A 280,836-nucleotide genomic window follows, 5' to 3' on the forward strand; every position below is an offset into this window, starting at 1 on the left:
TGCTGTCCCCAGTCCACCTGGTCGTGCTGCTGCTCCAGCCTCAACTGTTCTGCCTGCAGTAATGGAACCCTGACCTGTTCACCAGACATGCTACCTGTCCCAGACTGTCTGTTTTCAACTCTCTAGAGACCGCAAAAGCGGTAGAGATACTCTGAATGATCGGCTATGAAAAGCCAACTGACATTTACTCCTCTCTCCACTCGGGCCCCTCTCAGCAGGTCCTGGGTCCTGGGGGTCAAAGGCCCAGTCGTGGACCAGTTGTGCACGGCGTGCGAGCTTGAACCCATAAGAGCTCAGTATCTCCCGTCTGAGTCCCTCATAATTCACGGCCTGGTCAGTGTTCAACTCAAAGTAGACCTTTGGGGCCTTCCCAGGGAGGTAGGGTGCCAACAGGCTGGCCCACTTGGGCTGGGGCCATCCTTCCCTCTGGGCCATCCTCTCGAAGGTGCACAAATACGACTCCACGTCATCTTCCTCCCTTAACTTTACCAGGAATTGATTCGGGCCAGACTCCTGAGCCTTCCCAACCTTCATCTGGGCTACCTCTGCTACCAGTCTGTGGTTTTGTTGGTGCTGCTCCTTCACGTTATGTTCAGAAATCCACCGGAAATAGCGGTCACGACAACGGCAAAAAACAAATCCAAATGATTTCCATAATATCGACAGAAACATGGCAAACGTTTTTTATAATCAATCCTCAAGGTGTTTTTCGAATATCTATTCGATAATATATCAACCGGGACAGTTGGCTTTTCAGTAGGACCGGGAGGAAAAATAGCTACCTCTCTCTTTTACGCAAGAATCACTCTGAGAGCCATCGGCTGGCCACTGACGCAATGTGGTCATTTACGCTCATTCTTCAACATAAAGGCATGAAACTACGTCTAAAGGCTGTAGACACCTTAGGGATGACGTAGAAACAGGAATCTGGTTGATATTCCTTTAAATGGAGGATAGGCATGCAAAGGAACAGAAGGGTTTCAAAATAAGAGACACTTCCTGATTGGATTTTCCTCAGGGTTTCGCCTGCAATATCAGTTCTGTTATACTCACAGAAAATATTTTTACAGTTTTGGAAACGTTAGAGTGTTTTCAATTCTAAGCTGTCAATTATATGCATATTCTAGCATCTGGTCCTGAGAAATAGGCTGTTTACTTTGCGAACATTATTTTTTCCAAAAATAAAAATAGTGCTCCCTAGCTTCAAGAGGTTATTAAGGGGAAACATGTAAATGTCTTGGCATGGCCTAGTCAAAGCCCAGACCTCAATCCAATTGAGAATCTGTGGTATGACTTAAAGATTGCTGTACACCAGCGGAAACCATCCTACTTAAAGGAGCTGGAGTGGTTTTGCCTTGAAGAATGGGCAAAAATCCCAGTGGCTAGATGTGCCAAGGTTATAGAGACATTTCCCAAGAGACTTGCAGCAGTAATTGCTGCAAAAGGCGGCTCTACAAATTTTAGAATTTTGGAGGGGGGTGAATAAGTTATGCACATGAAAGTTTTCTGTTTTTTTGTCTTATTTCTTGTTTGTTTAAAAAAAATGCATCTTCAAAGTGGTAGGCATGACGTGTAAATCAAGTGATACAAACCCCCAAAAGTCCATTTTATTTCCAGATTGTAAGGCAACAAAATAGGAAAAATGCCAAGGGGGTAAAAACTTTCGCAAGACACTGTATATTGAGTAGAATGTCATTAGATATTGTCTCAAATATCTTTTTTAATATCAAATGGGTTCGTAGGTAGGATTTAGTTTCTCCCTGTCTCTGGCCCACACTCCAGTACAGTAGGTGGCGGTAATACACCATAATGTTGGATGCCAACTCGCGACCAACCCCACCGAAGAAGAAGTTTAATTTCATGCATTTCTCAAAACTCATCATGATCTGCTGCCAGCCTTTTGTTATACCTGCGTGAGCACTGCTTGTGAGTATTAAAACGTTTACTTAGAAGTTCCTCTAACTATATCAGGAAGTATTTTCATATGTAATGCTTACAATGTTGTTATTATGTGCATTTGATTTGCTAGGTCTGTTAGTGCTTTGTCATCCAGTGTACTGAGGCTAGTTAGCATGGTTATAGCTTATTATTTTACTTCAACAGAGTGCTGTATATATCATTTTAGATTGTTTTACATGTAGTTTACCTTATATTATGCATTTTTGTATAGAAAGCGATCATTGTCAGTCAGTCAATACAAGAGAGCTTGTCATTAATATGCTGTATTTTGTATCTTTTCAGTTTTCCGGTCTTCATTGACTTATTCATTGACTTCATGCCCTTGTGACTTCAATAAACCACTGGAGCTAGGAGATTATTTCCTGACCCATGTTGATATTCAATGGAGTTTGGCTGTCTAATTTAGGTTAGAAACACCTCAAGGAGGACTACTGTACACCAGGGAAGGACGGCGTGCTGTTGTGAGAATAGGAAAGGATGAAAGAGCCGATGGCCAAGGGTTGAGAAATGAAGATGGCCTACTATTGGTTTAAATCTGCTTTGACACACACACACACACACACACACACACACACACTCCTCCCTCCTTCCACACCCACACACAGACCTAGCCCCATCTGTCTGATGAAAGGCACCCTTGTCCAGTCAGCTCTACAGTAATAGCCAGGGAGACATGGGGGATATGGGTCTATTGATGCTGATGCTGGGGAATGAAGACTGATGTCTGCAGACATTGACAGGGCAGACTCACACACAGGAGAGGAGAGGAGAGGAGAGGAGAGGAGAGGAGAGGAGAGGAGAGGAGAGGAGAGGAGAGGAGAGGAGAGGAGAGGAGAGGAGAGGAGAGGAGGCCTTGACAGAAGCAGCTGGCTGAACAGCCACACCAGAACAGAGAGAGTGTAGAAGAGAGGAGAGAGGAAGAACCCCAGGCGTATGGGAGAGAGAGATAGAGAGGCATGGCGTTAGCGTAGCCCATGCCCAAGCCTGTCACAACTCCTCAAGTCAGCACACACACACACACACACACACACACACACACACACACACACACACACACACACACAACATGCAGAGGAGCACAGCCTACAAGCGGAGAGAGGGAGTGAGAGAGATAGTTAAATGGGGGAGAGATAGAGAGAGAGGATGCACACACTACAGTAATAGGCTGTGAGGGAGATAGATGGAGAGATACTGTAGATGGATGGTAAAAGCAATGGAGTGAGAGAGAAAAAACAGATGATGAAGGAAATGACGGGTGAGGGATGTGAAGATAAGCAAGGGAAAAGAACAGAGAGAGAGAGAAAAGATAATTCACCCCGTTGGCATTATTCCTATTTTGATGCATTGCAACCTGTAATTTAAACAGATATTTATTTGGATTTCATGTAATGGACAAAAAATTCAGAAAATTGGTGCATGTGTACCCCCTTTGCTATGAAGCCCCTAAATAAGATATGGTGCATCCAATTACCTTCAGAAGTCACATAATTAAGTACAGTCCACCTGTGTGCAATCTAAGTGTCACATGATCTCAGTATATATACACCTGTTCTGAAAGGCCCCAGGGTCTGCAACACCACTAAGCAAGGGGCATCACCAAGCAAGCGGCACCATGAAGACCAAGGAGCTCTCTAAACAAATCAAATCACATCTCTCTTTCAATTCTATTTCAATTCAATTTGGATTTACCTGGCTTTATTGGCATGGAAAACACATATTTACATTGCCAAAGCAAGTGAAATAGATGATAAACAAAAGTGAAATAAACCATTTTTAAAAAATTAACAGTAAACATACTCACAAAAGTTCCAAAAGAATAAAGAAATTTCAAATGTCATATCATGTGCAAATAGTTAAAGTACAAAAATGGGAAAATAAATAAACATACGTAAATATGGATTGTATTTACAATGGTGGTTGTTCTTCACTGGTTGCCCTCTTCTTGTGGCAACAGGTCACAAATATTGCTTCTGTGATGGTACACTGTGGTATGTCACCCAATAGATATGGGAGTTTATCAAAATTGGTTTTGTTTTCTAATTATTTGTGGGTCAGTGTAATCTGAGGGAAATATGTGTCTCCAATATGGTCATACATTTAGCAGGAGGTTAGGAAACGCATTTCAGTTTCCACCTAAATTTGTGGGCAGTGTGCACATAGCCTGTCTTCTCTTGAGTGCCAGGTCTGCTGCCTTTCTCAATAGCATGTTTGGGTCAGTAACAGTGGTCAGGTATCCTGCCACTGTGTACTCTCTGTTTAGGGCCATATAGAATTCTAGTTTGCTCTGTTTTTTGGGGTTAATTCTTTCCAATGTGTCAAGTAATTTTGTTTTTGTTTTCTCATGATTTGTTTGGGTCTAATTGTGTTGCTATCCTGGGACTCTGTGAGGTCTCTTTGTAAACAGAGCCCCAGGACCAGCTTGCTTAGGGGACTCTTTTTTTTAAATAAATCAAATTTTATTTGTCACATACAGCAGATGTTAATGTGAGTGTAGTGAAATGCTTTTACAGGTTCATCTCTCTGTAGGTGATGGCTTTGTTATGGAATGTTTGGGAATCGCTTCCCTTTAGGTGGTTGTAGAATTTAAAGACTCTATTCTGGATTTTGATAATTAGCGGGTATCGGGCGTTATTCTGCTCTGCATGCATTAATTGGTGTTATACATTGTACACTGAGGATATTTTGGCAGAATTCTGTATGCAGAGTCTCAATTTGGTGTTTGTCGCATTTTGTAAAATCTTGGTTGGTAAGCAAACCCCAGACCTCACAACCATAAAGGGCAATGTGTTCTATAACTGATTTAAGTATTTTTAGCCAGATCCTAATGTCGAATTTTATGTTCCTTTTGATGGCACAGAAGGCCCTTCTTGCATTGCCTCTCAGCTCGTTCACAGCTTTGTGAAAGTTACCTGTGGCGTTGATGTTTAGGACGAGGTATGTATAGTTTTTTGTGTGCTTTAGAGCAACGTTGTCTAGATGGAATTTGTATTTGTGATCATGGCAACTGGACCTTTTTTGGAAAACAATTATTTTTGTCCAACTGAGATTTACTGTCAGGACCCAGGTCTGACCGAATCTGTGAAGAAGATCTAGGTGCTGCTGTAGACCCTCCTTGATTGGGGGCAGAAGCATCAGATCATCAGCAAACAGTAGACATCATATTCTATTAGGGTGAGGCCGGGTGCTGCAGACTGTTCTAGTGCCCTCACCAAATTCGATGATATTTGTTGAATATATGTGGATATATATGTTGTGGGGCTTAAACTGCATCCCTGTCTCTTTCTCTCTCTCACACACACCCCATCACTCTATCTCTCACACACCCTCTCCCCTATATTACATTGCTCTCTCTCAGTCTCTCTCTCTCTGTGTGGGGACTGTCTATAGTGGGGATTGTGTGTGTTGTTATGCCTGTGAGCTTGATCTATTTTAAGACTATAGAGCGGGTCCTACATCCACTATTCAATCTTTTGTCTTGCCCATTCCCTCTCTGAATGGCAATCATACAGAACCCATGTCTCAATTGTCTCAAAGCTTAAAAATCCTTCTTTGACTGGTCTCCTCCCCTTCATCTACACTGATTGAAGTGGATTTAACAAGTGACATCAATAAGGGATCTTAGCTTTCACCTGGATACACCTGGTCAGTCTATGTCATGGAAAGAGCAGGTATTCATAATGTGGTGTACACTACTATAAACAACTTAACAAAGTGGCAATCAGCAACAATTAATACCTTGACAGGAGACCTGCTCTAACATATTCAATGGTGGATAATGCTATAGTATGTAATGAACACTGTACTGTTGAGGGGAAATTACATTACTGTCCCCTATGGGAGTAGCCTTTCCACATGACTAATGTGTCTGTGTTTTTTAGTGTATGTTTTTTCTATGTGTGTGTGTTTATTTGTGTGTGTGTGTTTCTGTGTCTCTGCGTGTCTGTTTTCATGAAATTATCATGAACAATTTTGTCCCACTTTATTTGAAGTGCATCTTATGAAGGCTTCATAAGAACTGCATAGATGCTTCACAAATCATCTATAACCGTATATCATGATCTATTCATAACTGTGACATAACCATCAATTTATTTGTTCACATTTTTTAAACCTTAGATGATTTGTGACCAATTTATTTAGTTCTTATGAAGCCTATTTGAATGCTTCATGAAGCCTTCATTAGTACTTAAAATAAAGCGGGGCCAAATATGTTTACCCTCCTGTCCTGTACTGTTAAGTCTTGTTTGATGAAACGTTGAATTTGTCTTTATTTTTTTTATCCCATAGAAATGCATTGAATAACAGATTCATACATGGAAAAACAGTGAATTAAAGATTGATTACCTTCTCAATAAGGACTCTGTACTGTGCTGTGCTGTACCAGTATCTGCAATGACTGTCACAGAGAACAAATTGATTCCAATGACTGAGCAGCAACAAGCATGGGAGAGAGGGGAGAGAGATTTTCAAAAACCCGACCCACAGTGACTAGGGTCTGGTTTCAATTATGAACTCTTTTGGCATAGAGGACCTATGTTACTGCCTATTTCATCCGCCCAAAGAGAATACAAAACAGTAGCTAGCCAGATTGAGATCATAGAGGTTATTTTGAATGAGTGTATTTCACAAGTGCTAGTTTGCATCAACTAACTTAACTAAAACCACTGCAAAGGCTTTGCCTGCAAACTTTGGTTTTGAATGGCGACATTCTGGTATGTCTTCCTCGTCATTAGTCTCCAGAAAGTTTTTTTTACCTTACCGATGTAGGCAGTGACTAAGTTCCTCTATGCCAAAAGAGTCCATCATTGAAACCAGACCCGTGTCACTGTGTTGCCTTTGGTCAGGTTTTTGAGACCAGGGGAGAGAGGGTAGAGAGGCCAAAGGAAGAGGGAAAGGGGGAGGGAAAGAGGGAGTGAAAGAAGGAAGGAGAGGGAGATGGATTGATCAGTTGTTCGTGGGGATAGAGCTTGGAGGTTGAAGAGAGAAAGGTACACTTAGAAAAAAGTGTTCCAAAAGGGTTCTGTGGTTGTCCCCATAGGAGAACCCTTTTTGGTTCCAGGTAGAACCCTTTTTAGTTTCAGGTAGAACTCTTGGAAAGGGTTCTACATGGAACCTAAGAGGGTTCTTCCTGGAACCAAATAGGGTTCTTCAAATGGTTCTACTATGGGGACAGCACCCTTTCTTCTAAGAGTGTAGGAGTAAGAGAGAAGGGAAGGGAGACAGCAATGGTCTGCTCAGTCTATTTGGGTTGAGGCTATGCACTTTAATTCAGTCTCTCCATATTTTTGGCTTTTAGAGTAAATTGTCAATTACTCCCAATAACATTGAGGAAAATGCCAGACATCAAAAGAAAAACATTTACTCTGAGATAAGTGTGTGTGTGTGTGTGTGTGTGTGTGTGTGTGTGTGTGTGTGTGTGTGTGTGTGTGTGTGTGTGTGCAGGGCCGGCTCTAGCCATTTGGAGGCCCTTTTAGCTGACATGGCTAATTGAGTGTCTGTCAGTGACATAAGTTAAAAATTGCTGATGCACAACCAAATTTCTTACGTGCACTTTGTGTATTCTACTATTCTAACTCTCAACAGTTTTGCATGGAGCCGCCCTGTGTGTGTTTGTTAATGTGTGTGTGTGTGCTTGTTAATGTGTGTCTTTAAACTGCTCAAATGGCTGTGTTGGCAAAATTATTAGGTTGTGTGAGGCTTCCTGACACAGCCACACAGGCAAAGCGCTAACTCAGAATGAGACGCTAATCTGCTAACGGTGCTGGGAAAAAACACGCACCGTCTGATAAAATACGACCAGCTACTCACTCTTATACCGCTTAGGAGAAAAGCTCATTATTTTGGATGTAGGGGTGTGTATTATAAGTGTGTCTGGTATCTGTATTTATTTGTGTACATGCATTGGTACATTACATTACATTTAAGTCATTTAGCAGACGCTCTTATCCAGAGCGACTTACAAATTGGTGCTTTCACCTTATGACATCCAGTGGAACAGCCACTTTACAATAGTGCATCTAGGTCTTTTAAGGGGGGTGAGAAGGATTACTTTATCCTATCCTAGGTATTCCTTAAAGAGGTGGGGTTTCAGGTGTCTCCGGAAGGTGGTGATTGACTCCGCTGTCCTGGCGTAGTGAGGGAGTTTGTTCCACCATTGGGGGGCCAGAGCAGCGAACAGTTTTGACTGGGCTGAGCGGGAACTGTACTTCCTCAGTGGTAGGGAGGCGAGCAGGCCAGAGGTGGATGAACGCAGTGCCCTTGTTTGGGTGTAGGGCCTGATCAGAGCCTGGAGGTACTGAGGTGCCGTTCCCCTCACAGCTCCGTAGGCAAGCACCATGGTCTTGTAGCGGATGCGAGCTTCAACTGGAAGCCAGTGGAGAGAGCGGAGGAGCGGGGTGACGTGAGAGAACTTGGCAAGGTTGAACACCAGACGGGCTGCGGCGTTCTGGATGAGTTGTAGGGGTTTAATGGCACAGGCAGGGAGCCCAGCCAACAGCGAGTTGCAGTAATCCAGACGGGAGATGACAAGTGCCTGGATTAGGACCTGCGCCGCTTCCTGTGTGAGGCAGGGTCGTACTCTGCGGATGTTGTAGAGCATGAACCTACAGGAACGGGCCACCGCCTTGATGTTAGTTGAGAACGACAGGGTGTTGTCCAGGATCACGCCAAGGTTCTTAGCGCTCTGGGAGGAGGACACGATGGAGTTGTCAACCGTGATGGCGAGATCATGGAACGGGCAGTCCTTCCCCGGGAGGAAGCGCAGCTCCGTCTTGCCGAGGTTCAGCTTGAGGTGGTGATCCGTCATCCACACTGATATGTCTGCCAGACATGCAGAGATGCGATTCGCCACCTGGTCATCAGAGGGGGGAAAGGAGAAGATTAATTGTGTGTCGTCTGCATAGCAATGATAGGAGAGACCATGTGAGGTTATGACAGAGCCAAGTGACTTGGTGTATAGCGAGAATAGGAGAGGGCCTAGAACAGAGCCCTGGGGGACACCAGTGGTGAGAGCGCGTGGTGAGGAGACAGATTCTCGCCACGCCACCTGGTAGGAGCGACCTGTCAGGTAGGACGCAATCCAAGCATGGGCCGCGCCGGAGATGCCCAACTCGGAGAGGGTGGAGAGGAGGATCTGATGGTTCACAGTATCGAAGGCAGCCGATAGGTCTAGAAGGATGAGAGCAGAGGAGAGAGAGTTAGCTTTAGCAGTGCGGAGTGCCTCCGTGATACAGAGAAGAGCAGTCTCAGTTGAATGACTAGTCTTGAAACCTGACTGATTTGGATCAAGAAGGTCATTCTGAGAGAGATAGCGGGAGAGCTGGCCAAGGACGGCACGTTCAAGAGTTTTGGAGAGAAAAGAAAGAAGGGATACTGGTCTGTAGTTGTTGACATCGGAGGGATCGAGTGTAGGTTTTTTCAGAAGGGGTGCAACTCTCGCTCTCTTGAAGACGGGAGGGACGTAGCCAGCGGTCAGGGATGAGTTGATGAGCGAGGTGAGGTAAGGGAGAAGGTCACCGGAGATGGTCTGGAGAAGAGAGGAGGGGATAGGGTCAAGCGGGCAGGTTGTTGGGCGGCCGGCCGTCACAAGACGCGAGATGTCATCTGGAGAGAGAGGGGAGAAAGAGGTCAGAGCACAGGGTAGGGCAGTGTGAGCAGAACCAGCGGTGTCGTTGACTTAGCAAACGAGGATCGGATGTCGTCGACCTTCTTTTCAAAATGGTTGACGAAGTCATCTGCAGAGAGGGAGGGGGGAGGGGGAGGAGGATTCAAGAGGGAGGAGAAGGTGGCAAAGAGCTTCCTAGGTTTAGAGGCAGATGCTTGGAATTTAGAGTGGTAGAAAGTGGCTTTAGCAGCAGAGACAGAGGAGGAAAATGTAGAGAGGAGGGAGTGAAAGGATGCCAGGTCCGCAGGGAGGCGAGTTTTCCTCCATTTCCGCTCGGCTGCCCGGAGCCCTGTTCTGTGAGCTCGCAATGAGTCGTCGAGCCACGGAGCGGGAGAGGAGGACCGAGCCGGCCTGGAGGATAGGGGACATAGAGAGTCAAAGGATGCAGAAAGGGAGGAGAGGAGGGTTGAGGAGGCAGAATCAGGAGATAGGTTGGAGAAGGTTTGAGCAGAGGGAAGAGATGATAGGATGGAAGAGGAGAGAGTAGCGGGGAGAGAGAGCGAAGGTTGGGACGGCGCGAAACCATCCGAGTAGGGGCAGTGTGGGAAGTGTTGGATGAGAGCGAGAGGGAAAAGGATACAAGGTAGTGGTCGGAGACTTGGAGGGGAGTTGCAATGAGGTTAGTGGAAGAACAGCATCTAGTAAAGATGAGGTTGAGCGTATTGCCTGCCTTGTGAGTAGGGGGAAGGTGAGAGGGTGAGGTCAAAAGAGGAGAGGAGTGGAAAGAAGGAGGCAGAGAGGAATGAGTCAAAGGTAGACGTGGGGAGGTTAAAGTCGCCCAGAACTGTGAGAGGTGAGCCGTCCTCAGGAAAGGAGCTTATCAAGGCATCAAGCTCATTGATGAACTCTCCGAGGGAACCTGGAGGGCGATAAATGATAAGGATGTTAAGCTTGAAAGGGCTGGTAACTGTGACAGCATGGAATTCAAAAGGAGGCGATAGACAGATGGGTAAGGGGAGAAAGAGAGAATGACCACTTGGGAGAGATGAGGATCCCGGTGCCACCACCCCGCTGACCAGAAGCTCTCGGGGTGTGCGAGAGCACGTGGGCGGACGAAGAGAGAGCAGTAGGAGTAGCGGTGTTGTCTGTGTAGGAGTAGCGGTGTTGTCTGTGGTGATCCATGTTTCCGTCAGTGCCAAGAAGTCGAGGGACTGGAGGGAGGCATAGGCTGAGATGAACTCTGCCTTGTTGGCCGCAGATCGGCAGTTCCAGAGGCTACCGGAGACCTGGAACTCCACGTGGGTCGTGCGCGCTGGGACCACCAGATTAGGGTGGCCGCGGCCATGCGGTGTGGAGCGTTTGTATGGTCTGTGCAGAGAGAAGAGAACAGGGATAGACAGACACATAGTTGACAGGCTAGAGAATAGGCTACGCTAATGCAGAGGAGATTGGAATGACAAGTGGACTACACGTCTCGAATGTTCAGAAAGTTAAGCTTACGTAGCAAGAATCTAATTGACTAAAATGATTAAAATTATACAGTACTGCTGAGGTAGGCTAGCTGCGTTGTTGACACTACCCTAATCAAGTCGTTCCGTTGAGTGTGAAGTTTCTACATGGTGTATCATTTGTACATGCATTGCTACACTACACACACACACACACACACACACACACACACACACAATCTGGACCCACTCAAATTTGCTTACCGCTCCAACAAATCCATTGAAGATGCCATTTTCATCGCTATTCACATGGCCGAGGCACTTCTGGACAAGAGGAACACCTGTATGAGAATGCTGTTCATTGACTACAGTTCAGCATTCAACACCATTGTTCCCTCCAAGCTCGACACCAAACTCAGAGCCGTAGGTCTGGACACCACACTCTTCAACTGGATCCTGGACTTCCTGACGGGCAGATCACAGGCTGCGAAGATTGGCAACAACACCTCTTCCAAGCTGACTCTTAACACAGAGGGCCCCCAGGGGTGTGTCCTCATCCCCACTGTACTCCCTGTTAACCCACGACTGCGTGACTTTGAATGACAGCAACTCCATCAAGTTTGCTGACGTCACCATGGTTGTGACCAATAACAGCGAATCAGCCTATAGGGAGGAGGTAAGTGAACAGGTATTGTGGTACCAGGACAGCAACCTCTCCCTCAACTTCAACAAAAGAAAAGAGTTGATTGTTGACTTCAGGAAGCAGAGGGAACATGCCCCAATCCACATCAACAGGACTGCAGTAGAGAGAGACAGCAGTTTTAAGTTCCTTTGCGTCCACATCACTGAGGACTTGTCATGGACCAAAAACACCTCCACTCTTGTCACAACAAGATCTGTCTCTTGTCACAATTAGATCTCATCCAATCTCTCATCCATTTCTCAAACGTCAAATTTCAAACTTGTTCTTAAGGTTAAGTTTAGGCATTAACCACATTTTTAAGGCTAGGGTTAAGTTTAGGCATTGCCAACGAAATCTTAACCTCTAGCGTCGAGCAATTCCGTATCCGGGAGCGTAATCATAGCCTCAAGCTCATTACCATAACGCAATGTTTCCTATTCAAAAAAATCGCAAATGAAATAAATATAGTTAAACACAAGCTTAGCCTTTTGTTAACAACACTGTCATCTCAGATTTTCAAAATATGCTTTTCAACCAAAGCTACACAAGCATTTGTGTAAGAGTATTGATAGCCTATCATATCATTAAGCATAGCATTCAGTAGTCAACATTTTCACAAAAACAAGAAAAACATTAAAATAAAATCATTTACTTAACTTCGGATGTTTGATGATATGCCTACAAATACGTCACAATGCTGCAGACACCTTGGGGAAAACGTGGAAAATGTAAGCTGACTCCTAGCTCCTTCACAGCCATATAAGGAGTCATTGCCATGAGGCGGTTTTAAAAAATGCGATTTGATTTTTATCTGTTTTTTTCTGTAACATCAGTTCTGTGGCACTCACAGACAATATCTTTGCAGTTTTGGAAACGTCAGAGTGTTTTCTATCCTAAGCTGTCAATGATATGCATATTCTAGCATCTTGTCCTGACAAAATATCCCGTTTCCAATGGGAATTATATTTTTCCAAAAATGAAAATACTGCCCCCTAGTCACAAAAGGTTATGTAATTAATTTGCATTTTATTGCATGACATAAGTATTTGATCAACTACCAACCAGTAAGAATTCCAGCTCTCACAAACCTGTTAGTTTTTCTTTAAGAAGCCCTCCTGTTCTCCACTCATTACCTGTATTAACTGCACCTGTTTGAATTCGTTACCTGTATAAAAGACACCTGTCCACACACTCAATCAAACAGACTCCAACCTCTCCAAAATCGCCAAGACCAGAGAGCTGTGTAAGGACATCAGGATTAAATTGTAGACCTGCACAAGGCTGGGATGGTCTACATGACAATAGGCAAGCAGCTTGGTGAGAAGGCAATAACTGTTGGCGCAATTATAAAAAAATGGAAGAAGTTCCAGATGATGGTCAATCACCCTCGGTCTGGGGCTCCATGCAAGATCTCACCTCGTGAGGCATCAATGATCATGAGGAAGGTGAGGGATCAGCCCAGAACTACACGGCAGGACCTGGTCAATGACCTGAAGAGAGCTGGGACCACAGTCTCAAAGAACACCATTAGTAACCATTAGTAAGTAACACACTACGTCATGGATTCAAATCCTGCAGCGCACGCAAGGTCCCCCTGCTAAAGCCAGCGCGTGTCCAGGCCCGTCTGAAGTTTGCCAATGACCATCTGGATGATCCAGAGGAGGAATGGGAGAAGGTCATGTAGTCTGATGAGACAAAAATAGAGCTTTATGGTCTAAACTCCACTCGCCGTGTTTGGAGGAAGAAGAAGGATGAGTACAACCCCAAGAACACCATCCCAACCGTGAAGCATGGAGGTGGAAACATCATTCTTTGGGGATGCTTTTCTGAAAAGGGTTTCTGACAGGATGACTGCACTGTATTGAGGGGAGGAAGGATGGGGCCATGTATCGCGAGATCTTGGCCAACAACCTCCTTCCCTCAGTAAGAGCATTGAAGATGGGTCGTGGCTGGGTCTTCCAGCATGACAACGACCCGAAACACACAGCCAGGGCAACTAAGGAGTGGCTCCGTAAGAAGCATCTCAAGGTCCTGGAGTGGCCTAGCCAGTCTCCAGAACTGAATCCAATAGATAATCTTTGGAGGGAGCTGAAAGTCCGTATTGCCCAGCGACAGCCCCGAAACCTGAAGGATCTGGAGAAGGTCTGTATGGAGGAGTGGGACATAATCCCTGCTGCAGTGTGTGCAAACCTGGTCAAGAACTACAGGAAACGTATGATCTCTGTAATTGCAAACAAAGGTTTCTGTACCAAATATTAAGTTCTGCTTTTCTGATGTATCAAATACTTATGTCATGCAATAAAATGCAAATTATTTATTTATCATACAATGTGATTTTCTGGATTTTTGTTTTAGATTCCGTCTCTCACAGTTGAAGTGTACCCTATGATAAAAATTACAGACCTCTAAAACCTGAAAAATCGACATTGTGTCAAATACTTGTTCTCCCCACTGTATGTGCACTCTGTTCACCATTTTCTTATTGGTTATTGTTCCCATGGCCATTGGTCCTGTGAGTACCTGTGGTGTTGTTTCGGCTATCATGCTGAGTGTTTTGTGCAATTGTTATTCCGGGTCTGGTCCCGTGCATTGCTATTCCATTATTTTTCCGGGTCTCGTCCTGTGTGTTGGCATTACGGATCTCATCCCGTGTATTTATTAGAGGTTTAACCTCACTCCTTTTGTTTGACACACACACAGAGAGATTTATCACATGGCTACTTTGCGAAAGACCCTCAGCCCACCTCCATTACTCTCCTAACAATCACACATAACCTAGTGACGCGTCCAGATCCCACCCAAGCACTCCAACATGTGATAGCACTCAGACAGCAGTCTAATCAATCAAGATGAACATATTGCTAGCTGTTTGCTACGAACTTCATTTCACTTGGTATGTGCATGGTGTCTAATTAAAGAAATGTCAGTCAAGAGCACTAAACACAGTGGGGCATTGGGACAGCCTAGTTAATATTTCCTTCCCCACCTACTGAGGATGTGCCAGAGAAGGGCTTTAAGAGGGCACCCATTACAACAACTCTAACGTGGGTCTCTGTGAATTGTAGCTGCACACTACTTTATGTTGGTTTAATGCCCGCCTGATACTGGCAACAATATGATTGGTTTTCATAGGTCATTTGCAGAAACATGCATGCTTATTAGACTAATGCCAATGCATACTAAGCAATTAGCCTTAGCCCTACCTATAGGTGCATACACATATGAAGTAGTGTTGACTGTCCCATATCTGTTTTAGCCCCAGGAAGATACTGACTAACTGATGTGTCATCAGGATATGCTAAACAGGGCGCTATTCAATTTGAACGCTCCAGCAGTTTCCATTAAAGCACTGATTCATTTTATTTGAGGCTCCAAGAGCTTCCAGTGCATGCCTCATGGAGAGAGAGCAAGAGAGAAAGAGAGAGAGAGACAAACTTTTACATTTTTCTGACAGGGAGAATAATATTTGTTCAACTTCACAGTAAGCTTGGCCCTGAATATGAGATAAGTGTGTGCATGTATTTGTCTATGGGTGTTACTTCGTTTGCATGTGTCAGAGTTTTGTTAGGCTGTACAATGTTAGGGTGTACAATGCATCCTCCATAGAAATACTCTCCAAACTAGGGTTTCCCAACCATCTCATTTTTTTTACCCTAAACTGGCACACATGAGTCAATTATTTGAAGGCTTGATAATTAGATGACTAATTGACTCAGGTTTAAAACCAAAATGTGAAACATCAGGGTGGGCCCGAGGAGAGGGTTGGGAAACCCTGCTCCAAAATATGAGTGGTTCCCTCTGTCTACTTATTTGATATTACATAAAAACATCTCGCTTCCATCAATTGGTTCCCTTGTCTCCCTGACAACCACTTTAGTGCAGAAGATTAACATATTTCCTGAAGTAGAGAGAGGCGGGGAAGGGAGTGGAGGACCACTGTTGATAAGACACTAATAGAGGGTATCGTCTCGAAAACCAAGGAGAGATGCCTCCACACTCTAAGGATGACATTCACTTGTGTGGCAACTCGGAAACTTGAGAGCATTGGAATCAACAATGTGTGTGTCTGTCAACAGAAAATACATGGAAATAAATCAACTGGATACTGATAACTCCAACAAGAAATGGCGACACTCACCCCACCCACCTCACACACCTGTCAATCATCTGTTGTGTTATAGTATACAGATGTTACTATACAGCCCAATGCTGTTTAACGTCTACAGATGTTAACTATGCAAAGTGAAATCTGTAATTGACAGGTCCAGATGTTCAGCATACATGCATGCACACACAAACACACATATATCTAGCCTGTTTTACACACATACACACATACCCATAATTAAACAAACCCATAGACATACAGTATGCCCACCCGACCCCCTCTGGACACACACACACACACTGCTTGCTTGTTCCCTGGAGAGAAATACCTGAGGCGCTGGATTGACCTTTGCATAAGTGATGTCGTCATGGCAACAGTGAGAAGCAGTAGCTGCTCATGGCATTCTTATCAATCAGAATCTAAATGACTCTCAGTGAAAACAATGTGTTGCTCCTATTGAACGTAGAGTACAGCAGCAGACATACACAATGAGCCCATCGTTCACACCTTAGTCCCTCAGATCCATACACATATAGATGTTCTCATTGGAAATCAAATGCACATATAGATATACATCAGGGGTAGGGAAACCTGGCCCTGGAGTGCACTCCATGTTTTTGATGTAACCGACCTGGAAGACCAGGAGTGTTGAATTTAGGCAATCACTGAACTGATCAGTTAGCTTGATTGGTCAGGTGTGGTGCCTAGTTGGAACAAAGTCCTGGAGTGCCGCAGGTTTGCCTACCCTGATATACAGGACATATACACATCCTGTAAGCAACACACAGCATTATTTATATTCTCAGAGGCAAAGGTCTATACACTTTCACATACAGGATCAATATAGGTAACTTCCGGTGCACACGCTGAAAAACGCTGCTGCTTCTTTATGGGACCAAACTATTTCAAGCTTTTTTAATTTAAATGTTTTCAAAGTTTAAAACATAGCGATCGGATCGTAAATGGAGGCAGCTGAAGTCTGAATCCCGTGAGGGTGAAAGACAGTCAATAAATAGACAGACTTGTTGGTGATTTTTTGGCGAGTAATCTGGCTAGCCTAGCTATAACATTACATTTAGCTGGCTATCTAACGTTACCTTGAACAGCAATAACAGAGGCACTTAACCGCTAAAACATATGGACTCCGGTAGATATCTACGCAGTGGTGAGAAAACCATGGAACTGAATTTATCAAAGAAAGAAAGTTCCAATAGCATGGCTAATCTCATGATGAAGATAAGGAGTCTAGGTACAAAAATTGAAAAAAAAGATGGACGAAATGAAGCTAAGTATTTAAAAAAATTATTAATAGTAAAGTTGACAGCTTACGTGCATCTTTGGAGAAAGAAATCCAGGATAATCATACAGCTTTGCTGACTCAACTGAAGAATAATAACAAGCAGCTACAAGACCACATAGCTCTTGAAGTTGGACATCTGGAGTCTCATGTAGAATTCCTAGAATCTGGGAGAATAGGCACTGCCAAAACAACAAAGTTCGACCCAGACTTGTCTATCATAGCTGATGAAAATGAGGACCTAAACTCCAAAGTGAACCAGTTGATATTGGTAAGCCTAGGCTGCGAAACAGAGGTGATTGCAGGTGAGAGAATGAGGGAGTGAGGTAAAGATCCCGAGGTTGTGAAGGTGGAGTGTGTTACGTGGCTCTGTTACGGAAAAAAACAAAAGCTGCGAGACCATCCTGAATCTTCTTCCTTCGATCAGCCAAGTCCTATGCCTTATAGAACTGAACTTCAAGAGGCTGCTGAGATAAATACCAGGAGGAAAGGATTATTTTGTCACGGGAAGCGGACGGGTCATGAAACGAGATCAACCAGAAGGACAACGCGGATAAGGGCATGGGGTGGACAGACCTACTACATACTGAGGGGCTTCCCATCCCCTATGAGATTTGATTTCAAAGCACATTGGAATGTTAATGGATGGACTACATTGAACAATAAATTACGAATAAAAACACAGAAATCCTTAAACTCAGACATTAACTCAATAAATGAAACGCATTTGGGTCGGCTTTGGGGGAGTGGGAATATGTGTAAAGTCTGATATAATGAAAGCATATCAAATTGAAATTATCGATAAAGCCATAGAAGGAGTTAGTGGTTTGCGCTTTGAAAATAGGGTGTCAGATTTTGTTTTGTTGTGTTTTCATGCTATTTGCCACCTGAACAGTCCACATGGGGTAGAGATGCGGCCTCCTTCTATAGTCAATTGTTAAGTCAAGTATACCTTTATACAGAAGCAGATGCTATTTACATATGTGGGGATAACAGTCAAATTGGGACGTTAGATGACTATATAAATAATATTGATGATATTCCATCGCGTGTTGCTTTGGATGACTTTGTTAATCATCATGGGGAAACGTTAATAGAATTCCTTTGTGACTCTAAAATGTGTATCATTAATGGAAGGATATGCCCCTTAATTAAGCGATAACTTCAGATCCATATCTGGCAAATGAAAAGCTGTGGTGGACTATATAGTTACCCTCCACAACTGTCTAGAAACTTGTTTGGAATTGAAGGTGTTATCTCCTACACAGATGGTTGAAGAATGCGGATGTTTTGACTTAATTGGAGAAAAAAGTAGACTTCCTGATCATTCTCTTTTATTTATGATATTTTCTGTTGGCCACAAACTTTCCGAACCAGGTAATTGCTCTGCATCACACGGGGCAAAAGATACATATCCTGCATAGTCTAAATGTAAGAAAATAAATGTGCCAAATGACTTTCTATATTCTGAATTGGCATGTAGAGCTCTGGTGGAACTCTGCAAAGATGCAATAAACAACATTTGTTTTAGGTGTGTGGTATGAAACATTTTGTGATATTATACGTATATTCTGAAATGGGAAAAAATGTGAATAAAGAATACACCCCCAAGTCCAGGAAAGTTTACAAGCCGAACAAGCCTTATTGGAATGATGAGCTAGGGGATCTACGGTCAGTAATGTGCAAGGCTGAGTACTTATTTTTACAGTGTAAAGATAGGAATACAAGAGAACACTGCAGGAAGGAATTTAAGAAAAAACAGGAAACCGTGTTTGATCGAGAGTGAAACAAATGTTATCCCCCATTGCCCTTTCTACCATGATATTCGCTTTCTCTTATTCCAGCAAGCACACCAGATATACCCTGGCATTATGTGGCTGAGTGATGAGGATAAATTGAAATGTTTTCTTGTCCATAGTGTATTTCCTTTTGCGGAATATTTACATTAAAAAAAAGTCATTTTTCAGGACCCTGTCTTTGAAAGATAATTCGTAAAAATCCAGATAACTTCACAGATCTTCATTGTAAAGGGTTTAAACACGGATTCCCATGCTTGTTCAATGAACCATAAACAATTAGTGTTGCTTGTGTCGCACTGCTTTGCTCTATCTTGGCCAGATCGCAGTTGTAAATGAGAACTTGTTCTCAACTGGCCTACCTGGTTAAATAAAGGTGAAATAAAAAATTTAAATAAAAGAGGGCCATAAGCTATACATCTCCATTCTCCTCCATAACTCATCCTTAAGACTCCAGACGATGCTCTGCTCACTCTGCTGCGGCAACTCTGTGCAAATGCACGTGCCAATTGTTTGATTAACGTTTTATTACAAAGTATGGCTTTTTCTGCTATACTGATTGGTAGGCTATAGAGATATTTTGTGGACTGCTTTCGTGTTGTGAAAATACAGAAGGGAAAAAAAGGAAAATGAAGACAAAGAGGGACAGATGTTACAGACAGAAGAGAGAAACATGTCAGACAGCAAGAAGGTGATGTGGAGGGATGGAGTCAGGCACAACAAATCACCCCTCTCCGTAGCGACCCCCCTGGGATTGTGTGTGTGTGAGCATCTGTGTATATGCTTAACTATACTGACGTCCCCACAAGAATAGTAAACAAACAAAAATGGACCAACTGGGGACATTTTGTTAGTCCCCACAAAGTCAAATGCTATTTATTGGGATTTAGGGTTAAGGATAGAATTAGTGTTAGGGTTAGAATTAGGGTTAGGATCTAGGCTTAGGTTTAGGATTAGGGTTAAGGTTAATTTTGGGGGGGTTAGGGTTAGGGATAGGGTTATGGGACTGAATTGTGTTTCCCAATAAGGTTAGTTATGCATGGCTCTCTCTCGCTCTCTGTGTGTGCGTGTGTGTGGGTGTGGTGGTGTTGTTGGTCAATGTCAAGTCCTCGGTGATGTGGACACAGAGGAAATTAAAACTGATTACTATCTCTACCTCAGTCCCATTGATAAGGATCGGGGCATGTTCCTTACTCTGCTGAAGTCAACAATCAACTCCTTAATTTTGCTAACGTTGAGGGAGAGGTTGTTGTCCTAGCACCACAATGTCAGTTCACACACCTCCTCCCTATAGGCTGACTCGTTGTTGTTGTTTATCAGACCCAAACTTGATGATGGAATGCAGGGCTGAAGACACCACTTCCCTTGTGTTAAGAGTCAGTGTGGAGGAGGTGTTATTGCCAAGAGCTCAAGAGTTTTTTCAACTTCAGGTACACCAGGAATTGTTGTTTGAGGAAGCATACACCTCCCCTTACTCGTACCAGAAGCTGACGCTAGATCCACAAGGAAAATGGAAAAGCCGTCTGGTTAAATATGGCAGAGTCAAGTGTATTGTCCTTAAGCCATGTCTCAGTAAAAACAAAGACACAGCATTCCCTGATGTTCCTTGCTCTGAGTTCACAATTATTATTTTCCAGCGATTGGACATTAGCAATCAGGATACTAGGAAGAAGAGTTTCAGCCTAGCTTTTTATCCCTTTCCTTCCTCTTCTTCGCCGCTGGCGTTGCTTCCGGTCATCTTGTTCATCCGCAACAGGTAAGCCTGCTGTGAGGGTAACAAAGAACTCAATGTAATGTTCCAGATCATGGTGGCTGAGAGATATAACAGTAACTTTCGATTCATGATCCAGAAGTGCTTGTCTGTCGTAGGAGATTATTGCACAAATATTCTGAGAAAACAAAATAATAAATATAAATTGCCCTAAAAAGCAATGTCGAGCAGGTAAGACGCATTGCCCTCTAAGAGCCACCATCTTACAACTACAAGACCGTAGGAACAGATAATAACACACAGAGAAAACTATCATTTGTACGGTTTGTCCTTCATGGTTGAGGAAACACGGGTGACATTCTCACTTGCATGAATGCGTTGGAACGTTCCTGTGCTTCCTCTTAATGTGAGAGTTGGAGAGGGTGAATTGAGGTGCTGTAGAGGTAGTGTGTGTGAGAATGAGCATTATCAGCAACACTGTATGATGTGCCGACACTTCTGCTAAGTGTGAGGAAATAAATAAATCGCAATTTATTGTTGTCACAGTGGTTCACCTTCAGGTTCTGCCATTTTTTTCTGCCTCTCTCTCTGTATCTCACTGTCAATTGCTCCCAGTGTCTCTCTCTATATATCTCTCTATCCTTCTCATACCTCTCCTTCTCGCCATTCCTCTCAGATTGACCTAAAGCAGTACATAACAAATGAAGGACTCCCTCCCCATCCAACCCCATGTGAAATGCACCATGGGTAAATGTGAGCTAAAGAGTCATCGGGGGAAGAGCCTTCCCGTCGTGTCCTCTTCATAGAATGTGACTTCAGTCAGGTTCACCGACCGAGTGAGCTCCTTTCACCGCTCAACGCACAACACCGACTGAACACAAAGACAGCTAGCACAGCTCAAAGGAACATCATAATTAGCATAATTTGCATATTTATATTAATTAAAAGGTAGCAGTTATGTAATGGATGTGAAGAGGACATAGTACAGTTTGATTGTTATCACTAGCATAGTGTGGAAGTGGAACTACAGGAAGTAATGATGGTAATGACCACTTAATACGGCATTGTAGCTGAACAATTGCAGCCATGGCAGCTAAGGACTAGATTCAATCAGTCAGGTGTTAATCCGCGATAACTGACAAACTGCATAGCTTAAAATTTTGGTTTAGACAATGACGGAGGTGTAACTGCGTTGGAGCTGTCAAATTGGTGAGTGGCTGCTCTTGTGGTCATTGACATGAAGTCACACCCATCACACTCACTTAGGACATTCAGATCGCGAAAGTGTAGGCTATATAGAAATACTGACACTCAACTAGAAAATAATTAAACAAAATGATATGGATTTAAATCAGACTAATCATGGTGTAGATTACAACATACATTCCAGTGTTTGAATTTCTAACACGGCTCGAACCCAGTTTCATCTCAGACATCGCCTAAGAAAAACAATTATATGCTATCCAGTTGCCGGTTATCACGGGTTAAGGCAGATCTAATTGAATCTAGGCCTAAGATTGTGAAACAATTCAGTCAGTGCAATGAGATTGTCACGTTCTGACCTTTATTTCCTTTGTTTTGTATTTATTTAGTATGGTCAGGGTGTGAGTTGGGTGGGCAGTCTATGTTTGTTTTTCTAGGTTTTGGGGATTTCTATGTTTCGGCCTAGTATGCCTGCTAGGCAGGTGTCATTAGTTGTCTCTGATTGAGAATCATACTTAGGTAGCCTGGGTTTCACTGTGTGTTTGTGGGTGATTGTTCCTGTCTCTGTGTTTGCACCAGATAGGACTGTTTAGGTTTTCGCACATTTATTGTTTTGCTAGTTATTTCATGTCTAGTTCCTTGATTAAAGAACATGAATAACCACCACGCTGCAGTTTGGTCCGCTTCTCCTTCACCACAGGAAAACCCTTACAGAATCACCCACCAACCAAGGACCAAGCGGCGTGGTAAACAGAGGCAGCAGCAACAGCAGCAGCAGGAGAAGCGACAGGTGCAGCAGGAGCAACAGCAGCAGCAGCAAAGGCAGCAGCAGGAGAAGCGACAGGTGCAGCAGCAGCAGCAGCAGCAGCAGCAGTGGGAGAGGCTGCACTATTTGGATAAATGGACTTGGGAAGAGATCCTTGACGGGAAAGGACCCTGGGCAGAGCCAGGGGAATATTGCCGCCCCAAAGCCGAGCTGGAGGCAGCAAAAGCAGAGAGGCGGCATTATGAGGAGCTAGCATGGAAGCCCGAGAGTCAGCCCCAAAAATGTCTTGGGGGGGGGAGGCACACGGGAACTGTGGCGAAGCCAGGTAGGAGACCTGCGCCAACTTCCTGTGCTTACCGGGGGCGAGAGAGACCGGGCAGGCACCGTGTTATGCTGTGGAGCGCACGGTGTCCCCAGTGCGGGTGCTTAGCCCGGTGCGGTACATACCAGCTCCGCGTATCGGCCGGGCTAGAGTGAGCATTGAGCCAAGTGCCATGAAGCCGGCTCTACGCATCTGGTCCCCAGTGCGTCTCCTTGGGCCGGCTTACATGGCACCAGCTTTGCGCACGGTGTCCCCGGTTCGCCTGCATAGCCCAGTGCGGGCTATTCCACCTCGCCGCACTGGCAGGGCGACCGGGAGCATTCAACCGGGTAAGGTTGGGCAGGCTCAAGAGCTCCAGTGCGCCTGCACGGTCCGGTCTATCCGTCACCACCTCCACGCACCAGCCCTCCGGTGGCAGCCCCCCGAACCAGGCTGTCTCTCCGGCTCATCCTTACAGGGGCTCCCCTCCTCTCCAGCGCAGCCGGAGTCTCCCGCCTGTTCGGCGCTACCAGAGCTCCCGCCCCTCATTCCAGAGGCGCCAGAGCTACTCAGTCCAGTGCTGCCAGAGCCTTCCTCTCCAGCGTTGACGGAGCTTCCCATCTGCCCAGCGCCATCTGAGCTTCCCGTCTGCCCAGCGCCATCTGAGCTACCCGTCTGCCCAGCGCCGCCTGTGCCGCCAGTCTGCAAGGGGCCGCCTGTACCGCCAGTCTGCAAGGGGCCGCCTGTACCGCCAGTCTGCCAGGGGCCGCCAGTGCCGCCAGTCAGCCAGGGGCCGCCAGTGCCGCCAGTCAGCCAGGGGCCGCCAGTGCCGCCAGTCAGCCAGGGGCCGCCTGTACCGCCAGTCAGCCAGGGGCCGCCAGTGCCGCCAGTCAGCCAGGGGCCGCCAGTGCCGCCAGTCAGCCAGGGGCCGCCAGTGCCGCCAGTCAGCCAGGGGCCGCCAGAGCCCCTCAGCCCAGAGGTGTCAGAGCCCCTCAGCCAAGAGGTGCCAGAGCCCCTCAGCCAAGAGCTTCCGCCCCTCTGTCCAGAGCTTCCGCCCCTCTGTCCAGAGCTTCCGCCCCTCTGTCCAGTGGGGTCATTTAGAGGGGTGGCCGTGGTTAGGAGGCCACGGAAGCAGACAATAAGGCGGACTAAGACAATGGTGAAGTGGGGTCCGCGGCCCGCACCAGAGCCGCCACCGCAGACAGACGCCCACCCAGACCCTCCCCTATAGGTCAAAGTTTTGCGGCCGGAGTCCGCACCTTTGGGGGGGGTACTGTCACGTTCTGACCTTTATTTCCTTTGTTTTGTATTTATTTAGTATGGTCAGGGCATGAGTTGGGTGGGCAGTCTATGTTTGTTTTTCTAGGTTTTGGGGATTTCTATGTTTCGGCCTAGTATGGTTCTCAATCAGAGGCAGGTGTCATTAGTTGTCTCTGATTGAGAATCATACTTAGGTAGCCTGGGTTTCACTGTGTGTTTGTGGGTGATTGTTCCTGTCTCTGTGTTTGCACCAGATAGGACTGTTTAGGTTTTCGCACATTTATTGTTTTGCTAGTTAGTTCATGTCTAGTTCCTTGATTAAAGAACATGAATAACCACCACGCTGCATTTTGGTCCGCTTCTCCTTCACCACAGGAAAACCCTTACAGAGATGAGGTCCCCAAAGTGTTCTTCGGCTAACAGGATGGAGACTTAATAGCAGTGCTATTAAGCTAGCTAACCATGTTACTTCATCAAACCGGCAGAACTTGCCCTTATTTTCTAATGAATTGGACTGTCCCTCAGCAAATTACAATGCTGAGGGGAGAAAGTTGTGTTATAAGTGTAACCTTAACTTCTTGATTGTGGATTTTATATTCAATCTCCTATGGAGAACTTGTGGGTCTTAACTCACGTTTTTCAAAGGAAAAAGTACTTAGTCTTGTTTTAATTCTCAGATCTCAAGAACGCAGTCAAGTAGGAATCACGTCAACATCAAAAGCTTCTTCTCACTCACTCTGACACATGCAGGCGCCTTCTGGGAATAATTAAGTGCTTCACAATTAGTCTTCAAGGGGTACGGTCAATTCAGAGATTCTATATGAGTTCAGAATAAAAGTAATGTTACTCAAATCTAGGCTACAAAATAAATGTCCCTGTTTCAGGCACTGTTATAAAAGAAGAAAAAAGAGCTTATGTTGTATAACTGAAGTAATTATCTACTTGAAAAACTCTGAAATACAGACAAGACAAAAACATTAACAGTTCACAATAACCATGCAATTATATGCATGAATAGTAGGAACCAAAAATACTGTTCTTAGTCACTTCTACGTGGGTCGTGATTATTACCTTAGCCATCAGAGGCAATTTTGGGGGGTTCAGGTCGATGAGATGTGGCACAAGGGGCACCTGTGGAGTCTGGCGGTTGGGTGGGGAGCGGTACAGCAGAGTACCCGGTACTTCTGTAAGGGTAGGGCTCTATCTGACCTGACCAGTGTCCATACCACCAAGCTGTGGTGACATGGTGGGTCTGACAGGGAAGTCAGGCATGAAGTGTCTGAGTCTCTGTGTTTCCCCGGTATCAGTAAGGTCAGTGAGGCCTTTGGGTCCATCCCCTTCAGCACTTGGAATGTTCTGGGTGCTTGTATGTCCATGTGTGGAGCTGTGTTCCAGCCCAGCCACCATGTCTAGAAATGGCGGCTCAGTCTGGGTAAACTAAAGTGGGGATACCACAGTAGCAGTGGTGGAGCTGTGAGAGTGACATGGTGAGCTTTTAGAGTCTAACCATGAAAACACTGTGCTGGCGTCAATCAAAGCAGTCACCCATTGCCTTGATGACAGCTTTGCACACTCTTGGCGTTCTCTCAAACAGCTTCATGAGGAATGCTTTTGCAACACTCTTGAAGGAGTTCCCGCATATGCTGAGCACTTGTTGGCTAGTTTTCTTAACTAGTTAGGTAATTTAGGTAACATTGATAAATAATATGTTTTATTTACATAATAATGCTTATGTGAGATATTTGTCATTAGAATGTCTTCTTTTGGATAATACTGTTGGCAGTTGCATTTTCCTCTCTCTCCTCCAGGGCAAAGTCACTTGGGGCCCAGAGAGGGGAGAGGTCAGGATGTGAGGGTATCTGTTAAACCATGTGAGGTAATGGTTTGGTAATATGAAGTACCAAGAACGAGAAGTAGAACCTCGTCTAAGAGAGCAAACTGAACAATAATGTATAGCTAATGCTGTCTGGCTATGGGATACTCCTCTCTCAAGTAAAAGTTTTCCTTTGTAATGTTCCTAAGATCTGTTATTCGTCACGTGAGTTGAGAGGGGTGTGTCTTGGCTATAAATGATACTAAGAATTGTTTTGTAAGCACACTCAGAGAATTAATTTATAGACACTGAATTGATCTGAGAGTCACAGGGCTATGGTGAAGCTCATATATAATTAAAGATGGACTTTATAATATAACTCTGACTTGTGTGTGGTTTGCTCTCTCAATGTTTAGTAATACAGGAAATGACCACGACACTCGGTGGTCCAACTCAACTGGGTTGTGATTGTGGAGGCCAGGTCATCTGACGTAGCACTCCGACATTCTCCTTGGTCAAATAGCACTTACACAGCCTGGAGGTGTGTTTTGGGTCATTGTGCTGTTGAAAAACAAATAATAGTCCCACTAAGCGCAAACCAGATGGGATGGCATATCGCTTCAAAATGCTGTGGTAGCCATGCTGGTTAAGTGTGCCTTGAATTCTAAATAAATCACAGACGGTGTCACCAGCAAAGCACCCCCACACCATCACACCTCCTCCTCCATGCTTCACGGTGGAAACCACAAATGCGGTGATCATCAGTTCACCTACTCTGCGTCTCACAAAGTTGGAGTCAAAAATCTCATCAGGCCAAAGGACAGATGTCCACCAGTATAATGTTCATTGCTTGTGTTTCTTTGCCCAAGTCTCTTCTTATTATTGGTGTCCTTTAGTGGTGGCTTCTTTGCAGCAATTTCACCATGAAGGCCTGATTCATGCAGTCTCCTCTGAACAGTTGATGTTGAGATGTGTCTGTTACTTGAACTCTGTAAAGCATTTATTGGGCTGCAATCTGAGGTGCAGTTAATTCTAATTAATTTATCCTCTAGAGCAGAGGTAACTCTGGGTCTTCCTTTCCTGTGGCAGTCCTCATGAGAGCCAGTTTCATCATAGCGCTTGATGGTTTTGTAACTGCACTTGAAGAAACGTTCAAAGACCTTGACATTTTCTGGATTGACTGACCTTCATGTCTTAAAGTAAATTGGACGGTCGTTTCACTTTGCTTATTTGAGCTGTTCTTGGCATAATATGGACTTGGTCTTTTACCAAATAGGGCTATCTCTGTTTCTGTTTCTGTTTACCCCCCTACCTTGTCACACCACAACTGATTGGCTCAAACGCATTTAGAAGAAAACACATTCCAGAAATTCACTTTTAACAAGGCACACCTGTTAATTGAAATATACTCCAGGTGACTACCTCATGATGCTGGCTGAGAGAATGCAAAGAGTGGTCAAAGCTGTCATAAAGGCAAAGGGTGGCTATTTTAATAATCTCAAATATAAAATATATATTTGATTTGTTGACCACTTTTTTGGTTACTACATGATTCTATATGTGTTATTTCATAGTGTTGATGTCTTCACTATTATTTTACAAAGTAGATAATAGTAAAAATTAAGAAAAAATTTGAATGAGTAGGTGCTCTAAAACTTTCGACCGGGAGTGTAGCTTGAGAGGATTGTTGGGGAATAATTAGAATTAGTTGGTAACATATGTAAGATGTTTTATATTCATCATATGTTTGTAAGTTACTTCTCATCAGAATGTTTATTTTTGTATAATACTATGGCGGGGTTGCAGTCATCTGGTCTCTGTCAAGACTAAGTTATTTGGGCCAGAGAGAGGGGAGAGGTCAAGCGTGTATCTCTTGGCTCCACAATGTCTGTGTTCCAGTCAATGTGTCTCTGTGATCTTGTCGAGATAGGATGGATTTGATATATGCCTGTTGATATGAGGATTTTTTTAGGTTCTGAGTTTGAGAAAAGCACATAGTTTAGGAGACAAAGCTGAAAGATAAATTATGGCCAATGCTGTCTGGCTATGTGTGTCTTTGCTATAAAGGATCTCAGTTGCAATGTGTAAGGGACTCTCAGAGAATTCATTTATAGACACTGAATTGATCTGAGAATCACAGGGTTGTGATGGAGCTCATATAATTAAAGATGGACTTTATGACAACTCTGACTTGTGTGTGGTTTGCTCTCATGATTTGGTAAATACAGGAAATTTCCACGACAGGATCTGCAGAGAGGAATGGGAGAAACTTCCCAAATAAAGGTGAGACAAGCTTGTAGCGTCATACCGAGGGTGTAATCACTGCCAAAGGTGGTTCAACAAAGTACTGAGTAAAGGGTCTGAAAACTTTTTTAATCAATGTGCATACTTTCTAAAAACCTGTTTTTCCTTTGTCACTGCGGGGTACTGTGTGGAGATTGATGAGGATTTTTTTTCCATTTTAGAATAAGCTGTAATGTAACAAAATATGGAAATAGTCAAGGGGTCTGAATACTTTCCGACTGCACTGTATATGTATATGAGTGTATGTATAGACAATATGGACAGTATAGTATAAATATACAATTTGTGTACAGCAGTAATTATATAGGATAAGCCATGAAACATGTCAAGGATGTTCAATGGAAACAAGAAGCACCTAATCTCAATTTCTAGTCTCATAGCAAAGGGTCTGAATACTTATGTAAATAAGGTATTGATGTTTTTTATTTTTAAAACATTTTGCAATAATGTCTGGGGTATTATGGGGTATTGTGTGTAGATTGATGAAGAAAATGTTTTATTCAGTCCATTTTAGAATAAGGCTGTAACGTAACAATGTGGAATAAGTCAAGGGGTTTGAATACTTTCCGAATGCACTGAACAAAACTATAAAGGCAACATGTAACGTGTTTCATGAGCTGAAATAAAGATCCCAGAGATTTTACATATGTACAAAAAGCTTATTTAGCTCAAATGTTGTTTACATCCCTGTTAGTGAGCATTTCTCATTTGCCAAGATAATCGATCCACATTCTTGGCATATCAAGAAGCTGATTAAAACCTCTCATTGATTAAAACCCTCGTATTGAACCATTTTTTAAATTTAGCCTGAAATGACATACCCAAATCCAACTGCCCGTAGCACAGGACCTGAAGTAAGGATAAGCATATTACTAATACCATTTGAAAGGAAACACTTTGACGTTTGTGGAAATGGGAAATTAATGTTGGAGAATATAACACATTAGATCTGGTAAAAGATAGTACAAAGAAAAAAACATGCATTCCATCATCTTTGAAATGCAAGAGAATGGCCATTATATCACCTACGAGTGTAGGCGCAATTTAGATTTTGGCCACTAAGATGGCAGCAGTGTACGTGCAAAGTCTTTCACTGATCTAATGAACCATTGCATTGCTGTTCAAAATGTTGTATAAAGTCTGCCCAAATGTGCCGAATTGGTCAAATGATACATTTTCAAGTACATAAATATAGAGTACATACAAAAATGATTACACACTCCCAGGAATGTCATAAATGATGGATAATTAGCATCCCTACAGAAAAGACACTAACCTTCAGACATCTAGATATCTATGTCCTGGGAATTGTTCTTGTTACTTACAACATCGTGCTAATCACATTAGCGCACGTTAGTTTAACCGTCCCGCGGGGGGACAATAACACACCAATCCCGTAGAGGTTAAACAGCATGATCATTGCAGTTTTGTCAAACAACACAATGCCACGTCTTATGTTTTTAGGAAGGGTGCAATTGGCATGCTGACTGCATGCTGACTGCATGCCAACCTCCTCCTAAGTGGGTAGGCCTATGCCCTCCCAGGCCCATCCATGGCTGCTCCCCTGCCCAGTCATGTGAAATCCATAGATTAGGGTCTAATGAATTTATTTATATTGACTGATTCTCTTATATGAACTGTAACTCAGTAACATCTTTGACATTTTTGCATGTTACATTTATATTTTTGTTCAGTGTACATATGAAGTGGGTAAAACAACATGAAAACATTATTAAAGTGACCGTTGTTTAATGACATAGGGCAGGTGTCACTATGGTGAAGGGTAGAGTACCGGGTGGTAGCCAGCTAGTGGTGACTCTTTAACAGTCTGATGGCCTAGACATAGAATATATTTTTCAGTCTCTTGGCCCCAGCTTTGATGCACCTGTACTGTCTCCACCTTCTAGACAGCTGTGGGGTGAACAGGCCGTTGCTCTGGTAGCTGAGGTCCTTGATGATCTTCTTGGCATTCCTGTGACACCGGGTGCTGTAGATGTCCTGGAGGGCAGGCAGTGTGCCGCCATGTGTGTGTGTGTGTGTTAAGGGGAGTTTTCACACGCACAATAACCATAATCCTCTGTCTATACTTCTACAGTGTACAGTGGGGAGAACAAGTATTTGACACACTGCCGATTTTGCAGGTTTTCCTACTTACAAAGCATGTAGAGGTCTGTAATTTTTATCATAGGTACACTTCAACTGTGAGAGACAGAATCAAAAAAAAAAAATCCAGAAGATCACATTGTATGATTTTTAAGTAATTAATTTGCATTTTATTGCATGACATAAGTATTTGATCACCTACCAACAAGTAAGAATTCCGGCTCTCACAGATCTGTTAGTTTTTCTTTAAAAATCCCTCCGGTTCTCCACTCATTACCTGTATTAACTGCACCTGTTTGAACTCATTACCTGTATAAAAGACACCTGTCCACACACTCAATCAAACAGACTCCAACCTCTCCACAATGTCCAAGACCAGAGAGCTGTGTAAGGACATCAGGGATACAATTGTAGATCTGCAACAAGGTTGGGATGGGCTACAGGACAATAGGCAAGCAGCTTGGTGAGAAGGCAACAACTGTTGGCACAATTATTAGAAAATGGAAGAAGTTCAAGATGACGGTCAATCACCCTCGGTCTGGAGCTCCATGCAAGATCTCACCTCATGGGGCATCAATGATCATGAGGAAGGTGAGGGATCAGCCCAGAACTACACGGCAGGACCTGGTCAATGACCTGAAGAGAGCTGGGACCACAGTCTCAAAGAAAACCATTAGTAACACACTATGCCGTCATGGATTAAAATCCTGCAGTGCACGCAAGGTCCCCCTAATCAAGCCAGCGCATGTCCAGGCCCGTCTGAAGTTTGCCAATGACCATCTGGATGATCCAGAGGAGGAAAGGGAGAAGGTCATGTGGTCTGATGAGACAAAAATTGAGCTTTTTGGTCTAAACTCCACTCGCCGTGTTTGGAGGAAGAAGAAGGATGAGTACAACCCCAAGAACACCATCCCAACCGTGAAGCATGGAGGTGGACACATCATTCTTTGGGGATGATTTTCTGCAAAGGGGACAGGACGACTGCACCATATTGAGGGGAGGGTGGATGGGGCCATGTATCGCGAGAGCTTGGCCAACAACCTCCTTCCCTCATTAAGAGCAATGAAGATGGGTCGTGGCTGGGTTTTCCAGCATGACAACGACCCGAAACACACAGCCAGGGCAACTAAGGAGTGGCTCCGTAAGAAGCATCAAGGTCCTGGAGTGGCCTAGACAGTTTGCACGTTTAGTTCACAAATCCAAATTCACGAGGCGCAGGCCAGATGAAAAGTAAAAAAATTCCATTACAGTTCGTAGAGACATGTCAAACGATGTATAGAATCAATCTTTAGGATGTTTTTAACATACATCTTCAATAATGTTTCAACCGGAGAATTCCTTTGCCTTTAGAAATATCAAGGAACGCAGCTACCTATCACGGGTGCACGCCTGACTGAGCTCATGGCATTCTGCCAGACCTCTTACTCAATCAGCTCTTCTTCTCTCCTCCATCACAGTAGAAGCCTGAAACAAGGTTCTAAAGACTGTTGACATCTAGCGGAAGCCTTAGGAAGTGCAATATGACCCCTTAGGTCTATTGGATAGTATATTGGATAGGCAAAGACTTGAAAACCTATAAACCTCAGATTTCCCACTTCCTGGTTGGATTTTTTCTCAGGTTTTTGTCTGCAATACGAGTTCTGTTATACTCGCAGACATCATTCAAACAGTTTTTGAAACTCCAGAGTGGTTTCTATCCACATCTACTAATAATATGCATATCTTAGCTTCTGGGCCTGAGTAGCAGGCAGTTTACTCTGGGCACCTTATTCATCCAAGCTACTCAATTCTGCCCCCAGCCAAAATAAGTTATTTCAAGAACGTGAAATGTAAGAATAATAGTAGAGTAAATGATTTATTTCAGCTTTTATTTCATTCATCACATTCCCAGTGGGTCAGAAGTTTACATACACTCAATAAGTAATTGGTTGCGTTGCATTTAAATTGTTTAACTTGGGTCAAACATTTTGGGTAGCCTTCCACAAGCTTCCCACAATAAGTTGGGTGAATTTTTGGCCCAATCCTCCTGACAGATCTGGTGTAACTGAGTCAGGTGTGTAGGCCTTCTTGCACGCACAAGCTTTTTCAGTTCTGCCCACCAATGTTCTTTAGGATTGAGGTCAGGGCTTTGTGATGGCCACTCAACACCTTGACGTTGTTGTCCTTGAGCCATTTTGCCACAACTTGGAAGTATGCTTGGGGCATTGTCCATTTGGAAAACCCATTTGCGACTAAGCTTTAACTTCCTGACTGATGTCTTGAGATGTTGCTTCAGTATAACCACACCATTTTCTATTCTCATGATGCCATCTATTTTGTGAAATGTTCCAGTCCCTCCTGCAGCAAAGCACCCCCACAAAGTGACGCTGTCACCCCCGTGCTTCATGGTTGGGATGGTTTCTTCGGCTTGCAAGCCTCCCCCTTTTTCCTCCAAACATAACAATGGTCATAATGGCCAAACAGTTATAGTTATGTTTCATTAGACAAGAGGACATTTCTCCAAAAAGTATGATCTTTGTCCCCATGTGCAGTTGCAAACTGTAGTCTGGCTTTTTTAATGGCGGTTTTGGAGCTTCTTCCTTGCTGAGCGGCCTTTCAGGTTATGTCGACATTGGACTCGTTTTCCTGTGGATATAGATGCTTTTCTACCTGTTTCTTCCAGCATCTTCACAAGGTCCTTTGCTGTTGTTCTGGGATTGAATTGCACTTTTTGCACCAAAGTACGTTCATCTCTAGGAGACAGAACGTGTCTCCTTCTTGAGCGGTATGACGGCTGCGTGGTCCCATGGTGTTTATACTTGCGTACTATTTTTTGTACGTTTGGAAATTGCCCCCAGGGATGAACCAGACTTGTGGAGGTCTACAATTTTTTTCTGACGTCTTGGCTGATTTCTTTTGATTTTCCCATGATGTCAAGCAAAGAGGACTGAGTTTGAAGTTAGGCCTTGAAATACATCCACAGGTACACCTCCAATTGACTCAAATTATGTCAAATAGCCTATCAGAAGCTTCTAAAGCCATGACATCACTTTCTGGAATTTTACAAGCTGTTTAAAGCCACAGTCAACTTAGTGTACGTAAACTTCTGACCCACTGGAAGAGTGAATTATAAGTGAAATAATCTGTCAGTAAACATCTGTTGGAAAAGTTACTTGTGTCATGCACAAAGTAGATGTCCTAACCGACTTGCCAAATCTATAGTTTGTTAACAAGAAATTTGTGGAGTGGTTGAAAAACAAGTTTTAATGACTCCAACCTAAGTGTATGTAAATTTCTGACCTCTCTCTCTCTCTCTCTCTCTCTCTCTCTCTCTCTCTCTCTCTCTCTCTCTCTCTCTCTCTCTCTCTCTCTCTCTCTCTCTGCCAGTGAGTCATCCGTGTTGTGACGAGATGTGATTTGGCACCTGAGAGACAAAGGACGGGGCTGGCTAGATGTTTATTTGGCCATACTGGGACACAAACACGCACGTATGCACGCACACACATACACATCATAACATAACGTTTTGCATTCAGCTCATGTCGTGCTGAATTCTCCCCTGATAAAATATCAAGCTATTAAATTCGTGCAGGTGCATACATCGTTAAAACGGCAGGCAGCCCAACTGAAGAATTAGGTAAATAAAGGATGCACAACACTTATCTGTTTGCATTAGATAGCACAGCCACAAAGTCAAAATGGCTATTTATGAAAGCAAAAATGTGTTTATTTTCAAGGTTAAGGTTAGGTTTAAAATCACAATTTTTAAGAAAAGGAATTGTAGAAGTGGGCAGGGTTTATTACCTTGTGGCCACGGTAACCAGTGAGGAACCTTTTTATCCGTTACCCAAGAGAGGAAGAGAGGGGCCAGACTTGGCGGATAATCCATCTCCCTCCAGCAGGTGGTGTTTTTTGGACGCTTTTTTTATGGAGGTCAATGAGAAATTGTAGAATTTTGTCAACAACAAAAATGTATGGCGTATTTGCTATGTGGTTTATATAATTGAATATAAGTTTTGTAATGCTTAAGTTGTTAGGAGGGTATTCATGTAAGTAGAACACTTGGGAGTTGCTAAAATATTGAACTTGGCCTTTACTACTATAGCCCTTAGAAACATATTGAATAATAACACATTCATGAATGGCAAAAAAGACAGTGAAAAAACAAATCATAAGGAATAAGGTTTTGAAATGTCTGTCCTATATCTAGGAGATTTCCTGAGCGTTCTTTATTTATATATAATTTCAGCAAAAGAAGAAACGTCCGTTTTTCAGGACCCTGTCTTTGAATAAATCCAAATAACTTCACAGATCTTCATTGTAAAGGGTTTAAACACTGTTTCCCATGCTTGTTCAATGAACCATAAACAATTAATGAACAGGCACCTGCGAAACGGTCATTAAAACACTAACAGCTTACAGACGGTAGACAATGAAGGTCACAGTTATGAAAACTTAGGCCTCTTTAGTGTCCTTTCTAATGACTCTGAAAAACACCAAAGAAAGATGCCCAGGGTCCCTGCTCATCTGTGTGAACGTGCCTTAGGCACGCTGCAAGAAGGCATGAGGAATGCAGATGTGGCCAGGGCAATAAATTGCAATGTCCGTACTGTGAGACGCCTAAGACAGCGCTACAGGGAGACAGGACGGACAGCCGATCGTCCTCGCAGTAGATGACCACGTGTAATAGCACGTGTTCACAGGATCGGTACATCCTAACATCACACCTGCGGGACAGGTACAGGATGGCAACAACAACGGCTGAGTTACACTAGGAACGTACAATCCTTCCATCAGTGCTCAGACTGAGAGAGGCAGTCCAGCCTGAGAGAGGCTGGACTGAGGGCTTGTAGGCCTGTTATAAGGCAGGTCCTCACCAGACATCACCGGCAACAACGTTGCTGAAGGGCATAAACCAACCGTCGCCGGACCATACAGGACTGGCTGAAAGTGCTCTTCACTGATGAGTCGCAGTTTTGTCTCACCAGGGGTGGTGGTCGGATTTGCATTTATCGTCGAAGTAATGAGCGTTACACCACAGGTACACCTCCAATTGACTCAAATTATGTCAATTAACCTATCAGAAGCTTCTAAAGCCATGACATCACTTTCTGGAATTTTCCAAGCTGTTTAAAGACACAGTCAACTTAGTGTATGTAAACTTCTGAACCACTGGAATTGTGATACAGTGAATTATAAGTGAAATTATCTGTCTGTAGATAATTGTTGGATAAATTACTTGTGTCATGCGCAAAGTAGATGTCCTAACCGACTTGCCAAAACTATAGTTTGTTAACAAGACATTTGTGGAGTAGTTGAAAAACGAGTTTTAATGACTCCAATATAAGTGTATGTAAACTTCTGACTTCAACTCTTTATACACAGTGCATTCGGAAAGTATTTAGACCCCTTGACTTTTTCTACATTTTGTTACGTTACAGCCTTATTCTAAAATGTATTCAATTGTTTTTTCCCCTCATCAATCTACACACAATACCCTATAATGACAAATCAAAAACACCAATCTCAACGTCAACAGTGAAGAGGCGACTCCGGGATGTTGGTCTTCTAAGCAGAGTTCCTCTGTCCAGTGTCTGTGTTCTTTAGCCTATCTTAATCTTTTCTTTTTATTGGCCAGTCTGAGATATGGCTTTTTCTTTGCAACTCTGCCTAGAAGGCTAGCATCTCGGAGTCGCATCTTCACTGTTGACGTTGAGACTGGTGTTTTGCGGGTACTATTTAATGAAGCCAGTTGAGGACTTGTGAGTCATCTGTTTCTCAAACTAGTGTCGTGGAAATTTCCTGTATTACCATATCTTGACAGAGCAAACCACACACAAGTCAGAGTTATCATAAAGTCCATCTTTAATGAGCTGAAATAAAAGATCACAGAGATTTTACATTTTACAAAGCTTATTTTGCAAAAATGTTGCGTACAAATGTATTTGTATCTGTCTTGTAAGCATTTCTCCTGAGCAAAACGTAACATATCGTATCAAAATGTGAAATGTAAAGCACCAGTCAAAAGTTTGGACACACCTACTAATTCCAGAGTTTTTCTTTATTTTTACTATTTTCTACATTGTATTTTAAATTTGAGATTCTTCAAAGTAACCACCCTTTGCCTTGCTGACACCTTTGCACACTCTTGGTATAGTCAAAATAAAGAAAAACCCTTGGAATGAGTAGGTGTGTCCAAACTATTGACTGGTACTGTATGTATATATATATATATATATATATATATATATATATATATATATATATATATATATATATATATATATGTATCGATTTTAATTTTAATTTAGTTTTACACATATTTAACCTGTTATCTTTATTGACACAAAACTGCTTCCATAATTTCATTAATTTGTATGGGTTACCTTCAGATGAGTCCCATGACACTTGAAGAACACCATTGTGTTCGTGAGAGTCTCCCCTTTGTATTTTTGAGATGTCTCATGGTTTGACAAAAACTGCTGTAGCTCGGCCACCTTCCACCGCAGATGCGAAAGGGTGACATAAGCGGATGCCATGGATTAAGACGCAGCCCATTCAAACTGATATGTCTAGATTAAACTGACAGATTTGTTACTTAGATTGAAGTACGGATACGTCAATAGACTCTTAATTAGGTCTAGACATCCTGTCAGCTGAGACGCCTGTCGACGACTTCCGGTGAAAGAAAAAAAAGCTTAATTTCTTGTTATTAATCTAACTGCATTGTCCGATTTTACAATAGGCTTTACAGTGAAAGCATGCCATGCAATTGTTTGAGGACGATGCCCCACATCAATACAATTTTCAACCAGCTTCGTAAAATCACAAATAGCGATTAAATATTCACTTTTTGAAAATCTTCTTCTGATTTGCCATCCCAAGGGTCCCAGCTACAACATGCATGGTCGTTTTGTCAGATAAATTCCTTCTTTATATCTCAAAAAGTCTGTTTAGTCGGCGCCGTCGATTTGAGTAATCCACTCATTCAACCTGCAGAGAAAGGAATCCAAAAAGCTACCACTAAACTTTGTTTCAACAAGTCAAACTGTGTTTTTATCTAGTCCTCAGATACCCTCAAATGTAATTAAACTAGAATATTTCATACGGAAAGAAGTATGTTCAAGTGAAAAGTAAAATTAGCAAGTGCGCGTCCTCTTTGTCGCACACGCACACAGACTGATTTCCAACTGAGTCCCAGTACCAAAACTCAAAATTTGTACTCGTTTGGGAAGAAACAAGCTTTTCTGTGGATTTTCTCCTGCCATATCAATTGTGTTGTAGTCTCATACATTACTTTAACATTTCTACAGACTTCAAAGTGTTTTCAATCCAATGGTACCAATTATATGCATATCCTGGCTTCTGGGCCTGAGTAACAGGCAGTTTACTTTGGGCATGTCAGGCAGACAAACGGAAGGCTCATGGTGCAAGCCGAGGGGCCCCAGGAATAGACACACACTGGCATAAATTCACACCAATGATCCTCGAGAGCAGTAGGCCTGAATCTGAAAACATTATGTGTGTTGAATTATTGATTTTAAATAATGTGATTAATGCAATGACTGTATTCCTAAATACCATGGTTAGTCTACATATGAATTTCATAAATATGTGTACAAAAAGTGCACCTATCAATTACTCATGAAGTTCAAATAGTGTGTGTTGTTATATTTAAAGGTGTTAATTTCTAATTAATTGGAATTAATTCAAGGAAATGGTTGCTTTTTCTTTAAACTCTGGGATTTAAGGATATATGGCAGAACAGCACTGTAATCATTTAGGCTATATTTAGGAGAAATCAAATGCACTTAACTTCCAGAGCAAATAACAGGAGGCTGCAGAGGAGAGGTACATTTATCGATAAAATAATTAATACCAACTAAATCCCTCCTCCCGTGAAACGTTCACATCGACTGGCTCCTCCAATACAGAGAAAAGGAGTGAAACACCTATGTCACACACTCACTCATTGACCAAGCGGTCCATAGACATTTGTATAATTCTTTCCGGATAGTGAACTGGTGAGGACCACTGAAGGAACCGGAAGAGAGAGAGGGAAAGAGCGAGATAAAGAAAGAGAAAGATGAACAGACGGTATTTGGAAAACTCTCCAGCCCATACTGACCCCAGAATGCCCAGAAAACCAGTGCTCGCTCGCAATGAGATGCTGAGCGCCGCTCTTTGCAAACCGGCTGCTGTTTCTCCAGGGGCAGACTCTCGGTGAAGAAAACTCTAGATGGGCGTTTATACCGTCTCTGTTGATTCTCAAGAATCCACGGCTCGATTTTTTCGAAATGAAGAGAATGAAAAATGTGAGGATCGAGAAGTGTTGTAGTGTGTGTCCGCAGCCTCCTCACCCGCAACAGTCAAGTCCACTGAACGCAGTGATTCAGTGATTGAGTATTTATTTTCATGATAAATACGAAAAAGGATTTACATTTTGATATTAGGACTTCCCAACTTTGCCGTGTTTCGTTGTCTGTTTTGCAGTCTCTGTCTGTGAAACACAGATCTCAGGATACATCAACTCCGTGGAAAAAGCGACTTGAGAAGTTCCCCAGACTGAACAACAATTTACTGCTGTTTCACCCTCCCCACACACACCTCTCTCCCTCTACAAGCATCTCCTCTGGGTGGGATTGCTCCCGATGCTTGCCCATTGTTTGCTTTTTGTTCTGTCTTGTCATTTGTTTGTGTGTTTCACATTATGGTATGATGATTAACATGCTTAGCTATAATAGCCAAGGAAATTATTTTAAATTGTGCATGTACACGTGACAGTAATGCGTTTTGTAATGCAACATTCCTATGACTGAATGAAAAAGCAAGCATGGGATTATTATATGGGTCTTTTTTGGGGTTGCCTTTTTCTACGACTTTGCAGATCCATCCCAACTTGATTTGTGTGTGCATACGTGTGTGTGTGCATGCATTCTTGTCTGTGTGTGGCCACTGATAACCCCTTTAGAAGGCACTAAAGACCTGTCTGTGTGTACCTGGTTTCAGTTACGCTGGAAGTCGCCAGCCATGTGGCCCTCGGGAGTGGGGAGCAGGCAGCCCTGTCCGCGGGAATCGGCGCTCCGCAGGGCAGCCATCAGTGGCAATGTCCTCGCACTGCCGCAGCACCATGTCCCCACTGGCAGGAGTGTCCGGGTTTTCATCTGCGCCAACCCCGACGGTAAGACGGTTCTGGCCAGGGAACAAATGTGCAAGTCCTTGGATGACTCATGGAGTAACTTTTAAATTGATGACCCAATCTGCAGAAAAGTGGGTTGCTGCGTATTTTAGGCCTATATTCCTATATTACGCACAAGCAATGATAGGCCTACCCAAATCAGTGCAATTACAGACATACAGATGGATGTAGATTTCACACCGCTCATAAGGACATTTTATTCATCTAATTTCAAAGATTATGTCAGATCTTTCCAGTTCTAGAGAAAAAAAGGTGCATTGAACGAGGGGATATGTAGGTCTGTAATTTGTTACCCCAATCGTATAAGAGTCCATACAAATTACAGGACAGGAGAGTGACATATAACAATGCTCTACCAGCCCTATCCTTGACTAATGTATTGAGGAAAGCACAGGGTGTGATACGGAATGGTCCCCGGTTCAACTATCACAATAGCCTTGTTCAATTCACTTAGGACGAGCACCAGAGCAGTAGACAGTCACAAGCCACTCAACCAAAGAGGGTAGACCAAGATTATGCTTGTAGTATTTTAGGTGGTCTACCATTCAGTCAATGATGGTCATAATGGGTCAATAGTCAATTATAATACGTCACTTTGTTTTGAAGTGCTATTTTAATTGTTATTCAGGTTAGTCTCAAGCAATGTCAGAGATACTTTGAGGTAGGGATACTCCATAAGGTGTGTGAGAAAACGTCAATGATGCACTAGGCTATGGGGTGGATAGGTGGGTTGTGACAGCATTGTACAACACAGAAGTAAGACTCTGGGCCATCAACCTGGTCTCAGAGCATTTAATATTATTCTGCATGTAAATCTGAGACACTCCATTTAGTATGATATGTCCCAGATATGGTATGTATTCATTTGTGGATGTCCATCACCCATTTGGTATGATATGTTATGAATTGCTATTCGTATTATATGTTACAAATTTGCTAAATATACAATATATTAATATTTGCACAATATACAATATATCATGAATTTTCTAAACATATATTATGTGATGAATTAGGTGGCTAACGTTAGCTAGCTGGATAAGGTTAAGGTTAAGTTTAGGAGTTGGGTTGTAGGGTTAGGGGAAGGGTTAGCTAAAATGGTTAAGGTTAGGAGAAGGGTTAGCTGACATGCTAAGTCGTTGAAAAGTTGCTAATTAGCTAAAATGCTAAAGTTGTCAGTGATGAGATTTGAACCTGCAACTTTTGGGTTGCTAGATGTTCGCGTTATACGTCAACCCATCCAGCCCGACCAACCGCCTTACTTTAAGTAAACATCTGTCTTATGTAACCTTACCATAGGTAACATACACTATATATACAAAATCATGTAAACACCCCTTCAGTGGATTTGGCTATTTCAGCCACGCCCGTTGCTGACTGGTTTATAAAATCGAGCACACAGCCATGCAATCTCCATAGACAAACATTGGCGGTCGAATGGCCTTAGAACTCAGTGACTTTCAACGTTGCACCGTCTTAGGATGCCACCTTTCCAACAAGTCAGTGTTGGCTGGAGTGATGTAAAGCTCGCCACCATTGGACTCTGGAGCAGTCGAAACGCATTCTCTGGAGCGATAAATTCACCAATTGGCAGTCCGACGGACCAATCTGGATTTGGAGGATGCTAGGAGAATGCTACCTGCCCCCATTGCATAGTACAACTGCAAAGTTAGGTGGAAGAGGAATAATGGTCTGGGGCTGTTTTTCATGGTTCGGGCTAGGCCCCTTAGTTCCAGTGAAGGAAAATCTTAACGCTACAATATTCAATGACATTCTAGACAATTCTGTGCCTCCAACTTTGAGGCAACAGTTTGGAGACGGCCGTTTCCTGTTTCAGCATGACAATGCCCCCATGCACAAAGCGAGTCCAAACAGAAATGGTTTGTTGAGATCGGTGTTGAAGAACCTGACTGGCATGCACAGAACCATGACCTCAACCCCATCGAACACCTTTGAGATGAATTGGAATGTTGACTGCGAGCCAGGATTAAGTGCCTGACCTCACTAATTCTCTTGTGGCTGATTAGAAATGTTCCAACAGCAATGTTCCAACATCTAGTGGAAAGCTTTCCCAGAAGAGTGGAGGCTCTTTTAGCAGCAAAGGGGAGACCAACTCCATATTAATGCCCATGATTTTGGAATGAGATGTTTGATGAGCAGGTGTCCACATACTTATGGCCAGGTGGTGTATCATACTAATTTCAGTGTCCCAGATTTACATTTACAACGTTATGTCTAGTCTATGAGACCAGGCTGAGGCTACAGGACTGCTGAAGGCAGTTTAAGTCTACAGCCACCCTGGTGCACATAATCCTCAGTCTTCTTGAACCTCCAAAATAATTACTCCAGTCAAAAGCAACGGATCTTTATGCTGGAGTCAAAGTGTTCTGCAGTGCGTTGCAGTAGGTCGAGAAGCTGAGGTGTGACAGCGAGTTTGAAGCCATTTGGGAACAGTACAGTGCCAGCTGGCACTGAAGCACCACCAGCTCCCAGAAAACAACGACCTTATGGAAGTACAAATCTCCAGCAATACCTGGTGAACAGTACAGTAGGTCAGCAGGACAGAGGTGAAGACACTGAGTGTAGATTTCGCGCAAACCTGCCACTTCTTGGTCAAAAGCACTTGGTATTTGAACTTTATGTTTATTGTGGTATAGCGTGATTTAAAGCAGAATTCAATATAATTCCAATGAAAGAACCCCCCAAAATTGTGCCCGCTCACCGATTTCAACTAACCCCTTAGTCACTTTATCCTGGCAACGGGTCGAGAGGTGCAGGCATTCTCTTGCAGAGTTGCTCTGTTTGAATACAGTCTAGGGGAGGGGGATAAAAATAGGCAAGAGGTGTAGTGTAAGACACAAACACAGAGAGGGCAAAGATGGAGGGTGGGATTAAGGGAAAGCGGGAGAGAGGGAGGATGGCACACCCATAGACAAAAACAGAACCAATCATGCATGATTCCCCTGAAATTACAATAAATGTCAATAGAGTGATCAACTGACCTAAAATTCCTCTTATTTTGTACCGGTTTTATCCATATCCAATGGCACACATAGTAGACTTAATTTGCCACATTGCTCATAGAATCATTAGTTGTGGGCAACATGCAAATGTTACTAGGAAGAGCATGTACAGTATCTCTAAAGATGCTTAGGAATCAGAGGTCCAATATGAATGGATGGAAAATTATGTCTTTGTATGGCTGTACATTTGACACTGTTTAAGGAAAGATATTGACACACTGTTGACAAACTGTTACCCTACAACCAAATAGTTATATCACGTTACAGCATACAGAACTAGACACTTTATTGTGAATTCCTGATACGGCTGCATGGATCTAGCCTCCACATTGTAATAAAAGAAAAGAAAGAAAGAGCTTCAGGCCTTCTGATTCTGAATGAACTCCTTCAGTATTTGTGACCAGCACCAAATGAACAGCTCCTCTAATGGACTGGAAAGTGCTGTTCCACTATGGGCTCTAGAGGGCGCAATTCATGCCCTACATTGAGTTACAGTGGTTTGTCATAACCATGGCAAAGCTGGAATAAATATATGATTGCCTACACCTGGGTACCACCAGGTGTTTTTAATATCAGGTGTCCGATCATAACTAGATGAGCTTTTGTTGTTGTCTCATACCCATTCAATTATTTTAATATTCAGACAATTAGGCTACACACTTTCTCTTGACACTTGAACCCTGCATGCAATATGACATATTATAATTTTGTTAACCTGACATGTTACAACTCTTAATTACATCTACTATGTCAGCCTTATGACTGATTACCTAGGTCTTATGACATATGGCTTAAGTAGTGTTGCCACCTCGGACCTCAGGGAAAAGTGATCTTAAAAGATCAGGCACACTAGGGAAACAAAATCACTTCAGATATAGTGTTCACTAAGGAAGAGATGATCTTTTAAATATGGTGTGCCTCATACTTTCCCAGAGATAAGTACAGTATCATAACAGTTTCACTGCGTTTTTTACTGTGTCTGGGCGTCACAGGTTTATGTGCTCTTTGTCTGGTTGTGGCTGTAGCCTATAATGCACCATACTGTCACTGCCGAGACTAGTATAGTCAAAGACCATAGACCATCTTCTCACTCTGTTATTGATGATTCTGCCTTTAAGAAGTCTCTTACCGACCACTGCAACAAAGGACTCATTGTATGTAGCAGTGGAGGCTGCTGAGGGGAGGACGGCTCATAATATGGATGAACACATAAAAAACTTGTTTTTGATACCATTCCATTTACTCCATTCCAGCCATTGTTATTAGCCATTCTCCCCTCAGCAGCCTCCACTGGTATTTAGGGTATGTGCACATTAAAACATTGAAGCCGAGATGAGTTTGCTGAAAGACAAAATTCAAATTGCGGTGAACAGAGCTTTGTCACAATCTTACAATCTTGCTAATGAATCATTGGGACTTCAGGCTGGGCATTCATTTTTATTTTCAGAGCAGTGCACTGCTCAACCTGTGTGTGTGTGTGTGTGTGTGCCTGTGTGTGTGTGTGCACGTGTGTGTGCGCATGTGGGTGTGTGTTTGCATAATCTGCCATGGCTACTTTTCCTGATCAATTAAAAACACCCCCTTATCTCTCCGTCACTTCCCAGACAGCTGTATGCCGAAGAAAAGGCTATGGCAATTAATCTTCTTCCCAATATCTATAGCCATTAGACGCTGTGTGTGTGCGGGATAGGTGTTGCTACGTGTGCATGTGTATGCGAGTTTTTACTCAATAAACCTATCTACAGTTTTTAGCTCCATATTATCTCCATAGACGATGCCTTGGGTGTCTTAAAGCATTGGTGGCGTGTATGCAAGCTCGAGGGTGGTTCCCCTTGGGATACAATGCATAAAGTGATCTATTCCTCCACATACACACTATATCTATATCCATTTAAACCTGGATTTAATTTTTTTGTAGTTTAAACATGCTTTTTAGTTCGACTATTCAAGGTCTCGAACTTTCCTCTCTGTATATATATTTTCTCTTTCACTGTCACTTTCTCTGGTTTAGATTCTCTGTTCAATCCTCTCTTCGTCTTTCCTCTGTCTCTCTCTCTGTCTATCTAGCCTTCACTTCCCTCTCATTCTCCCTCCATCCTTTCTTTTTCTCTTCCTCCTTCAGATCTGGCTATCATCGTCAATCATGTCAGAGGTTTAACTGTGAAATCTATAAAGCCAGTGAGAATGTTACAGCCTGGGCCATTTCAGGATCCAATCTTATTTAATATCTCTCTCTCCCGCTCTCTGGTGTGCACTAGGGTGTCCTTTTCTCCCACCTCTCCTGAAGCCTGGTGCTAAAGCCCAATACCAGTGAGACTCTTCTCAGGCGATTTTGGCACCTTGCTGCCACTTAACTGATCTACTGTTACTGAGGGACAGATTTTCTGAGCGTAAATGAACCTGTAAACCTATCTACCTGTATCTTTCCAGAGGTAATTAAAGCATTGATACAATGAGGACCAAGATACCTTGTTTTGGTGTTGTGATTTTATGACTAGCATTAGAGTTTAAAGTGTGCTACTTTCCCTGTTGTGTTATCATGAAAGGAAAAGGCACAGGTCTCGCTTTTCCAAAGAATTAATATTTCGGCCATGTTGACCTTTTATATGACAGCAAAACAAACTGCATACAATCAATTAGAAATTAGCATCAGATGCTGTTATGTGGCAAGTATATTTTGGCAGTGTGTATTTGTCACATGCTCCGAATACAACAAGTGTAAACCTTACTGTGAAATGCTTACTTACAAGCCCTTAAACAACAATGCAGTTCAATTTGATAAACTTGAACTGCATTTAATAAAATATTTACTAAATAAACTACATTTAAAAAAAATCGAATAAATTAAAAAGTAACAAGAAATGTACATAACAATAATGAGGCTATATACACTGCTCAAAAAATAAAGGGAACACTAAAATAACACGTCCTAGATCTGAATGAATGAAATATTCTTATTAAATACTTTTTTCTTTACATAGTTGAATGTGCTTGACAACAAAATCACACAAATGATCAATGGAAATCAAATTTATCAACCCATGGAGGTCTGGATTTGGAGTCACACTCAAAATGAAAGTGGAAAACCACACTACAGGCTGATCCAACTTTGATGTAATGTCCTTAAAACAAGTCAAAATGAGGCTCAGTAGTGTGTGTGGCCTCCACGTGCCTGTATGACCTCCCTACACTGCCTGAGCATGCTCCTGATGAGGTGCCGGATGGTCTCCTGAGGGATCTCCTCCAAGACCTGGACTAAAACATCCGCCAACTCTTGGACAGTCTGTGGTGCAACGTGGCTTTGGTGGATGGAGCGAGACATGATGTCCCAGATGTGCTCAATTGGATTCAGCTCTGGGGAATGGGCGGGCCAGTCCATAGCATCAATGCCTTCCTCTTGCAGGAACTGCTGACACACTCCAGCCACATGAGGTCTAGCATTGTCTTGCATTAGGAGGAACCTAGGGCCAACCGCACCCGCATATGGTCTCACAAGGGGTCTGAGGATCTCATCTCGGTACCTAATGGCAGTCAGGCTACCTCTGGCGAGCACATGGAGGCCCCCCAAAGAAATGCCACCCCACACCATGACTGACCCACCGCCAAACCAGTCATGCTGGAGGCTGTTGCAGGCAGCAGAACATTCTCCACGGCGTCTCCAGACTCTGTCACATGTGCTCAGTGTGAACCTGCTTTCATCTGTGAAGAGCACAGGGCGCCAGTGGCGAATTTGCCAATCTTAGTGTTCTCTGGCAAAGGAAAAACGTCCTGCACGGTGTTGGGCTGTAAGCACAACCCCCACCTGTGGACGTCGGGCCCTCATAACACCCTCATGGAGTCTGTTTCTGACCGTTTGAGCAGACACATGCACATTTGTGGCCTGCTGGCTCTGGCAGTGCTCCTCCTGCTCCTCCTTGCACAAAGGCGGAGGTAGCGGTCCTGCTGCTGGGTTGTTGCCCTCCTACAGCCTCCCCCACGTCTCCTGATGTACTGGCCTGTCTCCTGGTAGCGCCTCCATGCTCTGGACACTATGCTGACAGACACAGCAAACCTTCTTGCCACAGCTCTCATTGATGTGCCTTCCTGGATGAGCTGCACTACCTGAGCCACTTGTGTGGGTTGTAGACTCCGTCTCATGCTACCACTAGAGTGAAAGCACCGCCAGCATTCAAAAGTGACCAAAACATCAGCCAGGAAGCATAGGAACTGAGAAGTGGTCTGTGGTCACCACCTGCAGAACCACTCCTTTATTGGAGTGCTAATTGCCTATAATTTCCACCTGTTGTCTATTCCATTTGCACAACAGCATGAGAAATGTATTGTCAATCAGTGTTGCTTCCTAAGTGGACAGTTTGATTTCACAGAAGTGTGATTGACTTGGAGTTACATTGTGTTGTTTAAGTGTTCCCTTTATTTTTTTGAGCAGTGTATATTGCCAGGTCGCAGTTGCAAATGAGAACTTGTTCTCAACTAGCCTACCTGGTTAAATAAAGGTGAAATTATTGTTTTGTTTTTTAAATACAGGGGGTACCGGTACTGAGTCAATGTACAAGTTAGTCAAGGTAATTTATAAAGTGACTGTGCATAGATAAAACAGCGAGTAGCAGCAGTGTGAAAACAAAGGGGTGGGGGGGGGGGTCAATCTAAGTCCGGGTGGCCATTTGATTAGTTGTTCAGAAGTCTTATGGCTTGGGGGTAGATGCTATTAAGGAGCCTTTTGGTCCTAGACTTGGCGGTCCTGTACCGCTTGCCGGGCGGTAGCAGAGAGAACAGTCTGGACTTGGGTGACTGGACAATTTTTTGGGCCTTCCTCTGAAATGCCTAGTATATAGTTCCTGGATGTCAGGAAGCTTGGCCCCAGTGATGTACTGGGCCGGACGCACTACCCTCTGTACCGCCTTACGGTCAGATGCTGAGCAGTTGCCATACCAGGCGGTGATGCAACCGGTCAGGATGCTCTCGATGGTGCAGCTGTAGAATTCTTTGAGGATCTGAGGACCTGTGGCAAATTTTTTAAGTCTCCTTAAAAAGTATTTCCCTCTTCACAACTGTCTTGGTGTGTTCGGACCATAAATAGTTTGTTGGTCATGAGGCCACCAAGGAACTTGAAACTCTCTACCATATCCACTTCAGTCCTGTCAATGTTAATGGAAGCCTGTTTGGCCCTCCATTTTCTATAGTCCACAATCAGCTCCTTCGTCTTGCTCATACTGAGAGAGAGGTTGTTATCCTGGCACTACACTACCAGGTCTCTGACCTCCTCCCTATAGGCTGTCTCATTGTTGTCGGTGATCAGGCCAACCACTGTTGTGTCACCAGCAAACTTAATTATGGTGTTGGAGTCATGCTTGGCCATGCAGTCGTGGGTGTCCAGGGAGTACTGTGCTTCTACACCTGCATTGCTTGCTGTTTGGGGTTTTAGGCTGGGTTTCTGTACAGCACTTTGAGATATCAGCTGATGTACGAAGGGCTATATAAATACATTTGATTTGATTTGAGTACAGGAGGGGACTAAGCATGCACCCCTGGGGGTCCCAAATGTTGAGGATCAGTGTGGCAGATGTGTTGTTGCCTACCCTTACCATCTGGGGCGGCCTGTCAGGAAGTCCAGGATCCAGTTGCATAGGGAGGTGTTTTTTCCCAGGGTCCTTAGCTGACCGATGAGCTGACCGATGAGCTTTGTGGGCATTATGTTGTTGATTGCTGATTGGTGTTCCTTTTTGTCCAGGTGGGAAAGGGCAGTGTGGAGTGATTGAGATTGCGTCATCTGTGGATCTGTTGGGCGGTATGCGAATTAGAGTGGGTCTGGGATGATGGTGTTGGTGGGAGCCATAACCAGCCTTTCAAAGCATTTCATAGCTACAGGTGTGGTGGTCTGATCAAAACATGTAGCTTTTACAGACTGGGTCAGAGAAAGGTTGAACATGTTAGTGAAGACACTTGCCAGCGCATACCCTGAGTATGCATCCTAGTAATCCATCTGGCCCTGTGGCCTTGTAAAAGTTAGCCTGTTTAAATGTCTTGCTCACATCGGCTACGGGTAGCGTGATCACAGTTGTCTGAAACAACTGGTTCTCCCATGCATGGTTCAGTGTTGCTTGCCTCAAAGCGAGCACAGAAGGCATTTAGCTCGTCCTATAGTCTCACGTCAGATAACTTGAGTGTGCAGAACTATTCACCCACCCCCAAAGTCAATACTTTGTAGAGCCACCTTTTGCAGCAATTACAGCTGCAAGTCTCTTGGGGTATGTCTCTATAAATCTTATTTGGGATAGCCCCCTTTTTTTCAATTTTCACCTAAACGACATATCCAAATCTAACTGCCTGTTGTCACGCCCTGGTCGTATATATTGTGTTTGTCTTCAATTATTTGGTTAGGCCAGGGTGTGACATGGGTTTATTGTGGTGTGTTTTGTCTTGGGGTTTTGTGGGGTGTTGGGTGTGTGGCTTAGTGGGGTTATCTAGCAAAGTCTATGGCTGTCTGGAGTGGTTCTCAATCAGAGGCTGGTGTGTATCGTTGTCTCTGATTGGGAACCATATTTAGGCAGCCATATTCTTTGAGTGTTTTGTGGGTGATTGTTCCTGTCTTTGTGTTTGCACCAGATAGGGCTGTTTCGGTTTTTCACATTCCATTATTTTGTAGTTTCTTCATGTATAGTTTTTTCCTTCATTAAAATATCATGAATCATCATCACGCTGCATTTTGGTCCGACTCTCCTTCACCACAAGAAACCCGTTACACCTGTAGCTCAGGCCTTGAAGCAAGGATATGCATATTATTGCTACCATTTGAAAGGAAACACTTTGAAGTTTGTGTAAATGGGAATGTAATGTAGGATAATATAACAATAGATCTGGTAGACCATCAATCAAATGCAACAGAAAGGTCACAAATCTAGCCATCACTCTGGTTGTAATTCCGATGGTGCCCACAAGATGGCAGCAGTGTATGTGCAAAGTAATAACTTGAAGTATGAGCAAACTACATGACAGTTAGTGTGAAGTCACCCAGGTACATTTGGGTAAATCGTGAAGGAGACGTTTACATTCACATTACATTTTTCTGCAAGAATATCGTCACATCTGTATACTTGGACTTTGATTTAGCTTTCCAAGTATTAGTGGCATATTATAAGTTCAACATTTGCAAAACACCCAGTTTTCATAACTTCATAACTTTCCATAGTCTTATAATTGTTGTCAAAAAGGAAAAGGCTTGCTGTCGCACAAGGTTAGCAGCAACATTTTACTGTAAATTGGACAATGCAGTTATATTACCAAGAATTTAAGCTTTTAGCCGATATAAGACACTTATATGTACCGACATTTGTTTTTTCTCTAAAATCTTCGATCGTGACACACAGCGCTGCATGAATTACAACTGCTCCAGATCTGTCAAGTAGGATGGGTTGCGCTGGTGTACAGGAATCTTTAAATCATGCCACAGATTCTCAATTGGATTGAGGTCTGGGCTTTGACTAGGCCAGTCCAAGATATTTAAATGTTTTGCCTTTTAAACCACTTGAGTGTTGCTTTAGCAGTATGCTTAGAGTCATTGTCCTGCTGGAAGGTAAACCTCCGTTCCAGTCTCAAATCTCTGGAAATTCCCTCAAGAATTTCCCTGTATTTAGCGCCATCCATCATTCCTTCAATTCTGACCAGTTTCCAATGGCTTTTTTTCTTGCCACTCGTAAAGCCCAGCTTTGTAGAGTGTATGGCTTAAAGTGGTCCTAAGGACAAATACTCCCATTTCCGCTGTTGAAATTTGTAGCTCCATCAGGGTTATCTTTGATCTCTTTGTTGCCTCTCTGATTAATGCCCTCCTTGCCTGGTTCGTGAGTTTTGGTGGGCGGCCCTCTCTTGGCCGATTTGTTGCGGTGCCATGTTCTTTCAATTTTCCAATAATGGATTTAATGGTGCTCTGTGGGATGTTCAATTTTGAAATATTGTTTTATAACCCAACCTTGATCTGTACTTATCCACAACTTTGTCCCTGACCTGTTTGGAGAGCTCCTTGGTCTTCATGGTGCCGCTTGCTTGGTGGTGCCCCTTGCTTATTGGTGTTACAGACTCTGGGGCCTTTCAGAACAGGTATATATATATACACACTGAGATCATGTAACAGTTTATTTGACACAGATTGCACACAGGTGGACTTTATTTACCTAATTATGTCACTTCTGAAGTTAATTGGTTGTACCAGATCTTATTTAGGGGCTTCGTTGCAAAGGGGGTGAATACATATGAACACAACACTTTTCCGATTGATTCTTAATTTATTTTTTTTTCGCTTCACCAATTTGCGCTATTTTATGTATGTCCATTACATGAAATCCAAATAAGACCGTCGTGAGACAGGTTAGTTTTACCCTACTGATGATGTGTTGTTGCAATAGTGTTGCAATTTAAATTACTGGTTGTAAATGCAACAATATAGAAAGAACGCCAAGGGAGATGAATACTTTTGCAAGACACTATCAAAAGTAAATGTTATTGGTCTATACTTAAGTACCCAAAGTCAAAGTGTATATAATTTCACATTCCTTATACTAAGCAAATCAGACAACATGATAATTTATAATTTAAGGTTAGCTAGGGGCACACTCAAATACCTAGATATAATTTACAAACGAAGCATTTGTGTTTAGTGAGTCCACCAGATCAGAGACAGTAGGGATGACCATGTGTGTGAATTTGACCATTTTCCTGTCTTGCACTTTCGAAATGTAACACGTACTTCTGGGTGTCAGGGGAAATGTATGGAGTAAAAAGTACATTCATTAAAAGTAAAAGTTGACAAAAATATAAATAGTCATTTAATGTACAGATAGCCCAAAAAACTACTTAAGTAGTACTTTAAAGTATTTATACTTAAAGTATAAATACTGCTCAGGACATATTGCAACACATGGTGACACGTACAGCATATTGCCCGTAGCATGTTTCTTTCACTCCTTTGTAGCAGTACATTTACTATGCTGTACATTCACTATATGTGATGCTACCCTGTAGAATGTGCCAGTGTGATTGACAGTGTCCCATGACTAATATTCTTTGCTGAAATATTGGGTTTATGAACTGGGCCACTGGCTAAGAATGTTTCAAATGTAAAAATAAATAAACACTCAAGGATATGCTGTACACTGAGTTCTGAATGTTTTTCAGCACTGTTTGGCATTATATCCTCACAAACACTTCCATGCAGCAAAGCTTTTTGCTTAGTTGACAATGTCCTGTATGGTTTTCAACATGTGTCTTACACAGTATTCTGGCACTTTACCTTTATTTAACCTCAAATTGGTCAAATTGTTGTGTGTGCTACTTTAGCCCTGGTTATCCTGAAAAGAAAATGGTAAAATGCTTAATTGTGAGGCTAAATATACAGGCTGGACATGCAGATAAATGAAAATCTTGGGATCTCGGGACTGCTAGGATTAACTAACTGACACTAATACACTGTACATGGCTGTAGACAGACAGGCTTCTCACATACACACTGTGTGCTGTGATTGTCACGGATCCCGCCGGTATTGATGCTCATTCTGTTCACCAGTTCCGGAAGTCTACGTCACTGGCTTTCTAGGCTTCACAGATCCACCGGATTCATTATCATCAACCACGGACTGTCTTGTCTGATTACACACACACACACACACACACACACACACACACACACACACCTGGTTCCCATTTCACCTGATACATGTTCCCTCTGTCTTTGTCGGTTATTGTTCCCATGTCCATATATGGGACGATACCCATAATACACATATATATATATGTGTATATGTGTGTGTGTATTATGGGTAATCGTCCCATGTCGTTCAATGAGGTTTACCCTCTTTTGTTTGGGTATAGCCCAGTGTTTTTTAATACGTGTTTGTTTTGGGTGTATTAAAAACCCTTATTGTGTATTCCTGCGCCTGTCTTAAAAAAATCCTTTATACCAGCCTGACAGGGATGTCGTTGTTATTGACCATGGCCTCATTGTCACATTGCTGTCGGCCATGCTGAGAGACTTGGTTTATCGGACACATCCTCTCTCTCATATGGATGATAGGCCATGGGCTCGGGTGGTTGATGTCCTTGCTGATCTTTTTGGCCTTCCTGTGACATCGGGTGCTGTAGGTGTCCTGGAGGACAGGTAGTTTTCCTCCAGTGATGTGTTGAGCAGACTGCACCACCCTCTGGAGCCCTGCGGTTGTAGGCAGTGCAGGCAGTGATACAGCCCGACAGGATGCTTAGGGGTCAAGCCAAATTAGGGGCCAAGCCACATTTCTTCAGCCCCCTTCACCACACTGTCTGTGTGGGTGGACCATTTCAGATCATCAGTGACGTGTACGCCGAGGAACTTGAAGCTTTCCACCTTCTCCACTGCGGTCGTGTCGATGTGGATAGGAGGGTGCTCCCTCTGCTGTTTCCTGAAATCCATGATCAGCTCCTTTGTTTTGTTGTCGTTGAGTGAGAGGTTATTTTTCTGGCACCACTCTCCCAGGGCCCTCACCTCCTCCTTTTAGGCTGTCATTGTTGATAATCAGGCCTACTACTGTTGTGCCATCTACAAACTTGATGATTGAGTCGGAGGCGTGCGTGGCCATGCGGTCATGGGTGAACAGGGAGTACATTAGGGGGCTGAGCACACAACCTTGTGGGAACTCTGTGTTGAGGATCAGCGAAGTAGAGGTGTTGTTTCCTACCTTCACCACCTGGGGGCGGCCAGTCAGGAAGTCCAGGACCCAGCTGCACAGGGCGGGGTACAGACCCAGGTCCCCGAGCTTAATGATGAGCTTGGAGGGGGGTACTATGATGTTGAATGCTGAGCTATATTCAATGACCAGCATTCCTACATAGGTATTCATCTTGTCCAGATGGGTGCAGTGTGATGGCGATTGCATCATCAGTGAATCTATTGAGGCGGTAAGCAAATTGAAGTGGGTCTAGGGTGTCAGGTAAGATAGACATGATTTGATTCTAAACTAGCTTCTCAAAGCACTTTATGATGACAGAAGTGAGTGCTACGGGGTGATAGTCAAATAGTTCAGCTACCTTCAGTTCAGTTACCAGTTAGCTTTCTTTGGTACCGGAACAATGGTGGATATTTTGAAGCAAGTGGGGACAGCAGACTGGGATAGGGAGAGATTGAATTCTGTAAACACTCCAGCCAGCTGGTCTGCTTATGCTCTGACGACGTGGCTAGGGATGCCTTCTGGGAAGGCAGCCTTGAGAGGGTTAACATGCTTAAATGTCTTATTCACGTTGGCCACGGAGAAAGAGAGCCCACAGTCCTCGGTAGCGGGCCGTGTCGGTGGCACTGTGTTATCCTCAAAGCAGGCGAAGAAGGTGTTTAGGTTGTCCGGAAGCAAGACGTCTGTGTCCGCGATGTGGCTAGTTTTCCCTTTGTAGTCCGTAGACCCTGCCACCCTGTCTAAGCCGTTAAATTGCAACTCCACTTTGTCTCTGTACTGAAGTTTGACCTGTTTGATTGCCTTACAGAGGGATTAACTACACTATTTGTATTTGGCCATATTCCCAGTCACCTTGACATGGTTAAATGCGGTGGTTCGCGCTTTCAAGTTTTGCACAAATGCTGCCATCTATCCACGGTTTCTGGTTTGGGTAGGTTTTAATAGTCACAGTGGGAACAACATCTCCTATACGTTTCCTGATGAACTCAGTCACCATATCCGTGTATTTGTCAATGTTATTCTCAGAGGCTACCCAGAAGATATACAATTCCGTGTGATCAAAACAATCTTGAAGCATGGATTCCAATTGGTCAGTCCAGCATTGAATAGACCTTAGCACGGGTACTTCCTGTTTGAGAGCCTGCCTATAGGAAGGGAGGAGCAAAATGGAGTCGTGATCAGATTTGCAGAAGGGAGGGCGGGGGGAGGGCCTTGTAGCATTTAGAAAAGTTGAGTAGCAGTGGTCTAATGTTTTCCCTGCACGAGTACTACAGTCTATGTTGGTAGAACTTCGGTACCGTTTCCTCAGATTTGCATTGTTAAAATTCCCAGCTACAATAAATTAGGCCTCAGGATATGTGGTTTCCAGTTTGCATAAAGTCCAGTGTAGTTCTTTGAGGGCCGTCGTGTCATCGGCTTGAGGGGGAATATACATGGCTGTGAGTATAACCGAAAACAATTCTCTCGGGAGGTAATACGTCAGCATTTGCTTTGTTAGGTATTCTAGGTTGGGTGAACAAAAGGACTTCTGTATGTTATCACAATCATACCTTGAGTAGTTAATCATGAAACAAACACCCCCTCCTTTCTTCTTGCCGGAGAGTTCATTATTCCTGTCTGCACAATGTACTGAGAACCCAGCTGGCTGAATGGATGGGGACAGTATATCCCAAGAGAGCCATGTTTCCGTGAAACAGAGTATGTTTACAATCCCTGATATCTCTCTGGAAGGAGATCCTTGCCCTGAGCTCATCTACTTTATTATCCAGAGACTGAACATTAGCGACTAATATGCTTGGAAGTGGTGGATGGTGTGCACGCCTCCTGAGTCGGACTAGAAGTCCACTCCGAATACCTCTTCTCCGCTCTGCAGTGTTTTGGAGTAGCCTCTGGAATAAGTTCAATTTCCCTGGGGGGTATGAACAAAGAATCCAATTCGGGAAAGTCGTATTGCTGGTCGCAATGCTGGTGAATTACGACCACTCTGATATCCAAAAGTTTTTTCCGGCTGTATGTAATAACACAAAACATTTTCTGTGCTAATAATGTAAGAAATAACACACAAAAAAATACTGCAAAGTTTCTTAGAAGCAGAGCTACCATATCTGTCGGCACCATCGCTCTCTCTCTTTCTCAGAAATGATGGCAGAGTGAGAGGAGTAGCTGTCAGTAAGAGCTGTGGCATGGAATTAAAGAGAGAGACTGTGTGTGTGTGTGTGTGTGTGTGTGCGCCGAGATAACAGGCGCTTCTGCTCTGCCATACACACTTTACACATGCATCTCTGTGCCCTGCCGACGTCAACATGCATAACCTCATCATTTCTGGTTAGAGCTGTGGTTTACCATACAGTTCAGCTGGGAAGAGATGAATAACAAGAAAAGAAGCCTGTGTCATCCAAATGCAAACAAAATTATCTAACCGTAAAAATTGTGCCCTAGTTTTGTAGCATGACACAGTCTTGAGTGGGGGACACATTTGAGTGTGACACATTTATTTTGATGATGTGTTCCATCATCAAAGGGACTGTGGCTCTCCTGGGCATGTTCTGTTTTGAACTGTCTGTCCATCAGACCTATCCCCCTGGAGTTGTGGGGGATGGTCCCTGTCCTCTCCAATTATTGTAACCCAAGGGAGGGCAGTGGAAAGGATAGAAAGCCCAAAGGAAGGAGGAAAGGAATTAAAGTAGGACAGAACAATGACCCATAGGCCCTCACTAGTCTGAGACACCCCACAGACCCTAACTATGCCATGACATGTAATATCTTATAACAACCCCATTAACCTAATCTGTTAACACTGCCATTGTCGACCCTTCTCAAATTATGCCCTCCATTATAACATAATAATAGCCTTTTAGAAGACGCTTCTATCCAAAACAACTTACAGTCATGCATTTTTTTTAAATGGATGGTCCCAGGAATATAACCCACTTCCTGGCGTTGCAAGCACCATGCTCTACCAACTAAGCTAAAGAGGACCATGTTGCCCATATTTGGAAGTCTGTTATAATGGTATCAATGAATCTTTATGCAAATCAATGTGTTCACTTTGTCATTTTGTTTCCAGACACAGAAGCAGAGAGGAATGCACTGAAAGAGCATGTATATCCCAAACTTCGAGACTTCTGCAGAGAGAACTATGGGATTGAGTTCCAGGTAATACAACATTTACAATCTTTCTCTTTTGCAGTCTTGCAGTGCAAGAAAGTTGTTTTTAACATATCCCCCAAAGGTTTCCAATATTGATCAAAGAGGTTTCAAATTATTTCAAATACAACTAATAGTGAAATGCTTACTTGCGGGCCTTTCCCAACAATGCAGAGAGAAAGAAAATAGAGAAATATCAGAAAAGTAAAACACCTAATAATAATAAAAGTAATAATAAATACACAATGAGTAATGATAACTTGGCTATATAGAGTCAATTTCAAGGGGTAGCTTTGCACATATAACTAGGAATAAAGTGACAGATAAATAACAGTAGCAGCAGAGTAAATAACGGGTCAAAAAAAGTTAGTGCAAAAAGGGTCGATGTAGATAGTTAAATAGTTCACCAGTTAATCTGGTTCAGGTTATTAATCAACCTACCTGTGTTTACAAACACTACATGAACAAGATCATCCACATGTATTGATAAAATATTTACTAATACTAAACTCAGCAAAAATTGAATCGTCTATTTTTCAGGACCCTGTCTTTCAAAGATAATTCGTAAAAATCTAAATAACTTCACAGATCTTCATTGTAAAGGGTTTAAACACTGTTTCCCATGCTTGTTCAATGAACCATAAACAATTAATGAACATGCACCTGTGGAACGGTCGTTAAGACACTAACAGCTTACAGACGATAGGCAATGAAGGTCACAGTTATGAAAACTTAGGCCTCTTTAGTGTCCTTTCTGACTCTGAAAAACACCTAAAGAAAGATGCCCAGGGTCCCTGCTCATCTGTGTGAACGTGCCTTAGGCATGCTGCAAGGAGGCATGAGGACTGCAGATGTGGCCAGGGCAAAAAATTGCAATGTCCATACTGTGAGACGCCTAAGACAGCGCTACAGGGAGACAGGACAGACAGCTGATCGTCCTCGCAGTGGCAGACCACATGTAACACCTGCACAGGATCGGTATATCCGAACATCACGCCTGTAGGACAGGTACAGGATGGCCACAACAACTGCCCGAGTTACACCAGGAACACACAATCCCTCCATCAGTTTTTAGACTGTCCGCAAAAGGATGAGAGAGGCTGGACTGAGGGCTTGTAGGCCTGTTGTAAGGCAGTTCCTCACCGGCAACAACGTCACCTATGGCCACAAACCCACCGTTGCTGGACCAGACAGGACTGGCAAAAAGTGCTCTTCACTGACAAGTCGTAGGTTTTGTCTCACCAGGGGTGGTGGTCAGATTCACGTTTATCGTCGAAGGAATGAGCGTTACACCAAGGCCTGTACTCTGGAGCGGGATCGATTTGGAGGTGGAGTGTCCGTCATGGTCTGAGGCGGTGTGTCACAGCATCATCGGACTGAGCTTGTTGTCATTGCAGGTAATCTCCACGCTGTGCATTACAGGGAAGACATCCTCCTCCCTCATGTGGTACCCTTCCTGCAGGCTCATCCTGACATGACCCTCCAGCATGATAATGCCACCAGCCATACTGCTCGTTCCGTGTGTGATTTCCTGAAAGACAGGAATATCAGAGTTCTGCCATGACCAGGGAAGAGGACGGATCTCAATCTCATTGAGTACGCCTGGGACCTGTTGGATCGGAGGGTGAGGGCTAGAGCCATTCCCCCCAGAAAATGTCGGGGAACTTGCAGGTGCCTTGGTGGAATAGTGGGGTAACATCTCACAGCAAGAACTGGTAAATCTGGTGCAGTCCATGAGGAGGAGAAGCACAGCAGTACTTAATGCAGCTAGTGTCCAAACCAGATACTGACTGTTACTTTAGATTTTGACTCCGCCCCTTTGTTCAGGGACACATTATTCAATTTATGTTAGTCACATTTCTGTGGAACTTGTTCAGTTTATGTCTCAGTTGTTGAATCTTGTTATGTTTATACAAATATTTGCACATGTTAGGTTGGCTGAAAATAAACGCAGTTGCCAATGAGAGGAAGTTTATTTTTTTGCTGAGTTTATATAACTTTCTTCTAAAGCTGTATCCATACCCATTGGATGTAGTGATCACACTATAGTGGCTATATCCAGGAAAGTTCCAATAGCTGGGCCTAAAATAGTGTATAAGAGATCATACAAACTATTTTCGTGTGACTCTTATGTGGATGATGCTAAAAAATATTTGTTGGTCGGATGTGATTAATATGGAGCATACAGATGCTGTACTTGATACATTTATGAAATTGCTGTTCGAACTGTTAAGGCTCCTTGGATTGATGAGGATTAAAAAACTGTGTGTCCTGTAAAAAAAACTGTAAACTGTAAACTGTAAAAAACTGTATGCTGATGATTCAACCATATTCACCTCAGCAAACACAGATAATGAAGTCACTGAAAAGCTTAACAAAGAGTTGCAGTCTGTTTTTAAATGGGTGGGCAGTAATAAACTGGTCCTGGACATCTGTAAAACTAAGAGCATTGTATTTGGTATGAATCATTCCCTAAATTCTAGACCTCAGCTGAATCTGGTAAGGCATGGTGTGGCTGTTGAACAAGTTGAGGAGACTAAATTACTTGGTGTTACCTTAGATTGTAAACTGTCATGATCAAAACATATAGATTCAATGGTTGTAAAGATGGGGAGAGGTCTGTCTGTAATAAAGAGTTACTCTGCTTTTTTGACACCACACTCCAAAAAGCAAGTCCTGCAGGCTCCAGTTTGATCTTATCTTGATTATTGTCCAGTCATATGGTCAAGTGCTGCAAAGAAATAATCTTCATTGTAATCAGAGGGCTGATTTTAATATTATTGCTAAGTCTCTCTTGGCTAAGAGTTGAGGAAAGACTGACTGTGTCACTTCTTGTTTTTATAAGAAACAATGTTGGAAATTCCTAATTGTTTGCATAGTCAACTTACACACAGCACTGACAGAAGTACTCATCCCAACAGACATGCCACCGGGGGTCTTTTCACAGTCCCGAGGTCCAGAAGAAATTCAAGGAAACGTACAGTATTATACATGCTTCTACACCTGCATTGCTTGCTGTTTGTGGTTTTAGGCTGGGTTTCTGTACAGCACTTTTGAGATATCACCTGATGTAAGAAAGGCTTTATAAATACATTTGATTTGATATACAGAGTCATGTGCATGGAACTCCCTCTCCTCCACGTGACCTACATTTTGTGTGTATGTACTTACGTGTGTGTAACTGATATGCACACACAGTACATGTTTTTAAATGTACGTAAATTGTAAAGTCTTTTCTCTGCAATGTATTTTTCATTATATGTCAGACCCCAGTAAGACTAGCTGTCGCCATTGGCATCGGCTAATGGGAATTTTAATAAATCAAAAACCAAATAACTTAAAGCACTGAAGCGAGAGAGCGAGAGAGCGAGCGAAAAAAAAGTGGTGGTAGTTACTCAAGACTGGAAGTATCTCAATCCCTCCATCTGTTCCACGAATTGGTTTGTAAATTAGACTAACAAAAAGCTTCACAACAATGTTGCTAATACTCCATGAGAGCCATGCTTAAGGTTGTTGTCCTGTTGGAAGGTGAACCTTCGTCCCCCACCTGAGGTGGTGGGCACTCTGGAGCAGGTTTTCATCAAGGATCTCTCTGTACCATCATGCTTCACCATGAGGATGGTGCCAGGTTTCCTCCAGACGTGCCACTTGGCATTCAGGCCAAGAGTTCAATCTTGGTTTCATCAGACCAGAGAATCATGGTTTCATCAGACCATTTCTCATGGTCTGAGAGTCTTTTGTGCCTTTTACTGAGTGGTTTCCGCTTGACCACTCAACCTTAAAGGACTGATTGGAGGAGTGCTGCAGAAATGGTTGTCCTTCTGGAAGATTCTTCCATAGGGTTCTTGGTCACCTCCCTGACTAAGGCCCTTCTCCCCTGATTGCTCAGCTTTGCCGGGCGGCCAGCTCTAGAAAGAGTCTTGGTGGTTCCACACTTCTTCCATTTAAGAATGATGGAGGCCACTGTGTTCTTGGGGACCTTCAATGCAGCAGAAATATTTTGGCACCCTTCCACAGATCTGTGCCTTGACACAATCCTGTCTCGGAGCTCTACGGACAATTCCTTTAACCTCTTCAACGTGCCTGTTTTTGCTCTGACATGCACTGTCAACTGTGGGACCTTACATAGACAGGTATGTGCCTTTCCAAATCATGTCCAATCAATTGAATTTACCACAGGTGGCCTCCAATCAAGTTGTAGAAATGCCTCCGCCTCAAGGATGATTAATGGGAATGGAAGCAGGATGCACCTGTGCTCAATTTCGAGTCTCATAGGGTCTGCATACATGTAAATAAAGTATTTTAGTTTTTTTAAAAATAAATTTGCAAAAAAAAATATTAAACCTGTTTTCGCTTTGTCGTTATGTGTAGTAGATTGCTTTTTATATTATCAATTTTAGAAAAAAGGTTTGTAATGTAACAAAATGTGGAACAAGTCAAGAGGTCTGAGTACTTTCCGATTGCACTGTATAGAAACATATCAATTATGTAGTAAAATAGACAAATCATGCACAAAGTAGCCTACACAATCGCAAAGCACGTGAAATATATCCACATGCCCGCCACAGACATAGCCTAGTTTCAGCAGAATATCATCTACAAGCAGCAAGAGTGTTCAGCTCTCAACTGGAAAGACATTTGTAGCCGGTAGGGTAGGAAAGATGTTTCAACAACCAGTAAATGCTAACTAAGGAAACAATGGGTATGCAAACAGGTATTGAAACAAGTATTGTCGGTAGGGTAGGCTATTTGTGATTCACAATTGTCATCATGCGCTGATAGGCCCATCCAATCAGATTGATGTGGTTTAAGCATTGTTGTGGACATAGACAATCACTTTTGTCTTTTTTTCTATAAAAAAAAGTGAGGAGAGACACATGAAACGAGGGGTTAATACGATAGTAAGGGGGAGCAGTAACCATAAACACACCTCGTTTATTCTCCTCAGGACTTTAAATGGCCCCACAAACCGCGTGCCCAGCTTCTGGCAGGGCAGGCGGAGGGGCAGGTTTGGGGTCAAGAGCCAGACCCTGTCCCACTGTGCGAACACGGGGGCCTCACTACGGTGGCGGTCAGCGCTCACCTTCTGTCGCCCACTGGCCCGTTTCAGGCATTCCTGGAAGGCTCTCCAGGTCTCCTTTGAGCGCGCACCAAATCCTCCACCGCAGGAGCTTCGGTCTGACGCTGATTCCACGGGACCAGGACCGGCTGATTGCCCAACACGCACTGAAATGGCGACAGGTCCGTGGAGGAGTGGGGAAGTGAATTCTGGGCCATCTCGGCCCATGAGATGAACCTTGCCCACTCTCCGGGCCGGTCCTGGCAATACAGCAGCAGAAACCTGCCCACATCCTGGTTCACTCTCTCCACCTGCCCATTACTCTCGTGGTGAAAACCAGAGGTCAGGCAGATCGAGACCCCCAGACGCTCCATGAATGCCCTCCAAACCTGGGAAGTGAACTGGGGACCCCGATCAGAAACTATGTCCTCAGGCACCACGTAGTGCCAGAAGACGTGTGTAAACAGGGCCTCCACAGTCGTTCCGCCGGACTAAGCTTCCGCGAAAAGAAAGCGCAGGGGCGAAGCTTCGGGGGCATGCCTGAGCGCTGTGATAGCACGGCTTCAACACCAGCCTCGGACGCTTCCACCTCCACAATGAATGCCAATGAGGGGTCCGGATGCGCCAATACAGTAGCATCGGTAAACAATGCCTTCAGATGACCAAAAGCTCTGTCCACCTCCGCCGACCACCGCAAACGCACCGGCCCCCCCTTCAGCAGTGAGGTAATGGGAGCAGCCACCTGCCCAAAGCCCCGGATAAATCTCCGGTAGTAATTGGCAAACCCTAAAAACCGCTGCACCTCCTTTACTGTGGTCGGAGTCGGCCAATTACACACGGCCGACTCCGACGGAAAGAGATGGCTTGTTTGGAGAACACACATTTCTCGGCCTTGACGAACAGGTCATGCTCCAGCAGTCGCCCAAGTACCTTGCGCACAAGAGACACAAGCACGGCGCATGTGGCGGAATAGATCAGTATGTCATCGATATAAACTACCACACCCTGCCCGTGCAGGTCCCTGAGAATCTCGTCAACAAAGGATTGGAAAACGGCTGGAGCATTTTTCAACCCATACGGCATGACAAGGTACTCATAATGGCCAGATGTGGTACTAAACGCGGTCTTCCACTCATCTCCCTCCCGGATTCGCACCAAGTTATACGCGCTCCTGAGATCCAGTTTTTTGAAGAAGCGTGCCCTGTGGAATGACTCCACCGCTGTGGCGATGATAGGTAGCGGGTAACTGAACCCAACTGTGATGGAATTTAGACCTCTATAGTCAATGCACGGACGCAGATCTCCCTCCTTCTTCTTAAACTTCTTAAACTCGAGGAGGCAGGTGACGTGGAGGGCCGAATGTACCCCTGTCCCAGAGATTCGGTGGTATTTGTCTCCATAGCCACCGTCTCCTCCTCTGACAGGGGATACACATGACTCCTGGGAAGTGCGGCATTCACCTGGAGGTTTATCGCACAATCCCCTCGTCGATGAGGTGGTAATTTGGTCGCCCTCTTTTTACAGAAGGCGATTGCCAAATCGGCATATTCGGGGGGATGCGCACAGTGGAGACTTTTTCTGGACTCTCCACCGTCGTCGCAAAGATGGAAACTCCCACGCACCTACCTGACCACCCCTTAAGAGCCTCCTGTTTCCACGAAATGTTATGATTGTGATAAGCCAACCAGGGAATTCCCAGCACCACTGGAAAAACAGAAGAATCAATGAGGAAGAGACTAATCTGCTCCTCATGAACCCCTGCGTCATCATGTCCAGTGGAATCGTGGCCTCCCTGATCAGCCCTGACCCTAACAACCAACTATCTAGGGCGTGCACGGGGAAGGGTTGGTCCATCTGAACCAAGGGAATCCCTAACCTAAGCGTGAAACCGCGGTCCATAAAACTCCCCGCTGCGCCTGAATCAACTAGCGCCTTATGCTGGGAATGAGGGGAAAACTCAGGAAAGGAAATCAACACATACATATGACCAACAGGCGGCTCTGGGTGGGCTGGGTGCTGACTCACCTGAGGTGTTCGAGCCGTGCTCTGCCTGCCCTCTCTGCTCCCAGACGAGCTCTTCCAGCACCGATCAGCAGTGTGTCCTCACCGACCACAACTGGTGCAGGAGGAGGCTCCTCCTCCAGTTGCCCTAGCACCAACACCCCCTAACTCCATGGGTGTCGGAGCAGGAGCGCTGGGAACTGGAACAAACAGGACCCGATCTGGATGCCCGTTGTCCAGCCTGATGGACATGTCAATTAGCTGGTCCAGAGTGAGGGTGGTGTCTCGACAGGCTAGTTCCCGGCGGACGTCCTCCCGCAGGCTACACCTATATTGGTCCATCAGGGCCCTGTCATTCAACCCCGCGCCGGCGGCCAGGGTCCGGAACTACAGCGCAAAATCCTGTGCGCTCCTCGTCTCCTGCCTTAGATGAAACAGCCGTTCATCTAAGGCACTCTGGGTAATGGTCCTTCGCTGAGTCTGGGCCCTCCCAGACCGCGTTGGCCCATTTCATGGCTTTACCCGAAAGGCAGGAGACAAGGACGCTGACACTCTCCTCTCCCGAGGGAGTCGGGCGAACGGTCGCCACGTAAAGCTCCAGCTGGAGCAGGAACCCCTTGCACCCGGCAGCCATCCCATTGTACTCCCTCGGGAGTGCGGGCCGAATCCCGCTGGGGCCGGACGCCACCGGAGAAGGTGGTGGTGCAGGCTGGGGAGTGGCTGAAGACGGGGTACGGAGGCCGCTCCTCTCCCATCTCTCCATTGTCGCCATCACCTGATCCATGGCCGTCACCAAATGGTGTAGTACAGCTGAATACTGGAGAACTCGCTCCTCCAGGGACAGGGACAGGAGATGTGGGTGTGGAGTCAGGCGCAGGAGAAAGCAAGTTTCGAAAAGGGCTTTTAATTAACAAGGTCCAAATTACAGGAAAAACAGGACTACAACAGTAGCCTCAACCACCCAGACACCGTCCGGGGGGGAAAAAACACCTGGTCAACAGAACCCCAAAAACGCAACCCAAAACTGAATGACAGCAAACAAAACAATCCAGCACAAAACCCAGAGGAAATGGCAAGATTTAAATAGCCCCCTAATTACCCAAATAGAACACAGGTCAAACACAAGACAGACATAACGAAATGAAAAGGAAAAAAGATCGATGGCAGCTAGTAGACCGGCGACGTCGACCGCCAAGCACCACCCGAACAGGGAGAGGAGCCACGTTCGGTGGAAGTCGTGACAATGGGGCCGACCAATCACCTGCTTGGGGGAATTCAGGAAGCCATCCTGAAACACATACATACAAATACACAAACCACAACACAGAAACTGGGGAACGTAACACCAGGTACCACTACCTCATGAAGCTGGTTGAGAGAATGCCAAGAGTGTGCAAAGCTGTCATCAAGGCAAATATTATTTGATTTGTTCAACACTTTTTTGGTTACTACATGATTCCATATGTGTTATTTCATGGTGTTGATGTCTTCGCTATTATTCTACAATGTAGAAAATAGTACAAATAAAGAAAAACCCTGTGGCTTTTACAGATCTGGTATCATTTGCAATGCAAATGGCTGGTGTGCTGCTGTGAGGATATATTTTATCGAAAGATATTTGCTAAACAGATCCAGGAGAGCCCTTGGAGTGAAGTCAATCAGAATTTTCTGATTTTTCTTGGAGGATTTGCTTTGATATCCGACGTGATGCTTTGTCGGGCCGAGCGACCTCGGGAATTGGTGATTTGGAAGTATAGTAACAGGATCCATTAAAATTGCTCTCCAAACCAGAGGGGGCGCTACTATGGTAGTATGCTACTCTGCCATTGCATGGAATCAAGCTGCAGTGATTTTTGGGTGGCCACATGCCTGGCTGGTGAGTCATGGGCCTGCCATGGTTACAGCTGATATGATATGTGGAGTGCCTCGGAGACTATGAGTGAGTCACCATCATGCAGGATCTTGTGTGACTGTTTAAAGTAGACGGTGGATGTGGTTATTTGGAGATGCTGTTGTGGACCATTTTGGAGATTTTGATACTAGGATATTGATAAGATTATAATTTGTGACTGTGTGTGTATGTGCACGCATGTGTGCGTGATTCGGCTCAGTATACTGTATATTTATATCTGAGAAATGGCAGTCCTTTCTCACTAGTCTGGAAAGTCATTTGTCTTTCTAAGTCATCACAATTGAGTTCATGCTATATAGAGATAGTCCTTCTGTGCAACACTTCATTGTGATTTGACACAATTTTGATACAGTAAAATAACTATTACAGTAAAGAACTGTTTTGATAATGGGGCAGTGAGAAAGTAAATACTTTATTATGGTTGGCAAAACATGGCTGCCATTCTCTGAGCCAAACTCAGTCATAGACACTCCCATCATACACACACACACACACACACACACACACACACACACACACACACACTCAGATACACACACACACCCATCAAACACACACACACCCGTCACCACCAGAGATGAATTACAATAGCAGCTTTCCCCCTGCAGTTGACCGGATATTGTTTAATGGCTGTCAGTCAAACGTCTCTACAGCTGCCTAACAATACCAGCTACTGAGGAGAGAGACAGAGGAGAGATGAAACTCGATTTCAGTTTTTCTTTTACTATTTACGCACTCTATAACGCCATGGTTTGAAGTCGATCCACACAAAGCGACAGCTTCAAAAACACTCTCAAAGCTATGTTTCCGTAATTATTTATGAAGAAGAAAACACGTCATCAATGTATTTTTCTCAAACCTGCTAAGTTGTAGACTTGATATGCATACCTGGTTTGTTATTCTGAGGAGTGCTTTAAGTAAAATTATTTTATTGCTTTGAAACCACAACACAAACACAGTTCTAGTATCAAACGGTGTAAGACAGAAGGGAGAGTTTAGATGTTTTTCATGTGTTCATTAGCATGCCCAAGTTTACCAACTGTTTACCAACTGAGCTCCTCTAAGAGAGTGGGTGAAAACTGAAATTGAGCATTGGCAGGACAGCAACAATGTGGATTGTCAGGCATATTGTCTGCCTTTCTCTCTCTGTCTCTCTTTCTCTCCCTCTCTCCTAGGTATCGGGGTTTGACATAATTCACTATTCTAACAGTTTCATTAATTTATGACGGATATCCGGATATTCGAAATACATGTGCTTTTTTTTAAAGTTCTATTTTTAACCTGAGCACTGCTGCAGCAGGTTGAAGCTGGCGCTCTATTGCTGCAGCTGCCTGAAAAGGTTATAAATTGTTGGTGTGTGTAGCGAGCAGATGGAAGGAAAGAGAGACGCTGAGGAAATTTGGCTACAGCCAAAATTAGCTAACTTGTAGCAGCCACAATATTATTTATCATCCCATATAACAGTGCCTGTCTTGACTGGAGTAGGCTAAAGAAGCTAGATAGCTAGGCTAATTAAGGCCACATGCTGTGCTTTCTCCCCAACCCCATTAAGATAAAACAGTAGCTTACCTGTTGGTTGCTCGTTGTAGCTTACTCGTTCTCATTTCACTAACTTTAAATTCTGTAATTTTATTCCATCTTGCATTGCATTAGTGAACTCTCACTTCACTTGCTACAAATTGAGCCTCTTTGCCACTTTGATTGGCTAACATAAACAACAAGCCACACACGTGAAGGCTACCAGTCAGCTACCAGTTTTTTTATGGGGCGCACCGTGCACCTCATAACAACTACATTGAAAAGTTTTTATTACATTTACAATTTGGAATGTCATGGTATATCCTTTAATGTAACACTGTAATTTATCTACACAGAGGTCAGATAGGTGAGCCCTCTCCTCTCCCCTGTCCTCCACTAAAAAGTAAGATAAGTAAGAGCAGTAGCGACGATTGCCCTCATACGGTAACACAATTATTCAGCCGCTCAGCACCCAGAGAAGTCTAAACCAACCCCAAGAGGATTTTCTTTTCCGCCTTCTGAGTTCAGAAACAGTGTCATTATAATACAGTCAAACCATGTCATTCCTGCACTCACTTCTTCATTATGGACCTTTAACATGGTGAACTTCACCCGTGGGTGAACCAACATGTCAGGGGTTTATCTCTAATTGGCCCTAAGTGACATTTTGGATCTAGCGAGCCATTCACATCTGTAGTGGCACGACATGAGCATGAGCAGTCCCACTGTGCCCCCATTAGTGCATAGCTAGCTAGTCACAAGAGCTCTCAATCCATTTTGGTGACTCAAGAGCTTTTCATTAGATCTGCAAACTGTCCATGAAATTTCAGCAATATTATTATATTTCAGCAGGTTAGGAGAATTAGCGTGGCAAGTTTTTTAAAAATGGTTAACATTAGGAAAAGGGCTAGGGTTAGCAAAAGTGCTCCCTTAACCTGCTATGAAAAACTGTATCAAAGTGGCATGTTTTAGGGAGTCCTCTAGCTAACTAGCTATCCAGTTAGCTAGATATATCGATGGGGGCACAGTGGGCTGCTCGTGCTCATGTTGTGCTACTATGGGTGTGAATGATTAGCTAGCTGGTGGCAATGCTGTCAAGTATACTGTCAAACAAAACACATTGTTTGGACTGTGTAGAGCAAGTCCAATTTGTTCAGCAGTTTATTGTCTCCTTGTCAAAATAAAAATACTAAGAACACATGTGCTCCCATTCATTTTTTTTATTGTCACATACACTGAAATGTGTTTGTTTTTACAGGGTCAGCCATAGTAGTGCGGTAGTAGCATTTACTCTCAACTCATCCTGTGGAGTAAACACATTCATAACTGTTACAATTCAAATTAATTTCACTTTACTAAAGGTGATGTGTACACTCTATAAAGGCATATTACATGGTTATGATGCCCGTCATTCAATTAAATTACATGACATCCTGTTATAACATCTGGTATCTAGGGTCTTATGTAGCATGTAATAGCATATGACATAAGTTATCATGCAGACTCTGCAATAGTAGTTGTTATTAACAGTTGACATTAGACCATATGACAACAAGATGAACAGTCACCCTAATTTCATGAATCTTATGCCTCTACTCATAACTAGGTAAATCTATTTGTGACAGCTTATGACAAATGTTATAATTAAGCAATAAGGCCCAAGGGATCTGGTGTATGGCCAATATACCACGGCTAAGGGCTGTTCCTAAAGCACGATGCAATACGGAGTGCCTGGATACAGCCCTTGGCCGTGGTATATTGGCAATAGATCACAAACCCTTGATGTGCCTTATTGCTATTATAAAGTGGTTACCAACGTAATTAAAGCTGTAAAAATAAATGTTTTGTTATACCCGTGGTATACGCTCTGATATACCACGGCTTTCAGCCAATCAGCATTCAGGGCTCGAACCACCCATTTACAGTGCCTTGCGAAAGTATTCGGCCCCCTTGAACTTTGCGACCTTTTGCCACATTTCAGGCTTCAAACATAAAGATATAAAACTGTATTTTTTTGTGAAGAATCAACAACAAGTGGGACACAATCATGAAGTGGAACGACATTTATTGGATATTTCAAACTTTTTTAACAAATCAAAAACTGAAAAAAAACTGCATTGTCAATCTATGATTGATGTGTGTCCATTGATGTTCCAGTTGTCCAGGGATCACAGAGACACCTCTCCCAGTCTCTCTGGACAGGGTAACCGGAAGGGTTTGAGGGAGGGTAATGGTGGAGATGTTATAGGTGAGCCAGAAACCTGGGGATTAGGGTCAGTGCTATCCAACTCCATTAGTTCATCAAGTCCTTCCACAATGAAAGAATCCCGAACATGATTACCATCAAGTGTGTCCACATTGACACAGTATGGGGTTCCAACAAAAGACATGATTCAACCTTGTGTGGATGGTATCATGGGTGTTTCTCTTCAAGTCCCTGATCGGGCGCCAATTCTGTAGCGGTATTTATTAGAGAGGGGTAAAGAATGATTTTGTTCGGGCGCCAGGCAGGTATTAACCATTCCGAAAGGAAAAGAGTAGAATAGAGAGAGTACCACTACCAGACCCACACACATCAGCAGAAGAGACTGCCTAGAGTGTAGCCTGTTTACCAGATAGCCAGTGGAGAGAAAAAAGAATACACACCATATAAAACCCACATCACAGCACAGGGGTAACCCCAACAAGAATACCTCATACAATAATAATAATACTAATAATGGCAGAGCAATTTAACAGCAACTTCATACAAGAAAGAACCCAGTCATCAACAGAGGATTTGCAATAATATGTATTATCGTCCAGTGGAGGAGTGCAGAGGGTATGAATGTGGGGGGTGTTCATAGACACAACAAAGGCCTTAAAAATGTCCACAATCTTCTCGGCCACATGTCATTAGTACACCTCAATACAGTTCACATAACAATACACAACTTGCAAGCAACCTCCCTTTTAACTAAAATGTCCAAATACATCTGGCAGGGCAATAATAGTCCAGCTCTAATGAACTTCAATGGGAAGTGCATTGGAAAAATAGAGAGTCTGTTGCAGGGTAAAGCACTGGAACGATAGAGGGAAGAGAAAAAGAGAAAGAGAAGAAGAGAGATCTTAGCTGTGGTCTTCAGGCGTGCAGGTGTACTGTCTGACTGTCCGATGGTTTGTTGGTTTGTATGTTAGAGCTTCGCAACAATGTTGCTACTAATCCATGCGATCCATAACGGGCACGGTCCCAAACGAAAACAACCACGACCTAGAGCGATTACACCGATGATTGAGTTAAATACTTTATAAACTACACACGCTGAAAACAAACAAAACTTCTGCAGCACAGCACACACAATCAAACTGTCGCGCCAAAAAAGAGCTCCTCCCCAAAGAGCTGAATGAGCTCTCTTTATTTCCTCCTTCCTTACTGCTCATGCGCTCTTAAAGTGGCAGTGCACGGTGAAGGCTCCGTGCAGATTTCGCCACAAGATGACTAATGTCTTCATTTGAGTTTTAATTACTGGGCCTCCACCAAGACTTCCGGCGCTGACAGAGATGGCCGCCTCGCTTCGCATTCCTAGGAAACTATGCAGTATTTTAGTTTTTTTACGTGTTATTTCTTACATTGGTACCCCAGGTAATCTTAGATTCCATTACATACAGTCGGGAGGAACTACTGAATATAAGAGCAACGTCAACTCACCATCATTACGACCAGGAATATGACTCTCCCGAAGCGGATCCTGTGTTTTGCCTTCCCAGGACAATGGATCGGATCCCAGCCGGCGACCCAAAACAACGACGCCGAAAAAGGGACAAACGAAGCGGTCTGCTGGTCAGGCACCGGAGACGGACAAATCGCACACCACTCCCTAGCATACTACTCGCCAATGTCCAGTCTCTTGACAACAAGGTTGATGAAATCCGAGCAAGGGTAGCATTCCAGAGAGACATCAGAGACTGTATCGTTCTTTGCTTCACGGAAATATGCCTCACTCGAGAGACGCTATCGGAGTCGGTGCAGCCAGCTGGTTTCTTCACGCATCGCGCCGACAGAAACAAGCGTCTCTCTGGTAAGAAGAGGGGCGGGGGTGTATGCTTTATGATTAACGAGACGTGGTGTGATCATAACAACATACAGGAACTCCAGTCCTTCTGTTCACCTGAATTCCTCACAATCAAATGTCGACCGCATTATCTACGAAGGGAATTCTCTTCGATTATAATCACAGCCGTATATATTATCCCCCAAGCAGACACATCGATGGCCCTGAACGAACTTTATTTGACGCTATGCAAACTGGAAACCACATATCCTGAGGCTACATTCATTGTAGCTGGGGATTTTAACAAGGCTAATCTGAAAACAAGATTCCCTAAATTATATCAGCATATCAATTGTGCTACCAGTAAAACCCTGGATCATTGTTATTCTAACTTCCACGACGCATATAAGGCCCTCCCCCGCCCTCCTTTCAGAAAAGCTGACCACGACTTCATTTTGTTGCTTCCAGCTTACAGACAGAGACTAAAACAGGAAGCTCCCATGCTCAGGTCTGTTCAACACTGGTCCGACCAATCTGATTCCACTCTTCAAGACTGCTTCGATGTAACGTTCCTCTTCGTCTGATGATTAGTAGTCAAGATCGGACGAAAACGCAGCGTGGTAAGTGTCCATGTTAATATTTATTTTAATAAACTGAACACTGAATACAAACGAACAAAAGAATAAAGGAAAAACTAAACAGTCCCGTATGGTGAAAACACTGAAACGGAAAAGAATCACCCACAACTCAAAATGGGAAAACAGGCTACCTAAGTATGGCTCTCAATCAGAGACAACAATAGACAGCTGCCTCTGATTGAGAACCATACCAGGCCAAACACAAGGAAAAAGTAAGAATACCCACCCACATCACACCATGACCAAACTAAAAATAGAAACATACAAAGCGTTCTACGGTCAGGGCGTGGCAGTCCCCCCCCCCCCCCTCGTGACAGACTCTGGCAGTGCCGGAGTGACGGGCGGCTCCTGACTGACGGGCGGCTCTGGCGGCTCCTGACTGACGTTCGGCTCTGGCGGCTCCTGACTGACGGGCGGCTCTCGCGGCTCCGGACAGACGGGAGAATCTGGAGGGAGGAGACGGAGAGACAGCCTGGTCCTCGGAGGAGGCACAGGATAGACCGGGCCATGGAGGCGCACTGGAGGTCTCGAACTAAGGGCCTGCACAACCCGTCCTGGCTGGATGGTAATTCTACCCCTGCACGTGCGGGGCACACTGGGCTGTGCAGACACATGGGAGACACAGTGCGCAGAGCCGACACAGGATATCCTGGCCCAAGGAGACGTACTGGCTGTCTGGAGAGCACGGCTGGCACCATCCGCCCTGTCTGGATCTTCACCCTAGCCCGGCAGATGCGGGGAGCTGGGATGTAACGCACCGGGCTAAGAACGCGTACTGGGGACACCATGCGCTCCACCCACAGACAGATGCCCACCCAGACCCTCCCCTATGGGTTTAGGTTTTGCGGCCGGAGTCTGCACCTTTGGGGGGGGGTACAGGCACGTCCTTACTTTAGTTCCTTTTCTATGTCTCTGTTTAAGTTTGGTCAGGGCGTGAGTTGGGGTGGGCATTCTATGTTTTTGTTCTATGTTTTCTATTTCAATGTGTTTGGCCTGGTATGGTTCCCAATCAGATGCAGCTGGCAATCGTTGTCTCTGATTGAGAACCATACTTAGGCAGCCTGTTTTCTCACTATGGGTGTGGGTAGTTGCCTTCTGTTTAGTGTGTTTTGCACCTGACGGAGCTGTTTCGGTTGTTCTCTTTGTTGTTTTGTATTTAGTGTTCAGGTCTATTTAAAAAATATGAACACGTACCATGCTGCACCTTGGTCCTCACCTTCTTCCACTAACGATCATTACAGTGGTTTGGGATATGTTCCGCATTGTGTCCAACAACAACATTGACTAATACGCTGATTCGGTGAGCGAGTTCATTAGAAAGTGTATCGGCGATGTTATACCTACAGCAACGATTAAATCATTCCCAAACCAGAAACCGTGGATTGATGGCAGCATTCCCGTGAAACTGAAAGTGCGAACCATTGCTTTTAACCAGGGCAAGGTGACCGGAAACATGACCGAATACAAACAGTGTAGCTATTCCCTTCGCAAGGCAATCAAACAAGTGTCAGTAAAGAGACAAAGTAGAGTCGCAATTCAACGGCTCAGACACGAGAGGTATGTGGCAGGGTCTACAGTCAATCATGGATTACAAAAAGAAAACCAGCCCCGTAGCGGACCAGGATGTCTTGCTCCCGGACAGACTAAATAACTTTTTTGCTCGCTTTGAGGACAATACAGTGCCACTGACACGGCCCGCAACCAAGACATGCGGACTCTCCTTCACTGCAGCCGAGGTGAGTAAAACATTTAAACGTGTTAACCCTCGCAAAGCTGCAGGCCCAGACGGCATCCACAGCTGCGTCCTCAGAGCATACGCAGACCAGCTGGCTGGTGTGTTTAAGGACATATTCAATCAATCGTTATCCCAGTCTGCTGTTCCAGACCCTAGGTCTCGACCCCGCCCTGTGCAACTGGCGTACACATCACGGACAAACCGAATTGGTCCACCCACACAGACAGCGTTGTGAAGAAGGCACAGCAGCGCCTCTTCAACCTCAGGAGGCTGAAGAAATTTGTCTTGTCATCAAAAGCACTCCCAAACATCTACAGATGCACAATCGAGAGCATCCTGTCGGGCTGTATCAATGCCTAGTACGGCAACTGCTCCGCCCACAACCGTAAGGCTCTCCAGAGGGTAGTGAGGTCTGCACAACGCATCACCGGGGGCAAACTACCTGCCCTCCAGGACACCTACACCACCTGATGTCACAGGAAGGCCATAAAGATCATCAAGGACAACAACCACCTGAGCCACTGCCTGTTCACCCCGCTATCATCCAGAAGGCGAGGTCAGTACAGGTGCATCAAAGCAGGGACCGAGAGACTGAAAAAAACAGCTTCTATCTCAAGGCCATCCACCACTAACATTGAGTGGCTGCTGCCAACATACTGACTCAACTCCAGCCACTTTAACTTCTTGCGTCGAGCCAACCCGGATCCGGGATCATGACTACAGCCTCAAGCCCATTACCATAACGCAACGTTAACTATTCATGAAAATCGCAAATGAAATAAAATCAATATGCTAGCTCTCATGCTTAGCCTTTTGTTAACAACACTGTCATCTCAGATTTTCAAAAATATGCTTCTCTACCATAGCAAAACTAGCATTTAGCATTTAGCGTTAGCATTAGCATTTAGCGTTAGCATCACCAGGCAACATTTTCACAAAAACCAGCAAAAACATTCAATAAATCATTTACCTTTGAAGAACTTCGGATGTTTTCAATGAGGAGACTCTCAGTTAGATAGCAATTGTTCAGTTTTCCTGAAATATTATTTGTGCAGGAGAAATCGGTCAATTTTCTGCGTCATGTTTGGCTACCAAAAAAAACCGAAAATGCAGTTATAAAAACGCCAAACTTTTTCCATAATAACTCCATAATATCGACTGAAACATGGCAAACGTTGTTTAGAATCAATCCTCAAGGTGTTTTTCTACATATCTCTTCAATGTGGTATCGTTCCTGGATATGTGCTTCTCTGTCTGTATCCCATGGCAAAATGAGTGTTACTGACAATTGCGCATCAATTTAGACAAAGGACACCGGACGGCCCCCTGGCAAATGTAGTCTCTTATGGCCAATCTTCCTACAAATACGCCACAATGCTGCAGACATCTTGGATGAACGGCAGAGCGCATAAGCTCGTTCACAGCATATTCACAGCCATATAAGGAGACGTTGGTAAAACACAGTGTCAAAAATCCTGTTCATTTCCTGTTTGAAGTTTCATCTTGGTTTCGCCTGTAAGATCAGTTCTGGGGTACTCACAGATAATATCTTTGCAGTTTTGAAAACGTCAGAGTGTTTTCTTTCCAACGCTGGCAATTATATGCATAGTCGAGCATCTTTTCGTGACAAAATATTGCGCTTAAAACGGGCACGTTTTTTTATCCAATAATGACATTAGCGCCCCCATAGGTTGAAGAGGTTAATGATGGAAATTGTTGTAAAAAATGTATCACTAGCCACTTTAACCTGTTATGGCTGCAATCCCGATATCGGGATCGATATGAGAACTACCAGTGAAAATAGAGTGCGCCAAATTCAAACCACAGAAATCTCATTATTACAATTCCTAAAACATACGTGTCCCATATCATTAAAAAGCTATTCTCGTTTTTAATCCCACCAAAGTATCCAATTTCAAATAGGCTTTTCAGCGAAAGTACTACAAACGATTATGTTAGGTCTCCACCAAACCACACCAAGCACAGCCATTTTCCAGCAAAATATAGCATTCACAAAAACCAGAAATAAAGATAAAATTCATCACTAACTTTGAATTATCTTCATCAGATGACACTCATAGGACTTCATGTTACACAATACATGCATGAGTTTACATTGGCTCGTTAGATTCACTAGTTTCAAAACATCAAGTGATTTTGCATAGCCACATCGTTTCAACAGAAATACTCATCATAAATGTAGATGATAATACAAGTTATACACATGAAATTAGATTTCAAAAAAGTTTATGGAAAAAGCAACCCATGCAATAATCTGAGACGGCACTCAGAACATTAGCCAAATTAGCCTCCATGTTTGAGTAAACAGAAACCAGAAAATACATGAGTTCCGTAACAGTCAGTAAAAACATGTCAAACGATGTACTGAATCAATCTTTAGGATGTTATTTACATATATCTTGAATAACGTTCCAACCGGAGAATTAGAATGACTTCAGATGAGCAATGGAACGCAGGTCCTTCATCTGTGAACGCGCCTGGTGAAAGCATGATCCACTCATGGCTGTGGTGACTATTTCCTGTGTCAATCGACCCCCCTTCACATTAGAGTCATCAGACAAAGTTATATTGACTGCTGGCATCTAGTGGAAGGCGTAGGAAGTGAAAACTCATCCATATCTCGCTGTAATTTCAATGAGACCTTGGTTGAAAATCTGCCACCTCCAGAAAAAAAAACAGGAAGTGGAATTTCTCTGGTTTTTGCCTGCAATATGAGTTCTGTTATAGTCACAGACATAATTCTAGATAATAACAGGTTGCAAATGTATGCTGCCACCACCATGCTTCACCGTAGGGATGGTGCCAGGTTTCTTCATTTCATCAGACCAGATAATCTTGTATTGTCATGGGGTATTGTGTGTAAATGTAATGCACTGCAATTTACTCCCAACAGTACAAAACCAAAGATATTGATTTGTTTTAAGCAATCAATCTTATGACATCATGATGACTGTAAACCTTTATACTAACATCATCAATATCAAGTTTTATTTTTCACATGCACCGAATACAACAGGTGTGAAATGCTTACTTACAAGCCCTTAACTATCTATACATTTTGAAGAAAATAAGTACTAAACAAACGAATGTACAAAGAAGTAACACGTAACAAGGCTATATACAGGGGGTACCGGTACTGAGTCAATTTGCGGGGGTATAGGTTAGTCGAGGTGAGTGAAGTAATATGTGCATATATGCATAGATAATAAACAGCGAGTAGCAGCAGTAGAACAAAGGGGGGAGGGCAGTGCAAAATACAGTCCTGGTGGCCATTTGATTAATTCTTCAGCAGTCTTATGGCTTGGGGGTAGAGGCCACTTGCCGTGCGGTAGCAAAGAAAACAGTCTATGACTTGAGTAGCTGGAGTCTTTGACAATTTTTTGGGCCTTCCTTTGACACCACCTAGTATAGAAGTCCTGGATGCAGGAAGCTTGGCCCCAGTGATACTTTCCGAATGCACTGTATATTGGCATGGGTGTTGTTAGGTCTCCTTCGAGGACCTTCACTTTTATACAATGGGTTACCTACATATTAAAATAATGATTTACATATTTTCATTAACCTCTTAGTCCGCCCCATCCCGCGAGACAGTACAGAGAGACGATATGTTATTCTGGCATAGAACAATTCCACGCATGTTAAACAGCAACCCCATTAAAAAACGCAAATACAGACGCTAAAATCATACATGTAACACCAACCATTACAGAAAGAAAAAAACGAACACTCTTAATTATCCAAAAATGGCAGAACTAACGCAACACGGGGAGACAGTTGAAAGCCTCTTATCCCAGATTCCAGACGAACTCCTAGAAGTTATAAGACGTATGAACGATTCAGGAACGTTAGATGAAAGCATATTAACACAGATTCCAGCCGAACTCTTAGAAATGATTAATCGTATGTACCAGTCAGGGGGGGGGTTGAGGAAAACATGTTATCCCAGATTCCCGAAGCCCTCATAACCTTAATTAATCGTATGAACGAGAGTCAGACAATTTCGGCCCCGACAACCCCGACAGCGATAGAACACCCGTAACGCCTAGGTCCGTAGAGTCTGAAACGCCACAAGATGTTTTTGGGGAATTGGACAATTATCTAATAAATCTGGCTGCAGATGTTCATGATAGACGTGTCAGGGTTGTGTACAGGAATAAATTCAACAATACAGAGATTCGACAGTTTTTCAATTTCCTATGTGTGAATCAGAATCTTGACTATGCTGTATTTTACATGATGATAATGGACACTCTGAATGACCTGTTAGAAACAGCAAGAGATTATGGCGAACCTCGTGATGTCTTACAGTTGGAAATATGTGGAGATAGCCTGCATAATTCAGTATCTCTTATTTTACCCAATGGCGAAGCAGATCTTGAACAATTTACAGCGCTGGTAGAACGCCTTGTTCAGTCAAATTTAGCCATCATAGCCGATCGAAGCCTAGAGCTTGTAGTGCAAATAATACGTCAACCACAGGGGGGCGGTGGGCAGAGAAGGAAGCTTGATAGCCTAATGCAGTCAGAAATCATAAGCAATAAAAGGGCCTACCTCATAAACGTTCACAATCCCGATAATAAGCTATGTTTTGCAATAGGCCTAGCGCATTTACTTAACCCCGGATGTACTGATCTGACGGCATTGCAAAAGGCTAGAGAGATCCAAACGGCGGTGGGTCTCGGGATCCATGAAGGCGTGGCATTCTCAGACATTGTCAAATTTGAAAACCTTCTGAATATCAAGATTGTGGTTTTGTACCATAGTAGAGCTAATGCAGCTCTCTTGAAGTTCCAAAACACCCCCCAACCGCACCCCCAGATTCTGTACTTTTATGTGCAAAACGAACATTACTATGCCGTTACAAACGTCACGGCGTTCCTAGGGGCAACCTATGTGTGTAGATCCTGCCATACCGGCTACAGCCGAAAGGGGGGGCACTCGTGCCGTTATAACTGTTCTGTATGTCAGGATGCCGAGTGCCCTATGCAGACCCTAAACTTGACAACATGTGAGGATTGCCATCGCACATGTCGTTCGACCTACTGTTACGATAAACACAAAATTGAAACATGGCACCCTAAGGCCTGTAAATCTGTAAGCATTTGTGCCATTAACAAGAAATGCCCAAAATGTCATTGCAATTACAGCCTTAAAATAGATAGCCCTAAACCACATGTTTGTGGAATCCTACAGTGTCCAATCTGTAAAGGGGGTCTGAAAAGCAGAAATGCTGAAGTGGTTCAAGAAGTGCCACACGAGTGTTATATTCAGCCCTTGGCTGAAGATGAACCTTCAGAGAAATATGTGTTCTATGATTTTGAGACAAATCAACAATCGGGGATCATTTGCCTATTTTTGTATCTACCATGACATTCACGGGGAAAAGTGGTCTGCAGAAGGATCCAATTGTGCACTACTCTTTCTAAAACATTTTAGAAAACCACAGTACCGAAACTTTACGTTCATAGCGCACAATGCTAGAGCCTACGACTCGTACCTTCTTCTGAACCCCTTGATACAGCAAGGCATAGGGCCGAGGGTCCTAGCGCAAGGGAGTAAAATCCTGTGTTTTGTAGATCCCGCCTTCAACCAGAGATACATTGACAGTTTAAGCTTCTTACCCATGAGATTGGCTCAAATGCCAGAGGCCTTGGGTTTTGAAAACTCTGTGAAAGGCTGGTTCCCCACTTCTTCACATCTGAGGAGAATCTACACTATATAGGATCATATCCCAGCCCAGAAATGTATGGGTGTGATCAAATGTCTCCCAAAGAGCGAGAGAGATTCATGACTTGGTATGAGACAGTAAGACATGGCACCTTTGATTTCCATAAAGAGATGGAATCATACTGTGACAATGATGTGGTTATACTTCGTGAAGGATGCCTCAGATTCAGAGAAGAGGTAATCAAAGATGCAGGTATTGACCCTTGGAGTTGTACAACGATTGCATCGGCATGCATGAAAACATACCGTACACACTATATGCCGACATCCTCTATAGCGATCCCTCGCCTGACAACTACCGACGCCAGTTCAAGGCCTACTCTAGTGGGTCCATTCAATGGCTAGAGTATATGGCCCAGGATAAAGACATTTTTATTCAACATGCTTTGAATCGAGGGGAGAAGGCGTTTGGCTCTTACCATGTAGATGGCTACACCAAGATTGACGGGGTTGAGACCGTGTATGAGTACAACGGTTGTTTCTTCCATGGTTGCAAATCTTGCTTTGTGCCCCAGAACATATGTGTCCTAACCCAAAAGACTTTTGGGGAAATGTACCAAGAGTTTCAAGACAAAGTTGATTCGTTACAGGCTACTTACGGTCTAAAAGTGGTTGTTTTGTGGGAGCACGAATGGACAGCCCTCAAAAAGTCTGATCCTCATGTTCAAGCATTCCTTTCCAGCTTTGACATCCCAGAACCTCTGAGCCAAGACAGGCCTTGTATGGCGGCCGTACCAATGCTTTGACATTGAGGTATGTAGCGCAACCCGACGAGACAATAGGCTATGTGGATTTTACATCCCTTTATCCGCATGTAATGAGTTCCTCATGCTATCCTATAGGTCATCCTGAAATTATTCATCGTGATTTTGACTTACCTCAAAACTATTTTGGTCTGATCAAAGCAACAGTCTACCCTCCAAGGGGTTTGTTTATACCTGTGTTGCCTTACAGGGGCCCTCAAGGAAAACTTTTCTTTCCCCTTTGTCGCACCTGCAGTGAAAACATACAACAAACCCCATGTGATCACACCGATCAAGAAAGAGCACTGACAGGTGTATGGGTCACAGCTGAATTCTCTAAGGCTTTAGAGATGGGGTATCGTGTGGCCAAAATCTTTGAAGTATGGAACTTTCCAAAGAAATCAGACACTCTTTTTAAAGAGTACATCAAGACCTTCTTGAGATGTAAGCAAATGGCTTCAGGCTATCCTGCATCGGTCACAGATCAAGAAAGTAAAGACAGGTACATTCAAGACTATCATGACAGAGAAGGCATCCTTCTTGACCCTGACAGAATAGAGGTCAACAAAACCAAACAAAATGTGTCGAAATTGTACCTAAATTCGCTTTGGGGCAAATTAGCGCAGAGGTGTAATATGTTGACAACGTCGATTATTAAAGACCCTGAAGAATTTTTGGAATTCATTTTTTCGGACCAATACGAAATTTCACATTTTTCATTCTTGAGTCAAGACATTGCCTTGGTGCAATGGCGACGTAACAAGAAGTGGGTTCTACCCCCGGGTAATGTAAATGTGTTTCTTGCAGCATTTACCACGGCCTATGGCCGACTTGAACTGTACAAGCTCATGGAGCAGCTTCAGAGGCGGGTACTTTACCACGACACAGACTCTGTGGTCTATGTAAGCAAACCAGGGGATTGGAGCCCCCCACTCAGCAACTATCTGGGTGGCTTAACCTCTTAAGTCGACCCTCTACTTTTTTGAACATTCTGTTAAAAATCGCGCAACATTTCAGCGCCCTGCTACTCATGCCAGGAATATAGTATATGCATTTGCTTAGTCTGTGTGGATAGAAAACACTCAGACGTTTAAAAAACTGGTTAAATCACTGCTGTGGCTTTACCAGAACGGCATTTACATCGAAAAGCACAGGAAAAACTGATCACTGAAAATGGGAAAATATATCCATGCGCTACTTGAACCCATTGATAAAGGTGAACCACAATTAATTGACTGAGGTTGCAGTACCTACAGCTTCCACACGGTGTCTAGAGTCTTGTCATTTCCCTTCGAGTTTTTTCTTGGTCAAACACATGCAGGGCACCGTATTTCCTTAGGTCTAGGACCGGATATTTTCGTTGAGTTTCTAGCCGGACATTTTTCCAGACAGACAGCTAATGATCTTTACATCGCCTCCTGATGAATTTTATCGCTTATTAACGTTTACTAATACCTAAAGTTGCATTACAAACATATTTCGAAGTGTTTTGTGAAAGTTTATCGTCGACTTTTTGAATTTTAAAAAATGACGTTACGTTTTGAAACGATGTTTTTTTCGTTTATCACACAGTCTACATATAACGATATCTAGGCTTTATATGGACCGATTTAATCGAAATAAAGACCCAAATAGTGTTTATGGGACATCTAGGAGTGCCAACAAAGAAGATGGTGAAAGGTAATGAATGTTTTCTATTTTATTGTGCGGTTTGTGTAACGCCGAAATGCTAATTATTTTGTTTACGTCCCCTGTGGGTCTTTTGGGGTGTTGCATGCTATCAGATAATAGCTTCTCATGCTTTCGCCGAAAAGCATTTTAAAAATCTGACTTGTTGCCTGGATTCACAACGAGTGTAGCTTTAATTCGATACCCTGCATGTGTATTTTAATGAACTTTTGAGTTTTAACTAATACTATTAGCATTTAGCGTAGCGCATTTGCATTTCCAGAGCTCTAGTTGGGACGCAAGCGTCCCGAGTAGAAGCAACAGGTTAACGAGCGAACTCGCAGAGGGTGACCATATCACAGAATGGTCATCCTGTGGGCCCACAAGCTATGCTTTTAGAACGCTAAAGAATCACGTGGTATTGAAAGCCAAAGGAGTGACTCAAAACTATGAAAATGCCCAGCGTGTAAACTTGGAATCAATCACACGCTTGGTTGAGGGGTTCCTAAATGACAGGAATAGTGACTTGGAGATTTTGAGCTCCTACAAAAAGATTGTTAGGGATAAAAAGGGCTTCCATCTGAGGAATGCCCCACTCATTAAAAGATTCAGGGTTGTCTATGACAAGAGAGTGCTTTTGCCTGACGGGACTACATTGCCCTATGGCTACTGACTTATGCTACAAGCTACAGGGGTCTTAAAGCTTAAGATATAATGACTTCTGTAGAAGGTTTTGACCCCCGGTTGCAACTACCATTTTCGGCCTTAATCGCAGGGCCTTCGAATAGTGGTAAAACTTGTTTTGTAAAAGTATTTTAGAGAATTCTGAACATGTGTTATCTCAAAAGCCTGATAATGTTGTGTGGTGTTATTCATGTTATCAACCTCTGTATGATGAATTGTTGAAGACAATAAAAATCAAGTTTGTTGAAGGAATACCTGATACCCTGTCTGATGATGAACTTTTACCTCCTCATAAAAACAATCTGTTGGTTTTGGACGATATGCTATTTGCAGGTAGCGAACATCCCGAAATTGCCCGAGCGTTTACCCAATATACTCATCATAGAAACCTGTCCGTGCTTTACTTGGTGCAGAATGTGTTTCACCAAGGTAAAAATAGCCGCACCATCAGTTTGAACGCCAATTACATGGTTTTGTTCAAAAATCCTAGAGACAAACTACAAATTAACACTCTAGCTCAGCAGATGTACCCAGGAAGGAAATCCTACTTTATGGAGAGCTACGAGGACGCAACCCAAGCGCCATTTTCTTATTTAATCGTGGATTTAAAAGCAAATACTCCAGAACACCTGAGGCTACGAACCGGTCTGTTCCCGTGGGAGTGGCCGGCTGCGTACATTCCTAAAAAAAAGTAGCTGCTATGTCTCTGCGTTTAAAAAGAAACTTGCCCCTCTTGAGAAGCCTAGTTGGGGCTACATCTAATGAACGGAAGGCCATCTTGGGTCACTGTTCTTCAGATCTCATATTATCCCTATGTGAGATTGCTTTGAATCTTCTCAAAGGACGCATTCCACTCACCCTGACACAATTGAAAAAATTAAAGAGACAAAAGACCTCGATCAAGCTCTTTGCCAATAAAAGGGTCAGTCTTCAAAAGAAACGGCATAGCATACAACAGTCTGGCGGTTTTATTCTACCTTTACTAAGTATAGCCGTGCCCTTCATCACCAGCCTTATTGCAGCCCGACGTGGTGGTTGAACACATAGGGTGATGGCCAATAAAATGTATCTGGTGCCACAACAAGAGTTGGATAGACTTAAAAAAAACAAATGCAGGGGCCCCGAAAATATCAGACAAACAGCGGAAAATGATTTGGATACGGCCATGAAGGATATTTTGAATCAAAAGGATTGAACCCCTATGATAAGGTCCAAAAATACACAAACCTCTTGCAAAGGTATTTGTCCTTGGTGAAACAAGGGGAGAGAGAGACAGGCCATTTAACTATTTCCCTACAGGACCCTTTAAAAGATGACGAGCCTCGCGAGAGCCACGCCCCTGTAAGGCCGGTACCTGCGAGCTTACCATCTGAAGATCAAATGCCTGTTGAAGATAAAGTTATGCATGACTTGTTAACCCATGTTCCGGCACGTAACAGGAAAAATGTTAGCTACATTATGAACAAGCTAAAAGACTCAAATGGGGCAGCTACTTGGAATGACAAAGGAGAGTTTATCCTTCAGGGGGCTGTTGTCAAGGGTTCACATATACTTGACTTGCTTAAAAGTACCACATCTGCCCACAAGGTGGCTGATGACCGAAGACCTCCAGGGTGGCTTCAGTTTCTTAAGGCCCTGGCCATCCTCAACATACCCCTCTCGGGTGTACCCAACTATAAGATTCGGCAACAGATTCACTCTTTAAAACACAAACCGTCACCGAGATACAGCACCCCTAAAGATGCCCCAAAACCCTCGCATCCTTATGAAATGAATGACGATAACCAATTTACCCCCCTGAACGCCTCTGGACCTTTCCCTAATCCCGATCTCTCTGGGTGGTTAGCCTTTTGAATTACTTTTGAATGACTATGATTAAATTCAATAAATTTTATTTGAAAAATAAGCAATTTAACATTTGTGGCATTCTTGAAACATTTGGCGTGAGCATACGCCTTGATTACACGTTCTTAGAGGATACACATTTGAACACTTTTGATATTTTCTAACAAAACAAGCTACAACTTTATCATTACTTCTTAAATCATCCTTATAAAGAGACATAACATCTTCAAAAGAAACTCCCCGGGCTCTTTGGCATAGGTAGAATACACAGTGTTGACCGCATGTCGTTGAAAGGGTATCTTGCACCTGTTTGATATTGTAGTATATATTTGAGCCATTTTTGGTCAGAAATTCTTTAATAGATTTGGGGAAATGTGAAAAACCGGGTGGGAAACCATAGGAATCAAAAAAAGTTGAGATTTTTCTTCCTCCTTCCTCTTCTAAGGTCACAGCTAGCCAATGTTCACCCGGCATGTTTTTAGGATGGGTATTGACAATAAACATTGCAGGCCGCACCTTCCATTTCTCCATATGTAATTCATCACAAGCCAACACTCCGCAAAATTGTTTTCCAATCAATCGGCTCATCAGCCCTTCCAACTCTTGGGTATTCATGTCTTTTGCTCAATGATCCTTAATAATAATCTACTAAAACCTGTCTTCGGCTATTCACCTCCAAGATTGAATCAGAGCAGGCATAAACAATCATGCTAACCGTACAGGCTAAAGGTGTACGGAAACGCATTTCCAGCCTGAGGTTACCTTGGGACACCACAGAAAGATTTCCTGAGGTGTCATCATCTGGGGATAAATTGAAAGCATACATTGTGTAACCCTCGGCAAAATCATTTCTGTCAATAGGTAAAGAGAGATCTTTTAGATGCCTCCCGGTAGCCAGGAATAGATTGTAAAATTCACGCACAGATATGTTGTTATTAAATTGCGGTTGGAAAGCCTTAGCAGGGACCTGACGTCCGTCCTGACACAGAGCGACATACTCTGCATTGAAGTGTTGAAAATTAAAGGGGTTTTTATTTAAGCTGCCCGTATTGGAGGCGTGATCAACCAAACCTATAACTACGTATCGCGGTAAAGGGCCTAAAAATAGGTTTTCTTGACTGCAGATTCTGCTGCCCACAGGTATGCTAAAGGTTTTCATGGTAATTCTTTGGAGAGGGTAAAGGGCATTTCCTTTCAGCAAAGCCTGTGAGTGACCCAGACGAACTGCCGGAGATACCGATACTTTTTTAATAAAAAGCGTGGCCCCCAACACTTTTAAGCTAAAGTCCCCATCCGTTGCAGACATTAGGCAAAACTCATCCTTGGCCCTGGTTAATTTTAGTCTTAAATCAACCGCATTTAAGAGTAAACGTTCTTGAAAGAAAATGTCAGAGTGTATAGGGCCTAGCAGATGAAACTCTCGAGATTCTGCACAGTAGCGAGCCCGGGCGGCCAGGCCTTTATTTGCACCTGTGGATGGGTCTGTCGATTCCATAGAGCCTCCTGCAGTATCCTTGCTAAAAAGCCCTGCGCTGAATTGGGTCTTGAGAGTGTCTTCAGAGTAGTTGAGTAAGCATTCCATGATGGCACGGTAGGGGTATGTGGCACTGCTTTGACTGATTAGCCGTTCCCCCAAAGTCACATCCACTTGGGAGAAGATGGTGGCCACTGGGTAATTAATGAGACTCACTTTGGCATCGTTTGCAATATCAGTACCATCTCTTTTGGTTACTTTTAGACGCAAATGCACCAAGGTGTTGTTGAGGTCCAGATAGTTGTCACCGTGGCCTGGTATGAAAAACTCTATGGGGCCGTTGTCTGTAATGGCAGAGAGTGGGGCTATCTCCACATAACTGGACCTCTCTACTGAATGTTGGGTTAAGGGGGCCGTGAAAAGATCGAGCTCTGTTTTTATAGCTTCAGAGGACATGCGTGCTTGTTCTTTTAGAAAATACTTCCGAGTATTCTTTTTACCGTTTTTGGTCCAGACCTCCTCACTTTACCCCGTCTTTGACTAACTGAGTTTCTTTTAACCGTTAACCTCCGTTTTTTAGGCTCAAGTCTTCGCCTTTTACCGGGCGGTCTCTTTTTCGGTCTTCGAGACAACATCATCAACCCCGAGCCTTCTTGACTCTCGACATCTGGTGACGCCCTTCTGGTTATCGCATTGGCGACAACCTCACTTACTATATTTTTTTCTGCTGATTTTAAATGTGGTTTGGCTATGCTGAAGCCTCTCTTCATAAACGGTAAAACCATCCTAAAGAGATTACGAAATATCCCTCCGATCCCCGAACCATACATGGTGGGCGATCCATAATATCCTGGTAACCCATTACCCACTTGATCCACATAGTATGTGACATACCGGTTAGGGTCGAGATGTCGGTGTTCCATAATTTTAATTTAGATGTATTATGTATATAAAATATATAATACTAATATTATATATGTAGAGAGGTTTTGGTGGGTCTAAAGTGGAGTTTTACAATCGTTTTACCATAAGTAAATTCAATGTTTTCGTTCTGATCCGTTTTAAGCTCAACAAGAATGTTTTCAATATATTTCTTGCTTACAGGTACGTAGTGTGGCTTGTCGTAGGTGACAGTGACGATGTCCCCATCCTTTCCATCTATATGAACCGTTCTCAGGAGTGGCACACAGCTGTCTCCGACCCTTTGATATGATATGATGTCGGTATACACAAATATGTTGTAAAATCCTGCATGTATATCCGCGGGGAATGGGAATAATTTATCTCTCACATACGTCCATGTATTGGGCCCCATCCCTAACATGTAGGCTAAATTACCACTGGTCTTTATCCCCCCGGAAGCATCTCCTGAGATTTGTACCCTTTTATGTATAGGGTTGTACATCAGGAATATTTCCATACTGTTCTGCGATAGCCTTTCATTCAACTCGGAGACGAGCCTTTCGACGGTTCTATAGAACCCTTTTTTAACCTTAATAAATTTAGCAGGTTCCGTTAACTTTTTGAAATAAAATTCCCGGTCCTTATCTTTGATATTATACCAGCTATGGGGGTATGTAATCTCGCTGAGCCCTACTTCCCAGGCCTCTGATAACTCTATAGGCTTTGGAAAATTGGTTGTATAATTAGAACTCTGATTATTACGATATATGTGTGCGGACGCATTACTGGGGAGAGTCAGGTAGAAGCCGCTGTGTTCCATTATGCCCTCCGGTGTACACCCGAATGAGGATGTATTTTATCATGCATGGGGGTTTAAATTAACCCCTGATGCCTCCACTACATCCTTCTCTAATACCCAGCTGTTGAATTTTAGCGGCCAGTTTTTCCAGCGGACCAGCACCCATTTTTGACCTTTCTCTCTCTTTTGATCTAGAATCTCATCTACGTGAAACACCTTGTCTTTACCAACCGTTACCTTCTGTAATTCCTGCTCATAAAAAGATCCCGTTATAAGTTCCCCATCATAATCTTTTAATATGTAGACTGGGGGTATGCGCGGCAGACATTCTGTAACCGTGAAAAGCTCATCACTGTATCCTTGCACGTATTTTTTATCGAAAACACCCCTCAACTTGGATATACGAACCAAGTCCCCCACAATAAATTTAAAATGTATTTTTTTCTTACGGCGAAGAGGGAGCAAACCATACAGATTTTTAAAGACTTGAAAAGAGTTTTCCGAAGAGACTTCGGAGGGTTTCATCCTTATACTTTTATGATAACTATTGTTATACGCAATTACTAAATCTTGAACTATATCGATATATCTATGCGTGTTGTGCGCTGTAAAATAGCGCCACATCCTCTCCTTCAGAGTCCTGTTAAAGCGTTCAACCACAGAAGCTTTCAAATCCGATCCTGTAGCAAAATGTACTATATTGTGCTTTTTCATTAGTTTCTGAAAGGTCTTATTAAAAAAATATTTTCCGCCATCGGTCTGCACTTTCTTAAGATAGAGGCGAATGATAGAGGCAAATGCCCTGGTCACCTCAGCGCCGCTCTTATTCTTTAAGACCCGGACAAAAGCTATTTTAGAGAAAATATCTATGACCGTTAGCATGTAGCGGTTTCCTTCATTTTTATCTGCAAGGGCCTGCATGTCACATAGATCCGCCTGAAATTGGGACAATGGGTGTGTAGAAAAAACTATATTTCTAGGAAAATGTTTTCTCACGGGTTTATGTAGAGTGTGCGCATCTTGTTCGGATAGCCACTCAGTGACTTTAGCATCGCTTAACCTGTGACCTGTTTCTTCGGCTAAAGCGCGCTGTAAACGCTCCTTACCACCATAAGACCCCGGGTTAGAGGGATTATAATAAATGTTTTTCAAAATCTGCTCTGCCATCCTTCTTGCCTCTCTGAGGTACAATAATGTTAATGAGCCACTTTCAAATAACAACAACATTTCATTTTCATTTTTGGGATTTTTATTTTCATGAAAAAGGTATTACGTATACAGACAATCCCTAATTCGTTGCAGGATACATGCCCCCCCTTTCTCTATGATCGAATCATGTAAAACCTTGTATATTTGGGTTAGATTAACAGGTTTGTTTCGCTGAATTTTTACAACAGACACATCCGCTATAAAAGTATATAAACAACAAATATGATACATGGTACAATTAAAGGGTGTTTCAAACAAATAAAGTAAAATCTTAGACAAGGTTGTTTCTAGTTCTTCAGAATCACCACCAAGCCGGGTTACCATTTGTGTCCATTGTAGAACCTCGCCAGCATGGCGTACATGAGTCATGATTTGGTCCATTTTCAAAACACGCTCTACATTAGCCCCGCAATTGGGGGTTTTGTAGAACGAGACATTGTTCACTTTATTTTCAATAATTTGATGCATAACACTCGTAAGTTCTCTCAAAAGAAAAAATGTATTTATTCTATCTAACATCGTATACATATAGTTATCCATTGCTCTACATCTAAATAACAAAAATGTCACTCGGGCTCTTGGGGTTTATTGAGCCAGAAAGCCAACACATCCTCCACCAGGGTGTGTCGGATTTCTTTGAGTTTCTGGTGTATGTGAATTGCCTCCTTTAGCTCGTGTAGGAATGCTTCGGTTACCCCGTAAACTCTGGGGATAGACGGCACAAGGCCCATAGCCTCCAGGGCTCTGACCAGCGATTGTATAAACCGGCGGGACCAAAGTCTTTTCACCAGCGCCTCAAAATTGTTGAAGAAGTAGTATCTTGGGGGATCGTATAGGCAGGGGTGCCTTCGCTGGCTGGGGTGATTAATCTCACAACCGATGCATTTTTCTCGTATATATTCTCCAATCACCACGTCTAAAAGCGCGGCTACTGAGGCCTTGATTGTGTCAACAAAAATAGTACTGACCACCTCATCAAACACGTCCTCAGGTTGTGTACAGGTAGGGGGTGTCGAGGGTCTTGCCAGGGGGGAGTAGAATGGAGGGCTGCGAGGCATACAATCCTTAGTGTCGGGAGCCCAGGCCATTTCGGAGTTCGGGTATGCGTTAGGAATATCCATGGTCAATGCGTAGGTTAACCTCTTAAGTCGACCCTCTACTTTTTTGAACATTCTGTTAAAAATCGCGCAACATTTCAGCGCCCTGCTACTCATGCCAGGAATATAGTATATGCATTTGCTTAGTCTGTGTGGATAGAAAACACTCAGACGTTTAAAAAACTGGTTAAATCACTGCTGTGGCTTTACCAGAACGGCATTTACATCGAAAAGCACAGGAAAAACTGATCACTGAAAATGGGAAAATATATCCATGCGCTACTTGAACCCATTGATAAACGTGAACCACAATTAATTGACTGAGGTTGCAGTACCTACAGCTTCCACACGGTGTCTAGAGTCTTGTCATTTCCCTTCGAGTTTTTTCTTGGTCAAACACATGCAGGACACCATATCTCCTCCGGTCTAGGACCGGATATTTTCGTTGAGTTTCTAGCCGGACATTTTTCCAGACGGACAGCTAATGATCTTTACATCGCCTCCTGATGAATTTTATCGCTTATTAACGTTTACTAATACCTAAAGTTGCATTACAAACGTATTTCGAAGTGTTTTGTGAAAGTTTATCGTCGACTTTTTGAATTTTAAAAAATGACGTTACGTTTTGAAACAATGTTTTTTTTCGTTTATCACACAGTCTACATATAACGATATCTAGGCTTTATATGGACCGATTTAATCGAAATAAAGACCCAAATAGTGTTTATGGGACATCTAGGAGTGCCAACAAAGAAGATGGTGAAAGGTAATGAATGTTTTCTATTTTATTGTGCGGTTTGTGTAACGCCGAAATGCTAATTATTTTGTTTACGTCCCCTGTGGGTCTTTTGGGGTGTTGCATGCTATCAGATAATAGCTTCTCATGCTTTCGCCGAAAAGCATTTTAAAAATCTGACTTGTTGCCTGGATTCACAACGAGTGTAGCTTTAATTCGATACCCTGCATGTGTATTTTAATGAACTTTTGAGTTTTAACTAATACTATTAGCATTTAGCGTAGCGCATTTGCATTTCCAGAGCTCTAGTTGGGACGCAAGCGTCCCGAGTAGAAGCAACAGGTTAAGAACTTCAGGTTTTAAGAACCAGCCTTTTTATTCTTGAACCAACCCTCGGGGTATCTGGGCGGGGTTAACAACACAGCTTACCTCGCTTTCTTTGGGGGCTGCCTCTCCTGACGTTGTATCTTCTTGGGGCTGCTTTGAGTCGTAATCCTCAGGATTCGTATATATTATGCACTTCTTTATTCGTACAATGCTCTGGCGCTTTTGGCTCTGTACAAACAGAGCGTCCAACAGCTCCAACATTTGCAATTCCATTAAAGGCCAGCTTTTAAGGGGTATAAGCATTCGAAGCCGGAAATCCCCGTCCGAACCGCCAGCCCTGATGTTTTGGTTTCGGATTTCCGCGGTGCTGACGTAAAATTCCACGCACCCGCAAGGCCGTCCATTTATACGTTGTAATTTAACTCTGTGAAATACTCTTCCTGAGGTGTCCGGGGTACCTTCCCAACGGGTCTCGTAGCCTGTGAACAAGCTGTAACCCTTGGTGATACGGCTCAGTTCGGGACACAAAACCTGTCGAAAAACCGTCCAGTCTTCAACATCATAAGTCACGCCTAATTTCTGGTCGGTATATTCTTCTCCTTCGGCTAACGTATAGAGTTTCACGCTACAGGCCAAGTAATCAAACAGATGCCCCCAATGCTGTCCGTTAGACATCAACACTTCATCTTTCAGCGTCCTTGCGGGCGGTATCTGGGTTCTATACACGTTTAAAAACCGCTTTTTTGGTGCATCGTATATTGCGGCTGTATACTTTGCCCTTTCTCGATGTTTCAGACGCGGTCCTGCCTCCGAGGCTACAGTCATCACAGCTTTGCCACTGATTGCAAAATCCATGTTTAAAAAATAGGGTTTAAAATAGGGTTCTGGGTTTCGCAAGCCTTGTTCTGGACATTTATAATGCTGAGGCCCCAGCGCTATCTATAGCCCCAGACATTCCTGCTTCATAGATAACAACCATAAGGGAGATAAAACTGGGGGGTGGAGGGGGGCATGGGCCCCAAAAGTTCAAACACCCTCTAACACATGACCACACGAACAGGGGGGGCGGGGCGGGGGCACATATTCTGTACATGTCATCAGGTCATAAGGTCAGCAATCAATCAATTTTGACACATGCCGTATCCTATTACTCTCTCAGGTGTTAGATTACGAGCATTTTCAAGTGCAACGTTAATAACGTTGGTTTTGGAAAAGAGCTCAGAAATGTAACTATGATCCTATGAAGGTTATAGTGATGAACTTAGCCTTAAGATGCTTTTGGGAAACCAGGCCCTGGTGTCTATTGGAGAGCCACCCCCTTAAGCAGACCAGAACTGACAATGTTTTTCAGTGGTAAACGGTCTAAGTGAACTATCTTCATTTATCCACCATCTTTGCTGATAGCACCAACCACTAGCCTGCCAGTCCACAACTACCCACCCATTGAACACGGGCAGGCTCCAGCCCTTCCTTGCACTCCACTTGGAGGATAGCTCCCCAGAGGGCTGTAAGTCAAACAGATGGCCCCACCCACACTCTGTTTGCAGTGAATAGTTGCTATTTGCAGTGTACAATTATTTGGCCTGTCGGTTCTGTTATGTTCACTGCCAATGTGTCAGTCAAAGTGAGAGACTTTCCTTGGCTTTCTGACAAGCCAACTGACCATGGACTGCTAAATCATTCTGGCCCCTCCCCCCTGTGACACCTTCAACGAGTACTCAACACTAAGATGAAATTGAAGGTCAATTTGAAAGCACCTAAAAACTCACATGCTTTTTACTCTCCAACCTATTTCCTTGCCTTGACATGCCAATCACAAACCACCCTCTGTGGGGTTAGTAACAACATCCAGATTTTAGGGGAAATGGAAAGAGAATCTGTCTCTCTGACTCTGTAAAGCCAGTTGGGTTATCAGTACATTGCACCGACTGGAACAAACTTCTCTCCGGGAAGCAGCAGAAGGGTGGAGGTATATGTTTTATGATTAACGATTTATGATGTAACTGATAACATACAGGAACTCAAGTCCTTCTGTTCACCCGACCTAGAATATCTCACAATCAAATTCCGATCGTACTATTTCCCAAGATAATTTTCGTCAATAATAGCCACAGTGGTCTATATACCACATATCCTGAGATTACATTTATTGTAGCTGGGGATTTTAATAAAGCAAATTTGAGGAAAAGGCTCCCGAAATTCTATCAACATATTGATTGTTGTACTCGCGCTGCTAAAACTCTCCACCACAAAACTCTTGTTATACTACCTTCCAGAATACATATATGGCCCTCCCCTACCCTCCAATTGGCAAATTGGACCACAATTCCATCTTGCTCCTCCCCTCCTATAGGCAGACTCTCAAACAGGAAGCACCCGTGGTGAGGACTATTCAACACAGGTCTGACCAATCAGAATCCACGCTTCAAGATTGTTTTGAGCACACAGACTGGGATATACTCATATATCCCTCACTAGCTTTAAGCACCAGCTGTCAGAGCAGCTCACAGATCACTGCAGCTGTACATAGCCCACCTGTAAACAGCTCATCTGTAAACAACCCATCTATCTACCTCATCCCCATACTGTATTTATTTTTTATCTTGCTCCTTTGCACCACAGGATCTCTACTTGCACATTCATCTTCTGCACATCTACCATTCCAGTGTTTAAATTGCTATATTGTAATTACTTCGCCACTATGGCCTATTTATTGCCTTAACTCCCTTATCTTACCTCATTTGCACTCACTGTATATAGACTTTTTGTTTTATTTTTTTCTACTGTATTATTGACTGAATGTTTTGTTTATTCCATGTGTAACTCTGTGTTGTATGTGTCGAATTGCTATGTTTTATCTTGGCCAGGTTGCAGTTGCAAATGAGAACGTGTTCTCAACTAAATAAAGGTGAAATAAAAAAAATTAAAATACAAAAATGTTCAGAGTAGCTTCAGAAAATAATATTGTCTATGTGTCTATATTGTCTACGTGTCTATGCTAAGTCCTCCTGGGGATCTGCCTTTTTACTGAAGTGGCTGGGAAATTACTGACAACACAGCTCTTAGCTCCCTCAGTAGATGCCTACTGGAGAACTTATTTGTATTGCTTTTAATCTTTTTAAATTAATTTATCTTATTAACACTTTGTTCTAGCTAGCTATTTGTGTAGGTAGCTATCAAGTAAACGCAATGATCAGTAGGTGAATAAGTTTATCAGGATGTGCATAGAATATGTTGTACCCACTGTGACTATTAAAACCTACCCCAACCAGAAACTATGGATAGATGGGAACATTCACGCAAACTGAAAGTGCGAAGCACCGCATTTATCCAGGGCAAGAAGACTAGGAATATGGAAGAATACAAACAGTGTAGTTATTCCCTCCGCAAAGCAATCAAGCAGGCTAAACATCGGTATAGGGACAAAGTTGAGTCCCAGTTCAACAGCTCAGACAAGAGAAGTATGTGGCAGGGTCTGCAGACAGTCATGGATTATAAAAGGAAAACCAGCCACGTCTTGCTTCCGGACAGGGTGAACACCTTCTTCGCTCGCTTTGAGGATAATACACAGCTACTGACGCGACCCGCTATCAAGGACTGTGGGCTCTCCTTCTCTGTGGCCGACTTGAGTAAAACATTTCAGTGTGTTAACCCTACCAAGGCTGCAGGCCCAAATGGTATAGCTAGCCGCGTCCTCAGAGCATGCGCAGACCAGCTGGCTGGTGTGTTTGCAGATATATTCAATCTCTCCCTATCCCAGTCTGTTATCCCCACATGCTTCAAGATGACCACCATTGTCCCTATACCTTAGAAAGCAAAGGTAATTGAACTAAATGACTATCGCCCCGTAGCACTCACCTCTGTCATCATGAAGTGCTTTGAGAGACTAGACAAGGAGCATATCATATCCATATTACCTGCCACCCTAGACCCACTTCAATTTGCTTACCGCCCCAATAGATCCACAGATGATGCAATCGCCACCACACTGCACACTGCCATGTCCCATCTGGACAAGAGGCATACATACAGTTGAAGTCAGAAGTTTGCATACACCTTAGCCAAATACATTCAAACTCAGTTTTTCACAATTCCTGACATTTAATCCTAGTAAAAATTCCCTGTCTTAGGTCAGTTAGGATCACCACACTCAGAATAATAGTAGAGAACATCTTGGCCATGTTCAGTTATAATCTCCACCCGGCACAGCCAGAAGAGGACTTGCCACCCCTCAAAGCCTGGTTCCTCTCTAGGTTTTTTCCTAGGTTCTGGCCTTTAGGGAGTTTTTCCTAGCCACCGTGCCTCTACACCTGCATTGCTTCCTGATTGGGGTTTTAGGCTGGGTTTCTGTACAGCACTTTGTGACATCAGGTGATGTAAGAAGGGCTTTATAAATACATTTCATTGAAATTTGATTGATATAGAGAATGATTTATTTCAGCTATTATTGCTTTCATCACATTCCCAGTGGGTCAGAAGTTCACACACTCAATTAGTATTTGGTTGCATTGCCTTTAAATTGTTTAACTTGGGTCATCGTTTCAGGTAGCCTTCCACAAGCTTCCCACAATACGTTGGGAAACTTCCTGACAGAGCTGGTGTAACTGAGTCAGGTTTGTAGGCCTCCTTGCTCACACACGCTTTTTCAGTTCTGCCCACCAATTTTCTATAGGATTGAGGTCAGTGCTTTGTGATGGCCACTCCAATATCTTGACTTTGTTGTCCTTTAGCCATTTTCCCACAATTTTGGAAGTATGTTTGGGGTCATTGTCCATTTGGAAGACACATTTGCGACTAAGCTTAAACTTCCTGACTGATGTTTTGAGATGTTACTTCAATATATCCACATAATTTTCCTTTCTCATGATGCCTTCTATTTTGTGAAGAGCACCAGTCCCTCCTGCAGCAAAGCACCCCCGAAACATGATGCTGCCACCACCGTACTTCACGGTTGAGATTGTGTTCTTCGGCTTACAAGCCTCCCTCTTTTTCCTCCAAACATAACAATGGTCATTATGGCCAAAATGTTCTATTTTTATATTTAGTTATATTTTTGTTTCATCAGACCAGAGGACATTTCCCCAAAAAGTACAATATTTGTCCCCATGTGCAGATGCAAACCGTAGAATGGCTTTTTTAATAGCGGTTATGGAACAGTGGCTTCTTCCTTGCTGAGCGGCCTTTCAGGTTATGTCGAAATTGGACTCATTTTACTGTGGATATAGATACTTTTGTTTGTACAGTTGAACATGGCACCTTCAGGCGTGTTTTCTGAGGTCTTGGCTGAATTCTTTTGATTTTCCCATGATGTCAAGCAAAGAGGCACTGAGTTTGAAGGTAGGCCTTGAAATTCATCCACAGGTACACCTCCAATTGACTCAAATGATGTCAAATTGCCTATCAGAAACTTCTAAAGCCATTGCGTCATTTTCTGGAATTTTCCAAGCTGTTTAAAGAAACAGTCAAACTTCTGACCCATTGGAATTGTGATGCAGTGAAATAAAGTGAAATAATTTTTCTGTGAACAATTGTTGGAAAATTACTTGTCATGCAAAAAGTAGTGATCCTAACCGATTTGCCAAAACTATAATTTGTTCACAAGAAATTTATGGAGTGGTTGAAAAATGAGTTTTAATGACTCCAACCTAAGTGTCTGTAAACTTAGAGCAGGATTACTATTGCAACAACACATCATCAGTAGGGTAAAACTAACCTGTCTCACGACGGTCTATGCAGTATTCGTAATCCATTCCTTACTTAGATTTACGTGTATTTTGGGTATATGTCCTGAAAATGTTAGATATTACTTGTTAGATATTACCGCACTGTCGGAAGTAGAATCACTAGCATTTCGCTACACCCTCAATAACATCTGCTAAACACGTGTATGTGTTCAATACATTTGATTTGATTTGATTAATCACGAGCGCACAACCCTCATACCTCTTACTCATTGTTAAGTGCAAAGTACATGGTGTGCCCATACTGCCCTATGAATGCATGCCAACAGAGGGAACCCTGGGAAATGTAGGCCAACAAGAAGAAACCCAGTGTCAAATGAGGAAATCATGGGAAATTTAGGCCACAGACAGAACACAGGGTCAAAAGATGGTACCATAGGAAATGTAGGCCAACAGGGAAAAAAGACGGCACCAAGGGAAATTTAGACCAACAGAGGAAACCCAGGGCCAAAAGCGGGCACCAGGGGGAATGTAGGCAAACAGAGGGATCCCAGAAGTCCAGCAGGCTCTCAGAGACTGGGTTTGTACTGCTTCTAACATGCTGACCACACATACATGTTATTCAAACATTGCACCCACACTACTCACTCACCTCAACGCGCTGCAGAGTCCGGCCTCTTCCATCTATTCATTGTTTTTTAAGAGCATTTACCCACGTCCCATCTCCTCATTGGTGTTTAGGAGCATATACCCACATGGGTGAATGAAAGATGAACTGACATCCACACTCCAGTCGGTTGTAGTAATGCACCGTAAAGTTGGTTGCTAACCACCATATAAAGTCCAAATAAGTAAAAAATAAGCCAGAGGAAGGAGGAGAGATGACGAGAAAGGAATTTGGTTTACCGATTTATCTGTGGATTAATTGTCAGAGTAGAGGACCTTGTGCATTTCAGGTAAAATAACAACACAATGTTTATATCCCAGGACAAATTAGCTAGCAACAGCAAGCTAGCTAGCTTTTCAACCTGTCACCAAATTAATATCATTTGTTCCGAGGTTTTGATATTTCAACTTGCGTGTCGTGATCGTGTCTGTTGTGGGGGTACAAAATATACATGCGCACTCAGGCACATGCACGTGTCTGGTTTGGTCAGCATGTAAGTGGCGGCAACAGCTTGGCCACAATCATTTATGTGGTCCTCCCTCATTCTCTCCATCCAGAGGAGATTTCCCCTGTTGCGCGTTTGCACTCAGAATTCTCTGCGCCGGCGACACTAATTTTTACAAATGTGTCTTGGGAGATTGCCCATTGCAGAGCACACACACACAGAGACATACACACACCCTTGAGCACACACACCCTAGTGGGTTTCGGATGCCTTCTGTCAGCTTTCCATTCCGCATGTCCTCCTGGGTGACAGAGTTCAATCTACGGCATGGGGAGAGTATTTGAGAGCCAATTGGGCGCTGTTCTGTTTGTGTGTGTGTATGTGTATGTGCGTGTGTACGTGTATGTGAGTATGTATGTGTGTGTCAGAGGCCCTAATCAGTTCAGGAGTAATTTACTAATCCTCTGGTGTGACACAAATAGTGGCTAACAGATCTCTGTCAGGTTTCGAGTGGTGAACCTCCTGCTTTTTCTGTGCTCTAACTCTACTGTTCTCTATGTCTCACATCAACATAGGAGATTAGCAACCTTTGCACTCAATGTTCACGATGGAGTGGAAACACCTAGCTATTCTTTTCACTCTTCTTCTATTGGCCTGTTCATGTGCAATATGATGGTCTGAATCTGATTGTGAGCTGCATGTCTATGTGAACCTGATCTACACTATAACTGTGGTGAAAACAAAGCAAAACCCTGGTCCAAATGATTACTGGTACTTGCCAAAGACACGGGACACTGAATTCATACTGTATATGTAATGTACAGATTATTTATGTAATGTATTACAATCTCTCCTCTGCAGGTGGTAGACCTGTACTGGGGGGTGGACCCAGAGGAGTGGGACAGTCCGGACCTGCAGCGTCTGAGGATGAAGCTACTAGAGGAGTGCCTCCAGACCTCTGCAGGTCCATGTTTTGTTGTGGGTATAATAAGCATGTTATAAGCCTTATAAGCCATCATATAACAGGACTGTCCATTACACCCTGCTGAGAATTGAATTGTACTATTGTCGTGACGTGACATTAATGTGATTGTCACGCCCTGGTCGAAGTATTTTGTATTTATCTTCATGTATTGGGTCAGGCCAGGGTGTGGCATGGGGTTTTTGTATTGTGGTGTGTTTGTCTTGGGGTTTTGGTGGTGGTATTGGGATTGTAGCTTAGTGGGTTATCTAGCAAAGTCTATGGCTGTCTGGAGTGGTTCTCAATCAGAGGCAGGTGTTTATCGTTGTCTCTGATTGGGAACCATATTTAGGCAGCCATATTCTTTGAGTTTGTCGTGGGTGATTGTCCTTAGTGTCTTTGTTCCTGTCGCTGTGTTAGTTGACACAAGTATAGGCTGTTTCGGTTTTTGTTACGTTTATTGTTTTGTAGTGTTTTGTAGTGTTTTGTATTGATTCGTGTTACGTTTGTTTGATTAAACATGGATCGCAATCTACACGCTGCGTTTTGGTCCGACTCTCCTTCACCACACCTAGAAAACCGTTACAGTGATGACTGTTATTTATCGAATAATTACCTACTATGTTTAATTGTTATTAGATTAAATTAATCATGTAGCAATTAACTCATTAGGAATTTGTGGCACAACGGGAGAAGTTATTTAACGAGTTACCATCTCCCGAATTAACTCAAGAATATATGCAGCTGAAGTCGGAACTTTACATAAACCTTAGCCAAATACATTTAAACTCGGTTTTTCACAATTCCTGACATTTAATCCTAGAAAAAATTCCCTGTCTTAGGTCAGTTAGATTCACCACTTTATTTTAAGAATGTATAATGTCAGAATAATAGTAAAGGGAATCATTTATTTCAGCTTTTATTTCACATCCCTAGTGGGTCAGAAGGTTACATACACTCAATTAGTATTTGGTAGCATTGCTTTTAAATTGTTTAACTTGGGTCAAACGTTTCAGGTAGCCTTCCACAAGCTTCCCCCAATATGCTGGGTGAATTTTGGCCCATTCCTCCTGATAGAGCTGGTGTAACCGAGTCAGGTTTGTAGGCCTCCTCACTTGCACATGCTTTTTCAGTTCTGCCCACAAATGTTCTATAGGATTGAGGTCAGGGCTTTGTGATGGCAACTCCAATACCTTGACTTTGTTATCCTTAAGCCATTTTGTCACAACTTTGGAAATATGCTTGGGGTCATTGTCCATTTGGAAGACCCATTTGCGACCCAGCTTTAACTTCCTGACTGATGTCTTGGGGTGTTGCTTCAATAAATCCACGTAATCTTCCACATAATTTCCCTCATGATGCCATCTATTTTGTGAAGAGCACCAGTCCCTCCTGCAGCAAAGCAAACCCACACATGATGCTGCCACCCCGTGCATCATGGTTGGGATGGTGTTCTTCGGCTTGCAAGCCCCCCCCCCCCTTTTCCTCCAAACATAACGATGGTCATTATGGCCAAACAGTTATATTTTTGTTTCATCAGACCAGAGGACATTTCTCCAAAAAGTACGATCTTTGTCCCCATGTGCAGTTGCAAACCGTTGTATGGCTTTTTTATGGCGGTTTTGGAGCAGTGGCTTCTTCCTTGCTGAGCGGCCTTTCAGGTTATGTGAATATAGGACTGGTTTTACTGTGGATATGGATACTTTTGTACCTGTTTATCCCAGCATCTTCACAAGGTCCTTTGCTGTTGTTCTCGGATTGATTTGCTCTTTTTGCACCAAAGTACGTTCATCTCTAGGAGACAGAACGCGTCTCCTTCCTGAGCGGTATGACGGCTGCGTGGTCCAATGGTATTTATACTTGCGTACTATTGTTTGTACAGTTGAACGTGGTACCTTCAGGCATTTGGAAATTGCTCCCAAGGATGAACCAGACCTGTGGAGGTCTGCAATTTTTTTTCTGAGGTCTTGGCTTATTTCTTTTGATTTTCCCATGAAAATCCCACGCAAAGAGGCACTGAGTTTGAAGGTAGGCCTTGAAATACATCCACAGATTCACCTCCAATTGACTCAAATGATGTCAAGTTGCCTATTAGAAGCTTCTAAAGCCATGACATAATTTTGGGGAATTTTCCAAGCTGTTTAAAGGCAGTCAACTTAGTGCATGTAAACTTCTGACCCACTGGAATTGTGATACAGTGAATAATAAGTGAAATAATATGTCTGGAAACAATTGTTGGAAAAATTACTTGTGTCATGCACATAGTAGATGTCCTAATCGACTTGCCAAAACTATAGTTTGTTAACAAGAAATTTGTGGAGTGGTTGGAAAACGAGTTTTAATGACTCCAATCTAAGTGTATGTAAACTTCCAACTTCAACAGTAAATGTGAGTAAGTCATTTTGATGGGAGGGATGAGATTGTAATTAGGGTCAAAGATCAGAGAGAGAGAGAGGTGGTAGGATAGTGGACAGGGGCCTTGCCCCAGCGGCTCTTTCTGTCTACCTTTTTACCCCTTCTATTTTAATTTACATATCTCATATCTTCATCTCTCTGCCTCTACAACCACTCTGTCTCTATCCTTTTCCCCTTTCCCTCATCTTTCTCTCTCTCTTTCTGTTCTCTCTATTTCTCTCTCTCCATCTCCTTGCCCCTCTACATCTCTCTATCACTTCATCTCTGCTTTCTTCCGTCTTCCCCTCCCTCTCTCTGTTTGATATGTTTCCCTCTGCCCCCTCTCAAATTATAATAGCCACCAAGGTAAGGGGTTGAGATGATGCTTTTACCAGAGATGAGTCTCTTCTTCAGAAATGAAAAGTCCTGTGTGGCTCTCTGCATGCATTAATATGCGAGCAGTCGCATCCGCACTTCGGTCTGCACTTCGGTCTGCAGGTAGTATAACTTTTCATTACATTTCATTATAGTACAACGGTTTGATTTGTCTAATCTTAGCAATTTCTTCTTAGCTAGCTACATAGCCGTCTTTGTATCAAAGATAATTGCGTAATTATCGTATTTCGTCGTCCTAACGTATCTGCCCAGTAGCTAGCCAGCTAACTAACGCCCACCGTCTACATAGCTAGCTACATAGCCGTCTCTGTATCAAAGATAATTGTGTAGATAATTGTGTAGTCTAGAGCGATTTTCTAGGTTACCTAGCCAGCTATTGTCGTTCTTTTAACGCAACGTAACGTAATCAACACTGCTAGCTAGCTAGCCAGCTAGCCCCTGAATCAACAACGCAGCCAGCTATTTGTCGTCCTTAACGTAGGAGACACAGCTAGCTAGCCAACAGCTAGCCAACGTCTACCGATTAGAACTCAACAACCCGGTCGCATTCCGCCTCGCTCCACAGGTAGTATCACATTTTCATTTCATTACAGTACAACGGTTTGATTTGTTTGATCATAGCTAGCTACATAGCCGTCTCTGTATCAAAGATAATTGTGTAGTCTAAAGCGATTTTCTAGGTTACCTAGCCAGCTATTGTCGTTCTTTTAACGCAACGTAACGTAATCAACACTACTAGCTAGCCAGCTAGCCCCCGAATCAACAACGCAGCCACTGCCAGCTAGCCTACTTCAGCAGTACTGTATCATTTTTAATCATTTTAGTCAATAAGATTCTTGCTACGTAAGCTCAACTTTCTGAACATTCGAGACGTGTAGTCCACTTGTCATTCCAATCTCCTTTGCATTAGCGTAGCCTCTTCTGTAGCCTGTCAACTATGTGTCTGTCTATCCCTGTTCTCTCCTCTCTGCACAGACCATACAAACGCTCCACACCGCGTGGCCGCGGCCACCCTAATCTGGTGGTCCCAGCGCGCACGACCCACGTGGAGTTCCAGGTCTCCGGTAGCCTCTGGAACTGCCGATCTACAGCCAACAAGGCAGAGTTCATCTCAGCCTATGCCTCCCTCCAGTCCCTCGACTTCTTGGCACTGACGGAAACATGGATCACCACAGATAACACTGCTACTCCTACTGCTCTCTCTTCGTCCGCCCACGTGTTCTCGCACACCCGAGAGCTTCTGGTCAGCGGGGTGGTGGCACCGGGATCCTCATCTCTCCCAAGTGGTCATTCTCTCTTTCTCCCCTTACCCATCTGTCTATCGCCTCCTTTGAATTCCATGCTGTCACAGTTACCAGCCCTTTCAAGCTTAACATCCTTATCATTTATCGCCCTCCAGGTTCCGTCGGAGAGTTCATCAATGAGCTTGATGCCTTGATAAGCTCCTTTCCTGAGGACGGCTCACCTCTCACAGTTCTGGGCGACTTTAACCTCCCCACGTCTACCTTTGACTCATTCCTCTCTGCCTCCTTCTTTCCACTCCTCTCCTCTTTTGACCTCTCCCTCTCACCTTCCCCCTACTCACAAGGCAGGCAATACGCTCGACCTCATCTTTACTAGATGCTGTTCTTCCACTAACCTCATTGCAACTCCCCTCCAAGTCTCCGACCACTACCTTGTATCCTTTTCCCTCTCGCTCTCATCCAACACTTCCCACACTGGCCCTACTCGGATGGTATCGCGCCGTCCCAACCTTCGCTCTCTCTCCCCCGCTACTCTCTCCTCTTCCATCCTATCATCTCTTCCCTCTGCTCAAACCTTCTCCAACCTATCTCCTGATTCTGCCTCCTCAACCCTCCTCTCCTCCCTTTCTGCATCCTTTGACTCTCTATGTCCCCTATCCTCCAGGCCGGCTCGGTCCTCCCCTCCCGCTCCGTGGCTCGACGACTCATTGCGAGCTCACAGAACAGGGCTCCGGGCAGCCGAGCGGAAATGGAGGAAAACTCGCCTCCTGCGGACCTGACATCCTTTCACTCACTCCTCTCTACATTTTCCTCTTCTCTCTCTGCTGCTAAAGCCACTTTCTACCACTCTAAATTCCAAGCATCTGCCTCTAACCCTAGGAAGCTCTTTGCAACCTTCTCCTCCCTCCTGAATCCTCCTCCCCCTCCCCCTCCTCCCTCTCTGCAGATGACTTCGTCAACCATTTTGAAAAGAAGGTCGACGACATCCGATCCTCGTTTGCTAAGTCAAACGACACCGCTGGTTCTGCTCACACTGCCCTACCCTGTGCTCTGACCTCTTTCTCCCTCTCTCTCCAGATGAAATCTCGCGTCTTGTGACGGCCGGCCGCCCAACAACCTGCCCGCTTGACCCTATCCCCTCCTCTCTTCTCCAGACCATTTCCGGAGACCTTCTCCCTTACCTCACCTCGCTCATCAACTCATCCCTGACCGCTGGCTACGTCCCTTCCGTCTTCAAGAGAGCGAGAGTTGCACCCCCTTCTGAAAAAACCTACACTCGATCCCTCCGATGTCAACAACTACAGACCAGTATCCCTTCTTTCTTTTCTCTCAAACTCTTGAACGTGCCGTCCTTGGCCAGCTCTCCCGCTATCTCTCTCAGAATGACCTTCTTGATCCAAATCAGTCAGGTTTCAAGACTAGTCATTCAACTGAGACTGCTCTTCTCTGTATCACGGAGGCGCTCCGCACTGCTAAAGCTAACTCTCTCTCCTCTGCTCTCATCCTTCTAGACCTATCGGCTGCCTTCGATACTGTGAACCATCAGATCCTCCTCTCCACCCTCTCCGAGTTGGGCATCTCCGGCGCGGCCCACGCTTGATTGCGTCCTACCTGACAGGTCGCTCCTACCAGGTGGCGTGGCGAGAATCCGTCTCCACACCACGTGCTCTCACCACTGGTGTCCCCCAGGGCTCTGTTCTAGGCCCTCTCCTATTCTCGCTATACACCAAGTCACTTGGCTCTGTCATAACCTCACATGGTCTCTCCTATCATTGCTATGCAGACGACACACAATTAATCTTCTCCTTTCCCCTTCTGATGACCAGGTGGCGAATCGCATCTCTGCATGTCTGGCAGACATATCAGTGTGGATGACGGATCACCACCTCAAGCTGAACCTCGGCAAGACGGAGCTGCTCTTCCTCCCGGGAAGGACTGCCCGTTCCATGATCTCGCCATCACGGTTGACAACTCCACTGTGTCCTCCTCCCAGAGCGCTAAGAACCTTGGCGTGATCCTGGACAACACCCTGTCGTTCTCAACTAACATCAAGGCGGTGGCCCGTTCCTGTAGGTTCATGCTCTACAACATCCGCAGAGTACGACCCTGCCTCACACAGGAAGCGGCGCAGGTCCTAATCCAGGCACTTGTCATCTCCCGTCTGGATTACTGCAACTCGCTGTTGGCTGGGCTCCCTGCCTGTGCCATTAAACCCCTACAACTCATCCAGAACACCGCAGCCCGTCTGGTGTTCAACCTTCCCAAGTTCTCTCACGTCACCCCGCTCCTCCGCTCTCTCCACTGGCTTCCAGTTGAAGCTCGCATCCGCTACAAGACCATGGTGCTTGCCTATGGAGCTGTGAGGGGAACGGCACCTCAGTACCTCCAGGCTCTGATCAGGCCCTACACCCAAACAAGGGCACTGCGTTCATCCACCTCTGGCCTGCTCGCCTCCCTACCACTGAGGAAGTACAGTTCCCGCTCAGCCCAGTCAAAACTGTTCGCTGCTCTGGCCCCCCAATGGTGGAACAAACTCCCTCACGACGCCAGGACAGCGGAGTCAATCACCACCTTCCGGAGACACCTGAAACCCCACCTCTTTAAGGAATACCTAGGATAGGATAAAGTAATCCCCCCCCCCTTAAAAGATTTAGATGCACTATTGTAAAGTGGCTGCTCCACTGGATGTCATAAGGTGAATGCACCAAATTGTAAGTCGCTCTGGATAAGAGCGTCTGCTAAATGACTTAAATGTAAAATGTAAATGTAAATATCAACCCAGGAGGATCTGTTTAACCACTTTATCCCTGGCTGAACCTGACCAATAACAGACACACACACTCATGAATACACACAGTGGAGTTTATGCACACACGGAAACACACACATGTGCATGCGCATGCATGCATGCACACATACGCACACGAGGTCAGACACACACATAGCATCCCTAGGAAGCCCAGTCATAAGATAAGGAGTGTGTGGGTGGAAGGGAATATAAAAAGGCCTCTCTGCATGTGCTTGGAGAGGGGGCTCTGTATGTGCTGGAGAGGAGGCCTTTAATCAGAGGATAGAATAGATACACAGCTCACACACACATACTTTTGACAGCTTGCCCTGTGGATGTGCTATTGCAATCACCCGACTTTTAGTGAAAATTACAGTTATTTCTTAGCTCTGGTTTTTCCCGGGTGGCTCAATAACTGTGTTGAGAGGCAAAACTTCTTGGCTTGAAGAAGTACTGTGTACACATAAAGCACTCACACACACACCAGCAGTGTATAACACACACATACACACACACAAACACACACACACATACACACATACACACACACACACGCATGCACCTACACGCAATCTGCCTCTCTGCAGTTTAATTTTTTAGGATGTATTAGAACCCTCTCTCAGTTAACGGTTTATCATCACGAGTGGGAATACCAATTTAGATCAGTGTGTCTACTCTAAGGACCCAGCCCTGCCCTAGCTTCTACTTTCACATAGAGGGAGAGATACATTTATAGATATGAAAGCTTGACAGATGTTGTCCCTTGGTTCTTGTGATAATGTTGCCGAGAGCCATATTTTCCATTTTCTGAAGTGACAGACTGATACACTTTCTTTGATCAGTGGCAGACGTGTAGTCAGAGAGGAAGTTGACAGTTCTGGTTTGTGTTTGTCGACCAAGAATGAAGGGTTTTGGGTGGATTCTCCTTATGTTTACTTTGAGTCAGATAAGTGAAAAGCTGATGACCTAAAAACTGCTAGATGAGTGGAGTTCGAGAATAGAATATGTTGTGTTGACTGTATTTTGGGATAGAGTAAGTACACATGTTATTATGCAGGAGCTCACGCTAATACACAACTCTATACACACACGATCTACCTGACACACACACAGACACACTAACAGACACACACAAACACACTTTCTTTCTCACTCACACAAACTGAGGTGTCCAAATCCCGCCACAAAAGGAAAACCAGAACAGACACATCTAACCCTCCACTGTCTCCCAGCTCCATGACTCACAGATCCACGCCCCACCTCCTTCCCCAGTCTTTCCCACTGCCTCCCTCCCAGGCTGAGCTGTGGTGTCCCCCAGTGTCCCTGTTAGCCAGCACAGCCCCGGAGGTCTCCCTCCTGCCTGTCCACATGGCGGTGGGAGTCACTTCAAAGCCTGTACTCTAACTGTCACTGCACTGTCACGGCTCAGAGGAGGGATGATGGAATTGGGGGATGCATAGAGAGGAAAGAAAGGGGGGATGGGGATACTTGAAGGATGTTACAGAGGCTCATTGGTGACATGGTTGAGAGAGAGAGAGAGAGAGAGAGAGAGAGAGAGAGAGAGAGAGAGAGAGAGACTTTTGACTTTCTTTACTAAAACTTTCTCATTTCATTTTTTAAAAACTCACCCACACCTTAAAAATAAAACACCAAAATATATCCTGTACTGCATTCATGTACCATACTCACCTTTCCATGTACCACATGATACAAAACAACATCACAATACCCAAAACAACTCACCACTTCTACAACCGTATATCCAAAACATCCTCCCCAGCTATACAGACAGTCCCCCCAACACACCATTTCTCCTGAAACATCTCCACACTTTTTATCATTCTATAGTACTCAAACTAAACCCTAAGGCGCACAGAGACCATCCCATTTAACAATTGTAAAGGGTCTGTTATCCCCCCACCTTTGACCCTGTTCCTCCTCGTTAGCCAAATAGCCAACTTCGCCTGAGCAAACAGAAAATTCAACCAAACACATTTGGCCTTCTCTTTAATCGAATACCTGTATCCCATTATAAACATCCCAACAGTAAAAACCACCCCCAACCTCTCACACAGACATTCCAAAAGAGACATTAATGGCATTAACCTGGTGCACACAGAAAACACATGAATCACAGTTTCTTTCATTACACAGAAAGGACACCCCTGCCCGATTTCCGGTTCAACCCGTGCCAACCAGCTGTTTAGTGGCCAGGGCTCCATGAAGAACCCTCCACTGAAGGTCCCCGAATACTGTTCTTTCGGGTCTTTCATATTGCTAATTTTGCTGCCACTAACACAAAATTAAGCAACACAACTACACCCGTTTGACTAAACCTGTACTTTGGCCCAAATATATACAGTTGGGAAGAGAAAACCTCTCCCAATGCTGAGAACCAATTAGTGATCAGGTCAATCATCCCAACCAACCTGGGACACTGTAAAAACAAATGTGTCAGAGTTTCAGACTGCACAGAATGGACACCCCTCCCCAACAGTAGGATCCAGGTGTACCAGATATATTGGTGGCTATAGCTCAATGTATTATCCTCCATTGGAGGTCAGCCGTCCTCTTATCAATAGGCAGTTTGTATAATAATCGCCAACAGCCTTTTGGGGAGGCACCTGGACCAAGCACACCTGCCCACCTGCCCACCTTGCCAATTTTACCCCTTCCAGGGAAGAGGCATGGGAGACCTTTACACATATTCTGTACATGGCCTTCTTTCCCACCTCCTTGAACTCCCCCAGCTCCGGGGTATCGAAAGCAGCATCCCCACATCCTCCTCGAATGCTCCCGCTGCAGGACTAACAATCAGTGCAGGGAACACATAATCCAGACCCTCCTTCCACCGATCAGAATTGGAAGTATCAGTCGCATACTGCAGATGAAGCACTGGCAAGGAGTCACAGACCTCAGCAACGACCTTCCTCAGTAGGCGAGATGATCGGATCCCGGGCTTTCTCCCAGCTCCTCCAACGATCTATTCCTGTTCCGCATCAGATGACCCAGCTTGGTACACCCCACACCTAATGGGCATGAACGTAGGCTAGCTGAACCCACAACACAGGACTGGATGGCAGTGTTGTGAAAAACGGGCTCTTCAAAAAGCCACATCCCTGGTGACGTGCAGGCCTTACGGGACTTGACAAGAACTCTCCAAGCCTGCATAACAGACTCATAAAATGGCAAATCACCCCCCTCCAGCTTTAAAAGGTGCTTGTCTGTGCTGCTTGAAGCCGGAAAGCCATGATCCTAGAGGAAATGTCCACCAGGCCTTGCCCACACTCGTGCAGTGGCAGGTACAGGGCTGCAGCTTTAATCCAGTGTTGTCCAGACCAGAAGAAACTGGTGTTTGGTATTTTAACTTCTCTAGGGTAGGGGGCAGCATTCAGAATTTTGGATGAAAAGCATGCCCAAATTAAACTGCCTGCTAATCGGGCCCAGAAGATATTATATGCATATAACTGGTAGATTTGGATAGAAAACACTATAAAATTTCAAAAACTGTTAAAATAGTATCTGTGAGTATAACAGAACTGATTTGGCAGGCGAAAACCTGAGAAAAATCTATTCAGGAAGTAGTTTTTTGTGTGTAGTTTTCTATTCAATGCCATGACAGTATCCATTGACCTAGGACCCAAATTGCATCTCCTATGCCTTCCACTAGATATCAACAATCTTTAGAAATTGTTTCAGGCTTGTATTCTGAAAAATGAGGAAATAAGATTAATCTGAATGAGTGGACCCTGCAGTGTCACAGAGCTTTTTCATGCGTGCGACCAGAGAGAGTGCCTTTCTTGTTTACCTTTTATATTGACAAGGTTATTGTCCGGTTGAAATATTATAGATAATTTCGGCTAAAACAACCTGAGGATTTAATATAAACATCGTTTGACATGTTTCTATGAACTTTACGGATACAATTAGGATTTTGTCTGGCTGTTTTGACTGTTGTGGATTACTGAAGAAAATGCACAAACAAAACGGAGGTTTTTGGATATAAAGAGACTTTATTGAACAAAAGGAACATTTATTGTGTAAATGAATGTCTTCTGAGTGCACCCAAATGAAGATCATCAAAGGTGTAGGTGATTAATTTAATCTCTCTTTCTGACTTGTGTAACTCTTCTACTTGGCTGGTTACTGTTTGTAATGATTTGTCTGCTGGGCTATGTTCTCAAATAATTGTAAGGTATGGTTTCGCCGTAAAGCATTTTTGAAATCTGACATTGTGGTTGGATTCACAAGAAGTTAATCTTTAAACCTATGTAAAATACTTGTATGTTTTCAAGGGGGGGCTAGGCTCCCAGGTAGTGGAGGAGATGCCCACTACGAGTAACGGGGTTCAGGTGGGGCTAGTTTTCTAGGTAGTGGAGGAGATGCCTGGTAGGAGTGATGGGGTGCAAGTGGGGAGTGTTGAAAGGGATGTGGTAGAGGGGAATCAGGGGTTTGTGGCCTCAGTTGAGGAGGAGCAGGAGAAGGATATGGATATCTCTTTTGATATGATAGCAGCTTGTGAGACTCAATTTACGATCTAGAGGAGGTAAATGGGTTTCTTGATCAAATTTTGGGGAAATCTGTCAAATTGGCAGATTATTTTGATGTTGATACGTTTGTGAGGTCAGCTGTGATGTTACAGAAGATGGTGGTGTTAGATCAGCTGAGTGAGAAGAAGAGCTTTTGCTTGAGGAAATGTGTTACTGCTGTTGCAGCAGCTAAGGGTGGTGGGAAACATGGTCAGGTTAAGAGAAAAATAAAACAATGATGATGATCATGCTTCATAGGGTGTCTTTTTTCTCTTTGTTTTCTCTGTGGTTTCTTCTGCTTTCCTTTCTCTTTTCTATACGGAGGTACTAAGGGTAGGTTCTCTCAATATTAATGGGGGAAGGGACAGGAATAAGAGGGCTTGGGTATTAGAAGTAATAAAACAAAAAAGGCTTAATGTAGTTTTCCTACAGGAGACACATGAGGAAAATGAGGTTGACTGGGGTGGCAATCTTGTTTTCCTCAGGCTTAGGGGGGACTGTGGTATCTACAACAAAGATTGTCAAGGGACGGGTTTTATTGGTCAAGGCGGATGTTATGTTTTTAAAATTATTTTTTATGTTTATGCTCCTAATGAGGGTACAGAACATATTGTTGGTTTTGATAAAATAAAGGAAACCTTAAGACAGTGTGACCAAGAGGGGTGTATGGTTTTAGGGGGGGGACTGGAACTATTTAGTGGATTTTACTGTTGATCGCACCATTGAAGAACCTTACCCTACCTGCGGTCAGCCACTTGCCTGATGCTAATATGAAGAATGGCATCAAAGTGGTTGTCATCAAACGTTCAACGTTATATAGATTTCTACCACTCTCTATGAAGTAGCACTTTATTGTGATTCTTCTGATAGATTCTTCTAGTTCCATGACATCTTGATTCAGATGTTCCATGTATGCATTTGTTCTCCTGTATTCCAATAGCACCAATATATTTGTTACCCCTCACAATGCAATGTGCAGCACAATGGAAAAGTTTGATAGAAAGCGATTTTATAGCCAGATGTATTCATTGATTTATGTGTCTCCTATAACAGTCTATCTTTTTTTCAGTCTGTACTCCACACCTCAAATGCCAGAGTACATATAAACTGGAGTGAAACCCTCCCAAGCATGTGAGGGAAGAGCAGTGTAGCTAAAAATCACTTTTTTATCCCATTCCATGTCACTTTACAGAGTTAAGCTGGCTGTTAAGTGCAAGGAGACAAAGCTCTCCTTCCCAAACCTTTGGGCCGCCTTCTTGCTCCCTTCTCCCCCCCTTCCGTTCTACTCCATCCCTCCCTCCCTCCAACCCTCCTTCCCTCCCTCCCTCCAACCCTCCTTCCCTCCATAAAAACACCAAAGGCTTCAGTCTGTCCACCTTGGTGCATTAATCTACAGTAGTTGTTGAGGTTCCAAACACGTAATGCTCTCATGATAAGGCAGGCAGGCTGGGTGATAAAGTTATCCAGAGAAACTGTAGCCAGGGACAGCAGGAGGGAGAGCTTTTATTTGTCATTTTTTATTTAGCCTTTATTTAAAAGTCAGTTAAGAACAAATTCTTATTTACAATGACGGCAAAGGAACAGTGGGCTAACTGCCTTGTTCAGGGGCAGAATTACAGATTTTTACATTTCAGCTCGGTGATCTAGCAACCTTTCAGTTACTGAACACACTAACCACTAGGCTACCTGCCACCCCTAGGAAGAAGATGGAGAAAGAGGGATGAGTGAGAAAGAGGGGAAGAGAGGGAAGGCTGTAGGAGAGAGTAAGGGAGAACATACAGTGCCTTCAGAAAGTATTCATACCCCTGGAATTATTCCACATTTTGTTGTGTTACAGGCTGAATTCTACATAGATTAAATATATATTTTTTCCCATATTTTTTTCTCATCTACACACCATACCCCATAATGATAAAGTAAAAAGCATACTTTTAGAAATATTTGCACATTTATTGAAAATTAAATACAGAAATAGCTCATGTACATACAGTAAGTATTCACACCACTGAGTTAATACTTTGTAAAAGTACCGTTGGCAGCAATTACAGCTGTGTTTCTGTGTATGTCCAAAATTCTTCAAGCTCTGTCAAAATTGTTCTTGATCATTGCTTGACAACCATTTTCAGGTCTTGCCATAGACTTGCCAAGAAGATTTAAGTCACAACTGTAACTCGGTCACTCAGGAACATTTGCTGTCTTCTTGGTGAGCAACTCCAGCGTGGATTTGGCCTTCTGTTTAAGGTTATTGTCCTGCTGAAAGATGAATTGATCTCCCATTTTCTGGTTTTCCTCTAGGATTTTGCCTATGATTAGCTCCATTCCATTTCTATTTTTATCCTGAAAAATTCCTAATTTACAAATATACCCATAACATGATTGCAACCACCACTATGCTTGAAAATATGGAGAGTTGTCACACCCTGACCATAGTTTGCTTTGTATGTTTCTATGTTTTGGTTGGTCAGGGTGTGAGCTGAGTGGGCATTCAATGTTACATGTCTAGTTTGTCTAGTTCTATGTTTGGCCTGATATGGTTCTCAATCAGAGGCAGGTGTTCGTCATTGTCTCTGATTGGGAACCATATTTAGGTAGCCTGTTTGGTGTTGGGTTTTGTGGGTGATTGTCCTTGTTACTGTCTCTGTGTTACTTTGCACCAGTATTCGGCTGTTTCGGTTTTCGTGTTACGTTTATTGTTTTTGTATTTGATTCGTGTTTACTTTGTTTCATTAAACATGGATCGCAATAGCCATGCCGCATGTTGGTCTGACTCTTCTTCACATACAGAAAACCGTTACAAGAGTGGTACTCAATAATGTGTTGTTTTGGATTTCCCCCAAACATAAAACTTAGTATTCAGGACAAAAAGTAAATTTCTTTGCCACATTTTTGCAGTATTAGTTTAGTGCCTTGTTGCAAACAAAGATTCATTTTTGAATATATTTTATTCTGTACAGGTGTCACGTTCTGATCTTAGTTATTTTATTTATGTCTTTGTTTTAGTATGGTCAGGGCGTAAGTTGGGTGGGTTGTCTATGTTCCGTTTTCTATGTTGTGTTTGCGTTTGGCCTGGTATGGTTCTCAATCAGAGGCAGGTGTTGTTAGTTGTCTCTGATTGAGAATCATATTTAGGTAGCCTTTTCCCACTTGTGTTTCGTGGGTGTTTATTTTCTGTTCTGTGTTTTATTTCACCGTTCAGGACTGTTCGTTTGTCGTTTTATTGTTTTTTGTTTCAGTGTTCACTATTTGTATTAAAAATCAAGATGAACACTTACCACACTGCACTTTGGTCCTCTCCTTCATTCGACGACCGTTACAACAGGCTTCCTTCTTTTCACTCTGTCAATTATGTTAGTATTGTGGAGTAACTACAATGTTGTTGATCCATCTTCAGTTTTATCCTATCACAGCCATTAAACTCTGTAGCTATTTAAAGTCACCATTGGCCTCATGGAGAAATCCCTGATTGGTTTCCTTCCTCTCTGGCAACTGAGTTAGGAAGGATGCCTTTATCTTGGTAGTGACTGGGAGTATTTATACACCATCCAAAGTGTAATAAATAACTTCACCATGCTCAAACGGATATTCAACGTCTGTTTTTTTTTTGCCAATAGTTGCCCTTTGCGAGGCATTGAAAAAACACCTTTGGTCTTAGTCATTGAAAAATCATGTTAAATACTGGTATTGTACTGTGAGTCCATGCAACTTGTTATGTGACTTGTAAAGCACATTTTTACTCCTTAAGTTATTTAGGCTTTCCACAACAACGGGGTTGAATACTTATTGACTCAAGACATTTCAGCTTTTGATTTTTAAATTATGCGTTGCATATTTTTAAAATTATACAAATTTTGACATTATGGAGTATTTTGTGAAGGCCAGTGACATGTTTTCTTCTTTAATTTAATTCATTTTAAATTCAGGCTGTAGCACAACAAAATGTGGGAAAAAATCAAGGGTGTGAATACTTTCTGAAGCCAATGTACATAGAGATAGGTACAAGTGAGACAACGAGGGAAGAGAGAGGGGGTCGGAGAAAGGGAGAGGGGATTGCATCTGGCATCTGTGCAAGTGTGAGTGACAGGACAGTACGTACATAAAGGGCCAACCCGCATGAAAAAATACTATGGTATTCACTGTAGTGTTTGTGCGGACTTTGCTGTAGTATTCACTGTATTGTTTTTGAGGACTAGAGTCTGCAAAAACACTACAGTAAATACCATAGTATATACTGTAGTGTACTGTAGTATTTGTTTATAGCAAAAAATACTGTAGTAACATAAAACTGTAGTATATACTATAGTATATACTATAGTAATTAATGTTTAATGAAAACAGCTGATGGAGGGTTTTGATTGGAACTGTCATTAGTTCCTAATAAGGAGAATGTATCTCATCTCACTCTGTTTTTTAAAAACTTTCCATTCCCTTTATGTCAGGGAGGTTGTTGTGATCTCAGTCAGCGTCTATGTACGACTTAGTCACTTTTTTTCATGTCTTGAAACAGCTGACATAACTCATCTCTCTCCCTCAGATCTCTTGCCAAGCAATTTCAGGGGAACTGCCTCCATTTTGTTCAGCAGGCCCCGAATCGAAATTGGTTTGGGTAGAAAAAATAGCTAGCAAACCCTATTAATTTGTCTTTTGCTGTACCTCCAACTTGTTTCCCCAAGAAAAGACAGGACACAAACCCAAATACGGTACAAGCCACTAATTTGATCTTGGTCAGTTTTTTTCATAAAAAATACTTGATTGTACGATAAGTCACATATATTATAGACAACAAATAGAAAAGCCACTAATTTGATATCGATTTGTTTTTTTCTTCAAAAAGGCATTTGTCAGAGATAGAGCTGATCTTACACTATGCCAGGATCGCAAAGTCGCGTTCTGGCATTGATGTGCCTTTGCCGACGGCAGACTGACATCCTTTTTGCTTGAGAGAGTTCACAGTCATCCCTTCTCTCTACCCCGCGGGTATCAGTGTGTGGTTCCTACTCATGTCATAGTACTGTAGTAGGGATCAGCTGGATATTTACTATGCTTTCCCATGATGCTCTGCTTTTGCTCCCATTCTCCTCACATGCATGTGATTCTGCACATCAAGCCTCGACTGGTAATTGTTCCTAATAATGGTAATGGTAATGAATTGGTCGTTGCTCAAAAGCATATTGAGAAGTGTGCCTCTGTGTGCTAAGAAAGAGAATGAGCTTGTGCAGATTCTTTCAGTGTGATAGGCAAAGAAAGTAAGATGTGTGAGCAGTGTGGCTTTATATAATTTTGTATCCCTGGCCATACTATTATAGGGAGACCGTGGTGATCATCGTGATAATGGCGGTGTTGCTGTTGAAGATGATAATGATGAAGATTATGCTATTCATGACATTTACATTTACATTTAAGTCATTTAGCAGACGCTCTTATGCATAAACTCCACTGTGTGTATTCATGAGTGTGTGTGTCTGTTATTGGTCAGGTTCAGCCAGGGATAAAGTGGTTAAACAGATCCTCCTGGGTTGATATTTACATTTACATTTTACATTTAAGTCATTTAGCAGACGCTCTTATCCAGAGCGACTTACAATTTGGTGCATTCACCTTATGACATCCAGTGGAGCAGCCACTTTACAATAGTGAATCTAAATCTTTTAAGGGGGGGATTACTTTATCCTATCCTAGGTATTCCTTAAAGAGGTGGGGTTTCAGGTGTCTCCGGAAGGTGGTGATTGACTCCGCTGTCCTGGCGTCGTGAGGGAGTTTGTTCCACCATTGGGGGGCCAGAGCAGCGAACAGTTTTGACTGGGCTGAGCGGGAACTGTACTTCCTCAGTGGTAGGGAGGCGAGCAGGCCAGAGGTGGATGAACGCAGTGCCCTTGTTTGGGTGTAGGGCCTGATCAGAGCCTGGAGGTACTGAGGTGCCGTTCCCCTCACAGCTCCGTATGCAAGCACCATGGTCTTGTAGCGGATGCGAGCTTCAACTGGAAGCCAGTGGAGAGAGCGGAGGAGCGGGGTGACGTGAGAGAACTTGGGAAGGTTGAACACCAGACAGGCTGCGGCGTTCTGGATGAGTTGTAGGGGTTTAATGGCACAGGCAGGGAGCCCAGCCAACAGCGAGTTGCAGTAATCCAGACGGGAGATGACAAGTGCCTGGATTAGGACCTGCGACGCTTCCTGTGTGAGGCAGGGTCGTACTCTGCGGATGTTGTAGAGCATGAACCTACAGGAACGGGCCACCGCCTTGATGTTAGTTGAGAACGACAGGGTGTTGTCCAGGATCACGCCAAGGTTCTTAGCACTCTGGGAGGAGGACACAATGGAGTTGTCAACCGTGATGGCGAGATCATGGAACGGGCAGTCCTTCCCGGGAGGAAGAGCAGCTCCGTCTTGCCGAGGTTCAGCTTGAGGTGGTGATCCGTCATCCACACTGATATGTCTGCCAGACATGCAGAGATGCGATTCGCCACCTGGTCATCAGAAGGGGGAAAGGAGAAGATTAATTGTGTGTCGTCTGCATAGCAATGATAGGAGAGACCATGTGAGGTTATGACAGAGCCAAGTGACTTGGTGTGTAGCGAGAATAGGAGAGGGCCTAGAACAGAGCCCTGGGGGACACCAGTGGTGAGAGCACGTGGTGTGGAGACGGATTCTCGCCACGCCACCTGGTAGGAGCGACCTGTCAGGTAGGACGCAATCCAAGCGTGGGCCGCGCCGGAGATGCCCAACTCGGAGAGGGTGGAGAGGAGGATCTGATGGTTCACAGTATCGAAGGCAGCCGATAGGTCTAGAAGGATGAGAGCAGAGGAGAGAGAGTTAGCTTTAGCAGTGCGGAGCGCCTCCGTGATACAGAGAAGAGCAGTCTCAGTTGAATGACTAGTCTTGAAACCTGACTGATTTGGATCAAGAAGGTCATTCTGAGAGAGATAGCGGGAGAGCTGGCCAAGGACGGCACGTTCAAGAGTTTGAGAGAAAAGAAAGAAGGGATACTGGTCTGTAGTTGTTGACATCGGAGGGATCGAGTGTAGGTTTTTTCAGAAGGGGTGCAACTCTCGCTCTCTTGAAGACGGAAGGGACGTAGCCAGCGGTCAGGGATGAGTTGATGAGCGAGGTGAGGTAAGGGAGAAGGTCTCCGGAAATGGTCTGGAGAAGAGAGGAGGGGATAGGGTCAAGCGGGGGTTGTTGGGCGGCCGGCCGTCACAAGACGCGAGATTTCATCTGGAGAGAGAGGGGAGAAAGAGGTCAGAGCACAGGGTAGGGCAGTGTGAGCAGAACCAGCGGTGTCGTTTGACTTAGCAAACGAGGATCGGATGTCGTCGACCTTCTTTTCAAAATGGTTGACGAAGTCATCTGCAGAGAGGGAGGAGGGGGAGGGGGAGGAGGATTCAGGAGGGAGGAGAAGGTGGCAAAGAGCTTCCTAGGGTTAGAGGCAGATGCTTGGAATTTAGAGTGGTAGAAAGTGGCTTTAGCAGCAGAGAGAGAAGAGGAAAATGTAGAGAGGAGGGAGTGAAAGGATGCCAGGTCCGCAGGGAGGCGAGTTTTCCTCCATTTCCGCTCGGCTGCCCGGAGCCCTGTTCTGTGAGCTCGCACTGAGTCGTCGAGCCACGGAGCGGGAGGGGAGGACCGAGCCGGCCTGGAGGATAGGGGACATAGAGAGTCAAAGGATGCAGAAAGGGAGGAGAGGAGGGTTGAGGAGGCAGAATCAGGAGATAGGTTGGAGAAGGTTTGAGCAGAGGGAAGAGATGATAGGATGGAAGAGGAGAGAGTAGCGGGGGAGAGAGAGCGAAGGTTGGGACGGCGCGATACCATCCGAGTAGGGGCAGTGTGGGAAGTGTTGGATGAGAGCGAGAGGGAAAAGGATACAAGGTAGTGGTCGGAGACTTGGAGGGGAGTTGCAATGAGGTTAGTGGAAGAACAGCATCTAGTAAAGATGAGGTCGAGCGTATTTCCTGCCTTGTGAGTAGGGGGAAGGTGAGAGGGTGAGGTCAAAAGAGGAGAGGAGTGGAAAGAAGGAGGCAGAGAGGAATGAGTCAAAGGTAGACGTGGGGAGGTTAAAGTCGCCCAGAACTGTGAGAGGTGAGCCGTCCTCAGGAAAGGAGCTTATCAAGGCATCAAGCTCATTGATGAACTCTCCGAGGGAACCTGGAGGTTGATAAATGATAAGGATGTTAAGCTTGAAAGGGCTGGTAACTGTGACAGCATGGAATTCAAAGGAGGCGATAGACAGACGGGTAAGGGGAGAAAGAGAGAATGACCACTTGGGAGAGATGAGGATCCCGGTGCCACCACCCCGCTGACCAGAAGCTCTCGGGGTGTGCGAGAACACGTGGGCAGACGAAGAGAGAGCAGTAGGAGTAGCAGTGTTGTCTGTGGTGATCCATGTTTCCGTCAGTGCCAAGAAGTCGAGGGACTGGAGGGAGGCATAGGCTGAGATGAACTCTGCCTTGTTGGCCGCAGATCGGCAGTTCCAGAGGCTACCGGGGACCTGGAACTCCACGTGGGTCGTGCGCGCTGGGACCACCAGATTAGGGTGGCCGCGGCCACGCGGTGTGGAGCGTTTGTATGGTCTGTGCAGAGAGGAGAGAACAGGGATAGACAGACACATAGTTGACAGGCTACACAAGAGGCTACGCTAATGCAAAGGAGATTGGAATGACAAGTGGACTACACGTCTCGAGTGTTCCGAAAGTTAAGCTTACGTAGCAAGAATCTTATTGACTAAAATGATTAAAATGATACAGTACTGCTGAAGTAGGCTAGCTGGCAGAGGCTGCGTTGTTGACTATGTAGGCTAGCTGGCAGTGGCTGCGTTGTTGACACTACACTAATCAAGTCGTTCCGTTGAGTGTAATAGTTTCTACTGTGCTGCTATTCGGGGCTAGCTGGCTAGCTAGCAGTGTTGATTACGTTACGTTGCGTTAAAAGAACGACAATAGCTGGCTAGCTAACCTAGGAAATCGCTCTAGACTACACAATTATCTTTGATACAAAGACGGCTATGTAGCTAGCTATGTAGCTAGCTACGATCAAACAAATCAAGTCGTTATACTGTAATGAAATGAAATGAAAAATGTGATACTACCTGTGGAGCGAAGCGAAATGCGACCGGATTGTTGAGTGCGGAAGTTCTGTTCGGTAGACGTTGGCTAGCTGTTGGCTAGCTAGCAGTGTCTCCTACGTTAAGGACGACAAATAGCTGGCTAGCTAACCTCTGTAAATTAAGATAATCACTCTAAAACTACACACTCTAAACTACACAATTATCTTGGATACGAAGACAGCAAAGACAACTATGTAGCTAGCTAACACTAATCAAGTCGTTCAGTTGAGTGTAATAGTTGTGCTGCTAATCGGTAGACGGTGGACGTTAGCTAGCTGGCTAGCTGCAGGGCAGATAGCAGTGTAGACTGCGTTAGGACGACGAAATACGATAATTACGCAATTATCTATGATACAAAGACGGCTATGTAGTTAGCTAAGAAGAAATTGCTAAGATTAGACAAATCAAACCGTTGTACTATAATGAAATGTAATGAAATGTAATACTACCTGCGGACCGAGTGCAGATGCGACCGCTCGCTCCAACCCGGAAGCTGACAACAGTACACCTTTATTCTTTGGTTACTGGCCCAATGCTCTTAATCACCAAGCTGTCTTCCACTCTGTACCAACAGACATATCCATACTCCATTATTCCATTGCATACAATTATTTTACATTCAAAGCAACTAACCACACACTGACAAAGACCACAGACAAATTAATAGCAAATAAAATACATTTCTGATACACTCAGCACTTCGCCATGACCATTTACTTTGCCCAGTTGTTTGCCTTTCAGTCTAGCCGTGTACTGTGAATTCACATTCTAAAAGGAAGAAAAGAAAACAGAAAAAATGAACTCAAAGCCTCGGGTGACAGGCAGACCGGTACACACAAGACACACTAATGAAATGCTGTCATTGTCTCCCTGTTTGCCTGGATGCCTTCACGGAATAAGCACTTCAAGGCAAACGGCTGTGCAGAAAGTCATAATCATACACTCAATCTCTGAGTATATTTGAGACTAACTATGAATCTTGAAACCAATGATAATAGAAAGTCAAGTGGTGATGATGATGACCGTTCTACCTCTCTCCATCTTTCTTTCCTCCTACCCTCATTCCTTGTTCTTTCCTTGCTCATAGGGGCTGGTGGGGGAGAAGTATGGCAGTATCCGCGTTCCAGGGGAAGTGGAAGCTCCAGAGTTTGAGAGGATCCTGGATGCGGCGGTGGAGGCGGGGCTAGACACACACATCCTGGAGGAGTGGTACTGCCGAGACGAGAATGCCGTGCCACCAGCCTACTACCTCAAACCCAAAGCCCAGATGTTGAAGAACTACCAGAACTCAGTAAGATTTGAACCATTCTACCTCAAACCCTGCGACAACAAACTCTACTACTTTAATTGGGGCTAGCCCTGAATACTGCCCCTTCTGGAGGAATTCGGCACCCATATAAAACATGATACATTTTTGTCAAAAGTTGCTAATATATGCAAATAAAAATTATTATCGAATAGGAAACACTCTAAAGCTTATAAAACCGTTTAAATTTTGTCTCTATGTAAAGCAGAAGTCTCAGGGCATGCATTCTCCCAAAGTCTCTCTTGTAATGAAAAAAGTTGCCACCACTTCAACGTCATCGTATACACACTTCCCAAGCAGTTATAACCATGGAAACAGTTTCTACGTCTTCAGCGTGAAGCCTGCTTTCGATGAGGCATATAACTGTGAGAATCGCGCGCTCACGAGACGTTCAGCGTGCCCAAACGTCCCGGTGACGCAAAAAAAAAGTTTCACCAATGGGAGCTGGGAAATTTCTCTCTCTTTCCCTCAGGATCGATTGAACAACGTGTGTTTCTCTGTTCGCCCTCACGATTGCTGTAGACCTTTATAACATGTTAAGGCTTAATTATAAACATAGTTTGACAAGTTTACTCGAAATATAATGTATACTTTCGACGTTTTGGTGCGCATCCACTTGAAATTTGCATACATTTCGACCGAAAAGTGTCTAGTTTGAGAACGGAAAGACTGAACGCTAACTTGGTGAGTATTAACCCTTCCAGGTCTTCTGAAGGAAGAACAGCCACGGTAAGGGAATATTTATGCCTTCATTTTGGGTTTCTGTCGACTCCAAGATAGGAGTCAGTATGCTAAATGGGAGCGCCGACTCCCTATTATAGCCTAGTGAACGCCAAATGTAACGTTAAAAATAATTGTAACATAGCGATTGCATTTAGAAGAAGTTTATCTTGCCATACATATGTAAAACATGCATATTTAGTCAAAGTTTATGATGTGTATTCCTTGTTAGCTGACGTTATCTGCCGGAGCTATTTTATTTCTCCTGACATTGCAGTAGCATTTTTTGAACGATGCATAATTGTAAACAGAGATTTATGGATATATATTGCATATTATTGAAAAAAAAATGAATGTACTGTGTAACATGTTATATTACTGTCATCTGATGAAGATTTCAAAAGGTTTGTGAAATGATCTTTCTTTTAATCCTGCGTTTGTTGATTGCATATTTTTTCCTACTTGGCTAAGCTAATGAGGTATGTATGCAGTGGTGGTTGGACATAAATATGTGCTATGTTTTCGTCGTAAAACATTTTAGAAATCTGACTTGCTGGGTAGATAAATAACTTCTTTATCTTTCATTTGAGCCATTTTTCAAGCGATTCTGTGGAGGTTAAATATTTTTAGGATTATTTCTTGCGTTCCCTGCGCCACATTACAGCTCAGGGGGGATGGGGGGGTGATCCCAAAGGGGATCATGTATCCCCATCAAGTTAAACCCAAAGCCCAAACTACAAAAACTCAGTAAGATGAACCCTGAACCCTTCAGCCTTAAACCAATAGAACGTTATGCCAAGATCCTAACCCAGTTCTTCTGGAAAGGTAGTTGAGTGGGCTGTGGCCAGTTTCTCTTGGATCATGGCAAAGACTAAATGATTAGGTTTCAGTTAGACTTACCCAAGATACTGAAACATCCTTACGGAGAGCCAAAACTTTCTTCAGCATCATGTTCACATTGGAATAGAGAACTTTTCTGCTGTGTTTTTGTCTAAGCCAACTGTTATGCTTGAACACATGTCCTTGGGTTTACAGTCACAAAAAGCTTTTTAAAGCAGCAGTAAAATTAGCTAGTAAAAGTCATTTGTCAACAACTCTCAAACCTTCTTTTATACAAAACTTTTAAACTTCAACTTTCTGCCCCCATTAGAATTTGTTGGCCTCGTGGAAAGTTTATGAGAGATAAAGATGTACCCTTTATTTTTCTTAAAAGACTCAAAAGCTTGGTAATCTTACTGTGAGTTGGGACTAGCAGTAAACATATTGTAATGAATTTCCTCCTCCTCCGAAGAGGAGAGGCGAAACGGATCTGAGGACCAATATGCGTCGTGGTAAGTGTCCATGGTTCTTTTTAATGTGTTAAGGTACACATGAACAACTGACTACAAAAAAACAAGAAATGTGAAAACTCAAAACAGTCCTATCTGGTGCAAACACAGAGACAGGAACAATCACCCACAAACACAGTGAAACCCAGGCTACCTAAGTATGATTCTCAATCAGAGACAACTAATGACACCTGCCTCTGATTGAGAACCATACTAGGCCGAAACATAGAAAAACAAACAGACTGCCCACCCAACTCACGCCCTGACCATACTAACTAATACAAAACACAGGAAATAAAGGTCAGAACGTGACAGTACCCCCCCCAAAGGTGCGGACTCCGGCCGCAAAACCTTGACCTATAGGGGAGGGTCTGGGTGGGCGTCTGTCCGCGGTGGCGGTTCTGGCGCGGGACGCGGACCCCACTTCACCATTGTCTTAGTCCGCCTTATTGTCCGCCTCCGTGGCTTTCTCACCATGGCCACCCCTCTCAATGACCCCACTGGACAGAGGGGCAGCTCGGGACAGAGGGGCAGGAGCTCGGGACAGAGGGGCAGGGCTCGGGACAGAGGGGCAGGGGCTCGGGACAGAGGGGCAGGGGCTCGGGACAGAGGGGCAGGGGCTCTGGCGCCTCTGGGCTGAGGGGCTCTGGCGCCTCTGGGCTGAGGGGCTCTGGCGCCTCTGGGCTGAGGGGCTCCGGCAGCGGCGCCGGACAGGCGGGAGGCTCCGGCAGCGGCGCCGGACAGGCGGGACGCTCCGGCAGCGGCGCCGGACAGGCGGGACCACCTGCAGGGAGGAGACAGAGAGTCAGCCTGGTGCGTGGAGCTGCCACAGGAACCACCAGGCTGGGGAGACCTTCAGGAGGCTTGGTGTTAGGAGGAGCCTGAAGGACCGGGCTGTGGGGGAGCACTGGAGCTCTGGTGCGCAACCTTGGCACCACTTCCCCAGGCTGGACAACTACTCTAGCCCGGACCCTCCAGAGTGCAGGCACAGGTTGAACCGGGCTGTGGGTAAGCACAGGAGATCTAGTGCTTACTACACGCACCTCTCCCTTTGGCTCCACTCCCACATTTGCCCGGCACGAGCGGAGCGCAGGCAGAGGACGCACTGCACCCTCCCAGCGCCCCGGAGACACAGCACGCAGAGCCGGCGCAGGATAACCTGGACCAAAACTGCGTACCGGCGACCAGACCCGCTGAGCAGGCACCATACGCCCTGGCTCAATGCCCACACTCGCATGGCACTCTCGGGGGGCTGCCCTATAGCGCACCGGGCTATGGCCACGCACTGGCGACACCGTGCGCTTAACCGCATAACACGGTGCCTGACCAGTAATGCGCTGCTTATCATAAGCACGAGGAGTGAGCTCAGGTCTGCTACCTGGCTTAGTACCACACCTCGTGTGCCACCCCCAAAATAATTTGGGGCTGCCTCTCGTACCTGTCGCACTGCCGTGCTGGCTTCGCCAACCTCATTCTCCTGTAGCCTTCCTTGCACTGCTCCATCGAATCCCAGGCGGGCTCCGGCACTCTCCCTGGGTCGACCGCCCACCTGTCTATCTCCTCCCAAGTCGTGTAGTCCAGATTCTGCTCTGATGCTGGCCGCTGTTGTTGCTGCTGCTGCTGCTGTCGTCGCTGCTGTTTACCACGCCGCTTGGTCCGAGTTGGTTGGTGGGTGATTCTGTAATGAATTTCCTCCTCCGAAGAGGAGAGGCGAAACGGATCTGAGGACCAATATGCGTCGTGGTAAGTGTCCATGGTTATTTTTAATGCGTTAAGGTACACATGAACAACTGACTACAAAAAACAAGAAATGTGCAAACTCAAAACAGTCCTATCTGGTGCAAACACAGAGACAGGAACAATCACCCACAAACACACAGTGAAACCCAGGCTATCTAAGTATGATTCTCAATCAGAGACAACTAATGACACCTGCCTCTGATTGAGAACCATACTAGGCCGAAACATAGAAATACTCAAATCATAGAAAAACAAACATAGACTGCCCACCCAACTCACGCCCTGACCATACTAACTAATACAAAACACAGGAAATAAAGGTCAGAACGTGACACATATCTGCAGATATCCTCCTATACATTTAACTACAGTGCTAGGCAAGTTAGTTTTAAGGTAAGCATATTACATATGCTGTAGTGGCTAGCTAAACATTTGTGTATACCTGTGTAACAGTCACCATGTAACTACAGCTGCTTTGTCTACCTAAATGTTAGTGCCTGTGTCACTGTGTGCTAGGTTAGCATGCTGTGAAATCTAGCTAAACATTAGCGCTTTTGTCACTCAATGCAGCTCTTCCACTTGGATGGAGGTCGGAGGGAAATTAGAGAAACAGCAGGGTTGGCATCCTGGAATCTTCTCTCATGAATATCATTGACTTCCTCTCTCAAGGGATGTCTACTGTAGCTCTAGGGTATTAGACACAAAAACAAACACAGTAGGATCAGCAGGTATAGATTGCATTTCCACTATAGTGTTTCTCTGTGGTCCAGTTCAGCTTGTGGAGATAATGCACTGTATTGCATCGGTTTGCCTTTGACCTAAACATCTCCAACAGTTTCCACTATTTACCAACTCAACTTTCTTCCTTTTGCCAACTTCTGTAGGTCTCTGGCTTTGTTAAGACTACCACCCAAAACCAACATCAATAGCTTACCAATTGAGATAGCTATGTATTCTTTAATCTACTATATACACTACATAACAAGGAGTATGTGGACACCTGCACGTCGAACACCTCATTCCAAATGTATGGGAATTAATATGGAGTTGGTCCCCCCTTTGCTGCTATAACAGCCTTGCCTCTTCTGGGAAGGCATTCCACTATTGCATTCCAACATTGCTGCGGGGACTTGCTTCTATTCAGCCACAAGTGCATTAGTGAGGTCAGGCACTGATGTTGACTTTCCAATTCATCCCAAAGGTGTTCTATGGAGTTGAGGTCAGGGCTCTGTGCAGGCCAGTCAAGTTCTTCCACACCGATCTCAACAAACTGTTTCTGTATGGACTTCACTTTGTGCACGGGGGCATTGTCATGCTGAAACAGAACAGGGCTTTCCCCAAACTTTTGCCACAAAGTTGGAAGCACAGAATCATCTAAAATGTCATTGTATGCTGTAGTGTTAAGATTTCCCTTCACTGGAACTAAGGGGCCTAGCCGAACCACAAAAAACAGCCCCAGACCATGATTCCTCCTCCACCAAACTTTCAGTTGGAACTATGGATTCAGGCAAGTAGCCGTTCTCCTGGCATCTGACAAACCCAGATACGTCCGTCGGACTGCCAGATGGTGAAGCGTGATTCATCACTCCAGAGAACGCGTTTCCACTGCTTCAGAGTCAGCTAGCTTTACACCACTCTAGCCGACACTTTGCATTGCACATGGTGATATAAGGCTTGTGTGCGGCTGCTAGGCCATGGAAACTCTTTTCATGAAGGTCCCAACGAACAGTTCTTGTTATGACGTTGCTTCAAGGGGCAGTTTGGAACTCAGTAGTGAATGTGGCAACCGAGGACAGAGGATGTCTACGCGCTTCAGTACACGGCAATCCTGTTCTGTGAGCTTGTGTGGCCTACCACTTCGCAGCTGAGCCGTTTTTGTTCCTAGACGTCTCCAATTCTCAATAACAGCACATAACGTTGACCGGGGCAGCTCTATCAGGGCCGAAATTTGACGAACTGTCTTGTTGGAGAGGTGGAAGCTTATTATAGTGTCATGTTGAAAGTCACTGAGCTCTTCAGTAAGGCCATTCTGCTGCCAACATTTGTCTATAGAGATTGCATGGCTGTGTGTAACGAATGTGGCAGAAATAGCCAAATCCACTAATTTGAAGATGTGTCCATATACTTCTGTATAGTGTATGTTCAAAAAAGCGGAACTGTGTGCCAATTTCAATATTATAAACTCCCTTACTCTCCCTCTCTTCTACAGATGGAGTCGAGTAGTGCAGCCAAGATGAAGAACGACAAGGCGTGGAGGAACGTGTCTGAGGAGATCAAGAGGATCTTCCGTAGGTCTGTCCTGCAGCTCCAGGAGAAGGGCACCATGAAGCCCCCTCAAGCCAAGAAATTCCTCTGCTCTGGTATGTAGGCTACTCCTGTCTTCTTTTCTTCTCCTTCTTCTGTGTTTATTCAATGTTCTTCTTCATCTGTTTTCTTCTTAGCTTTTTTCCTTCTTCTTCTACTAGGGTGTTGTATCTTGTGTTATTCAGTTCTGTGGTGTTCTCTTATTTACATAATAATGTTTATTGAGCTATACTGTATAACCAATATATGTTTGTTGGGTCCATTAATTGTGCCGAGAACATTTAACTGGGGGAGTAGTTCTCAGGCTTTAGTTAAATCAGTTAAGTAATTTATTATGATTATTTTATGGTAGTAATCAGTTTTCCTCATGAGCCAATGTGAATGTACCATCAGAGCATCTTCAGTTTAAAGAAAAATACAGATAAGCCTTCTCATACAGCCCAGATATAACAATAAACAGATTTATCTAAATATTCATTGTCACACTGTTTACAATTTAAAGCATGTATGGTCTAGAGTGCTCCAAAAGTCTTCCAAATTGGGTCTAATTGGACTAAAAGTCACTATATTTGGGCTAATCTAATAAGCACTGATCTATTTGGACACTATCATTTTGGGGGGCTCCCGAGTGGCACAGCGGTTTAAGGCACTGCATCTCAGTGCTTGATGCGTCACTACAGACCCTGGTTTGATTCCAGGCTGTATCACAACCGGCCGTGATTGGGAGTCCCATAGGGCGGTGCACAATTGGCCCAGCATCTTCCGGCGGGGGTAGGCCGTCATTGTAAATAAGAAATTGTTCTTTAACTGACTTGCCTAGTTAAATAAACCTTAAAAATTTTACTTTTAAAAATATCATCCATTCTGAGGATGAGAGAAAAATAAGTATATTCCAGATATCTGCAAGGTGTTTCTCTGGCATCTCTCTGTAACCTTTTTGATTGATGTACTGTGCAAGGTTTCTTGAATTTTGTGGGACATTGGCATCATGGGTTCCCGCTGGGTTTCTTTGTAGGCCAGGCATTTGTACCTAGAGAGAAAGCAGCAACACACCTCGTGGCAGTCTAATTTTTTATAAATAAATGGGGAGTTTCGAAGTTGTTTCTAACTATTTTCCCCTGCTGAGCCATATACGCTGTGGACATTATAAATTCACACAAAGTCATTTCACCAAATCAAATCTTATTTGTCACATGAATACAACAGGTGTCGATCTTACAGTGAAATGCTTACTTTACAAGCCCTTAACCAACAATGCTTTAAGAAGTTAAGAAGAAAAACATGCTAAGGAAAAATTGAGAAGAAAAACAAATTATAATAATTAAACAGCAGCAGTAAAATAACAATAGCGAGGTTATATACAGTCGTGGCCGAAAGTTTTGAGATTGACACAAATATTAATTTCCACAAAGTTTGCTGCTTCAGTGTCTTTAGATATTTTTTGTCAGATGTTACTATGGAATACTGAAGTATAATTACAAGCATTTCATAAGTGTCAAAGGCTTTTATTGACAATTACATGAAGTTGATGCAAAGAGTCAATATTTGCGGTGTTGACACTTATTTTTCAAGACCTCTGCAATCCGCCCTGGCATGCTGTCAATTAAATTCTGGGCCAAATCCTGACTGATGGAAGCCCATTCTTGCGTAATCAATGCTTGGAGTTTGTCAGAATTTGTGGGTTTTTGTTTGTCCACCCGCCTCGTGAGGATTGACCACAACTTCTCAATTGGGATTAAGATCTGGAGAGTTTCCTGGCAATGGACCCAAAATATCAATGTTTTGTTCCCCGAGCCAATTAGTTATCACTTTTGCCTTATGGCAAGGTGCTCCATCAAGCTGGAAAAGGCATTGTTCGTCATCAAACTGTTCCTGGATGGTTGGGAGAAGTTGCTCTCGGAAGATGTGTTGGTACCATTCTTTATTCATGGCTGTGTTCTTAGGCAAAATTGTGAGTGAGCCCACTCCCTTGGCTGGGAAGAAACCCCACACATGAATGGTCTCAGGATGCTTTACTGTTGGCATGACACAGGACTGATGGTAGCGCTCACCTTGTCTTCTCCGGACAAGCTTTTTTTCCGGATGCCCCAAACAATTGGAAAGGGGATTCATCAGAGAAAATGACTCTACCCCAGCACTCAGCAGTCCAATCCCTGTGCCTTTTGCAGAATATCAGTCTGCCCCTGATGTTTTTCCTGGAGAGAATTGGCTTCTTTGCTGCCCTCCTTGAAACCAGATCATCCTCCAAAAGTCTTCACCTCACTGTGTGTGCAGATGCACTCACACCTGCCTGCTGCCATTCCTGAACAACTCTGTACTGGTGGTGCCCTGGTCCCGCAGCTGAATCAACTTTAGGAGACGGTCCTGGCACTTGCTGGACTTTCTTGGGTACCCTGACGCCTTCTTCACAACAACTGAAACGCTCTCTTTGAAGTTCTTGATGATCCGATAAATGGTTAATTTAGGTGCAATCTTACTGGCAGCAATATCCTTGCCTGTGAAGCCCCTTTGTGCAAAGCAATGATGATGGCATGTGTTTCCTTGCAGGTAACCATGGTTCACAGAGGAAGAACAATGATTCCAAGCACCACCCTCCTTTTGAAGCTTCCAGTCTGTTTTTCAAACTCAATCAGCTTGACAGAGTGTTCTCCAGCCTTGTCCTCGTCAACACTCACACCTGTGTTAACGAGAGAATCACTGACATGATGTCACCTGGTCCTTTTGTGGCAGGGCTGAAATACAGTGGAAATGTTTTTGGGGGATTCAGTTTTTTGCATGGCAAAAAGGGACACTGCAATTAATTCCAATTCATCCGATCACTCTTCATAACATTCTGGAGTATATGCAAATTGCCATAATACTAACTGAGGCAGCAGACTTTGTGAAAATTAATATTTGTGTCATTCTCAAAACTTTTGGCCACGAAGGTACCAGTACAGAGTCAATGTGCCGGGGCACCGGTTTGTTGAGGTATTTGAGGTAATTATGTACATGTAGGTAGAGTTAAAGTGACCATGCATAGATAATAAACAGAGAGAAGCAGCAGCATAAAAGAGGGGTCTGGATAGCCTTTTGATTATCTGTTCATGAGTCTTATGACTTGGGGGAGGAAGCTGTTAAGAAGCCTTTTGGATCTAGATTTGGCGCTCCGGTACCGCTTGCCATGTGGTAGCAGAGAGAGCAGTCTATGACTAGGGTGGCTGGAGTCTTTGACAATTTTTAGTGCCTTCCTCTGACACCGCCTGTTATATAGGTCCTGGATGGCGGGAAGCTTGGCCCCAGTGATGTACTGGACCGTACACACTGCCCTCTGTAGGGCCTTGCGGTCTGGGGTCGAGCAGTTTCCATACCAGGCAGTGATGCAACCAGTCAGGATGCTCTCGATGGTGCAGCTGTAGAAGCTTTTGAGGATCTGAGGATCCATGCCAAATCTTTTCAGTCTCCTGATGGGGGATTTGTCGTGCCCTCTTCACGGCTATCTTAGTGTGTTTGGACCATGACAGTTTGTTGGTGATGTGGACATCAAGGAACTTGAAGTTCTCAACCTGCTCCACTTCAGCCCGGTCGATGAGAATGGGGGCATGCTCGGTCCTCCTTTTCCTGCAGACCACAATCATTTAGTTTGTCTTGATCACGTTGAAGGAGAGGTTTTTGTCCTGGCACAACACAGCCAGGTCTCTGACCTCCTCCCTATAGGCTGTCTCATCATTGTTGGTGATCAGGCCTACCTTTGTTGTGTCATTGGCAAACTTGATGATGGTGTTGGATTTGTGCCTGGTCATGCAGTCATGAGTGAACAGGGAGTACAGGAGGGACTGAGCACACACCACAGGGGCCCCCATTTTGAGGATCAGTGTGGCAGATGTGTTGTTACCTACCCTTACCACCTGGGGATGGCCCATCAGGATGTCCAGGATCCATTTGCAGAGGGAGGTGTTTAGTCCCAGAGTCCTTAGCTTAGTGATGAGCTTTGAGGGCACTATGGTGTTGAACACTGAGCTATAATCAATGAATAGCATTCTCACATACAGTAGGTGTTCCTTTTGTCCAGGTAGGAAAGGGCAGTGTTGAGTGCAATAGAGATTGCATCATCTGTGGATCTGTATGTATCTGTATGGGCGGTATGCAAATTGGAGTGGGTCTAGGGTTTCTGGGATAATGGTGTTTATGTGAGCCATGACCAGTCTTTCAAAGCACTTCATGTCTACAGACATGAGTGCTACAGGTCAGTAGTCATTTAGGCAGGTTACCTTAGTGTTCTTGGGCACGGGGACTATGGTGGTCAGTTTGATGCATGTTGGTATTACAGACTCAGTCAGGGACAGGTTGAAAATGTCAGGGAAGACGCTTGCCAGTTGGTCAGTGCATGCTCGGAATACACGTCCTGGTAATCCGTCTGGCCCTGCAGCCTTGTAAATGTTGACCTGTTTAAAGGTCTTACTCACATCGTCTACGGAGTGCGTGATCACACAGTCATCCAGAGCAACTGATGCTCTCATGCGTGCTTCAGTGTTACTTGCCTCAAAATGAGCATAGGAGTAATTTAGCTTGTCTGGTAGCCTCGTGTCACTGGTCAGCTCATGGCTGTGCTTCGCTTTGTAGTCTGTAATAGTGTGCAAGCCCTGCCACATCCGACGAGCGTCAGAGCCGGTGTAGTATGATTCAATCTTCGTCCTGTATTGATGCTTTGCCTGTTTGATGGATCGTCGGAGGGCATAATGGGATTTCTTACAAGCTTCCGAGTTAGAGTCCCGCTCCTTTAAAGCGGCAGCTCTACCCTTTAGCTCAGTGCGATGTTGACTGTAATCCATGGCTTCTGGTTGTGGTATGTACGTACGGTCACTGTGGGGACGACGTCATCGATGCACTTATTGATGAAGCCAGTGACTGATGTGGTGTACTCCTCAATGCCATCGTAAGAATCGCGGAACATATTCCAGTCTGTGCTAGCAAAACAGTCCTGTAGTTTAGTATCTGCTTCATCTCACCACTTTCTTATTGACCCAGTCACTGATGCTTCCTGCTTAGTTTTTGTTTGTAAGTAGGAATCAGGATAGAATTATGGTCAGATTTGAAAAATGGAGGGCAAGGAAGAGCTTTGTACACGTCTCTGTGTGTGGAGTAAAGGTGGTCTAGAGGTTTTTTCCCTCTGGTTGCACATTTAACATGTTAGTAGAAATTATGAAAAACTGATTAGAGTTTTCCTGCATTAATGTCCACTAGGATTGCCGCCCCTGAATGAGCATTTTCCTGTTTACTTATGGCCGTATACAGCTCATTGAGTGCGGTCTTAGTGCCAGCATTGGTTTGTGGGGGTATGTAGACAGCTACGAAATATACAGATGAAAACTCTCTTGGTAAATATTATGGTCTAGAGCTTATCATGAGATACTCTATCTCAGGTGAGCAAAACCTTGAGACCTCCTTAGATATCATGCAGCAGCTGCTGTTTACAAATATACATAGACCCCCACCCCTTGTCTTACCAAAGGCCGCTGTTCTATCCTGCCGAAAAAGCTTAAAACCCGCCAGCTGTATGTTATTCATGTCGTTGTTCAGTCATGACTTGGTAAAACATAAGATATTACAGTTTTTAATGTTTCGTTGGTAGGATATATGTGATCGTAGTTCATCTATTTTATTATCGATTGATTGTAAGTTGGCTAATATGACCGATGGTAAAGGTAGATTACCCTCTCGGTGACTGATCCTAACAAGGCACCCGGATCTTTGTCCACGATACCTCAGTCTCTTTCTCCTGCGAATGACAGGGATGAGGGCCCTGCCGGGCGTATTAAGTAAATCCTTCCCGTCCAACTCGTTGAAAAAAAAGAATCTCCAGTAGGCAGATTTCTATGTTTGATTCGTTCAAAGGAATAGCCAAGGCTTTTATGTAGCCTAAGTAAAAATACATTCAGTATGCCAGTTATTGACTAAACCAAGCTTCAAACAGCATTTCCATGTACTCACTTCTCTTCCCCTCCAGCCGCTCTCCCCTTCTTTTCTCTCCATTGCTTCTATAGCACGCTGCAGTGTGTTCGATACCACACAGAAGATGCTGGCAGAGTTTCAGTACACTAATAGAAAAAAGGGTTCCAAAACGGTTATTCGGCTGTCCCCATAGGATAACCCTTTTAGGATCGAACCATTTTTAGTTTTAGGTAGAACCCTTTTGGATTTCATGTAGAACTCTGTGGAAAGGGTTGTATATGGAACCCAAAAGGGTTCTATTTGGAAGCGTAAGGGTTCTTCAAAGGGTTCTCCTATGGGGACAGCCAAAGAACCCTTTAAGGTTCTAGATAACAAGTTTTCTCAGTGTAGAGCTGGCTCTTTAGGGGTCTGTGATAAGGCTGCAATGCTGATTTATGTGATTGTATCAACCATGTTTCTCCTTAAACAAGGCATAGTGGAAACTAACTAAATCTAATCACAGACTAAAGACAGGCTAAAAAGGACTGCCAGAATCTGTGCAGCTTTACTAAAAGATTTGCAAACCTCAAAATGTGTCTGTTTTGAAGACAAGCGTCGGAGCACACAACAGCACCCAGTGCTTGCATTTTGAAGTTACTTTGAAAAGGGGTAGGCATGTTAGTAGCCTGGCTACTTCAGGGACACATTTTCAAATAACTTTGACCAATATTAGGACTCCAAATTATCTGTGGGTTTTATATAATGGCATTGGAAGCGCAAGGTTAGCCTAACTCCTCAGAAACATTATATAGCAAATGTCTTTATGGACAAAACTTTCAAACTTTGGATTGATTGATTTATTGTATGTTTGTTTTTCTCCCATTTTTCAGCCTTGGAGGATGAACTGGATTTCGCCTTGGGTAAACAAACGCCAGCCTTCCTCAAGAAGTGTGTCTGCTACATCCGCAAGATCTCCAACTTCGACCGACATGCCAAGCTCCCGGAGATGGCCAAGTACATGGACATCGTCGTCGCTGAGGACCGCGTCATGCGTAACCAGGAAGCCTACGAACGTCTCTTAAAAGTGCGGGATGAGTTTATCCCAACAGTAGTGGCCTCGTCAAACCTCCGCGTCTACTCCTCTGTGACGCACTGCGATATGAAGCTAGGCTACTCCCAAGAGGTGGAGAGCCACTACGTTGAAGGCTTGTGTAAACAATTCTACGAGGATATGGTGGACATCATCCAGGCCACGGTCCAGCAGAACTTTGACACAGAGACGGACCCCCTGTACGATGAGATCCTCCAGCACCTGTCCCTGTGTAAGAACTTCTCTTCGTTCTATGATTATAAGAGCGAGACACTGGACCTGGTGCAGGAGTATCTGCTACCGTCTAAGGAGAGTAGGATGAGCCCTCTGGTTGTTTACGGTGGGCCATGCACGGGGAAGACACTGCTGCTAGCAGAGGTGGCCAAACAGGTGAGAGTCATGCCAATGTACCGTGGGGAGTGGACTTTTGGTCTTTCGGACTTAATGGGACTTCCTGGTTTAGATAAATGTTGATTAAAAAATAAAACAATTTCTTTAGCTAGCACAACAGACATTCATTCTCTCTGTGTTTGTATGTGTGAGTGTGTCCATCTGTGTGTGTGCCTCCTTCTGTGTGCGAGAGTATGCAAGTGTGTGCGTGTGCTCGCTACACATGCATTATCCATCTGTATGTGTTTGTTTGCTACATGTGAGTCCTATGTTTGTGTATGCATGGATGTGTGCCTGTATCGCTGTGTGCCCATACATGTGTGTGTGTCAAGTAAGTGTTCACTCTCTGGCCTGTCTGTTGCTGGGCCATCTGGCTGCTCAGCCAGTCGGGCCCATTAGGGTCATGTTGCAGGGAGCCCACAGTGCAGTCACCTGGGGCGGCTCTACCCTGCTTCTCTCTTCAACCTTTATAATGGATGCCATGAAATTGCCTTTTTGTAAGATAAAGTGATTTACTTTATGAAATACGGGCACGGAACAAAGCTTGACTAAGCCACACATATTTGGGCACAAAGCCAAACTCTCACAGTGTCATTCTACTGCTCCATTGTGTTAAATATTTCTCTCCTAATTCACTGAAAGGCAGGCAAGATGAGTGCTGAGGAGACAGGGATGAAACATGCTGTTTATAGATTAAGACAGAACAACGGTGGAAAGGAGAGGGATGATAGGAGTTAGAGAAGGACTGTGGTAGGCTACACTATCATAGTTGTGTACACAGACACAGTAAGATTATTTCACCTCTAATATATCACGGTTGACACATAATTTATCACAGGTGAAATAGATTGTTCAGATCGTTGCTTCAAATACATAACTCCAGCAGTTGTCGCAGAGATCAGTGCTAGACATTAAAGTGGGATGCCCCTGTTTTTCTTGATTTGCTTTGTCTTGCTTCTGCTTCTGTGGCCTTCAGGAGTTATACATTCCCAGGATGAGAGGGAGGTGGTCTGTGTTTTTGGATAAGAGGAGTGATGGGGGAATGGAGGGAGGTATGGAATGATGGATCTGTTGACACAACCTATCGCCCGGAGCAGACTCACAGATTTTTGTCATTACCGCTAATTCTGTCATCAAATCAAATGTATTTATATAGCCCTTCGGACATCAGCTGATATCTCAAAGTGCTGTACAGAAACCCAGCCTAAAACCCCAAACAGCAAGCAATGCAGGTGTAGAAGCACGGTGGCTAGGAAAAACTCCCTAGAAAGGCCAAAACCTAGGAAGAAACCTAGAGAGGAACCAGGCTGTGTGGGGTGGCCAGTCCTCTTCTGGCTGTGCCGGGTGGAGATTATAACAGAACATGGCCAAGATGTTAAAATGTTCATAAATGACCAGCATGGTCAAATAATAATAATCACAGTAGTTGTCGAGGGTACAGCACCTCAGGAGTAAATGTCAGTCAGCTTTTCATAGCCGATCATTAAGAGTATCTCTACCACTCCTGCTGTCTCTAGAGAGTTGAAAACAGCAGGTCTGGGACAGGTAGCACGTCCGGTGAACAGGTCAGGATTCCATAGCCGCAGGCAGAACAGTTGAAACTGGAGCAGCAGCACGGCCAGGTGGACTGGGGACAGCAAGGAGTCATCATACCAGGTAGTCCTGAGGCATGGTCTTAGGGCTCAGGTCTTCCGAGAGAAAGAGAGAATTAGAGAGAGCATACTTAAATTCACACAGGACACCGGATAAGACAGGAGAAGTACTCCAGATATAACAAACTGACCCTAGCCCCCCGACACATAAACTACTGCAGCATAAATACTGGAGTCTGAGACAGGAGGGGTCAAGAGACACTGTGGCCCCATCCGATGATAGCCACGGACAGGGCCAAACGGGAAGGATATAACCCCACCCACTTTGCCAAAGCACAGCCCCCACACCACTAGAGGGATATCTTCAACCACCAACTTACCATCCTGAGACAAGGCCGAGTATAGCCCACAAAGATCTCCTCCACGGCACAACCCAAGGGAGGGGCGCCAACCCAAACAGGAAGATCACGTCATGAGACCTGCCGTACACTCCTTGGAGTTGCCATGCACTCCACACACACACACGTGCTCACATATTTTCTCACACACGTCACACACACCGAGATACACAAACCAACTCACATATGCACATACATATTTGTACCACATATAGGCACACACACACAGACGCACACATTGGCTCTCTCACACACTCTCACACACCCACACTTCTGTAACTTAGCTCAGAGCCTCAAGAACTCCTCCGAAAGTGTCAAATTATGTTTAATGATTCTAGGAATCACAGCAGGGGGCCTTCGTTAATTTCTGGAATTAAACTATGAATATGGATGAAACAGGGAGCAGCGCTGATTCATAAAATCTCTTTCATTATGGGAAAGTCATTGGGTGTTTTTATCTTAGCCTGGGTGCCAGTCGTTTTCTGCTCTCTTGCCAACTCCTTATGAAATTGTCATGCGAAACATGTTTGGCTTGACAATGACAATGGAGTAGGCAAAAGCACAAACAGATCTGGGAGCAGGCTGCTTCTATCTTACTCTTGAGCATGTTTTCATTTTCACTTGTTGTTTTTCTGTTTAGCTCATGGCCTTGGCAAAGCTTAAAATGTTCACAGGATTGAATCTCTTGAATAATGTATTAGTTCTACAAACTGAGTTCAGCCCCCTTTCTAATGTTCTCTCCTTTTGCATATTTTTGATACTGAATGTTATCAGATTTTAAACAACTTATTATTGTAATTTTGTTTTACCTTTATTTAACTAGGGAAGTCAGTTAAGAACAATTTATTATATACAATGATGACCTGCCAAAAGGCAAAAGGCCTCCTGCGGGGACGGAGGGGCTGGAATTAAAAATAACAATGTAGGGCAAAACATACATTATGACAAGAGACAACACTACAGAAAGAGAGACCTAAGACAAAACTACAGCATGGCATCAACACATGACAACACAGCATGGTAGGAACACAACATGACAACAACACGGTAGCAACACAATATGCCAGCAGCACAACATGGTAGCACCACAAACATGGTACAAACATTGTTGGGCACAGACAACAGCACAATGGGCAAAACGAGAGAGACAATAATACATCCCCAGAAGCAGCCTCAAGTGTCAGTAGGAGTGTGATTGAGTCTCTGAATGTAGAGATGAATGTAAAACTGTCCAGTTTGATAGTTTTTGCAGCTTGTTCCAGTTCCTAGCTGCAGCGAACTGAAAAGAGGAGCAACCCAGGGATGTGTGTGCTTTGGAGCCCTTTAACAGAATGTGACTGGCAGAACTGGTGTAGTATGTGGAGGATGAGGGCTGCAATCGGTATCTCAGATAGGGGTAGAGTGAGGCCTAAGAGGGTTTTATAAATAAGCATCAACCAGTGGGTCTTGTGTCGGGTATACAGAGATGGCCAGTTTACAGAGGAGTATAGAGTGCATTGTTGTGTCCTATAAGGAGCATTGGTGGCAAATTTGATGGACAAATGGTATTGGACATCTAGATGCTCAAGAGCACATTTACATTTACATTTAAGTCATTTAGCAGACGCTCTTATCCAGAGCGACTTACAAATTGGTGCATTCACCTTAAGACATCCAGTGGAACAGCCACTTTACAATAGTGCATCTAAATCTTTTAAGGGGGGGGGAGGGTGAGAAGGATTACTTTATCCTATCCTAGGTATTCCTGAAAGAGGTGGGGTTTCAGGTGTCTCCGGAAGGTGGTGATTGACTCCGCTGTCCTGGCGTCGTGAGGGAGTTTGTTCCACCATTGGGGGGCCAGAGCAGCGAACAGTTTTGACTGGGCTGCGCGGGAACTGTACTTCCTCAGTGGTAGGGAGGCGAGCAGGCCAGAGGTGGATGAACGCAGTGCCCTTGTTTGGGTGTAGGGCCTGATCAGAGCCTGGAGGTACTGAGGTGCCGTTCCCCTCACAGCTCCGTAGGCAAGCACCATGGTCTTGTAGCGGATGCGAGCTTCAACTGGAAGCCAGTGGAGAGAGCGGAGGAGCGGGGTGACGTGAGAGAACTTGGGAAGGTTGAACACCAGACGGGCTGCGGCGTTCTGGATGAGTTGTAGGGGTTTTATGGCACAGGCAGGGGAGCCCAGCCAACAGCGAGTTGCAGTAATCCAGACGGGAGATGACAAGTGCCTGGATTAGGACCTGCGCTGCTTCCTGTGTGAGGCAGGGTCGTACTCTGCGGATGTTGTAGAGCATGAACCTACAAGAACGGACCACCGCCTTGATGTTAGTTGAGAACGACAGGGTGTTGTCCAGGATCACGCCAAGGTTCTTAGCGCTCTGGGAGGAGGACACAATGGAGTTGTCAACCGTGATGGCGAGATCATGGAACGGGCAGTCCTTCCCCGGGAGGAAGAGCAGCTCCGTCTTGCCGAGGTTCAGCTTGAGGTGGTGATCCGTCATCCACACTGATATGTCTGCCAGACATGCAGAGATGCGATTCGCCACCTGGTCATCAGAAGGGGAAAGGAGAAGATTAATTGTGTGTCGTCTGCATAGCAATGATAGGAGAGACCATGTGAGGTTATGACAGAGCCAAGTGACTTGGTGTATAGCGAGAATAGGAGAGGGCCTAGAACAGAGCCCTGGGGACGCCAGTGGTGAGAGCGCGTGGTGAGGAGACAGATTCTCGCCACGCCACCTGGTAGGAGCGACCTGTCAGGTAGGACGCAATCCAAGCGTGGGCCGCGCCGGAGATGCCCAACTCGGAGAGGGTGGAGAGGAGGATCTGATGGTTCACAGTATCGAAGGCAGCCGATAGGTCTAGAAGGATGAGAGCAGAGGAGAGAGAGTTAGCTTTAGCAGTGCGGAGGGCCTCCGTGATACAGAGAAGAGCAGTCTCAGTTGAATGACTAGTCTTGAAACCTGACTGATTTGGATCAAGAAGGTCATTCTGAGAGAGATAGCGGGAGAGCTGGCCAAGGACGGCACGTTCAAGAGTTTTGGAGAGAAAAGAAAGAAGGGATACTGGTCTGTAGTTGTTGACATCGGAGGGATCGAGTGTAGGTTTTTTCAGAAGAGGTGCAACTCTCGCTCTCTTGAAGACAGAAGGGACGTAGCCAGCGGTCAGGGATGAGTTGATGAGCGAGGTGAGGTAAGGGAGAAGGTCTCCGGAAATGGTCTGGAGAAGAGAGACACCTCTCTTGAGCACCCTTATTGTACCTGTCAATCTATAAATTACATCTCCGTAATCTAGCATGGGTAGAACGGAACACAACATGACAACAACACGGTAGCAACACAATATGGCAGCAGCACAACATGGTAGCACCACAAACATGGTACAAACCACAAACATGGTACAAGACCCACTGGTTGATGCTTATCCTCTGAATCAGGGTTAGTTTGACAGCTGGGGTGAAAGAGGAGCGATTATGATAGAGGAAACCAAGTCTAGATTTAACTTTAGCCAGCAGCTTTGATATGTGCTGAGAGAAGGACAGTGCACCGTTTAGCCATACTCCCAAGTCCTAAGCTCTAAACCCTCAGCGGTAATAATCACACCTGTGGGGAAAGGGGCATTCTTCTTACTGAAACACATTACCTTTGTTTTGGAAGTGTTCAGAACAGTGTTAAGGGCAGAGAAAACTTGTTGGACACTAAAAAAGCTTTGTTGTGGAGTGTTTAACACAAAATCCAGGGAGGGGCCAGAGAGGCCAGCTAAGTATAAGACTGTGTCATCTGCATACAAATAGATGAGAGACCTTCCTACTGCCTGAGCTATGTTGTTGATGTAAATTGAGAAGAGTGTGGAGCCTAGGATCGAGACTTGAGGTACTCCCTTGACAGGCAATGGCTGAGACAGCAGATGTTCTGACTTTATACATTGGCCACAGGGGACAAAATACCCAGTACTGGAGCAAATATCTCTCCTCTGTGCACTGCTCAGTGCTGATGAGGGTGTGCATCTTGTCGGTTCCTACTCTACTTTTCTTTTTATGGCTATTTTTGCATTAATTATTACTTTGTTTGCTCAGATGTGCAATAATTTCCTACGATCGACAAACACTGGATCATGAATTGAAATTATACTTATGCCTTTTACTTTATGTTCATATTCTTATCTTTTTTATTTGTTATTGTTGTTATCTTCTTAGGGCTGCAATCCCATTAACGGGATGATAGTGAAAGTGCAGGGCGCCAAATTCAAAACAACAGAAATCTCATAATTAAAATTCCTCAAACATACATGTATCTTATACCGTTTTAAAAGTAATCTTGTTGTTAATCCCACCACAGTGTCCGATTTCAAATAGGCTTTACAGCAAAAGCACCACAAACGATTATGTTAGGTCACCACCAACTCACAGAAAAACCTGACTCATTCAGCTCTTATTCAGTGCCACAACACAGTAGTAGCCTCATTCAAGTTTCTAAAGACTGTTGACATCTAGTGGAAGCAACTTCATTCATATCCCACTGTGAATTCAATAGGGCCTGGGTTGAAAATCGACCAACCTCAGATTTCTCACTTCCTGTTTGGATTTCTTCTCAGGTTTTTGCCTGCCATATGAGTTCTGTTATACTCACAGACATCATTCAAATAGTTTTAGAAACGTATCCAATACTAATAATAATATGCATATATTAGCAACTGAGACTGAGGAGCAGGCCGTTTACTCTGGGCACCTTTCATCCAAGCTACTCAATACTGTCAATGCAGCCAAAAGAAGATTGTCGAGAAGGAACCTGCAGGTAAACATTTTTTGGGACGGTGTGTACACCGTACATACGGCTAATGAAACTTGAAACTCCAACCATGGCATCATATCACGCCCCATGTCTTCCAAATAGTAATTCCAGCTCCCTCCTCTTTAGTAGAGCTTTATGTTGCCTGCTGATTGTTTATTGTCTCCTGAGTCAGGCAGGGTTATATGGGTTGCATACAGGATAATTATTGAAACTCATTTTAAAGTGTAATGTGTGGGAAATGATTGCAAAAAGCTTATAAAAAATGACAAAACTAGTTACTCCTAGAAAGATAACCCTTTCCTCAAAATGGAGAGCACTTTGAGATGTTTTGAGACTTTGGAAACGTTTTTTATAAATGCAATCCATTATTGACAACATAGTCTGGTCTGTTCTCTCTGTGTGTTGTATCACAGAGCTCTTTCATGAAAGACATCTAACCTTGAGAATGTTGCAAAATCTATGTTCTCTCTCTTTGTTGTTTCCAGGCCTACACGTGGCTCCAGACAGAGATGGGTCCTGAGACAGACCCGGTTGTCATTGTTCGCTTTGTGGGCTCCTCCGAGTTCGCCACAAACCTGCGCACCCTCCTCCAGAGCATCTGCGAGCAGATAGCCATCAACTACCGTTGCCTGATCCACTTCTTGCCCAACAAGATCCAGGAGATGAGGGAGCTTCTAGTCAACCTGCTGGGGGAGCCCTCTTTCCATCGGCCCCTGGTCATCATCTTGGATGCCCTGGAGCAGCTCTCGGAAGCCGACGAGGCTCGCAAGCTGTGGTGGCTCCCCGCCCACCTGCCTCGCACTGTCCGCATCGTGGTCTCCACTTTACCCAACAAACACGGAATCCTCCAGAAGCTCCGCTGTTTGATTCATGATGAAGGGCGCTACGTAGAGCTGGTGCAGCGGGACCGTAAGGCCTGCAGTCAGATACTGAAGCAGCAGCTGCTGGGGTTGAAGAGAAAGGTGACTTCGGGACAGCAGATCTACGTCAATGAAGCGCTGGCCAAGTGTACGCTTCCCATGTTTGTCAACCTCATTTACCAGGAGGTGGTGCATTGGCGCTCGCACAAGGATGTGGATGACAAGTCACTGTGCTCCACCGTGCACGAGAGCATCGAGCAGCTCTTCTACTCTGTGGAGAACAAGCTGGGGCAGCGGTTCGTATTCAGGTCACTGGGATACATCACCATGGCCAATGTGGGGTTAACGGAGGTAGAGCTGGAAGATATTCTGTCATTGGATAACAGTGTGTTGGGAGATATCATGGTGAGTTCAAATCTAAAAAACCCACTGAGGATCTCTTATGACCTGGTGGCAAGGCTGAAAGAGGAACTGGAGGGGTACCTGCTGGAAAGGCAGGTGCATAATGTTACCCTGATGATGTGGGCCAACAGACACCTGCAACTCATCGCCCAGAAGTTGTATCTTAGCAACGAGGAGGATGTGCACCAGATGCACAGCCTCCTAGCCGAATACTTCCTGGGGGCATGGTCGGGAGGCAGGAAAAAGATCTTCCACTGTGACAACAACCACTTTGCCTCGCTTAACATTTCCCAACACAAGAATCCACACTCCCAGCAGCCGTCCCACAAAGAAGCATCCACCGAGAAGTACTCCTATGACAGGCAGACCCCCGAGCAGCCCTGGGTGTTCCAGTGCAACCTTCTGGAGCCTGATATCTTCTTTGTCAACCACAGGAAGATGACGGAGCTCCTCTACCATCTAACTCGGAGCGGCCGCATGGACGACCTCATGTACGGGGTTATCATGAACTTCAGCTGGCTCTACACCATGATCAAGATAGGGCAGTTTGAGAAGGCACTGACTGACATAGATGTAGCCTACAACTACTCCCAGGAGAAAGAACTCAAGTTTTTGGCCACCACGCTGCGCAGCATCAAGATCAAAGTGATGAAGAACCCGGCATCCCTGTCCGCAGAGCTGCAGCAGAGGCTCCTCCCTGTGGTCACCTCTTTACCCAAGCTCCAACACCTCCTCCTGGAATGCGACAAGGACGGCCCCAAATACTGCTCCATTGTGCCCCTCCACTCCTCCATGGATGTCACCTACAGCCCTGAAAGGCTGCCGTTGTGCTCCAGCTACATGCAGATCGTGGAGATCCTGCCCACCCTAGCCCCCAACATCGTACTTGTGGCTCTGGAGGATGGGTCTGTGAGCACATGGGATGTGGAGAGCAGGCAGCTCCTCCGGCAGATAGACACGGCCCATTCGGTTGTCCTGGGAATCAGGCTAACCAGCGACGAGAAGTACCTGGTTGTGGCAACCACCAAGAACACGCTACTCATATATGACAACCATAAGTCTTGCTTGCTTTCCGAAGTGGACATCAAGAACTCCAAGCACTGTGGTATCACAGGAGGGGTGGCCTTCATCAATGGGTTCACCCTGTCCAGCCATCATGCCTTGGCCTGGCTAGAGGCCAGTAAAGATGTCAATGTCATCGATCTGCTCTACGGCTGGCCCCTCTACCTGTTCCACTGCTGGTATGAGATCACCTGTGTCCAATGCTCCCCGGATGGAATGTACGCCTTCTGTGGTCAGTACCTCAACACCACGTCCATCTTCCACCTGGGGACTGGGGACAAGCTAGCTACGGTCACGTCAGAGTTCTCCGGGGGATTTGTCAAGTCCATCTTGGTCCTGGACACCATTTACCAGATGGTGATGATCGATAATGAGGGGAGCCTGTCGGTGTGGAACACCAAAGAGATCACCAACCCCAGACTGATGGAAGATTATGACTGCCGGGGGGATGAGAACGAGGTCCTAGGCATTGAGCTGTCAGAAGACCAGCGCTCCATCCTCATCTGCAAAGACAAGAGCATTGAGGTCCTGGACACCAAGTTGTGGAAGATGGCAGAGAAGTTCAAGGCCAAGCATGCTGAGCGATTCGTGGCTGCAGTCCTCTCAAAAAATGGCCAAAGTATTGTGGCCTCCATGGAGAACACGTCATCCATATTTGTGTGGAGGAGAGACAGTGGGCAGTGCATGGCCAGCCTGATTGAGATCTCTGGGGCCATCGTCAAACTCATCAAGTCCATCCACCACAACCTGCTCCTGTCTGTGGCCAGCAGTGGAGTGCTATCAGTCTGGGACATTGACATCATTACAGCCATGTCCAACATTGACAAAACAGGCAAGAAGATTCAGAGCGTACAGCTTTCTGGCAGGGAGGACTTTGTGTTCACCATGGACGGCTCTGAAGCCATCCACAAGTGGAACTTCAGCACAGGCTTCATAGAGACTGTCTTCAAGCATGAGGGCTTGGTGGAAAACTGTGTCCTGACATCCTCTGGGGATCTCATGGTGACGTCGGATGACAAGTGCAGCCAGTACATCTGGCACACGGCCACTGGCGAAAACATCTTTCGCATCAACGGACAGAAGATATGTCAGCTCCTGATGACCCACAATGACCAGTTTGTGGTTTCCCTCTGCGAACAGAACTGCTCCCGAGTCTGGAGGCTGGCCACTGGACACAAGGTGTGCAACATCCTGGTGACCCTACAGAATGCACTGATCACCACCGCAAACACCTTCCTAGTGGGGATCACAAAAAACAAGCTGCTCGCTGTTAGCCTCTGGTCAGGCAGTATTTCCAAGAAGTTTGTCTGTGACGATGGCATTAGCATTATCAACTTCAAACTCATTCCTGACTGCCCAGACTTTGTTGTCTTCATCACATCTACAGAGACTGTGTTTATATGGAGTGTGGCAGATGAGTCTGTCTGCAGACGGGTCCAGCTGCCTACTAACTTCCTAAAAAATCTGGAGGAGTTCCAAATTTCACCAAATGGGAAACTGGGAATCATCTCCAAAGGTGACGAGAACATTAACGTGTTGGATCTTCATAGCGGGAAGCTGAGACTTGTCCACGCCGCCGGTATCATCTGGCGGCAGAAGCTGTCGAGGGACGGGCGCTACCTGGTCTATGTCTGCTTCCGGAACAGTGATGAGGATGACGAGGTGGGTGTGGTGTCCAACCTGATCGTGATGCGTCTGGCAGATGGAAAGAGCATTGGGACATGCTCCCTCTACAAGACGCCCACCTTCCTCTGCCTGTCCCAGCGAGCGCTCAACATCATCATTGGCTTCGAGGATGGTAGCATTGGCACCTATACGGTGGTGGACAGGGTGGATGCCGCACTCAAGATCAAGATTGCCACATCCAATAGTCGGCAGATCGTCAACAATGCCTCACAAAAGATAAGGCCCAAGTGTGGCAACCACTCCTTCAAGACCATTGCAGACTGCTTGTGGAGGGAGTCCACCGAGGTCTTCTCCAGGGATAGCCCCATCAACGTGTCTGACTCTGGGGAGGCTGAGACCACCATCCCCACCAAAAAGAACGAACTGTTGCAGTGAAAGTGGGAGAGTGGAGAAATGGGCGAAGATTCTAGGTAGGTGGGATTGAGGTGGATGTATGAGGTTTCTCGGGGGGATGCAGTTTACTCTTGTTTACAGCCACCTGAATTAGCTGCAGATGTCAGTCTCCTGGGTACGAACTGACTACTACTATAATGCTGCACTCAAATCATGTATGACAACATTTATGGTATCGTTTTAGTTTTTTTCTTCACATGATGAAGTTGTTTTTTATGGTTTGAAAACTAGAATAAATATATAGAAAATATATATTTAATCTATTGTTTTGCCATTGTGTCCTTTTGCATTTGAAGAACAAAGTTGATATTTACATTTCTCTGTTTTACATATCCAAAGCCATTCCAGTGAGCTTGAATACTCTTCCTTATACATGCTTTTCTTAATAAATATCTTTGTTTGTTTTATTTACATCTACTGGTACTGTAGAAAAAAAATAAGAACTATAAATCTCTTTTGGCTGCTGCAATTTGTGCAACTCCTTAAAAAAAATTATGTTTTCCTTAATGCAATCAAAGTGAGTACCTGGATTTTAAAATGTATTTCATTTTCATGCAGACTACTGAGAATTACGAAGACGCAGGGAATTTGTAAACACAGTATATGCAGAAATACATATACTAGCATACATAATCAATTTTATTGATTGAAATGATCAAAGAAGAACAATTATTAAGAGTTAAGGTACTTTAGTGGCAGTGTTGAATTTGAGGAGGAGATTTATAAACAGGTATAAACATCTATTAACAGCTGGTCTAAGTCTTCTGGTTCATGAATTATTTGTTTTTAAGAGGACACCGCTATTGAGCATAATGTTGCATCTTGCTATATGCATCCATGCCTTACAAAGTCTTCTATTTTACAGCTTTTACACACACACACACACACACACACACACACACACACACACACAGAGAGAGAGAGAGGTGTGTGAAATTAAAAGATATCATCAGTCAAGGATGACTCATCAGCACCCTAACATTTTTGTTTTCCATAAAACCTTTTAAGGGCTATTCTGTCAAATTGTATGTTAACTTTTTTTCAGCAGTTGAGACGCTGGCCCAAAGGTAAATTCAAGTAGCAGTATTAAGTATTTTAAGCAGTATTAAGCTTTAACATATTTCATTGCTCTCAAAGCAAACATTCTATTTGCCAAAGTTCCGATACTAGTTTGATGTTTTGTTCTGTTGACAATGGTCCATTTTGTAAGGCTTGTATAACTTACATCATGACCGAATTGTTTGAGTGCTTTACTGTGATTATGTTGAAGAATTATAGAGAAAATGTATTATCTTTACTAATGAAGACATTTAAGTCCACTTATAATATATTGCCAGTTTAAGAGTATATTTGAATGTGTCCATATGGAAGCCAGTATATGCTATTATTGTATGTCATGTAACTTGAATTACTTTTAAAAACGTACATGTTGGCGACACAATTGACATACTGGTAATGAATGTTTCTACTGTATTCTTTGTATGGTCAGGACTGACTTACCTGTTTAGAGATATTTATATTTTCATAAATGTTGTACTTGCATTTTGTTACAGAGTTGTTTAACTGGAGTTATTCTAACAGAAAAATATAAACTTATATCTGAAGCAATATGAAATAGTGTGTATGCATTGTTTGTACGGAACATTTTAATGTAATAAAATGGTTAACTTTTCGCCTCCAGACCTTTGTCATGCTTCTCATTGCATCAGTCTGAGGTTGTTACTGATCATCATGTGGGGCGGCAGGGTAGCCTAGTGGTTAGAGTGTTGGACTAGTAACCGAAAAGTTGCAAGTTCGAAACCCCGAGCTGACAAGGTACAAATCTGTCGTTCTGCCCCTGAACAGGCAGTTAACCCACTGTTCCTAGGCCGTAATTGAAAATTAGAATGTGTTCTTAACTGACTTGCCTAGTAAAATAAAGGGAAAATAAAAAAATAAAATAAAAATCTAGACCAGTGGGCCTCACACACTGTGGGCCTCAAACTCAGTCTGGCTTTCAACTTACTCTTGAAGGTTGTAATTGTAGAATGCACAAGGTGCAATTTTGAAATTGGGTAGTGCACATCAATTGTCATCTTGTCATGTCAGTCATTGCATAACTTGTATTTATAACTTGTCAGAAACGTCTAGCTCAACGCCACTTGATGTTCCCCAATGCTGGACTGTGGGCCTGAGTGAAAAAGTTCCCGTCTAGACAACCTGAAATAGTGTGTTTTCCCCTCTGGTTAAGAATGTTTTTCTTGCTGTTCTTGGCTCCAAACAGCCACACACACATTATATGCACTCATTGAACATGAACTGATACCCCCCTTCTCTCTCTTTCTCTCATTTGGATAAACATTACACACACACACACACAAGCAGAGATGTAACATTAGTTGATGGGTAAAGTAATTGCCCTGCCCATTCTGCGCTCAGCTCCAGACAAGTGTGCTGTTGGACAGCGTCATTATCATTAGGTTATGTACAGAGCACCTGGAGCTCTCTGCCACTGCCCTGCAGCTGCAGCCACACACACACAGACACACACACACACGCACACACACACGCAGATCATGTGATTGGATGGCTGAAGCTTTTTGCTTTGGGCTACCAACTTAATTCTCTGAGGCCGGTGTCTGATCTGCTGTGTGCCAAGTGAGCAAGTGGCCATGCCTTCCATTGTAATGACGGAGGGTGAGCTCATGTCTTATGGCGTCCACGATAAATCCCTCTGAAAACAGAATGAGCTGGCTGCAGCAAGCACATTACTCATACACCAAAGACAGCAGCAAACTCCTCCAGACACAAACACACAATAATTACAGTTTTTCAAACCGGGAGGGCTCGCTAGACCACAAATCTAACCTGTGTGTGTCTTTACAGTAGACTATGCACAGTATGACATTATCTGTATTTACTCAGCCCAAAATAACTGCCTTATTGTGTAGTCATATTGACACTTGAGCATAGGGGTCTTCTTTTGTCATCACCTTCTTTTTCCATCTTTCATTATATAACCTGTGATCAGAAGGGTTTGAATGTGACTCACCCTCACCACCTCATCTCTCTATCTCTCTTCTTACCTCTTTCTCTGTCGAGTACTAAAAGATTAAACCACCCAAGACTACATACAATATATTAATCATGAGGTGGGCCGAAATTTTAATCAAAGCTCTTCACTCCCTAGCTAGCCGCTCCGCTGTTGAGAAAAACAATCCCCTACATCCTTCTATAGATACAGCAAATCAGAGCCACCCATATAAAAAATACTATATTATACTATGTATTTACAATTGTATTCTACAGTATACTACAACATTCTATATCAATCAATCAATCAATCAAATGTATTCATAAAGCCCTTACTGCTCTTTAAATATGTTTGATATGTTCGTCAAAAGAAAGATCAGGGTCCAGATTAGCAGAGGTCATTCACAGTTTAATTTGAGACGACTGTACATCCATCGTGTTTTCCGAATGACATCATCTAAAGGTAGCATATATAGTGAAAAAAATAGTGGTCCTAGAAAGGAACCTTGAGAAACACCAAAACTTTCCGCATAGACCAATTACAGTTTCCAATCTCTCCAAAAGAATGTGGTGATCAATGGTGTCAAAAGCGGCACTAAGGACTAGGAACACGAAAATAGACGCAGAGCCTTGGTCTGACACCATTAAAAGGTCATTTATCACATTCACGAGTGCGGTCTCGGTACTATGGTCGGGTCTAAAACCAGACTGGAGCATTTCGTATACATTATTTGTCTTCAGGAAGGCAGTGAGTTGCTGAGGAACAGCTTTTTCCATAAAAACGAGAGGAATGGGTGCTTTATCAGGAGAGGCTTTAATACTGCTACTTTTAATGAGTTTGGTACACATCCAGAGCCGTTTAGGGAGCCATTTATTATGTTCAACAAGCACATGAAGAAGCTCTTTCAGTATAGTTGGAATAGGGGGGGGACCTTTTTGGCCATCTAAAGCACATTTCCTGCATTTCTACACAATCCAATGTGTCTATTTAGAAGCAAAGAAACCCACAGCCATCAAGGTAATTAATCATCATTAAATATGTTTAAGTGATTGATGAGACTGAACTAGATCAAATGTAATTAAATCATCAATATTTACATTTACATTTAAGTCATTTAGCAGACGCTCTTATCCAGAGCGACTTACAAATTGGTGCGTTCACCTTAAGACATCCAGTGGAACAGCCACTTTACAATAGTGCATCTAAATATTTTAAGGGGGGAGGGGGTGAGAAGGATTACTTTATCCTATATTAGGTATTCCTGAAAGAGGTGGGGTTTCAGGTGTCTCCGGAAGGTGGTGATTGACTCCGCTGTCCTGGCGTCGTGAGGGAGTTTGTTCCACCATTGGGGGGCCAGAGCAGCGAACAGTTTTGACTGGGCTGCGCGGGAACTGTACTTCCTCAGTGGTAGGGAGGCGAGCAGGCCAGAGGTGGATGAACGCAGTGCCCTTGTTTGGGTGTAGGGCCTGATCAGAAACTGGAGGTACTGAGGTGCCGTTCCCCTCACAGCTCCGTAGGCAAGCACCATGGTCTTGTAGCGGATGCGAGCTTCAACTGGAAGCCAGTGGAGAGAGCGGAGGAGCGGGGTGACGTGAGAGAACTTGGGAAGGTTGAACACCAGACGGGCTGCGGCGTTCTGGATGAGTTGATATATTGTGTGGCACCTTTAACCAATAGCCTAACAAATGAACAACTCTTAACAAAATACAAAGACTTTTTTACTGATGGAGTTATGTCACACATGCAGCTAACTCAAATATATGGAAAAGTCTGCTCTACCCAAAATTACAACCAACTAATTGCAGCATTACCGCAAAAATGGAAGAGGCAAGTGGAAGGGGGATAAGTAAGGAACTTGTCTGCCGGCCCTGCATTAAAAACCAACATTGATTAAAGCAAATTTTGATAATTAAAAATATATAGCAGCTTCATATTAAGGACCAAAAAATTGACAGCTGTGCCATATAGATTGCAAAATAGTTGGGAAGAGATTTTCAGTGTACCAATTCCAATGCACATGGTTTATGAATTGACACGCAATATGACACCGGATTCAAAACTTAGATTTTTTCAATTTAAATTATTGTACAATATTCTTGCAACCAATAGAATGTTGTGTATATGGGGGAAACAACCTTCCCAGCTCTGCAGATTTGCTGCGAGGAGGCAGAGTCATTTGATTATTTATTTGGGGCCATATGTAGCTCGTTTTTGGTCACAGGTCCAGGAATGGCTGAAGATTTGCAACATTTACCTGGCGACAACGCTGCAGATAGCAATACTGGGTGATTTGAAAAGTCCTAGTCAATCGATCAATAATATAATAATACGTTTATCAAAAATGTTTATCTTTAATTTACAATCTGTAGAAACTATGAGAATAGAAAGGTTCAGAATTTATGTGAAGCCTCACAGCACAGATGAAAAATATATGGCAAATAGAAATTCAATATGGCAGGTGTTAAAGAAGAAGTTACAGGTCTGTGAGAGCCAGAAATCTTGCTTGTTTGTAGGTGACCAAATACTTATTTTCCACCTTAATTTGCAAATAAATTCATAAAAAATCCTACAATGTGATTTTCTGGATTTTTTTTCTAATTTTGTCCGTTATAGTTGATGTGTACCTATGATGGAAATTACAGGCCTCTCTCATCTTTTTAAGTGGGAGAACTTGCACAATTGGTGGCAGACTAAATACTTTTTTGCTCCACTGTATATAATACGTATAAACTGGAAGTATAAGCCTAAGTGTTATTGTTTGTTAGTTTACTCCAACTAGGGGAGGGATGGTAAGGGTTTGCAGGAAATATATTTTATATTTTGAAAATAAATCTATATGTAAATATATATGTGTGTATATGTATGAGTGTTTGTATGTATGTTTATGTATGTGTATATGTATTCATGTTTATATATACAGTTGAAGTCGGAAGTTTACATACACTTAGGTTGGAGTCATTAAATCTTGTTTTTCAACCATTCCACAAATGTCTTGTTAACAAACTATAGTTTTGGCAACTACTACTACTAAAACTTCTACTTTCTGCATGAAACAAGTAATTTTCCCAACAATTGTTTACAGACAGATTATTTCACTTGTAATTCACTGTATCACAATTGCAGTGGGTCAGAAGTTTACATACACTTAGGTCTGGTTCATCCTTGAGAGCAATTTCCAAACACCTGAAGGTACCACGTCCATCTGTACAAGCAATAGTACGCAAGTAAAACACCATTGGACCACACAGCAATCATACCGCTCAGGAAAGAAACCCGTCCTATCTCCTAGAGATGAATGTACTTTGGTGCGTGAGTCACTGGCTTACTAGGGCTCTTTCATACCGTCCCTAGGAGTGGGTTGAGTCACTGATGTGATCTTCCTGTCTGGGTTGGCGCCCCCCCTTGGATTGTGCCGTGGCGGAGAACTTTGTGGGCTATACTCGGCCTTGCCTCAGGATGGTAAGTTGGTGGTTGAAGCGTACACATCACGGACAAACTGAATTGGTCCACCCACACAGACAGAGTCGTGAAGAAGGCGCAGCAGCGCCTCTTCAACCTCAGAAGGCTGAAGAAAGCACTCACAAACTTCTACAGATGCACATTCACCGCCTGGTACGGCAACTGCTCCGCCCACATCCGTAAGGCTCTCCAGAGGGTAGTAAGGTCTGCACAACGCATCACCGGGGGCAAACTATCTGCCCTCCAGGACACCTACACCACCCTATGTCAGGCCATAAAGATCATCAAGGACAACAACCACCCGAGCCACTGCCTGTTCACCCCGCTATCATCCAGAAGGCGATATCAGTACAGGTGCATCAAAGCAGGGACCGAGAGACTGAAAAACAGCTTCTATATCAAAGGCCATCAGACTGTTAAACAGCCACCACTAACATTGAGTGGCTGCTGCCAACACACTGACTCATCTCCAGCCACTTTACTAATGGAAATTGATTGAAATTAATGTAAAAAAATGTCACTAGCCACTTTAAACAATGCTACTTAATATAATGTTTACATACCCTACATTACTCGTCTCATATGTATATGTATATACTGTACTCTACTGTATATATAATCTACTGCATCTTTATGTAATACATGTATCACTAGCCACTTTAAACTATGCCACTTTGTTTACATACCCTACATTACTCCTCATATGTATATACTGTACTCTATACCATCTACTCCATCTTGCCTATGCCGTTCTGTACCATCACTTATTCATATATCTTTATGTACATATTCTTTATCCCTTTACACTTGTGTGTATAAGGTAGTAGTTTTGGAATTATTAGGTTAGATTACTCGTTGGTTATTACTGCATTGTCAGAACTAGAAGCACAAGCATTTCGCTACACTCGCATTAACATTTGCATGTGTATGTGACAAATAAATTTGATTTGAATGGAGAGAAGAGAGCAAAAAAAACACATGAATACATATAGAAAGAAATACCTGTATCCTGCCAGTGATTGAATGATTTTAGTTTAATGAAAAGCATTATATGATGTGATATAGAGGACACAGTGAAAGTCTATGGAGCGACAGACAGGGCTACTTTTGAATATCCCTTCTGCATGTGCACTACTCCCACTTACATTAGAAGACTAGAGGTTACATCCCAAATGGTACCATATTCCCTACATAGTAGTCTACTTTAGACCAGCTATCTATAGACTGGTCAAAAATCGTGTACTATACGGAGAATAGGGTAGAAACATCGTAAAGCTCATCTGTAACGTTTCCCTTGTTGCACTTTTGGATAACGTTGTGTGAGCAGGAGACTCGTCGTCTCATCTGCTTGCGGTTTCCCCCAAAACTAAGACATTTTGATCGATCTCGCCGGAACCTAATGTAGCTACGGTTAGCACCTGTAGCTATTTAATGGACTGAACGACGACAATATGAGCTTGTCATGCGGCCCTGCATAGTGAGTAAATTCAATAACTAGCAACAATAACTGTTCTCCAGTCCAAAATGTTAGATAGCTAACGTTACTGGCGTTGGCTAGCTAGCTAATGTTAGCTACTGTAGCTAGAACCTGTCCTTAAATTAACGTTATCATTACAACTCCATCAAATTGATTTAACGTAATAACATTTAAATCTAATCTATGTTTGTTAGCTAGCTACCGCGTTAGATTCATTTGCAGCTATAGCTAAACCAACACATTACCGTTAGCTATAGGCGACCAATGGCACGGTAACGTTAGCTAGCTAGCTACAGTATAACTTTAGCTATATTTTAATGTTAATGTTAGTCAGCATTTACAAACGTGTAGATAGTTGAATTCAGTGACAATTAGATGTAATAATAATAGATAGTTACCCAATTTGACAGCTTGTAGCTAACGTTACTGGCAACACAGGCAACCCAACTGTCAAATAAGTCTGAGCCTTGCCAGTGTGAGCTCGCTAGGTGTCCATGTGACCTTAGTTTCGCGCACTAGCTTTGATCCTGGCTGTACTGATAGTTTTCTGATATTCTTCTAATTACCTGTAGATAACAACCCTCAATTATTATTAACATTTCATTAATGTATGTTATTGCAATTATATGAATGGATAATTTGAAGTGGTGGCTGCATGCATGCTATACTGGGTCAGTTTGTAATTCAAGCCTATTTTGTAAAATTGCTTTATTATTCCTAGTCCAGATCTCCCCATTCAATGATTACATTTCTTCCTCCATCAAATGTAGGCATATTCCCTTACCCCCTTGTGTATTATTGAGAACATAATATTTGATGTATGAATGTAGCCAACTGTTTATTGATTAGTTTGATTAATTTTAAGCAATTTGGCATCACAGCATATTTTAATAACTTTAAGATTTGCATGATAATTAAAAAATGTTCAATGAGTAAAATGTTCACTTCTCCAAGGCTAGTGGTTAGAGCATTGGACTAGTAACCGGAAGGTTGCATGTTCAAATCCCCGAGCTGACAAGGTACAAATCTGTCGTTCTGCCCCTGAACAGGCAGTTAACCCACTGTTCCTAGGCCGTCATTGAAAATAATAATTTGTTCTTAACTGACTTGTCTAGTAAAATAAAGGTAAAATAAAATAAAAAAATTAAAACTTTGATTTAACTTCACACTGCAAACTCATCTCTTCGGATTTCTCATCTTCTACACATAGAGAGCGGCCAATTGGTTTATAATTGACACCTGAACTTGTATTCATTATTTAATCATAGGCTTTATACATATTTTCTGATAAAAAAAATATTGCGAACCATGACATTAAAATATTTTACTGTCCGTGCAGAAAGCATGCATTTCGCCCTTTCGCCGACGTTCTAAATGGAACACGATCTACTGACGAGATATCGCTGTCAGGCCGACGTCGGCGAGATGTATGTGTGCTGTCTGGGTTCTTATTTAAAAAATGGAACTGGTTAAGTCACAGGTGACAGGGGATGGATGGCTGTGTCACTGTCATGTAAAAGGAAGTCAATTGTCTATCTGTGCATAAATGAGATTGAACAAAAAAAAAGCACATTATTTTAGCACCTAATAGGACCTTATGTAAATGTTTATGTGCAGTAGCTCACTTTTTATGTGCACTAGCGACTTCGAAGTCACATGATCGCTCATTGAAGCCATGCAAACTCTAAGGCAGCCCAAGTCCAGGCCTTGCTTAGACTAACATCAAACATTCAAATATCCGTGCTTTGCCAGTGACATGGGACATAGTAGTCACGGTGGACTTTTCCTTCCCAGCGACAGACGGCAACAAACACGACAAGGAAAGAAAATATCATAGTCAAATATGAACCGAATATGCTACCTTCACTTTTCGGATGGTTTGAACTTTTATCCGTGAATTGTTGATACTACAGCGAAAGGGTGCCCACACCTTCAGTTAGCGCGACAGGTAAAGTCTCTCTCCATCTCCTCTGCTAAGTAGTAGAAGGCTAGAAAAATGTTATTACACGTTTATAAGTCACGCATTGACAACAACAACAGTGGAAAGTAGTTGTTGTTATGACAGGCCTATCGCTATTTACAAAGACGCACAAAGCAGGTTTGCACACATGTTGCGCGAGTTTCAAAGGCTTCCCATCGCATTTCCATGGTTAAATGTAAATCCTTGAACAATATTTGCATGTATACAATTTATAAGATCAACTTTGGAAATGCAGTTATTGAAAATAAAATACGTTTTGTTTTAGTAAGTACTGCACTAACACAAGAGAATGAGGGATGTCAAAGAATTAAGAATGTAATTAAGGCTATTGGTTTAAACTGTGTATGTGGGTGTGGGTGTGTGTGAGTCTAAAATGGATTTGACTTTAACTATATGCCAAAAATGTGTATTGACCTGTTGAATGCCATTCAGTTGGAGACTGAAAAGAGACAGGGATTAGACAGGGGTTGTGTGACGTATGGTAGGCCTATATGATATTAACATATGCAGAGCTCACCCCCCATAACAGTGATGAATGGGCAGGTCTTATTTAATGTTGGCAATAGCAGTTAAAAGAATAGCAGTTAATGATTTAACAGTAATGGTCCATTGAAATCAGCTAAAAGCTGTTTGCCTGGCCTTGGGCACTGTTTGCACTTCCTGATGTGTGCTTAATGCCATGTGAACTTCATATCTATCAGCTGTTACAAATCTCATCAATTTGCCAAATGTAGGCCTAGCTATTTCAATATGTGGATCATTCAGTACACCACGATTGTGTGTTTCACAGGTAGTGAGGCTGCTGTACACACATAGAACTGACCTCATAGGTGTGGGTGTTGTTGAAAATACTCTGCGACATAATGTTATTGGTAAAGGCTACGCATCAGTGCAATGTTGATCAGTGTGGCTCTCTCCTGCCTAAGAACACCTTACGTTGAATAAGAAGAAGACGAAGCAGAAGAAGAAGTGTCCTAGTGCCCATCCTACCGTTCTTGTAACCTAGTGACAACCAGGAAGTGTCAGCAGGGTCCATTTGCCCTTGGCAACAGATCTAGGATCAGCTTACCATCCCCTATAATGTTAGGATGAGAACACTGAACTGACTTTTGATCAGTAACTTCCTATTAAGTGGCTCTGTACTGAGACCAACAGCCGGTTTGTTGGCACTATGGGGGTAGTGGGGTTGGGTGATAAGAAATGCTGATAAGAGATTGAGAGAGAGAGCGAGAGAGAGGAAATGCCCAAGGCCATTTAAAAGGGGTGTTTGGGGAATAAACACAAGCACACAAACATGTGTATGCATTGTTTGTACGGAACATTTTAATGTAATAAAATTGTTAACTTTTCACCTCCAGACCTTCGTCATGCTTCTCATTGCAGCAGTCTGAGGTTGTTACTGATCGTCTAGACCAGTGGGCCTCAAACTGTGGTGCGCCCCCCCCCCCCCTCCAATCAAAAACAACATATTTTTAAGGAACTCAGTCTGCCTTTCAGCTTACTCTTGAAGGTTGTAATAGTAGAATGCACAAGGTGCCATTTCGAAATTGGGTAGTGCATCATCAATTTTCATCTTGTCATGTCAGTCATTGCATACCTTAGAGAGCTATTTATAACTTGTCAGAAACATCTAGCTCAACACCACTTGACGTTCCCCAATGCTGGAAGGTGGGCCTGAGTGAAAAAGTTCCCGTCTAGACAACCTGAAATAGTGTGTTTTCCCCTCTGGTTAAGAATGTTTTTTCTTGCTGTTCTTGGCTCCAAACAGCCACACGTAGGTGCATTATGTGTACTCATTGAACATGAACTGATACCCCCCCTTCTCTCTCTTTCTCTCATTTGGATAAACATTACACACACACACACACAAACAGAGATGTAACATTAGTTGATGGGTAAAGTAATTGCCCTGCCCATTCTGCGCTCAGCTCCAGACAAGCGCGCTGAAAATTGAACAAACACTGTTGGACAGCGTCATTATTACTAGGTTGTGTACAGAGCACCTGGAGCTCTCTGCCCCTGCCCACACACTGCACACACACACACACACACACAAACATTGTGTCTATATGACCTCACCACACCTACCCACGTAACAAAAATACTACAGTTTACTATTTTGTAGTAAACTGTAGTATACTGTAGAATACTATACTACACTTTGTAGTATCCCTTGATCATGTAGTGCTTACTATATAATTTTGTAGTGTACTGTGGAATACTATACTACACACTATAGTGTTGTCATGATAACAATATTGCAATACTACGATACCAGATTTTCCTTGGCAAAAAAAGAATACCTGAAGCATAATAAACTCTATGGTCCTTTAAAACCTACTTTTGTAAAATATTGTGTGCTATAGCTTGCAAAATAAACAAATGTGACTCTTGGTGACAACATAAGGCTGTTTTTCTAACATTGGGATTGTTTTCCTCAAGTAATGTAGTCTGCTTCATGTTTTGTTTCCTTTCACTCTCTACTTCCTAGCATCGATTGACGATTGATGATTGATGATTGGTATCGTGACAACACTAAAACACTGTAGTATCCCTTGACCGTGTAGAGCTTACTATAGAATGTTCTAGTATGCTGTATAATACTATATTAAATACTAGAGTATTATCCGCAAAAAAAACACTGTAGTAAATACTACAGTAATGTCCCCAAAAACACAGTTTTTAAATATATAATAATACAATATGATCTAATTTGCATATGCTGCACCTATTCCCATCCCCCATATGCAGCCATGAGTGAAAAACCTACATGTATATTATAGACCGCAGGTTATAGATAAAAGCAGAAGTGCCGAACTATCTGTTCAGACTCCAGTCATACATTCCTACAGGTTATGGATAATTTCCTCTTAGTATGTGACTAGTAGGTTTCTTCAAGGAGAAACCCCCCACTTCTATGTCAAAGATAATAAAAGAAAAAACACTGTTGTAAATACTACAGTAATATCTGCAGAAACACAACAGTAATTATTATAGTATATACTATAGTTTGTAATACTACATTATTTATACTATAATACACTTTACTACAGTCATGTCCACAAAAACACTACAGGGAATACTACAGTAGTGTCTGCAAAAACACTACAGTGAATACTATAGTATAGTTCCACAAAAACATTACAGTGAATACTATAGTATATAAATATGGTAATACTACAGTATTTAGAGCATAGTATAACATAGTATACTTTTTTCATATGTGTATCACCCAGTGTGTTGCATGATTATGGCCATTGGTAACATTTCAGTGATAGTGAGTTTTACATGGGCTGTGTCAGTGTCAAATAGCTTACATAATGTTAAAAGTCACCAATTTTACTTGACACAGCTTTTTACAGGACAAAAATAATTTTATAGACCAATTCCAGTATCCTGGAAGTCAATACTGATGTGTGTGTTCGTTATGTATTGTGTGTATTTGATAATCTAATGAGGTCCTATTGCAATCTCATGAGACCACATTTTGTGTACTTTAGTCGTCATGACATATCACCATGGCTACGGGTACCAGGGTAACCCATCTGGCCTTACCTGGCCTTATTCAAATGAACCCACTTTTAATGCTGCGTCATTGTGTGTTCATGGCTCACATTTCGCTTCGCAAAAAATCTGTAGGCTGATGACTTTTAGACTGAAGCATTATATCTGTGAAACGTATTATGATGGCATCACAAACTACAATATTGTGTTTACTTAATTCAGTCACAGTATCAGCTTTTCTGTGAAAGTGCTTTGGTTATCAAGAGCGAGATAAGTCTACGCAAAGCTTGTGGCAAGGAAGTATAGGCTTGATAAACTCTCACACACATCTAACTGCCAAATGCCATATACAGAATAACAAGAGTGAATGAACCGGTGAGAGGCATGGATTTTGAATCATTTCGTAGGGTCTTAAACGCCATAAAGTTGATAAGAGGGGTCCAAAATGGCCCTCCTATGAAGAAAATATGGGCTGTTCTATAAAAACTCACTATCCACACACACACTGATGCTTGCACACAAGCACACTGTACTGTAAGTTACAGTATATATTTTCAATGTATTATCACAAGCCGACCTTTCTAAAGGTCTACAGGAGTCACATAGTGACATTCTGTTCTTGTCTTCCATCTCTCTGTGTGAATAGTCAAAGGGCCCTTATTTTATTTGTTTGATACTGTAGCTCGCTGGGGGCCTTTTACAGTGGAGAGATTTAGATATTTCACATTAAAACTTTTACAGCTTATATTATTGCCCATTATTGGCCAAATTCTAGCAGATCCCCAGCGTCTCATTAAACAAGCTCTCAGAGGAGAGTTTCAGAGACTGATATTCAACGTCTATCTCTCAGAGAAAATATTCTGATGAATAATTATAACATGAAAAATAAATGTTATAGCCCTGTGTTTTGTACATTATGCTACCTGTATTTTGTCTTATTTGGTATGGTGAAATGTTTGGACTATCAACACGAACCTGCAGTGTAACAGATATGGTGGATGGCTTTCAGCTATTTCAGATAAAAACAACAATCAACACAGCTATGCCCTGTGACGAACCATGAAACAGGCAAAGCGTCAATACAGGGCTAAGATTGAATCATACTACACCGGCTCCGATGCTCGTTTTACATTTAACATTTACATTTAAGTCATTTAGCAGACGCTCTTATCCAGAGCGACTTACAAATTGGTGCATTCACCTTATGACATCCAGTGGAACAGTAGTGCATCTAAATCTTTTAAGGGAGGGGGTGAGAGGGATTACTTTATCCTATCCTAGGTATTCCTTAAAGAGGTGGGGTTTCAGGTGTCTCCGGAAGGTGGTGATTGACTCCGCTGTCCTGGCGTCGTGAGGGAGTTTGTTCCACCATTGGGGGGCCAGAGCAGCGAACAGTTTTGACTGGGCTGAGCGGGAACTGTACTTCCTCAGTGGTAGGGAGGCGAGCAGGCCAGAGGTGGATGAACGCAGTGCCCTTGTTTGGGTGTAGGGCCTGATCAGAGCCTGGAGGTACTGAGGACATACTGAGGACACAGTTTTATGTGGCAGGGCTTGCAAACTATTACACACTGCAAAGGGAAGCACAGCCGCGAGCTGCCCTGTAAAACGAGCCTACCAGATGAGCTAAATCACTTCTATGCTCGCTTCGAGGCAAGCTACACTGAGGCATGCAAGAGAGCATCAGCTGTTCCGGACGACTGTGTGATCACGCTCTCCTTAGCTGCGGGGCCAGACGGATTACCAGGATGTGTGCTCCGGGTATGTGCTGACCAACTGGCAGGTGTCTTCACTGACATTTTCAACATGTCCCTGATTGAGTCTGTAATATCAACATGTTTCAAGCAGACCACCATAGTCCCTATGCCCAAGAACACAAAGGCAACCTGCCTAAATGACTACAGACCCGTAGCACTCACCTCTGTAGCCATGAAGTGCTTTGAAAGGTTGGTAATGGCTCACATCAACACCATTATCAGAAACCCTAGACCCACTCCAATTTGCATACCGCCCAAACAGATCCACAGATGATGCAATCTCTATTGCACTCCACACTGCCCTTTCCCACCTGGACAAAAGGAACACTTATGTGAGAATGCTGTTCATTGATGACAGCTCAGCATTCAATACCATAGTACCCTCAAAGCTCATCACTAAGATAAGGATCCTGGGACTAAACACCTCCCTCTGCAACTGGATCCTGGACATCCTGACGGGCCGCCCCCAGGTGGTGAGGGTAGGTAGCAACACATCTGCCATGATGATCCTCAACACTGGAGCTCCCCAGGGGTTCGTGCTCAGTCCCCTCCTGTACTCCCTGTTCACCCACGACTGCATGGCCTGGCATGACTCCAACACCATCATTAAGTTTGCAGGCAAACACCGACAATGACGAGACAGCCTATAGGGAGGAAGTCAGAGACCTGGCCGGGTGGTGCCGGAATAACAACCTATCCCTCAACGTAACCAAGACTAACGAGATTATTGTGGACAACAGGAAAAGGAGGAACGAGCATGCCCCCATTCTCATCGACGGGGCTGTAGTGGAGCAGGTTGAGAGCTTCAAGTTCCTTGATGTCCACATCAACAACAAACTCTCATGGTCCAAACACACCAAGACAGTTGTGAAGAGGGCACAACAAAGCATATTCCCCTCAGAAAACTAAAAAGATTTGGCATGGATCCTGAGATCCTCAAAAGGTTCTACAGCTCCAACATCGAGAGCGTCACTGCCTGGTACGGCAATTGCTCGACCTCCAACCGCAAGGCACTACAGAGGGCAGTGCGTGCTGCCCAGTACATCACTGGGGCTAAGCTGCCTGCCATCCAGGACCTCTACACCAGGCGGTGTCAGAGGAAGGCCCTAAACATTGTCAAAGACCCCAGTCATAGACTGTTCTCTCTACTACCACATGGCAAGCAGTACCGGAGTGCCAAGTCTAGGACAAAAAGGCTCAACAAGCCATAAGACTCCTGAACAGGTAATCAAATTACTACCCGGACTATTTGCATTGTGCTCCCCCCCAACCACTCTTTTTACGCTGCTGCTACTTTCTGTTTATCATATATGCATAGTCACTTTAACTATACACTCTAGAGGTCGACTGATTAATCTGAATGGTCGACAGATTTTTACCTTGTCAGCTCGGAGGATCCAATCTTGCAGCCTTACAGTTAACTAGTCCAACGCAATAATGACCTGCCTCTCTCTCGTTGCACTCCACAAGGAGTCTGCCTGTTAATCGAATGCAGTATGCCAAGGTAAGTTGCTAGCTAGTATTAAACTTATCTTATAAAAAACTACACATGGTTGATGATATTACTAGAGATTATCTAGCGTGTCCTGCGTCGTATATAATCTGACTGAGCATACAAGTATCTAAGTATCTGACTGAGCGGTGGTAGGCAGAAGCAGGCGTGTAAACATTAATTTAAACAGCACTTTCGTGCGTTTTGCCAGCAGCTCTTCGTTGTGAATCAAGCATTGCGCTGTTTATGACTTCAAGCCTATCAACTCCAGAGATGAGGCTGGTGTAACCGAAGTGAAATGGCTAGCTAGTTAGCGCGCACTATTAGCGTTTCAAACGTCACTCGCTCTGAGCCTTGCAGTGGTTGTTTCCCTTGCTCTGCATGGGTAATGCTGCTTCGAGGGTGGCTGTTGTCGTTGTGTGCCTGGTTCGAGCCCAGGGAGGAGCGAGGAGTGGGACGGAAGCTATACTGTTACACTGGCAATACTAAAGTGACAATAAGAACATCCGATAGTCAAATGTTAATGAAATACAAATGGTATAGAGGGAAATAAAATTCCTATATTAACTACAACCTAAAACTTCTTACCTGGGAATATTGAAGACTCGTGTTAAAAGGAACCACCAGCTTTCATATGTTCTCATGTTCTGAGCAAGGACCCTCTTAAGTCGACCCGACACGCATGCGTCCCATCTAGCCATCTGGAAATGCAAATGCCCTACGCTAAATGCTAATAGCACTCGTTAAAACTCAAACGTTCATTAAAACACACATGTAGGGTACTGAATTAAAGCTACACTCGTTGTGAATCCAGCCAACAAGTCAGATTTTTTAAATGCTTTTCGGCGAAAGCATGAGAAGCTATTATCTGATAGCATGCAACACCCCAAAATACCTGAAGGGGACGTAAACAAAATAATTAGCATAGCCGGCGCTACACAAAACGCAGAAATAAAATATAAAACATTCATTACCTTTGACGATCTTCTTTGTTGGCACTCCTAGATGTCCCATAAACATCACTATTGGGTCTTTTTTTTCGATTAAATCGGTCCATATATACCCTAAATATCGATCTATGAAGACTGTGTGATCCAGGAAAAAACACAGTTTTAAAACGCAACGTCATTTTTTTAAATTAAAAAAGTCGACGATAAACTTTCACAAAACACTTCGAAATACTTTTGTAATCCAACTTTAGGTATTAGTAAACGTTAATAATCTATCAAATTGATCACGGGGCGATGTGTATTCAATAGCTCCACGTCTTGAAATCATGTCCGGAAATTTCTCATCCAAAACATCCTGTCGGAGACCGGAAGGAATGGGCTCTCTCTCACTAGTTTGACCAAGAAACAAAGCCCAGGCAATTGACAAGACTGGCGACATCGTGTGGAAGCTGTAGGACTTGCAATCTCAGCCCCATGTAATTTGCTTTCCAACAGACAATACATGCAAGTGGCGCATTGATATATTTTCCAGATTTTGGTGATCAGTTTTTCTTGCGCTTTTCGATGATGTTATAGTCACAGCCGTGATTTAACCCGTTTTAGAAACGTCAGAGTGTTTTCTATCCACACATACTAATCATATGCATATACTATATTCCTGGCATGAGTAGCAGGACGCTGAAATGTTGCGCGATTTTTAACAGAATGTTCGAAAAAGTAGGGGGTAGACTTAACAGGTTAAACGTTAGCTATCTTACATAGCACATATTGCATTTTTACTTTCTTCTCAACACTTTGTTTTTGCATTATTTAAACCAAATTGAACATGTTTCATTATTTACTTGAGGCTAAATTGATTATATTGATGTATTATATTAAGTTAAAATAAGTGTTCATTCAGTATTGTTGTAATTGTCATTATTACAAATAAATAAATAAAAATAGTCAGATTAATCGGTATCGGCTTTTTTGGTCCTCCAATAATCGGTATCGGTATCGGCGTTGAAAAATCATAATCGGTCAACCTCTAATACATTCATGTTCCTACTACCTCAAGTGGGCCGACTAACCAGTGCTCCCGCACATTGGCTAACCGGGCTATCTGCATTGTGTCCCACCCCCACCCGCCAACCCCTCCTTTTACTCTACTACTACTCTCTGTTCATCATATATGCATAGTCACTTTAACCATATCTACATGTACATACTACCTCAATCAGCCTGACTAACCGGTGTCTGTACGTAGCCTCGCTACTTCTATAGCCTCGCTACTGTATATAGCCTGTCTTTTTACTGTTGTTTTATTTCTTTACCTACCTATTGTTCACCTAATACCTTTTTGCACAATTGGTTAGAGCCTGTAAGTAAGCATTTCACTGTAAGGTGTTGTATTCAGCGCACGTGACAAATCAACTTTGATTTGAACTCACAAAACGAAAAACATTGAGGACTGAGGATTGTGATCGGTTTGGTTGTCCGAGGCACACTTATGGAAAAGTTCAATCAACAACTCGACATCAACTTGAAGTCAACAACTCTCATGGTGTTTATAAAACTGCACATGCAATCAAAGGTAATAAAACTATCCACAAAGGACATAACTACAGTGTATATGTCTTACGTCACTTTGCCTGCAGTATTTTTGTAACAGAGAGACCATCAGGGCAGGTTGGCATCTCTAGATATGAGAGATGGAACACTCATTTTTCATCTAAAGATTAAACCAGCTAGGGCCTTTTCAGCTCAATAATTTGGGCTAAAATCTAGCTTCAGGCCATAAAAAAAATGGATCTTACTGGCAATGCGATGGCTTGCCCCCAATTCTAATCGGATTCACATTTAGGGAACAATCTGCAGCAATCCAACTTTTATTTTCCAAGATGGAATATTTCAATTTCCTCCCAAGGAAAATGACTCTGAGCATAGGCTCTGCCAAAGTGATAGGCCTGGAGTTTTTTTTATCGCCCTCTTTTTTAATCTTCTTCCTATCATCTCAGATCGTAAGAAACAGTACTAGGCAACAGAATCATAAAATTCAGATAAAATGCTATTACCGCCAAAGAATAATGACCAATATTGTCATCAATGATAGCTACAGTAAGGTCGTAAGTTTACATACACTTAGGTTGGAGTCATTAAAACTCATTTTTCAACCACTCCACCAATTTCTTATTAACAAACTATAGTTTTGGCAAGTCAGTTAGGACATCTACTTTGTGCATGACACAAGTAATTTTTCCAACAATTGTTTACAGACAGATTATTTCACTTATCACTGCATCACATTTCCAGTGGGTCAAAAGTTTACATACACTAAGTTGACTGTGCCTTTAAACAGCTTGGAAAATTCGAGAAAATTATGTAATGGCTTTAGAAGCTTCTGATAGGCATCATTGACATAATTTCATTCATTTGGAGGTGTACCTGTGGATGTATTTCAAGACCTAACTTCAAACTCAGTGTCTCTTTGCTTGACATCATGGGAAAATCAAAAGAAGTCAGATAGAAGGGAAAATCTCAAGAAGTCAAGACCTCAAAAATACATTGTTGACCTCCACAAGTATGGTTCATCCTTGGGAGCAATTTCCAAATGCCTGAAGGTACCATGTTCATCTGTACAAACAATAGTACGCAGGTATAAACACCATGGGACCATGCAGCCATCATACTGCTTAGGAAGGAGACACGTTCTGTCTCCTAGAGACGAACGTACTTTGGTGCGAAAAGTGCAAATCAATCCCAGAACAACAGCATAGGACTTTGTGAAGATGCTGGAGGAAACAGGTACAAAAGTATCTATATCCACAGTAGAAATGAGTCCTATATCGACATAACCTGAAAGGCCGCTCAGCAAGGAAGAAGCCACTGCTCCAAAACCGCCATTAAAAAAGCCAGACTACGGTTTGCATCTGAAATGTCCTCTGGTCTAATGAAACAAAAATATAACTATTTGGCCATAATGACCATTGTTATGTTTAGAGGAAAAAGGGGAGGCTTGCAAGCTGAAGAACACCATCCCAAACGTGAAGCACGGTGGTGGCAGCATCATGTTGTGGGCGTGCTTTGCTACAGGAGGGACTGGTGCACTTCACAAAATAGATGGCGTCATGAGGCATGAAAATGATGTGGATATATTGAAGCAACATCTCAAGACATCAGTTAAAGCTTGGTCGCAAATTGGTCTTACAAATCGGCAATCACCCCAAGCATACTTCCAAAATTGTGGCAAAATGGCTTAAGGACAACAAAATATAGGTATTGGAGTGGCCATCACAAAGCACTGACCTCAATCGTATAGAACATTTGTGGGCAGAACTGAAAAAGCGTGTGCGATCAAGGTTGCCTACAAACCTGACTCAGTTACACCAGCTCTGTCAGAAGGAATGGGCCAAAACCCAACATATTGTGGGAAGCTTGTGGAAGGCTACACAGAACATTTGACCCAAGTTAAACAATTTAAAGGCAATGCTACCATTAAATGTCAGGAATTGTGAAAAACTTCCAACTTCAACTGTGTCTGACACACAAATTGAAATCCGAAGCTCATTATTCTGTTGGAAGTACTCCAGGTGAGAACAATGATTAGTAATTTTGATGTTCTGATGTAACTCAAAGGCTACCGTTATTGGTTACCCAGGGACCTATGAAGAGGGAGTATTGATATGATGTAATAATATGCTTTTTATTGACAGTAGTGACGGTCTCTAACTCATCCCTCACTCATCCCTCCTTAGTTCTCCTTCTTCTGGTCTACTGTACTGTCTGTCAGTCAGTCTGTCAGTCTTTATCTTTTAGGTCAGTGGTGCACAACTCTAGTACTTAAGGGCTACAGTGTTTGCTGATATTAATCCTTCCCTTTCAGTATTAAAGTGTGTTACAGTAGTAACCAGGTGTAGTAGTAACCATCTCTGAGTTATATAGATTCAATCCAAAACCAGCCGTACTCTGTGCCCCATTGTCTGGAGTTGGGTGTGAACTGTAGTCTACTTAACTTCAGGTAACATAAGTAACTCATACCTTCTCACCACTAGAAGCCTGAAGTACACAAGCAGGTATTTTAGTTTTGCTTCCTTCAACAATTACCACAGAGTGTGCATGCTTTGGAGTGGTCCAGGTACTCTAAATGCTAATAGGCTACTGTTTGTTTAACAGGTCGGTTCAGTTAACTTATTTTTTTAGGGTCTCTCTCTTGTTCAGTGGAGCGTCTTAGTTAGCCCAAGGCAGACCTGGTTTCAAATACTATTTGAAAACATTCAGATACTTTCAGCATTTGCTTTAAGCCCACCTGGAGTGCAAGGTGGGTTGAGTTTGCTCTTTGGGGACATTTCTTTTGGTTCCATTTAGGCAGGAAAGTTCAATCAAGCACAGTTGAAGTTATAAGTTGTATTTGTTATATGTACAGGATATACATGGTATACACCATCCAACGTTGTGATGTGTATATAGCATGAATGTATATGTGTGTGTGTGTTTGTGTGTGTGTGTGCGCATTGCTTGCGTGTGTGGATGAGTGTATATCTGTGTGGTTTTGTGCGTGAGTTGGTATCAGACCTCATACCCCGATAGTGTTTGCCCGACGGTAAGGGAGTGAGCGGAATGTGGCTGGGAAGTGTGGAGTCCTTGATGATACTGCGGGCCTTCCTCGGGCACTGTTTCGAGTAGATGTCCTTTATGGGTGGGGAGTATGGTCCCAGTGATATTACATGTCCATCTTCGCCACCCGCTGGAGGGTCTTGTGGTCGTGGACAGAGCAATTCACGTAACAGGCTGTGATACATCCAGTCAGGACGCACTCGATGGTGCAGTGGGAGTACTTGGAGGGTGCCCTCTTGACAAGAGTGGTGGTGTTGTTGGTCTGTGTCAAAATGTGGACGCAGAGGAACTTAATTGAGTGTAAGGGGCAGTATTTTGATGTTTGGATGAAAAACGTACCCAAATTAAACTGCCTATTTCTCAGGCCCAGAAGCTAGAATATGCATGTAATTGTCAGATTAGGGTAGAAAACACTCTAAAGTTTCCAAAACTGTCAAAATGTTGTCAGAATATAACAGAACTGATATTGCAGGCGAAAACCTGAGGAAAATCCAACTAGGAAGTGCCTCTTATTTTGAAAGCTCCCTGTTCCATTGCATGCCTTCCTTCCATTTAAAGGGATATCAACCAGATTCCTTCCCTTATGGCTTCCACATGGTGTGAACAGTCTGTAGATATAGTTTCAGGATTTTATTCTGAAAAATGAGTGAGAATGATCACATCATGTCAGTGTATGGCTGGGTGCCAGCAGAGTTTTGCATGCGCAAAAGCTTGGAGAAGACATTTTCTCTCTCTCCTATTGAAAAGCTACGGTCCGGTTGAAATATTATAGATTATTTATTGTAAAAACAATCTGAGGATTGATTATAAAAGACGTTTGACATGTTTCTACGAACTTTACGGATACTATTTGGAATTTTCGTCTGCCCCGTCGTGACCGCTCGAGCCTGTGGATTTCTGAACAAAACGCACCAACCAAATGGAGGTATTTTGGGTATAAAAATACTATTTATGGAACAAAAATAACATTTATTGTGTAACGGGGTGTCTCGTGAGTGCAATCATCCGAAGATCATCAAAGGTAAGCGATTCATTTTATAGCTTTTCGTGACCAATCTATTGACTTTCGTGACCAATCTACTTTGGTGCTAGCTGTTTGTAATGTTTTGTCTGCTGAGAGAGATGTCCTAACATAAACGCTTGGATAGCTTTTGCTGTAAAGCTTTTTTGAAATCTGACATGCCAGGTGGATTAACAACAAGCTAAGCTGTGTTTTGCTATATTCCATTTGTGATTTCATGAAAATTAAATATTTTTAGTAATTTAATTTGAATTTGGTGCTCTGCAATTCAGCGGATGTTGACGAAAATGAACCCGTTAACGGGATGGGTGCGCCAAGAAGTTAAAGCTGCTGACTCTCTACTGCAGTCCCGTTGATGTGGATTGGGGAATGTTCCCTCCTCTTCTTCCTGAAGTCAACAATCAACTCCTTTGTTTTGCTGACATTGAGGGACAGGTTGTTGTCTTGGCACCACAATGCCAGTTCACTTACTCCCTCCCTACAGGCTGACTCTTCGTTGTTGATCAGACCTACAACCGTGGTCTTGTCAGCAAACTTGATGATGAGTTTCTGTTGTGTAAAGCCATGCAGTCATGGGTGAACAGGGAGTACAGCAGAGGGCTGAGGACACACCCCTTGTGGGCCCTGTGGAGGAGTCCAGTTGCAGACGGTGGTATCCAGACCCATGGCGCTGGGTTTGGTTTTGAGCTTGGAGGGAACGATCCAAGATTGAGTTGAATACTGAACTGTAGTCAATGAACAGCATTCTCATATAGGTGTTCCTCTTGTCCAGATGTGTTATGGCCATGTGAATAACGATGGAAATTGTATCTTCCATGGATCTCTTGGAGCGGTAGGCAAATAGGATTCGGTCCAGTGTGCCTGGCATGTGGGCCTTGATGTGGGCCATGACCAGCTTCTCAAAGCACGACCGGGATGAGTGCGACAGGGGCGATAGTCATTTGGGCATGTCACCTTGTTTTTCTTTGGCAGTGAGACGATGGTGGTCTCCTTGAAACAGGTGGGGACTACAGCCTGGGACAGGGACAGGATGAAGATGTTCAAGAAGACATCCGCCAGCTGGTCAGCACACACTCTGAGGACTAGCCAAGGTATGCAACCTGGTCCAGCGGCTTTGTGAGTATTCACATCAGCCTCGGAGAGTGAGAGTCTTCCTAGATGGCTCTGTATTGTTTGCCTGGAAGCGAGCATAAAATGTTTTAAGCTCGTCTGAGAGGGAGGCTTCATTGGGCACCACACAGCTGGATATGTCTTTAAAGTCCATGATAGTCTGAGTTGTCAGACATCAATTCAAGTTTGAGTCTGTATTATGTTTTTGCATCCCTCATGGATTTTCAGAGCTTGTACCTGCTTGCCTTGTACACGTTGCACGCCACCGAGTCACCGGGGTTTGTTCTGCTAACATTTATTGCTGCAGTATGGTCTCTCAGCATGGTACTGATATCTCCGTTCATCCAGGGTTTTTTGGTTGGGGTGTGTCCGAATTGTTATTGTGGGTACAACATCACCACATTTCCTAATGAAGCCTGTGTCTGAAGATGTACAGTCGTGGCCAAAAGTTTGAGAATGACACAAATATTAATTTTCACAAAATTTGCTGCTTCAGTATCTTTAGATATTTTTGTCAGATGTTACTATGGAATACTGAAGTATAATTACAAGCATTTCATAAGTGACAATTACATGAAGTTAATGCAAAAAGTCAATATTTGCAGTGTTGACCCTTCTTTTTCAAGACCTCTGAAATCCGCCCTGGCATGCTGTCAATTAACTTCTGGGCCACATCCTGACTGATTCTTGCATAATCAATGCTTGGAGTTTGTCAGAATTTGTGGGTTTTTGTTTGTCCACCCGCCTCTTGAGGATTGACCACAAGTTCTCAATAGGATTAAAGTCTGGGGAGTTTCCTGGCCATGGACCCAAAATATCGATGTTTCTTTCCCCGAGCCACTTAGTTATTACTTTTGCCAGCAAATGTGCTCCATCATGCTGGAAAAGGCTCTCGGAAGATGTGTTGGTACCATTCTTTATTCATGGCTGTGTTCTTAGGCAAAATTGTGAGTGAACCCACTCCATTGGCTGAGAAGCAACCCCACACATGAATGGTCTCAGGTTGCTTTACTGTTGGCATGACACAGGACTGATGGTAGCGCTCACCTTGTCTTCTTCCTTGTCTTCAAGCTTTTTTCCGGATGCCCCAAACAATCGGAAAGGGGATTCATCAGAGAAAATTACTTTACCCCAGTCCTCAGCACCCCAATCCCTGTACCTTTTGCAGAATATCAGTCTGTCCCTGATGTTTTTCCTGGAGAGAAGTGGCTTCTTTACTGCCCTTCTTGACACCAGGCCATCCTCGAAAAGTCTTTGCCTCACTGTGCGTGCAGATGCACTCACACCTGCCTGCTGCCATTCCTGAGCAAGCTCTGTACTGGTGGTGCCCTGATCCCGCAGCTGAATCAACTTTAGGAGACAGTCCTGGTGCTTGCTAGACTTTCTTGGGCGCCCTGAAGCCTTCTTCACAACAATTTAACCGCTCTCCTTGATGTTCTTGATGATCCGATAAATGGTTGATTTAGGTGCAATCTTACTGGCAGCAATATCCTTGCCTGAGAAACCCTTTTTATGCAAAGCAATGATGACGGCACGTGTTTCCTTGCAGGTAACCATGGTTGACGGAGGAAGAACAATGATTCCAAGCACCACCCTCCTTTTGAAGCTTCCAGTCTGTTATTTGAACTCAATCAGCATGACAGAGTGATCTCCAGCCTTGTCCTCGTCAACACTCACACCTGTGTTAACATGATGTCAGCTGGTCCTTTTGTGGCAGGGCTGAAATGCAGTGGAAATGTTTTTGGGGGTATTCAGTTCATTTGCATGGCAAAGAGGGACTTTGCAATTAATTGCAATTCATCTGATCACTCTTCATAACATTCTGGAGTATGTGCAAATTTCCATCATACAAACTGAGGCAGCAGACTTTGTAAAAATGTATAGTTGTGTCATTCTCAAAACTTTTGGCCATGGCTGTATACAGTATTCCTCAATGGTCCTAAGGTTTTGCTTTGAAAATATCACCCATCCCTATCTCATTTCAATGGGAACATCAAGCATTGTCTCGAACATATCCTGACAATAATTTCCAGGTATAGGTCTATCTGAGAGCTCGAAGATACGGAAGCAACCACCATTTACCTACATATAGTCTGCTATAGCCTACATATTTATTTACTTTGTCATTCTATAATTTTCATGGAATTTTTAGTAGCAATTAAATTATGAATTTAGAATTTAACCCGAATACATTGTCTATAAATATTTTTACCAGCTTCATGTATTCTGCACCTCTCCCCTTTGCTACGGCAGCACTATATCCTAGTTCAATTCACAAGTGGACGAAACTATCTCAATGGAGAAAGCATCTGAGCAAGCGAAACAGCGCCTCTCCGTCTGGACATAAAGAGCATGACATGCCATGTTCTTTTTGTCCAGACAGCAGCAGATACATGGGCTACACATACTGAGACGGAGGGGCGCTGTTTCGCTCGTTCGGTTGCTTTATCTGAGATTGATGCGTCTTTCTGTCGGCGCGCGTCTCGGTCAAATAAATTATCTAGATTTTAATATTTTATTTGGAAGGGCAAGGAGGTATGGTAGGGGGTGCCAGGCAAGGCCCACTAAGGCTTGCCAATAACGCCGGCCCTGACTCTATGTAGGCCTACAGTGTGTGAGTTGTGAATAATGCAAAAGCATGTGGCAAATGTGTCACTAGTAGACCATTGAGAAACCATTTATGAATAGGCTACTTGTGCATAGCCAGGATCAGAAAGACACCAGGTGCATTGCATTTAATCAAACGAAACAGAAAGCAAGAAATCATTACGGGAAAGTAGTTTCAAGTTTTTGTTAGTTGTATGTATGTCATGCAATAAAATGCAAAATAATTACTTAAAAATCATACAATGTGATTTTCTGGATTTTTGTTTTAGATTCCGTCTCTCACAGTTGAAGTGTACCTATGATAAACATTACAGACCTCTACCTGCTTTGTAAGTCGGAAAACCTGCAAAATCGGCAGTGTATCAAATACTTGTTCTCCCCACTGTATCTAGAGGACATGCAGAAGGAAGCTACTTTAAATATTGTGTAGACGATCAAGAGAACTCTCCTTTCCATCAACCCAACAGGTGTCATTGAGGGGATTGGCTGAAGCTGTGCACTAATGACCCAATCGAAGCCATTAGCTAAGTGGCATTTTACTGGATCTCTCTATCAAACTGTCCAACGTCAATGTAAACCTGCTTGTGCCCCTGACCCATCAGTCCTGGGTCATGTTCAGTAGGAAATATTGTAGGAAAACATGATGCAACAGGGGGGGGGAAAGGATTTATGTGTTATTGGATAGGTAAACATAACTCTGTAACAGATTTTGTTACTTGTTTCAGAGTTGCAGTGAATGTCAATGTGACATTTACTGTTACATTGAAAGTGAATGCTGAAAATTCACTGTCTTTATATCTTAATAATTTCTTATTTCACAGTAATGTTTATTTATGTCATAATGCTGTCCGTAAGCACCACATTGTCTCTGTGAAAGTAAAAAAGTTAGTCCCTTTAAGATGTGCATGGCTTTTCAATGCGGCTACACTTTTTTCTGTTTTTTAGTGAAGACCAAAGCTGGGGGAGAAAGATACTGTGTCCTTGCTTCTCTCTCTCTCTCTTGCTAGCAGACAGACCCATTCAAGCCTCTCTTGTTAATTATTTATCCAGGCAAAGAAATACCAAAGCTTAGGGAAACACACACACAGCCAGGAGAGAAAAGATCACCCCCATCCTCTACACACACGCACATACGCACACACACACACACACACACACACACACACACACATAATACCTACTGTAAGCACGCTGTTAGACTCTTTCTTTCACACACACACATAAATTGGGATGGATGAATACCAAAGCTTTATCAGCGCTTCAGACAGACACACTACATCATCCCTGAACACAGCGCTCAGGCGTCACCATGGCCACAGAGGGCAAGCCAAGTCTAAACCTGACTTATGAGGTTCAAATCCTCCCGATAGTTTAGAAAAGCCTTCAACAAAGGCTACCTCTATGTCAAAGGACAGGTGAGTAGAGAACTCTTGGATAAATAAATTGACACTTCCTGAGAGTATGTGTCAAAATGTTTGTTGCTCAGACAGTCTTGGACTGTCAGTCTCAACCTTTCTATCATCTGGGTCTTAAAAGAAAATGTCACTGATTGAAAATGTCACCAAGTTTGATGGGACTTTGCTTGTCATTAGAGTTATTGATGTGCGGCAGCCGTAACCTTTCTCTGTGTTTTCGACATTATAGTGGTTATTTATGATTTTAAGTTTTCTATTTTAGTAACAAAATGCTTTTTGTCCTTTCACAGCTTCACTGCCCAGTTGGCCAGATGGGATGCCAATGCTGTAAGATGATTAAAAGGTGAGTAGGAGCATATTTGTGTGTGTGTGCGTGTGTGCGTGTGTGTGTGTGTGTCAGGGTTTCCAGTAGACAGTTTTAGCAGATTGAAAAAGATGAAAGCTGATAAATTGTTGCTGGCCAAAAAAACAATCCCATCGCAAAATAAGGCTTTTTATTCATTGATAGAAATATCTGTCGACGTAAATACATTTGACCGGCATGCTTATAGGTCTATAGATGAATTAAAACAATTGTTTTATTAAATTGGGGTATGTGTATTTTCATTAGTCATCATGTACTGTATAGTAGCAGTCAAAAGTTTTGACTTTTTATTTAATTAGGCAAGTCAGTTAAGAACAAATTCTTATTTACAATGACAGCCTACCAGGGAACAGTGGGTTCAGTGGTAGAATGACAGATTTTTACCTTGTCAGCTCAGGGACTCGATCCAGTAACCTTTACGGTTACTAGCTCGACGCTCTGACCACTTGTCACGTTCTGACCTTTATTTCCTTTGTTTTGTCTGTATTTAGTATGGTCAGGGCGTGAGTTGGGGTGGGCAGTCTATTCTAGTTTGTTTTTTCTATGATTTGGGTATTTCTATGTTTCGGGCCTAGTATGGTTCTCAATCAGAGGCAGGTGTCATTAGTTGTCTCTGATTGAGAATCATACTTAGGTAGCCTGGGTTTCACTGTGTGTTTGTGGGTGATGGTTCCTGTCTCTGTGTTTGCACCAGATAGGACTGGTTTGTGGTTTTCACGTTTCTTGGTTTTGTTAGTTTGTTCATGTGAAGTGATTTATTAAAACATGAATCAAAATAACCACGCTGCGCTTTGATCCGCCTCTCCGTCAATGGAAGAAATCCCTTACACCACTAGGCTACCTACCTGCCACCCCTAAGTGGTAGTTCCACTCATTCAAGGGTTTTTCTTTATTATTTTCTATTATCTACATTGTAGAATAATAGTGAAGACATCAAAACTATAAAATAACCCATATGGAATCATATAGTAACCAAAAAAGTGTTAAACAAATCAAAATATTTTTTATGTTTGAGATTCTTCAAAGTTGTCACCCTTTGCCTTGATGACAGCTTTGCACACTCTTGGCATTCTCTCAACCAGCTTCATGAAGTAGTCACCTAGAATGCATTTCAATTAACAGGTGTGCCTTGTTAAAACCAATCAGTTATGTTGTGACAAGGTAGGGGTGGTATACAGAAGATACCCTTATTTGGTAAAAGACCAAGTCCATATTATGGCAAGAACAGCTTAAATAAGACATGAAGGTCAGTCAATGTGGAACATTTCAAGAACTTTGAAAGTTTCTTCAAGTGTAGTCACAAAAACCATCAAGCGCTATGATGAAACTGGCTCTCATGAGGACCACTACAGGAAAGGAAGACCCAGAGTTACCTCTGCTGCAGAGGATACATTCATTAGAGTTAACTGCATCTCAGATTGCAGCCCAAATAAATGCTTCACAGAGTTCAAGTAACAGACACATCTTAACACCAACTGTTCAGAGGAGACTGCATGAATCAGGCCTTCATGGTCAAATTGCTGCAAAGAAACCACTACTAAAGGATGCCAAGAAACACCAGCAATGGACATTAGACCGGTGAAAATCTGTCCTTTGAGTCCAACTTTGAGATTTGAGACGCAGAGTAGGTGAACGGATTTTCTTCGCATGTGTTGGTTCCCACGGTGAAGCATGGAGGAGGAGGTGTGATGGTGTGGGGATGCTTTGTTGGTGACACTGTCTGTGATTCATTTTTAATTCAAGGCTCACTTAACCAACAATTGTAAATGCAATCGCATGTTAAAAAAAGTTTTGATTGCCACTATTAAAAAGAGCTAATATTTTTGTTTCTCAACTGGTAATGGAAGCGTGCCTGTCATTCCCCATTCAAGTGTATAGGCAACGGTAGACAGACTATCAGCACGTCATCCACCACTTTGCAATGTGAGCTGGAGGCAGTTTGCATTCTCAAAGCATCTATTTAGTTGTTTGAAACCTGAATGATTTACTTCGTATTATGAGGCATGTCTTACCTTGCTTCAATGTAGCCTAGGTAAAACCCAACCATAGAATCTTGGAGGCAATTATTTTATAAAGACTTTCTTCATATGCCATTGAAACCAGAATTTCTCTCCTGTTCTATTGGTTTTCGAAAATAAATGTTGTTTTTTGTCCAGAAAGCAAAGGCACTATGCTAGTTGTTGCATCTTTAGATTCCCCCTCTTTCTAACTTTCGAACCAAAATGTTCATTTCTGTCACATATGTAACCACTCAGGTGTGCTGTTTAGAATGGTGTTTTCCCAGAATTACATTTTGGCAAACTTTTCATTACAGAAGTTCTGTTTAGAAGAATTACCATAATTCTCAAATGGCCGGTAAATTAAAGTCTTCCTGGTAACTTCCCAGTCATTTTCCTAACGGCAACCCTGGTGTGTGTGTGCTTGCATGAGGGCTTCTGACGTTTGTCTGTATGAACCCATTGCATTTATGTTTGTGTGAGGAGAGGGGGAAGGTTTACATATTGACAGCAGCTCTCCATCTCTAAGCGAAGGTCACACTGCTTAACAAAATTTGTTAGATAGTTATCAAAATCCAGTCCTTATTCTTACTATCACGAGCTACAGCTACAGTATTCCTCGTATAGCCTTATCTATCCTATTGAACCAGACAGATGTCCTATCTGAATGTCACTGTACATTCTCTTCCCATCCTAATGATTGCTTTAATTCTGTTTCATATATATAGAGATGGGCTACATTATAAAGTGTCACTCACAGTGACCTCTAACATTGGCTTTCCGTATAAACATCCAGTCAATATGCCAATACTTATCTCATCACCCTCCTCTCAGCTTACTTTGCTGTAAGTGTGAATGTAAGAGGAAAGGGGAAAGAAGTAATACTTTTTGATTGAATATAAATAAAAGGGCTTTACACCAATTCACATATTGTAATCCCTCCCACACACACACCTCTCTTTCCCATGTACAGGAATGTAGAAAGACACACACACACAACCTCTGTTTCTCACACTTAAAATGCATGGGCACACACACTCACACACAAACATACACCTCACCTTAATTGTTCTCAGTGTCACATTTCTTGGCTTAGCCATTTCCTTAGCATATTAAACAGATTGGCTTGGAGGGACGGTACTGTAGGTTACTGGGTCAGTTCCGACTTTGACTGCATGCCAACTCTCTCCATTCTCTCAGACCTTCTCATGCCTGATCACAAATCACACAGGACTCCTGTGAAATCCATCAAGGCTGTTATAGAAGACCAAATAAATTACTCCACCTTTGATTGCTAAAACACTTGGCTAGAACCACATGGATTAGAATAGTAGCTAGCAGTAGTAGATGGATAGCTTTTGGGTTTGCTTTAAAAAAAATATCATTTTTTGCATTCCTTTTTTCAGGGACTTGATTGCCTTTCCTATTTAGCAGTAGACTGGCACATCTTTGTATTATAGTCACATCCGGAGTGGTGTCTTGTGTGTTGTTGTGGCATCTCATCTACAGTTGAAGTCGGAAGTTTACATACACCTTAGCCAAATACATTTGAACTCAGTTTTTCACAATTCCTGACATTTAATCGAATTAAAATTCCCCGTTTTAGGTCAGTTAGATCACCACTTTATTTTAAGACTGTGAAATATCAGAATAATAGCAGAGAGAATGAGTTATTTCAGCTTTTATTTCTTTTATCACATTCCCACTGGGTCAGAAGTTTACATACACTCAATTAGTATTTAGTAGCATTGCCTTCAAATTGTTTAACTTGGGTCAAACGTTTCGGGTAGCCTTCCACAAGCTTCTCACAATAAGTTTGGTGAATTTTGGCCCATTCCTCCTGACAGAGCTGGTGTAGCTGGGTCAGGTTTGTAGGCCTCCTTGCTCGCACACGCTTTTACAATTCTGCCCACACATTTTCTATAGGATTGAGGTCAGGGCTTTGTGATGGCCACTCCAATACCTTGACTTTGTTGTCCTTAAGCCATTTTGACACAACTTTGGAATTATGTTTGGGGTGATTGTCCATTTGAAAGACCTATTTGCGACCAAGCTTTAACTTCCTGACTGATGTCTTGAGATGTTGCTTCAATATATCCACATCATTTTCATGCCTCAGGATGCCATCTATTTTGTGAAATGCACCAGTCCCTCCTGCAGAAAAGCACACCCACAACATGATGCTGCCACCCCCGTACTTCACGGTTCGTATGGTGTTCTTCGGCTTGCAAGCCTCCCTTTTTTTCCTCCCAACATAACGATGGTCATTATGGCCAAACAGTTCTATTTTTGTTTCATCAGACCAGAGGACATTTCTCCAAAAAGTATGATCTGTGTCCCCATGTGCAATTGCAAACCGTAGTCTGGCTTTTTTATGGCGGTTTTGGAGCAGTGGCTTCTTCCTTGCAGAGCGGCCTTTCAGGTTATGTCATTATAGGGCTCGTTTTACTGTGGATATTGTAACTTTTGTACTTGTTTCCTCCAGCATCTTCACAAGGTCCTATGCTGTTGTTCTGGGATTGATTTGCACTTTTCGCACCAAAGTACATTCATCTCTAGGAGACAGAACGCGTCTCCTTCCTGAGTGGTATGACGGCTGCGTGGTCCCATGGTGTTTATACTTGCGTACTATTGTTTGTACAGATGGACTTGGTACCTTCAGGCATTTGGAAATTGCTCACAAGGATGAACCAGACTTGTGGAGGTCTACAATTCTTTTCTGAGGTCTTGGATGATTTATTTTGATTTTCCCATGATGTCAAGTTTGAAGGTATGCCTTGAAATACATCCACAGGTACACCTCCAATTGACTCAAATTATGTCAATTAGCCTATCAGAAGCTTCTAAAGCCACGTAATTTTCAGGGATTTTCCAAGTAGTTTAATGGCACAGTCAACTTAGTGTATGTAACCTTCTGACCCACTGGAATTGTGATACAGTGAATTATAAGTGAAATAATCCTTTGTTGGAAAAATTATTTGTGTCATGCACAAAATAGATGACTTAACTGACTTGCCAAAACTATAGTTTGTTAACAAGAAATTTGTGGAGTGAACGAGCAGTATGGCTTGTGGCATTGTCATGCTGATGGGTCATGTCAGGATGAGCCTGTAGGAAGGGTACCACATGAGAGAGGAGGATGTCTTCAAAAAATAACAATTCTAACAAATCACGAAAGACTTTGATCTTCGGGGAAACACAACCAGAGACTTTTCTGTCAACTCTCTCCAGCAGACGGACCAAATACCAACAGAGAAGACCACAATGACCTACAGGCGTAAATATAAATGCAATTTCTTTTCTAATGAGAGGTCATTCATGTAAAGTATTAGCGATTTCTATGAGTGTTGTAATCCTTGATGAGTTTCCCGCTCTTGAACTGCACACCCCTTTTCTTTTGTCTACCAAGCCTTCATATCGGTTTAATCCGCTAGGGACTTTACTATGTATCATGTAGAAACCCAATGTATAATATCTACTGTTTGTTATGTATTTCTGTGATTTGATTAGTTAGTAAATAAATAATTAAGCCAATTTGTATATCGCATATTCATAATTTATGCTAGGGTTCATGCAGATAACCAAGAATTTTACGACGTTCAGATGAGACTGATAGAAGGTAAAGAATAATGAATGATTGACTGCTATTGATGTAAAAGATCTTCAGATCTTTAAGAGTGGATTCGGGAGATAGCCGCTCTATATAAACTAATGCTTCCGTGATGCCCCGTATTCCTAATGAGTTAGTTATTGCCTGATTAATTTAATCAAATAATGAATGTTAGGTAATTGATTTGAAAATAGCATGTCATCACATTAAGGATACTAGAGACACGACACAGCTGTAGACTAAACTCTGAGGAAAGACCAACTGGAAAACATTATTTTCTCAGCTCACATAAATGTGAGGAGGGAGGGGAGGGAGGGAGGGAAATGAAAGAGGGAGTGAGAGAGAGAGAGAGAGAGAGAGAGAGAGAGAGAGCAGGTGGGGGAAAACTTGAAGGAAGATACTCGAGTGAGGGAATGAGGAGAGGACTGGAGAGAGGGAGAGGAGGGGACAATATCATACAGCGAGAGGAGGAGTGCTCAAACACAGAGAGAAGAGAAAGGTGGGGTTGAAGTGAGGGGGAGAGGTAAAGCAAGAGACCTTTAGAGGTGTGAGATGGTGTGTGGGGGTTGTGTGATTTGTGGGGTATGAGGAGTGCTCAGGGAGTGCATGGTGAAAGAGAGAGTTATCAGCATAAGGTGCTCACAGCAGGAAGTATCTGACAGCCTGTTACAATGTCCACAAATTAAGGCCCCCATCTATACTGCTCCTGTACTATCTGCGTTAGTGTTTACCTTTTTCACTCTCTGCTCTCTCTCTGTTGATCTCTCTCTCTTTCTGTCTGTCACTCTCTGTCGCTCTCCCTCTCCGTCATTCTCTGTCTCCCTCTGCTACTAGGTCCTTGTTTTGACAGTGTGCAAGGGGGTGTGTGCGGGTGTTTAATCGATTCTCAGGCAAAGCTGACACCCTGAGACTACCGTGTCAATGCACCTAAATAGTCCGCCTGTCGTATTTCTTCTCTGTGTCTTAGAGAAACAATGAAAGTCATGTGTGACTGGTTATTGAAAGTTGACAGTTTTCTATAGAACACAGGGACCGCTGACAAGACGGGGAATAATAAATATTGTTATTTAATTGCTATTTCATCTATTTGTTTGTCTGTCTCTAATGGTCTCTCTCTCCCCTTTCTCTATTTCTCTAAATGTTTTCCTCTCTTCTTCCCTTCTCCCTGTTACATCTATGATCCGACTGTTCCGGTGGACGTCCACGGCAGGAATAGGGACCCGGCAGAGAGCTCTCTCTACCAGCCCCACCACCTTCCAGCAGACGGCGGGGACCAGTCCAACAACAAGCAGAAGCAGGACTTTCACAACCTGGGCTTCAGCAACAGCAACAAGTACAACGATGGAGAAGATGGAGGACGAGGCCTCAAGCTGGAGATCGACAACAACCAGATCAACAGGCTTCACGCCGTGCCCGCCAACCCAGAGAGGGGGCAGGGGAGGGGGCAGGGAGTCAAGCCTTGGGCAGGGGAGGGTGGTGGTGGTGGTAGGGGTCTGTATATCCTCCATCCAGAGGGCCAGGTTCCAAGACGAGATCCATCTAAGGGCCCCAGCCAAGTTCCAATCTACCCTAACACACTCTCCCTGGATCATAGTCACCATCTGACACATTTGGGTGACAATGACTCCCACAAGATTAGGATGTTCCAAAATAGCTCGGACCCCTCCTGGCCCGGTGTGGGGTGCTACACCTCGTTGACGGATGAGCTGGATGAGGGGGTGGGGGGCACACCTGAGTACCTGTGTGACACAGGGGATGAGGAGAGCGTCCTGTCTGCGGATATTCCAACTAGTACAACTAGCCTGTCCTCGGCAGACACGAAGGATGATAGGAGGGCGCCGGACGCCACTACCGTAGAGAACGGGATCAGGATCTCGGTGACAAAGAGCGAAGATGAGGGACGGGAAGAAGATGATGTGTATCACATCACAGACTCTATGGTGGCGGAAGCTCTAGCGGCTCTAGATGCTGCAACCGCCGGGGAGGACTATGAGGACTAACTCTTTAAAAACTCTTAAATATTTTCTACAAGGCCTCTTACTATTCCAAAAGCACAATCTAACTTCGATATCTATTCAGCTTCAATATCTGCTGCTTTTTTTTACTAAAATATGGATTTATTTTTTAACATACTGTAGATCATGCATATTTGTCTTGTGAGTCACATGGGCATACAGTACCAGTCAAAAGTTTCTTTATTTTTACTAGTTTCTACATTGTAGAATAATAGTGTAGACATCAAAACTATGAACTAACACATATGGAATCATGTAGTAACCAAAAAAGAGTTAAACAAATCAAAATATATTTTAGATTCCTCAAAGTTGCCACCCTTTGCCTTGATGACAGCTTTGCACACTCTTGGCATTCTCTCAACCAGCCATCATTGTAAATAAGAATGTGTCCTTAATTGACTTCCCTAGTTAAATAAAGGTTCAATTAAAAAATTAAAAATGTAGAATGCTTCTCTTGGAGGAATTCACACATATGCTAAGCACTTGTTGGCTACTTTTCCTTCACTCTACGGTCCAACTCATCCCAAACTGTTTCAATTGGGTTGAGGTTGGGTGATTGTGGATTTCAGGTCATCTGATGCAGCATTCCATCACTCTCCTTCTTGTTCACATATGGCCCTTACACAACCTGGAGGTGTGTTTTGGGTCATTGTCCTGTTGAAAAACTAATTATTGTCCTACTAAGCGCAAACCAGATGGGATGGCGTATCACTGCAGAATGCTGTGGTAGCCATGCTGGTTAAGTGTGCCTTGAATTCTAAATAAATCACAGACAGTGTCGCCAGCAAAGCACCCCCACACCATCCCACCTCCTCCTCCACGGTGGAAACCATACATGCGGAGATCATCCGTTCACCTACTCCGTGTCTCACAAAGACAGAGGTTGGAACCAAAAATATCACATTTGGACTCATCAGGCTGAAGGACAGATTTCCACCAGTTTAATGTCCATTGATCGTATTTCTTAGCCAATGCTTGTCTCTTCTTCTTATTGGTGCCCTTTAGTTGTGGTTTCTTTGCAGCAATTCGACCATGAAGGCCTGATTCACGCAGTCTCTGAACAGTTGATGTTGAGATGTGTCTGTTACTTGAACTTTGTGAAGCATTTATTTGGACAGCAATCTGAGGTGCAGAGAGCTCTAATGAAGTTATCCTCTGCAGCAGAAGTAACTCTGGGTCTTCCTTTCCTGTGGCAGGCCTAATGAGATGTTCTGTTTATCACCCCTACCTTGTCACAAAACAACAGCTTGGCTCAAACGCATTAAGAAGGAAAGAATTTCCCCAAATGTACTTTTAACAACTTGTTAATTGAAATGCATTTCAGGTGACCACCTCATGATGCTGGTTGAATGAAAGCCAAGAGTGTGCGAAGCTGTCGTTTTTAAATTGTTTTATTTTACCTTTGTTTAACCAGGTAGGCCAGTTGAGAACAATTTCTCATTTACAACTGCGACCTGGCCAAGATAAAGCAAAGCAGTGTGACAAAACAACAACACAGAGTTACACGTGGGATAAACAAATGTACAGTCAATAACATAATAGAAAAATCTGTATACAGTGTGTGCAAATGAAGTAAGGAGGTAAGGCAATAAATAGTATTTACAATTTAGCAATTAACACTGGAGTGATAGATGTGCAGATGAGGATGTGCAAGTAGAAAAACTGGTGTGCAAAAGAGCAGACAAACAAAAACAAATATGGGGATGAGGTAGGTAGTTGGATGGGCTATTTACAGATGGGCTGTGTATAGCTGCAGCGATCGGTAAGCTGCTCTGACAGCTGATGCTTGAAGTTGGTGAGGCAGATATAAGTCTCCAACTTCAGTGATTTTTGCTATTCGTTCCAGTCAACTGGAAGAAAAGGCAGCCAAAGTAGGTGTTGGCTTTGGGGATGACCAGTGCAATGTACCTGCTGGAGTGCTGCTACGGGTGGCTGTTGCTATGGTGACCAGTGAGCTGAGATAAGGCAGAGATTTACCTAGCAAAGTCATCAAGGCAAAGGATGGCTACTTTGAAGAATCTCAAACATTAAATATATTTTGATTTGTTTATCAGTTTTTTGGCTACTACATGATTCCATATGTGTTATTTCATAGTTTTGATGTCTTCACTATTATTCTAAGGATTAGGTTGCGTAACGGTAGTCTGTTGTGTCAATGTTTGTTGTACTCTCAGGAGCAAGAGAGAATAATACTCTAGACACTCGACTGTAAATATTCCCTAAACCTAATTCCTAAACTACAGTACGTTTTACACTCTTTGGTCTACACTGAGTATACAAAACATTAGGAACACCTTCCTAATATTGACTTGTAACTCCCCCAGTAGAACAGCCTCAATTAATCTGGGCATGGACTCTAAAAAGGTGTCGAAAGCCTTCCACAGGGATGCTGGCCTTTGTGTCAAATTGTCTGTATGTTCTTTAAGTTGTGGACCATTTTTGATACACACGGAAATTGTTAAGTGTGAAAAACCCAGCAGCGTTTGTAGTTCTTGACACAAACCGGTGTACCAGACACCTACTACTATACACAGTTCAAAGGCACTTAAATCTTTTGTCTTGCCCATTCACCCTCTGAATGGCACACATACACAATCCATGTGTCTCAAGGCTTAAAATGCATTTGCTTACCTGTCTCATCCCCGTCATCTACACTGATTGAAGTGGATTTAACAAGTGACATCAATAAGGGATCATACATTAGCTTTCACCTGGATACACCTGGGCAGTCGGCAGGTAGCCGACTGGTTAGAGTGTTGGGCCAGTAACTGAAAGGTTACTGGATTGAATCCCTGAGCTGACAAGGTAAAAATCTGTTGTTCTTCCGCTGAGCAATGTTCCCCAGGCGCTGTGGATGTCGATTAAAGCAGGCCACCTCTGATTCAGAGGGTTTGGGTTAAATGTGGAAGACACATTTCAGTTAAAGGCATTCAGTTGTACAACTGACTAGGTATCACCCTTTCAGTATGTTATGGAAAGAGCAGATGTTCTTAATGCTTTGTACACTCAGTGTATGGTTCTACATTTCAATATTCCACCAATATAGTTCTACAGTGCTTATAGAATTTATATTTCTATATTATGTTCTATACATGCTCTATTCAGTGGACGTATATTAAGTACACTCCTAGAAAAAAAGGTTTCTTTGGCTGAACCCTCTGTGGAAAATGTTTTTCAAAGGGTTATCGTATGGGGACAGCCAAAGAACCCTTTTAGGTTCCAGATAGGTTATTGCCATGGCTTTGTTTGTCTTCAGAGAGCTTGCTGTGCTTCATTGTATGAACACACATTGATAGGTCATCTCCAGCTATCTATTTTTGTATTGTATCCATGTTGATGTTATTTTTTTACCAGTTTTTCCTGTTATTTATATCCTGACTGGTTGGCCCAGTCCTTTCAGAGACATTGCCCAAAGTTTGTAGAAAATAATTAGACACGTGAAGAAAAAGACCATAGTGAGAGGTAACCACATGGGTTGTTTGTTGTTCCTGTCTGTTGTCTGACCAGTGACGTTAGATCAGCTTACAACTTCCCATTGTGAAGCATACTGAGTTGACCAAGGGCGGACATGATGACATAAGACCCTATGAAAAGAAGGAATTATATAACTGATATTGTCATGTTCTTACCTTAGTTCCATTGTTTTTGTCTTTGTTTTAGTATGGTTAGGGTGTGAGTTGGGGTGGGCAGTCTATGTTGGTTTTTGAGTTAGGCCTGGTATGGTTCTCAGAGGCAGCAGTCAATTGTTGTCCCTGATTGAGAATCATACTTAGGTAGCCTGGGTTACACTTTGGGTTGGTGGGTGTTTGTTTCCCACCTCTTTCAGGAATACCTAGGATAGGATAAAGTAATCCTTCTCACCCCCCTTAAAAGATTTAGATGCACTATTGTAAAGTGGCTGTTCCACTGGATGTCTTAAGGTGAACGCACCAATTTGTAAGTCGCTCTGGATAAGAGCGTCTGCTAAATGACTTAAATGTAAATGTAAAATGTTTCCGTGTGAGTGTTTGGGCCACGCGGTACTGTTTCGTTTTGTTCACATCGTTTATTGTTTTGTTCCAGTGTTCAGTTTGTTTATAAAAAGACATGAACACTTACCACGCTGCACCTTGGTCCTCCTCTCTATCTCCAGATGACATCTGTCACATATATACTTAGCATCTGTGCATATTGTTTGTATTGTTTGTAAACATTATGCATTGGGCGGCAGGGTAGCCTAGTGGTTAGAGTGTTGGACTAGTAACCGGAAGGTTGCAAGTTCAAACCCCCGAGCTGACAAGGTACAAATCTGTCGTTCTGCCGCTGAACATGCAGTTAACCCACTGTTCCTAGGCCATCATTGAAAATAAGAATTTGTTCTTAACTGACTAGCCTGGTAAAATTGTGAAGGGTATTTTGTTTCAATGAAGGAACATTATTTTTTTTAAGTCATTGTTTGTTTGCCGAAATCATTTATATTCCAATGTATACAGTATATACATAATATATTTAGATGTTTAATTTTCTAGGCCAAAAGGAGACGCCAGGGACTCAAACACCCGCTTAAGTACAACACCCGGCTAAGGCGGTAAACATGCTAACTTTAGCTGACCACATGATAGCTGTTAGTGTGTTTCTCCCAATGTCCCCTTGCATTAGAAGAGAGCTTTTAAGCAGATCTTGTAATGTTCTTTAGCTGCTTTATCTCGCCAATCCCTTTTTGATTTCCTTCCTCAAATTGTGTCTCTGTTTGTCTTGGTATAATCACACACCATCCCTCTCACCATTAGACGTTGTTTTGGGGGGGTAAGTTTAAAATGGAGCATCCACCCTCCAACCTATCTTTGTTTCTGTGGCATTACAGGGTCATGTGCTTTTTGTCAGGTCTTTAACCAGTTGGATTTAGGGGCCGCTATTTTATTTTTTGGATGAACAACGTTCCCGTTTTAAACAAGATATTTTGTCACGAAAAGATGCTCGCTATGCATATAATTGACAGCTTTGGAAAGAAGACACTCTGACGTTTCCAAAACTGCAAAGATATTGTCTGTGAGTGCCACAGAACTGATGTTACAGGCGAAACCCAGATAAAAATCCAACCAGGAAGTGACGCATTTTTTATATGGCTGTGAATGAGCTACGAATGAGCTTACGTTTTCCACGTTTTCCCCAAGTTGTCTACAGCATTGTGACGTCTTTTTAGGCATTTCTCTTGAAGAATGGCTGTAAGGGACCATATATGGCATGTGGTCACATGATGTCTCCCGCAGAAAACCTTGCGTAAAATACTGAGGCAGCCATTTTTCCAATCGCTTCTTATGAGAAACCAACTGCCTCAACAGATATATTATCGAATTTATTTGTTAAAAACACCTTGAGGATGGATCCTAAACAACATTTGCCGTGTTTCTGTCGATATTATGTAGCTAATTTTGAAAAAAGTTTGGCGTTATAGTTGTAGCATTTTTCGGTCGATTTCTCAGCCAAGCATGGTGAAGAAACGGGAGCTTTTTCGCCTACAAAAATAATATTTTGTGAAAAAAGGAACATTTGCTATCTAACTGGGAGTCTCCTGAGTGAAAGCATCCAAAGTTCTTCAAAGGTAAATGATTTCATTTGGTTGCTTTTCTTATTTTTGTGAAAATGTTGCCTGCTGCCAGCAGAGCCTAGCGTAGCATTATACCATGATAAACTTACACAAATGCTTGTCTAGCGTTGGCTGTAACGCATATTTTGAAAATCTGAGCTGACAGTGTTGTTAACAAAAGGCTAAGCTTGTGTTTGAATATATATATATTTAATTTCATTTGCGATTTTCATGAATAGGAAAGGTTTCTAGGGGTATTTATGTTCGTTGCGTTATGCTAATGCATTTGAGGCTATGATTACGCTCCCGGATACGGGTTTGCTCGTCGCAAAAGGTTAAGGTGTAAAGTGATTGCTTCTGCCAGTGGCCTTCCTCTTAGGTCTTGATTCAATGCGTATCGCTGAAGATCTGCGCTATAGCACGATTGTAATTTAAAGGCAACTGCATTCCTGGTAAACGTTGCATATGTCGGCTCAATTGGAAATTACCATTTTATTTCAATCGTGCTACAATGCAGACATTCAGTGCTACGGATTGAATCGAGCCCTTAATATCGCCTTCATATTGTCACGAACCGGGTCAAAGCCCGTAACAAAAGGGATACAATGAGGAGATAAGGAGTAACAAAATATATATTTATTAAATAAAGTTAACTAAGTACAATATACAATGGTGTGTGTGTAATCAGTAGTGTAAGTGAGTGTTTTGCATGCATGAATGTGATAATGCAGGGTGTTGAAAGGTGCTAAAGCAAACAACCAAAAGGCCACCAAGATACACAACACAATCTGTAAAGGTGTCTGTATGGAGAGAGTATTTTCAATGAATGTGGAAGAGCTCTATTTATCCTGGGACACACCCGGGCCCAGGTATTTCCCATGTAGCTGACGACCCTCCCAACTCCGCCCACCGGCATCCTAACAAGGAAACAAGAGCAAAGATAGACAATACGGCAGACAGAGTGGGAGGGTCGTCACACTATCAACTCCTTTTTCAAGGTGCTCAAAGTGACTGCTCAGACAGACAGGTTATCATCTCATCTGGTGATTGAAGTGTAAAGTTGCTTGTTTTATTAGAAGGAAAACTGAAATGTGACTTAACTACTAAATCCTCCCAGAGAGAGATCACATGGTGTGGAGGCTGTTATTAAACATCTCACACAACAGAACCAAAGAGTTAATCTTACTACTGAATGACAAAGAATGTGGGCTTCATAATTGACTGCAATGTCACACAGTGGGATAAACTAGCTACTACCCCTTCAACCATCTTGGGATCTTACTTTATGTGTGTGTATGTTTGTGTGTGTATGAACAGTAGACAAAGGGGTACAGTTTCAACTCTGATACCTGGGGTTGAAGGTCAGATAGAAATCTATTTGCTGAAGAGTGAATGGAGCTTTGTCTGTCCAAGCTGTACAGCAGATTGTCTACTTCCCATTATAAACGGAACAGTATCCTTAGGATGAAGCACACATTGTGAAGAAAGACACATTTCAGTTGATAAATAAAGGGTTCTTCTTTCAAATGTGTGTACATTGTACGGTCTCTGTAAAATTCACATAAATAAAATGGCCATGAAAATAACTGTTGGCACTGGTGGTATATTGCTGATTTCCATGTATGGTGTTTTAATTAGGTCTTAGTTCCTTATGTACATTGGGTTAGAGGGGTGTACATTTAAAATGCTTGTTTTTCTCAAGGCTGTTGGGTTTGGAGTGATGTCATCAATAATTATGGTGTGGTTACTTATAACTTAAATACCCTGGTAGTCCACACCAGTAAGGTAGGTTTGATTCATGGGACAACCTATACGTAAAATGTATGCATGCATTACTGTTTTGGATAAGAGTCTGCAAACGGCATAGGTGCCTTCGGGAAGTATTTAGACCCCTTGACTTTTTCCACATTTTGTTACATTACAGCCTATTTATAAAATGGATTAAATAAAAATAAATCCTCAGAGCAAAGATACAACACAATATCCCATAATGACAAAGTGAAAATAAGTTTTTAGAAATGTTTGCACATGTATTAAAAATACAAAACAGAAATACCTTATTTACATAAGTATTCAGACCCTTTGCTATGAGATTCGAAATTGAGCTCAGGAGCATTCTGTTTCCATGGATCATCCTTGAGATGTTTCTACAACTTCATTGGAGTCCACCTGTGGTAAATTAAAATGATTGGACATGGTTTGGAAAGGCATACACCTGTCTATATAAGGTCCCACAGTTGACAGTGCATTTCAGAGCAAAAACTAAGCCATGAGGTCAAAGGAATTGTCCGTAGAGTCAGCTGCGAGACAGCATTGTGCACAGATCAGGGGAAGGGTACCAAAATATGTCTGCAGCAATTGAAGGTCCCCAAGAATACAGTGGCCTCCATCATGATTAAATGGAAGAAGTTTAGAAACACCAAGGCTCTTCTTCGAGCTGGCCTCCGGACCAAACTGAGCAATCGGGGGAGAAGGGCGGTGACCAAGAACCCAATGGTCACTCTGACAGAGCTCTAGAGTTCCTCTAAGGAGATGAGAACCCTCCAGAAGGACAACCATCTCTGCAGCATTCCACCAATCAGGTATTTAAGGTAGAGTGGCCAGATGGAAGCCACTCTCAGTAAAAGGCATATGAGAGCCCGCTTGGAGTTTGCCAAAAGGCATCTAAAGACCCTCAGACCATGAGAAACAAGATTCTCTGGTTTGATGAAACCAAGGATGAATTCTTTGGCCTGAATGCAAAGCGTCACATCTGGAGGAAACCTGGCACCACCGCTACGATGAAGCATGGTGGTGGCAGCATCATGTTGTGGGGATGTTTTTCAGTGGCAGGGACTGGGAGACTAGTCAGGATTGAGGCAAAGATGAATGGAGCAAAGTATGGAGAGATCCTTGATAAAAACCTGCTCCATAGCGCTCAGGTCCTCAGACTGGGGCGACGGTTGACCTTCCAACAGGACAACGACCCTAAGCACACAGCGAAGACGACGCAGGAGTGGCTTCGGAACAAATCTCTAAATGTCCTTGAGTGGCCCAGCCAGAGCCCGGACTTGACCTGACCTAACATATCTAGAGAGACCTGAAAATAGCTGTGCAGCAACGCTCCCCGTCCAACCTGAGAGAACTTGAGAGGATCTGCAGAGAAGAATGAGAGAAACTCCTCACAACATTTTGAAAAAGTCAAGGCATCTGAATACTTTCATAAGGCATTGTATATTATTAATAATATATTATTTAGAGGAGAGCTGATCTGAAATCAGTTTTTAACAACAGAAAGTAACCACTGTAACCATTGAAGCTCTGCCTAAGGATGAGTTACACTTCCCTAGTTATGTGACTTATATGACATCCCTGGTTAACTTCCCTCTGGGATATTGTGTGAACAGCACACGAGGAACCAGGAAAAGCATTTATTTTGTATTTACAGATTAATGTTTCACACCAGAGTTAAATACACACCACTTAGAGGAGGCTATCAGTTAAGGAAGTGAACTATTAATACTGCCTGAGAAATAAACCCAGTATAAATTAGTTATTTTAACTTATGAGTCATTAACTTTCAGTCCTATGAACCATGTATGCACTGAGGCTTTATGATTTGAGATGATGATGATGCTATCTTTATTGCACTCCACACTGGCCTTTCTCACGTGGATGAAGGGAACATCAATGCTGTTCATTGAGTACAGCTCAGCATTCAACACCATAGCGCCCTTCTAGCTCATCACTAAGCTAAGGACCCGGAGACTGAACACCTCCCTCTGCAACTGGATTAGACTAGACTTCCTGACTGGATGCTTCCAGGTGGTGAGCGTAGGCAACAACACATCCGCCACGCTGACCCTCAACACAGGGGCTCCTCGGTTGAGTGCGACTAGATGGCCACGCACAAGGTCATTGTCAACACCTTGAATGGTAACCCAGAAATGATTTCATATTAAGATAAAAACTCATCAGGAACCACATGTACTGTAGTAACACAGCACTGGAGAGAGAGAAAGATATTATATATATTTTTTATTTTACCTTTATTTAACTAGGCAAGGCAGTTTAAGAACAAATTCTTATTTTCAATGACGGCCTAGGAACAGTGGGTTAACTGCCTGTTCAGGGGCAGAACGACAGATTTGTACCTTGTCAGCTCGGGGATTTGAACTTGCAACCTTTCGGTTACTAGTCCAACGCTCTAACCACTAGGCTACCCTGCCGCCCCATGTCAGTGTTGTTCATTTAAAAGGTCCAATGCAGCCATTTCTATGTCAATATTAAATCATTTCTGGGGAAAAATTAAGTAAATGAATGGGATTCTTTTCAATTAAAATGGTCAAAAACAAACAAAAAATTGCTTCTCAGCAAAGAGCAATTTCTCCAGGAAGAATTTTGCTTGGACTGTCTTGGAGAGATATGAGTGGGGAGGGGAAAACTGAAAACGTATTGGCAGAGAGGTTTGGAACTCTAAGATCAAACAGATTTTACACTGAAAGGACATTATCATAATTTTTCACATTTTCACAGTATTATTCCAACCTCAGTGTGGAAATATAAAACACAGGAAATCACGTTTGACTGCACTGACTGCACTCTATCTCATTTTTACTTCCATTGCAATTATGTACCATAACATATAATGTGAACTTAGTTCATTGAACAGAAAGAAAAAGAGAGAGAAGAAAGAATTGGAAGATGGATAGATATTAACCAAGCATGGCTGTGACCAGTTTGTCCAAGGTAAGAGCAAGGGCAAATGACACTACAGTCAATATTTGCTCAAGGTCCTCTCATTGCTATCCCATGTCCTGTACTCTGTCACCACTCAAGGCTTGTTTTCAACCTGACGCTCTCTACCCTTAAGCCCTACTACCGTTTACCCTGTGCGTGCGTGCGGTAGGGTAGGGTAGGTTAGTATTAGCTAACATGTCTAATGTATACAGCCATGGGTGCGGTGACATACAGTAACCTGGTGTTGTAAGCATAGTTACTATAATGAACGCTCCAATTCTATTGTTGTGAGGTATTTTTCCACTAAATGCAAACGTCCCAGTCATTGTCAACACCTTGAACTACAATCGAAATACATTCATAAACCAGTACACAACATTATCTCCTGTCATTAACACAGTAAATATAAGTTGGTGTCGACAGTGCCCGATTTTAGCATGTAAACCTTTGTGGGGCAAACTCCCCAAAAATTGTTTAGATGCATGCCAGCAAAGCCACAACACAAAACTAAACAATACATGAATTGCACTATAACGGTAACAAACGGTGCCCACAAACTGTTACAGCCTACATAATGCTATCCCAACAGAAGAGCTTTCTTCTCAGCACCATGCTTGCTTAAGGGGATACACCCCTTTTTTTTTGGGGGGGGGGGGGGGGCAAAAATGACATACCCAAATCTAACTGCCTGTAGCTCAGGCCCTGAAGCAAAGATATGCATATTCCTGGTACCAATTTAAAGGAAACACTTTGAACTTTGTGGAAATATGAAAGGAATGTAGGAGAATATAACAGAATAGATCTGGTAAAAGATAATACAAAGAAAAAAAAACTGTTATTTTGTATTTGTTTTGTACCATTGTCTTTAAAATGCAAGAGAAATGCCATAATGTATTATTCCAGCACATGTGAAATGTATGATTTTGTCCACTAGATGGCAGTAGTGTGTGTGTGCAAAGTTTTAGACTGATCCAATGAACCATTGCATTTCTGTTCAAAATGTTGTACCAAGACTGCCCAAATGTGCCTAATATGTTTATTAATAACTTGTTATGTTCAAAATTATGCACTCTCCTCAAACAATAGCATGGTATCATGTCACTATAATAGCTACTGTAAATTGGACAGTCAGTTAGAATAACATGAATTTAAGCTTTCTGCCAATATCAGATAGTCTATAACCTGGGAAATGTTCTTGTTACTTACATACTCATGCTAATCGCATTAGCCTACGTTAGCTTAACCATCCCGTGGAAGGGACACCGATCACAAATGTGATTTCTACTGACAATTGAGATGTACAAACTATGGCATAAGGGAACGATGAGTGGATAACAGGCAGTCTGTAATTTAGATTAAGACAATGATCGAGCTAGGATGGACATAGTCAATATAACTATTTGTTCAGCACTTTTGAAGTGTACAGTTGCAAAATTCAGAACATGGGCTGTTCTTACAGTATTATCCCTGTACAACAAGTCAGAACCGTAGGATAAATAAAGGGGGCATATAATCAGACAATGAAAGCTCTTACAACATTTTATGATTACATTTCTCTAAAACAGACTAAAGGCTACATGGCCACCACCAAGTCAGAACAGTAGGCTAAGTTATGAGGGAGAAAGAGACCAAATTATTAGGGTGAGGCACATGGGCTACTAACAGCTTACTACACAACATACACTTGGTATTACTTTCTTAGCTACAGTATACATATCTCCCTGGAATATTACATAATTTACGTAGCAGCATACAATACATTTTTGGACTCACCTTGTTGTGCTGTGGTCCTTCTTGTGGGCAAGTCTGGCATTCTCTGGATTTATGGTGCTTTCAAGACAACTGGAAACTATGGGGAAAAAACAAGGTTGAATCATGACATCAGTGATTCTCAGGTTGGAGCTCTAGAAAGAGGCCAGAGTTCTCGATTTGGAATTCTGAGTTGGATGACTGTTGAAAACATATTTTCCCAGTTGGAGCTTGTTTTTTCAGAGTTCCCAGTTGTGTCTTAAATTCACTGAAGTCTGAGATTTCCTAGTTCCGAGTTTCCAGTTCTTTTGAACGCAGCAGAAGTCATGCTGGACTGACATCATGGCCAATGTTGTCAAACTTTTCTGGCCCATGGTGTTGCATGTGAATTTTCATAATTTTAAGCTTGAGAAAGAGGCTCTTAAACTCTGACTGAATTGCAGGCTAGTGATTGCTTTACAACGCTTGCAGTTTGCATCTGATTCCTTCCAAACCAACTCATTGTTGAATTTGCGATTTCCAACTTGTTGTGTAATGTTTATGTCCAATGGCCGATGAGCAACGATATGTTTAATCTATAATTTCTCTTCATATGACAAGGATAGAAAAGGATTTGCCAGTAGATTGTCGACTTGATTCATGATGACTACTTGTCTAGCTTGCTAGCTAAGATCCTAAATGTATCCTAAAAGACAGAACACTGAGCCAATCACAGTGCAACTAGAGAACATTACCAACCCCATACACTCCGTATTTTCCGCTGGCTGCCCCACCACCACAGAGTTGGCTGAAACATCTGCATTTTGGAGTTGCCATACTCAAGAAAGCAAAAAAGAGACCGCGTTTGTATGCGGCTTTATTAAGTCAATTATCATTTGTATTACATTGTAAACTGATATGTGACATGTATTAATGCCAGAATAACGTGCAAACAGGCAACAACAAAAACAAAAAATGACGTGTCGCCACTGGGTGTCAGCCATATTTCGTATGGTCATATTATACTTTGAATGATTTAACTAAATCTGATTCTCATCTCTTTCTCAAAAGGCTAAGTAAAATGACAGGTGCAACATACACACATATCTCAATGGAAACAGTGTAGGCTGTATGTGTGTGCACGTGTGTAGGTGGTGAATTTGATTACGTCTGGTAAGGTCAAGAGCAGTTGATAATTCCAGGTATTACATGTTGGAACAAAACATCTCCTCCCTTCCCCTCTCATCACTCTGACAGTAATATGAAATTAAGACAAGAGCCTTGGCAGTGAGGGTGGATAGAATATATATTCAAAAATCACTACTTTATGAGTAAAAGTAAAGTGAGGAGGGGGGCTGGCAGGATATGGTGAGGGAAATCAGAGGTTATTGAATACTGAAAATAGAGAGGGAGAGAGGGGATGGAGGGAGAAAGGTAAGGAAAGAGAGAGAGAAAATACATGTTATTGAAGAGAAGAATTGAAAGATACAAAGTTGTTGGTATAATCAATTTAATGTATTGTACAAACATATCTTTAAAAAAACATAATATAGTACTTTATTTATAAACATTTCTTTGCTCATTAAATTCTATAGTATATTTTATTGGTGTGAACAAATTGCAAGAAAAAAGCTAACTTTCCACATTTTAGTTAATTAAAAGGCAGATCATTCTGACAATATTTTTTTTGTTTTTGATACTTTACTCCCACACACACACAAAAGTGTACATTCTGTCATACAGTTAGATAGCGGAATGAACTTCGTGTATGTACCATTATGGCATCTGTGACATGGGCAGTCCCATCTCCATTTCAAAGTAGTCAATTTTCTTATTTTGTGTTTGAAAAAAACGTAACGTTAATACTGGTTATATACCACCCCCTGCGGTGCTGGAGACCTAAACGTAATCTTGTGGCATTCATTGATTGTGGCCACTACATGGTGGATATATCACTGAAAGCAATTTCCCACCATAGGCAACCAAATTTTTAAAAAAAACAATGCTCTGATCATTGGCTGATCACTCCCAACCAATAAGAATCCTCACCCAGTTGACCACTTTAAAATGGTGGAAGACCTCAATGGCAATTCCCGCACTAAAATGGGTTGTATCCATCTACAGTCCTGTATAGTGCATGGATCCAGAAATAAATACATGTTACATTATAAGACTTCTTTTGATGAATAAAAATAATAGAAACCATATGCATTATTTTGAAAGAGATGAGTCAATGGCGAATTAAAATAGGTTGTTTCATCAGGGTGGAATCAGACACGGTTCCATATGTCTTCACAACCAAAAGGTCACACTGTAAACACAGAGTCAAGGGGAAAGCAACAGGCATAGTTCAGAGGAACTGAGATAGACAAATGTTCAGAACGTGTTTGAATGAGTCGGGGGGTTATATTGTTTAAGGAACAGGTTTAGCACCATAATTAAAAAAATAACACTGACACTTGACTTTGTTCCCCCTTACTAGCTCTGACTGTTCTGATAGCTACTGTACTTTGAGGGGAAATGTACTTACTATGACTGAGATATGTGGTTGTCCCACCTAACTATCTTAAGATTAATGCACTAACTGTAAGTTGTTCTGAATAAGAGCATCTGCTAAATGACTTAAATGTAAAATGTTAAATGAGAGAAGCACTGAGTCAAGTGCAGTAGCTCAGAAGTGGACATGAAGGCTTGATAGAGATTGTACCTTTAGCATCTGATGTGTATTTGGTTATTGGCTCCTGGCTCTCTCTCAAACACACCGCAACGTAGTCTCCACAAAGTGTCACATGATCTCAGTATATACACACTTGTTCTGAAAGGCCTCAGGGTCTGCAACACCACTAAGCAAGGGGCACCACCAAGCAAGCGGCACCATGAAGATCAAGGAGCTCTTCAAACAGGTCAGGGACAAAGTTGTAGAGAAGAACAAATCAGGGTTGTGTCATAAAAAAATATCTGAAACTTTGAACATCCCACGGAGCACCATTAAATCCATTATTAAAAAACTAGAAATAATATGGCACCACAACAACCCTGCCAAGAGAGGGCCGTCCACCAAAACTCTAGGACCAAGCAAGGAGGGCATTAAATGAGAGGCAACAAAGACACCAAAGATAACCATAAATGAGCTTCAAAGCTCCATAGCGGAGATTGGAGTATCTGTCCATAGGACCACCTCTTAAGGATACGCCCCTTTTATAAAAATGTTGCCTAAAATTACATACCCAACTCTGCGTGTAGCTCAGGCCCTGAAGCAAGGATATGCATGTTCTTGGTACCATTTGAAAGGAAACACTTTTAACTTTGTGGAAATGTGAAATGACTGTACGGGAATATAACATAATAGATCTGGTAAAAGATAATACAATGAAGAAAAAAAACGTTATTTTTGTGTCATCTTTGAAAGGCAAGAGAAAGGCCATAATGTATTATTCCAGCCCAGGTGCAATTTTACATTTTGGCCACTAGATGGCATCAGTGTATGTGCAAAGTTTTAGAGTGAGCCAATAAACCATTGCATTTCTGTTCAAAATTTTGTATCAACTGCCCAATGTGCCTAATATGTTTATTAATAACTTTTCATGTTCAAAATTGTGCACTCTCCTCAAACAATAGCATGGTATTATTTCACTGTAATAGCTACTGTAAATTGGACAGTGCAATTAGATTAACAAGAATTTAAGCTTTCTGACAATATCAGATATGTCTATGTCCTGGGAACTTTTCTTGTTTACTTACAACCTCATGCTAATCGCATTAGCCTATGTTAGCTCAACCGTCCCGTGGAAGGGACACCGATCCCAAAGACGTTTTTCAAGGTCCAATCCAGCTGTTTTTATCTCAATATCAAATCATTTCTGGGTAACAATGAAGTACCTTACTGTGATTGTTTACTCTTCGCAAAGAGTAATTTCTCAAGCAATCATTTTTCTAAAATTGTCTGGGAGTGGTCTGAGTGTGGAGTGAAAACTAGCTTATTGGCAGAAAAGTTTGGAACTCTTTCTTATTGGTCTTTGGACTACTACATTTACTGCCTGGTGCTGTCGCCAGGCAGGTCAAAACTCCATCCCACCAAAACAAACTGACATTTCAGGCAGTCTTTTCAAACAGCTCTTACACTAAAAGGGCTTATCATTTTTTAAATGTCACAGTATTATTCCAACCTCATACCTGTGTAAATGTATATAAAAACAGGTAAATAACATTTTTGACTGCACTGGGCCTTTAACATCAACATAACAAACGGTCCTCACATGTCATTCAACCATACCCTAACATTGTTACTACAGCCAGAGTAGATCAATAGCGACATTAGTGTGATGCTATTTAAGATGTATTCCTGCCTGGCCCAGGGGCTATGTTATTGTTCTCACTGAGGGTCCCATGATATAACTTCACACTCCCTGGCACTGGATAGATTAAATTAAATCACGTAATGAATATTCCCTCCCAGGTCAGCGCGACCCCAGACGTATGCTTCCATTCATCTGGATGAGCAAATTAAAAACAGAGGCCGCTCTGCATTCAAATGAGCTACTCTACAGGAAGGGAGAAGTGGAGTGGATGATACACACTCATTCACTTGAACTGGGCAGTCTATCTCAGTGAGAGAAAAAAATCACGCACATCCACACACATATCTATATACTGACACAATCACCACCACCACCTTTCCTGTCTCTCAGACACTCTCGCTCTCCTACCTCCCCACAGCCAGCACTGTGACCTCTCCTTGGCTCCTCCTGTCTGCTATCCTCTTGTGGGACACGCCCCTCATCAAGGGCCACTTCTTATGGTTGCAGAGGTTGCGTATGTTCTTGTGACCTTCCATGCCTCCAATGGTGTGCAGGTGGTTACAGGTGTGTTTGGCTACCCCCGGCGGGGACCCGGGGGAGATAGGGGGGTGGGGGTGGTTGGAGTAGGCTGTGGAGGGAAAGAAGGTTGAAAAGGGTAAGATGAAAAAAAAGGAAGGCACTCCAGCACACTGGTGATACACGCTCGGCAGACAATCTCACAATGACTAAAGGTTTATTGTAAACCAGAAGACAAGAATCTGACCTTAGTAGAAGACACTCTAGTATTCATGATCATGAACCTTGGTCCTGGAGAGCTACATGAAATGCAGGCTTTTGTTCCATCCCATCACTAACACACCAGATTCCACTAATCCAAATTATGGGATTCAGTGCTGGACTGGAACAAAAACCCTGCACACGCTATGGCTCTCTCCAGGACCGGAGATAACAACCCCTGCTCTAGTAATTGGACAGAGTATCTCTGCTGTACTATTTCAAGCCGGCTGCACTCTCTTGATTCAATTATTAAAGTCTTTATTAATCATGTTTGTCCTGGGAAGACCTAAAAATGGAGGAGTGTGCAAGAGTGTACTATATGTGGTGATACTGTGCTGTTGAGTTTGAGAGGAGATGCAAGACACATTTTCCAAAAGGGACAGAATAAATAAAATATTATTACAGTGTGTGTGTGTGTGTGTGTGTGTGTGTGTGTACAATGTGAAGGAGTGTCCTGCCTTAAAGTAACTGTCCAGTGTTTCCAGATGTCTATGAATTATGACCCATAAATAAAGCTGCAATAATAATTGCTTCCACAATTTTCATCATAGGTACACTTCAACTATGACAGACAAAATGAGAAAAAAAATCTAGAAAATCAACATTGTAGGATTTTTTATGAATTTATTTGCAAATTATGGTGGAAAATAAGTATTTGGTCAATAACAACATTTTCTCAATACTTGTTATATACCCTTTGTTGGCAATGACAGAGGTCAAACGTTTTCTGTAAGTCTTCACAAGGTTTTCACACACTGTTTCTGGTATTTTGGCCCATTCCTCCATGCAGATCTCCTCTAGAGCAGTGATGTTTTGGGACTGTTGCTGTGCAACACGGACTTTCAACTCCCTCCAAAGATTTTCTATGGGGTTGAGATCTGGAGACTGGCTAGGCCACTCCAGGACCTTGAAATGCTTCTTACGAAGCCACTCCTTCATTGCCCGGGCGGTGTGTTTGGGATCATTGTCATGCTGAAAGACCCAGCCACGTTTCATCTTCAATGCCCTTGCTGATGGAAGGAGGTTTTCACTCAAAATCTCACGATACATGGCCACATTCATTCTTTCCTTTACACGGATCTGTCAGATATATGTGTATAGGTGGCAGGGAAGTCAGGCGCAGGAGAGTCAAACGGAGTGTACAATGGAGTATTTTAATAAATGTCCAAGTAACATGCTCCATAACACTAAATAGAAAAATGAATATAAACAAACATGGGTACGAAGACCCGTCACGCACCTATACAAACAACACTACACTGACAATAAACAATCTCTGACAAAGACATGAGGGGAAACAGAGGGTTAAATACACAACAGGTAATGAATGGGATTGAAAACAGGTGTGTGGGAAGACAAGACAAAACCAATGGAAAATGAAAATGGATCAATGATTTCCATGGTTAAGGCCATTATGAGTGGAGGTCGGGGCCTGCTGAAGAATTGCAAGTTCCCTGACGCGATTGGCTACTCCAGTGTCAATGAGTGCCCCTTTGACCCCACAAGGATCTATGAAATGACTATTATTTCCATTTTCCTCTAATGCCGAGCACCGCCCGAACAAGGAGAGGCAACGACTTCGGCAGAAGTCGTGACAGGATCAGTCGTCCTGGTTTTGTTTTTGCAGAAAAACAGCCCTAAAGCATGATGTTTCCACCCCCATGCTTCACAGTAGGTATGGTGTTCTTTGGATGCAACTCAGGATTCTTTGTCCTCCAAACACGACGAGTTTAGTTTTTACCAAAAAGTTATATTTTGGTTTCATCTGACCATATGACATTCTCCCAATCTTCTTCTGGATCATCCAAATGCTCTCTAGCAAACTTCAGACGGGCCTGGACATGTACTGGCTTAAGCAGGGGGACACGTCTGGCACTGCAGGATTTGAGTCCCTGGCGGCGTAGTGTGTTACTGATGGTAGGCTTTGTTACTTTGGTCCCAGCTCTCTGCAGGTCATTCCCTAGGTCCCCCCGTGTGGTTCTGGGATTTTTGCTCACTCATTTTTGCTCACTTGTGATCATTTTGACCCCACTGGGTGAGATCTTGCGTGGAGCCCCAGATCGAGGGAGATTATCAGTGGTCTTGTATGTCTTCCATTTCCTAATAATTGCTCCCACAGTTTTCTTCAAACCAAGCGGCTTACCTATTGCAGATTCAGTCTTCCCAGCATGGTGCAAGTCTACAATTTTGTTTCTGGTGTCCTTTGACAACTCTTTGGTCTTGGCCATAGTGGAGTTTGGAGTGTGACTGTTTGAGGTTGTGGACAGGTGTATTTTATACTGATAACAAGTTCAAACAGGTGCCATTAATACAGGTAACGAGTGGGGGACAGAGGAGCCTGTGAGAGCCAGAAATCTTGCTTGTTTGTAGGGGGACAAATACTTATTTTCCACCATCATTTGCAAATAAATTCATTAGAAATCCTACAATGTGATTTTCAGGATTTTTTTCCTCATTTGAAGTGAAGTGTGCCTATGATGAAAATTACAGGCCTCTCTCATCTTTTTAAGTGGGAGAACTTGCACAATTGGTGGCTGACTAAATACGTTTTTTGCCCCACTGTATATGTCTGTGTGGGTGCGCACATAATTTAGTGAGATATGTGCTAACGTTGTCACAACTTCCGCCGAAGTTGGTCCCTCTCCTTGTTCGGGCGGCATTTGGCAGTCGACGTCACCGACCTTCTAGCCATCGCAGATCCACTTTTCATTTTCCATTGGTTTTGTCTTGTCTTCCATCACACCTGGTTCCAATTCCATGAAATACATGTTGTCTATTTAACCCTCTTTTCCCACCCATGTCCTTGTCCGTAAGTGTTTGTTGTAGTGCTTGTGCACGGTATGCTGGTAATTACCAGGTTTTGTTTGACCCATTTATTGTATTATTCTGTTGACGGTGGTTTATGGTTATTAAACAAACACAACCATTGTAAATCAGTTTCCGCTCTCCAGCGCCTGACTTCTCTGCTGCCAGTAGCATCGCATTACAAACGTGCAGAGAATCAGAGCAGGTGGTCAGTCCAGTTCAAGTGTTTGTCAGTCTGACATCTTTTAGTTAGAAACTGTCTGTCTCGGAGCCTGTTGATATCAGACCTCATGCGCCGATACCGTCTGCCTGATGGTACAGGAGAGCAGCTCGTGGCTGGGTTGTGTGGGGTTCATCATGGACAAACTGAAATGGTCCAACCACACAGAGAGTGTGGTGAAGAAGGCGCAGCAGCGCCTCTCAAATCTCAGGAGGCTGAAGAAATTTGGCTTGTCACCAGAAACACTCACAAACTTTTACAGATGCACAATCGAGAGCATCCTATCGGGCTGTATCACTGCCTGGTACGGCAACTGCTCCACCCATAACCGTAAGGCTAGTGAGGTCTTACACAACGCATCACCTGGGGCAGACTACATGCCCTCCAGGACACCTTACACCACCCGATGTCACAGGAAGGCCAAAAAAGATCATCATGGACAACAACCACCCGAGTCACTGCCTGTTCACCCCATTATCATCCAGAAGGCGAGGTCAGTACAGGTGCATCAAAGCAGGGACTGAGAGACTGAAACATAGCTTCTATCTCAAGGCCATCAGACTGTTAAACAGCCACCACTAACATTGAGTGGCTGCTGCCAACATACTGACTCAACTCCAGCCACTTTAATAATGGAAATTGATGGAAAAAATGTATCACTTGCCACTTTAAACAATGCCACTTAATATAATGTTTACATTACTCATCTCATATCTATATACTGTACTCTATACCATCTACTGCATCTTGCCATCTTGATGTAATGTATCACTAGCCACTTTAAACAATGCCACATTTATATGTTTACATATCCTACATTACTCATCTCATATGTATATACTGTACTTTATACCATCCACTGCATCTTGCCTATGCCGTTCTATACCATCACTCATTCATATATTTTTTTATGTACATATTCTTATTCATTCCTTTACACTTGTGTGTATAAGGTAATTGTTATGAAACTGTTAGGTAAGATTACTCATTGGATATTACTGCATTGTCAGAACTAGAAGCACAAGCATTTCGCTACACTCGCATTAACATCTGCTAACCATGTGTATGTGACAATAAAATTTGATTTGATTTGTCCAGCTGTGTTACGGAAATTGCATTGTCAGTGGATCTGTTGCAGAGGTAGGTAAATGGAAATGGGTCCAGTGTGCTGGCCTTGATGTGGGCCATGACCAGCCTCTGTCAGCACTTCATGATGACCAAGGTGAGTGTGACGGGGTGATAGTCATTTGGGCACTGGTACGATGGTGGTGTTATTAATAAGGGTCGGACACTTTTTTTTCAATTTTTGCCTAAAATGACATACCCAAATCTAACTGCCTGTAGCTCAGGACATGAAGCAAGGATATGCATGTTCTTGATATAATTTGAAACTAAACACTTTGACATTTGTGGAAATGTGAAATTAATGTAGGAGAATATAAAATTAGATCTGGTAAAAGATAATACAAAGAAAAAAACACGTTTTTAAAATCATTTTTTTGCATCTTTGAAATTCAAGAGAAAGGCTATACTGTATTATTCCAGTTTAGGCACGATTTAGATCTTGACCACTAGATGGCAGCAGTGTAAGTGCAACGTTTTAGACTGAGCCAATGAAACATTGCATTTCTGTTCAAAATGTTGTTTCAAGTCTGCCTAAATGTGCCTAATTGGTTAATTTATATATTTTCAAGTTCATAGCTGTGCAATCTCCTCAAACAATAGCATGGTATTATTTTACTGTAATAGCTACTGTAAATTGGACAGTGCAGTTAGATTAACAAGAATGTAAGGTTTCTGCCCATATCAAATATGTCTATGTCCTGGGAAATGTTCTTGTTAATTACAACCTCATGCTAATCACATTAGCTCACGTTAGCTCAACCGTCCCGCGGGGGGACACCCATCCCATAGAGGTTAAAACAGGTAGGGACTACAGCCTGGGACAGGGACATGCTGAAGATATCAGTGAAGACGCCCGCCAGCTGGTCAGCACACACTGAGGATGTGGCCAGGGATGACATCTGGGACGGCAGCTTTGTGATCATTCACTTTATTGATAGTTTTCCTCGCGTCAGCCTCAGAGAAACAAAGCACCTGGTCGTCCGGAGAAGCGAGTCTTCCTGGATGGCTCAGTATTGTCTGCCCTGAAGCGAGCATAACATGTGTTAAGCTGGTCTGGGATGGAGGCTTCTGTGTGCACAGCACAACTGGATTTGCCTTTTTAGTCTGTAGTCCTTGCCACAAGTGAGGCAAGTCGGAGTTGTTGAACATCAATTGAAGTTTGAGTCTATTGTCTTTTTGTGTCCCTAATGGTCATGTGCTGTGGATGTTTGTATATGCGGGAATCAGAGCACCATGCTTTTTTTGGTGTCCATTACCCTGCAAGATTCCCCTAGTTCCATAAATTACACCCCTGTCTCCCCTCCTGAACTGGCCTCTCCCACCCCTGAGTGTTCTACTGGCAGCCTGCCCACCATGACAGAGAGGGGGAGAAAGAAGGAGCACACAAGGGGGAAGAGGGAGGGAGGGAGGGAGGGAGGGAGGGCAGGGCGGAAGACCCAATGCCGTGCCCATACCTAATTCTGCCTCACCGTTGCCACGCCAAGATTTATTCATCCCCACCGTCACTTAAAAGTAACTTCACTCAACCTTTTTCTTCCTCCTCTCTCTTTCCCCATTCATCCCTCCTTATACACGATTCAAGGTCGTGAGTGCCTGTGCTCTTTGGATCTTCAGATGAATGAACCAGGGGAGAGTAAAGACGTCTCCTCTTTGACGTGCGTGTGTGTGTGCATGCATGTGTGTGTATATTCTTTGATGGATGAGGCCCTGTCTAACTGTAAAGTAGGACCCCATTCACCATTAACAGCAACAGAGATCATTTTTTTAAACTGTCAGAGGGGAGCATCATGTCACTATTATGAAGCAAGTTGCTTTCCATTTAATCATCAACCTAGCCTAAGCTGGTTACTAAGAGAATGGTGGTATAATGTACTCGTACTTTCCTTTTCAGTTTCTATGAAACGACTGTTCACTTTGGTGTGTATTGAGTCCGCAATCAGAATGACAATATAATGTTTTGATCATATTGTGAGTTGTGAAGGTCCTGGGTGTTCTGGCTTCAATCCAAATGTATCTAAAGAATGTCTGAGAGACCTATTGCATTAAATTCCGCATTCACATCACTGAACCAAAAGACACCTCTTGAGATCAGGGGTCATTGTAAAGAGAGACAACATTGCCATCTTGTGGCTAGGAAAGTAATCACACCCAACTGTATCTTTATATATATTCATTTTTTATTTCACATTTATTTAACCAGGTAGGCGAGTTGAGAACAAGTTCTCATTTACAACTGCGACCTGGCCAAGATAAGCAAAGCAGTGCGACAAAAACAGCAACACTCATAAACAAACGTACAGTCAATAACACAATAGAAAAATCTATGTACAGTGTGTGCAAATGTAGAAGAGTAGGGATGTAGGCAATAAATAGGCCATAGTTAATTACATAATTACAATTTAGCATTAACACTGGAATGATAGATGTGCAGATGATGATGTGCAAGTAGAGATACTGGGATGCAAAAGAGCAAGAGGGTAGTAATAATATGGGGACAAGGTAGTTGGGTGTGCTATTTACAGATGTATACAGGTACAGAGATTGGTAAGCTGCTCTGACAGCAGATGCTTAAAGTTAGAGAGGGAGATATAAGACTCCAGCTCCAGTGATTTTTGCAATTCGTTCCAGTCATTGGCAGCAGAGAACTAGAAGGAAAGGCGGCCAAAGGTAGTGTTGGCTTTGGGGATGACCAGTGAAATATACCTGCTGGAGCGCGTGCTACGGGTGGGTGTTGCTATGGTGACCAGTGACCTGAGATAAGGCGGGGCTTTACCTAGCAAAGACTTATAGATGACCTGGAGCCAATGGTATTTGCGACGAAGATGTAGTGAGGGCCAGCCAACGAGAGCATACAGGTAGCAGTGGTGGGAAGAATATGGGGGTTTGGTGACAAAATGGATGGCACAGTAATAGACTACATCCAGTTTGCTGAGTAGAGTATTGGAGGCTATTTTGTAAATGACATCGCCGAAGTCAAGGATCGGTAGGATAGTCAGTTTTACAAGGGCATGTTTGACAGCATGAGTAAATGAGGCTTAGTTGCGAAAAAGGAAGCCGATTCTAGATTTAATTTTCTATTTCGCTTTGTTGCAAAATAGGAAGCCAATTCTAGATTTAATTTTGTATTGGAGATGTTAATGCGAGTCTGGGAGGAGAGTTTACAGTCTAACCAGACACCTAGGTATTTGTAGTTGTCCACATATTCTAAGTCAGAATCGTCCAGAATAGTGATGCTAGTCGGGCGGGAGGATGCGGGCAGCAATCAGTTGAAGAGCATGTACTTAGTTTTACTAGCATTTAAAAGCAGTTGGAGGCCACGGAAGGAGTGTTGTATGGTGTTGAAGCTTATTTGGAGGTTTGTTAGCACAGTGTCCAAAAAAGCGCCAGATGTACACAGAACGGTGTCGTCTGCGTAGAGGTGGATCAGAGAATCACCAGCAGCAAGAGCGAAATCATTGATATATACAGAGAAAAGGGTCGGCCCGAAGATTTAACCCTGTGGCACCACCATAGAGACTGCCAGAGGTTCGGAAAACAGGCCCTCCGATTTGAAACACTGAACTCTATCTGAGAAGTAGTTGGTGAACAAGGCGAGGCAGTAATTTGAGAATGCAAGGCTATTGAGCCTGCCGATAAGAATGCGGTGATTGACAGAGTCGAAAGCCTTGGCCAAGGTCGATGAAAATAATGTATTTAATGCCATTCAACATCAATGCTGAGGAGGGAACATTTCAGTTGGAGCATGTCCAGGTTTCTATGGCTTCGTTGAGACAGGCAGCCCAATTCTGTTATTTTTTTTTAGTAATTGGTCTTTTGACCAATCAGATATACTCTGAAAAAGAGCTGATGCGAAAATATCTAATGTGATTGGTCAAAATTCCAATTAGTGGAAAAAATATAATAATTGGGCTGCCTGTCTAAACACATCCCTTGTCTTTCTGTTTCCGACCCAAACCTCAGTCCTTGCATCGATTACAGAGGACTGAAAAGGATTACGAACAAGAATCGTTACCCCCTACCCGATGTTTGCCGCCTTGGAGTGCCCCTAGGAGCCCAATTCTTCACCAAACTGGATCTCCGCAACGCTTAAAATCTGGTCAGAATCAGGGAGGGAGATGAGTGGAAAACTGCCTTTAACACCCCTAGTGGTCACTGAGTATTTAGTCATGACCTTCGGAATATCGAACTCACCCGCAGTCTTTCAAGCAATGATCAATGACACTCTTAGGGATATGTTGAATCGGTTAATCTTTGTTTACCTCGACGACATCCTGATCTTCTCCAAAAACCCTTCCGGGAACACATACGGCCCTGTCCCAACTCACTCAAGCAGGTTTTTGCTGGAATCCCGGGGCAGACAGGGCATTCATAGAGCTCAAGGGACGTTTCACCTCTGGACCCATCCTCGTTCATCCTGATCCTACTCATCTCTTTGTGGTAGAGGTGGACGCCTCAGACACCGGAGATGGGGCGGTCCTTTCACAGCGAAACGAGGAGGACAAGAAACTGCACCCATTCGCCTTTCTCTCCAAGCGGTTCTCGCCAGCGGTACTCAACTACGATGTAGGCAACCGGGAGCTCTTGGCAGTTAAGTGGGCCCTTGAGGGGTGTAGACACTGGTTGGAACCTCTGCTTCATCTTCTGGTCTCTTCTCTGCACCTGGGTCCAACTTTACCACATCACAGTTAAAGCATCTCTCAATCCCTTCTCTTAACATGTATGGCCACAAAACATAATCAAGCAGCTGACCAATTACGCAAGACTTTAGTTCTAAATTAACCTCTCTGGGGTAGGCGGGACACTTGCTTCCCACATGGCTAATAGCCAGGGAAAATGCAGAGCGCCAAATTCAAATACATTTCTATAAAAATCTAACTTTCATTAAATGACACATGCAAGATAGCAAATTAAAGCTACACTCGTTGTGAATCCAGCCAACATGTCAGATTTCAAAAAGGTTTTTCGGCAAAAGCATAAGATGCTATTATCTGATGATAGCACAACAGTAAACAATGAGAGTAGCATATTTCAACTCTGCAGGCGCGACACAAAATGCAGAAATAAAATATAAATCATGCCTTGCCTTTGACAAGCTTCTTTTGTTAGCACTCCTATATGTCCCATAAACATCACAAATGGTCCTTTTGTTTGATTAATTCTGTCGATATATATCCAAAATGACCATTTATTTGGCACATTTGATCCAGAAAAACACCGCTTCCAACTTATACAACGTCGCTACAAAATATCTCAAATGTTACCTGTAAACTTTGCCAAAACATTTCAAACTACTTTTGTAATACAACTTTAGGTATTTCTAAACGTATATAATCGATCAAATTGAAGACGGGATGATCTGTGTTCAATACAGGAGCAAAACAAACCGACACTACTTTTTTGGTTACACGCCTCAATCAAAAGGTACACATGAAGTGACGTTCGTTCTGAGCTATGGTACATCTTTATTACACAAAGGAAAAACCTCAACCAATTTCTTAAAACTGGTGACATCCAGTGGAAGCGGTAGGAACTGCAGGAAAGTCGATTAGAATTCTGGATTCCCCATGAAATCATATTGAAAAGACGGTGACTTAAAAAAAACAAATCTGAATGGTTTGCCCTCGGGGTTTCGCCTGCTAAATAAGTTCTGTTATACTCACAGACATGATTCAAACAGTTTTAGAAACTTCAGAGTGTTTTCTATCCAATATTAATAAAAATATGCATATATTAGCATCTGGGACAGAGTAGGAAGCAGTTCACTCTGGGCACGCTATTCATCCAAAAGTGAAAATGCTGCCCCCTATATCAAAAAGTTTAATTGAAATGCATTCCAGGAGACTACCTCATGAAAAGGTTTGAGAGAATGCCAAGAGTGTGCAAAGCGGTCATCAAGGGTGGCGACTTTGAAGAATCTCAAATATAAAATATATTTTGATTTGTTTAAACACAGTGGCAGGTCATTTTGACTCGAGGACAGCAGGAGGGTTAAAGGCTATTTCAGTTCAGCACCCGCCAGTGGTGACAATTGAAACGCCCTGATTCAGAAACTGAGGACATTCTGGTTACCTGGGTTGTGGACTTTGTGCGTTTGGGTATTGATCCCGGTTAAAGACAGTCTCACTGCCTCCTTCTCAAAACTGATCCAACAATATAAAAATAAAGTAACACTTGGTTCAACATAGTGGCGGGTGAGCATCATTCTCATCATGAGCAACTTTACCTCTGTGTGCTTGTTCATGTGCTTTCTCATCATCTCCCCCTAATGTTCCTCTCATGTCCTGCTTTATCTGGCCTAGGTAATGGTCGCTGCAATTATCTGGTGCAGGATTGGTGTTGCATTGAGATTAAGTTTCCGTTTCTCAGTTTTTGTGACTGATGCAGCAAATGAAATAGGTGTCATGGATAACAACATAGTTCATTGCTGCTGGTTACAGCACAGACAAGGGTTGATAGATGAGAGTGGAATAACTGCGGCTGACAGTGAAAATCGGCGAGCTACATCACCGGGCCTGTGATATGAAACACAGCCACCCATTCTCCCCGATCGCTATTCTCTTCTCTCTCAACCTCTCTCTGTAGACAGACCTAATGCCACTGAATCACTCTGGCAATTGCTAGATTTATTGCATTCATCACAAATCCCCGTCTCACAGAGTGAATTGGGAAGTTGCTTGGCAAGACTGACTAATTAAATGTCTATCTGTCAAGGGAGATATATTCTATTTTTCCCTCCCAGTGTAAACACTACACTTTGAACATCAATGCAGATTGCTACTGCTCCTCTGTAAATCAGGGGAGTGTAACGACTATCCTACACTGCGCAGTATGCCTTGCATAGTAATGACGGAGAGATGTAGGGATAGATACACATACTCAATGAAATGAGAAACACCGACGTGTTCAATGGACTGTTCAGTTATTTATTTGTATTCCTTTTCATTGCCATAGCACATGATGTACAGGCACAGTGTCAGGATTCGAGATGAGGCTCAGCTGTTGCTAGATCGCGGTAAAGTCAACCTCTTGGGGGTTGGTGGTTTCCATCGATGGATGTTTGTGTAACAGCATGAAGGCTCCCTGAATGCGCCGGCTATGGGTCCAAGGTCCAGGGTCCAATGTTTTACTTCCACTGGTGGATGTACTGTGATGACTATCATCTTGTTTACTTTTAGGCTTCTCTTGTCATGACTTCTCTTGGCTTGTCTTTTCTTTTCCTTACTTTGGCCTCTCCCTGTAATTCACAGCAGATCATGATCACTCTACTGCAAAGATAGCCTGCAGAGTTCTGTCCTACTATCCAGGTCTGTACGCAAACAATTTGAACTTCTACTTTTAAAAATCCACCTCTCTAAAAACATGTCTCTCACTATTGCCGCCTGCTATAGACCACCCTCTGCCCCCAGCTGTGCTCTGAACACCATATGTGAACTGATTGCCCCCCCATCTATCTTCAGAGCTCGTGCTGCTAGGTGACCTAAACTGGAACATGCTTAACACCCCAGCTATCCTACAATCTAAGCTTGATGCCCTCAATCTCACACAAATTAAGTGCCTTCCTCACCATCTTAAATAAGCATGCCCCATTCAAGAAATTTAGAACCAGGAACAGATATAGCCCTTGGTTCTCTCCAGACCTGACTGCCCTTAACCAACACAAAAACATCCTATGGCATTCTGCATTAGCATCAAACAGCCCCCGTGATATGCAACTTTGCAGGTTGATTTAAAAAAATATATATATTTTACCTTATTTAACCAGGCAAGTCAGTTAAGAACACATTCTTATTTTCAATGACGGCCTGGGAACAGTGGGTTAACTGCCTGTTCAGGGGCAGAACGACAGATTTGTACCTTGTCAGCTCGGGGGTTTGAACTCGCAACCTTCCGGTTACTAGTCCACCGCTCTAACCACTAGGCTACGGTGATGCCCTCAATCTCACACAAATTATCAATGAACATACCAGGTACCACCCCAAAGCCATAAACACGGGCACCCTCATAGATAGCATCCTAACCAACTTGCCCTCTAAATACACCTCTGCTGTTTTCAACCAAGATCTCAGCGATCACTGCCTCATTGCCTGCATCCGTAATGGGTCAGCAGTCAAACGACCTCCACTTATCACTGTCAAATGCTCCTTGAAACACTTCAGCAAGCAGGCCTTTCTAATCGACCTGGCCGGGGTATCCTGGACGGATATTGATCTCATCCCGTCAGTAGAGGATGCCTGTTTTTTTTTTTAAGTGCCTTCCTCACCATCTTAAATAAGCATGCCCCATTCAAGAAATTTAGAACCAGGAACAGATATAGCCCTTGGTTCTCTCCAGACCTGACTGCCCTTAACAAACACCAAAAAATCCTATGGCGTTCTGCATTAGCATCGAACAGCCCCCGTCATATGCAACTTTTCAGGGAAGCTAGAAACCAATATACACAGGCAGTTAGAAAAGCCAAGGCTAGCTTTTTCAAGCAGAAATTTGTTTCCTGCAACACAAACTCAAAAAAGGTATTATTACTATTGGATAGAAAACACTCTGAAGTTTCTAAAACTGTTTGAATTGTGTCTGTGAGTATAACAGAACTCATAGGGCAAGCAATCTTCCAAACAAGTTTTGAAATTCTGAAAGTTGGGGCAACTTTGATGTCATCGCCCCCTCCTTTCCCAACAAGATATGGATCTGGAAGCACTTCCTACGCCTTCCACTAGATGTCCTCATTCAGTAGAAAGTGTGATGGAGCATTTGCTGTGAACTTTGACCTAAATGGGAGGGAAAATAGTCAGTGTCGCAACAGAATGCCATTTTGCTGTGGCGCATTTCTCTGTGGGTGCTACAGCCGGTTGGAAGGTTATTGGATATATATGATTATAACATCCTGAAGATTGATTCTGTACTTAGTTTGACCAGTTTATTTGACCTGGAATATATCTTTTGGAAGTTTTCGTGCAAGTTATCTTGGACCAGCAGTCAGTTTTTGGGCACGTGAGCTGAAAGTGATAGCAAATGCAGCTACTTGGACACTATTGGACATTATGGAACAAAACATTACATTTACATTTAAGTCATTTAGCAGACGCTCTTATCCAGAGCGACTTACAAATTGGTGCGTTCACCTTAAGACATCCAGTGGAACAGCCACTTTACAATAGTGCATCTAAATCTTTTAAGGGGGGTGAGAAGGATTACTTTATCCTATCCTAGGTATTCCTGAAAGAGGTGGGGTTTCAGGTGTCTCCGGAAGGTGGTGATTGACTCCGCTGTCCTGGCGTCGTGAGGGAGTTTGTTCCACCATTGGGGGGCCAGAGCAGCGAACAGTTTTGACTGGGCTGCGCGGGACCTGTACTTCCTCAGTGGTAGGGAGGCGAGCAGGCCAGAGGTGGATGAACGCAGTGCCCTTGTTTGGGTGTAGGGCCTGATCAGAGCCTGGAGGTACTGAGGTGCCGTTCCCCTCACAGCTCCGTAGGCAAGCACCATGGTCTTGTAGCGGATGCGAGCTTCAACTGGAAGCCAGTGGAGAGAGCGGAGGAGCGGGGTGACGTGAGAGAACTTGGGAAGGTTGAACACCAGACGGGCTGCGGCGTTCTGGATGAGTTGTAGGGGTTTAATGGCACAGGCAGGGAGCCCAGCCAACAGCGAGTTGCAGTAATCCAGACGGGAGATGACAAGTGCCTGGATTAGGACCTGCGCTGCTTCCTGTGTGAGGCAGGGTCGTACTCTGCGGATGTTGTAGAGCATGAACCTACAAGAACGGGCCACCGCCTTGATGTTAGTTGAGAACGACAGGGTGTTGTCCAGGATCACGCCAAGGTTCTTAGCGCTCTGGGAGGAGGACACAATGGAGTTGTCAACCGTGATGGCGAGATCATGGAATGGGCAGTCCTTCCCCGGGAGGAAGAGCAGCTCCGTCTTGCCGAGGTTCAGCTTGAGGTGGTGATCCGTCATCCACACTGATATGTCTGCCAGACATGCAGAGATGCGATTCGCCACCTGGTCATCAGAAGGGGGAAAGGAGAAGATTAATTGTGTGTCGTCTGCATAGCAATGATAGGAGAGACCATGTGAGGTTATGACAGAGCCAAGTGACTTGGTGTATAGCGAGAATAGGAGAGGGCCTAGAACAGAGCCCTGGGGGACACCAGTGGTTAGAGCACGTGGTGAGGAGACAGATTCTCGCCACGCCACCTGGTAGGAGCGACCTGTCAGGTAGGACGCAATCCAAGCGTGGGCCGCGCCGGAGATGCCCAACTCGGAGAGGGTGGAGAGGAGGATCTGATGGTTCACAGTATCGAAGGCAGCCGATAGGTCTAGAAGGATGAGAGCAGAGGAGAGAGAGTTAGCTTTAGCAGTGCGGAGGGCCTCCGTGATACAGAGAAGAGCAGTCTCAGTTGAATGACTAGTCTTGAAACCTGACTGATTTGGATCAAGAAGGTCATTCTGAGAGAGATAGCGGGAGAGCTGGCCAAGGACGGCACGTTCAAGAGTTTTGGAGAGAAAAGAAAGAAGGGATACTGGTCTGTAGTTGTTGACATCGGAGGGATCGAGTGTAGGTTTTTTCAGAAGGGGTGCAACTCTCGCTCTCTTGAAGACAGAAGGGACGTAGCCAGCGGTCAGGGATGAGTTGATGAGCGAGGTGAGGTAAGGGAGAAGGTCTCCGGAAATGGTCTGGAGAAGAGAGGAGGGAATAGGGTCAAGCAGGCAGGTTGTTGGGCGGCCGGCCGTCACAAGACGCGAGATTTCATCTGAGAGAGAGGGGAGAAAGAGGTCAGAGCACAGGGTAGGGCAGTGTGAGCAGAACCAGCGGTGTCGTTTGACTTAGCAAACGAGGATCGGATGTCGTCGACCTTCTTTTCAAAATGGTTGACGAAGTCATCTGCAGAGAGGGAGGAGGGGGGGAGGAGGAGGATTCAGGAGGGAGGAGAAGGTGGCAAAGAGCTTCCTAGGGTTAGAGGCAGATGCTTGGAATTTAGAGTGGTAGAAAGTGGCTTTAGCAGCAGAGACAGAAGAGGAAAATGTAGAGAGGAGGGAGTGAAAGGATGCCAGGTCCGCAGGGAGGCGAGTTTTCCTCCATTTCCGCTCGGCTGCCCGGAGCCCTGTTCTGTGAGCTCGCAATGAGTCGTCAAGCCACGGAGCAGGAGGGGAGGACCGAGCCGGCCTGGAGGATAGGGGACATAGAGAATCAAGGGATGCAGAAAGGGAGGAGAGGAGGGTTGAGGAGGCAGAATCAGGAGATAGGTTGGAGAAGGTTTGAGCAGAGGGAAGAGATGATAGGATGGAAGAGGAGAGAGTAGCGGGGGAGAGAGAGCGAAGATTGGGACGGCGCGATACCATCCGAGTAGGGGCAGTGTGGGAAGTGTTGGATGAGAGCAAGAGGGAAAAGGATACAAGGTAGTGGTCGGAGACTTGGAGGGGAGTTGCAGTGAGGTTAGTGGAAGAACAGCATCTAGTAAAGATGAGGTCGAGCGTATTGCCTGCCTTGTGAGTAGAGGGGGAAGGTGAGAGGGTGAGGTCAAAAGAGGAGAGGAGTGGAAAGAAGGAGGCAGAGAGGAATGAGTCAAAGGTAGACGTGGGGAGGTTAAAGTCGCCCAGAACTGTGAGAGGTGAGCCGTCCTCAGGAAAGGAGCTTATCAAGGCATCAAGCTCATTGATGAACTCTCCGAGGGAACCTGGAGGGCGATAAATGATAAGGATGTTAAGCTTGAAAGGGCTGGTAACTGTGACAGCATGGAATTCAAAGGAGGCGATAGACAGATGGGTAAGGGGAGAAAGAGAGAATGACCACTTGGGAGAGATGAGGATCCCGGTGCCACCACCCCGCTGACCAGAAGCTCTCGGGGTGTGTGAGAACACGTGGGCGGACGAAGAGAGAGCAGTAGGAGTAGCAGTGTTATCTGTGGTGATCCATGTTTCCGTCAGTGCCAAGAAGTCGAGGGACTGGAGGGAGACATAGGCTGAGATGAACTCTGCCTTGTTGGCTGCAGATCGGCAGTTCCAGAGGCTACCAGAGACCTGGAACTCCACGTGGGTCGTGCGCGCTGGGACCACCAGATTAGAGTGGCCGCGGCCACGCGGTGTGGAGCGTTTGTATGGTCTGTGCAGAGAGGAGAGAACAGGGATAGACAGACACATAGTTGACAGGCTACAGAAGAGGCTACGCTAATGCAAAGGAGATTGGAATGACAAGTGGACTACACGTCTCGAATGTTCAGAAAGTTAAGCTTACGTAGCAGAAATCTTATTGACTAAAATAATTCAAATGATACAGTACTGCTGAAGTAGGCTAGCTGGCAGTGGCTGCGTTGTTGTTGTTATATCTCTCTATAGTGCTGTTTCTTGTATTATGGTCTCTTGTTTCTTTAGAGGTTTCACTTTGTTGTCCTTTTTCTTTTCCTTTTTCTTCTGTCCTTATTTTGTCTTCCTTTCTTCTGTTAACTAGATATTTTTTGTTGTTATTATTTGTAAGCTAGCTAGCTTCTTCCAGGAGAGTCCCTAGCAACTGCTTAGCAACAAGTAAACAATTCAGCTAGCAATTCAGCTAGCTAAGATAACTGTACAATTTTATGAAAAATAGTTACTTCTTCAAAAGCCTGTCTTTTTGGTTTGTTCCTTGTTTTGTCTTCTATTGAGTCTTGCAGTTTTCTCTTGATTTTTTCGATGTACTTCACTCTAAAAAAACATTTAAATCTCAATATATACAGGAGCTCATTTTTCAGCAGCTGCTCAATTTAGAACTCCGGAACACAAAACAACGATTTATTGTGGAACTAGGACTCCTTGCACTCCATTCTGATGAAAGATCATCAAAGGTAAGGAATATTTATGTTGTAATTTCGTATTTCTGTTGACTCCAACATAAGCGGAGAAATATTGTTACGTCTGAGCGCCGTCTCAGATTATTGCAATGTTAGGCTTTTTACGTAACGTTTTTAAAAATCTGACACAGCGGTTGCATTAAGAACCATTAATTATATGTAGAACATGTATCTTTAGTCAAAGTTTATGATGAGTATTTCTGTTATCTGGCGTATAATTCCTGCGGATATTTTGGAGGAATTTCTGAACATGGCGTCAATGTAAACCGAGAGTTGTGGATATAAAAATGCATATTATCGAACAAAACATAAATGTACTGTGTAACATGTCATATGACTGTCATCTGATGAAGATTTTCAAGAGGTTAGTGATTCATTTTATTTCTAATCCTGCTTTTGTGATTTTATCTTTGGCTGGAAAAAATTGTTGCCTTTTTTCTTTGGTTTGGTGGTGGTCTAACATATTTATGTTGTGTTTTCGCTGTACAATATTTTAAAAATCTGACATGATTGGTAGATGAACAAGGTGTTTATCTTTCATTTGAGGTATTGGACTTGTTAATGTGTGAAAGTTAAATATTTCTAAAGAATATTTTTGAATTCCCAGCGCCACCTTTTCAGCTGAACTGGGTGGAGTTCCCTGAGTGGAACGCATTGCAGTTCCCTGAGTGGAACGCATTGCCCCAACAGGTTTTAACTAACCTCCAGATGAGCTTCAATGCCGTACAACTCTCCTTCCGTGGCCTCCAATTGCTCTTAAATACAAGTAAAACTAAATGCATGCTCTTCAACCGATCGCTGCCTGCACCTGCCCGCCCGTCCAACATCACTACTCTGGACGGTTCTGACTTAGAATATGTGGACAACTACAAATACCTAGGTGTCTGATTAGACTGTAAACTCTCCTTCCAGACTCACATCAAACATCTCCAATCCAAAATTAAATCTAGAATTTGCTTCCTATTTCACAATAAAGCATCCTTCACTCATGCTGCCAAACATACCCCTGTAAAACTGACCATCCTACCGATCCTCGACTTCGGTGATGTCATTTACAAAATAGCCTCCAATACTCTACTCAATAAATTGGATGCAGTCTATCACAGTGGCATCCGTTTTGTCACCAAGCCCCATATACTACCCACCACTGTGACCTGTACTGGATCGTTGGCTGGCCATAGCTTCATACTCGTCGCCAAACCCACTGGCTCCAAGTCATCTACAAGTCTCTGCCTGGTAAAGCCCCGCCTTATCTCAACTCACTGGTCACCATAGCAGCACCCACCATAAGCAGCACGTGCTGCAGCAGGTACAGTGGGGCAAAAAAGTATTTAGTCAGCCACCAATTGTGCAAGTTCTCCCACTTAAAAAGATGTGAGGCCTGTAATTTTCATCATAGGTACACTTCAACTATGACAGACAAAATGAGAAAGAAAATCCAGAAAATCACATTGTAGGATTTTTAATGAATTTATTTGCAAATGATGGTGGAAAATAAGTATGTGGTCAATAACAAAAGTTTATCTCAATACTTTGTTATATACCCTTTGTTGGCAATGACAGAGGTCAAACGTTTTCTGTTGCTGGTATTTACTGTTGCTGGTATTTTGGCCCATTCCTCCATGCAGATCTCCTCTAGCGCAGTGATGTTTTGGGGCTGTTGCTGGGCAACACGGACTTTCAACTCCCTCCAAAGATTTTCTATGGGGATGAGATCTGGAGACTGGCCAGGCCACTCCAGGACCTTGAAATGCTTCTTACGTAGCCACTCCTTCGTTGCCCGGGCGGTGTGTTTGGGATCATTGTCATGCTGAAAGACCCAGCCACGTTTCATTTTCAATGCCCTTGCTGATGGAAGGAGGTTTTCACTCAAAATCTCACGATACATGGCCCCATTCATTCTTTCCTTTACACGGATCAGTCGTCCTGGTCCCTTTGCAGAAAAATTTGCCCCAAAGCATGATGTTTCCACCCCCATACTTCACAGTAGGTATGGTGTTCTTTGGATGCAACTCAGCATTCTTTGTCCTCCAAACATGACGAGTTGAGTTTTTACCAAAAAGTTATATTTCAGTTTCATCTGAACATATGACATTCTCCTAATCTTCTTCTGGATCATCCAAATGCTCTCTAGCAAACTTCAGACGGGCCTGGACATGTACTGGCTTAAGCAGGGGGACACGTCTGGCACTGCAGGATTTGAGTCCCTGGCGGCGTAGTGTGTTACTGATGGTAGGCTTTGTTACTTTGGTCCCAGCTCTCTGCAGGTAATTCACTAGGTCCCCCTGTGTGGTTCTTGGATTTTTGCTCACCGTTCTTGTCATCATTTTGACCCCACGGGGTGAGATCTTGCGTGGAGCCCCAGATCAAGGGAGATTATCAGTGGTCTTGTATGTCTTCCATTTCCTAATAATTGCTCCCACAGTTGATTTCTTCAAACCAAGCTGCTTACCTATTGCAGATTCAGTCTTCCCAGCCTGGTGCAGGTCTACAATTTTGTTTCTGGTGTCCTTTGACAGCTCTTTGGTCTTGGCCATAGGGTAGTTTAGAGTGTTACTGTTTGAGGTTGTGGACAGGTGTCTTTTATACTGATAACAAGTTCAAACTGGTGCCATTAATACAGGTAACGAGTGGAGGACAGAGGAGCCTCTTAAAGAAGAAGTTACAGGTCTGTGAGAGCCAGAAATCTTGCTTGTTTGTCGGTGACCAAATACTTATTTTCCACCATAATTTGCAAATAAATTCATTAAAAATCCTACATTGTGATTTTCAGAAGAAGAAAAAAATCTAATTTTGTCTGTCATAGTTGAAGTGTACCTATGATGAAAATTACAGGCTTCTCTCATCTTTTTAAGTGGGAGAACTTGCACAATTGGTGGCTGACTAAATACTTTTTTGTCTCACTGTATATCTCACTGTTCACCCCCAAAGCCAATTCTTCCTTTGGCCGCCTCTCCTTCCAGTTCTCTGCTGCCAATTACTTGAACAAACTGAAAAAAATCACTTACCTCCCTCACTAGCTTTAAACACCAGCTCACAGATCACTGCACCTGTACACAGCCCATCTGTAAATAGCCCATCCAATCTACCTCATCCCCATACTGTATTTATTTATTTATCTTGCTCCTTATTTATCTTGCACCCCAGTATCTCTTCTTGCACATTCATCTTCTGCACATTCTACCATTCCAGTGTTTAATTTCTATATTGTAATTACTATGCCACCATGGCCTATTTATTGCCTTTACCTCCCTTATCCTCCCTCATTTGCACATGCTGTATATATACCTTTCTACTGTATTATTTGTGCTTGATGGGACTGAGGGCTCACAATGTCATGTGACAATTTCTTCTCCTCTTATGAACTCGGACGGCAGCTCCTGAAGAGGAACGTCACCATGGTTGGCATGGTTCAAAAGAACAGGTCTGAGCTCCCACCTGCACTGCTTGTGTCAAAGGAAAGCGAGTTCTTCTCATCAAGGTTTGCTTTCACGCCCACTATCACTCTAGTTTCCTACCTCCCAAAGAAAAACAAGAATGTGTTACTTCTGAGCACACTGCACACAGAGGCTGAAATTAGCGATCGCCAGGACAGGAGGCCAGCCATCATCCTAGACTACAACTGCAACAAAGGAGGTGTGGACAACCTAGTGATTGGAATGTACAGCTGCAGAAGGATGACTGCCCGCTGGACCCTGGTCATCTTCCACAACATCATTGATGTTTCCTCCTACAATACCTTTGTCATATGGAGAGATCAACCCTAGCTGGATGCCTTGTAAATGAAAACAAGAGGAGGGTGTTCCTGGAGCAGCTGGGAAAGGCATTAATCGAAAAAAGGGAGCATCTCCCCGCACAGAAGCATCTGCAGAACTTATGGAAGCTGTTCACAGGGCTAGATCTCGTGATCAACCTGAGGAGCCAGCTGCCCCAGCCACATCCCCAGCTGGGGCAAGTAAGAGGAAGAGGTGTCAGATCTGCCCACCAAAGAAGGACTGTAATACACATACTGTGTGCTGCAGGTGTAAGAAATATATCTGCAAAGGCTGTGCACCCGCATACAGTCCCACTTGTGCTCATTGGGGGTTTAGTGAAGGCGACATGGTGCATCACCTGAGTGGGTTTATTCACTGATGTGGTCATCCTGTCTGGATTGGCGCCCCCCCTTGGGTTGTGCCATGGCGGAGATCTTTGTGGGCTATACTCAGCCTTGTCTCAGGATGGTAAGTTGGTGGTTGAAGATATCCCTCTAGTGGTGTGGGGGCTGTGCTTTGGCAAAGTGGGTGGGGTTATATCCTTCCTGTTTGGCCCTGTCCGGGGGGTGTCCTCGGATGGGGCCACAGTGTCTCCTGACCCCTCCTGTCTCAGCCTCCAGTATTTATGCTGCAGTAGTTTGTGTCGGGGGGCTAGGGTCAGTTTGTTATATCTGGAGTACTTCTCCTGTCCTATTCGGTGTCCTGTGTGAATCTAAGTGTGCGTTCTCTAATTCTCTCCTTCTCTCTTTCTTTCTCTCTCTCGGAGGACCTGAGCCGTAGGACCATGCCCCAGGACTACCTGACATGATGACTCCTTGGGGTCCCCAGTCCACCTGACCGTGCTGCTGCTCCAGTTTCAACTGTTCTGCCTTATTATTATACGACCATGCTGGTCATTTATGAACATTTGAACATCTTGGCCATGTTCTGTTATAATCTCCACCCGGCACAGCCAGAAGAGGACTGGCCACCCCACATAGCCTGGTTCCTCTCTAGGTTTCTTCCTAGGTTTTGGCCTTTCTAGGGAGTTTTTCCTAGCCACCGTGCTTCTACACCTGCATTGCTTGCTGTTTGGGGTTTTAGACTGGGTTTCTGTACAGCACTTTGAGATATCAGCTGATGTACGAAGTGCTATATAAATACATTTGATTTGTTCATTAAAATAGTTAAAATATGAACACTTACCACGTTGCACCTTGGTCCTCCTCTCCTTCCCCAGACGACAAGCGTTAAAGAACCACCCACCAAAAAAGTACCAAGCAGCGTGGTATCGGGCAGCAGCGATCTCAGGACTCCTGGACATGGGAGGACGTTTTGGACGGCAAGGGTTGCTTCACATGGGAGGAGATCCTGGCTGGAAGGGATCGCCTCCCATGGGAACAGGTGGAGGCAGCCAGGAGAGCGGAGGCAGCAGGTAATGGGAGCCAGCGCTTCGAGGGAACATGGCTGGCAAGGAAGCCCGAGAGGCAGCCCCAAAAATGTCTTGGGAAGTGGGCACACGAGGAGTGTGGCTAAGTCAGGTAGGAGACCTGAGCCAACTCCCCGTGCTTACCGGAGAGCGAGAGGGACAGGGAAGGCGCCATGTTATGCCGTGAGGCGCACAGTGTCCCCGGTACGTGTGCATAGCCCGGTACGGTACATTGCAGCGCCTCGTATCAGCAGGGCTAGAGTGGGCATCGAGCCAGGTGCCATGAAGCCGGCTCAGCGCATCTGGTCTCCAGTGCCTCTCCTCGGGCCGGTGTACATGGCACCAGCCTTACGCATGGTGTCCCCAGTTCGCCAGCACAGCCCAGTGCGGCCGCACTGGCCTGGCTACGGGGAGCATTCAACCAGGTAAGGTTGGGCAGGCTCGGTGCTCAAGAGCTCCAGTGCGCTTTCACGGTCCGGTCTATCCGGTGCCACCTCCACGCACCAGCCCTCCGGTGGCAGCCCCCCGCACCAGGCTGTCTCTCATTCTTCTCCCTACAGGTTATCCTGCCTGTCCAGCGCTGCCAGAGCCTTCCTCCTGCCCAGCGCTGCCAGAGTCTCCCTCCTGCCCAGCGCTGCCAGAGTCTCCCGTCTGTCCTGAGCTGCCAGAGTCTCCCGTCTGTCCTGAGCTGCCAGAGTCTCCCGTCTGTCCTGAGCTGCCAGAGTCTCCCGTCTGTCCTGAGCTGCCAGAGTCTCCCGTCTGTCCTGAGCTGCCAGAGTCTCCCGTCTGTCCTGAGCTGCCAGAGTCTCCCGTCTGTCCTGAGCTGCCAGAGTCTCCCGTCTGTCCTGAGCTGCCAGAGTCTCCCGTCTGTCCTGAGCTGCCAGAGTCTCCCGTCTGTCCTGAGCTGCCAGAGTCTCCCGTCTGTCCTGAGCTGCCAGAGTCTCCCGTCTGTCCTGAGCTGCCAGAGTCGTCCTTCACTCCGGCGATGGCGGAATCTCCCGTCCATTCGGGACCCGTGGCTAGGGTCCCCAGTCCGAGGTCGGCGGCGAGGGTTTCCGCTCTTAAGAGGCCACGGAGGCGGAGAAAGACTATGGTGGAGTGGGGTCCACGTCCCGCGCCAGAGCCGCCACCACGGACAGACACCCACCCAGACCCTCCCCTATAGGTTCAGGTTTTGCGGCCGGAGTCCGCACCTTTGGGGGGGGGGGGGTACTGTCACGTTCTGACCTTAGTTCCTTTGTTTTGTCTTTTGTTTTAGTGTGGTCAGGGCGTGAGTTGGGTGGGTTGTCTATGTTAGTTTGTCTATGATTTTCTATTTCTGTGTTTGGCCTGGTATGGTTCTCAATCAGAGGCAGCTGTCAATCGTTGTCCCTGATTGAGAACCATATTTACGTAGCCTGTTTTCCATTGTGTTTTGTGGGTGGTTATTTTCTGTTTAGTGTTGTGTTGCACCTTACAGGACTGTTTGTTGGTTGTTTTGTTTTCAGTGTTCATTAAAATATTTAAAATATGAACACTTACCACGCTGCAACTTGGTCCTCCTCTCCTTCCCCAGACGACAAGCGTTACAACTTTTCTGTTTTTTTTTGTCATTTTTTAATTTCACTTCACCACCACTTTTTCTTTTTAAATAAAAAATTAAAAATTTGAAACAAGTAGTTTTTTTCCTTTCACTTGACCAATTTGAACTATTTTGTGTATGCAACCGAATAGGAAAAACACCAAAGGGGTGAATTCTTTTTCAAGGCACTGTAAGTATTCAGACCCTTTACTCAGTACTTTGTTGAAGCAACTTGGGTATCACTCTACAAGCTTGGCACATTGGCACATCTGGGGAGTTTCTACCATTCTTCTCTGAAGATCCTCTCAAACTCTGTCAGGTTGGATGGGGAGCATCGGTGCACAGCTATTTTGAGGTCTCTCCAGAGATGTTCAATCGGGTTCAGGTCCGAGCTCTGGCTGGGCCACTCAAGGACATTCAAGAACATTCAGAAGCCACTCCTGCCCCAGTCTGAGGCCTTGAGCGCTCTGGAGCAGGTTTTCATCAAGGGCACTTTTCCTGAAAAACATCGCCACAGCATGGATGGTGCCAGCTTTCCTCCGGATGTGACGCTTGGCATTCAGGCCAAAGAGTACAATGTTGGTTTCATCAGACCAGAGAATCTTGTTTCTCATGGTCTGAGAATCTTTAGGTGCCTTTTGGCAAACTCCAAGTGGACTGTCATGTGCTTTTTACTGAGGAGTGGTTTCCGTCTTGCCACTCTACCATAAAGGTCTGATTGGTGGAGTGCTGCAGAGATGGTTGTCCTTCTGGAAGGTTCTCCCATCTCCACAGAGGAACTCTGGAGCTCTGTCAGAATGACCATCGGGTTCTTGGTCACTTCCCTGACCAAGGCCCTTCTCCCCTGATTGCTCAGTTTGTGCAAGCGGCCAGCTCTACGAAGATTCTTGGTGATTCCAAGCTTCTTCCATTTAAGAATGATGGAGGCCACTGTATTCTTGGGGACTTTCAATGCTGCAGAGATGTTTTGGTACCCTTCCCCAGATCTGTGCCTTGACACAATCCTGTCTCTGAGCTCTACGGACAATTTCTTCAACCTCATGGCTTGGTTTTTGCTCTGACATTTTCAACTGTGCGACCTTATATAGACAAGTGTGTGTCTTTCCAAATCATGTCCAATCAATTGAATTTACCACAGGTGGACTCCAATCAAGTTGTAGAAGCATCTAAAGGATGATCAATGGAAACAGGATGCACTTGAGCTCAATTTTGAGTCTTATATCAAAGGGTCTGAATACTTAAATAAGGTATTTCTGTATTTTAGGGTAAGATTTCTAAAAACCTGTTTTTGCTTTGTCATTATGGGTCTATTGTGTGTAGATTGATGAGTAAAAAAATGATGTAATCAATTTTAGAATAAGGCTGCAACATAACAACATGTGGAACAAGTCAAGGGGTATGAATACTTTCCGAATGTATTGTAGATTGCTAGCTTTTTTTAAACAGTGTTGATCACATCTGAGCATCATAGAGACTTTTCTGTTCTCAACATTAAAAAGTACTTTGCATTTTCTCCCCAGGCTTGAATTCACCCAATTCCTGTTGGATGGTTGGACCTGTTCCTTTCACTGCTGTTAGTAAGTCATTATAATATTGTGTAGCACTTGGCATAATATTACTGTCGCTGGTGGTGGTCTCAAAAGCTAGTAAATTGATGATGGATTATATCAAACAAAATAGCCTAATGTATTTAGTAACATGCTGTGTGTCACAGCCTATCCCTAGCCATAATTCTGTTTGGATGTTAATTGGACTAGATTGGCTTCTGGCTCCCTAAGGCATTCTGATTGGGAAATAGTAAAGTCTCTTCTCTATTGTTTTTCTAGTGTTGCGATGATTGTGGGAAGTCGTTTGCAAGAAGATCTGAACTTCTCAAACATTATAAACTTGATCATAGGCATTATGGACGTTTACAGAAAAGGAATATTTTCAAGACATTGGCAAACACCTGAACAATCAAGAGGCTCTCACTTGTATGCTTCAGGATTGCTCATAGAAAACCAACATTTATGAGAATTTCAAAACTAGAAAACAGGCCAATGCAGTGAATTACTTTAAACCTGGAATTGTAGAAACAATGACCCTTGCTCATTATGACAAATAATCTTTTGACAGTAGTGTTCCTGCTGACACTTTGGATTGGGGACGATATATCATGTAATGAAGTGAATTTCGATACTGGATTTGAACATGAAGGCTCTAAGGACTCTAAGGACAAAATACACTACCTTTCAAAAGTTTGGGGTCACTTAGAAATGTCCTTGTTTTTTAAATAAAAATGTTTTTGACGTCCATTAAAATAACACCAAATAGATCAGAAATACAGTGTAGACATTGCCAATGTTGTAAATGACTATTGTAGCTGGAAACGGCAGATTTTTTATGGAATATCTACAAAGGCATACAGAGGCCCATTATCAGCAAACATCACTCATGTGTGTTGTGTTAGCTAATCCAAGTCATTTTAAAAGGCTAATTGATCATTAGAAAACCCTTTTGCAATTATGTTAGCACAACTGAAAACTGTATGCTGATTTAAAGAAGCAATAAAACTGGCCTTCTTTAGACTAGTTGAGTATCTGGAGCATCAGCATTTGTGGGTTCGATTACAGGCTCAAAATGGCCAGAAACAAATAACGTTCTTCTGAAACTCGTCGGTCTATTCTTGTTCTGAGAAATTAAGGCTATTCCATGCCAGAAATTGTCAAGAAACTGAAGATCTCGTACAACGCTGTGTAGTACTCCCTTCACAGAACAGCGCAAACTGTCTCTAACCAGAAGAGAAAGAGGACAAGTAGACTAGTTTGAGAAACAGACGCCTCACAAGTCCTCAACTGGCAGCTTCATTAAATAGTACCCACAAAACTTTAGTCTCAACGTCAACAGTGAAGAGGTGACTCCAAAATGAACTGAGGCTAACTATTGTCCATCCATCCCTACTGGTCATTCTCCCGAAAGCCTTGAAAAAGAGAGACTTGAACTTCTGAAAGAGGTTGGGAAAAGGAATAATGGCAAGACTGTCAGGGACAAAATGGCTCAGACATTCGCTTTCAATCGAAATGAGAGGATGTATGAGCTGAAGTGGGCTGTGATGCATTTGTCACAATGTGGGAAGGTTGAGAGGAAGTAGATGTTGGTGATTTTTATGGACATTCAGGTTGGATTTGTTATAATGATTTCAAAGCTCTGTGCTATGCTATTTGTTCCAGATAAATTAAGAGTACCTCAGAATCATGACTGTTACCTTGAAAGCGAAGTTCATGGGCCAGTTAGACATGCATTCAAGTCAGCTGATCAAAGTAATCCGAGCCAAAGGAGGAGCAACGTGGGAAAAGACCACTAACATCATGCAAATTTTGGATCAGGTACATCTATTACATTTTAGTTTGTATGCAAAAGAGAATTATGCATGTGATTCTTAAGAGACGGAGGTAGATGGAGCAGGGAGACAATGAGTGAAACTGATGGGAGAGAGCATGCAAGGGAGACAAAGAGAAAATGAGAAAATGGGAGATGATGGAACATGTGTGTGTGGAAAGAGTACATTAAGGAGAATTGATCAAGTTGGGTCCAAATATTTTTCTATTTAGGTTTTAGGATTTTAGGACTTTCAGCTCCTGCGTGTAAGGTATAACCGTTTTATTCACATGCGCAATCTTAGTGAACTCAGGGACTTACATTGGTTTAACATCGACAGATACAAACCATTTCCTTTTGGTACTCTACTCTCCCCTGTCTGTAGGTGTGTCTTTGGAGCTGTGGTTCTGTCTGGGGTGTGCAGAGGGTAGAGATACCTAAGGCTGTGGGACCTATCCTCCTGGGTCAACGATCAGACCCTCACCGACAACGTCCACAAGGTGAGGAGGGGCAACACAGAGGAGGTCCTCCCCATGACGAAACACCAACAGTAGGTTTTATCAATAATTTATTTACTGTACTATTTTTCTGTATTGTTAATGTTTAAATAATATTGGTATTAGTATTTTCTGTGTTGTTTAAGTAGTACTGTGTATTTTTAAATATTTTTGTTTCTGTTTTAGCATGTAATTGGGGACAACTCAATAATCTAAATTGATATCCTCCTCTCATCTCCTCTCCTTCATATTCACTGTTCTATTTATACGGCATAGACGAGATGTGTAGATACCTACTGGGAATTTGCTTCTCCTTTCACATCAATACAGTTGAAGGTGATGACAAGCAGGAAGGAAGCCACTTTAGACAATTAAGTTGTGCCCCAGGTATCTGCTTTGATGTCTTGATCTTTCCAGGGTCTCTGTCTCCCTTTGGTGATAGCTACGAGGTGTGCAGATCCCTACGGCTCTGCACGGTGCGGGTCTGGAACCTGACCAGGTCAAGGTTCACAGGGTGGCCAGTCAGAGTGGATTACGGTCTCCATGGCAACACCGACATGGCCTTGGCCCATGACATGAAGCTGTACATCCTGACAGGCAGAGGGAAAGCCACCTTCACTGACACCCCCTCACCCATATTCCAGGTCACCAACTAATTTATCAATTTGCCTGGTATCCATACTGAATCCCCTCTGCTCTACACTGTTGTTTCACTTCATGGATTGAAGTCACCTTATTAGTTGTCGTGAAATATGTGCTCTACATTTGTGACTCCCTAGGTTCGAGCTCAGGTCTCCTGCATGCAACAAGACTATGTTAGCCCACTGAGCTAAAGCCTAGTCATTAAGGTTCTGTCACACTTGACTCCATATACTCTGCTGCTCTATGACCTGTTCAAGAGAAGCTAGCTTAAGAGACAGTCTGGTCTTTACATCGTCCCCTGTCCCCGACACAAATAAGGCTCCTGGTCGGACAGCTACTCCTGGGCTTGTCTGAGACAAGGGGAGAGAGAGTCGGTTACTTGAAACAAGCACCAGCTAACTTAGTCCAACACCTGAAACACCACACTCCAAAAACAGTCCCTCTGAGTCAGTTACTTCAGATAAATAATACCCTCTAGCATCCTAATTCTTGCACAGCTTAACAATGTTTTGTTCATTGTTGCCCCTAATATGGTTTTCCCCATTGTTGTGAACCGGTTTTGGGATGTGGAAGGCTAACACTTTTTATAACACTTATATTGTCCATAACCTATTTTATTTGGACTGTTGGGCGTTATAGGGACCATCTGGTAGTGTGGGACCTAGAGTCTGGGTATATCAAAGGGAGGATCAAAGTGTCCAGCAGCATCGTCAGAGACAGGCAGTCCCGGATACTACCATCATTAAGGAGACCACAGGTAACCACAGGTAACAAAACCAGAGACTCTACCAGAAAAGTAGTGCAAGCTAAGCTATCTGTCCAAAAATCCAGCATAACTTGTTTTCAATGTTACTATTTTATTACCTTGCTATTACCCTGTAGTCTAATGCTCTCAATAATTTTGAACACTCCAGTGTTGTAGCTGTAACAATATACACATTTATATTGCTCTGTGGAATACTATTAACCCTAGCTCAGGTGATGTCCTGGGAAGGAAGAACAGAGAGACACTCTGGACGAAAAGGGAGGCGCAAAGGGAGCAGAGCAGGTTGGACAGGGAGACATACAACTCCATAGACCAATACCTCCTCGGTGGGGACCAACCGGCAAAGTGTTTGTGTGTGCGCCATGTCTACTATTTTACTTGTGTGCTCTGAATATGTGGCTGGCTCTATAGAGTTTAATTAACCTATGTGATGTCTCTCCATCCCTCTGATCTCCTCTCTACCCCTCTCTATCAACTGGTGGTGTGTTACGCTACAAGACCATGGTGCTTGCCTACGGAGCTGTGAGGGGAACGGCACCTCACTACCTCCAGGCTCTGATCAGGCCCTACACCCAAACAAGGGCACTGCGTTCATCCACCTCTGGCCTGCTCGCCTCCCTACCACTGAGGAAGTACAGTTCCCACTCAGCCCAGTCAAAACTGTTCGCTGCTCTGGCCCCCCAATGGTGGAACAAACTCCCTCACGACGCCAGGACAGCGGAGTCAATCACCACCTTCCGGAGACACCTGAAACCCCACCTCTTTAAGGAATACCTAGGATAGGATAAAGTAATCCTTCTCCCCCCCCCTTAAAAGACCTAGATGCACTATTGTAAAGTGGCTGTTCCACTGGATGTCATAAGGTGAAAGCACCAATTTGTAAGTCGCTCTGGATAAGAGCGTCTGCTAAATGGGATATCATAATCATCATCTTTGGGATATCAATGCCATTATGGTAGATGAGGCATACACATTGAGTTTGACATGAAAAGAAATTATCCTCCCATTCCTTTTTCTTTTGTATCCTTCCCTTCACTCATTGCTATTGTCGACCGAACTTAACAAATCTGGCTACAAAGTTAGCTAGCTACCTGCCTGGCATCACCGTGAACTCAACTTTGAGTTGGCGGGCAGCATTTGACCGCACTAACTAGGCATATGTCAATAACTGGGCATATTTTATGTAAATCACGTGACTTCAGACATTGCTTTAATGGAAGACTGTTGAACATTAAAACAAAGATTATAGGCATTGATTTGTGTGGATAAATTTGAGCAGAAGCATAATCTCAATAGACTGGCAAGCACGCCGTGCTCGACCAGTAGATCACGATCGACTGGTTGGGTACCCCTGCTATAGGACCTGGAGGCCTGCAACATCCTGTCCGTCCTCTTCCCTGATACCCACGTCCAGTGTCTGACCCTACTGCTGGGCCTCAGCCCTGCCCTCAGGCTGACATCACAATCACAGGGGATCACCACAGTAACCAGGAAGGACTACTTGTTCAGAGGGTCCAGTAGTAGCGAGGATGAACACATAGGACAGTCAGAGATGCATGTAGGAGTAGTTCGTTTTTTGGGAACTTTATCTCTGTGATACTCATGTTATTTATGAGTATTTGAAAATATCTTGACTTAACAATATGACCTGATAAGCAGAAGAATGGAAGGTAAAATGTATATTTCAAGTTAAATTTTATTGGTCGAATACACTTATTTAGCAGATGTTATTGCGGGTGTAGTGAAACAGATATAAAAGTAATAAATTGGTTCCCCTCTCGCCGGTATAACTTTGTTTTAATGGATATACAGAAATGATGGGGGGGGATTACACATTTGACAGAATACGTAGACTGTCTCCACAAATATGAAATCCCATTCCAGACAGACCATCACTTTTTAGCAAATTGAAGTGCTGCACCTGTGGATGGTCAATTGAAATGACAGTTGGGAAATCATAAAATGACCTGAAATCCCAACTCAGATGAACACCTCACAGAAACAGCGCAAACTACCCCTCTGTCAGCCATACAAAATATAACATTGCACAATCTATTTAGCCCCGTCTGGTACAGTGATTCATGAATCGACACACGATTTGGAACACTTATTTTAAAAACACATAATTAAGAAAATGGGCCAAACATAATGTATTAATTTTTACAAAAAGGACATCATTCATTCAGATACATTATATCAAATCAACATTTCCAAATGGGCTAGTAAGCCAAAATTTGCTTCTCGAGTTACTCAATACACTTGTTAGAACGGAAGTTAAGTAACACACATTACAGACAGAAGATGGCAGCTTAGGCTGAGGATCCTTACAGTCAACATCGGACTTCGCAAAACAACATTTAGGCTTCAGTGTGAGTTGCCAGTATTGTAACAGCACCAGTTCAGTGTTGGTCAAGTCTTTTACTCAGAGTAAGCGCTGATGGAAATAGTGTTCCGATTACTCTCAGAACTTGACATTTCATCATCCCTTGAATGAATCACTTCAATAAACTCCACCCTCAGTTCAACAATGTTCCGAGAGGAAAGGGATAACGGACGGAAGACTTGCACCTACTACCTGGACCTCCGGTCCTTTTTGTTCTTGTCCAGGTTTTTGTCCATAGTCTTTTCGTTGTCCCCTCTGCACTTGGGACAGAACCACTTCCCCTTGGGCTTGTAGGTGAGCCCTACGCAGGAGAAGTGGAACCACTCGATGGGGCACGCGTCGTTATCGCAGCCGATCATCTCGCCGTATGACACCTGCTCGCACAGGCAGTAGGTGGGCTCGTTGGGGTCGATGGTGAATTCCACGGGCGAGGCATCGCGCTCCTGCTTGGCCTTGCGCTTCTTCTTCTTGGCCGACTTGGACCTTTTCTCCCGCGGCTGCAGGGGCAGCTCATCCGCCGGGTCGTCCATCACCGCTCCATTCCCCGAGGCGTGGTTGGAGTCACGGCTCTCACTGTTACGCTGGCGTCTCGGCCGGCGGGCCGAGGAACGCTCAGCAGGGGTGGACACCGCCGCCTCCTGGACAGAACTGGAGCGCCGCTCGGTGACGACCCGCTCACTGGTCTCGCTGGGCTCCTGGAGGCAGAGGGAGTCCATCTGGCGGGAGCGATTCTCTACCAGCTCGGTCATCTGGGTAACCACATGGATCTTCTCGTCGCCGAGCTCCTGGCTACTGATGAGGGCCCGCTGCAGCTGAATCTGAAGCCTCTTACGCTGTGCCGCATCCTGCTCGCCCTGGTAACGCTCATAGACATCGTCAACCTCCTTCAGGACCTCTGCAAAGCACACAGAATGAGAAAATAGTTGTTAGGATGGGCGTCTCCTGCATTTGTTTTAGTTACTGAGTAGAATAATCAAGGGATTAAATAACATCTGACACAGTCAGGGCAGGGAAAATGTAAGTGCTCATTAAGGACCCGGGTAGGAACAGGGGAAAAAATGCATGAAAAATGTGGTGAGCACAATTTTGTGCATGTCTAAAATAGCTGCTGCAAATTCTGGGAGCACTGAAAATCACCTAATAGCAATCTGACAAATGAGTAATGAGCTGGAAAATGTGTGCCAGTGTCCTAGCTAGCTAGTGTTGTAGTTATTGTTACATATAGAGACAGATATGACACTATTGAGCAAAGACAGGTATACATTAGACCACAAGAGGAAGATGCACTCTAAGTGTATTTGTCATTCTGGTAAAAACAGGAAACCAAGAAATAACAGACGTAATGGCCAAAGCCATAAAATGCATAAATGTTTAGGGTGTAAAATGCATTGTCTATTGTATAGGACAGGAAACCAAAGCAAGGCCATGAGTGCATAGGACAGCTGGACATACCGAGGTCAGAGGGACACACCTTTGAGGGGGGTCAGCCAAATGACCAACGGATGGACTATGGACATAGGACATATATTTTTAGGACAGGAAGAGAAGAGACACAGTCTATGAGTCCTAATAAGGACAGACATACCAAAGAACACACCAAGCTAAACATAAGGGGCCCATAGCAGAAGATGGGCATGTATTATTTTTGGGACATGAAGACGTCCTGCCACTATTATAACTTGACTGAAAGCAGATATGGGCGTTATTGGGCGTGAACAAGCAGGATGCACAGATTGGGATATAATGGCGGCAGATGGACTGAGGGAAGTAACTTAATTTGCATGTGGGATGGACTCATATGTTGTATGTGTATAAATACAGAGCTAGTGCTCTGGAAAAGTGTGTGTTCCGCAGACCATCTAGTCTTCTGATATGTTTGTATTAAAAGCCTATATTGAATTCACAAGTTCTTGTAAGTGTTATATTTTGTAACGATTCTCCATGATAGAACTTGGCGAGCTTGCCAGGAGAGACAGGGACCACGGAGTGACGTTCCCGGGCTGATGACGGTTTCTTTGGACAATCTTGCAAACAAAGGCGGCCACCTAACTATAAAAAGGTAAGCATGTTCTTACATAGTTAAAATGTTTGTATAGATTGCTTCAGAGATCCTGTCTCAGCGTCACGTAGGTGTCTCTTTAAATTTCCTAAAAATCCAGTAAAAGCTAAAGAACTTTTGAATTCAATGAATTGCATGCATGTGTGAATTTGGGGTTGTTTTAAATGTAAATGTATGTATGCATGTGTAGGGACTAAGTGAATAGGCGTTGTGAACCTTGCTGGAGTCAGGCATTTAGCGGAGGGGGCTTGCACTCGTTCTGTTTGGACCGTTCGAACGGACCCACGTGTCTGGGTTGATTGGGGGAGTTGTTCCGTCTGATTTTGCTTGGCCGGGCTCGACTGTCTCAGGATCTGTTTTGGGATGTGCGTAAACACAGCCCAATCAACCTGAGCGGGCGACTTGTGTCGAGTGTGTGATTCGGACTGCCCCTCTCGTTGAGCCATTCATTTGGGGACCTTGTGTGGGCTGACTAGTGTGGCTGTTCACACTCTCTGGCTAAGCTGCTTGGCCCGGTGTAGGGCTGCTGCGGCCTGATCATATGGTCAAAACAAATCAATAAGTAGTTTTAAAAATCCTGTAATACCGCTTCAATAAAGTTAGTAGTAGGACTGAATGGACAGGTTACTTATGAATAGAGCTCTGCATAAATAAGTAGTTAAAGTCCACGAATACCGCCCTTTAAAAGAGATTAGAAAAGGGGTCTGCTTGGGTGGTGTATTCACGGTTACCACCTCTAGAAAAGAGGGACTGCTCAGGTGAATAGATAGGGAGGTCTAGAATAAAGTGACAAAACTGCATGAGAGACACCAAAATAGAAGTCTAGAACACATTAAAAATATCACGAGGTGTATAATATGATGGGAATGTTTAGGAAAAAATGTATAGTGGCATAGGAAACAAAAGGACTGTTTCTCCCCAGCATACAGAGATAGCGGAATTTAATAAAGCCATGGAGTCGCTGAAGGAAGCGCACGTGAATTCTACCAAATTCGTCTTGAATATGAAAGAGCAAACTGGATAATGGAGGACAACATTACCCGGTAAACAGGATAAATAAAATAAACAATTTAGGGAGACAATTAGGAATTGGAACAATTACATAAAACCATAATAAGAAGCTCAATTTACCAGCGTTCAGATGTCAACATTCTATCATCAGAAAATACATTATGATGGGGACAGATAAGACTCTGCTCGCCCTTGCAGACGTGCGAGTGGTTAGCAGAGCTATAGAAAATATCTAATGTAGGTGTGGAGCTAACAAGTATGGGGAAAATGAGTGTAAGATGACACTGGAACTTAGTGCGGTAGCAGGAAATGCCACTATACAAGAGTTTGCACTTTTTTCAAAAGAGAAACTAATGCTTCAACACCTGCATTGCTTGCTGTTTGGAGTTTTAGGCTGGGTTTCTGTACAGCACTTTGAGATATCAGCTGATGTACGAAGGGCTATATAAATAAATACATTTGATTTTAACTAATCGTTTTGAGGTTAGTAAGAATGGAATTTTCACCTGGCGGTGTATAGTCTCTGATCGATCAATGAGTGGTTCATAGAGATTACAGTTATATGTGATGAAAGACGTATTAGATCACGTTTTACCTGACTTCTAGTAAAGTACCGATGGGATTTTCTCAGTCCCACGTGGTATCATTTTGCATTGAAACAATAGTTTGTGGTGATAAAATACGTGGATAATTTGTTATTTAGCGTCAAAGACGGAAAATAAACATATGAGAAATCACCACCTTGGGAAAATTAGTTGGAGGAAAAGCCAAATGTAACATATTGGTGTTTTCAATTTCTACGGGTAAGATACAGATAACCAACCAGGAAGAAACTATGCGTTTTGTGGCATGGCTAAAACTTTTATGAATGACCAAAAAGTAAAAGGGGATTTTAATTGTGTTAACAGTTTCAGAGAATAACGGTATTGAATGTCTAAGACGCTTATAGAATAAAATCAATATATAAGTAATACTATTGGCTTGCTGATTAAAAGGTAACATTGTGAATGTTAACAAAATGTACATTTCTTTTCCAGAAAAAAGGGGTTTAATTTTCTCTAGTCAAAATGTAATTGGAGACTGCGGTACTGGGGAAAGCAGTTAAGAGATATTCGGCCACTTTAAAGTCAAAGTATCTGGATAAGGCTATAAATGGAGTTCCGGATAAGTGTACAATCACTTTGTAATTCTATTATTTACTTGGGAAAATGATGGAGTTGTAATATTAAATGACTAGACCACTTTTTTTTTATTTAACATGGGTTCATAAGAGAAATTATCAGTTCCCTGGGGTTATGGTCTTTGGGTAAATACAGAAATGTGCTTTGTTCATTCTGCATATAAAAGGGAAATATATGTTAACACGGGATGACAGTTACTCCAAATGGTTAATTGGAGTGGGGGTCTCTGCGAGGGTTGTGTTGATAACTACATAACCTGTAACTCGTCTGAGAGATCGCCAGTAGAATAAGGTGACGTCAGAATGCTTTAATGCATGGGAGAGATTATCACCACAACAAGTGTGTGTGAAACTCAAACCCAACCTACTGGCTGAATAGTGAGGGACAACTGTGTCTGACCTGTGAACTGTATCTAAAATAGACATGCGGGAATGATATGTGCTGGGAGAAGAAAGACTAAAAGGGAATGAGTTACTGACCTTTTATTACCAGGCCACTCATGACAGAAAAACAGAGACAAAAGGGTGTATTAGAAAATAGATATTACTGGTACTAAAAGTTTAGTATAAATGTTAATTAGTAAAGGGATGATGTGTATTGAATAGATAAGGTCAAATTTGAGTTAAAGTAAGCACTAAGGACTTATCCTGAATATTGGGTTGGACAATGTATAAACAATGTTTAGTTATGATTTGGATATGAGACTGTTTAAATTTACTAGGCCTAGGGAAGCTCTGGAAACTAATCCCGAGACAGGGTGACAGAATTGACAGAATATTAGATTAAATGTTTCTTTTGTTTTATAATGTCATTGTAATGATATATCATTACAATTTAAGTAATTGAATAAAAGGTAGTCTGTTGTGCGATAACACCCAAGGATGAAGAAGGAGACAAACATTACATTACATTTACATTTAACCTAGACATAGAATTAAACGGATGGACGTTTTCCCCAGGTTTAATTACATTACAAATAGTGTTAAATTAATTGCAAATATGCAGTTATTATAATTTACTTTTCTATTTTTTCTTGTTTGGTCAATTTATTTTTGTTTTGAGGAAAATAAGTGTGTATATTGTTCCTGAGGAGATTGACAAAAAATATTTTGAGAATGTTTAAGTATGTATCAAAATATGGAAGGAAATTAGGAGTAGTGATTTATGTGTTAGAAAGGAAAAAAATATATCCAAATCTACCAATTATATGCATATCCTAGCTTCTGGGCCTGAGTAACAGTCATATATATATATATATATATATTTATTTTCATTTTTTTCCCCTCACTTTCTTTTTGGGGGGAGGGGGTGTTAGAATACTATTTTTGCTATTTTGTATATAGTTATTCATTTCAAAATGTATACCTTCACCAATTTGGCCACTTGGGTACATTTGGGCTACTTGTGTGGGACACCTGGGTGACTTCATGATAAATGTCATGTAGCACACTCATTTTGGAAGTTATCATTCTGAAACTAGTACTGTTGCCCTCTTATATTTTTCACTGAAATTGTCCCCATCATCCTATCTGAATGTTTGTTTTATCTTGTTAATTTAAAAGATACAAAAATAAACAAACATGTTTTTTATATCTAAACTATTGTGTTATATTCTCCTACATTCAAGTCACATGTACACAGACTTTTCTGTCAAATGGTACCAAGAATATGCATATCCTTGGCTGTTAGATTTGGGTATGTCTTCAGGTGGAAATTGCACAAAGTAGTGTGGGAGGGGGGGCTGTAAGAGGTTAACCTCTTGAAGCTAGGGGGCACTATTTATGTTTGGAAAAAAACGTTCCCAAAGTAGACGGCCCATTTCTCAGTACCAGATGCTAGAATATGCATATAGTTGACCGATTAGGATAGAAAAATACTCTAAAGTTTCCAAAACTGTCAAAATATTGTCTGTGAGTATAACAGAACTGATATTGCAGGCAAAACCCTGAGGAAAATCCAATCAGGAAGTGCCTCTTATTTTGAAACCCTTCTGTTCCTATGCATGCCTATCCTCCATTTAAAGGGATATCAACCAGATTCATGTCTCTCTGGCTTCCCTAAGGTGTCAGTCTTTAGACATAGTTTCAGGCTTTTATTTTGAAAAATGAGTGTGAAAGATCACATTGCGTAAGTGGATAGGTGGGGGCTCAGAGTTAGTTTTTGCGCAACTGAGTAAAGCCGCCATTGTTCCTCCCGCTGTTATTGAAAAACCTACACACTCGGTTGATATATTATCGATATATCCAAGCTCAAGACCCTGGGTCTCGACCCCGCCCTGTGCAACTGGGTACTGGACTTCCTGACGGGCCGCCCCCAGGTGGTGAAGGTAGGCAACAACATCTCCACCCCGCTGATCCTCAACACTGGGGCCCCACAAGGGTGCGTTCTGAGCCCTCTCCTGTTCTCCCTGTTCACCCACGACTGTGTGGCCACGCACGCCTCCAACTCAATCATCAAGTTTGCGGACGACACAACAGTGGTAGGCTTGATTACCAACAACGACGAGACGGCCTACAGGGAGGAGGTGAGGGCCCTCGGAGTGTGGTGTCAGGAAAATAACCTCACACTCAACGTCAACAAAACTAAGGAGATTGTGGACTTCAGGAAACAGCAGAGGGAACACCCCCCTATCCACATCGATGGAACAGTAGTGGAGAGGGTAGCAAGTTAAGTTCCTCGGCATACACATCACAGACAAACTGAATTGGTCCACCCACAGACAGCATCGTGAAGAAGGCGCAGCAGCGCCTCTTCAACCTCAGGAGGCTGAAGAAATTTGGCTTGTCACCAAAAGCACTCACAAACTTCTACAGATGCACAATCGAGAGCATCCTGGCGGGCTGTATCACCGCCTGGTACGGCAACTGCTCCGCCCACAACCGTAAGGCTCTCCAGAGGGTAGTGAGGTCTGCACAACGCATCACCGGGGGCAAACTACCTGCCCTCCAGGACACCTACACCACCCTATGTTACAGGAAGGCCATAAAGATCATCAAGGACAACAACCACCCGAGCCACTGCCTGTTCACCCCGCTATCATCCAGAAGGCGAGGTCAGTACAGGTGCATCAAAGCTGGGGCCGAGAGACTGAAAAACAGCTTCTATCTCAAGGCCATCAGACTGTTAAACAGCCACCACTAACATTGAGTGGCTGCTGCCAACACACTGTCATTGACACTGACCCAACTCCAGCCACTTTAATAATGGGAATTGATGGGAAATGATGTAAAATATATCACTAGCCAGTTTAAACAATGCTACCTAATATAATGTTTACATACCCTACATTATTCATCTCATATGTATACGTATATACTGTACTCTATCATCTACTGCATCTTTATGTAATACATGTATCACTAGCCACTTTGTTTACATACTCATCTCATATGTATATACTGTACTCGATACCATCTACTGTATCTTGCCTATGCCGCTCTGTACCATCACTCATTCATATATCTTTATGTACATATTCTTTATCCCCTTACACTTGTGTGTATAAGACAGTAGTTTTGGAATTGTTAGTTAGATTACTTGTTGGTTATTACTGCATTGTTGGAACTAGAAGCACAAGCATTTCGCTACTCGCATTTAACATCTGCTAACCATGTGTACGTGACAAGTATAATTTGATTTGAATATATATTTTAAAAACAAACCTGAGGAACGATTATAAAAAACATTTGACATGTTTCTGTGGACATTATGGAGACTATTTGGAATTTCTGTCTGCGTTGTCGTGACAGCTCTTTCCTGTGGATTTCTGAACATAACGCGACAAACAAACGTCTGTATTTTGGGTATAAAAATAATCTTTATGGAACAAAAAGGAACATTTGCTGTGTAACTGGGAGTCTCGTGAGTGAAAACATCCGAAGATCAAAGGTAAACGGTTGCTTTTCTGATTTTGTGACCAAGCTTCCTGATGCTAAGTGTAAATAATGCTATGCTAGGCTATCGATAAACTTAAACGCTTGGATTGCTTTCGCTGTAAAGCATAATTTAAAAATCTGAGATGACAGGTGGATTAAAAGGCTAAACTGTGTTTTGCAATATTGCACTTGTGATTTCATGAATATGAATATTTTTTTGTAATATTATTTGACTGTTGTGCTATGCTATTCAGCGGTTGCTGACAAATGATCCCGCGACAGGAATGGGTAGCATCAAGAAGTTAAGGAAATAGCTTTCTCGATTTCATTGATGATCAGATACTTCAGATGTGACTGGTTCTGTTGGGCTCAACTTTTACAGCTGATAGTCTAAGTTTGGGACAGTCCTAAAGTTTTCTAACCTCTTGTTAACAATAGTATGTATAGAAATCAAAACGTCTCTGCGGCGGCAGCATGTGCACATTCAATGTCATGCTCTGTATTAAAATATTCTGCTGGTCTCCAGTCACGTAAAACGACGTAGAATTGCATGAAATGCATTTATAAAAAGGCTAATTCTTGGAACGCAAATAAGATAGTCATTATAATAAAAACACTATATGAATATCTTTTCACCCCTACCATTGTCCGCAGTGGTCAGCGATTGCAACCTTCTTTGCCAAGGCTGGTCTGTCCTAGGAGTGAGGATAAACGGTAGGCATGTTCTCTGCTATTTGTGTTATTATTTTGGGTATATGGGAGGGTCACTTGTCTTTTTTACAAGCGTTCAGGGAGGGTCGGGTAAAAATGTATTTTACTCTAGGGAAGGCCATCTATTTTTATTTCATAAGTCCGATTTTCTCCAGGTATCTCTCATCACAAATAACACAGTCCCTAACTTAATGACTCATGGGGAACGACAACTAAGCTCATCAGAACCCAACAAATAAACTTGTTTTACTCCAATGTGTGTAAACAAAATAAAATGTAAACAAATACTATAGCCTCAAAAACATGGTTAAAACTATAATTGTGATATCAGGGATGGTCAATCCATGCATCCATAGCGTCTATGAATTTGATAGTGATTACATTTCTCCAGCCCCATCCCTTAGATTTTTAACAAAAAGGTGTGGGGAGGTAGATTTTTTTATTGTTTCTACTACTGATTTAACAATCCCTTGAAAACGGCACGTAGTTGTCAATGGTTTTAGCGGAGCTGGGGATCTCCTTGCCCCACAGCAGCCAAATCGATTGCTCGGCACCGTATTGTGACATTACGTGAGTCGGTCGTTCAGTATAACAAGGAATTCCCCTCGACCACACACACAAATTGGGGAAAACCAACATTATTTGACATCGACTCCTGCTGTAAAAGAGAACTTGTGTCGATGTTTAGTTATACAGAAATAACAAAACATGCCGAAAAGCTGTGTTTGTTGTGCAATAGCAAAAATCCCGACCTACAATTCACAATGCTCCCACATAAGGAAACAGAGCCAGCGAGAAGAGTCCTGTGGCTTCAGACTATTCGGCATGGGAGAGTGGGAAATGTAGGGAATCCAAGGAGGCTACATGTAGTTATGTGTGGGGATCACATTTAAATCACAGGCAATACATTTAACTTGTTTGGTATAGTCCGTTTAACGCCACTCACTACTTGTCGCTGTATAATCCATTTGTGTTGTTGCTTGTCTTGGCTAGCTTAATGTTACGTCAGAAGCTAGCTAGCACTCACGTGAAAAGGGGGATGAGGGAAGCCCTAAAATATGTTTTTCTAAGTAGTGAGAACACTCAGGAGCAAGCAATGTTTAAAATAAATCTTAAAACATGTACTTAAATCTAGTTGTCATTGACTAAAACAAGCAGACAAGAAAATTAGGTTTGAAAAAAGGTAACGTTTTTGCTGCTAGCCAATTGGGTAAACTAGGTTACCACAGGTTGTTCTAATACCCGATTCAAGAAGTGAAAAAAACTTTCCGCCTGAACAGCCAATACCGTCTATCTGCACACTGCGGTTACTTACATGCCGCGCCCACTGCCATTGAGGCTGCCAGCGCTGTCTCTGGCCCTCAATCCAGCACAGTGGGTGGTAGTAATGCACCAACATTTGATGCCAACTGCCGAAAAAACACCAAAGAAGGATGCTGCTAGTTTGCTTGGGGACAACGGTAGTGTCCTCCACACCCACCTGCCGAGCACTGCTTTCCCACAGTTTTGTTAACATTACAGCGAGGGAAGTAGCTAGCTATTGTTGCCAACCCAACCTTCGTAATGGCACTAGTGGGCAGGGATTACCATAGGCATAAAAGGTTTGCAGTGTGGTTAAATTTTTAATCCGATTTTTAGAGCAAAATAATACAAATATCCAGGTTTAGCCAGTCTGTGTTCTAGAAAGTGACCCGATGCGAGATGGGTGATGCTTCAAGAAAAATCCCAGTCCGAGAAAAATTCCCAGTTGTCGTGAATGCACCGGTTTCGGAAATCGCCGAGTCCTAGTTGTTTTGAACGCGGCACAAATACTACCAAAATTCTCGTACATGGCACATTTTCATCACCAGCGTTAGAGTGGATTGCAACAACGACCGTTTCGTTTTTTTCTTTCTGTTAACGTTACTGTTATACTACGAATTGTATATTTGCTAGTAGGCAACACTATCAACAATAAGTAAACACCCCTTGTCAAATAAACATAAAACGAATGCAGATAACAGGTTTACCAACTCGAAAGAAAGCCGTTAAACGCCACAACACCTCTCTTGTCAAAATGGCTGATCCTCTGATATATCAAGCCAACTCGGACCTGACACCGGGACATGTTGAGGATAACAAATTGAAGGCATACATCGTAGTCGAAAGACTAAACTATCTATATTTCAGCACACAAAACACTTGCTTTCAATGCTAGCATGTGGAACATTAACGTTAGCTAAAGTGGATCGGGAATTTGTCAATCCAGCACACCCCGTTTTGTAATTTTATCGTCAAACTCGCAAATATAAGCACTAAAACAACGAGAGGAAAAACAATACCTTGATACTTTGAGTCAATTTCTCGCAGCAGAGAGACGTTTCTTTGTATATCCAATGGCATGGACTCAACACATTCCAAATAATCCTCCACATAGCTGACCAGTTGTGACTTTTCCACGTTTGGATAGTGATGACCTAACATTGTTCCACCGATGCATTGAGACAATCAAGAAAACTTGTAAATAGATTTGAGATCATGCATTTAGTATGATTTCTAATGGTTTTCTTGCGCCAGTATTGTTGCATACTATATTCACTGGTCAGTTCACTTCAAACAGAACTGCACACAGTGCGCATGAGCACGGTGTATTCCTTTTATGGCAATGCACAGCGTTTTCGCATTTTACTTGACAGGGGGATTGGCCATTTTTATTTCCAGCGTTTGGATTGGCTATGAATAAAATAAAGGTCACCTTTATTTTTATGAACTTTTCCCGGGAAAGTAAACCATTAAGTACTACTATTTTGGTCGACCAGTAAAATAGTTGTTCACTCCAGATGTGCCAAGTGTCACGTCTGGAGGAAACCTGGCACCATCCCTACGGTAAAGCATGGTGGTGGCATCATCATGCTGTGGAGATGTTTTTCAGTGGCAGGGACTGGGAGACTAGACAGGATTGAGGAAAAGATGAATGGAGCAAAGTACAGAGGGATCCTTGATGAAAACCTGCTCCTAAACGCTCAGCACCTCAGACTGGGGTGGTTCACCTTCCAACAGGACAACGACCCTAAGCACACAGCCAAGACAATGCAGGAATGGCTTCGGGACAAGTCTCTGAATGTCCTTGAGTGGCGCAGCCAGAGCCCGGATTTGAACCTGATCGAACATCTCTGGAGAGACCTGAAAATAGCTGTGCAGCGATGCTCCCCATCCAACCTGACAGCTTGAGAGGATCTGCAGAGAAGAATGGGAGAAACTCCCCAAATAAAGGTGTGCCAAGCTTGTAGCGTCATACCCAAGAAGATTTGAGGCTGTAATCGCCAAAGGTGCTTCAACAAAGTACATCTTTCAAAACAAGATATTCAATGTCTGGCAGGAAACCCCAAAAGCAATCATATTAAAATAAAATTGTATTGATCACATGCGCCAAATACAACAGGTGTAGACTTTACCGTGAAATGCTTAGTTATGAGCCCATTACCAACAGTGCAGATTTAAAAAGTAAGACAAATATTTGCTAAATAAAAAAGGAAATAGTAACACAATAACGAGACTATATACAATGAGTACCAGTATCGAGTCAATGTGCAGGGGTACGAGGTAATTGAGGTAATACATTATGATCATGTGGGTAGGGGTAAAAGTGACTAAGCAATGGGGATATATAATAAACAGAGTGGCAGCAGTGTATGTGAATGTGCATGGCGTCAATATGCATGTGTGTGTGAACGTATGTAGTGTGTCATTTTTTAAATTTATTTTACTAGGCAAGTCAGTTAAGAACAAATTCTTATTTTCAATGACAGCCTAGGAACAGTGGGTTAACTGTCTATGGGTTAACTGCAGAACAACAGATTTTGTACCTTGTCAGCTCAGGGATTTGAACTTGCAACCTTTCGGTTACTAGTCCAATGCTCTAACCACTAGGCTACCCTGCCGCCCCGGCATTGTAGTATGCATGAGTGTGTGGGTAGAGTCTATTGAGTGTGCATAGAGCCAGTGCAAGGGAGTTCGTGCAAAACAATTAAGATAAATAAATATCAAATCGGGTCAATATAAATTGTCCGGATAACCAATTAGCTAACTGTTCAGCAGTCTTATGGCTTGGGGTTAGAAGCTGTTCAGGTGCCTTTTGTTCACAGACTTGGCACTCCGGTACCTCTTGCAGTGCGGTAGCAGAGAAAACACTCTATGACATGGGTGGATAGAGTCTTTGAAAATTTCTAGGGCAGGGCTCTTCAACCCTGTTCCTGGAGAGCTACTGTCCTGTAGAATTTCACTCCAACCCTAATCGAGCGCACCTGATTCTATCAGTTAACTGGTTGACAAGCTGAATCAGGTTAGTTACAGTTGGAGTGACAGCTACAGGGGGTAGCTTTCCAGGAACAAGGTTGGAGACCCATGTTCTAGGGCCTGTCACGTCTGCTCCCGCTTTTCCCTCCCCCTGGCGCTTGAGGACTCCAGGGAGCCCTGCATCACGCACACCTGCCTTCCCTTGTCACGCGCATCAGTGAAATTGGACTCACCTGAAGTCATTCATCACATGATTATTTCCTCCCCTATATTTGTCAGTTCCCTTGCTCTGTTCCCTGTTGCTGCATTAATTGTTTTTTTTGTCTTTGTATTAGTTTGCTGACACTGTTCCTGTCTCGTTCCTGGTCGGTTATATACACTGCTCAAAAAAATAAAGGGAACACTAAAATAACACATCCTAGATCTGAATGAATGAAATATTCTTATTACATACTTTTTTCTTTACATAGTTGAATGTGCTGAACAACAAAATCACGCAAAAATGATCAATGTAAATCAAATTTATCAACCCATGGAGGTCTGGATTTGGAGTCACACTCAAAACTAAAGTGGAAAACCACATTACAGGCTGATCCAAATTTGATGTAATGTCCTTAAAACAAGTCAAAATGAGGCTCAGTGTGGCCTCCACGTGCCTATATGACCTCCCTACAATGCCTGGGCATGCTCCTGATGAGGTGGCGGATGGTCTCCTGAGGGATCTCCTCCCAGACCTGGACTATAGCATCCGCCAACTCCTGGACAGTCTGTGATGCAACGTGGCGTTGGTGGATGGAGCGAGACATGATGTCCCAGATGTGCTCAATTGGATTCAGGTCTGGGAAACGGGCGGACCAGTCCATAGCATCAATGCCTTCCTCTTGCAGGAACTGCTGGCACACTCCAGCCACATAAGGTCTAGCATTGTCTTGCATTTAGGAGGAACCCAGGGCCAACCGCACCAGCATATGGTCTCACAAGGGGTCTGAGGATCTCATCTCGGTACCTAATGGCAGTCAGACTACCTCTGGCGAGCACATGGAGGGCTGTGCGGCCCCCCAAAGAAATGCCACCACACACCATGATTGACCCACCGCCAAACTGGTCATGCTGGAGGATGTTGCAGGCAGCAGAACATTCTCCACGGCATCTCCAGACTCTGTCATGTCTGTCACATGTGCTCAGTGTGAACCTGCTTTCATCTGTGAAGAGCACAGGGCACCAGTGGCGAATTTGCCAATCTTGGTGTTCTCTGGCAAATGCCAAAAGTCCTGCACGGTGTTGGGCTGTAAGCACAACCCCCACCTGTGGACGTCGGGCCCTCATACCACCCTTATGGAGTCTGTTTCTGACCATTTGAGCAGACACATGCACATTTGTGGCCTGCTGGAGGTCATTTTACAGGGCTCTGGCAGTGCTCCTCCTGCTCCTCCTTTCACAAAGGCGGAGGTAGCGGTCCTGCTGCTGGGTTGTTGCCCTCCTACGGCCTCCTCCACGTCTCCTGATGTACAGGCCTGTTACAATTCTATGACCAACATGCTCTGGACACTACGCTGACAGACACAGCAAACCTTCTTGCCACAGCTCACATTGATGTGCCGTCCTGGATGAGCTGCACTACCTGAGCCACTTGTGTGGGTTGTAGACTCCGTCTCATGCTACCACTAGAGTGAAAGCACCGCCAGCATTCAAAAGTGACCAAAACATCAGCCAGGAAGCATAGGAACTGAGAAGTGGTCTGTGGTCACCACGTGCAGAACCACTCCTTTATTGAGGGTGTCTTGCTAATTGCCTATAATTTCCACCTGTTGTCTATTCCATTTGCACAACAGCATGTGAAATTTATTGCAATCAGTGTTGTTCCTAAGTGGACAGTTTGATTTCACAGAAGTGTGATTGACTTAGAGTTACATTGCGTTGTTTTAAGTGTTCACTTCATTTTTTTGAGCAATGTATTAAATGTTTTACTCCCCGTGCCTGCTTCGTCTCTCCAGCGTCAACTCATGTGACAGCAGCCAACATTCAAAGCATCGTGGAGTACTGGCGCTCCTGCCGGTTCGTCGGGCTTCCACACCCCAACTGGCTTGCCCAGCGCCCATGTCTCGGCCAGTTCGCCCAGATGGGACGCAAGGTGGCGCCCCAAGAGGGGGAGGTACTGTCACGTCTGCTCCCGCTATTCCCTCCCCCTGGTGCTTAAGGGTGCCAGGTTGCCCTGCATCACGCACACATGCCTTCCCTTGTCACGCGCATCAGAGATATTGGACTCACCTGGACTCATTCATCACCTGTTTATTTCCTTCCCTATATTTGCCAGTTCCCTTGCTCTGTTCCCAGCTGCTGCATTGTTTTTTTGTCTTTGTATTAGTTTGCTGACGCTGTTCCTGTCTCGTTCCATGTCCGTTATATATGAAATGTTTTACTCCCCGTGCCTGCTTCGTCTCTCCAGCGTCAACTCATGTGACAGGGCCTTCCTCTGACATCATCTGGAATAGAGGTCCTGGATGGCAGGGAGTTCAAACCCAGTGATGTACTGGCCATGCGCACTACCCTCTGTAGCACCTTGCGGTCAAATGCCGAGCAGTTGCCATACCATGGATGATGTAGCAATTCAAGATGCTCTCAATGGTTCAACTGAATAACTTTTTCAAGATTTGAGGGTCCATGGCAAATATTCTCAGCATCCTGAGGGGAAGAGGTGTTGTCGTGCCCTCTTCACGACTGTGTTTGGAACAGGATAGGTCCTTAGTGCCGCTCTACTACAGACCCGTCAATGTGAAGGGGGTGTGTTCAGCCCTCCGTTTCCTGTAGTCCATGATAAGTTCCTTTGTCTTGCTCACATTGAGGGAGAGGTTATTGTCCTGGCACCACACTGCCAGGTCGCTGACCTCCTCCCTATAGGTTGTCTTTAATCAGTTCTACCACGTCATGCCATCGGCAAACTTAATGATGATGTTGGAGTTGTGCGTGTCCACGCAATCGTGAGTGATGAGGAAGTACAAGAGGTGATTGAGCACACACCCCTGAGGGGCCCCGTGTTTAATGTCAGTGTGGCAGATGTGTTGTTGCCTACCCTCACCACCTGGGGTGGCCCGTCAGGAAGTCCAGGTTTCAGTTACAGAGGGAGATGTTCAGTCCCAGGGTCCTTAGCTTAGTGATGAGCTTGGAAGGCACAATGGTGTTGAACGCTGAGATGTAGTCAATGAACAGCACTCTCACGTAGGTGTTCCTTTTGTACAGGTGGGAAAGTGCAGTGTGGAGTGCAATTGAGATTTTGTCATCTGTGGATCTGTTGGGGCGGTATGTGAATTGGAGTGGATCCAGGGTTTCTGGGATGATGGTGTTGATGTGAGCCATGACCAGCCTTTCAAAGTATTTCATGGCTACAGATATGATTGCTACGGGAAAGTAGTCATTTAGACAGGTTGCATTGGTGTTCTTAGGCACAGGGACTATGGTGGTTTGCTTGAACCATACGTGCACTACCATTCAAAAGTTTGGGGTCACTTAGAAATGTCCTTGTTTTTGAAAGAAAAGCATATTTTTTGTCCATTAAAATAACATAAAATTGATCAGAAATACAGTGTAGACGTTGTTAATGTTGTAAATGACTATTGTAGCTGGAAACGGCTGATTTTTAATGGAATATCTACATAGTCGTATAGAGGCCCATTATCAGCAACCATCACTCCTGTGTTCCAATGGAAAGTTGTGTTAGCTAATCCAAGTTTATAATTTTAAAGGGCTAATTGATCATTAGAAAACCCATTTGCAATTATATTAGCACAGCTGAAAACTGTTGTACTGATTAAAGAAGCAACAAAACTGGCCTTCTTTAGACTAGTTGAGTATCTGGAGAGTCAGCATTTGTTGGTTCGATTACAGGTTCAAAATGTCCAGAAACAAAGGACTGTTTCTGAAACTTGTCAGTCTATTCTTATTCTGAGAAATGGCTATTCCATGTGAGAAATTGCCAAGAAACTGAAGATATCGTACAACGCTGTGTACTACTCCCTTCACAGAACAGCGCAAACTGGCTCCAACCATAATAGAAAGAGGAGTGGGAGGCCCCGGTGCACAACTGAGCAAGAGGACAAGTACATTAGAGTGTCTAGTTTGAGAAACAGACGCCTCACAAGTCCTCAACTGGAAGCTTCATTAAATAGTACCCGCAAAACACCAGTCTCAACGTCAACAGTGAAGAGGCAACTCCAGTCTGAGATATGGCTTTTTCTTTGCAACTCTGCCTAGAAGGCCAGCATCAGAGCGTACTGTAAGTTAAGAAAGAGTAGGTTGTTCAGTTAGATAGTTATGATAACAATAATGATAATAGTAAATCATAATAATAATACCACCCCCCCTCTAGGAATATATTTCAGGATGTAGAAGACACCAAGAAGTCACAGCATGTCACATCAGCATCCAGCTTTGCAGGAGTTTGATGTATGAATTGTGTATGTAGTGTAAAAATGGTAGGAACTAGGTCCCAAAAAGTGTCAAGAATAATAGACATGAAAAAGTATGAGCAATAACAATAGTGTGCTTTGCATGCTGCAAGCACAGAAATAGTAATAGCTTTTCAAATGTTATAACAGAAAAAATATAATATACTGAATAGCCAGCATCTTGCCTTCAAAACAAACTCCTCCCAGTTGTTTGAGAAACCTTGCTTTGTAGGCCCTGTGGTGTGAACAAGGTACAATTTTCAATAAAGGAATGACAATCAAATGGTACAGTTCAGTGGAATAATTTAAATGAATATCTAACCTGAACATCATCCACACCAAAAGTCCTCCAAGTTCCAGGGGACAAGATCCGAGCAATGTTTCTGTGAACACAGTGTATGTGAAAGTAAAGAAAAAGTACAATTGAACAGCTTTTTATACTCCAGCGTGCATAACAGGTTTGAACACAGTTGGAACTGAATTAGCCCAAGTATTTTTCACAACATGTATGGGTGTTGCTGGACTAGAAAATGTATTTTTTGACTGCAAACACACCATTTCTCACATCAATGCACTCACATGCAAAAAATCTTTCAAAGCAATGTGTATATGCATTCTTTGGAAATGTGTTTTGAAGTTTTTCTTATTTAACTTCAGTTTGCAATATAGACAAGTTGTAATGTATTTTCTTGACTTGCCATGTATGTTGGAACCAGGTGATTTCATTATTGTACATACTATGTGTAGGCTGTGTAGACTCGCTATGTGTTACTAAGGGAATGGCATCAATGATACACATTTAGAGTCAACCAAACACAACAAGGCATACATTGAAGAAACACAGAAAATCAACAATCAAATCGATTGCATAAACTGTACATTTAAACCTAGGCTTACTGCTCAAGTAGCCAAATTTGTCCAAATAAGATTCCCTCATTGTGAGCAATTAGCTAGCTCACGTGCAAATGGGTGCTAATTAACGCTATGCTAACATCTGTGCGGTAGTTGGTCATATAAAAATATACCACTGCACTGGTATAACATTAATATTACAAAGTACATTATGCATAATGACAGTCTCACTTACTTCCATGGTTTATATTTTTATCCATGTAGGTTCGATTAAGATTTGTTGACGTTGATACCTTTGACGTTTACCTCAACTTGGGTGACCTTGAAGGAGACGGGAAGGGTTCGGGTTAAACACATTTGATTCCGCCCACATTGAGCCCGGCCCCGAACTGCACGCTGCAGTCAGGAGCTTCTCACAGGTCCTGATACAGGCTGCTCTCGTTGCTATCTCTGTCACACTGGCTGCTGCAAGGTGGTCTACTGTTGCTGCCAGAATGGTCCGTGTCAACAGAAATATAACATAAAGAATAGACACTAGCATTCATGGAAAAGAAACGTTTGGTTGGAGTTTAAACAACAGACTCGACCAGGTCGAAGTTTTAGTTTCGACTGCAGGCCCACAAATACTAGACCTATGGTGTGTCTGAGCTGACTGGCCTATATTCTAATACTTTAAAATCAACTATTTGACCAGATACCAGGATGGCAACAACAACTGCCTGAGTTACACCAGGAACGCACAATCCCTCCAGCAGTGCTCAGACTGTCTGCAATAGGCTGAGAGAGGCTGGACTTAGGGCTTGTAAGGCCTGTTGTAAAGGCATGTCCTCAACAGACATCACTGGCAACAACGTCGCTATGGGCACAAACCCACCGTCACTGGACAGTACTTAATGCAGCTGGTGGCCACACCAGATACTGACTGTTACTTTTGATTTTGACCCCCCCAGGGACACATTATTCCATTTTTGTTCGTCACATGTCTGTGGAACTTGCTTAGTTTATGTCTCAGTTGTTGAATCTTGTTATGTTCATACAAATATTTACACATGTTAAGTTTGCTAAAAATAAACACAGTTGACTGTGAGAGGAAGTTTCTTTTTTAGCTGAGTTTATATTAACTAATCAACCAACCAGCAGAAACATGTATTTTTTTCCCATTGACTGAAATATTGTATATGGTTGTACAGTATATGTCATTTCTGATTGCTAAAAGTAATATTGTGTTTCTTCTTGTAATTAAAAAAAAGTGTTATTTTTCAAATAAATTGTATTGAGGTAACTTTTATGTTCTGTTATATTTCCAAATGTCCAAATTAGTCACGGTGATTCTACATCTGAATTGCTTGCTGTTTGGGGTTTTAGGCTGGGTTTCTGTATAGCACTTGTTTACATCGGCTGATGTAAAAAGGGCGTTATAAATCAATTTGATTGATTGATTAATGTGCGACTCAAAACATACTGGGATTCTAGTAATAAGATGTATGATTATGGAATACAATTTCTGAAAAATGGTTTGCCTATGTGCCTATGCCACAACTTCGGAATGTAGGATCAAATTTCTCTCACTAGAGGGCAGACATTATGGAAAATAAAACTTTACTGGGCGTTTACTCGTCTCATTTTATGTGCTACGTTCAAATACAAAACGTAGGCTGTTTATTAAATAGGCTGTAGGATATCTTTGCAGCAACTCTGTGGAAATGGAAGGTAAATTCTTTTCGTATTGCATTTGTTTATTTAAATTCAACCTACTAGGCTGCATAATTCCTTCAAAATGTCCGGATAATGTGGTCAACAAATGTAATTTCCAAACAAACGAAAACTAACCCTAAAAAATAAATTGGTTTATTTTTGTCCAATTCTGGAAGCCTACCTTGGCCTATTGCCTAGAACAGTTATGGTTATGTATAGGCTAAAACAGTTAGGGGTCTGTTTTACACATTGGCATATGGTTTTCCATCCTCTATCCCGCCGAAGTTGTTGCTGAAACTGGGGTTATTGCGGACTCACCCGCCAATTCACAACCTGCCGGCGACGTGAATGAAGAGAGAGGTTCCCTCTTCGATGTTACATTTCTGGACCACGACTTTCCAGGTGCTGAGACTGAGACCCCGACCCGCAAGACCTACCAGGAGTTCCAGCCCAAAGCACTGGGGGTGTGTGAGTCTATTTTTGCGGAAGGCGAAATCTAAGAAACAACTAAATCCTCATCAATTCCCTACAGAATAAGGCTATTTTTCTAAACTACTGATATTGTATTCCATTGTTAATTGGTTCTCAATTACTTAACTTGATTTAATAACGTTGAAATGCAACCATAAAACTGTTCTTCCTACTGCATTTATTCTGTAGGAATCTTAACTTTGTGGATATTTCCTCTCATTATAGGTCTCTCAGATCACTTTGGGTGTGTTTGTGCTCAACTCAGTTTATGTCAGTGTAGCCAACCGATTGGATCAGAGAAATGAAGAAGTAACCAGGGCGATAGGCTCCCTGTCTGTGAGTAGGATACTTCTCTATGCATGTCCTTGGCCGCTTATTAGGTTTATTAGTATGGTAAATAAATTCATGCTATTATTGAACAAGTGAAAAAAGTTATGATTTGTTCTTGTTTTTCCTTGCTGTATCTTGCCATGAAATGGGGGATTTTCAGCTAACTGTGCTGTGCTCTCTGTAGGCGATAGTGGCGGGAAGTGTGGCCATAGCAGCACAGAGTCTTCATGTTCCCACAGTGAGTCATCATAGTCGGAACCCAGATCTGTTTGTGCTGTTTTGCTTACTCCTACAGTCAGTTGGCAAGAGAGCACAAACAGTTCTGTGACCAGGATAAATTATCATATTATCTAACTGAGATTACCTGATTTTTCTGAGAGTTCATTTATATCTGGAAGACAAAAACATCTATTGTCTTATTTTCCTCGTCCTTTCAGCTGAAGGCGTGTCTGGGGACACAGCTGGCTACCTGCCTTATGGCCATGTTCAACGTGGTCGTCGTAGGAGGAAAGCTGTCTGACACCCACTTAGTGCCAGACTGCTGGCTTTTCACTGATTACAACAACACACATCATCACATCACCTGCGACAAGCTGATGGTGAGTCGCATAGAAATAGTTAGAACAGACTATACAGTATACTGTATATAAGGCCTATATAATGTATCTGTCCCGAGATCAACTACTTCAGCTGAATCTCACAGTGACAAGATTTGGGGAAGTTCTGGGGAAACTATTGTATTGTACAGCTCAGAGACTTAGTAGTTGGTAGTAATCAGAACATCTGTATGTGTCAATCAAAGGTTGTTGATGGAATACATTAATATAAAAACACAATACAAATAGTGCTGAAGATGGTTAGAAAAGTAAACGTAGCAACAGTATGGTAGCGTCATTCACTCATACCTCAAACTCTGTTTCTGTGTCTGCTATCGCCCACACCGACCCAGAATTCAGTGTATCCATTCTATGTCGAGTGGTTCCTCGTGCACGCAACTCTCCTCGGCATTTCTGTCACCCTGACTATCTACAGCTGCAAGCTGCTCCGCTTCTGCTCCCCTGCAGCACCCAGCATGGTAAGAGTTCATTTCAAGAGCATGAGAATTTGAACACATGCCAAATGGTTTGACCAGATGCATGTTCCATACTCACATGCTCTTGAACACTTCACTGAAGCTATTTGATCACATACACAATGTATTTACAGTTTAGCTGCTATGCTTAATCTGAGAATGCTTTCATTGTTGTTTAATCATGTTTTCTTTCTTAAAGCCTGTGGTCACTGCATATACTAGCCCTGCTCAGTGACAAGAGATGAAGTACATAGAAAGGAACCTAAAGCCATCATGAAGAGACACTGATGGGTCTATCTAGCCATGCACTTTTTTCAAATCTATTTGTCACTATGTTTTCTGTCTTGCACAAACACTTGATGTTGATGTGGTTGCCTTTTTATGATATAGTTTGGTTATTTTGTTGTGTGTTCTGATGATAGAGTATGTCTGTTTAGATCTATATGGTCTCAGGTGCTATTTTAGTGATGGGTTTAAGGAGTGAAACTTTGTGGGTACATCATATTGAAATAAACACTTCCTCAGGGTCAAAAACGTGTGCTTTCCTTGGCTCCAAAACAAAGCATCTATGTTTTATTGGTTGTACATACAATACATATAGGTTTTACACACACATTTAAAACTGCCTTATTCATGATTGTTTTTTAGTTAACAGATACAATCCAAAAAGGGTTCAGATGCTGCATTAAAAACATTTTTCACACCAGATCAGCATGATTTTTGTGCATACATTAAATCTTCTGATGGATCAATCAATTGATCAACCCTTTGCTGTTGCAGGAAGTCCATTAAAGAGTAACTTGCTAGTCATTGATCTATTGTATTTCATCCTATCTTTGCAGTCTTTTCTCTGTACAGTCATGGTGACTCGGTAGCAGTTCAAAGTTCATATTAGGAAGGTTCTGACTGATCACATTCAGATTAGAACTGCAGTTCATCTGTCCAATGGTTCTGTGGAACAGCACAGATGCATTATTACAAGTCATTTAACAGAAGTATCACAGATGCCTTGGGCCTTCATCCTAATATTTTTACTGTTAGTTATTGAGGCAATTAATAAGTAAAATACAAAACACTGACAATCATTATTCCTACATTTGAATCGCCACTTACTTGGGATGAGGATGTGTTCTTCTCCAGGTCTCCGTAACAGCCATTCTTGTGGCGAATCAGACTCCCCCACAGTACTGAGTGACGGCAACCGGGACACTCCCCCTCCACAGGAAGGAGATGTGCGGCCTCACCCGTCAGAAAGTGTTTGGCTAAGCAAATCAGGTGGCTGGTCATGTGACATAAGGGATGGAAGCAGGTCATCTTATCTGCAGACTGAAAGGATTAAATTAATCAAGGTCCACATGAGCAGTCAACTAGCTAAATTAGATGTTTCGATGCGTCTTCAATGCTCTCCAGGACCAGGATTGGTGGCCACTGTACAGCTTTACTATAAAGCGCCATGAGCTTTACCTTAACAGTCCCCTGACAAAGGAGGCATATATCTGCACCCTTCTCCTCTTGTTCCTCTTCCACATCCTTCGGTTTCTGTTTCCTGGCCCTGATGCTGCCGAAGGCCAAAGGGACATGCAGCGGCGGCTGAAGGCCAGGCTCAAAGTCCATCCTGTACTCCTGCTTGAGCCAGCGGGTGGTGAGGGGCAGGCGGCTCCACGGCATCACCCGCAACATGTTGGACACCACACGCCAGTGGAACTGCAGGCTGGATTCCTTCTTTGAGCGCCGGGTGACGTGGGACAGGCGTCGGGAGGAGTGGGGATTCTGCCATGCCCATTCAAACTGTTGATGGAAGGAAGGAGAAGACAGAGGTTAGGTCTTGAAACGTCAATCTGGTGGGGAAGTGACACGTATGGGGCGGGGTGTAACTAAGGTTGTTGAATTGAAAGTTACACAGAACCCAAACCGGCTGCGCGCGTGCGCCATCGTGCATAAATGTATTTTGTCACCCCACACCAAACGTGATCCCGACACGCAGGTTAAAATATCAAAACAAACTCTGAACCAATTATATTAATTTGAGGACAGGTCGAAAAGCATTAAACATTTATGGCAGTTTAGCTAGTAGCTTGCACTTGCTAACTAATTTGTCATGGGATATAAACATTGAGTTGTTATTTTACCTGAAATACACAAGGTCCTCTACTTCGCCAATTAATCCACACATAAAACGGTAAACCGAATCGTTTATAGTCATCTCTCTTCCTGCCAGGCCTTTTCTTCTCTTGACTTTATACTATGATTTGCAACTTTCATAAATTAGGTTCATTACCGCTGCTGACCTCGTTTGTCTTTCAGTCACCCACGTGGGTATAACCAATGAGGAGATGGCACATGGGTACCTGATTCTGTAACGCTTCGAACACACCGACTGCGTATTTGCATCACTACTGCATAACATTTTGTGCAGCTAAGTAACTATACCGATGCAGGTATCTTTTGCAGATGGTCGCATGCGGTTGGACACATGGAGGATAATTATTTTCGCAGTTTCCTCAAAACAGTGTATTTTTGACACAACTGCTGACAGCTACAGGGACATAAACACAAAGAACGCTGCTTGGAGACAAGTGTCCACGAGAGTAGGATTGCCAGGTCAGTTTAGTAGTGAGCAGTGTTAGATGTGGCAATTTTATTTGAACCTTTATTTAACTAGGCAAGTCAGTTAAGAACATATTCTTATTTTCAATGACGTTCTAGGAACAGTGGGTTAACTGCCTTGTTCAGGGGCATAACGACAGATTTTTAACATTAGCTAGCTAGCTAACCTAGCTAATGAGGTGTGTGTGTGAAATAGTCATATAAATTATGCTAGTTACTATCCCTGATAACTTTCCCAAATAATCATGTTTGAATGAGTTTGAATGTCAGATAAATAGTAATAGAAATGGTAGATAGTACTGTACCACTAATCATTTGGTCAGATAACCATGTGTGTGTCTGTGTACAGTAGGTGACATGTCCATGATAGCTATCTAATAACTATAATTATGCTAGGTAATGGTTTGGCTTATCATGTTCATGTCTATCTTAAGAAGACTGTAGAAGGAAGTGGAGGACTCAGGGACAGGTATCAGAGAGAGAGAAGGGCAGAGAAAGAGAAGAGGTCTGGGTCAGCAGCTTCAGGCCAGCAGCCTTGGCGCTTCTGCCACATTCTTTATTTTCTGGATCCATTTATTGTGCCTAGGGCAACGAGTGACAATTTTACAGCCAGACCCTCTACTACGTCAATCTGTAAAACAGATTGTCTGTTGTGATTAGAGTCCTCTTCATTATATTTCTATATGTAATGTTCAGAATCAAAATGATTCACCTTGCTGAATATAGGTTTCTCTTGTTTTGGTATGTTTGTTTTATTACTTGTCGCCACCGGTGCATCAAAGACCCTCAATGTCATCTACAAGGGCGACCATCGCCAGATCCACTCAACTCATTTCAGCAAAGGCTCCTCCAAGCCGTCGAGAGGGATGCAGCCCAACCTGATGCTCACAGGAAGGAGGATGAAGAGACCCTCTTTTCCATGAGCCTGGTGCCAACACCGAAGAGGCTACCAGCAAAGAAAAGAAGCAGTCAAGGTTAAAATGTATCAGCTGCTTTTCAAAGTCGAGTTCAATGATCCATTTCTTTTTCCTCCACATCACAAGTAGTGTCATAAGTGTTGCGACAGTGAAGTAAAGTAGGTCATTTTTTACAGTATACTCATGTAGGTTAATTGTTATTTCAGATCAAAGTATTAATATGAGGCAAATGTATAGCTGTTGTTTCTGGGTTAGAAAATATCCTAAAACAACAGTTTGCTGTCTAAATATTTGCCTGTCATATTCATCTTTTGATCTGAAATACAAATTCCATGAGTAAACAGCAAGTATTACCAACTTTACCACACTGTTCCAATATTTACACCACTAACTACACTATACAAGCAGTATTTAGTTAACATAAATCTCACCTTTTATGGTGTTATATTATGTTAAGCTTGTATGTATTGTTTTTCTCTTCCCTTCCATAAATGGAGTCAATTTAGCCGACCAGCTCACAGGAAGGACAGGAAGAGGAGTTGTCTGGTTGTTGTTTTGACCTCCCTCATTGTACCTTTCTTTTCACACACGCCAGTTCCGTTTAAATTCAGTCAATTCATAAAGTAATTTGTTTATAAAGTCTTAGGATAGCATTCATTATTAGTTATTATTATCTATTATCAGATTTCTGAATTGACAGAATTCAAACTCATACACTGGAGAATTCACAGATGCTCTTGTTGGTCTCTTACAAGACTAAAGATAAATATATTTATTTAATTTAAAACCACTTGAAAACCAGGGTGTTGAAACTGTTTGTGAAGTTCAGGTCCATCGACTGGTCCATGACATCCAGGGGCCATTTGTTTGTTTAGCTGTGTTATGGCTAAATATTATTTTCTTTTTTTCAGAGACAGACACACACACCTCTCCTCCAGTCCTCTCTGTATCTCAGACCCCCTTGCCCTGCCCTCTCTCTCTTTATGGCCATGTCTGAAGTTCCCCTACTATGTCTAGGCTTTATGAGTAGTGCCTGTATCTGTCTGCAGTTGTGCCAAAAATACATGCTCTTGTTGTTCTCTTACAGATTACAGGCTAAACATGAATTTATTTTTCATTTTTACAAGCACATACACACCTCTTTTAATAGTTAAAAAAACAACAACATACATACCTGTCATGTTCTTTCCTGTACTTGAATACTTATTAAATTATGTTTTCATAGTCCGTTGTTTCAGTTGTTTATTAAAATCTCATTTAGACTTAATCTGCTTATTTCTTCCCTACACATTTGCAGATCAAAAAAAAGAAAGTAAAAACACATTCTCTTCCTAATTAGTTTTTTTCCCACCTGTATTTTGTCAGGCCAGTGAACATGGTTGTAAATTGTAATATTTGTATGGACCCTAGGTTACCCTTTCCCTTTGTTATCATGTCGTATAACCTTAATTAGTGCTCCCACTCACCTGATGTACCATGCCAGGTGTGTATAATACTGCCGTTAATGGGAGAGGGAAGGGGTTAAGGTGTGATCTTTACTCCCAAATTTCACTTAAATATAACATCTAAATGAAGAGAGGAAATTATACATAAAATAATATGGGTAAAAAATGCAATTTTATGGACAACGGTGGATGGTTCTTAAAATAACCTTTGTGTTAGGGGGCTCTTAAAAGAGCTGTTTCACTCCATGGCATACTGCCATGGAACTTCACCTGCTGGCGATGAGAAGTAGGTGGTCAGTTTCTCCCTCACCTGGAGTGTCTGTCTGGGGGTGTTGTTGACACCTGCCCTGGTGACATCAGGTAGGTAACCATTTGGCGTGCACATCTTCATCCAGAGCGGCTCCTGGAAAAGACCTCCGCAGGTAGTTGTGGAGAACACGTGGCCTTCACACAGGCATCAACATTTGAGGGACTGAGACCAAGCACTCTCCGATACATTCTCCAACGGGCTGCCAGAATCACAAAGGCGCATTCAACAACTAACCTTGCCCTGGACAGTCGTTCGTTAAAGATCCTTACAGGCTTTGGCAATGGCAGCTGGCGTCCAGCGTAGGGCCTCATGAGGTTGGGGTGCTTCGTCGGGGAAGGCTTCGTCGCCAACGAAGACGTGGGGAACAGGTCCCAGGTCTTCTGCCCCAGGGAGTGATGCAGGTGGTGGAATCTCCAGGGTGCCATCCTGAAATGCCTGGCCGAAGGCAAAGTCCCGGAGGGTCCCGCCATCACTTCCCTTGCCGTAAGCACCAACATTGACAACACGGAAACCGCAGATGGCATCTACTACAGCCAAGAGTACAACTGAATATGTACCCTTGCAGTTGTAGAATTGTGAACCTGAGCACGGTGGAGCCTGGATTACCACATGTTTCAAGGCAATGGGGCAAAGACAGTTGGGGAAATAGCACCTCTCCAGAAACTCGGCAGCGATACCCCTCAAATCTTCCTCCTTGGGGAGAGACATGTATTCACCAACCAGACAGTCCCAAATGGCTTGTGCCACAGAGGGGACAATGCCTGCCACCGTGGAACGTCCAACTCGGAAGCTGAATCTGATGGTCCTGTAGGAGTCCCGTTGCCAAGAATCTAAAATATAATTCAAAATAATTATCAACAGTGTGTGTAACTTGAATTCCACCCACATATTTTATCTACTCATATTGAGTACTGTTACTGTTACTCATTACTGTTTATTATGCTCTACTAATTATATTGTAATACTCATCAACCATCATTAACAATGCCTTGAAACAGTACAATTCAGTCTATGACTATATCAATACTGTAGCCCAGGCCAACTCTACTCTTAGAAATAATGGTACCATCTACTTAAAAGGGTTCTCCGGGTGTCCCCATAGGAGAACCCTTTTTGGTTCCATGTATAACCTTTTCCCCTAAGGGTTATACCAGGAACCAAAAAGTGTTAACCTATGGGGAAAGCAGAAGGACACTTTTAGAACCCTTTTCTCTAAGAGTGAATGCGAGTCCAATAAGAACGTAATGAATGTCTTGAACAACAATGGGTCCTGGAGAAGACTAGCCTACCTTCATCAGAGCAGAAGGCACCCCAACTTTCTTTTCATTTGGTAACATTGCATAATTAAAAAAGGATTATAAACCAACTTTGGGAAAAGTTATAGTCCTAATGGACATTCTGTAAAAATACATCTGATGTCAAATAGGGACTATTAACTAGAGAGCCCTTTAGCTTGCACATACAAGCAATATATCAAATATCAATCAAATATGCTATCAAAGGCTTTAAAAATGTACTAGAATTTAGCTTACCGGAGACAAATCGCCAGGCGTTCATCTGGGCTAATGGACTCCCGGTAGTTGGTATCCATTCGAGCGATCCTGGCTCCGACCATCTGGAGCAGGTGATCAAACTGGCTTCGGTCCAGACGAAAGTAACTTCGGAATTCCTCTTCCAAACAGTCGAAGCTCTTGAATGAGACGGTGGTACTCCCCTACTTGCTTTCGGGACTTTAACCATCTCTGGACCCACACAGAACGGCGCTTTCAGCGGGGCTGGTCCCGGTCCAACAGCACGATCAAGACCACCTTCCTCAATGTTGGTCTCATTGTTGAAAGAGCCTACTCTGCTATCTTGACTATTTATTATTGCATTTCGCTCCAAAACGGCATTTTGGAGGGAAATTATACGATAGGCTCTCTCTCACAATTAATTTGTGGATGTCATCGAATAAATAATATACTTGGCAAATACATTTATAAAAAAAATGTAAAGAAATTCTACAGCCAAACTGTTTTAATTATGTTATCCCACATTTTTTTTTACTTGATATGTGTGCAATAAAAATTCAACATTCACATTTTGCTACTTTCTGTCAATTCAATGCATACAATTTAATGCATAAATTCGAAAAATCCAATATGCACCACGCAGAACGCACTGCAACTGCCTCTGCAACACAATGCTGCAAGGCAAGCGCAGTTCCAGTGGAAATGAATGTACTTCTGGTGTATCAAAACGCAAAGACACAGTCGGTGTGTTCGAAGCGTAAACCAATGAGGAGATGGGAGAGGCAGGACTTGCAGCGCGATCTGCGTCAGAAAAAGGAATGACTTCTATTTTAGCCCTTAGCAACGCAGATGCTCGTTGGCACATTAATTTAATTAACATCGATTTCTAAATTTCGCGACGCGAGCGGTGTGATCAGCCTATTAGGCTAAGGATAAGCAGTTCCTACTGACTTACCCTCAAAGCAGCTATGTCAGAGGGGAAGCCATGAATGATGAGAACCATCTCCCTGGAGACGGCACAAAGACAAAATCCACATGATTGCACAAGGTCTCTCAAAGACTGCAGAAATGGCAACATATTATTTTACATTAGTTCTGTTAGTTACCAAGGTCCCCTTCCACTGGTCCTCTTGGCTCCACCTCGGTGTCGCCCGGCGTTGTGCTGTCCTATACGACGCTCTGGATTCACAGTGAAACCAATGTAGATACGACCCTTGAATTTGGGATTGGTACAATACAGCATGTACACCCCGAATAAACTCTCTACCTCCAAGACCATAGTATATGTCGAGTTATGTGTCAATAATAAGCAAGTTAGTGTCAGCTAACAGTTAGCTAGCTAGTCTGACTTCTACCTGGTTACAAAAGGAACTTAAACCTGATGTGAGTAGTATGGTAATATATAGTTTTACTCCAGCATTATGAAATACATATGCACATTAATTTCCCCTAACCGATACTACGTGAGAAAAATGTACGGTAAACAAAAGAAGGAAGAAGCGAAGCGAGACCATTTACTCCACCCAAAATCTGTCCATGTGAGGTAAACCCATTTTGTATTTAAATCTATGATAGTGTCGAATTACTTGAGGCTTATTTGACTAATAACGTTTAATGTTCGTGCTGTTACAGACGTCCTACTTACTATAAGTGGATGCACGTGGCATTCCTGCAACTTTGAGAAAAACGACGTATAGGTGTGTCAAGCGTATCTGCCCTCTCATTGGCTAGAATGGTCCCACCTGATCTCGCCTGCCTTCCATCTTGGAGGACATGTATTTCCATTGTTAGAGCGGTCACTCGACTATCTTCTCAGTATAATAGATAATCTTTGTTTTAACAAAACGTTCTCTGTTTTCAAATTAATAGAGGTTCAAGCTAATGCCTGACACAACATAGTTCAAAGCACACATTCTACTAACATTTTATACATTTCAAAATGTGAATTTACGAGAAAAATCCCACAATTTTGTATCTTTGGTCACGTGAGAAGGTATATTTACAAACTATTTATTCATGCAAGAAATGAAACAAGATCGTAAAATAAGGACCCCCACATGTCCCAATTGATTGGTCACTCCGAGATGGTCCAATTCTAGCGCTCATTGGTGTAAAAAATATTCTTCCCGCCCTGTTTGGTAGCTGTTTGGTTAGAAGTTCTGACTCCATAGTTGCGATTGGATACTTTCACATTTCCTGAGTATCTAATTCCGCCTCTCAATACATACATGGTAGTGGACCTTCCCTTTCGCTTCGTCATCTTGTTTAACAAAATAACCTACCGTAACGTTTTGGATCATAAAGCGACACCAAAAGTATGTCTGTTACAACAGATCACATCCGTGACAAACTAATCAAGGAGATCGGAGCGGTGCATGTGGTATGTATCCCTATTTCGCAATGAATGAACATGGATGTTGCGCATCATAGGCTGCGTTTACACAGGGAGTTCAATTCTGATATTTTTTGGGACTAATTGGTCTTTTGACTAATCAGATCACCTCTGAAAATCTGATGTGAAAAGATCTGGGTGTTATACTTTGATAAACAACTTTGATAAACAACCAGAAATAAATATAGATTTTCTGCTTAATTAAGAAACTTAGACATGTGGTTTTGGTTGTTGGACCATTAGAACATGCACTTTTCAAGCTTATATTTCCAAGAATAAAAGGTTATTTTAGAATATTTTGGCAAGTTAGCAGGCTAACTCATTGATCCTGCTTTGTAGTATACCCCTATGCCACGGGTGGGCAAACTTATTTTAAGCTCGGGCCACATCGGGATTTTGAAATTCAACGGAGGTGTGCATGTTTTGGGGGACCAATTGTTTGTTATATTCAATGTGTGTGGGCCTCCTGAGTGGCGCAGTGGTCTAAGGTGTCACTACAGACCCAGGTTCGATCACAGGCTGTCTCACAGCTGGCCGTGACTGGGAGACCCATGAGGCGTCGTCTGGGTTAGGAACGCTGACGTGGTCGCCAGATGTACGGTGTTTCCTCTGACACATTGGTGCGGTTTCCGGGTTAAGCAGGCATTGTGTCAAGAAGCAGTGCGGCTTGATTGGGTCGTGTTTTGCAGGACGCGCGGCTCTCAACCTTCGCCTCTCCCGGGTCCGTAAGGGAATTGCAGCAATGGGACGAGACTGTAACTCAATTGGATACCACAAAATTGGGGAGAAAAAAGGTGTTTAAAAAAAAATCTAAAATTGCCCTATGCTGTGATTGATTGGTGAAAAAACAATTAGTGATACAGAATTGGGCTGATTTTGGTCATTTTGTATTTGTACATTTACACTTCCTACTGGAGAGCTACTGGGTGTACAGGCTTTTGTTCTAGCTCTGCTCGTACCCAATTCTACTAATCAATTGCTCATGATCAGAACCTTAGTTGAGTCTTGTGTGTTAGTACAGGACTGGAGCAAAACCATTCACACCCGGGAGGTGCGTTGCCACTCCTGAGCTATGGTGTGACACACCCCACCAATGACCTGTTCTACCGACTTTATTTTCACAGGAAGTTGAAGACACATCCCCTAACAGATGTGCTGCCAGCTTCAAAGTTCTAATAGTGTCTCCCCAGTTTGAGGGGAAACCACTGCTGGCGAGACACAGGTAGGCACAGTGGGCAGGTAGAACTGATATGTGTTATGAGCTAACTTTGAATGGATATGTGGAGTAGACTGTAGTTGATTCTTGTTTCTGATTTTTGTTTTTTTTCAGGATGGTGAACACCTGCTTGGCTGAAGAGCTAAAAGAGATCCATGCCTTTGAACAGAAGACGCTGACACCAGAACAGTGGGAGAAACAGAAAGCACAGTGATGAAGACACACACTGACCATATTTACTTGACAACTTATTATGTGTAAATAAGCAACACTTGCTCACACAATGTTGACTTTCTGGCCTAACATATATATATTTCATTTCAGTCAATGATGACTGAAATTAAGTATTAAACATGATGACAAAACAATCCTGGTACGAATTCCTTAATGATTGAATGAGTGTACTGAAACTTCACTTTCAGTTTTTGTTGTGGAGGTATGTGATTATTACTGACATTATACCAAATTGTTATTAGGAATGGAACAACGCATAACACGAAACAGGCAGAAAAACTCAAATGAAATCTTATCACTTAAATAAACCATTACTGCTTTAACAATGAATGACTTGACTCAAGGAAATGGCTTTTCAGATTGGAAAGCCCCAAATAAAATTATTTATGTGAGATCAAGTGTGTAAATGAATAAAATGGGCTGGTACAGCTTTGAGAATTTATTATATGACTCGTCTGTTGTACAAAGCTCTCTTTCCAAGGACTAGATAGTGTGCATGTGCACTGATATCTATTGAAGCTTCAGATAAAGCTAGACGCCACACAACCGTCGGAGAGCTGGAGATTTCACAGTACAGGTGGCGACCTGCTCTGAAGCTTTTATAGTTTGTTGGTTTGGTTACTTCATCAGTAGAGTCAGTTAAATTATATTTTTCTCATCAATCTCCAACCCCTGAAAGCAAATTTATTCAAATTTTGTCCTTATTTACATAAGTATTCAGACCCTTTGCTATGATTTTCGAAATTAAGCTCACCTGCATGCTGTTTCCATTGATCATCCTTGAGATGTTTCCAACTTGATTGGAATCCGCCTGTGGTCAATTCAATAGATTGGACATGATTTGGAAAAGCACACATCTGTCCCACAGTTTACAGTTCATGTCAGCACAAAAACCAAACTATGAGGTCGAAGGAATTGTCCGTAGAGCTCCGAGACAGGATTGTGTCGAGGCACAGATCTGGAGAAGGGTACCAACACATTTCTGCAGCATTGAAGGTCCCCAAGAACACAGTGGCCTCCATCATTCCTAATGAAAGAAGTTTGGAACCACCAAGACTCTTCCTAGAGCTGGCCGCCTGGCCAAACTGAGCAATCGGGGGAGAAGGGCTTTGGTCAGAGGACCTCTGTGATGGGAGAACCTTCCAGAAGGACAACCATCTCTGCAGCCCTCCACTTATCAGACCTTTATGGTTGAGTGGCCAGACGGACACCACTAATCAGTTAAATGGCACGCCAGCCCGCTTGGTGTTTGCCAAAAGGCTCCCAAAGGATTCTCAGACCATGAGAAACAAGATTCTCTGGTCTGATGAAACCAAGACTGAACTCTTTGGCCTGAATACCAAGCATCACGTCTGGAGGAAACCTGACACAATCCCTACGGTGAAGCATGATGGTGGCAGTATGCTGTGGGGATGTTTTTCAGTAGCAGGGATTGGGAGACTAGTCAGTATTGAGAGAAAGATGAACGGAGCAAAGTACAGCGAGATCCTTGATGAAAACCTGCTCCAGAGCGTTCAGGACCTCAGATTGGGACAAAGGCTCACCTTCCAACAGAACAACGACCCTAAGCACACAGCCAAGACAATACAGGAGTGGCTTCGGGACAAGTCTCTTAATGTCCTTGAGAGGCACAACCAGAGCCCGGACTTGAACCCGATCGAACATCTCTGGAGAGACCTGAAAATAGCTGTGCAGCGACGCTCCCCATCCATCCTGAGAGAGCTTGAGAGAATCTGCAGAGAAGAATGGGAGAAACTCCCCAAATACAGGTGTGCCAAGCTTGTAGCGTCATACCCAAGAAGACTCAAGGCTGTAATCGATGCCAAAGGTGCTTCAACAAAGTAGTGAGTAAATGTTCTGAATACTTATGTAAAAAAAATATTTTATTTTTTACTAGGCAAGTCAGTTAAGAACAAATTCTTATTTTCAATGACGGCCTAGGAACAGTGGGTTAACTGCCTGTTCAGGGGCAGAATGACAGATTTGTACCTTGTCAGCTCGGGGATTCGAAATTGCAACCTTTCGGCTACTAGTCCAACACTCTAACCACTAGGCTACCCTGCCATATTTAATTAGTTTATTTTTAATACATTTACAAAAATGCCTAAACCTGTTTTTGGCTTGTCATTATTAAAGGGAACACTTAAACAACACAATGTAACTCCAAGTCAATCACACTTCTGTGAAATCAAACTGTCCACTTAGGAAGCAACACTGATTGACAATACATTTCACATGCTGTTGTGCAAATGGAATAGACAACAGGTGGAAATTATAGGCAATTAGCAAGACACCCCCAATAAAGGAGTGGTTCTGCAGGTGGTGACCACAGACCACTTCTCAGTTCCTATGCTTCCTGGCTGATGTTTTGGTCACTTTTGAATGCTGAAGGTGCTTTCACTCTAGTGGTAGCATGAGACAGAGTCTACAACCCACAAAAGTGGCTCAGGTAGTGCAGCTCATCCAGGATGGCACATCAATGTGAGCTGTGGCAAGAAGGTTTGCTGTGTCTGTCAGCGTAGTGTCCAGAGCATGGAGGCGCTACCAGGAGACAGGCCAGTACATCAGGAGACGTGGAGGAGGCCGTAGGAGGGCAACAACCCAGCAGCAGGACCGCTACCTCCGCCTTTGTGCAAGGAGGAGCAGGAGGAACACTGCCAGAGCCCTGCAAAATTACCTCCAGCAGGCCACAAATGTGCATATGTCTGCTCAAACGGTCAGAAACAGACTCCATGAGGGTGGTATGAGGGCCCGACGTCCACAGGTGGGGGTTGTGCTTACAGCCCAACACCGTGCAGGACGTTTGGCATTTGAGAACACCAAGAGAGAACACCAAGATTGGCAAAATCGCCACTGGCGCCCTGTGCTCTTCACAGATGAAAGCAGGTTCACACTGAGCACATGTGACAGACGTGACAGAGTCTGGAGACGCCATGGAGAACGTTCTGCTGCCTGCAACATCCTCCAGCATGACCGGTTTGGCGGTGGTGTAGGGTGGCATTTCTTTGGGGGGTCGCACAGCCCTCCATGTACTCGCCAGAGGTAGCCTGACTGCTATTAGGTACCGAGATGAGATCCTCAGACCCCTTGTGAGACCATATGCTGGTGCGGTTGGCCCTGGGTTCCTCCTAATGCAAGACAATGCTAGACCTCATGTGGCTGGAGTATCAGCAGTTCCTGCAAGAGGAATGCATTGATGCTCTGGACTGGCCCGCACGTTCCCCAGACCTGAATCCAATTGAGCACATCAGGGACATCATGTCTCGCTCCATCCACCAACGCCACGTTGCACCACAGACTGTCCAGGAGTTGGCGGATGCTTTAGTCCAGGTCTGGGAGGAGATCCCTCAGGAGACCATCCGCCACCTCATCAGGAGCATGCCCAGGCGTTGTAGGGAGGTCATACAGGCACGTGGAGGCCACACACACAACTGAGTCTCATTTTGACTTGTTTTAAGGACATTACATCAAAGTTGGATCAGCCTGTAGTGTGGTTTTCCACTTTAATTTTGAGTGTGACTCCAAATCCAGACCTCCATAGGTTGATAAATTTGATTTCCATTGATAATTTTTGTGTGATTTTGTTGTCAGCACATTCAACTATGTAAAGAAAAAAGCATTTAATAAGAATATTTCATTAATTCAGATCTAGGATGTGTTATTTTAGTGTTCAGGGGTCTGGATACTTTCTAAATGCACAAAAAAAAATGATACAATCAACAGTTCCAGAACACAATGCCCTTGTGTTAGGGTGCAGACGTAACAGGAGTCTATGAAATGCAGTTTATCACAGAACAGAGCATAAACCTTATAACAGCTCACCTCAAATTATATATCTGAGATGTTGTCAGACAGAACTTAAAACCTTCTGGTTTCTAGGAAATTGGCATTTTACACAAAAAGGGGTGATATCAATGGAACTCCTGAAAGGTAACTTAATAATAATAATAATCTGAGGAAAAGGGCAGTTCATAGGGATCGGGGTCATTTTGATAACAGTAGGCACTATCGTCTCCAATAGGGAAATCTGGATCCCAAATAAAGGGGGCGACATTGGCTAGATCCGTCAGGTCATTGAGGTTCACTTCGTGGCCATGACCATCTGGTGGGGAGGAGATACTGCTGTTTCACTTAATATCCTCATCAAAATCGTCAGGCATAAGAACAGAACAGAAGGATAGGAATTCGACCAGTACCAGGAGACATTGCAACACAAGAGTTCCAATGTTCCCCAGGCTAGTTTTCACCCATGCAAACAGATCCCAACTCCACTCGTTATCTCGCATTGCCACAGTAGCAACAACCTTTCTGATAGTGGCAACTGACTCAGAAACACCAATAGAGGGGCTTGGAATGTAAGTACAGCATTCTTGACCCCCCCAGGTTCCTCCCTTAGATGCTAGAAGAATATCCAAAGCCAATCTATTCTTCCAGAACATAGTATGCATAGCTACAAGTTCAGCAGTTCATTTTTCAGTAGCAGAGGCATTATCCATTATTTCTACCTCATTTGCTAGTTTTCTAATGGAATCGAGTACAACTGTCAAACCATAATTAGGGATTAATGCAGATAATTATTTTTTTGCAGGGCCAGCCACAATGGTCCTCTTATACAAGTGGGAGAAAGGGTGACGTGGGGGTTCTTGGGTAGCACGCACAGCAGGAACAACATAGGCAGCATAACATGAGCCTGGCCAGTTTATTGGCAGATAATAGGAGGCTTTCCCACCACACACTTACATAGGAAGTACTTACTGAGGAAGTAGGTTTAGCATTACACACTGACATTCTTAAGTTTATAACGTATTCCCAATGACCATGTTAGGGTAGAATGTTCCATTTCTCAACATTAACGGTAAGGTTATTGTAGACAGAAAGGTTATACTTTCAATTACTTTCTCCCAACTGGGGACCGGTTCCGTTAGCTATATAACACAAATATCCATATCCTGGGGGAAAGTAGGCCAGGGTGATGGGTTGCTTGGGCAGAGAGGTAGCATTATTAAAATCAAATCTTCTCATACTAAACACCTCATCCTCCACCCAATCAAGATCTCGGTCTGTAAGGTTACCTCCTTTTGTCCACATCAATATCCATGTGTCTTTTCCCAAGCACTTTACCACTGTGGGGGTGGTGAGGGCGATCTGATGCGGTCCATTTCCACCTGGGTTTTAAAAGGTCTATTGTGCCACTTGACTATTACCCAGGCTGGAGATAGTGATGGGGGCGGCCATCTGGGGGAGTTTTGGGAAGCAGAGAAGCATACTTCAGAAAATGTATTTTGTGGCCCTTTAAGGTGCATCTTTGTTAATCCATGAAGAACCTACTAAACTCATAGAAAAATCACACATAAAATAAATCAGAAATGGTATTAACCACTACAAATATTCATAACAGGTGGGCTGCATGTGTATGCTGGTGTGTGTGTGGTAAAACGTAGGGAAAAATCTAACAAATGACCAGGATATACTTCATTTGGGAGTTCCCTTAACAGCCCGATCTGGGTACCCTTATACTTTATAGTACTGCAGAGTTTCACTAACTGCTCTTCCAAAGCACCTGCCTCAGGAAGCATTTCAAAGGGAGAGATACAGAATCCTTTTTAAACTCATCAGAATATTGGGTATTGGACATTCCATCAGTCCTGGAGAAAACAAGAGAGAAAAAAGAGAAAACAAACATTTAATTAGTATTCACTATGCTATATATTAATCAGTCATAAAAATGCAATATTCGGTACTACTAGGCCTATGCTATTTACCTCCCTTTCTTTTTCAATCGAGCTTACTGCATTTTAGGCAGGAAGCCTTGATAAAACCATGTGTATACATAATCATACTGGAGACTCATCAGATAATACAGGGTACCATTAAGCGAAATGGGCACCTATTAAAGTAAACAATCCCAGAGCTCCTTTCACTTGCAATATTATAGTCTAGACCAGTTGCATTGATGTATGGCTTGCGTTCTGTACTTTCTGTCCCTTGGGACATCAATAAAATATGAAACCTGTTGTTTAACAAATCTGCTAGGGCCTGCAAAGAATTGGTGCTGGTTTAGTCTTGGATATACTTACTTAATTTTGGACAGTGTCACACTTAATGGAAACATCTTTTTTTCTTCTTTCTTTTAAAATGACCTTCTTACTTAAATCACCAGTGTTATTCAAACGCTATCGAAATAGTATTTGGAAATCATCATGTCAGGTTGACAAAATCTGTATCCTTTTCAATTATTCATACCTCCGTTCCAAATTGTCCTCAGTCCCTTACAGCCTATTTGAGTTCACAACACCAAGGACACATCTTATCTTTGACCCAAACTCCAGATGTGTCGGGGAATGGAGACCTCAAATGTAATATCAGTCCCAAGCTTGATCCCTCTGTTCCCATAGGAAACGCAAACAATAAAAGGTAGATTAGCTTCAGATTACTAAAATATTGCATTATTAGAGTGCTCTGTTCATAATGAGTCTAGAACTTGAGACAGAATATACTGAGACAGAGTCAGTTTCCCACTCCGTCTCAAGGAGTGGTTCAATTTGCCCACTCATGAGTACAATAAATCGTAGTGTTTAGTGTCGTTAGCAAGTCTCTTCCCAGTAAATGAAATGGTTGGGTGGGTGAAATACATACAGTACCAGTCAAAGTCATCTGGAATGCATTTCAATTAACAGGTGTGTTTCTTTCCTTCTTAATGCATTTGAGCCTATCAGTTGTGTTTTGACAAGGTAGGGGGTATACAGAAGATAGCCCTATTTGGTAAAAGACCAAGTCCATATTATGGAAAGAACAGCTCAAATAGGCAAAGAAATGACAGTCCATCATTACTTTAAGACATGAAGGTCAGTCAATTTCAAGAAATCTGAATTTCAAGTGCAGTCGCAAAAACCATCAAGTGCTATGATGAAACTGGCTCTCATGAGGACGGCCACAGGAAAGGAAGACACAGAGTTACCTCTGCTGCAGAGGATACGTTCATTAGAGTTACCAGCCTCAGAAATTGCAGCCCGAATAAATGCTTCACAGACTTCAAGTAACAGACATATCTCAGCATCAACTGTTCAGAGGAGACTGTATGAATCAGGCCTTCATGGTCGAATTGCTGCAAAGAAAACACGACACCAATAAGAAGAATAGACTTGCTTGGACCAAGAAACATGAGCAATGGACATTAGACTGGTAGAAATTTGTCCTTTGGTCTGATGAGTCCAAATTTGAGATGTTTGGTTCCAACCGCTGTCTTTGTGAGATGCAGAGTAGGTGAATGGATGATCTCCGCATGTGTGGTTCCCACGGTGAAGCATGGAGGAGGAGGTGTGAGGGTGCTTTGCTGGTGACACTGTCTGTGATTTATTTAGAATTCAAGGCACACTTAACAAGCATGGCTACCACAGCATTCTGCAGCGATACGCCATCCCATCTGGTTTGCGCTTAGTAGGATAATAATTTGTTTTTCAACAGGACAATGACCCGACAAACCTCCAGGCTGTGTAAAGGCTATTTGACCAAGAAGGAGAGTGATGGAGTGCTGCATCAGAAGACCTGGCCTCCACAATCACCCAACCTCAACCCAACTGAGATGGTTTGGGATGAGTTGGAAAAAGCAGCCAACAAGTGCTTATCAACTTCTTCAAGACTGTTGGAAAAGCATTCCAGGTGAAGCTGGTAGAGAATGCTAAGAGTGTGCAAAGCTGTCATCAAGGCAAAGGGTGGCTACTTTGAAGAATATTTATATATAAAATAATCTTCAACGTTTACTGGGCATGTGTTTTGTTTCAAATTGTACTACTGGGGTGGAGGAATGCGTTTATAGTTTTATTGGTTAGGGTTAGGCCAAATCCAGTTCCTTTACCAAAAGTGGATGTAGTAGCACCCGTATCTAACAACATAGGAATTTATTTTCCCTGTATTTTTACCATAAGGTTTGGGCCAGATTGGTCTACTTTTACTTGTGGGCATTGCTGTATTAAAGATGTTGTTTCCCCTGAGGGGTGTCCGTATTCTGAGCCATCTCCTCTCCTCTGTTGTTCCAACCTCTTTGGACACTAATTTCTCCAGTGGCCGGGGTTGTGATAATAGAAGCAGCCTCAATCTCCATTCCAACTCCATCACTATCCCCCCTAGCTGCTCTGCTGTCACCACCCCTGCCACGACTGCGACCATGGCCCCCAGTTTGAAAAGCACCTGCTGTGTAAAACTGTAGCTGAGCTGCCTGTAAGCGAATGTCAGTTTTGGTGGATTTATTTTTAATAGCTTCCATGCAATACTTTGATGAACTAGAGGAGGATGCAGAGGAACATCTGAGGGACATTGCAATTTTAGGTTGTCCAGTGGAGGATACAAATCCCCTGGTGGTGGGGGTTGAGGCTGTGTCACAACTAGACTGGTAGCTACCTTCAGCAGAGTAAACATATTTGTTTGTTCGTTTTATCTTTGACTGACGTTAGCTAATGTAAGCTAGCTCATGTTACCAAATAAAGACGTATCTAGCCATCTATTCCACCCTTGTCTGGAAAACACTGTTACTAAACATAGAATTGTTGATATAGCTAACTCACTCTGTGTGTTGCTAGCAATGATGAATGTGTATAAATTGTATATGGTGGGTTCTCAGTTGGCTAGCAATCTTGTGACGCTAGTTAGCTAACAGCAAGCTGACAATATTGAAATGTCCACGTTAGGTATGCTTAGCTAGCCAGTCTAATAGAGATCAATACAATTAGTGGGGTGGTTAAATGGTGTATTTTGTTGTAGGTGGTACAGAATCTGATTCCACCAACATATGCTTCGAACACCTAGCTCTGCACAATGTAAGGATAAATTGGCCAAAACATTTACAAGCTGACGACTAAGATTTACAGTAAGCATGGTATAAACATGAATTGGGTAGTGTTTAGTCTCCTGTTCTGTTTTGACATATTATTTTTGTTAAGATATCTTAAGAACATCAGGTTATCTGGTGTCATTCCAGTGCCCTGCTGAAAAATTCCTCAAAGCGGGGGCATTTTGGGTACACAAGCATGAGGGAGTGGACAACAAGATTTTGGAACAGAAACCAGCAACAGACACTGAAAAGTATAAAATGAAGACTACAACAGTAATGACACAACCACCTCATTATTCTCTGCAGATTCTCAAAACGCAATACAAAGACATGTCTGCATAATTTCCCTGCAAAGGGCTACTATTGACAAGATTGGTCTGTCAAAGTCAATGGGCTGGGGGGAGGTTTGCAGTAAGTACTTTGAGATGAAGAAGGGTTTTTTAGTTGTGCAGGGATGTGCGTAGACAGTAAATGTATTGTTGTGTATGAGAGCGATTGAGGTGCCATTTCTCCTCAATCTCCAATACACAACAATTCCTACTGTGTAAGAACTGAATTCCTAAGACTTTTCTCACCTTTAGCTCCCCAGCCCATTCACTTTGTTGACTGATATTCCCTCTGATAAGCAGCTCCCACTGTGCCCTCATTGTCTCTAATCAATATGCTAGCCGGTCCCAATCGGTTCATACACTATATATACAAAAGTATGTGGACACCCTTCAATTTAGCCGTTTCGGCTATTTCAGCCACATCCGTTGCTAACAGGTGAATAAAAAGGAGCACACTGCCAAGCAATCTCCATGGACAAACATTGGCAGTAGAATTACTGAAGAGCTCATGTGGCACTGTCATAGGATTCCACCACTGTCATAGGATTCCACCTTTCCAACAGTACTTTTAGAGCTGCCCCCAGTCAACTGAAGGGGTATTATTGTGAAGTGTAAATCTCTAGGAGCAACAACGGTTCAGCTGCGAAGTGGTAGGCCACACAAGCTTAGAGAACTGAACCGCCGTGTGCTGAAGCGCGTAACACTCATCTATCCTTGGTTGAAACACTCACTCCCGAGTTCCAAACTGCCTCTGGAAGCAATGTCAGCACAAGAACGGTTTGTTGGGAGCTTCATGAAATGGGTTTCCATGGTCGTGCATGTGTGCCTGGGCTTACCTCCACTGTACCCGCACCCCACCATACCCGTCTGTACATTATGCCCTGAATCTATTCTACCACACCCAGAAATCTGCTCCTTTTATTCTCTGTTCCCAATGCACTAGACAACCAGTTTTGATAGCCTTTAGCCGTACCCTCATCCTACGCTCCTCGGGTGATGTGGAGGTTAACCCAGGCAGTCTCATTTGTTGACATCAAATCAAATCAAATGTATTTATATAACCCCTCGTACATCAGCTGATATCTCAAAGTGCTGTACAGAAACCCAGCCTAAAATCCCAAACAGCAAGCAATGCAGGTGTAGAAGCACGGTGGCTAGGAAAAACTCCCTAGAAAGGCCAAAACCTAGGAAGAAACCTGGAGAGGAACTAGGCTATGAGGGGTGGCCAGTCCTCTTCTGGCTGTGCCGGGTGGAGATTATAACAGAACATGGCCAATATGTTCAAATGTTCATAAATGACCAGCATGGTCATATAATAATAATCACAGTAGTTGTCGAGGGTGCAGCAAGTCAGCACCTCAGGAGTAAATGTCAGTTGGCTTTTCATAGCTGATCATTAAGAGTATCTCTACCACTCCTGCTGTCTCTAGAGAGTTGAAAACAGCAGGTCTGGGACAGGTAGCACGTCCGGTGAACAGGTCAGGATTCCATAGCCGCAGTCAGAACAGTTGAAACTGGAGCAGCAGCACGGCTAGGTGGACTGGGGACAGCAAGGAGTCATCATGCCAGGTAGTCCTGAGGCATGGTCCAAGGGCTCAGGTCCTCTGAGAGAAAGAGAGAATTAAAGAGAGCATACTTAAATTCACACAGGACACCGGATAAGACAGGAGAAGTACTCCAGATATAACAAACTGACCCTAGCCCCCCGACACATAAACTACTGCAGTATAAATACTGGAGGCTGAGACAGGAGGTGTCAGGAGACACTGTGGCCCCATCTCCATCCTAAAAAAAAATTCAGAATGGCACAAATTGACAGGGCCAAACAGGAAGGATATAACACCACCCACTTTGCCAAAGCACAGCCCCCACCGCTAGAGGGATATCTTCAACCACCAACTTACCATCCTGAGACAAGGCCGAGTATAGCCCACAAAGATCTCCGCCACGGCACAACCCAAGGGGGGGGCGCCAACCCAGAAAGGAAGATCACATCAGTGACTCAACCCACTCAAGTGACGCACCCCTCCTAGGGACGGCATGAAAGAGCACCAGTAAGCCAGTGACTCAGCCCCTGTAATAGGGTTAGAGGCAGAGAATCCCAGTGGAGAGAGGGGAACCGGCCAGGCAGAGACAGCAAGAGCCTTTCCATTCACCTTCACACTCCTGGGCCAGACTACACTCAATCATATGACCCACTGAAGAGATGAGTCTTCAGTAAAGACTTAAAGGTTGAGACCGAGTCTGCGTCTCTCACATGGGTAGGCAGACCATTCCATAAAAATGTAGCTCTATAGGAGAAAGCCCTGCCTCCAGCTGTTTGCTTAGAAATTCTAGGGACAATTAGGAGGCCTGCGTCTTGTGACCGTAGCATATGTGTAGGTATGTACGGCAGGACCAAATCAGAGAGATAGGTAGGAGCAAGCCCATGTAATGCTTTGTAGGTTAGCAGTAAAAACCTTGAAATCAGCCCTTGCCTTAACAGGAAGCCAGTGTAGGGAGGCTAGCACTGGAGTAATATGATCAAATGTTTTGGTTCTAGTCAGGATTCTAGCAGCCGTATTTAGCACTAACTGAAGTTTATTTAGTGCTTTATCCGGGTAGCCGGAAAGTAGAGCATTTCAGTAGTCTAACCTAGAAGTAACAAAAGCATGGATTAATTTTTCTGCATCATTTTTGGACAGAAAGTTTCTGATTTTTGCAATGTTACGTAGATGGAAAAAAGCTGTCCTTGAAACAGTCTTGATATGTTCGTCGAAAGAGAGATCGGGGTCCAGAGTAACGCAGAGGTCCTTCACAGTTTTATTTGGGACGACTGTACAACCATTAAGATTAATTGTCAGATTCAACAGAAGATCTCTTTGTTTCTTGGGACCTAGAACAAGCATCTCTGTTTTGTCCGAGTTTAAAAGGAGAAAGTTTGCAGCCATCCACTTCCTTATGTCTGAAACACAGGCTTCTAGCGAGGGCAATTTTGGGGCTTCACCATGTTTCATTGAAATGTAAAGCTGTGTGTCATCCGCATAGCAGTGAAAGTTAACATTATGTTTTCGAATGACATCCCCAAGAGGTAAAATATATAGTGAAAACAATAGTGGTCCTAAAACGGAACCTTGAGGAACACCGAAATTTACAGTTGATTTGTCAGAGGACAAACCATTCACAGAGACAAACTGATATCTTTCCGACAGATAAGATCTAAACCAGGCCAAAACTTGTCCGTGTAGACCAATTTGGGTTTCCAATCTCTCCAAAAGAATGTGGTGATCGATGGTATCAAAAGCAGCACTAAGGTCTAGGAGCACGAGGACAGATGCAGAGCCTCGGTCTGATGCCATTAAAAGATAATTTACCACCTTCACAAGTGCCGTCTCAGTGCTACGATGGGGTCTAAAACCAGGCTGAAGCATTTCGTATACATTGTTTGTCTTCAGGAAGGCAGTGAGTTGCTGTGCAACAGCTTTTTCAAAACAAATTGAGAGGAATGGAAGATTCCATATAGGTCGATAGGTTTTTATATTTTCTGGTTCAAGGTTTGTCTTTTTCAAGAGAGGCTTTATTACTGCCACTTTTAGTGAGTTTGGTACACATCCAGTGGATAGAGAGACATTTATTATGTTCAACATAGTAGGGCCAAGCACAGGAAGCAGCTCTTTCAGTAGTTTAGTTGGAATAGGGTCCAGTATGCAGCTTGAAGGTTTAGAGGCCATGATTATTTTCATAATTGTTTCAAGAGATATAGTACTAAAACACTTGAGTGTCTCTCTTGATCCTATGTCATGGCAGAGTTGTGCAGACTCAGGACAACCGAGCTTTGAAGGAATACGCAGATTTAAAGAGGAGTCCGTAATTTGCTTTCTAATAATCATGATCTTTTCCTCAAAGAAGTTCATGAATTTATTACTGCTGAAGTGAAAGCCATCCTCACTTGGGGAATGCTGCTTTTTAGTTAGTTTTGCGACAGTATCAAAAATAAATGTTGTATTGTTCTTAACAGCAATCTGTTGTCGTGTTCGGGTGACTGTTGTCCTCATCCAGAAACCGTAAACAGGGTATGCTGTCACTTTACTTTCTTTTTTTTCATTACTCAAAATGACGGCGCTGATGCGGCCATTATTTTTCACTGTGAAAGAGGCTGTATCTATGTTGGTTAGTGACATGGATTCAGACAAGTCCTTGCACTTTGATAAGCGATGTCTAGGTGAGTGAAATATTAAATTAAACAGTAGACATTTGTTTGTTTGAAAAGGTCAAACTTGGGTAATAGCTCTTAGATTAACCAGTCCTATTATGTCATAATACCTTGGTTGGTACAGTCGAGCACATCAGTGGTGGAGCTCGAATGATTGCTCTCTGTCCCATGGAAATTGTTGCAGTGTTTAGCTGTATAGTCAGCGAACTAGTAGGTTGTTTTGTCTTTTCTACCAATGTAATTAATATGGTAAGTGAAACTATATGCTTTATGTACAAAAATGAATGGCGACTTATTGCCATTGGACAAACCAGATACACAAAAGAAAATACCACAGATTTGTATGGCGGATCGTTCAAAACATTTTGCAAATGGTATATGCTTAATGTACCATGTAATAAACTAAAAATCCTATAGATGGCGGGTGCACTCTACTGTCAGAAACCATATGGCAAATGAAAGTACGTTTTGCACCCTTTTTGAAAATGTTTTGAATAGTTTGTCAATTATCCATTACTAAAGAGCCGTATGGATATAGTTTTTTGTATTTTTTTAATGCGATTTTGTCCATAAGGCCTATATTATGTCCAACAGCTCGTAGGTCGCCGGAGCCGAGCTTCCTGGACATATATACTAGGCAGTGTCAGAGGAAGGCCCAAAGAATTGTCAAACTCTAGTCACCCAAGTCATGGACTCTTCCCTCTGCTACCGGCAACTGATATCAGAGCTCCAAGTCTAGGTCCAAAAGGCTCCTCAACAGCTTCTACCCCCAAGGCATAAGACTGTTGAATAATGAATCAAATGGCCACCCGGACTATTTACATATTTTTTTAACCAACAATGCAGTTAACTCTATTTTCTTAAGGGCTTGTAAGTAAGCATTTCACAGTAAGGTCTACACCTGTTGTATTTGGCACATGTGACAAATCAAATTTGATTTGATATCAGGCATGTAATACTCCAAATGGACAACATGTCCACTTGTCACAAAAGTCAGCAAACCATGTCCAAATGGCCCATGTAAGTATTTAAAGTACCAAATCAGGTTGATATGTCCATTCGCCACATATGATCATAGGAAGTCAAGTTCCAAACGCCTAAGTCAGCAAACCATGTCCAAATGGCCCATATAATGTCCAAATGGCACATGTAAGTATTGAAAGTACCAACTCAGGATGTTAGGTTGGTTTGCAACATACAGAGCATTCAGAAAGTATTCAGACCCCTTGACTTTTTCCACATTTTGTTATGTTACAGCCCCTCATCAATCTACACAAAATACCCCATTATGACAAAGCAAAAAAATGTGTTTAGATTTTTTGCAAATTTATTAAAAATAAAAAACATATCACATTTACATAAGTTTTTAGACCCTTTACTAAGTACTTTGTTGAAGCACCTTTGGCAGCGATTTCAGCCTCGAGCCTTCTTGGGTATGAAGGTACAAGCTTGTGACATCTGTATTTGGGGAGTTTCTCACGTTCTTCTCTGCAGATCCTCTCAAGCTCTATCAGGTTCGATGGGGAGCATCGCTGCACAGCTATTATCAGGTCTCTCCACAAATGTTCAATCGGGTTCAAGCCCGGGCCCCAGCTGGGCCACTCAAGGACATTGACACTTACCCTCTTTTCTCCCCAATTTTGTGGTATCCAATTGTTAGTAATTACTATCTTGTCTCATCGCTACAACTCCCGTACGGGCTCGGGAGAGACGAAGGTCGAAAGCCATGTCGTCCTCCGAAACACAACCCAACCAAGCCGTACTGCTTCTTAACACATCGCGCCTCCAACCCGGAAGCCAGCCACACCAATGTGTCGGAAGAAATACTGTGCACTTTGCCCGGTCCGCCACAGGAGTTGCTGGTGCGCGATGAGACAAGGATATCCCTACCGGCCAAACCCTCCCTAACCCGGACGACGCTAGGCCAATTGTGCGTCACCCCACGGACCTCCCGGTCACGGCCGGCTGCGACAGAGCCTGAACCCAGAGTCTCTGGTGGCACAGCTAGCGCTGCTATGCAGTGCCCTAGACCACTGCACCACCCGGGAGGCCCCTGACACTTCTCCTTAATTAAGCAACTCCTGCTTTGCGGTATGAAACTTTGACATTGGCAATATATCATATGTTAAATGGAAACTGTCTGAAAACAATCTATTACAATGGGCATTTACCACCACGAATTGTACATGCAGTTAAATGGCATAAACTCACAAGTCCACTACTGGGACATTGTACATTATACGTACATTCTACCTGTGCTGTCCTTGGACTGTTTTTGACAGTGCCCATTGTCAATATCCTTATTGTGAGCAATGACACATGTACTGTCCAATTAGTAGCGTATTTTATTGGCAAAACATAATTTATTTTTTCATTTTTTTCCAACTTTATTTAACCTTTATTTACCTTTATTTTCACTTTTATTTAACCAGGTAGGCTAGTTGAGAACAAGTCCTCATTTGCAACTGCGACCTGGCCAAGATAAAGCATAGCAATTTGACACATACAACAACACAGAGTTACACATGGAATAATAATACCGTAGGAAAAAAAGTCTATATACAGTGAGTGCAAATGAGGTAAGATAAGGGAGTTAAGGCAATAAATAGACCATGGTGGCGAAGTAATTACAATATCGCAATTAAACACTGGAATAGTAGATGTGCAGAAGATGAATGTGCAAGTAGAGATACTGGGGTGCAAAGGAGCAAGATAAACAAATAAATACAGATAGATGGGTTGTTTACAGATGGGCTGTTTACAGATGGGCTATGTACAGGTACAGTGATCTGTGATCTGCTCTGACAACTGGTGCTTAAAGCTAGTGAGGGAGATATGAGTCTCCAGCTTCAGTGATTTTTGCAGTTCATTCCAGTCATTGGCAGCAGAGAACTGGAAGGAAAGACGACCAAAGTAGGTGTTGGCTTTGGGGACCAAAGATATACCTGCTGGAGCGCGTGCTACGAGTGGGTGCTGCTATGTTGACCAGTGAGCTGAGATAAGGCAGGGCTTTACCTAGTAGAGACTTGTAGATGACCTGTAGCCAGTGGGTTTGGCGACGAGTATGAAGCGAGGGCCAACCAATGAGAGCATACAGGTCGCAGTGGTGGGTAGTGTATGGGGCTTTGGTGACAAAACGGATGGCACTGTGATAGACTGCATCCAATTTGTTGAGTAGAGTGTTGGAGGCTATTTTATAGATGACATCGCCAAAGTCGAGGATCGGTAGGATGGTCAGTTTTACGAGGGTATGTTTGGCAGCATGAGTGAAGGATGCTTTATTGCGAAATAGGAAGCCGATTCTAGATTTAATTTTGGATTGGAGAAGCTTAAATGTGAGTCTGGAAGGAGAGTTTACAGTCTAACCAGACACCTAGGTATTTGTAGTTGTCTGCGTATTCTAAGTCAGAGTTGTCTAGAGTAGTGATGTTGGACAGGCGGGCAGGTGCGGGAAGTGATCGATTGAATAGCATGCATTTAGTTTTTACATGCATTTAAGAGCAGTTGGAGGCCACGGAAGGAGAGCTGTATGGCATTGAAGCTCGTCTGGAGGTTAGTTAACACAGTGTCCAAAGAGGGGCCAGAAGTATACAGAATGGTGTCGTCTGCGTAGATGTGGATCAGAGAATCACCAGCAGCAAGAGCGACATCATTGATGTATACAGAGAAGAGTCTGCCCGTGAATTGAACCCTGTGGCACCCCCATAGAGACTGCCAGAGGTCCGGACAACAGGCCCTCCGATTTGACACACTGAACTCTGTCAGAGAAGTAGTTGGTAAACCAGGCGAGGCAATCATTTGAGAAACAAAGGCTGTCGAGTCTGTCAATAACAATTTGGTGATTGACAGAGTCGAAAGCCTTGGCCAGGTCGATGAATACGGCTGCACAGTAATGTCTCTTAATCGATGGCAGTTATGATATCGTTTAGGACTTGAGCGTGGCTGAGGTGCACCCATGACCAGCTCTGAAACCAGATTGCATAGCGGAGAAGGTACGGTGGGATTCTAAATGGTCGGTAATCTGTTTGTTAACTTGGCTTTCGAAGACTTTAGAAAGACAGGGTAGGATAGATATAGGTCTGTAGCAGTTTGGGTCTAGAGTGTCACCCCCTTTGAAGAGGGGGATGACCGCGGCAGCTTTCCAATCTTTAGGGATCTCTGACAATACGAAAGAGAGGTTGAACAGGCTAGTAATAGGGGTTGCAACAATTTCGGCAAATCATTTTTAGAAAGAGAGGATCCAGATTGTCTAGCCCGGCTGAATTGTAGGGGTCCAGATTTTGCAGCTCTTTAAGAACATCAGCTATCTGTATTTGGGTGAAGGAGAAATGGTGGGGGTGGAGGGTGCCGGGCAGTTGACCGGGGTAGGGGTAGCCAGGTGGAAAGCATGGCCAGCCGTAGAGAAATGCTTTATTGAAATTCTCAATTATAGTGGATTTATCGGTGGTAACAGTGTTTCCTAGCCTCAGAGCAGTGGGCAGCTGGGAGGAGGTGCTCTTATTCCCCATGGACTTTACAGTGTCCCAGAACTTTTTTGAGTTTGTACTACAGGATGCAAATTTCTGGTTGGAAAAGCTAGCCTTAGCTTTCCTAACTGCCTGTGTATATTTGTTCCTAACTTCCCTGAAAAGTTGCATATCACGGGGGCTATTCGATGCTGATGCAGAACGCCACAGGATGTTTTTGTGCTGGTCAAGGGCAGACAGGTCTGGAGTGAACCAAGGACTATATCTATTCCTAGTTCAATTTTTTTTGAATGGAGCATGCTTATTTAAGATAGTGAGGATGGCACTTTTAAAGAATAACCAGGCATCCTCTACTGACGGGATGAGGTCAATGTTATTCCAGGATACCCTGGCCAGGTCGATTAGAAAGGTCTAAGGTGTTTTAGGGAGCGTTTGACAGTGATGAGGGGTGGTCGTTTGATCACAGACCCATTACGGATGCAGGCAATGAGGCAGTGATCACTGAGATCTTGATTGAAAACAGCAGAGGTGTATTTTGAGGGCGAGTTAGTTAGGATGATATCTATGAGGGTTCCCGTGTTTACGGATTTGGAGTTGTACCTGGTTGGTTCATTGATCATTTGTGTGGGATTAAGGGCATCAAGCTTAGATTGTAGGATGGCCGGGGTGTTAAGCATGTCCCAGTTTAGGTCACCTAGTAGCACAAGCTCAGAAGATAGATGGGGGGCAATCAATTCACATATGGTGTTGAGGGCACAGCTGGGGGCGGAAGGTGGTCTATAGCAAATGGCAACGGTGAGAGACTTGTTTCTGGAAAGGTGCATTTTTAGAAGTAGAAGCTCCAATTTTTTCGGTACAGACCTGGATAGTAAGACAGAACTCTGCAGGCGATCTTTGCAGTAGATTGCAACACCGCCCCCTTTGGCAGTTCAATCTTGGCAGAAAATGCTGGAGATTTCAGGGTTTTTGGTGGTT

The 280,836-nt window shown here is 43.4% G+C and overlaps 6 protein-coding genes across 9 annotated transcripts; 4 read left to right on the plus strand and 2 right to left on the minus strand.

The window, feature by feature from the left end:
* The first annotated feature begins 38,294 nt into the window (after positions 1-38,294).
* On the plus strand, positions 38,295-146,328 carry LOC115138212 (NACHT and WD repeat domain-containing protein 2-like). The gene is made up of 8 exons (XM_065025563.1): positions 38,295-38,648; positions 39,343-39,514; positions 56,308-56,396; positions 98,169-98,285; positions 119,798-120,001; positions 126,014-126,164; positions 132,909-133,498; positions 140,743-146,328. The coding sequence occupies exons 1-8, from the start codon at positions 38,631-38,633 to the stop codon at positions 144,640-144,642; spliced, it is 5,241 nt and encodes a 1,746-aa protein (XP_064881635.1). The 5' UTR covers positions 38,295-38,630; the 3' UTR covers positions 144,643-146,328.
* A 7,969-nt stretch (positions 146,329-154,297) lies between these two features.
* On the plus strand, positions 154,298-184,882 carry LOC115138213 (uncharacterized). The gene is made up of 3 exons (XM_029674820.2): positions 154,298-154,557; positions 173,327-173,379; positions 180,218-184,882. The coding sequence occupies exons 2-3, from the start codon at positions 173,348-173,350 to the stop codon at positions 181,005-181,007; spliced, it is 822 nt and encodes a 273-aa protein (XP_029530680.1). The 5' UTR covers positions 154,298-154,557; positions 173,327-173,347; the 3' UTR covers positions 181,008-184,882.
* A 43,854-nt stretch (positions 184,883-228,736) lies between these two features.
* LOC115138214 (inhibitor of growth protein 2-like) lies at positions 228,737-240,898 on the minus strand. Its single transcript, XM_029674822.1, has 2 exons — positions 240,600-240,898; positions 228,737-230,336 (listed from the first exon to the last, which is right to left on the minus strand). The coding sequence occupies exons 1-2, from the start codon at positions 240,739-240,741 to the stop codon at positions 229,630-229,632; spliced, it is 849 nt and encodes a 282-aa protein (XP_029530682.1). The 5' UTR covers positions 240,742-240,898; the 3' UTR covers positions 228,737-229,629.
* An 8,550-nt stretch (positions 240,899-249,448) lies between these two features.
* On the plus strand, positions 249,449-251,949 carry LOC115138216 (uncharacterized). The gene is made up of 7 exons (XM_029674825.2): positions 249,449-249,557; positions 249,828-250,006; positions 250,239-250,349; positions 250,528-250,581; positions 250,781-250,942; positions 251,293-251,418; positions 251,615-251,949. Exons 1-7 carry the CDS (start codon positions 249,551-249,553, stop codon positions 251,648-251,650), a joined length of 675 nt encoding a protein of 224 aa, XP_029530685.1. The 5' UTR covers positions 249,449-249,550; the 3' UTR covers positions 251,651-251,949.
* Positions 251,950-251,951: 2 nt separating this feature from the next.
* On the minus strand, positions 251,952-259,895 carry slx1b (SLX1 homolog B, structure-specific endonuclease subunit). 4 transcript variants are annotated; one of them, XM_029674823.2, is made up of 5 exons: positions 259,312-259,895; positions 259,161-259,212; positions 252,880-253,203; positions 252,529-252,741; positions 251,952-252,366 (listed from the first exon to the last, which is right to left on the minus strand). In XM_029674823.2, the coding sequence occupies exons 1-5, from the start codon at positions 259,482-259,484 to the stop codon at positions 252,337-252,339; spliced, it is 792 nt and encodes a 263-aa protein (XP_029530683.1). In that variant the 5' UTR covers positions 259,485-259,895; the 3' UTR covers positions 251,952-252,336. The 4 variants fall into 4 exon arrangements, 2 of the variants coding, with proteins under 2 accessions (XP_029530683.1, XP_029530684.1); XM_029674824.2 differs by lacking the exons at positions 259,161-259,212; positions 259,312-259,895 and adding an exon at positions 256,695-259,120; XR_003864904.2 differs by lacking the exons at positions 251,952-252,366; positions 252,529-252,741; positions 259,161-259,212; positions 259,312-259,895 and adding exons at positions 256,695-257,524; positions 258,227-259,154 and having other exon boundaries at positions 253,126-253,203.
* A 513-nt stretch (positions 259,896-260,408) lies between these two features.
* On the plus strand, positions 260,409-262,489 carry zgc:112271 (BolA family transcriptional regulator). Its single transcript, XM_029674826.2, has 3 exons — positions 260,409-260,585; positions 261,722-261,819; positions 261,928-262,489. Exons 1-3 carry the CDS (start codon positions 260,523-260,525, stop codon positions 262,025-262,027), a joined length of 261 nt encoding a protein of 86 aa, XP_029530686.1. The 5' UTR covers positions 260,409-260,522; the 3' UTR covers positions 262,028-262,489.
* Positions 262,490-280,836: the final 18,347 nt, after the last annotated feature.

This window comes from Oncorhynchus nerka, linkage group LG12 (genome assembly GCF_034236695.1).
Source record: "Oncorhynchus nerka isolate Pitt River linkage group LG12, Oner_Uvic_2.0, whole genome shotgun sequence".
Taxonomy (NCBI): Eukaryota; Metazoa; Chordata; class Actinopteri; order Salmoniformes; family Salmonidae; genus Oncorhynchus; species Oncorhynchus nerka.

Bases quoted from the DNA above. Each gene is read 5' to 3' on its own strand.
- slx1b (XM_029674823.2), bottom strand. From the start codon at position 259,484: ATGGTCTTGGAGGTAGAGAGTTTATTCGGGGTGTACATGCTGTATTGT. The intron at 253,204-259,160 runs GTAAGTCAGTAG...TTCCATCAACAG, and splicing joins CTGACATAGCTGCTTTGAGG to TTTGAATGGGCATGGCAGAA. The intron at 252,742-252,879 runs GTAAAGCTCATG...TAATCCTTTCAG, and splicing joins TTTGTCAGGGGACTGTTAAG to TCTGCAGATAAGATGACCTG.
- LOC115138213 (XM_029674820.2), top strand. From the start codon at position 173,348: ATGGGATGCCAATGCTGTAAGATGATTAAAAG. The intron at 173,380-180,217 runs GTGAGTAGGAGC...CGTCCACGGCAG, and splicing joins TGCTGTAAGATGATTAAAAG to GAATAGGGACCCGGCAGAGA.
- LOC115138212 (XM_065025563.1), top strand. The intron at 98,286-119,797 runs GTGGGTATAATA...CCTTGCTCATAG, and splicing joins CTGCAGGTCCATGTTTTGTT to GGGCTGGTGGGGGAGAAGTA. The intron at 133,499-140,742 runs GTGAGAGTCATG...TGTTGTTTCCAG, and splicing joins TAGCAGAGGTGGCCAAACAG to GCCTACACGTGGCTCCAGAC.
- LOC115138216 (XM_029674825.2), top strand. The intron at 250,350-250,527 runs GTGAGTAGGATA...TGCTCTCTGTAG, and splicing joins GGGCGATAGGCTCCCTGTCT to GCGATAGTGGCGGGAAGTGT. The intron at 251,419-251,614 runs GTAAGAGTTCAT...TCTTTCTTAAAG, and splicing joins CCCCTGCAGCACCCAGCATG to CCTGTGGTCACTGCATATAC.
- LOC115138214 (XM_029674822.1), bottom strand. From the start codon at position 240,741: ATGTTAGGTCATCACTATCCAAACGTGGAAAAGTCACAACTGGTCAGC. The intron at 230,337-240,599 runs GTATTGTTTTTC...TGTGCTTTGCAG, and splicing joins AATTGACTCAAAGTATCAAG to AGGTCCTGAAGGAGGTTGAC.
- zgc:112271 (XM_029674826.2), top strand. From the start codon at position 260,523: ATGTCTGTTACAACAGATCACATCCGTGACAAACTAATCAAGGAGATC. The intron at 260,586-261,721 runs GTATGTATCCCT...TTATTTTCACAG, and splicing joins AGATCGGAGCGGTGCATGTG to GAAGTTGAAGACACATCCCC. The intron at 261,820-261,927 runs GTAGGCACAGTG...GTTTTTTTTCAG, and splicing joins CCACTGCTGGCGAGACACAG to GATGGTGAACACCTGCTTGG.